Raw genomic sequence first — 243,793 nt, forward strand, 5'->3', positions numbered from 1 at the left:
CATGTTTACTGGTGACTCTTTGTAACTTTTAAGTACTTTACATGATTTAGGAACTCTTCGAAATGTGAAATGTATATTATAAATGATTATATGTTTTCTGTATACTCGAATAACGTTTCAAACCATACCATTCACACCTGGCAGATTTGTCCAAAAACAACATTAATAAACAACAAATAATATTTATGTTAAATTCCTGAATATATAACATCATAAAAATGCCCAACGAAGTGTTCAAGTGATGTCCTAGTTCAGAAGTAGAAGCCTGGTTCAGATGTAAACATTGATAGACTGCAGCATGTTTAAATGAATCCACTTCGTACTGGGTGGCTGCTAACTGATGTGTGTTTTCAGGGGTGGTTCCCTTGATGTTCAGCGGTGGGTTCGGAGGGGCATGTCTCTGGATAGTAGTTTATCCAATAGACTGTGTCAAGTCTCGTATTCAAGTGCTGTCCTTGGCTGGGAGACAAGAGGGCTTCCTGAAGACTTTCATGGGCATTGTGCGCAATGAAGGCAAGTGTCAGTTTATCTGTAATTTTAAAGCAACTACTCAAGTGCAGATCCTTATCTCAGGTCTGTAGTTGAGCAGTAACACATGTAATTGGGCTGCAAACGAAATCTTCTTTTCCTCTTTCCAGGTGTGCGGCCTCTGTACTCCGGTTTAACCCCAACTTTGATCCGGACGTTCCCTGCCAATGGTGCACTGTTCCTGGCCTATGAACTCAGCCGCAAGATGATGATGAAACAGTTTGATGTGTAATATTCATTTCAAAGGCTTGTTTCAGCCATTCTTCGCCCTCATATACAGTTATGTACTGTAAAGTCTGGGAATATTTATAATTCTTTATTTTTATAGTTCATATCATTTTCAAAGCTGCTTCCATGTAACTTGAAAGCTGGTGTAGTGTTAAACAAGACAGTATGGATTTGAACAGTATTCATATATGTGACACAACTGTTAGATATTACGTTTGAAAATTCTGTCAGTATGCCTTTATTGTGTCCAAACGGTCATATCTGCCTGTCTTTAAATCGTACTGGATGTGATATTCTGATGTCTGTAAATCACTGATGTTCTGTAAAGTAGAACACTATGCCTTATTTATTTGACAGAATTTAACAGTTTTAAACTGAATTGATTTACTGTGTTTCCTCCCACAGTCCAAAACACACGCTGGTAGGTGGATTGACGATTCAAAAGTGTCCGTAGGTGTGAGTGTGTAAGTGAATGTGTGAGTGTGTGTATTGCCCTCTGAAGGACTGGCGCCCCTTCCAGGGTGTATTCCCGCCTTGTGCCCAATGATTCCAGGTAGGCTCTGGACCCACTGTGTCCCTGAACTGGATAAGGCTTACAGATAATGAATGAATGAATGATTTACTGTGAAGATGTATAACATGTAAATCCTTTTATCTTTTTTTAAAAAATTTAGTTTCTACCATCCTTTGAAGATTCCAGATGCCATTTACACAGTGTCCAAAAGTCACCACATGTGGACCAATATAAAAAAGTTTAAAATTATAGTCAAATATTGTTGCAGTGACTTACACTGTAGGATTAAGTTATTTTTCCTTGCGCTATAGGAGGTGCTTTTTGGAGATATAAGGGTTTAAGAATTTCACGTTTATTTTCATGGGTGTGCACAGTCAACCGAATATTTTACTGTAAGTCTTGAAGCTAAATGTGTATGTTCAAACTGAAATGTTCATCAGCCAGTACTCAGATTACAATGTTTGTTTTAAGGTTATTTAAAGGTTCTGCTAAGATTCTTATATTATGACTCCCTGATGTGAACTCCTGTTGTGAACAGTTTTAGAAAAGATTTTGTACCAGGAATTTTTGAACCAGTTAAACTAGACTACTTGATGTAACTAAATAATACTGATTCAGAAAGCACTACACATTAATAAACACGTGTTTGAAGAGGCAGGAAACTGCTAAAAAGCTTTGCATCTGTTCTATTGATGATGCCATGAAACTTGACTCATGTCAATTTCCATCTAGGACCTAACCATAAGCAGAAAGTTTTTCTTTTTGAATTTCTAAACTCCTTCAAAGTGATCAGGTTTGCTGCAATGGGATTTGTTTGGTCAAACTATAAACCCTGGAATTATTTATTCTTTAGACACTTTGGATGGGAGACTAGGAGTATTCTAAAGAACAATTTCCATAATGTTTCCATCTTCATCAGGATGTGTCTCAATGGTGAGAAGATCCAATGTTATGTCAGTGTGGACATCAGATATAAAGCCTACGGACTGGTACCTCAGGAAATCTGTTAAATTATGCAAAACATAATGAACAATGCACTAGTGTTGTAGATTTAAAAAGCAGTCTCTCATTGGACCCCTATTCATCAGAGTTTCAGGTTTTACCAAAGCTACATGTGTTGGGACAAGTTTGGTCCCCAGTATTGGAAATAAATTAATAATTTTGCTGAGAGAATAAATTACATGGTAGTTGACAAATGCGTAGCGTTCACACTTAGCTTAAGTAAAAATAAAATGCGGCTTCTACCTCATGGGAGGTTTAGAAAGTGAGGCTATGCAAATTGACTTCAAGCATGCCTTACTTTAGAGATAGTATTTGTGTGATTATTTTTGTATAAGGATGGTGGGTTTGTGCTATGTAGTAATCCACTGTCCTCATATATCAGACCTGTGTGTGACCTCCCCTGCATTCAGCACTTGGCAGGAGGTGTTCCTGAGACTTTCTACAGGCTTTTGTGTGTTGCCCGTTCCATGAAGGGTTTTAAACCTGAAAGTGCAATGTTGTCCTTTTCTCATTGGATGTGAACTTAAAAATTGTGATCTTATAAAAACCAGTGCACTGAAATAAAATAATGAAATTGGATATTTGATTTACATCCTTCATATCTGAATACTGATGCAATTTATTGAATGGTCATTTTGCTATTGCTTTCCTACAGTGGTTACTGATATCATAAGGTCATACAAAAGCTCATACGGTCACTTTTGTTTCACTTTGAGAAATTAAAACGCTACATATGATGCAATGTATCTTGACAACCACCTCTGCTAAAATGCTGAATTCTGCTAGTCTTCTGTGGGACTTCAGTGTACGTTAGTGTTGATTTTATAAAAGTCTATAATAGCTCTACTTAGCCATAGGCAAGCTTGAAACATTAATTCTATCACACATTTCCCCCACATTATTCAGTGAATATTAGCCTTTTAGCTATTCTGCCCAGACCTATAAATCAAGATCAACCAATTTAAATGGATGTGTAATTTAGCAAATGCTTAGCTTCATGCAAACATGAATGAGCCTATATTTAAAAATCAATAGACAACACAGACTTTACTGACAATATAATTATGTTGGTAATTTGGAAACAATGAAAATGGCGACTTCAAAGTGAAACAGCAGCAGCTAGCTAGCCTATAGTGTCATTAACAATAGTGCTAATCTTGGCTCCTGTTGGCACACCGGGAGTTGCTGTATTCATGTTTATGTAGCAACAGTGGAAAGTGTGAACCATCATGGCAAAGCTTGGAGAACCAGTCCAACAACAAAATCACTGTAGTTATTTAAGGCACGACAGTAAAGAATACAGAGGGTCCACAGTTTAACATTTACAAAAGAAAAGTAGCAAAACACATATCACCATGTCCCTTATTTAGCATTAAGCATGGTGACTAGCCTCGTGCCGGGCTGCTTTAGGGAATCCCATTCAATCTTTTAGCATATAGACATTTCTATAGTTCATACAAACTATGTATCCACAACCTCAAGTAGCAGAATTCATTGACAAATTGAGCCTATACATTTTTGGACATATGTATAGTGTATATTTAATATATAAACAGGAGTGCCTATACTCTGAAGAGCTGCTCAGCTCAGTGCTAGATGGGGGTAATTTTACACACCTGTAACTGAGAGGTAAGAGGTGTAGCCCCACCCCTGAGAGACTGCACACATATAAAAATCTCCCTCATGTATTCTCTTCCCAGAGAAACAACCAACAGCTCAACAAACGTGTTAAGATGAATACAGTGGATAACATGAGCAACAGCAAGATCGACAGACAAAAAATGGACAGATCCCAGTCTGAGAGCACCAGACCTATTATACACGGTATGTAAGAAACCAGCAAGACTCCTTTTGGATTCCTATAGAACTTAGTTACATCCAGTGACAACAAAAACGTGATTAATTATGTACTACTCCATTCATGTCTGGCAGTTATTTAGATCAAAGTAAATATCTCAGAACTTATTATAATGATTGCTATAACACAGAAGTGTAAACCGATGAGATTTTGCATAGATAGCTCTGGGATTAACTTCTATTTCTTTTAATAATGTCCTATTTACATATTTTATTAAATGTCATTTTCATACTTTTATTGACAGAAAAACTGGCTTTTCTGTCAGTAACCCAAGAACATGACAAATTGGAACGATAAAACTTTTTCTCAGCCATATTTAGCCATATTTAGTCACATCGAGGGAAAAAATCTTTAGACACAAACTGAAATATTCAGAAATTGATTATTTTTAAAGAAAAAAAAACTCTATTATATTAACTTCTATTCTAAGCCAAGACTGCTTCCTTATTTTGTGCAATCTCCATTTTGATCATTTTATTGGACATCTTATTAACGCAATTGTTTTTGCCATTGCCAATTCCATGTGTGGAATTCATCCTTAAAAACATTTTCTCTAAGAAATGTAAAGCCAGCTGCCGCCTCTTAAGAACTGCTACTAACACAATGCTACTGGAGAGCTCAAGACGCTCAGAAGATGGCACCAACTGCCCAAACCTGTTTTGTCATATAACAGACTCTCAGACGGGCAAACAGCATTCTGATGGGTTTAGGGGGTGCGCCATTCTACGTGCCCCAAAAGAGCAAGGCCAATTTGTGCTGTTTTAGTCTTGTGTTGACCCTGGCCAGCTATGGCATCACCACGGATTAAATGAGTAGTCAACACTTAGACCGCTGCACCATTGATGAGCCTTCTACTGTGATTTTATGTGTGACATTTTTAGAAACTGTTTTCCTTCATGCTTTACAAGTTTTCTACTCTTCACCAGATGACAATCCTCGTTCTCTGGGCTTCTGTGGCTGGTTCTTTATCTTCCTCTCCATAATATTCACAGTTTCATTACTTCCTATCACCATATTTATGTGCATCAAGGTAAGAGACTACCAAGGATGAACTATAAAGTATGACTGTCATTTCAAGTAATGGTTCTTTCCTGAATACTAACTCAGTCTTATACAGATTGTGAAGGAATATGAGAGAGCTGTGATCTTTCGATTGGGGCGCATCATGGACAGGAAACCAAAAGGGCCAGGTACAAATGTATATTTTAATTAAAACGTTGAATGTTAACTATGCTTCCCAATGCAAACGCCAGCTCCTGTACTCCAGCAATATATAAGAAATGGAGGTGCTCTGAAATGAACAAGCAGTTTCATTGTGAATTATTTTCATTGTTCTGCTTTGTAGGAATGTTTTTTGTTCTGCCCTGCACTGATTCTTTCACAAAAGTGGACTTGAGAACAAAGTCATTTGACATTCCACCTCAAGAGGTAAAACCTTGGATCTTAAAGTTAATATACACTTTATCTGTAAGTCCCCTTCTGCTGCTCAATCTACTGTAATGTTAGAGTACAATGTAAAGAGCAGATTGTGTGCTCAAATGATCTAAAAAAATGAAGAGATATGTGGGTTTTCTCTGGACAGTGATGAACAAAAATCCTCTTAAAATCATACACATCTCTCCCCTGCAAACAGATTCTAACAAAGGACTCAGTGACTGTGTGTGTGGACGGTGTTGTATACTTCAGAGTGAGCGATCCCATCTTGTCTGTGGCTAATGTGACAAATGCTGACATGTCCACCCGCCTGCTGGCTCAGACCACCCTGAGGAATGTCCTAGGAACTAAAAACCTGTCAGAAGTATTGTCAGACAGAGAGGGAATCTCCCACAGCATGCAGGTTTGGAGACCATATCAATGCAAATTTAAAAACAGTGATTACTTTTATCAACAAGAAGCAGCAAACAATAGTTATTATTGTTAATATATATTTCTGATGAAGTGCATTTCACCTGAGATGGGGAATCAATTCCTTTTACAGGTTTCTCTTGATGAGGCCACACATCCTTGGGGTATTTCGGTGGAACGTGTGGAGATTAAAGATGTGAAACTCCCTCAGCAGCTCCAAAGGGCCATGGCAGCTGAAGCAGAGGCCTCCCGAGAGGCTCGAGCAAAGGTGAGCCCCCCCCCCAGACACCGTAGCACATGAAACCGACATAACTATATAATAACACTCACCACAAACTGTCCAGTTGCTAAGTAAAATCAGACAAGGTTAAGTATCTGAAATATTTTAAGGAGAAAATAAGAGAAAGCATGAGTGATATCGGGACAGTGACATTTATTTGCATTTATAAAATGTAATATGGTGATGTTGGAGGATCCCTCATCAGAAGTAGTGAGGGCAGTGCTACAGAGAACTTGTGGGTCATGACTCAATGTTTACTTGGAAGTAGAGGAACCTAGATGAACTAGTGTTGCTATGATTCGGTGTACTGCCGTTCTAAGCAACTATGAATAATGTAACATGTTGTGCAAATCCTAGTGCTAAACCACATGGCGCAAGTTCCTGTTACACCCTGTGTGTAATCATGATATCGGTAAACTACAGATATATACATATGATTTTCCTGTTGTATCAAATAGCATTTTATCATATGTTTTACTCCTAATACTCACAAGTCCAAAAAGTCTTTACTTCTCTATTTTTTTTGCACTGCCCTTTTTTACTCAGGAATATTGTATTCTGGGAAAAACAAACCAGCAAACAAACACAAATATATGCATATAGCTACAAGAGCTACAACAACAGCAGCAGTACATTATACAATAAATGGTGTAAATGTTAATATCCAGTTGTGCAACTTCAAGGAAAACTACATTATAATTTTTCTGAACATAGAAAATATAAGAAACCCTCTTTTTTTGAAAGGTATTTTTTAGCACAATGCTAACAATAGGTGAATTTATTTCTTTACTCTTAAGGAATCTAGCCTCATAACTCAGTACAAAACTAATGATATTAATTCTTACAAAGAGCATGGGTTTGTTAACTTGGCAACTGTGTTCAGCCATGTTTTGAATGTTGTGGCTGGTCAAATCATCAACCATTTAATAACAAGTATCTCCATTTTTGTGGATCGTTTAAACACAACAGCTACCCTTCACACTCTGATGAATGGACCAATAGAAAGGCTCCAAAATTACTCTGAATAATTACACTGACTTCCATTACAATTTGAGGTTAAGTTACTACTACTTTCTGTTAAGAAATATGTTTTTAAATGAACAGCGATGATCTATTATTATTTCATTTCATATTTCAGATAATTGCCGCAGTTTACACTGAAACAATAGAAATGCTTCAAAAGCTCTTTAAATGACCTTGCATTAAAATCTGAGAAAGTTTTGTTAGTCTTTGTAAAGCTATCATCTTGGAAATGTAAATGTTTTTACAGTGATGATTTACTGAAGCATTGGTCTTTAGTGACGTTGCCAACCTGTGTTGTTGTACTGTGTGTAGGTGATAGCAGCAGAGGGGGAGATGAATGCCTCCCGGGCTTTAAAGGAGGCCTCTATGGTGATCGCTGAGTCACCTTCAGCTCTGCAGCTCCGCTACCTCCAGACACTCAATACCATTGCAGCTGAGAAGAACTCCACCATCGTATTTCCTTTGCCCATAGATATACTGCAGAACTTCATGAACAGGAAATAGGCTTAGACTAAAGAAATTTAGGATCCAGACCTGTGTATTTGTATTTACAGCGATAACAGCCATAATATTATAACCACCTCTGTAAGTCAACACTCACTGTCCATTAATTAATAATTAGTTGTTCTACAATTACAGATTGTTGTCTATCTATTACTCTGCATATTTTTTTCCCCTGTTTTTCCCCTGTTCTTCAATTATCAAGACCCCCGTAGACCACCACAGAGCAGGTGTGATGTAGTGGTAGATCATACTCAGTGCTGCAGTGATACTGATGTGGTGGTGGTGTGTTAGTGTGTGTTGTGCTGGTGCGAGTGGATCAGACACAGCAGCTCCGCTGGAGTTTTTAAACACCTCAGTGTCACTACTGGACTGAGAATACCAGCAGAACACACGCTAACACACTACACAACGTGTAGAGATGGACTAACATTTATAATTATACAACTATAAATACACACAGCCACACACACACACAAATGCACAGGTCCCCATAAAAGCTGTTTAATTTCTTTACAACAGTTTTCTTTCATCAGATACTATTAATTTTTCTATAATTCTCTGATAGCATATACACATATATAATATTATATGTTCATCAGCTGGTTAGAAAAACATAAAGATATTATTCTGAAAAATGTCATGGCTTTGGGGTTTTTAAATTGAGTTTCTCTAGGGCAGTAATCAAGATCTTATATCCAGTTATTGTTATCATTTTTATACTTTCCATAATTTTAGCTGAATGTAATTTTAAAAATGTTCTTTTCCAATTTAGTCGTGGCCAATTCCAGCTGTTGACTCCTCCAATCACACCTTGTGCCACCAATCTGAGAGGGTGAGGGCAAATCATATTGAGACATAATTGAAACCAACCACTACTTTTTTTCAAACCCCTGCTAACACAATCCCACTAGACAAACAAGCCCAGAGGAGAATGCTTACTGTCCGGATTTATGTCAGCTGACAGACGGCCAACTTGACAGCAGTGTACCGAAGGTAATGGGGGAGGGGGGCAATCCACCCAACACTGGGAGCGAGGCCCATTGTGCACTCTTGGACTCCTGGCCTTGAATATCTGAGGCAAAACTAAGGACTGAACTTATGACCTATCTCCCCAAGATAGGGCCCTTAAATGAGCCTTAGACATGACCAAACGTCACAGAGATAAAGAACTAGCAGTAGGACTCTAAAAATTATCATACAGAATTCTCATATAGAGAAGACTACTTCTTCACACACTGACACTGGACTGGTTTGCTGCCAGTGAAAAGTGATACACAATCTGGCCATCCATTTCTCACAAGTGTCAAGAAACTTTGTGATAACAAGGTCTTTGCTCTGTGAGTTCACTTTAATACAGAGTAGAGAATCAAAGGACAAATATGTCCAACAAAAATTATGCCATGTTTTTGGTCTCACGTTGGTTTCCAGTCCATAAAATTCAAACTCGGGAGTTGAAGTAAATAAAACGCAGAAAGCTTTGCTAATATATGTATTTTTTGATTACACAGTGTTTGTTGGTCCTGTAAAAAAAAAAAAAAGTTGAGTTGTTAAAGCATTAAACGATTTAAGAATTTTACAAATGTGTTGCTACGGCTGATTGGCTAATTGTTCCATGAACTAGCAAACGTCTTTGATGGGACTGCTGTGAACAACATGGTCTCCATTTCACAACAGTAATATCAATCACAATAGAAGTGTGTGATTGTAATGTTTAAACAGCCATTTACATCAGAATGTAGACGTTTCTGTGCAGTGAGGAAGCCAGTTTGATTTGTGGGTGTTGCAAATACTTCTGCTTTGCCTAAAGCCATAAAGCTGCCACCTGCAGTTCAAAAACCGTATTTCAGTATATATTCACCTCTGGCTGATCTGATCTGAGGTGAATATATACATATGCCTTTGACCTGCTATTTAAATGTAGTGTAGGCACCAATACTATAAAACACACATATTATATAATCAGCACTGATCTTGCTGTAGTTCCAGACTATACAGTTAAAAAGAGGTGTAAAGTTAAGTGTCGCTGCCACACTAGTAGGCCATACAGTACACACAATATAGCGGCAAGGTTTTGTGGTTATGCAGGCCCAGGGAAAACAGCTTTCACCAGACAATGATCAATGCTAAGTAATTATCACTATACTCTAGAGAACATACTTTATTTTGTTATATTGTTCATGTACATTCTCTATTGTGTGTGGACCAGAGGGGTATAAGACCTGGTCAAATCTAGTGAAAATGCTTCACAGAAGAGTAGAAGCTGTTATTGCAGCTCACTATTAACACAATTATTTTTTTGTTTTTGTTTTTTTTTTTTTGAAGAAGAAATGTAAAAAAAAGCACGTGTCCACAAACTTTGGACATATACCTGTACCCCTGTGAATATACATTATCAATTAAATCAACTAAGCTTTAAAGTAATAGGTTCTTGTATTTATTTACTTACAATTCCATACATTAAGAGGAGATACATGTTCATGTGCTGATTTATCCCCCGCCATAGATGCTGCAGCATGCTGCATTCATGTCATAAATTGATAAAACAGTAATAAACAAAACACTTTTATTACCTTGGTATGGTTCAGAGTGTTAGAACAGTGTTGCTCTTGATGTTAACATTTAATTCCAAAGTGCAACATATACACACAGATGTGTCTTTATACATTACAGTTGCAAACTGGGATCTAATCTAGACTAACGAGTTTTAATACAATGGAATCTTAAAAAAAACACAGGTTTGAGACATGCATTATCAACATATGCTTGTAATGTCACTTACAGATGAAGGTTATTATGGACTGTACAGTAAAAACGATACGATACGATGAGTGAAAATGAGCAACACACAGTCAATTATTATTAAACTCAACCCTTAAAATTCCATTTTCAATCTGAATAAATAATACTTCCATAATTATGTCCATGGGACACACATGAAAAAAGAAGAAAAAAAATTGCAGTGGATTAAAAAACCAAACCAAAACAACCCTTGTTGCAAACTTTCCCTCAAATAATTAAGAGGCTTTTATATTACAGTGCTATTGAACATCTGGGCCCAATAAAGTTTCCAGATTTAAATTTTAATATAACTTTAACAAAATTTAAATGACACAATTTAATCCCATTTCCAAACAAACCAGGACACTGTGCAAAATGCAGCGATGTGTAAATCATTGAAACCATGTATTTAATTAATATATTTAAATAATACAATGACAATATTTTAAATGTTGAAACTGAGAACGTTAATTATTTTGTTTTTATTCGCCCCAAATTAAAAAAAAAAAAAGGTTGGGACAAGAACATGTTTATCACTATGGTGCATTATCTCTGCTTTTAACAGCACTGTACATTTTTAGAAACCATTTGCTGTAATTTTGAAGGTGCTTGTTGTATGGTCTCTGTTGCTCAATGTACTGCTGTCTCCATTATACAGTTTTTGTTTCATATTGCACCAATTGTTTTTAATGGGTAACATGTCTGGCCTAGTTTAGCATCCGGACTCTTTTACCAAAGAGATAAACTCTGTTCACAGACAGCGATGTTGGTAAGTGTCTCTGAGCCATGCAGTGATCCACTACAGCATCATGTCTTTCTTTTAATGCAGCTCCCTCTAGAGGCCTGAAGATCACAACCAGTCAGTATTAGTTTTGGGCCTTGTCTCTTGCATATAGAGATTGCTCTGGCTTCTCTGAATCTCTTAATGATATGGTGCACTGTAGATTAGCCCCAAGTTCAGAATGTCTTGCTGGGATCAAATTCAAAAACAATAAATTACTCAGTTTCAGCATTTTACAGTTGGTCTTTATATTATTTGCAATTAAATATAAGGTCTGTTTTTATTTACATTTTGTGCAGCATCCCATCTTTGCCAGAAATGATTAATACTTAAACATATTGTTTTGAAACAAAGTAAGTTTCATTAAGTTTACTGTGTAATGCCCAGGCTACAAAGACATAGTTGGCATTCGCCTGACATTAAATAAATGTGCACTTTTAAAATTCACTGACTGGAAAAGGTATGTATTTGTCATAACATTCTGCAGACTCTGAAAAATGTGATTTATCGAAGTACATAAAAAAGTAAGTTATCTTACTGACTTTTGACGATCTGTCAGAACTACCCTCAAAACCTGAGACTGATCTCTGATTGAGACCGGAGGTAATGGAGTAATGAACACGATAATGCAAAAGAAAAATACTAAAATTATTACACTGTAAATGGAGGCATTTTATGTTGTTTCTGCTGAGGAGCTTTGAGTAAACAGACCAGAGATTTTGCACATGTAAGCAAATGGTACAGTATCAAACTGTCAGGATTATTCTTCAAAATCACAATCACAGCTGCAAAAAATAAGTACACTTACTGTAAACAAACACTGGCAAGAAGAAAAATCAAGTATACAATCCAGGACCAGAACATAATTATGAACAGAACACATTCTTGGGCAGAATTCCTTTTACCTCCTCATGTTCTCCTTTCTTTTTCCTTTGCTTCCCTTTCACTTTCCTATTATCATCCATCACAGAGAATCCAATGATGAAAAAATGTATAAAAAAAAGAGAGAAATACATATATTGTCTTGCTGACTAATAACCCACTATAACTATCTGTTGTTTCCAGTTTTTATACTTGGGACTCTATATTGTCACTGTCAAAATACCCCATAATATTTTTGGATATAATGTTATGCTTCTCAGTATATATATATATATATATATATATATATATATATATATATAGTTATGTTAAAACCAAGCAAACCATTGTTTTTCTTGTGAAATTCCCAATAAGTTTGATGTGTCACATGACCCTCTTCCCATTGAAAAAACAAAAGTTGGATCCAAATGGCCGACTTCAAAATGTCCGCCATGGTCACCACCCATCTTGAATTATTATTTTTTTAATCAATTATAACAATTCTAAACTGTGAGATGCAGGGTGTAGGTATACAGGAAGTAGGTGTGGAAGGGTATTTATGTTTTTATGTCATGTTCAAAACCTGTAGTAGCCATATTCTCTTTATATTACAGTGCATTACTGCATTTATATTACAGTGAGCTGAATGGCTTCACTGGAGATGTATGTATATTTGGACAGCAATAATATGCTCCCTAAAATCTCAGATCTGTTGCAATCTAAGACACATTTTTAATGGAAAACAAAAATGTGCAGTAATTCAGAACTAGAAATCTAGTAATCACTTCCTTATTGAAAACAACACTCCCTTAGCAGAAACCCTCAATGAAGCCTGGACTGGACCATTTGTAAAGTTGTCATGGCTTTTAGGCTACAGACCCTGAAATTCCCACTACATTTAATCTGAAAAGGCTGCATATTCACAGGTCAAACAAAATTTCATTTCAGAAAGCGAGGTAATACGCTGTTTATCTACATCAAAACTGGCCATGCTAACAAAAACGTCCTTAAGTTTTGTCTAACATTGAAACGGAATGTTCTGCCATTTTATGCCGCTGACAGTTTCTGACAGGCTATAATGACTCACTGAACCTTTGAGCATGCTAGCAGTACGTTATGGTAGCTTAGCTACTAACAATTTGGTGCTAGCTGTAGTAGGTTTGAGTTTGACAGAGATATGAATGCTCTGTGATGCAGCATTATAATAAAATGTAATCAAGACTTTCTCCTGCATGGTTTATAAAAAAACGAATCTCCAACAATTCCACTGAGCATTAAACAGAACACCACTACAATATTTGGGTCGGTACAACTGGAAGACATGATAGCAAGTGGATAGTTTAGCATACAAATAACCTAAAAAAAACCCAACAGAATTCATTCATTGAGTTTTGTAAACATTACAGACCACATGAAGGCATGAAATTACTTTTCACTGATAAGAAAATGGCACACAGAAAGTCTTGAGGACATCCTGGTACTGAAAGTTCAAAGTACACTATATTCCCAAAAGTTGGAAGGCAGCTGTTACAATTAGTGAATTCAGCTGCTTTATGCACCTACTGTACAGAGCTTATTTCAATACTTTGGGATGAATTGGAGTTGGGTTTGTGATCCAGAAGTTTTCATCTAACATAACCATCCGGAAATGCCCATTATTTCAGAAAAAAAATTGGGTGAATTGGTGACCACACACGTTTGGTAATATAGTGTATTTTACACTGTCAGCATCTTTCGTTACATTACAAAGTCTGACGGGAACAAAAAGGAAACTGTAGAAATCCAATACTGAATCACCATGCAAGGCAATATGAAGAACAATATCGACCATGTTTTTTTTCACTGTTAAATCACAGATGTGATAATAGAGTCTATTTCCATTTGCATGAGTTTTTGGATAATGTCCTGAAAATGTAGATCCAGGACCTATTTAAAAGGCCCATTACCTCATTTGGAAGGGGAAACAAATACATCCATATGCTAAACTATATTCGGTTTAATATTGCAACGTTTGGCTATGGAATAGAGAGCAGGCTGCTGGTGGATGTGTATCCTTTGAAGAATCAGAGTGGAGAATAACCATGTAGTGCAGGTTATCTGTGTTATGTTTATCCTCTCCATTTCATTTACTATACTGGGAAAGCAGTCAGTTAAAGTAGAAGCAAAGGTCAAGAGACAGGCACCATGAGATCTGTAGGGCATGCCAGTAATAGGCAAGAGAGTCTGTAGTATGTTATGCCTTATATACGTATGACGTTTAAAAATTGCCTTCGGAACATTAAATGTTGACACGATGGTGTTGTTAGCAGACATGAGAACGTCATTAAAATTAAATAAAAATCCAGTCTTTTGTACATTCATATGAGAAATACAGGACATTGACTGTTTGAATGGAGGAAATTTCCATTTGTTCATTCAGAAGTTAATATTTAAATTGATAAGATACAGATTTACAAAGGATGTGTGCGTTTAAGTCAGACACTCTTGTCATAGACCATTGAAATACTGGGATATCAGCACCAAGGCAGAGTACATACACCTAGCTCAACCCCAACCGAAACATTGTGAGAAAACAGAAAAGTGTCTGCTTGCACCAGGTGAGTGAGAATAAGAGAGAGAGAAAGACACAGAGAGAGAGAGAGAGAGAGAGAGAGAGAGAGAGAGAGAGAGAGAGAGAAAGAGAGAGAGTGTAGGTGAGAAGAACTTATTTCTAGATTTATATCACTTAAGTAAAGCTATTTTATCTGGTTAAAGTGCTTATTCCACTGGTGGATCATTTGGCTTGTTTCAAGTTCATGTTTTGAAAAAAGCATGATTTGCATTCTTTCTGAATCTAGTAATGGAATAAGAACATTTCACAAATGTACAAATCATTCATCACAAGTAATAAAGTCTAGAAATAAGTTGAATTCGGTAGATAATGTATATTCTTACAACAAACTGGATGTTTTGATAAGATTTACAATAATTTAACTTGTTAATAAAACATTTTTTGCAGAGAGAGAGAGAGAGTGAGAGTGAGTGAGAGAGAGAGAAATATAAAGAGAGTAAGAGAGAGGAGGGAGAGGCTTATCTGGGTAAGGGCGGGTGCGAGGGTGAGGCCGGGCCTGAGGAAGGCCGGTGAAGGGGTGATTGGTTGGGGGACATTCGAGGGCTCAACTCGCCCGTCTGTAGACGCCACATCAGCTCCTCATTGGTGCGACTCAGCCTCTTCTTCTCATTACTCTCCTTCTCCACGTACTCCTGAAGGTTAGCGTTCTCCTCGGACAGTTGCCTGACAGAATCAGAGGGGATACAATTGCCAGCTTGAAGATAAAGGTTTAGGGAACATATTATGATATAAATTAACATCAACCTGGAGTCTACCAACACACAAAGAGAAATGAAACAAACCATTACGTTTTTGTGATCTTTACATGAGAGTGCAAGGAGAAGTTTAAATAGAGCAAAACAAACACAATGAGTGCAGAGTACTGTTTAAATACAGTCCAAATGAGAATGGAGAAAATCGTAGAACCAAGCAAAAATGACTAAAACCCAGCATTTCAGCTCAGTGAGCCCCTCATACCTCGTTTTTGTAGTAAACAGAGGCTCATTCTGATTTAAATGAGCAGGCACTGAGACCAGTTTCTCTGAACCGGGCTATTTACACAAAAGGCATGAAGTGATGTGTTATTTGATTCTTGCTGTAATTTGACCTAACCCTAAACCCAGAGAACAGGGGTGTAATATGATTACTTTTAGCATTTGATGGAGATTTTTCAGTGCTGTATAGTGTAGAGAAGCATACAGACCTGGACATGGCGAGGTTGAGGTCTATTCTGGCTTTGAGGTCCTCATTCTGCTGCTGTAGAACCTGAACACGCTCCTCCAGCAAGACATTCTTCTGAGCCTGTTCAAACGAACGGCATACACACAGAGAGAGAGAGAGAGAGAGAGAGAGAGAGAGAGAAAGTTTCCTCCCTTCAGGTCTTTGTGTGTACTTAAACAGGCATTGTATAAAAAAACAGGTAGTAGCAGCAGTATAACAGGGTCAAGGTGTGTCCAGAGCCTATCCGGAATCACTGGCTGTAAGGTGGGAACACACCCTGGAGGGGGTGCCAGTCTATTGCAGGGTGACACACACTCACACATTCACTCACACACTTGCACACCTACGGACACTTTTGGAGGAAACCTACGCAGACACAGGGAAAACACACCACACTCCTCATAGACAGTCACCCGAAGGAAACCCACACAGACACAGGGAAAACACACCACACTCCTCACAGACAGTCACCCGAAGGAAACCCACACAGACACAGGGAAAACACACCACACTCCTCACAGACAGTCACCCGAAGGAAACCCACACAGACACAGGGAAAACACACCACACTCCTCACAGACAGTCACCCGAAGGAAACCCACACAGACACAGGGAAAACACACCACACTCCTCACAGACAGTCACCCGGAGGAAACCCACACAGACACAGGGAGAACACACCACACTCCACACAGACAGTCACCCGGAAGAAAACCCACACAGACACAGGGAGAACACACCACACTCCTCACAGACAGTCACCCGGAAGAAAACCCACACAGACACAGGGAGAACACACCACACTCCTCACAGACAGTCACCCGGAGGAAACCCACACAGACACAGGGAGAACACACCACACTCCTCACTGCCCCCAAATGTAATGTATTCAATTTATTTGTTTCTAAACATTTTAAACTTCGGCCTATTAGGGAATGTCATGATGTAGAAACACAAACATATTTATTTTTCACTTTCCCCTACAGCTCTGTATTTGCACTAGATAAAGCAAACATAAAATGTGAAAGCACACATTTTATTCCAGCTGCCTGCATTAATCATCTCAAACTAGCCCCAGAGTTATCAAGGCAGACTACAACAAAATTCTGGAAAGATTTCTGGGCCTCTGATGTGAACCCACCAGTTTCTCCAGCTCAGATATCTTGAGTTCCTGTTCGTGGATCTGCTGGTTCTTCATCTCTAGAACCTGCTTCAAACTCTTTAGATCCTCTTCTATGTGCTGGTACGGTGCCAAAGCCTCCTGAGTACACACGCAAAAATTTATACAAAAAAACATTTAAGAAGGGACACTATTTTTGAGAGTTGCACAGATATAATTACAGAGGAAGTTAGGGTAACAGTGCATTTCTGTGTTAAAGCTTAGATGTAGCTCGACTAGGCCAAGGACCAGGCATGATTTGATAATGAGAAACTTTTTTGGGATGAAAATGTAAAGAAGATTTTAAAAAAGCAACAAAAAAGAATAATTAAAGGAACAAATTTGATTTCCCCTTATGTGTGAACAAAGCTGTTATAGTGTTAGGTTGGTAACAAAACTGAGTGTGAAACTTCTATGAGGAATTTGAGGGCTATATCAAAGAGGGGGGGGGGGGTACTTATGTGTGACTGTTATTGTGGCTCACTGTTCAGCGACCAAAGTTTAAGTAGTTGTCCTCAGACTAAGAACATACTAAGGAATGCAGTCAGAGTCACACACATACACACACACACACACTAATATCGGAAAGAGACTTTATTTTTTTGTACCACAATCTGTTCGTCAGTGCTCCTGCGCAGTGCTTCCTCAAAGCGTTTTGCTCTGTCTCTGAGGCTGCGATTCTGAAACGTCAGTGTGTCCACCTGGTCCTGAACACCCATCAGAAACACAAGAACGTATCTTCACATAGGCCTTCTTTAAAGAAAGACAACGTGTGTACCTGTCAAAATAATTTTATACCTGCAGTGACAATCTGAGTTTCTCAAATTCCTCCTCCAGTGATTTCTTCTGCTGCTCATGTGCCATCTTCAAATCTGCCAAAACAATCACTATCATTGTAATAGGAATAACAGTTTAGAAAGTAAAGGACAAATTACAAGGACAAAGAATCAAAATGACAAAAGGATCAAAAACAAATGGAACAAAAGATTATAAAATAAAATACTTAGCTATGTATAAAATAAAGCCAAATAGAAACAGTTAGCTCTCACTCTTGATTGTCCTGGTGTGCTCCTCCTGTAGTGTGCCCAGAGTGGCATTGTGGGCTGCCTCCATTTCCTGCATGGTCGCCTCATGGGTCTCACTCATCTCCTCCACCTGATAAAACAGTATAACTCCGTACAGAGAAGCTGGGGCTGAACTATTCTGATGGCCTCGTTCTGGCCAGATTTAGACTTCACTGTTATAAAAGCGTGCTCTACATGTACATTTGTGCTTAATTTAGTTGTAGACAAGATACTCCCAAAGGAAAAACCTTGGTCTTCATTTGTTTAATTAATTTTAAAGGTACACAACATGACTGAACCTATTCCTGGAGGGTTAGCTTCAGTGGAAAAACTGTTGAATATCTATTGACTTTTGTATTTTTAGCAATATGTTGGCATTTAGGGCAGCACAGTGGCACAGCAGGTAGTGTCGCAGTCACACAGCTCCAGGGACCTGGAGGTTGTGGGTTCGAGTCCCACTCTGGGTGACTGTCTGTGAGGAGTTTGTGGTGTTCTCCCTGTGTCGCCATGGGTTTCTTCCGGGTGACTGTCTGTGAGGAGTGTGGTGTGTTCTCCCTGTGTCTGCGTGGGTTTCCTCCAGGTGATTGTCTGTGAGGAGTGTGATGTGTTCTCTCTTTGTCTGCGTGGGTTTCCTCCAGGTGACTGTGAGGAGTGTGGTGTGTTCTCCCTGTGTCTGAGTGGGTTTCCTCCAGGTGACTGTCTGTGAGGAGTGTGGCGTGTTCTCCCTGTGTCTGCGTGGGTTTCCTCCAGGTGACTGTCTGTGAGGAGTGTGATGTGTTCTCTCTGTGTCTGCATAGGTTTCCTCCGGGTGCTCCGGTTTCCTCCCACAGTCCAAAAACACACATTGGTAGGTGGATTAGCGACTTAAAAATGTCCATAGATGTGTGTGTGTTGCCCTGTGAAGGACTTGCACCCCCTCCAGGGTGTGTTCCTGCCTTGTGCCCAGTGATTCCAGGTAGGCTCTGGACCCACCATGACCCTAAACTGGATAAGTGGTTACAGATAAAGAATGAATGAATGTTGGCATTTACAAGTGTTTGTTTGCTCAGATTTTTAAGAAACGTGTGTGTGTGTGTGTGTGTGTGTGTGTGTGTGTTTGTGTGTATGTGTGTGTAACCTGTTGTTGGTGCTTGGAGCAGAGCTGCTGTATCTGAGTAGTCTGTTGTTTGTGTAGAAGCTCTGTCTCCCTCTTCTGTTCCTCTCTGAGTCTCTCTTTTAGTGCCTGTTGCTCTCTTTTCTGGTGCTCCTTCAATTCCCTCAGCTCCTGCTCAAAGCTGCGCTCCAGTTCTGCCTTCTCCCCCTGCAGACGCTCCCACCGGCCCACACTGACCACTGCAAACACACATACACAAACAGTGTGTGTGGTAGACAGATAATTTTGGCTAAAATACATATTCCAAACTTTCAGACATACAAATCCCTTTAGGACTGTCTTAGATTATAGCTCAGTAAAAAAATAAGATCTATGCAGTAAAAATGCAGATGATGTGTCAGGAGTTTTTCCTACAAAAACAAGTTGAATTTTTTATACATTTTGTCTAACTTGCTGACATCACACTTCCATTTTCAGCGTTTCACCTCATGACAAAGACAAGGGTGTGATCAGTGTGAGTCAGAGTTCCTTACCCACTTCATCCCTGATCCGTGAAAGCTCCAGGGACAGCTCCCTCTCCCTCACCTCTGCATTCTCGCTCTGCAACACATCACATAACAGACAAATCATTATCAGTATTACACTAAGTAATATTAAAGCAGATAATCTGTTCCATGTTCTTATCACGAGAAACGTCCTACTCATGTTACAGATGTAGGTGAATTAGTGTTAGGAGTCTTGCCCAAGGACTCACTGTTTTAGCATGGTGTGTTTATTAGTGAGGGGAACTGAACCCTAGTCTTCTGGTATAACGCAGTGGTGTTACCCACTATGTAACATCAACCATGTCATCCTTACTCAGAGCAGATAACTAGGTCAGTATAGTCAGGTGTGATTGATTAAGCTGAGTGGGAATTCAGCCAGACCACAGGGGGTCACTTCAGTTCTGAACAGACTAGAAAAAAAAAACAGCAACACCCCATGATGTAACATCATTGATTTTCTCATTTCTCTTCTCATAATTCACGTCTGCCAGCACTACCGCCATGTAACGACACACAAACGGTGAAGAAGATTCAGATCAGATAAGCACAATCACACGATATGAAGAAATTGTCAGTTAAACTGTACCTTCTTGAGACATCTCAATATATAGTTTGTTGTCAAACAGCATTATTTTAAGTTCTGGACACGATGGTGTTGTGCAACAGGTGAGTTTCGCCGCTTCACAGCTCCAGGGTCTTGGGGTCCTGGGATTGATTCTGGTCTCAAAGTATGTACTCCCAGTGTCTGTGTTGGTTTTCTAATATTAATAGATAGATCCACGAGTTTGTCATGCTCTGTCATGGGCTGGCGCCAGAGTTTCCAGAGTTTTTTCCTAGGTAATACTTCATTATTGTTTAGTAAAGTACTACTACAACTATTAACAATAATAATAATAATAATAATAATAATAATATAAATACACTTTATTTCTATATCATCTCCCATTAAAGAGCTTCAAAATGGGTCAAACCGCAAAAAGAGAAAGCAGGAATTATATAATAAAATGAATAAAAATGAGAATCTAAGAATATATCAGAAATAAGGTTTAAACCAAAGTAAAATAAGCAAATACCACTACTACTACTAATAATAATAATAATCATGAACATATAAGAAAGCAAACAACTGTAAATGCATCATGACTCAGCATTTTTCCAATCTTTCCAAAACTGCCTTCTTGTCTGAAACTACAAAAAATCAAGGCACAAATAACTTCTGTGTATTACATACTAGAGTAAACAAATGAGGGAAACACACACACACACTGAGAAAACTATATATTATATTCTTACTAGATCTATATCTTTCTATGTCACCTAATTAAAGCAACCTAATTTGCTTTAATTTCCTGTTAGAGAATATCTGTATTTGTCAGGGTAGGGTTTGACTCATGGACCCTCTTCCCACGAACCACAGAATTACACCATTAATCTAGTGTAGACATAGACACAAAATATAAGCCACAACTGCTAACACACACACACAGCCTCACACAAAGCTATCACATGCCAAGTACAAATCTATTCAAATACTTACTAATTACAGCTATCAATACAACTACTAATAAGCTTTTACAGCTTTACAGATTACTGCAGCTCAGCTCTGAAAGTAACTGGACAACATGACAGCAGCTGTCCCACTCTGTTCACACACATGAACATATCCTCCCTGAGAGTGCAGATATTTTACCCTAATCCACTGAGCATCCACACAGCAGAGAGGGTGGAGAGACTGTGGGAGAGAGAGAACGCAGCATCGCTGGCCCATGCTGGGGCTGGACACAGTCTGCCTGGGGAGTACCGTGATACAAACCCCTGAGAGAGGGAGTGAGAGAGGTGGAGTGGGGTGGGGGGGTGGTTATGAGAGAAAGAGTGGGGGAGGGGGAAGACAAGAACCCTCTTTAAAGTGCCTTACCTCTTTTCTGCCGTTTGAAGCATCATAGCACTACAGCTGCAGCATCTTCTTCTGCTAACACCCCCAATATGCTTCTTTCCTCCCTCCCTTATTCCTTTCTCTTCCCCTCACTCTCTCCTCCTGCAATCTACTTCCTTCTCCCTCTCTTTCTCTCCCTCTTCCCCTCCCTCGCTCCCTCGTTTGCTCCGTCTTTCATCCACACACATGCGGGAGGTCTCATTGGCGACAGCTGAAGACTGAACAGCGGAAGTGGGGGATAAAAAAAAACAACAACGAGTAAGGGGGAGGGATGGAGAGATGATGCAGTCGATAAAGGGCTGGACGAGCGGAATGCTCCGCCTGATTCAACAGGGTCTACAGGGAACGGACACACACGCACACGCGCAAAACTGCCCCATTACACACAGTCGCATCAAAGCAAGCAGCACAGCTCTTACAGAGGCAGGGGATATGACCGAATTTAAGGGTATCCTCACATGCTTAGTCATGTTACATCACCACATGCTTTTCTAGAAATATTCTTAATTATCATCCCATCATCATATATTCATATACACCATACGGCCAAATGACACCCCCTCAATCCAATAGCAATCAGCCACATGAACAGTAGTGAGATCACATACTGATGGTGAATGACTAGTTCTAGATCAATCTATGGCATTCAGTGCCCTCCAACTCACTCCAAATGCACCAGATTGAGCTCCATCACTCCAGAAGACAAAGGTCCACTGATCCACATCCCAGAGTTGGGGCTTTATACTTTCTAGCCAATGCTTGGTGACCGTAGACCCATGTCCGGCTGTTCCAGAGCGACCAATTCTATTGGTATTTATTTTTTATTGAAATGCTACAAGGGCGGCACGGTGATGCAGCAGCTAGTGTTACAGTCACACAGCTCCAGGGACCTGGAGGTTGTGGGTTCGAGTCCAGCTCCAGGTGGCTGTCTGTGAGGAGTGTGGTGTGTTCTCCCTGTGTCTGTGTGGGTTTCCTCCGGGTGCTCCGGTTTCCTCCCACAGTCCAAAAACACACGTTGGTAGGTGGATTGGTGACTCAAAAGTGTCCGTAGGTGTGAGCGTGTGAGTGAATGTGTGAGGGTGTCTTGCCCTGTGAAAGACTGGCGCCCAATGATTCCAGATAGGCTCTGGAGCCACCGCGACTGGATAAGGGTTATAGATAATGAATGAAATGCTACAAACTTAGGTTGAACAGTAGAAAGCTACCCACCTTAAAGTATTTGAATACAGTAATTAGAAGAAGTGTCTCCAAACCTTTCAACATGCAGTGTATCTTCAGCTCATTGGGGCACATCTTTACTAAATCATTTTTGCTAGAGCATTTATTGATAAACTGACCAGCAGTATTGTTGTATTCAATTTTTGTCACACAGCCCACCCCTAGGCTCATGTCATGCTTCATATAATTCACAGCACAGCCTCTTGTCTGTGGATAAAACATGACTTAAACACAACGGACTGAAAGAAATACAGTGAAACTGACATTAAGCTATTGGAACACCATTGTTGATGAGTGTGTTATTGTAGAACAGACTGTTTTTTTTAAAATAATTAAAATAGACATCTTAAATGATGTTCCGAGACCCTTATCTGAAGTATTCCATTTGTCCTTAGCTTTACACGAAGCCATTCTGCTGACATTTTTAACTAATGTTTGTATGAGTGTGCAAAAACCCTCTTGAGTGAAAAAAATCAATTCAATCAACATTAATGAACTTTAATGGCCGCAAATGTCCTCTGATGCATAGTGCGTAGCAAACACAGCCGGAGAAATACAATAAAAAAAAAACTAATAAAAGTATAAAGGATCATAATACAGAACAAACATTCAGTACAGCTCCCTTTACAGAATGCTGAAGTACCTGCTGGAGTATGTGACCATGGGTGTAAGTGCATTTTGCAAATGAACTGTAACAAGCCATTGCAGGAAAACTGATTACAACCTACACAGGTAACACTGATTAAGATCTACAAGTAAACAAGATGAATAAGACGATCTTCAGTGTCATTTGGGGACTGGTAGATGTTTGGGAACACATACAGAAATATTCCAAGCTCTTTAACTCCAAGTTGTAGACTCAAATTGCTTTGATACTTCTTTCCATACACTGTCATATCTAAGGCAACTCCTGCATCACACCGCATAGAGACACAGTAAAGAATAAAGCTCTGGCAGGTTTTACCTTGTGGCAGAAGTGCTGTGTGGTGATGGCCAGGACGTCCATGCAGAGAGAGGCTTTGTGGAGTTTGTTCTGGAGGGATGCAATCTGTCTGGCCTGTTCCTCACAGCGTTCTCTTAAACCCTGGACCATCAAGCGCTCTCTCTCAGCATCCACTCCATCCACCCGACCGCCCAGACGCCCCACACACGACTTCTGACGCACTGACACATTAACAAACACATACAAGTGACATGAGTGGAAATAAAGGATGAGAAAAGAAGGTATCCACTCCATTCGCCAGGTTTGCCAGGTAATGAGTTGCTAACGCCCATGTTCACATGTGGGTAGTAACAGTACAGATGCTTGGTAAAATAATGACTTGCTAAATAACATAACATTCCCCCCAAAAAAACTCAAGCTGTATAAATGTAGCAGGTTAAAACAAACTATTTAATTACTGATTATCAGGAATGAATGGTAGTGGTATTGTTAACCCATCCAACATTTGACATTTGCTGTTATTCTCTTTTTAGGCTCTTTTGTTCTAATTAAAAATATTATTGAAATCTGACCAATCCCAGAGCTGTATTTGCTCTCAACTAGAACACATTAGTATTAATAAAAAACAAATTGATAATTATATAAGAATAACTAAAATATAACTAAATCAAAACTAGATTTCTCAATTAATTAATAAAATTCAGTATCTGTAAAAATATTCTGTAAATAAACATTTTGAAAATGCTCATATGAAGAATTTCATAATTTAGTAAGTACTACCAATAAAGTACTGAAAAATAAGTCAGTATTGAACAAAAATAAATAAATACATACATACAAAAAATAAAAAATGATTTTTTTTGCCACTTAAAGAACTAGCTTAAAAGAGTTAGCTTATTTGCTGACTGATGTCCACTTATAATGAACAGTTATTTGCAGTAATGTATGCTAGTGTAATTGTCACCACAAGGACACACACACACACACACACAAACTTATAAGTCAGATCAGCAGTACTTCCCTTCCTGATGTAACAGACTGACAGTTTTCCAGAAGTGAAAATGACATATACACTCCCACACACAGTGACTACACTGACTATAGAGTTATAGCACAGTTACTGTAATATACAGACATTCAAGCTAAAATAAATGTCCTGCACTCTTGTTTTATATTATTAACTACAGAATACTGTCTCCAGGCTTTGACTGTAATCTGTCCAACAGGGTGAATAAACTAATAGACAAGACTCACTGCTAATGGCTATGCTAATGTTACCATGGCAACCCAGGCAGCCATGCCCTGGTTAATGAGATGTGGAGAAGTGTGTGGGAGTAGCAGTATCACACACACACACACACACACACACACACACACAGAGAATTGTGCAAGATGGAACCTAGCACTCACCAGGGGACTGAGGCTTGGGAGAGACCACTGCAAACCTCTTTGGGGATGACAGAGGGTAGGTGACTTCTCCATCTTTCTGAAACTCCTTTCGAGCAGCTGATTCACAGAAAAAACAGACATAAACAATACATTAATACTAAAGATCACTGGGAAAAATGTAGATCAATGTTCATTTGTGTACTTTGTAGTCAGAACAATCAGTCAGAAGTATTTCATTGCATTAGGCACAAGAATATTAGTAAAGTAAGGTACTGATGATAGATGATTAGCTCTGGATTGCTAATATCACTCCAGTTCATCCCAAAGAAACCGGATGGTGCAGTGGAATGTTGTTCCTGGTGAGAGTGTCTGGTGACCTAAGCTCATACAAGTTCATTGGGAACTATTGGGAATTTCACTATCAAGTCTATATCTACACATTAAAGGTTTACCCTTCCTACTCTTCTTTGTGACATAACTGTTTTCAATATAGGTCTTCCTATTAAGCAACAAGCAAATTCTGCTACAAACTACATGGAGCATAGACTGGCCACTAGCGGGAGCCCTTCTCCCACTCTCCTCTCAGTCTTTCCTGCTGTGTCTACTGCAGCAAATCTAATGAAACCATGGTAGGAGGTTTCACTCATAAGCTGTCATTCAATTTTCCGGCACCAGAGGTCTCTAAAAAGCTCTTCACACCCCTTCAGTGAAATGTTAAAGCAGCCATGCAGACATCCTTCACACGTTTCACCTCCCTACGTCACAGGCAAGGAAAGTGCTGACTGGCTGCACCGCTATGTCTTCATTCATCCCTGCAGAACAGTCTGTCCCCAGCTCAGCATCTTCAGACAGGAGGTATGCTGCATGTGATAACGGATGCATCTCATTTGTGTGCATATTGAGTGGATATTTATTGGTGTCTTTGTAATCTAATGACCTTTCTGCGTATAAACAGATGAATTGTCCTTAGATACGAGAGAGAGTAGATAAGGGCACCATGATTTTTGCTCAGATTGGGAAACTGAACTTGACATTTTTTGTCATCCAACATATCTGCTAATATCAATGATGATTAAATGGTGAAATTAGGTTCATCTGTGGCAACTCCAGAGCCTTTGATTTCCTTTCACGCATTTCTATGTAGAATAAGCAAGCTGTGTGTGCACAACTAAACATCTGTGTCCACAGTGGATGCACTCATGAAGTGTAATACATGTGAATTCAACAACATTATGAATTCATCATGTGTTGAAACCTGTATGAGATGTAATAAAAACTACAGTGTTTTTGGAATGTTTACACAGGTGTGTGCCAGCTGTGAAGGTGTAATTTAGCCTTACAATCACTAGCCTAGATTATAATTGTACACATTCTATATTAAGAATTTGATGTTAAATTTACATTTCATTTATTCAGGGGGCGCCAGTCCTTCACAGGGCAACACACACATTCACTCACACATTCACTCATTCACACCTACTGACACTTTTGAGTGGCCAATCCACCTACCAGCGTGTGTTTTTGGACTGTGGGAGGAAACTGGAGCACCCAGAGGAAACCCACACAGACACAGGGAGAACACACCACACTCCTCACCCGGAGTGGTTTTTGAAACAATTTCACTGTAACACTAGGACACATATGGTAGCAACAGTGTAAAAAAAAAAAAAGAGTTTTTGTGTGTGTGTGTGTGTAATCTTTTGCATTTGCACCTAACAATAACAAACTGCCATAAAATGTGTAGGAATAACAAAATGTGTAAAAAACTAAAATCTATCTATCTATCTATCTATTATGTAAAATCCTGTTACATAAAAAATATGTTTTTACACAAAGATATTTCGGATGAAGACATGAAAACATAATTACTGGGTGGTACAGTATAACAGTGCAACTGGCTCATGAAAAACTAATGAAGAAGTCACACAGAAGGCCACTGCAGAGGAGTCTAAACACTGACACAGCATGTCACATATGAATGCAATATCATAGTGACAGTGGAAAATTCCTGTCATCAAACCACTCCATCTAATATAAGTGGCCTACATGGTCATACAACCTCCAGATGACTCTACCTAGAGCAGTATATCACTAGTCAACGAGAGACAAACAGCAGATATTACTCTAATATCTATACCATTACTATAAACACCCCTTGTAAGAACACAGTTATCAGTTGTGCACACATTGCTTTCAACAGAAATGCATGAAATGAAATGGGATGCTTCAGAGCAACAGAGTGCTGACAACAGGATTAGAAACACATCCAGGATTGTGCTGTGTATTTGTCATCCAGTAATAATTATCCAACACCAGCACCAGAGAATGTGAGCAGCCATGGCCTAATGATTAGAGAAGGAAGCTTAGGACCGGAGGGTTGCTGGGTTGATCCCCATGACCTGGGTGGGAGTAGTGAAGGAACAGAGCTGTCTCCTCCCTCAACATTCATGGATGAATTGCCCTTGGTCAGCCTACCCCCAACTGCTTCCTAGAGGTGGGGATGAATCCCTGTCAGTATGGGCGTGTATGTGTTCACTGTCCCTAGAGTACCAGAGTGTGTATGTGTATGTGTGTGTGTGTGGGGGGGGGGGGGGGGGGGGGCTGATTTCGCTGTCACAAGTGGTTTAAATGGTGAAGACACATTTTACTGTACATTATTTATTTTTAATCGAATCTTCTAACTTTTTTCCTGAAGAAAATCTAGGGAAAATCTAATCGGGATAACCCCTTTAATCCTGAGGGTCTCTAATATGGACCTACACCCAAACAACTACACAAATTACACCTTAGTTTGTTAGCAGCTACAAAACAATTCAAGTCATGAGTTTAAGGGGTTTACTAAGAGCACTGTTGGTCTAACTCTAATGTTTCAGTCAAGTGGCACAGAAAATTAGACACAAAGGTCCATAAAAGGGATTAGTGCGAAAACTTACCCACAGGGGAGCTAAGATGAGGGGGCAGTAGACAGCGACGAGTGGGGGTTTGACCGCTTGGGGGCTGAGGACTGCCAGAGCTGGGTGATCTACTGCTGCCACTGTGACTTGGGGAGTAAGAGGAACGAGGTAGGAGCGTCTCTTCACTGCCACTGCTAGGACCTACACAGGACAAACACAGAATATAAAGAAATGCGGTTCAGTCACATTCACTTAAAGAGGCTGTTTGCACTGGGGGTGTGAGGGGTTAAATCATCATACACTTCACTGTGTGTCAATTGGTTAATTATCAAAAATGAATAAAGAAGCGAATAAAATGAAATATTAACAGTTCCAATTCATAAAATTACAGGTCCAGTGTAAGACTGAAGTAATCTTTCGACACCAAACAGGTTTTGGGTGAAAGCTTGTGATACTTGTGCAAATCTGATTTAGTGGAACTGGTGCTTCTACATTAAGTGTGTATTAATATAGGACCTAAGTGATAGGATCCTCTTCAGATTTTTCTTAAACATCAAAAGCCAATTGTAAACACCTCAGGACACACACTGGACCTCGATGGAGCTGATGACTCTCCAAATCACAGCAGCCACAGGACACAGTCTCACTCCTCCACTGATGCAGAAAGATTCATTGCTTGTTTTCAACAGCTTCTTCCAACGTATGACAGCATAAGACACTGGTTGTAGCCAATGAGAAACTATGTTCACACCGACTAATTCAATCTATTCACTAAATTGAATTCTTATGCTCACACTGGGGATATATTTTTGTGTTCATTCAATCAGCCCAAATTCACCAGGATTTGATCTGGATATAAATCTAAAAATTCCTATCAGCCTTACATCAACTAATTTTCTCTTAATATTCACATGCACACATATACTACAGGGAGAGACAAGTCTGGTTAACACCGCTATAAAATAAATCTGCTGCAAAAGCTGGTTAAATTCATCCTAAAGGACACACTGTAATTGTGTTGGTAGAGAGATGTACCTTAAAGCATATACGTCATTGATTGCTTTTACACTGTTTGCAGTTACACTAATTCAATTTGGGCATGAATATGATTCTATTTAAATGGTCTTTGCGGGTTCTTTATTGGTTACTTTGGTTCCCTGGATAACTTTTAATCCTTTAAAGAAAAGAGTGTGAAGCACCTCTTACAACCTCTTCAAACATCTGCATAATACACAGACCCCCCCCCCCCCCCCCCAACATCTGTACTTGCAATCCCAAGAGCCAACTAAAAGGTATTTTTTAGTTTTAAGTTAGCAGACCTTGGACTTTAAAGTGAATGCACATCATTATATTCATATTCAAGTTAATACAAATTAAAGAATATTAAAATAATAACCTTTTGTTGATCTCAAAGTGAACTGAAGTAGAGGTGACTATGTACAGTACAGAAAATATATTTAATCGATCTTGGAAAACATAAAGCACTGACTAACAATTATTTAGTCTTGTTCTGTTAGTCTTACAAGAAAAGAGCAAAAAATCTCACTGCAGCTTTTCTCCATAGACAGAGCCATGCTTTGGGGAGTCACCTAATACTGTACCCACACCAACAGTAGCAGTATACCTGTGTTCTCTGGAGAGTTCCTCAATCAGTGTCATTTGCGATCCAGAGTTAATCTTCAAAAACATCACCTCGCAAACTGTCCACAGACTTCTGGACTTGTAATGTAACAGAAAACCCCCACGCAGAATTTCATACCGTCCTAGAAAACTGATCCAAGCACTTTCTGGTAGATATAATTATAACTTACACTTACATGAAGTCAAGTGTTCCTTCGGAGGGTCCCTTTGAAAAACAAAAGTAAAAAGTGGTACAAAGTATCCCAGTAATGTGAACATTTCAACATCAAACTCCTCTTGTTTTTCATTGGCGAGCTTCGGCTGGGCTTCTGATGTTTTTTACAAAGACCACCATTCACTTCTGAGTTTTAATTTGAGGCAGAATACAGTTGGAAAGTGGAGAATAATGTGGATCTCTACGGCACAAACATCAAAGATGTCCCAGGCACCAGACGTCACACCAGTTTAACAGCAGTATCTCTATCCCTGGCCAAGTTTGTGCCAGAAAGTAAAAGTGGTCATAAAGGAGTGGACAAGAGCTCAGCTCGGGTGTGGATGGCAGCTGTCATTTATTTCTCACTTCAGGCTTCCATTTGTAGGTCTGAAAAAATGCTAAACTTAAATAACAAGCAGACGAGCTGTAGATATGTCTGGGGGCCGTAAAAGTGGGCAGCGCTGCTACTGACCCCTTCAGCTGTTGAAGAGACAAATGTGCCCTCACTATAGAATCAGACAAGCTTGAACTTCTCCTCATTCCACAGAGCAGCCGTAACAAACTGTGGACCACGTTGCTCAAATTAGTTACGCTTATCTAAATCAAACCAAGCTCACAAAGGCTTTAATTACAGACTGATGATGTAAATCATATATTCAAGGTTGGCAGATGTTTTGAGGCTTCAATGCTCTGATACAATAGGAACACATATGTTTCCTTTAAGAATGATATTATTAATATTGACATATTTTTGCTGTTTTGGATTAAGGTGGAATGTCTCCAAATTTGGAACACGGCTAACTGCATTAGCGAAAGTGCTACACAAGTAAACAACTCGAGTTACAAATGAGGTTCTGTGGTAATTCAAAGAGTGAATGAAAACTTACAGTTTTTCAATTTCAAGTTCAATTTCATTCATGTAAAACAGTCGTTTTTTCCTCAAACACACCATTCCACATTAAAAGATGCTGAGCTTCTGAACGTAAACCAACCAGAAAGAGCTGTGTTTCCCCCTAATCTTAGACGTCCCTTTTAACTGACTTCAAATTTGAGAGATTGGTAACTTTCAGTGAAAGTAAGCAATAAACTAAACAGCTTAAGTTAGAAATTTAACTAGAAAAGTGAAAAGTGTTCTTTACTTTTAATTAAACATAATGCTGAGAAACTTCTATTTAATTTTTGATTATTTCTACTGGTCTGTTCATCATGAAATTTACACACAATGAGGACTGCCAGTGTGATCAAGCAATGCTTTGAAATAAAACTGGCCCAAAAATGTAGAAAATAGGTTTTGGGATTTTTAGGGACTTTTTTTTCACTCTCTCTGATATATGATGTTTCAATGTGACACTGACAGTATGTATATCTATGAACAATTCTGACATCCTCACAATGTCAAACTCGGGTGTAGAGCTCTAGCAAAATAGTGACTCATAGATGTAACACTGTCAAAACAAAGAGATCAAACTAGTGCCATGTGTCACCAGCAATACTACTCACTTATTTTCACAGGTCCCACAGCTTTAATCCAGTATCATTTAATGGGAGAGTATGTGTGTATGTGAGAAAAAGAGTGATAGTGTGTGTGTGTAAGTGAGCGAGAGAGAGAGAGTGTGAGAGAGAGAGAGAGAGAGAGAGACAGTTACCCTCAGCAGTTTTCTTTAACACTGCAGATATTGACTCAGCATTGGTCCGCAGTAGGGGGAGAGGTAGGGAGGGAAAGAAAGAGAGGGAGGGCAGTGGATATACAGTATGCAGGGAACACTCCGGCTGTCCACACAGCCACCCAGAGATTCCCAGTGCTCTATTACACAGGGGTGAGTATCTAGTCACTTTGTGATTCTGTTTCATTTTGTTTCAAAGTGACAGATCCTTTAGGAGTCATTATGTCTATAAGCCAACATCCTTCTGTAGTATTCACGAATTAAGTGTTAAATTAAACTATAAACTTCATTAAAGTTGTCTTTTGGAGTTACGGCTTAGGACAAACGTGCAATAGAGTTTTATTTACAGTGAGTGGGCAGACCTGAGGAGATGAAGCCTACTCCACAGTCACACTGGATGAGTCAGTCACAGTAAAACAAATGTGCACACACTCGCACTTTCATGAAATCATCCCTTAGTCTGATCAGTACCAACTGTCATTTGTTTTCTTGCATTATTTCTATAGGAGCAGAGTCAATGGCTCTTTTAACTGTGACAAATTTATACAAAGAATATACGTATTTTAACCAAATGTATTTAAAATTTAAGTTTTTGTCAAAAACAAGCTTTCCCTGAGACACTCATTTTCCTGACTGCCAAAAACACATTGTTACTGGACAGCTAAAAATGCTTGAAGGGGAACAGTGAGTGTCAATTTCTGTAGCGTTAGCTAATATACACCCACACTTGCTGAGCAACCGCAGAAAGCTGGACATTCTCCCACAGAGAAGGTCGGTTGTTCACTATGGGACTTCTGGCCACAGAGATCAAACTTGTGATCTCGCAATGATCAGGTTAACATTTAGACAGCTGTGTGAATGCAAGCCTATCCTTTTCAATTATTTACCCTAATGTCCCTCATGTGAATGATACTTCTTCTCTAATACCACATTTGGAAACAGTGCAAGCAGAATGCTTCAATGACTCCTCCAAAGTCAGTTTGAAGGAAAGACGTGCATTGTGAATGAAGCCTCTCTGTGCTGGCTGTTGGAGTAATCAGAACAGGCAGTGTACGCTGCTTTGAAGTTCTTAAGCTTTTGCCTTTGGTGAAAAAAAATAAAGCTTTGATACCAGCTACTTCTGTGAAGGGAAATCAGAAAAAACCCACAGAGCTACAAAACACTTAAAGATTAACGATAATGATAAGAGTGCTTTCCTAGCAACAGTGATGAGAAGAAAAGAAAGAAGAAGGGAGGGGGTGAAAGTAATTCCAATATCATTCAATATCAGACACAAATCTGTCTCACAAATGTTTGAAGGGTTTTTGATTTCTTGATGAACGCCAACTCACCAGAGACTGATGCCTTCATGTCATTAGCTAGGACTCCCCATGAAGGCAGGCAGAGAGTGGATGATGCAAACACTGCCCCTTGCTCATTTACAGTACAAATTCATACCCTTAAGACCAGCACTAGTTACTCCCTCACTCCTGTTAGTCTTTCTCTCTAACTTTCTAAACCTACTCCCATCCAGCTCTCCCTTCCTCCTTCTCCCCTAATGGGGCTACACATGAGACATTAATTCCCTCCATTACTATCAGATAAAACAGAGCTAGATAAAAGAGTGGTTGTGTAACGATCAGGTCGTGCTGCCCTGGCAAATACACATGTGCCATTTGCAACAGATGATAAGAGGCTTCCATAATTTGTGCCGTTTTGTGTATTGCTGCTATGGCTCATTATCTATATGAAGATTATGGTGAACCATAGCTCATTTCTGTTTTTAATGGACTTATTTAGGACTTATTTGCCAAGCTGTATTCCCACTTCAATAATTTACAGCAGTCAGGCATAAGCAAGTTAACCATCTGGCTTTCCCATAGTCTCCAAAAAACATATTTCTATTTAAAGAAACCTGCAAATAATAAGCCTCAGGTACTGGAGCTGTAATGAAGGAGCTGTTTTGGTCCCTGTGTATCATCTGTAGTGCAATAAATCATATCCAACAATATGAAGACACCTTTTAGAAGTAGTAGATTTAGCTGCTTTAAGGTTCAATCGATGTGAATGAAGATTTTCAGTTGCATATTTTCACTGTCCAAAGAAAAACATATACATGAGTAAATATAAGTAAGTAGGTAAATGTAAGAAGTAAATGTAAAAAGAGTGTTTCTATTGGTCCATTCATCATGAACACAGCTGCTAAGTTCAAAAATGCAGTAAATTAAATATAGAGAAAAATGATACACGTTTTTCATTGGACAGAGAAGATTTGCAGTTTATATAGTTTGTATAGTTTCCTTTGAAACAATTGAAAATAATTATAATACTCCAAAGTAGCTGCTTATGAGCCAGTGGTCGATGCCTAGTGTGGGCGCATAAAGCCCATGGTCAGATTTGTGATTGGTGGGTCCAGAAATAATTGGGCGCAAGGTGGAAACACACCCTGGAGGGGGCGCCAGTCCTTCGCAGGGCGACACACACTCAGACCTAGGGACACTTTTGAGTCGCCAATCCACCTACCAACGTGTGTTTTCGTATCATGGGAGGAAACCGGACCCACTGGGACCCTGGGGAGCTGTGTGCCAGCGACACTACCTGTTGTGCCACCATGGCAGGTCTATATACACAACCAATATTAGCAACTTATGATAGGAACCGTTTCCTTCAACAGATGTATATTACTCATAAACAATACAACAAACACTGTACTGTATTCAGTATAAGTGAGAATAAACGGCGTCCCATTTATAAGTAATGGCAGTGAAGGCACTTACGACTGCTGGGTTGGCAGGGGTCACTGTGAGTGCTGTCATTGGACTGATTGCTGGACACTGAGGACACACTGGCACTGCGGACAAAGCCAAAGGCAGCGAGACGAGCAGCAGGCAGGTGAGAGAAACCAGGAGGCCGCAGACTGGACTGACTGGGTTTAGGAAGGAGAGACTTGGGAGCAACCTCTAACAGAGGTTTCTTCACATCCCCTGCAGACCAATAAGAAATGATTAATGTAATCAAGTAAAGGCGATTTAACACAAGTTGTTCAGGTAAAATCCTGGAACTCCATTCTTTGGATCTTTGTTAGTTAAAGATATTTTCGTAAGAAAAATAAACAAATCACAGATTCTTGTTTCAGTTTGTATTTTACAAACTGTCCCAACTAGGAACAGGGTTTGCATCTTTCAAAGTGGACAGTGAGCGTATATATTTTTTGTTGGTTAAAGAAATAGATAAACTGTATACGTTTATATAAAGAATTCAAACATAAAACATTTTCTTTTTCAAATGAACAGAAGCTTTGTTTTGACCAGGTCCTCAGTATCACCGTAAAAGCCCATTAAAATACTGGCATTTAAACTTTGGGGACAGTGCGCTGTGGCAAATGATACCAGTCCATGTGTTCTGTCTATTACCGTTTCCTGTACGTCATCTCGGCGGGAATCATAAATACGTCTATGTGTACGCTGCTAGTCAGCCATGTTTGTACTCTGTGCTTTTGTTGTGTGTATTTCATTCTGTGTGTTTCTTGGTATTAACTTTGTGCTTCTACCACGAGTTTGTTTTGCCCCTTTTTGGTTACTGACGCACATTTATATTTGTAAAGTGTTGTAAACACTGTGTACATATAATTCACTATATATATACATATATATATACACTGTACATATAATTCATTTAGGGTTGGCTGCCGTTTCTTTTGGGAGTGTGTTTTGTGTGTGTTTTTGTATATAGCTACCTAGAGAGTGAGGTAAGATATTGTCTTTTGTTTTCTTCTATATTCACTTAGGTAAGTTAGAGCTGTTTGTGGGTCAGTTAGGTGGGGTGTTTTTTTTTGTTAATTTTGTCGGCATAAGGCCATCCTGAAGTTCACCGGTGTTTGTGTCTTTGTACATATCACTTCTACAACATAATATATAATAATAATAATATATCTACTATTATATAATAATAATAATAATAATAATAATAATAATAATAATAATGTAATATATCTACAATATATATTCTATTCATTATCCATTCTGTGTTTTTTTTCATGTCTTTTGTCCACATTTTTGTCCACGTTCTAATCTCAGTTACAGTTATTCTTTTTCCATATATTAATCCCAACACACACCTCATTCTGTTACGGCTCAACCCTAGACTGGGTCGTAACACACCACATCATTTAAAAATATTAAAGCTTTTAAAATACTTGTTACCTATTGTTAATGTACAATTAACAGGCAAATGCCTTTATAAAAACATAAAAAAATTGGATAGCCACAGCACTATAAATAATATCACTTATTTTCCAGGGCACGATGACACTATAAAAGAACTTATAATCAAAAAATATTAAAGACAAAAATATTCTTTCCCCCTCAATTTGCTTTATGAATTCATACCCAAGGTAATTTTCTCAGATCATCAATTATTCAGTGATATAAGCATGCCACTGATTTTAATATATCGTTACAGAAATGATCACTGGCCTTTAGGAATAAAGAGGATGTTAAGCTAAATAGTATTTCATGATTCAGACAGCATTTACTCTGTGTAGTGCATACAACTTGTAAATATCTTGATAAAATTACAGAAGCCTATGAAAATGAAAAGCTTAGACTACGAGGCAGAAAACCTCAGTAAACAGATTCCAAAGAAAGTAGTGGCTCAGAGCTCTTGAATTTGACTGCTATCATGAGTTTTACACTTCAAAGGAAGAGGGTGTCAGAGGCTTCATACATATGCAGCCAGTCCATAGCTTCACAGCTGGAGACTTTCTGCATTAGGTTAGATAATTAAAGGGAGAACAGGTTGGCAAGGATTGTGTTCAAGCTCCTTGTTGAGTGTACTGCAGCAAAACAAGTTCAGGTTTAGTCTTACAGTCTTATTCCTGGCAAAGCACAAATAATGTTCATTATTATGAAGGCAGTGGTCATATCTGGTATAAACAGGCAGAGGTGGAGAATCATACGGCGGTCCAAAACAAACAGCTCCCAATTACAGAATATGCCTATTAAGAAATCTCAAAAATTCCAGCCATAAATTATCTAATAATGGTGATAGGCCCATATTTTGTATTAACTCTTATACTTGTCCACAAGCAAAACCGGTGCTGTAAATGTTCTGAATCCTTAAAACTGTCCCTAAGTATTAAAACTTACCAGTGGGATCTGGGTAGCAGTAGGCAGACTGCGCAGTGGGAGTTGTGTGGCTGAGGGGTGAAGCTGACCTTTGGCCGGGCATCACCATCCTGTTCTTAGCTGTAGGTTGCCTTGTTACAGCTCCAAGGCCCAGCTGAGGCCTCAGGGCCCTGGGTGAACGGTAAACACCAGCTACTTCATGTGTGCTCTGCTGGACTCCCCTGCCCAACTGCAAACAACAAAGAGGTTTTCTTCAACTTCGCTAGCAAGTGATACTTCAGTCCAAATATTTTAACAAATGTTACCCATACTCTCACCTCACGCGCATATCTGTCTGGGAGTTCTCCATGGAAACTTTCGGACTTTCCCACCAGTTTGTGAGGCACCGTGTGACTGGGAGGTCTGATTCCAGACACAATTAGGCCGGGCGGGGAGTAGTGCCCTGCTTTCTGCAGCTCCTGGCGGTATTTATCATACAGGATATTGGAGGAACTAAGCACCGGTGAGCCTTTGGTGCCTGCAACCTTCTGCTCTTTTGTGGCTGGTGGGCTAGAGTATGCTGTAAGTCTTGACGGCAGAGTTGATGTTTCATACGGACCCTCTGAAGAATGCGGTTTTGTCTGAGGGGCCTTACGGACGTAGGTGATGATTTTTGGACGGACATTTTTAGGCTTCATAGGAGGGGAAGTTTTCTGCGTAGATTCAGTTTTAGCAGGTTGTTGAGGAGGAATAGGTTTGGGGATGCCAGTAGTAAGATAGCTTTTACTTGGTGGCTTCAGACCACTCTGAAACCTTTGTGGAGAGCCAGGAGTGTTGACTGCTTTGGCAGGTGATGATGGAGGTCGTCTTCTTGGGGATCCAGTGTTTTTAGGAGATGATGGAGTTGCAGTAGATGGGCTGCACCATGGCTTTCGCCTTTCTAGGCTGGAGGGGCTAGAACTGCGAGATTTTTCAAAGGATGCCTGCTTTTGGTATGCTTTAGGTCCAGCTGCTTCACACTGACTGGGCGTTGCCTTCAAGTGTGGCTTAGTTTTATGATTCATATCTGAAGTTTCCTCACTTTGAGATGGTTTGTGATTTAGTTCATGACTGGAATCATGAGAAATTGTATTGGTCACTGATGGAGACGATTTGTCTTCTGACTCAAACTGTTGGAAACATGTTTGCTGCACTGTGACATTTTTTGCATCTGGACGTTCACCATCTTCTCTAATTATAACCTGTTGTTCCTCAACAGGATCTCCATGATTCTGAACATTGTTATTACTAGCATGTCCTACTCCATTGTACTCAAGGTTAGCATTTGCAATGCTTGGGTTACATACATTTATGCCATTTCTCAACTGTCCTGAGATTATACCTCGAGCTGGTTGTTTTTCTTGTGCTTCTAAAGGAGGTTCCTCAGGTAAGGTGGTAGTGTTAAGATTGCGATCAATGTGAGTAACGTCAGTGTGTAGAGACCCTCTGCTCCTATCTGACTGGGAGGCAATGTTGAAGTCCTCTGACAGAGTTCTGTAAGTTCCTGTCGTTTGAGTTTGACCTGCATTTTCTAGAGCACTTGCTAGACTTCCTCCATGACTGCTCATTGTGGAGTAACAAGATACAAATACATCATTTTCAGAGCTGACCTCAGCCCTAGCAGTGCACCCTTCAGGTTCCTTGATGATAGCCTTGTGGAAAACATTTCTTATTTCATTTGTGTCAGGTTGGGAGGCCCCATTCTTACTTGGGTCTTCTAGGTGCTGAGTTTGAGGGACATTCTTGGAAAGGGTCCCTGGTATGGCCCCTGCATCTTGACCATAACAGTCATCTGATTCCACAAGGTATGCCTCCAGTTCTTGGCATTCCAACATCTCAAACTCCGCCAGTTCTGGGTCATCGTACTGAGAGTCTGTGCCCCAGATGATGATTTTATCCTGCTCCTCACTATGCGATACAAAAGTGGACTCTGTGCCAACCCCCTCCAAAGTTCCACCATCTCTGCTTCGGATCTGATTGGCATTAGTGTCTCCATCCAGGGAATCTTCAGAACATCTGTTGTTATTTCTGAGTTCCCCATGGCCCTTGTGGCTTTCCTGAAAGCTCGATCCAACAGGTCCAACAAGCTTGTCGCTCATGCTCATGTTTCATTAAGATTTTCGGTCTCTATGCATTCATAGCTGTCACATCCATTTCAGCACCATTTCTGTCTCGGGACTGTAGTATTTACAGCTTCACGAGCTGTAGCCAAGAATACATACTTGCATCTTTCATAGAGAGGAAGGAATAGACGCACTTGGAGGGACATCGGGCGCTGTTGTTGTCAACCTGCTGACAAGAGAGAGGAAATCATAGTAAGCCAAGAGCAACCTGATGCCAAGTCACAGTGTAAATGACCTGAACACAGGGCATGGAGGAGGCTACCTTGGTTGCATGAAATTATATTATAGTAGTAGAACTCTGTGGTCAGAAAAGACCCACGAAAAAAAACTGTGATTAGATCAGATTAAATTAATCATATATCTCCAAAAACAATGTGCTCTCTGATGGGCTGTTTAAGGCAGTTATTTTGTAATTTGACACAGCAAAATAAAGCAGCTTACTTCAGTCACTACTGCTTTATTATAGGCCAAACAATCACTTCCAACTCAAGTCTATGATTATATTTAATTTACTGTAGTCACAATACCTTGACATGTTCTTAATAGGCAATTTTCCACAGGAAAACCAAACCATTTTAACCCATGTGCAAATTTACAAATTACACTGAATAAAGGAAACACACTGTGAAAAATGCCTTGTGTAACAGCTTCCTGTTTTACGAAACTATTACTCATTGAAGCTGTTGGCTATTCATGGGGAATCTATTGAAACTTATTCAAAGTATGATTGTTTGTTTTGAATGTTATGTTGATAACACTTTACAATAAGGGTACATTAATTCATGACACTTAATACTGTAATAAACCTTACAAAATGGTTAGGTAATGTCACAATTAATGATTAAATATTGATAAGAAACAAGACCAGCCTTAACTAGCATTATTATATTTTTATTTGTAATTGGAACTTTATTTTATTTAGTAATGCTAATTGCTGTCTTGCTACTGAATACTACCTTAATTAATGTAGCCTTAAACGCACAGTGCTCACAGAAAACAAAATTGCTCATCTCCAATTTTACCCAGCAACACATCTGGCTGTAGACCCATGCCAGTAGGAGGCCATTCCCTGAGGTAAAGCCACACAAATGTCCTGTTTATGTACAGACTTTCAGGAGAGAAAACAGGTGGGCAAACTGATTCATAGTTCCTCCTCTAGGTCAGGAGATATTTTTAGTTTAGCCAATATTAATCCAAACTAGACTAGACAGCCAAATGCCCCATATTACCATTTCCCCCAGTCTCATGTAAAATTTATGTATATAAATTTATGTTTTTGGTGATGTCATGAAAACCAACATAAGTGCAGACACCACTTCAGCTCAACCCATTCATACTGAGGTTATTATAAATCAAAGTTTTATATAATACTCCTGGTTTATAGATTACTCGTTGTTTGTTTTGTTCAAGTGTAGATCAGAGGAAGGTGGGCCCCCTTTTGAGTTTTGGTTCCTCTCCAGGTTTCTACCTCACGGTTGCCTCAGCGATGTACATTGGGGTGAATAGGTTGGCAAGCGATATATATATATATATCCCCTGCTTGTCAGACCAACTTTAAACTCCTGTTTGTACATGTATCTGCTATAAATAAACTGACCAGATGTTCAGGATATTCAGGCTGAGCCAAAAAAAAAAAAGCTGAGCCTACTTTTGTGAACCTTTATAGTAACAATATAATAATTAGAAACCACCTAAAAACATCAAACTATATTCATTAAAGGGATTATTTCATATTGTATTGTATTTACTACATTTTTCCGTAACATGGAGCTCACAACATATGTAGAGTCAAAATCCTTTGTAGTCCTTAAATGGGAAAAAAACACTCCATAGGACTGCCATGTTTAAAACAGGTTTAGTGCCAATCTGTGATAAATCATGGCCATTAAGACCCCATCCTCATTGGTCCGGATATTAAAAAAAATGAGATTTTTGAAAATGTTCCTGTCCACACGAATACGAAAATGGTTGCATTATCATATCAGTCCTGCAGGGGGCCATAGTACCTCTTAAGGAAAGACATCAAAACACCACAAAGCATTAGAGAAACAGAGGTTTAATCCCAAATCCATACTCCATATACAGTGCTCTAATCAAGTCATGAAATTAATCTGTGTGACCACCTTGAAGAGTGTATTCGAAAACCTCCTTTTCAGCGACCTGAAATGCAGTTTTCATGTGGATGGGAGGCCAACATGCAGACAAAATATTATCTGTGTAGATGGGGGTCTTAGTGTCAGTACAATGCCTGATTCATAACAGTATTTTACAGATATGTAAATGTTTCCAAAGACAAATGACTGACAGGAAAGTATGGAAGCCTGTTTCCTCCACATGAAATAATACAAAAAAGGCACCAGTTTTTATTTTTCATTAGTATGCAATTTGCAATCTCAATATATTGTGATAATATCTCATTATTTTGAGATACTAAATCAATATACTGAGATTGTATACTATCTCAAAATAATGAGATACTATCTCAAAATAACGAGATAGTATCTCAAAATAATGAGATAGTATCTCAAAATAATGAGATAGCAAATTGCATATTAATGAAAAATAAAAACTGGTGCCTTTTTTAAAATTGTTTTATGTGGCGGAAACAGGCTTCCATAGGAAGAAACTAATTAATAGCAATTATATTTATTATCATTACTATATTTATAGTTATATGACAGCTTGAAATATAAGTGAAAAATTAATGCAAGCATTGTAACACATGATTGTATTAAACACTTCTCATAATGCACCAATGTCAAGGAGTCAGATGCTGCCTAACTGACCTGTCAGTCACATATGACAGATACTGTCTGCATCAGCTCAGCAGCAGATATTTAGACTTGGAGTACATGGATTAAAAGAAGCACCACATTAACTCAAAATGCTGGATGACATATAGTGAAGAACTGATTATGATATCCATCTATGTTTTGGCATTTTACAAGATGACCCAATAGAAAGCCTACAGGTAACCACATATATCTGCTTTATTCTGAGAATGCAGAGCGACTAAATTCAGAAAGAGAAATTCCTTCCTAAATTTTATGAATGATTGTTGGAGTGTATGTATCACAACATTTTTCCCAGTTCCCAAACTATCCCACTGAGCAGACAGTTTTGCGGGTGACCTACTTTTACTACAAGGGTCCAGTGGTCCTGGAGATGAAAGGTTCAAAGCCTCTACGGAGCTTCTTTTGAACTTTTGAAAGATTTTTCAAGTCTAGTCTTCCAAAATGAATGGTATCAGTGTCAGTGAGTGAAAGAAGTGCTTAAATACTGCCTGCTCATACACTGGAAAATTTGATATGCTACACAAAGGAATAAATTATATTTCATCAGCACTATATCGTATTTTACTTTCTGTATGTTAGTGTTAATGTAATATATTTGATTCTTGCGTAAACATTGCACATGGTTCTATCAAGGACATGCAATGAATTATTATTATATTTTTTTGCACTTTTCACATTATTCATTTTGCATAAAACCTCAGATTAAAGCAACTCAGAAGAACATTTTAATTATCCAAATATTCTCAGTAACCCTTATCCTTGTCTGTAACCCTTATCCAGTTCAGGGTCGTGGTGGGTCCGGAGCCTACCTGGAACCATGGGGCACAAGGCAGGAACACACCCTGGAGGGGGCGCCAGTTCTTCACAGGGTGACACACACTCACACATTCGCACCTATGGACACTTTTGAGTCGCTAATCCACCTACCAACGTGTGTTTTTGGACCATGGAAGGAAACCTGAGGAAACCCATACAGACACAGGGAGAACACACCAAACTCCTCACTGCGACACTACCAGCAAAAATATAACATCTTCAAAGAAACATTTCTTATTTTCTTCCTTTCTTTCTTTTCCATTATTTTTAGCACTTTCTGAAAAAGTCACTAACATGCTCCACACCCACTCACAGTTCTCCTGAGTGAGAGTAGGCTTTTATATGAAGCTGATTCTGTGGGTCTGTGCTGAAGTGTAGCAGGGAAGATAACAAACACAGACGTGAGATGAATGTGTTTTTCAAGTTCCGCACCAATCTGTACATAATTAAATAAATCTGAATGAACTCTGAGTGATCTCAGTTTATTGTGTTATTTCAATTAGTTTGAGGAATTAATTTTTATGTAACTATTTTCAATAACATTGTATGCTTTTAGATCAGCAGCTTAATTTATTAATGTTTACATACTACATCAATTATTTTATGTAAATTTGCTGAAGTGTTTGCGAAAGGTAGTCTTCCCCTTAGTTGTTTAGTGTGGACAAAAAAATACACCTTAACACACCTGATTTTAAGGGTACAGTTAAATTCTTTGTTATTTCTTTAATCTGAAATTTAAAAAGGCCTTTTTTTTTACTGTAAATAATATGTCAGGTAAACTGTGAAAGAGGAAAAAGCGCTAAAGCCACAGTAAGAGAAAAGTGAAAGAATACAATATGTCAAAAAAAGACATTGTGTCAAAAGTGAGAGTACATTTTAAAAAGGATCACCGCAGGGGGAGGTTGATTCTCACACTGATTCTCATGCTGAATGTCAAAAATAATTAAACAGTTTTTTAACGGCCTAAAACCAGTCAGTCTTGGCCTCAATTTCTACCCAAATCTGAATTTCAAAACCGTTTTCATTTCATCCCTGTAGAACACAGAAAAACGACACTGTGTGGGAAAATAATAATAATGAAAAGCTATTCTGACATTAAAAACAAGGACAGTCCCTTTTGCCTGTTACATCTACATCACTACCACAAGAAACTTAGGATGAGCAAATGCCTGATTTTCACTCAAAGGTTTACTAAAGCAAGGAAGACCAATCTAAACAGATCAAAGTGAAATGGTTCGAACAGACCTTTCTGCGTTCATGACAACTCCTTGATTACACTCTGTTCAAACATAACTCTATATACAGTACGTGAAATGAAAAATACACATTTGTTTTCAAATTGATGACAGTAGTCCATTACAAAGAGATGTTTATATGAAGGAGCATTGTGAAATGTTAAAGTAATAAATAAATAAATAAAGTGATCATGCTTAGTTATGTAAAGGAGCAGCCAGGAAATGGCTTGTCCTCTGTAAGCAAAGGTTGTGTTGAGGCTTGCCACTTTGCCAAGGCCAGGCTGACAACCACAAGCGAATGACAATGACCTTTGATCCCTGAGATAGCACTGACTTGCATCTGTAATAGACATCAGCACGAGCAAGATAATCCACTGACCTCTACACAGCAGAAGCCTAATGTTAAGATCACTGATGTATGGTGAGTTAATTAATAAACAATATATATATAGAGAGCATTCTCCTTTCAAAAGTGGTCCCACAGTGATGAACTGCCTGGATGATGCTGTTAATGGGTTAATGGGTTCTCTATTACTGATATCTGCCCCATACCGATACTGGTTATCAGGTCTTTATACTCATGATACACACAGAAATGTAAATGACAATTAACATCAATATATCCTCATACTGGGCGGCACAGTAGTGTCGCAGTCACACAGCTCCAGGGACCTGGAGGTTGTGGGTTCGATTCACGCTCCGGGTGACTGTCTGTGAGGAGTTGGTGTGTTCTCCCCGTGTCCGCGTGGGTTTCCTCCGGGTGCTCCGGTTTCCTCCCACAGTCCAAAAACACACGTTGCAGGTGGATTGGCGACTCGAAAGTGTCCGTAGGTGTGAGTGTGTGAGTGAATGTGTGTGTGTCTGTGTTGCCCTGTGAAGGACTGGCGTCCCCTCCAGGGTGTATTCCCGCCTTGCGCCCAATGATTCCAGGTAGGCTCTGGACCCCCCGCGACCCTAAATTGGATAAGTGGTTACAGATAATGGATGGATGGATATCCTCATACTGACCCCAGACGTTTCACACAAATATTTCAAAACATTTTGAACACATGAAAATTCCTGCAGATGCAGGTGCACCCATGAGATCCTACAGAATCTGTACACCTTTAGAGGTTTAGCAGCTTTTGACATGTCAGATGTTAGTGGCTGTGGCACAATACACTTATATCTTTTTCTCCCAGATGCTTGAACAGTCCACACTGTGGTGTTTCTATTAGGGCTTCAGTGCTGTATAGAACTGCTCTTACTAAATGAAGCACATCTGCCACAGGGAGAGAAAGAGGCATAAACAAGTTAAAAATTGAGCCTCTTTCTGAGTCAGAGGTGAACAGGGCCTTGATGCCTCAATCAGTGAAGAAAATAGGCTGCTGGCTGCAGAAAGGGGAGGGCAACAATGTGACTCCACACTCTTGATCAAGTCAAGCTCAACAAATTTCAGCAGCACTTCTGGCATCAAACGGCAGATCAGCCCATTCCCGCACTCTCTCCAATTGCACACTTTAGGCTAAAATGCTAGATTCACCTCCAAGTAAGAAGAATGACAGATATTTAACACTGAATGACATCCAGAGTTCTAGCATTCCTCTAAGGTGAATGAAAGCGCCCTGGCCTCGTTTCTCCTGGCAGTGTGTCTGCGGTCAGTCTATATTCTCATCTACCATCTGTCTCCTGATCTCTGAGAGCCACTTGTATTGCTTTCAAGAAAACACAAATACACACAGATGAATCCCAGTGACGCACAAATGATAAACCTCACAGGGCACTTTCTGGGTGGGGTATTGTAGCAATCGTAACCCAGACTCAAAAAGAGTAAGGTACACAAGCTGGAAAGACAGATGCTTTACTTCAGATTTCACTCCTGCTGCAGATGTTTCACAACATTTTTAATGGCCTGTCAAGGCCAGTACTGAGACTTTAAATGTGTGTAACTCATTACATTTGTTTGTCTTTGTTTAAATGGCTTTGAAAGGTATTAATTTGGGAAACTTGTTAACAACAAGCTACAGATGAGTTGGACGATACAAAGCCAATTAAATACCCACGTACTGTGCAAAACACCCACAACTAACTGACACTCAGCCTTCAGCCCAAATGTGAACATGTGGAAATTTAAATTAGAGTCACTCTATTGGTCAGGAAACAAAACAAAAACAAAAACAATTAGGCATTTTATTCAAAAACACCAAACTCTACCATAAAAGTGTGGTTTAAAGTAAATTTGACTAAATATCCCCTTTGATTTGAACACTGAATCTGTGTTTTTCACTGGGGATCCATGGAAATTGTAGTAAAATGATAATATCAGTGCGTTTACATCTGTAACATAGACCTCTATTATAACAGACTCACAGCTCCACAGCATAAATAAAGTAGTACATTTTAGGCACCATACACTGCCATATTTATAGAGGCATCTGTAGTTTTCAACTGAGCATTCTTTGCTAACAATTAGCAAAGCCACAATAAATGCACTATAGCTCTGAGGGCTGTTGGGAACATGGAGAAGAGTGGACTGTATTGCTCTGTCAGCAGTAGCAAGGAAGATTATCAATCAGCCCTGGCCACCCCTGCACAGTCCACTTCCTCCGTGGTCAGAGGTTTTAAAGGGCACTCTATAGGACACTAAACGTAACTCACTATGTTGCAGTTTATAGTAAATTTACAAGATTAAGATTTACAAAATAGAGTATGTTTTTCTTGGAGAGTGGCGCTCGTAATGAATATAAATGCTCCAAAAATACTTAGATGGACTCCCTTGAAATATACTATGGCTTTTTCCTTCTAATTTAGAGACAAATGTTTTATATATTTATCCTTTAAACTATGTACATATGTTATCTGCTTCATGTTACTCCTATTGTAATAAGAAAACGTGACCTACTTCTCCACAATTTGGAATTTGTGCGGCTGCTACAAAGCAATGACATAGTGTCTTTGATCCCAGTCGCTGAAACTCACTGAATGTGAGTTGCATACGCTGAGTGTGTGTGTGTGAGGGTTACAAGCCAGGAGGTGCTTTCATCATGAAATGGCACGCCATTATACACTGCCCGTCTTGCACTGGAGTATTTCAGGGCAGGTAAAGTAAGTACAGCAATGCCATTGTTTGGACAGAACACATTCATTGATGAAAGCAGGAAAACACCAACAGCATCACTCTTGCCTTGAGATCAATAAACCCTCCAGAGACAAGCATGTGCTCTGCAGGGGATTCCTCATTTAGAAAGAGACAACCACATGAGCTTCAATTTCCAGAAAACAAGCATGATTTTAGAGCAGAATGAGGCTGCAGCTCAGTCTTCTGTTAACGACTGCATGATGGGAATCAGTATTATGACTGAAAAAGGGAAATAGACCAAAAAAAAAGAGAGATTTGCCGTTTTCTTTAAAGGGGACCTAATGCAATTCCTTTAAATGTTTCACCCTTCATCACTGCAGGGCATCACACACTCACTCATGTTTACCTACTGTGCGACACCTGTGCAATACATTGCTCCCAAACCTGGCCTCCATTGTGACTAAAGCCCCACTGGTTCCTTTAACGCATACTCAGTCCTTCCATATGTATTTTTTCACATCCTTACACGTCAGTTCCGCTCTGGCCTCCCCAGTGACTAAAGCCATATTCAGAGCCACTTTGTGTGCATCATTAGTGCCTCATTTGACTCTGCCAGGATTACACTCACCCATTCCTATACATAGGACTACCAGCCAAATAATGCCCTCCTGATGTACAACCACTGACACCTTTCAGATATTATTAACTTTACAATGATATATTATTAACAGCCTGCAATTACCATCTATTTTTTTGGCATATGATTGATACTAATGGGCACTGAGTTAACCTCTAATCACTACTTATGATGTAAACATGATAGTTTTAACAGCAACATGCGCACCCTCTTTACACCTGCAACACTGTTAACAACAAAGCTAAACAGCTTAAGTCAAAATATGGACCTGGTCTACTGCAATGTCCTGTAATTGGCTCTATTTTGAATGCATTAACCCGGTGTTTGAAGCTGCCAGGCGGATCTTGCCAAGTCTCAGTGTGCTTGAGGCATTATAATGTGTGTGTGTGTGGGGGGGGGGGTCTGAGGCTTAGGCTAGTTGAAAAAAGGCACAACAGCCATCTTTCCACATGATCCAACCACGAGATCAGACCAGTACTAATGGTTCAGTCTTATCATCTACCAACAAAGATCTACCAACAGCAATCACAGATGTAATGGGAACTCTGCAGCTCTGATAGTAAACCTGCGCTGAAAGGACTCACCTTCTAATGCCTTCCACTGAGATCATCACAAGTCCAACCAGTCATGTTTTTTGGTGCTTTTAGTAGCTTCCTGTCTTTTCTTATAGCCCCCTGTGTGTGAGAGAGAGAGAGACAGAGAGAGAGAGAGAGACAGAGAGAGAGAGAGAGAGAGACAGAGAGAGAGAGAGAGAGAGACAGAGAGAGAGAGAGAGAGGCAGAGAGAGAGAGAGAGAGAGAGAGAGAGAGACAGAGAGAGAGAGAGAGAGACAGAGAGAGGCAGAGAGAGAGAATATTATGCACAGCAACACTGATTAATTCTTAATTAAGTCATAGTCTATCTTCAAAGTCTATGTTCCGATTCTGTTTCTATGTATTTAGGATCCTCTACGTCCTCTCTTTGTGGCTGTAACCCCTCGGTCACCACCGCATATGGTAGTTCCTCTTTAGTTTATCTTCTTTCACTTCAGTTTAACACGTTAAACGGTCGCTCTAAAGCTGCTAATGCAGCCAGAGGCCTGAGGCATGAAACGCTGTTACAGTCATTAAGATGCTAAAATCACCCCCATCCCCGTTCCATATTCAGAGCATGTCTCCTGCACCTGTTCACTTATTACACTAGACAAACCTATAGCAGACCTGGATTACACACCTGACATCTGTCTTTCTCATAGTGAGTGTGTTCACAATTCTCTTGCATAGACAAACACACAAAAACAAACACAACACACACACACACACACACAATCTACTCACATACTAGACAATAAAAAATAGATATTATTGACTATTTTTATGTTAAAAATTGGCAACACAAAGCTTTATTTGTTTAAAAAATACATATTTTACTCACTATTGTTATAATTAATAATTAAACCCTGTCATATGAAAAACCTATATATATTTGCACGTATTTGCACGTATTTGTATTTGACAATTAAAGTATCCGAGTCACTGCTTTCAGATCGTATTTATCGCAATGCATTGATGCTCTTTTTACACCACTCTCTAATATTGCATCCCGCACCCTCAGCTCTCTGAACGTGAGTCTTCATTAAATATTAACCCAAGAAAATACAGCCAGTGCCCCATTCCTCTAGAGTCAGCCTTCATCTGCTTTATCTGAACTGAAGTAGACGAAAAAAAAAAAAAAACAGCTACAGAACCTTTTCAATATGTGCATGCTAGGACGCAGATGGAAGTTCGGCAGACGCTTATAAATAAGTCATACATGATATAACAGCTACAGCTATACTATAGCTAGCTCATATCTTACGTTGGATGTTAGGGTAGTTAAGGCAAACAAGGATTTGTAAAGCCACTCGAGTAATCACTGTCTTCAAGCAGTATATATATATATAAACATCAAAATATTAAATTATGCATGCAGTACTCTAGTGTGTGCATGCAAAGCTCCCAAAGCATTTTGCACTTTGAATGCAAATGTTATCCATCTGGTGAATAAAGCAACGCTTTGCATTACCTCTAGGAACATTTCTGTGAAGAGTTGATGGCATTCAGCCACCTGAAATGGTGAGGTCAGATACTGATAGAACTGAGGCAATGAATTGTGCTCCATCACTCAAGAGAAGTTCAGCTGACTGACAGCCCAATGCTGGGGGGTCTTCATATCTCTCTATGTTTGGCTGAGGTTAATGTGCAGGCCTCAGGCTCATGTACTGGTCTTAGCCTCATGTGCAGCTGCTATTTATAATATATATATACACATCATTCATTCATATACACATAGGTCCGGAGCCTACCTGGAATCACTGGGCGCAAGGCCGGAGCACACCCTGGAGGGGGCGACAGTCCTTTGCAGGGCAGCACACACTCGCACATTCACTCACAGGCTCACACCTATGGATACGTTTGAGACGTCAACCCACCTACCGACGTGTGACTTTGGACCGTGGGAGGAAACCGGAGCACCCAGAGGAAACCCGCTCCTCACAGGAAATCCCCTCGATCGGGGCTCAAACCCTTCCTGTTGCGCCACAGTGCCGTCCTATCACAAATAAACAAGGGGTTCAAAACTAAGACACCACAGAAAAATTACGTAATCCACAAGAATGGAAGATATACCCTGTCTAGCCCCTGTAACTGTGTATTTCCAGTTCTCTGTGCCAGTGTGACTTCCTCTCTGCTGCTCACTTTGGGGAACACTTCTGTATTTCTCTGTACTGCACCACAGTAGCCAACCAACAAAACACACTGGGCTGACGTCCAGCAAAATCAGTTTTTGGAAGCTGTATGTAAATCAAGTTGTGTGTAAAGCACATACGTCAATTATGATTTGTTCCATTGAGGGCAGTCACAGTAGGCCGTTAGATAAGTGTTCAAGTAACTCGTTAATGTGAGTGGAATTAAGATGGCAAAGGAATAATCAGCAAAGAAAACATAAACATAAAGGTGTGCGTTCAGTTACTTTTTCTAAAATAACAAGCTATGTGCACAGAGCCAAAATGACATGATCACTCGTCCCCTTCTCGCTGTAGAAACATAACACAGAGAGAGAGAGAGAGAGAGAGAGAGAGAGAGAGAGAACAGAGACCTACCTATACATTAGGCATGACATCCATATTGGTGCGCGCGCTAGCTACAGACCTTACCCCACGGCAACACATCCCCCACAAAACAGATTTAAAAAGGGCACAGTACACACTCTCTCTGTGAACGTCGTAGAACAGGAGCCCGCTCTGAAGCTGGATGCTCACGCTCCCAGCGAGAAACATCATGAGCAGCAGCGGCCAGGAGATCAACGCCGTGTTTACCACCACGTTACACCGTACCTCAGAAGGCTGCAGTGACAGGTAAACACAGGTAAACAGCTCTTACCTCCGAGCGCTGTCACCAGTCCACGCCGCCGCTGCCCTCCTCCGCGCCGTATCCTCTGCGGCTACAGAGATGGAGGGATGGAGAGCGATGGAGGGAGGGAGGAAGAGACGACAGGAACGCTAACGTATGGCACAGCACGGATTCTGAACGTAGGAGACGGAGTTTTCAACTTCGCATAAAACGTGCTCGTAGCGCCGCCTACTGGCAGCCTGTGTTCTCACACACCACTCTCTTATCGACACACCACTGGCTAAAATCTCCACAGAATACTTTTATAGCCTTGCTGTGAGGGTTAAAATACCTGACATATTATTAGGATAGACCGATGTGTCACGGGGTTTTTGTTAGGACATAGACTTGGAGGGAAAATAAGACACTCACCACAGCAGGATACAATATAAAACACCAGTACAATACACAAAACCTCCAGAGAAACACTAGAGTTGACCGTGTCTCTGGGTCATTTCTAAACTACAGGCGCGGGTCATAAAATTAGAATATCATGAAAAGGTGGATTTATTTCAGTAATTCCATTCAAAACGTGAACCTTGGATATTATACTCATTCATTACACACAGACTGATGTATTTCAAGTGTTTATTTCTTTTAATTTGATGATTATAACTGACAACTAATGAAAACCCCAAATTCAGTATCTCAGAAAATTAGAATATTACTTAAGACAACAAAAACAAACAACACAAAAAAAAATAATAAATGGATTTTTAGAAACGCTGGCCGACTGAAAAGTATGAGCATGTACAGCACTCGATACTTAGTTGGGGCTCCTTTTGCCTGAATTACTGCAGCAATGCAGCGTGGCATGGAGTCAATCAGTCCATGGCACTGCTCAGGTGTTATATGAGAGCCCAGGTTGCTCTGATAGTGGCCTTCAGCTCTTCTGCATTGTTGGGTCTGGTCTCTTCACAATACTCCATAAATTTTCGATGGGGTTAAGGTCAGGTGAGTTCGCTGGCCAATTAAGAATAGGGATACCATGGTCCTTAAACCAGGTACTGGTAGTTTTGACACTGTGTGCAGGTGCCAAGTCCTGTTGGAAAATGAAATCTGCGTCTCCATGAAGCTGAGCTCTAAGTGCTCTAAAACGTCCTGGTAGACGGCTGTGTTGACTTTGGACCTCAGAAAACACAGTGGACCAACACCAGCAGACGACATGGCACCCCAAACCATCACTGACTGTGGAAACTTTACACTGGACCTCAAGCAACGTGGATTCTGTGTCTCTCCTCTCTTCCTCCAGACTCTGGGATCTTGATTTCCAAAGGAAATGCAAAATTTACTTTCATCAGAGAACATAACTGTGGACCACTCAGCAGCAGTCCAGTCCTTTTTGGAAGCGAGACACTTCTGATGCAGTTTCTTGTTCAAGAGTGGCTTGACACAAGGAATGCGACACTGAAACCCATGTCTTATACATCTGTGTGTGGTGGTTCTTGAAGCACTGACTCCAGCTGCAGCCTTTCTGAATCTCCCCCACATTTTTGAATGGGTTTTGTTTCACAATCCTCTCCAGGGTGTGGTTATCCCTTTTGCTTGTACAGTTTTTCTACCTCATCTTTTCCTTCCCTTCACCTCTCTATTAATGCGCTTGGACAGAGAGCTCTGTGAACAGCCAGCCTCTTTAGCAGTGACCGTTTGTGCCATGCCATGCCCTGCTTGTGTAATGTGTCAATGGTCTTCTTTTGGACAACTGTCAAGTCAGCAGTCTTCCCCATGATTGTGTAGCCTACAGAACTAGACTAAGAGACCATTTAAAGGCCTTTGCAGGTGTTTTGAGTTATTTAACTAGTGTGGCACCAGGTGTCTTCAATATTGAACTTTTTCATTCATTCATTATCTGTAACCGTGGGTCACGGTGGGTCCAGAGTCTACCTGGAATCATTGGGCGCAAGGCAGGAATACACCCTGGAGGGGGCACCAATCCTTCACAGTGCAATCCACCTACCAACATGTGTGGAAACTGTGGGAGGAAACCTACGCGAACACAGGGAGAACACACCACACTCCTCATAGACAGTCACCCGGAGGAAACCCACGCAGACACAGGGAGAACACACCACACTCCTCACAGACAGTCACCCGGAGGAAACCCACGCAGACACAGGGAGAACACACCACACTCCTCACAGACAGTCACACGGAGCGCGACTCGAACCCCCAACTTCCAGCTCCCTAGAGCTGTGTGACTGCGCCACCACCTGCTGCGCTACCGTGCTGCCCTTGAACCTTTCCAAATTTTCTGAGGTACTAAATTAAATTGAAATGAAATGAATCTTTTTCATGATATTCTAATTTTATGACCAGCACCTGTATGTCTGGTGAGTATAATCTTGTCCATTTCTTGTCCTAACCCTAACTCAAATTATATACTTAAGTTAAATTTGCTCAATATTGGGGTCTTAAGTCATCTTTATTCTACCACCATAACGTTGGTGCATATATGTTTGTATTTGGAACCCTGAAATTATGATACATCTAATTTCAGGATTGTCGCTAGTGTAACACAGCACCAGCTGGTAACAGAACAGAACTGTCCTCTAATGTGGAACACACAAGTCTAATAAGTCAGTGTTTTAAAGATGAGTTTGTAGCTCAAAGATAACAATTTTGGTTTAAATAACAGCACACAGGGTCTTTTTTCTTCCTGCAAGGTTGGGATTTCCATTCCACATTAAATTAGGTTTATAACAAAACTCAGGCAGATGATAAACCAGCTTCAGTCTCACGAAGTGTCCTTGGGGGGGGCATTTTTTAAAGAGCAGAAATTTAAAGGTGCAGCACTTGAGGTGGAGTAAAAAGCCCAAGAAGCTGAATTTCAGTTTTCATGCGTTATGTTTGCATGTATTATGTTTAACAGACTTAAGTTTCAAGCATTTTCCTAAATCACAGACCTTCCTGAACTTTACATATCGTTTACATTTTGTTGATTTAATGACTAAGACATTTTTGTGGCATGACAAACTAGTTTTGGAAAAAGAAAATTGAACATTACCATGTACTTAACCTCTATTTTTTAAAAACAAGTCTTACAAGTTTATTTTAGATCATTAAAGCAAGAGGTCAACTTTCCTTAAATACTACAACTCTGTACTTTCCCATAAGCTGTCAATTGCACATGGACATTATTTACCCTGTTGAGAATATAACTGATGCCAAGTCACAAAATAAGGTTTACCAAGAACATATGAAATTAAATACCATGGAGGTTTTTAAACCTAACTGACTGCTAGCTACACCACTGTGGGAACAGGAAGTACTACAGGAAGTTCATTCATCTATCCTAGCCAATCCAGCAGTCTGTGTTATGGTCGTTTCAGTCCAGACCGCTTTACTAAAAATTAACACACATTTTTCAAAACCAAATTTTACAAAGAAAATAATTTATTCAAGAGAAATACATCAATATGTACATGAAACTGCCTAGTAACCAACCTGTGTAACATACATTCTCCAATTATTTAGCCAAGTCCATAAATACATTTGAAATTTCTGATTTTTAGTGTTTGAGGGTGGGGGCATTGTACCAAAAAAAAAAAAAAAAAAAAAAAAAAAAAAAAAAAAAAAAAAAGCCTTTTCATACATACTGGAAAATTGTAATCATATAAAATATTATTTATAAATATGTACATTTATATTGCCAAATACCTTTTTTTGGGGTGGGGAGAATGAGCTGGTGGCAGTCTAAATCTGTCCCAGAAGTCATGGTTCCTAAAAATGACAACTGTTATCAAAACTGGACAGGGGACTTGATCCCAACTCAGAAACCATGACAAAGACCCAAGATAAATATAATCCTTGTAAACCAAATCTGACAGAAGTTATAAAAAAAAAAAAAAAAGGGGGGGGGGGGGGGGGCACACAATATAACTGAACATTCAAACAATCAGATCTCCACAGAAACACAATTCTGAACCATCTTTAAACATTATTAGACCATGCCACTCAAGAGTTGAACTTCACACACACACACACACACAAAAGCTTGTTTGCATAGAAATCTGGTCATTGTCCAGATTTAAAAAAAAAAATTAAAATAAAAATTCACCCACCACCCACAGAAGGACACAGTGTCTTTGATGAAAAGCATCAAATGTCATCACATTCTGGAGCATTTCCTGAAACTATGTATGTATGTGTTGTACGTAAGTATGCATGCATATATCTATGAGTTTATTGAAAGCCTTTTCCATGAGATGCTTAGTATCTAATTAAAACCGCTGTACTCAAAACTAGTGAATTTCACAGATAAAAAAGGCATATAGACCACACAAAACCATTAGGTTCTTCCTACTCTGCAGCTGCATCTGTTAGAGTGAGCCCACAACCTAGAACAGAACCGATTCTCCATTCAAAAGCATGGAGGTGTAGGTACCAAAGAGACAGTCACGTGTGACTGGACGGGCAAAGCTTTTTGAAAATTACCCTGATGGGAGCCAAAACTGGCATAATTTTTAGGGTGTCATTTCTCATAGTGCAATCTTTCCCAAATATACACAGCAATAACACATATGTACAGTGTCTTTAAATGACTCATAGAAAAGCTAAATTTACACAAACGCATATCTCACACCTTATAGCACAGCTCAAAATGAGTCTTATTTTGGCAACATATATAAAACAAACAGTCATTGGGCAGATTACAAGATCATCTGCATATGCATGAGTACTGTTTAAAAACGTGGACAATTATGTTGTGTTTTGGGGGCCAAGTTGCTGCCAATCAGCAATCAACACTGAGAACAGAAAACAAATGAGTTTAGCATAAAGAAAAACCCAAATCATTATTAATGCAGTTAATGCTATAAAATCCGGCACTGCAATCAAGGTGATTTTTATGCCAAAATTTTACTTTGTACTTCTCAAGTTGAGAAGTAAACTAGGCACAGATGTATTACTGGGGGTCGTCATCTTCCTGCTCTCCTGTAGCATCAGCACCGTTGTTGAGGAAAGCTTTATTCTCAGAGGTAGGCAGTCCATTTTTCTCAGCCTCTGATTTAAAGTCTTCTATACTATTCTTGGCCAAGGCAGACTCTGCACTGTTCCATATCCCATACAAAAAATAGATGGCAAATCCTAGAAGGGTGAAAAAGACATGTTCTCTTAATTTATCAATCTAAAAGGTTTCATCTTTCCTAAAATCCAAGTTCTGAACTCTAACGTAAAAAATGTCCAACGTTTCATTTCCACTCCGCCAGTAATTTACTTTTGCTAATAGTTTGTGTTAATGCGGAGGTAGTTAATTAACTGAAAATGTCCGAAATTAGCGATCAAACCCAGAGCTCAAGCGTACGGAGCCTGGCATCCATGATAGTTTAACTGCCCAAGAGAGATTCTGCCGAAGCCAAAACGCACAGCGGTGTCAAACTCCAGTCCTTTAGGGACACAGCACTGTGGAGTTCAGTGTTCTACCTCACTTACCTCCACTGTGCAAACTCATCAACTAATTTAAATAAAGATTTTCTAGTCCCATTCACTTCAGGCTTAGTCATGCCCACTTTAGTTTGACTGCAGCTTAAGACGACACTCATTGTTCCTGAGAATGGACCTAACTGAACTGGAGTTAAAAGTACTTCAGTAATGTGTAGCTTTGTCAGATGTAAGGAGTACACAGAGTGCAGGCTCACCAATGACCATCCAGATCAAGAAACGCCACCAAGTGCCTTTGTCCAGCTGCACCATTAGATACACATTAATGAACATGCTCAGCACAGGCAGAAAAGGGAGGAGGGGAACCTGAAAGAAAAAACACCAATATGTTTTAAACTAATCACTTTGTACTGTACACTTTGTACAGTTGTTTTTAACAACTGCCCCAGTTGTTAAAAACAACTCAACATTGATTATTCTATTACATTATGCCTAATACCTAATATTTAATTACCAATGTCTTACCTTAAAAGAAAGCTTGGTCTTGCTCTCAGGCTGCCGCCAGATTAACATAGTGACCATGAAGCACAGTAACGCGAGGACACTAAGCACACTGAGAGACCACACCTCTAAACCACCCTGCACAGCTACAATACAGAACACACACACCAACACACCTGCACAGAGACAGAGACAACACATTTAAAAAAAAAAGGAGGAATATACATCAGACTAAAGAAGGTGGAAGGAGGAAAATGAAAGAAAAAAGAAAAATAACTCAGAAAATAGGTCAGGAGGACTGTGTTGTAGCAAATACCATAAGGGCTCTAAATGATTTAATATTAGCCCTAGCAGTCCCTGAAACGGTGAGAGTGATGCGTGTGTACTATTCTTACCTATGACACTGGTGCATATGTTGACACTTAAGCCTGAGAGGCGAGAAGGTTCAGTGTTTTTGGGGAACAGCAGGTTGCCAAGGCTGCAGTTGTCTGGAGCTCCTGACAGGAAGCGTGAGCTGCCCTCACTAATGGAATCTGGATCTGTATCCTCCTGAGAGCAGGCAATCTGATACTGAACATTCACACTAGGCTGCTCTGGCTGGTACCTGTGCATGAGAAAACATGGGTTTAAAAGAAGGATTTTTTGGGATATTGTAGCTCAGTGAAACTCTTTGCGATATATTTTTAAAGATTATAAACTAAACTACATTACTATAATTTTGTACAACATATTTAGCGTTTTCATTCTGTTTCCTAACCACAAGCCAAGAAAATGTAATTCCACACCTTAAAACCAAGACGCAAGCAGCCACTAGAGTGTACGCCAGCAGTGTCCCAATGGACATAAGATCCACCAAATCTTTCAAGTCAAACAGGAAAGCCATCACAGCTGCAAAGGAGGAAAGGGAAAAAAAACACACACATTCAATCCTTGGCCCCACAGATTGTGTAAATGTGACAAACCTTTGTGGTACGTAGTACTAGATAACAATGGAAACTAATGTTCATTGATCCATTTGTAAACAAATAAAAACAAATAGGTAGTAGTACAACAAAAAGGTAATACAAGAGATATTAATATAAACTCAAATGAAGTAAATTCAGTTTGAAATGAACACAGCTCAGTTACTTTTAGCCACGCATTATCTGGGAGTTCTCTCAAAGTTAATCAAAAATAAAGGAACTAGTGATGCTCAGTTCTGTATTCATTTTGAGCCACATTAGTGTTGCTATTTAAACCTAAAATATCACTTCGCACATTCCTTCCTACTTGTAATTTTTTCTGCCATGAGGATTTTTAGTGCCCTGTATTCTACAACATTGACTTTCAAATATTTACAGAGAGTGTGGCTCATTGACCACTCTGTACTTCATGCCACCCCTTACATGGCACCAAAGAACGAACACACCATTTTAGGAGACAAAGCTCATGTCTAGATCCACCACTTTAGCTACTACTCTTCTCCACCTCTGAGCTTACCGGACAACAGCCCAGCCACCACGGTGGAGATAACAGGAGTCTTCCACCCACTGAGGCGAGACAGGAAGAAGAAGAGGAGGCCGTCATGTGCCATGGCAAAGATAATGCGCGGCAGGGGGAACATGGAGCCCAGCAGACTGAGGCACAAGAGGGAGTGAGTGGAGGAGAGAGAAGGGGTGGGGGATGAATGATGTTCATACATCATTCAACAGTTCTGGTCTCTTTCCACTGCTTGTGTAGTGTCTAAAAGCCTGTTCAGCACAAGGTAAAGTGTGTTTGACCTCAATTACAATGTTAATTCCTATTATACGGGCCAGAGAATTCTCCATTAAAGTGTCAAAGTTTCATCTCCTCTGTGTGGAGGTTCAGTGCAAATGGATAGAAGGAAACGTACATTCACGTTATAGAATACCATGCTAGTGAGAGCTGTAAAGGAAACCGGTCTGTTAGCAGTTTTAATTCATTATTCTCACCTGCTACAATCCCGGAGGTTAGAGTAGCGATTACAGGGGTTTTGGATTTAGCGCTGATTTTGGCCAAGAACTTGAAGAGCAGCCCATCCTCAGCCATGGCCCATATAATTCTGGGCATTGGGAACATGGAGCCTAGTAAACTAGTGTATGGAGGAGAGAAAGAGAGCCATGCAGTCACAATTAGAAAACACACAAGTAATTATAACACTCACCACAACTGAAAATCGCAGATAACCAATAGACCTCTGAGGGTGTGGATCAATATTATCAATAATATCAAGCAGAAAGTGTCAAAGAGACTGAATCTAAGCCAAAAAGTTTAAGATTTCTAAATTGGATACATTTTAACTGTACAGTTAATCCTAAATTGGATCAATCTAAAGACAAATCAGCTTTGGAACATTTTTGTTTATCGTATGCAGAATAGGTCTTCACAAAAAATATTGGCACACTGTGTCACTGATGCAAAGCACCCCTTTCCCTCACAAACTTTTATTGTAGCCAATACCATGACCTACTACACATTCAACGTTGGATTATTTGATGCCTTTTGAAATTTTAAACACACTGTAATAACACAGACACAGTATTATGCACTGGCACTTGTCAAGCATTACAAAACATTAACATCTTCAGACAGCAAGGAGTTGATAAACCTGTTTTACATGTTATTTTACTTCATATATAATTTTAACATTCGCTGATAAGAACTTGAGAGGTTGGAACAGGTCCTTGATAACATCTCACGCCATTCTACTCTACAGCTTGAAGAAAGGGACTGGGTGTCTTACCTTGTGGAGAGGGCACACAACGATCCAACTGCCACCGCGTATGTAGCCCCATCCCAACCTACATATTTAAAGGCCACTGGCAGTGGGCTGTTCTTATCCAGCATGTAGTAAGGCATCATCACAGTGAGGGCAGCAGACACACCAAAATAGGCCACGAAGCAGATGAGGAGCGAAGCCACAATGCCAATGGGAATGGCTCTCTGCGGGTTCTTCACTTCTTCACCTGAAGAAAAGGTTGCAGTGATGTCAAAAGTCTGAGAATAACAACTCAAGCCGAATCTGAACGGCAGAAAAAGTGACTCATTGGTGGACAGAATTTTGGGGTGAAAAAAGAGCAGTTAGCTGGAGCTGTTTATAAAAAAAAAAAAAAAAAAGCAGTAAGCACTGAGAGAAAGTAGTGGTCTTGAAAGCCTTAAATTAAAACTTTTTTTTTTATAAACACTCAAAGCCCATTGATATTTAAGCCTTTCTAGACTCAGCTTTATTTGACTTGATAGACAAAATACAGCGGCATGGTAATTTAAATGAGGTTTCCATTTCCAAATGCTTTAACTGAGTTTAATATAATTTGCAGTCCAAATAAGGCATGCTAAGAAAACAGGTCTGCAGGGGAGGGGAAAAAAAAAATTGGAAAAATATATTTTTTTTGCCATTGTCTCTGCACGAGACTCACCTGTAGTGGCAATACAGTCGAACCCAACAAAAGCATAAAAGCAGGTAGCAGCGCCTGATAAAACTCCAGTGAATCCAAAGGGCATAAACCCTCCCTCACCCAGACTCTCTTTAGAAGGCATTGACTGTGACGCACTGCAAAAACAACGAGATACAAGATACCATCAAAGAAATATCCAATATCAGAATAACAGAGTAATGACTAGAATGTTTCCAACTATAGTACGTGCATTGATATCTAAATATCTTGAGCAGTAAGAGGTGGGGGAATCTCACACTCACTTTACTGCGTTGCTGCCGTTAAGGATCTTGTCTGGATTTAGGTCCCAGTTTTTGAGGGTTCCTTTGATCAGGCCTGAGATCACCACAAACATCAGGACCAGCACATTAACACAGGTGAACACTTTGTTCACCATAGCTGACTCTTTCACACCAAATGCCAGCAAGCCTAAAGGGGGTAAAAATATATAATTATTTAATTATGGTGATAATAATGATAATAACAACACATTAACAGAACTTGTGGTGAGAATGTCAGCTCCCCCATGATTGTACTTCAATTATACATTGATTCTCATTTTTATTTAAGAATACATTAGGACTGTGATATCAAAATGTATAATTTACAATTAAATTTGCCCGATTTAATGAAAAATACTTAAATATTGTACCAGGGTTTGTGCTGACCCTTCAGTGTGATTGGCTGAGTGATGTCCCAGGAGTGCCAATATTGCACTCTTCAGGTATTACTCCGCCTCATATGCATGCTTACAATACAGCCTTGCTTTGCCTAGACTTTTTCAAGCAACTAGGAATCAGATCAATTTCTGTTCATGCACCTTATTTTAAGCAAAGAATGTTATGGTGCAGTGAACCCGTTTTAATAACAAACAAAGAAATAGCTAAATGCTACATGTGTGTGATTTTTTGACTGTTCATCTCAAATGGATGCATGTCTTTATGATTTTTGTCCTGAAGCGCTAGTTCACTAGCTCAGCACGATAGCTCTGGAGCCATACTCCAAATTACTCACATTTAATATAATCAGGGAGAACGTAGCCTATTCACACATGCATGATACATGACTATGATCTAAACCCGTGCTAAACAATGGCTAAACCATGACATTTTATTGACTTTATTAATTTATCCATGGCTCTGTCCTGACGTAGACAAAGGACGGCTCTAAATGTAAGCCTTGGTTCAAAACCGGTGTGAATAGCACAGTGGATCAAAAGTCTGAACCAATTCGAGATCCAGAGTTCATTGAAAGAGGGCTAAAAGGAAAGTATGATGGAATAAAACTATTTTACCTCACGGGAGATTTATGAACAAAATTTTCTTCATCTTAAAACCTAATAAAACAAATAGCGATAAACTGTGGTATAATCACAATTATATACCTAAGGTTTGAGCTATAAATTTGAAATTTCGCGAATATATTCATGGCACAAAGAATGGCACATATTTCTCACAACAGAAGTTAACATACCTGTATGAATTTGTGTTGAAGAGAATGAAATACCACCTGAGGGTACATGCAAAGTACCAGAGAAATTTACATATACCTTGAATGTTCCTTACCAGTGAGAATGATTATGATGAGAACAGCAAACATGTCTGGGTATTCAGCAATTCCAGGAGCATTCATGCTCATGTGTGTCCGGCAAAAGGTCTCTATTTGTTTCCCGATGAGCTCATCAAAAGTTGCACTAAATGCTCGAGCTACGCTGGAAGTACCTGAAAGTAAAATAGTCACAAATGTATCACAAGAAGAAACAAAACAAAAAAAGTGCAGGATCAATATTGAATCATTCCTAACGTAACCAATAGTAGAAACAAAGACACAGCCATTAAAAAAATAATAATGGCCAGCAAATTTTTTTTTCTCATGGAACAGGTTGACTCTAAACAGTAAGCTGTTACCTATGATGTAGGAGAGGATAAGGTTCCAGCCAGTGATGAAGGCCCATAGCTCTCCCACCGTGACATAGCTGTAGAGATACGCTGAGCCAGTCCTTGGGACACGTGCACCAAATTCTGCATAACACAGTCCAGCCATGACTGAGGCCAGAGCAGCGATGAGGAAGGAGAGGACGATGGCAGGGCCAGCATTTTCCCGTGCCACAGCCCCCGCAAGCACATACACTCCAGCTCCGAGAGTACTACCCACTCCCAGAGCCACCAAATCAAATGTGTTTAAACAGCGAGAGAGACGAGACTCCTCCGTACTGCAGTCCACAGCCTTCACCCTCAGCAGCTGCTTCCCAAAGTCTTTCAATCTGCCGAGCGTCATGATGAGGTACCACAAACACACACACACACACACACACACCCTAGGATAGACAGGAAAAAAAAGAAAAGGAAGCATTATAAAAAGTACATTCATTCATTGTCTGTAACCCTTATCCAGTTCAGGGTCGCGATCAGTCCCGAGTCTAGCTGGAATCACTGGGCACAAGGCAGGAACACAGCCTGGAGGGGGCACCTGTCCTTCACAGGCCAACACACACATACATTCACACCCATGGACACTCCGAGTAGCCAATCCACCTACCAATGTGTGTTTTTGGACTATGGGAGAACACACCAACTCCTCGCAGACAGTCACCCAGAGCGGAACTTGAACCCACAACCTCCAGGTCCCTGGAGCTGTGTGACACTACCTGCTGTGCCAACGTGCCTCTCCAGGTTTAAAATATCCTTGTCAATTCTAGTAAATCCACTATAGTATACACCTCACAAATACTCAAATTCATCATTGTATTTTGATTAGCAAGTTAGCTTAGTGTCTAAGGTTGGGTCTATCACATTAAAACAATATCACATCATGTGACTAGAGAATTAACCAAACCCGCAGCTTCTGCTTTAGATATTGTTTTACCTACATAGCTATAATGATAACTTAAAAATATATATATTTATGAAAAATAAAATCTTTAACCAAGCACATCCTACCAAGGACCTAAATATAAACATTCATGTCATTTAAATTTACAAATAGTTATGCCCTAGGCCACTGTTTGTTTCAAGGAACACCCTCACCATCTTTAACCATGTGCATTCTGATTACATCAGATATCATTCCAAATGAACTCCAAGTGTAACCGAGTTTAGAAGTTGAAACTACAGCCTTAAGTAGCCTGATTTATAGCCAGCTCAGTGTTGCAGTACACATTGGCAGCTAGCAAGCCAGGGGTACGTCAAGAGGTTTTGACTCTACAGTAAGAGCTTATTATAGTACACCTACTCACTCATTGAAACACACGGGCAAAGTGCCTGCGTTGCTGAGCTGATATTGTGGTGACGTAGAATCAAGTTTGGATGATGCCACCCAAAGGGCCATTGCATACTGTAACAATTCTCTGCAAATCTAAATATGACTTTATAAAAAACGTTCATTTACTGGGAATATTTTATAACTGCAACTAATCTGCTGCTCTATAGTCAAAGAAATTTAGAAAATTTTAAATCCAGAAGTGGTAAAGGGAGTCCTGAAGTACTAAAACAAAAAGAGCAATTCAGTGATAAATTAAAGCGTACACTTACCAAACTAGGACATCCACAAACCAGAGAGCAACATTCACAACTTAAGTTATCCTTTGCTTAAAAAAGCAAAAAAGCACTCCCCGAAAATTAAAGAAACTGAAAAATTCCCAAACTTTTGTAGACAAAGGCCTTGTGTATAAATAAATATTCACATTTAAAAGACGCTATACTATGGGCTGGTCAGTGGACACCTCAGATGTCTTTGTGGCTACTAAGCTGTTCAGACCAGTGGCCCACAAATAGCCCACTGTTGGGTCACGTGGTGGGGTGACTCTAGCAGCTGTGATGACCATGGCCACCACCTACTTGTGTGTCTGACACCTCGATCTACTCTCAGGTTCCCAGTCAGTCAGCCCGTTTGTTACTGATCTTATGTAGTTTAAGATCTTTACCTTGCTCCTAACTAAAAACAACAGACAAGCTCATTGCCATTTTCTAAACTGCTAAGATAATGTCCCTTCCAAGGAATTCACTCCTAGAATTTTCCCAGCAGTATGCTCAAGGCAGGATGTGTGTGTGTGTCTGCCAAGTACAGTGAACAGTATGAGTATCAAGACAGGACCCGTGTCCTTAGGGAGTGATAGCACAAGCTATTACAAAAGACATGCTCTACAGTACTTCAGCTAGTCATCCTGGAATTCAAATTGGGGAATATATTAGTTATTTAATGTAAAAGACGCAAACACAGCTCTGAACAGAACACTGCAGTACACACAGCTTCAAAGTGCTGTGGCCTCGCATAGAATTAATGAACATCTATCTCAGGCTGTCAGTGAAAAGAAAAAAGCCTCAGTTGTATGAAAGGTAGTTGTGCAATGCACACTCGGCATGCCGTTCCTGCCAGAGTACCAGAGCAGCGTGTTAATCCAACCCTTTAGCGATAGGGAGCAGTTGTATACAGACAGTAAGTCATGTCTCTTTCAGAAGAAGTTAAATCAACTCTGTGGGCAGGGACAGAGCCCAGCCCTTATCTCCACCAATCACACTGTGGGGCACAACAGGAACAGAGGGTAATTTTGGAATGGCAGGCAGTCACATGTTGGGCACTCTAAGATTGCGCAGCTACCTAATGAACCTTTTGTTAAAAAACAATGTACGGCTGGGTGTTGCCCAATATCTTAAAACCTAATATCTTGTGTTCACTAGACTTTATTTTCCATTAATTATTTATTTTAAATGCACGCACACACAAAAACACATTCCTAAAAGTTCCACTCTGCCTTGTACCCAGCAGCATATGGGGTCTTTTAAATCCAGCTATTTGTTTAAAAAGTGCTGATGTTAGTATCATCTAACTCAGTTTATGATCCATTTACCAGACTAGATCTTGGACCATGCATGTTCTCTGCCGCAGATAAAACTAACAACTCATTCTCCAAAGCCTTCAATGGTCTGACTGAAGCAGGTCATTATCTTAAAGTGATTTGAATTTAACAACTACTTTGCACACAGTTAGACAAACTTCAGCCCACACAGGATTGTAGTGCTAGCACGAGCTTCCTACTTTTAAAGTACCAAGAACAATGAGTCAGTGTTTAACAGATATTTGTGTAGTTGCCAACATTTGTCTTACCTTATATGGGGGATACATACAACACAAAGATTCTTCATGTCAAATTATGATTAAAATGTCATTTCCTTATTAAAAATGCAGAGAGCATCTAGTACTCAGTGATGACAGTAAAAAATTGTCATCACTTTCCAATTAAAATCATGTATCTCCATTTTGCCTGATGTTCAGTATACTACATCATTTGAACCCAGCAGCAGCCCATATCGTGTGAAAATAAATAAATGAGCAAAAAAGAAATGCTCTAAAATGACTTGGAATAAAGTTGTTATACATTCACTTGCACTGAAATTTAAGGTTTTTCCTTCTCCTGTAAAAGTTACTAATTTGGGAGATACATGGTGTTAATTGGACAGAAACGATATGTAGCTACCACAATATTTAATTTATATCATTGTCATTGGATCATTAAACAAGACAGCTCGAAACCGCCCAGCTGCTCAGATTAAAAACAATTCCTCGGAGTATTCACTCCATCCTGAAGCTATTATTAAACATTAAAGGCTCTTGCTACCAACCTGAATGCCACATTAAAGCAAAACTTTCATTTGATGTAATTTATTTAAATAAGCACTGTAAACTCCACACTCTTCTTATTTTGAGCCGATAAAAGTTCTGACCGTTTGGCAGTGAGTGGAAAAAAAAGGTCATGACACCCAAACCACATAACCCTCGCCATGAAAAACAAACACCATGATATATGCCAAGCCAAAGAGCACAGAAACATCACTGCCACCTGCCCAGTGAAATGGTGGAACGCTCTGATTGGAGAGAAACACAAGTGCTTTGGAACACCCCAAAAATGACACTTTTCTTTCATTTAAATAAATTTTTACGAATGTGTGTCCTTTAATAGACCTACCACTTCAAGAAAGAATCTCCCATCTCCACAGGTAACTTTAAGTAAAGAAACCATATACAAATAAGAAACCCACTCCAAGTCACCTCCGACACATGATCATACAGACAGTAGGGCAGTAACAGGCGGGACAACTTTCCTTCTCTCCTGGTGGTCAAACCCAGTTGAGTCTCCTTGGACGTCAAATGATCTCTAGGGACACATCCTCATTCTGGATGTTTTATTAACTTTATACAAGTTCGTATTTGGTAGGGAATCATTTCCATGTTTAGCCTAGAATCATAAAAGGTAATAAAGAGCAGACATCTTGACAAAACAGACTGCGCTCCAGAAAATCTGTATAATTCAGAAGAGCCACAGATCCCATACCAGGTACTGTTAAAAAAAAATCTCATTTAATTTTTATGTTGCGCACACACAGCATAACTCCTTGTCTAGGGAATACATAAAAATTCAGCTCCTGTGGAAAAAAAAAGCTTTTTTTTTCTTTTTAAATCTTGTTAACATGTCTGTGTTGTGTTTTTATAAGCTAGAAGATCTATCTTGTAACATAAGAAGTCGAAGCTGCAGCTGAGTGATTTCTCACATTTGAAACTAGACAGCCAGTGTTTCTTATGTCATAAACTTAAGGAACCAACCCCATAGCAGTGTTTCTGAGCTACAGGCAATAAGTGCAGGAGGAAATCAGATCTGTGGTTACTGAAGTTGAAGGCAAAAAATTCAATTAAACAACAAGGCATTATAAGTGGTTATTTTATTTTATTTTATTTACATTTTTAAAAATAACTCCTAACTTTTCATTTTGATGAAGGGGACTTATCAATTAACAGAAAGGTATACAGTGGATAAAAAAAACAAACACTGAATTAACTGATGGTCTTTTCAAGACTGAACATCTATTCCATGTTCTGATGACATTCTGAGTGAAAATAAACTCCCATCGTTTGCAATCAGTCCAGTTCTGTATCTTTCAATGCAGATTTACAGAGAATGTGTTAAACTTGAACACACCGTGGGGGAAATCGTTAGACAGGTGATAAAAGTAAATGTTTCTAAGATTAAATTGCAGTGGAACACGGACACTCCACATTAAACGTCAGAGAGAGATTAAGGCACGGTGTCACTTTTACAAACAAAGCCACGACGTTAGGAACGAGGAGGAAGTGACGAGCATCGCTACAAAGCCCGCGACGGTCTCTCTCCCGCCACGTGCGGTTCAGTAGTAGGCCCCAAAAACAACGCGGAAAAAGGCAGTTTTCCTGTTTTTACGTTCTCGAATAAAATAAGCTGGAGTCTTTATTTTTGCGCTTTATGCAAATATTGTGGCAGAAATATATTAATGACAAACAGTACAAGGCGTAACCAACGAGCAAAAAATAAAATACAATAAAATATTCAACCGTCGTCGAATGGGCTCGACTCTGTCTAAAATACACCGCTCTGAACCCCTTCTCCGCCCCATTTGAAAGAAGGCTGTGCAATATCTACGAGTGAGTTGCATCAGCTGTTCCTTAAAGTGGTCTCTCGCGTGTGCCTTTGGGTCTGTGTCTTAAACCTACTCCCTAACACACAGCAGACCCGGACGAGACGCCAACTCACGACCACGCTGCACGCCCAAATAAACCACAAAACACATATTTAAAAAAACCAATTTAAACGGTTTCTCTGGATTCTTACCTCGTGCGCGCCTACGATTCCGGACTCTCAGCTCAAATAATGCCAGGAATTGCTGGAGAAACTCAGGATTTGACAAACTCGAAAGAAAATGCAGAAACACACCAAAACCTGCGCACCGCAGGGATGTAGTAGTAATGTTACAGTTCACCTCCAACAGACTCCGCCCTACACAGAGTAGTCTTTTTATTATTTATTTATTTCGACAAACCCCACCCCACTCCTTAGTTCTGAAGAGGGGCTTTCTTTTTGTCACCCGTAATCATTTATATTTTTAAAAGCACATATAAAGCAAGCAAACACATAAGTAAACAATTAATCTTAAAATATATTTTTATTATTTAAAATGACAATGTAACGTGTTCATTTTCTTATTTTCAAGCTTTTCACTGCATACAGTCCGTCTTCGTCTCCACACGCTATTTCACTTTTTTAAATTTACAATTAAATAAAATAAATTAATTAATAAAATAAAATAAAAATAGAAGTTGCGAGGACGACCAAATATTCTACTTTGTAAACTAATCCCCATAACTAGAAGAGGACTGTCATGATTGTGTAAGAAAAGTACCTCTATACCTTCATTTCTATACCCTAAAATAAACAGTTTAATAAATAAAATTTCTATACCTTAAATAAATAAATTTCCCATTCTAAGTGTAGTCTTTCTGAACAGTGTTTGTAATTCCACAAAACCCCAATTTCGTTTGTAACACAAGTGTTGAATCAGGTGTGATGTGAGAGTTTATTTGGGGGTTTGTCTACAGATAGTGTCTCAGTCACTCAGCTCCAGGGTCTTGGGTTCTTGGTTTTGAGTCGTGCTCCCGGTGACTGTGTGAGGAGTTTGGTGTGTTCTCTCTGTGTCTGCATGGGTTTCCTAGTGTTCCTAGGTGTGATTGTCTGTCAGCCCCCCACCCAGGATGTGTTTCCACCTTGTGTCCAGTGATTCAGGGTAGGCTCCGGACCCACCGCGACCCTGAACTGAATAAGCACTTACAGACAACGAATAAATAAATGTCTATTTTACACATCTCTGTGATGGAATGGTGTACTGGAGTACGCAAATGTCCAGCTAATTTATTTCATTTCTGTTACAATTAAACATCTCTAATTGTTCAAGGGCTTATAAATTACATACAGTGAGCAAACAAAGACCTTTTTTTCCCACGCAAGATGCTTTCTGCCTGGAGCTCTGAGAAAGTGCTGCCAGTGGGGTTTAACCCATGAGTAAAAAAACTTTTCTCTTTCAACCACATCTTTAACTCCTTTACAGATGTCACTATCCACAGTGGAATAACACTATCCAGCCATAAACAACATGGCTTCAGATTTGTATATTGCACTGGTGCTACATTTAAACATTCTTACAGTTCTTATAATAGCATAGTCACTGATGCAGCACAAGATCTTTTTCTAGGCTGATATTTTCCTCATTCATGTAATCTGCCTCTCCAGTACGTGTTCCAAATGTGAAAGTAGTGTTCGCTCCACTGTTTTGAGAACACCAGCAGCAGCTTGCAAATGTTCTTCTTGTTTTGTGTATTTGCTTTTCTCAGTGTCAGATTCTTGAATTTAACACACAACACATCATTTCACACACACAGTGTTGTCTTCCCGCGGTAAAAGAATCTATATGACTTTGATTTCCTCCTGTGTCTCACAGATAAAAGCTGTTAGTGGTGTGTGGGACGGTTTTGGTGGTTTTTCACGTCTTACATGATTGTAGGAGTTTCATATTCATCGTGACATTAAAGTATTTTTTTGAAGTACAGTTAATACATTTGTGTTTTCCATGTATTCTTCTTCCTTATGATTATAATTGATATAAAAAAATAACTTATGAAAAATATATTTTATAATATATTATAAAATACCTAAAATATTATTTTATTTATCATATTAAATAAATAAAAGGTTGCAATTACTGTATACGTTAGGAATACAAAAAAAATATTATATGTTTGTACCCTAAGTGTATATTGACTAATTTATGTAATTTGCACCTCCCCAGGGAATTTCTCCAGAGTAAACAAATGCACCTTTGGTCACAGAGAACACTGCAATCAACTTATCACTTTGGGTAACTGTGTTTAGTCTACTGATAAAAGTTGTAAATTAAAAAACTTAATTTATGCAGACCATGTGAGAAATGCTAAATATACCATTGTTATACAGTTAAGGTTTGACTAAGTGTTCATAAATATTCCTCTGTTCAGAAATTAAACCCATCAAACGTCTTGGACTGGAAAAAAATGGGAATCCATCTACATGGACTTGGATTATTTATGTAGCTAGCAGAGTAACAGAATAAAATTAAATGGCAGATTAGATCTGGCATTTGGACAAGTAGCCAAAAGTAGTTTAGTCAGGGACTGAGGTTAGTTACTCCACCTTATTCCACATGTATTTGCTGTGGCTACATCATTCCAGAGCATAAAGTTCCACTGCTGTACAACCCAATACTGGAGGTCTTAAACCCCTCTATCCTACAGTGAGTGTGGTGACTGTTTGCTCAACCAAAGCAGCCCTAGAATGTTTCATTTAAAACTGCTGAAGCTCTGCCCCCAACAAGTGTTTTAAAGTAATCCTGTTGACTAATTATTAAGGATGTGTATATTTGGATAACGCGCGGTGGACCGCAGGTAGGTGTTGCAGTCACAGTTCCAGGGTGACTGTCTGTGAGGAGTGTGGTGTGTTCTCCCTGTGTCTGCGTGGGTTTCCTCCGGGTGACTGTCTGTGAGGAGTGTGATGTGTTCTCCCTGTGTCTGCGTGGGTTTCCTCTGGGTGACTGTCTGTGAGGAGTGTGGTGTGTTCTCCCTGTGTCTGCGTGGGTTTCCTCCAGGGTGACAGTCTGTGAGGAGTGTGGTGTGTTCTCCCTGTGTCTGCGTGGGTTTCCTCCGGGTGACTGTCTGTGAGGAGTGTGATGTGTTCTCCCTGTGTCTGCGTGGGTTTCCTCTGGGTGACTGTCTGTGAGGAGTGTGGTGTGTTCTCCCTGTGTCTGCGTGGGTTTCCTCCGGGTGACTGTCAGTGAGGAGTGTGGTGTGTTCGCCCTGTGTCTGCGTGGGTTTCCTTCGGGTGACTATCTGTGAGGAGTGTGGTGTGTTCTCCTTGTATCTGCATGAGTTTCCTCCGGGTGACTGTCTGTGAGGAGTGTGGTGTGTTCTCCCCGTGTCCACATGGGCTTCCTCCTACAGTCTAAAAACACATGTTGGTAGGTGGATTGGTGATTTAAAGTGTCCATAAGTGTGAATGTGTGTGTGTGTTACCCTGTGAAGGACTGGCGTCCCCTCCAGGGTGTATTCCCGCCTTGCGCCCAATGATTCCAGGTAGGCTCTGGACCCACCGCGACCCTGAACTGGATAAGGGTTACAGATCATGAATGAATGAGGATAATGCATATTTTAATTTTGTCATCTATTTCATGCATTTCTCTTTGCTGTTTGTGTTGGGAGTAGCCTGTGTCACGGTGTTATGTGTGAGTCTGTAAACTGGATTACTAATGTAGGAGGATTCTGATTATAGATATCTCAAATAATCTGAAGACAGCTCTGTAGTTGTATGTAGCTGCAGGCATTCAGGTTCAGGGCATGTCAATCTGTGAAGGCAACGTGAACACAAACAGTTTCTGCTGCAAAGACGAAAGCCCACATTGTACAAGCTGGAAAAAAATTATTTTCTCATTTAAGAAAAAAAAATAAAAATAATAACCCGAGCATTTTGAATTCAGTGCAATGCATATTTACTAAGAAAAATGCAGCCCACCACTAGAGGGAGGTAGTAACCTATTAGACTTAATGGAAAGCATTGTAGTATTTTTGACGTCTTATTTATGTCATTTTAATAACGTTTTCTTTAAAACCATCCTTTAGTGATAATTTGTGTTGTGTATGTAATGTTTCATACCAGAAGTCTGTATTCACAAGATCACATATAAACATAATGTCAAATACTGTAATATAATGTCTAAAAAGAAAAGTTTACAAAACACACAGATAGCTACCTACCCAGTCATAATCATAGCAAATATGTGAAAGTGCAGCACAAACACACAAATATACACAGTGTGAGATTAAAGCAGACTATTACTGCATTTATTACACTGTGGTAGGGTTGACAGGGAACGCTAAGGAAGGTATTATTGTCGCCACTTGGTGGGTTGGATAGGACGATAAAAGCCCCAGGGTCACCAAATATTTCGACTTCCGCTTTGATCAACCAAGGTGGTGTGTTTGGGCGTGCAGCGTCGTCGCGGCGGTGGAAGCTGAGTCGTATTTCTCTGGCTGAATTGGAAGCCAAGTGTCCCAGGAGTTTTAAGCAGGTTTCTAGCCTTGCTTGACTACCCAGCGAGCTATAGGGTAGATGGTGGTTCGAGGCCACGGGATAACTGACTTCGCCGTTAAGGCTTATACTTGACTGCAGTTGCCTGAATGTCACTGTTCCTGTGCTGGCCATTGTTTTCTTTTCTTTTCAAGTTTTAGTAGTATTGATTTACTGAGCCACCTGTACTGTTGGTGTCTTTTAATCTCCTTCTCTTAGTGGACCATAGGACCATTACTCTTACTTAGTGTTATTAGTGGTTGCCTTTTATGCCCATTTATTGTTCAACGCATTTGAATAAGTCTTAATCGTGATGGCACTAGGGTAATTATTAGTGTTCTGCCCCAAGGCTTAGGTTTGATTATTATTGGTGTTCTTTTTCTTCTTCTTGTGTATAGAGTGGTTTTAGAGGTGTTGTTTTCTCTCTTTGTTTCTTTGGGGTAATTAATTGGAACCCATTATTACTCTGTTGGGATCTTATAACCTTTTAGACTTTGCCAGGAGTGTTTGGCTGAATGGGTGTGGTCCCGTTGTTCACTATTGAATTCAAGACTCGTGTTAATGTGTCTTGATTTTATTGATTATCTTGATTTTGACTGAATAAAGTACCCTTTGTTAAACAGTCTTATTACTCATTTATTTGAGAAACCTGACAGGGATCCCCATGCCCTTTAGACAATACCTTTAGCGTGGCGTAGTCGTGGTTATTGTATGTGGTGACAGCTCTTTTATTCTATAGAGGCCCTAGAGCGTACCCACTACAACATGAAAACCTTTACAAACACATTTCAAACAACTTTCAGTTAAGTAAAAAATAAATTTACATAGAAAAACAGATTTAAATGTAATTAAGTTAATAAAACATATTTTAGACCATTTCTTTACATTTAAATCAAGTTATAAAGTAGCTACATCAATGCCCTTAACATTAAAACCAGGGCCATACTCAAGCGCACATCAACTCATAACTAGGACTAGGTGCTGGGCCGAACGATCAGTTCCCCGCCATTTTAAGCACAGTTACATCACGAGGCCGATCAGATTTGCTGTCTTGTGGACGTTAACAGGTGTTTTTACATCACCTGTGAGTGGATTTAATGTTATGGATGATTAATTTTTAAAACGTACTAAACAAATACACGCTCTCTTTTTTTCTCTCTTACACATAACGTTACACAAATCTGTGCCGCCTTCTTTTACAGCGTCTCTCCAGGGTAAACATGAGTTTCCTTGAAAACATAACGGCATTTTAACAGGCATTATATAATATTATACGTTTATTATATATTATACATTTTTTATTACCAGAAGAGTCTAAATGAGGTATCCGAGCACGACCGTGTTAACGGCATCTGGAATAAAATAACGGTTTAGAACGCTCCAGTGTTTTGATTTGAACGGCTGTGAGCCGCTGATGTCCAACTCATTTTACCCCTCAGCAGTGGCCGTATATGATTTACAGATCTGGAGATCTGCCGTCTTGGTTTAAAGAGAAGCATTTGAGAAGTTTAATACGAATGGCAAACAGTAAATAAAATAGCAATATTTTAATCGTTTCTTTTACTTATATTTTATGTATAAATTTATTTATTTTATTTCTTGCTGTTCTAATTGTAAAGTGTCATTGAGTGTTAGAAAGGCGCTATGAAATAAAATGTATTATTATTATTATTATTCAATAGCAAAGCCAATAAATGTTTAGGAGTATCTTAATGGAAATGCTGTAGATAACAACTGGAACCAAACTTTTAGCAAAATTTTAGTTGCAACCCCAACCAAAATTCAACATCCTCTTTTAATGTCTTCAAATTCAAGTTACACTTTATGTATGTCGATGTCATATTCATAATCAAAATCTCGCAGAAGTTTTTAATGTTGAAAATTGTTTGTGTTTGGGTTACGAGACCTCATGACCAGAATTCGATGTTGTGTGCCCATTTGGAAGGAGCAGAAAGAGAGCGTGAGGGTGGCCATCTTGCATCTTTCAGCTCCATAAGGACACAAGACTTCTTGTTGGAAAAGTAAATAATAACATATTGTTGTAGATATTTTCTTGGTGTGTTGCTGTGTTAGTTAGTGAGCTTTGCTGACTACAGTGTTATAATCAGGTTTTTGAGAGTTACTGATATGGGATTCAGGGTTAGCGCTTGCAAATGTTAGCAAGATTAGCTAACTTTTAAATCATATATGTTTGTACATATATTAATGTGCTTTTCTGTCCTTGCTTTGTGGTTTAGATGAATGAAGTTACACATTGTGTCGGTGGAGCTTTCAAAATGTTAGTCAGGTTTTGAGTGTAAATGATAAGCAAGCTCCAGTGTTAGAGCCTGCTAATTATAGTCAGATTAGCAAATGGTTTGGCTGCAAATTTAGAAGTTTATTCTAGTAAGGGTAAAGTGTAAATCTGAGATTTTTAAGACGTTTTTATTTATTGATTTATTTAGGTTACTCTGTGTGTGTGTGTGTGTGTGTGTGTTTGACTTCACAACAATACTGTAACACTAACATGAATTACAACATGTATTTTTCCCTGTTACATTTTATGTAAAGTTACTAATTCTTTGTTTATTTCTCTTTTTTAATAAGTTTAATTTAATTTAATTTAGTTAGTGCACTTCTCTGTATTTTTTCCACACAACTGGCATTTGAGGGTTATCAGTTCATTTAAGACCAGATGATGGTATAATGCTGGATGTATTAGGTTTTTTCTTTTTACTAGTGAAGTTATGTTATCAAGAAAATTATACAAGATTTCATAATAATGATTCAGAGATATATAGGACCTCATTATTCAGAGATAGCTAGTGTTAATAGTTTATAGCAAAACATAAATACGATTATGTTGTAATTATATGAGTCTTTTAAGTTTGGAATATGTGAGACAGGTATTATGAAATATTATGTCATGATTATGGGAAATGTTTTCATTATTATGTCAAAATGCCTGGGAACAATTTAAGAAGCAGAAACTGGCTTATTTAGGTGTAGATTCATTTTTTAATTTATGTATTTTATATGTTTTATATAATTCAATTTAAACACACTATTTTAATTCATTACATAGTTATTTTATTACATATATGATGACTTATGGATAATAATTGGAGGCAGCAATTCAACCAATAGAGGGCAGCATTATCTCACATACAGGAGCTGAGTGTTTTGTGCTTAGTGAACTTGACTGTACCCTTCATGAAAATGAGGACAAACTGCAGCCAGTATGTGTCCTAGAAAGACCTGAGAGAGAGAGAGAGAGAGAGAGAGACGGGGAGAGAGATTCACCCAATGTAACACCTGGCTAACAATACAACACCTGGGGCACTCGGTGTTCTCAGTTCATTTGCCTATTTTTTATGGAAAGCACAGTGTTTGATAACATCATAAACTGCAAAAATAATATTAGGGCTCCTTAAGGCTTGAACATAATCTTCCACAGCTTCTCCTTTCCGTTGATGAAAGACATTGTTCCAAGGTGAGTAGACTGAAGGATGACGTCAAGGCTGCTCAGTTCAACAACACTAGCAAAACAGTCATTTTCCTTTCATCTTTTTACCACTTTCCTCAAGTTAACCACCTTAGACTTTGAAAATGGAAGACTAAAGATTTCTAAATGGGATTAAGTCAATTTCAATACCTGTTCTTTTTGGCTTCATGGCACCTAACAAATTAAGAATTCTAGACATTAAGAAAATAAAGAAAGTCGTAATACGTAGTTGTGTTAAGTGATGTGAGATCAGTTTCAATAGCAGTGCTTTCACATCAAGTAAAATGCAATGAGAAAGAGGACTAAATGCTGAAACTGTAGAAGATACTTCAAAGTTTATTTCTTCAGGAGGATTGCTCTTCCACAGAAGCTGTCAGGAATTGCTACAAAGTGAGACAGAGTGATATCACAGAAATATTTTTGGTTCCCTAAGAAATATTTCTATTTATGGTTGTATAATATATATCTGTCCAATTGTTTGTGGGTATCACTTCAATTAATGAATACCGCCACTTTATGGTCACTCCCATTTTGGATTTTTGATGTAAAATTGTGGTGCACACAGCTCTCCTTAAAAAAAAAAGCAATGCCAATAGCATGTGGTGCTCTAGAGTAGCTGCACATGAGCCTAAGTCAGTGCTGAGTGCTATGCATTGGATAGATATTTATAAAGCCATCCACCAAAGGGCTGTGCAATGACAGAGCTCCATACAGTGCCGTAGGATGGGCTGGAGTAGTGTGTGTTCTAGAATTAAACATACATCATCCGTACTTGACCTCACCAATGGATATGTGGCTGAATGTCATCCAATCCTCACAGTAATGTTCCAACATCTAGTGTCAAGTATTCACAGAGGAGTAGATGCTGTTAGTGCATCGAAGGGAAGGTCAAACTCCCTAAAGATGTCCTTGATTTCAAAAGAAATAATAATGTAAGATGAGCAGAGTTCTATAAACGTTTGGACATGTCGTGTGCAATCGGATTGTGAAAGAACCATCATATAATGGGTCTAGACTAGATTATACCAGATGTGAGCCTGGAATTCTCCGACGGTAAGAGCATATTCAGCATCATGAATTAAACAAAGAGGCCAAAGGAGAGCAAGTGGAGGAGGAAGAAGAAGCAAGAGCCTGAGCCACTGTCCCACACATCAGTTGCCCTTGTGGAGGAGAGAGAGGACGTAACCGGCCTCATTGAGTCTTGATTTCCATACCTGCTTCTCCAAAGTCAGGGCTGTGATTGATGAGAAAGTGTGGACTTGATTAGAGAGAAAAGGAGCAGCCGTAACAAAGTGGCCCTGGTTCTCCACGCGGACGCCTCTGTTTCTATTAACACGTTCAATTTGAGAACACTAATGAAAATGCCATTGGTGGGGATGAAAGGTGCGATTAAGCAAAAGACGCACCTCCTTCAGACTCACAATGGTGCTTGTTCATGAGGCGGATATTTATGCAGAGTGGTCCTCTCAAGCTTTTGAAGAGCTGAAAAGGGAGATATTTAAAAAAAAAAAAAAAAAAAAGCCTTTTTGGTGTTACATAAAGGGAGACTGGGGGATTCAGAGCTCTTGTGGTGAACCATTAAAGGGATGGTGCCGGAATATGAATGTGTTCCCTCTTTCTGCTCATGCTAAGAAAGGGAGATAAAACTAACCATATGGTAGAGTAGTTAAAACAGTTTAGAACCTGCTGCATGGCTCAGTGATTAAAAAAAACAAGTGCCCAGAGGTCTTTCCTGTATATTAAAAAATAAATAAATTAATAAAAAAAATCCACACAGCGATGAAAATTGAAGTCAATGAAACATGTCTCATTGAGAGCAGAGAATAGCACTTCTATGTTGCAAAATGAGCAGGTGACATTAGGTATTGATATTTGCAGTGGGAGTTTGTTTTCGATGATTTTCCACAGCAATTCAAAGGCCTAATGTAATATATCTAATGATGGAGGACACCTTTTTATAATCCATGCTACTGTCCAATTTATGCACTGTAAGCTCTCAGCAGACACCAGATACAAAATAAATGAGGCTCACAGTGATGTTCAAAATACATATACATAAATAATAAATGACAACACACATAGACACGTCTAAAAAAGGCTCTTTATCCGAGACAAATCTGGTGTCAGTGTCCACAGAGTACTGCACAAACTCAGATACCACCCTTCATTTATTTCCAGTCAAAGAACAGAAATGAAAAGGGAATACAACAAAGAAGACGAATTTTCAAATCACGGTGGACTGGCAGTCCCAGAGTACACTGAACATGTGTGGGATTGCTAGGACGGAGATGCTGGTGAAGGTGAAGATAGCTGCAACACATTTTTAATCAACAAATTTGAACAGAAAACACACAGACAACTTATCTCTCTATTAACTTCTGTATACACAGACATGAAGAGGCAAATCATTGCTATCTAAGCATCTATTGTTTTTTTCCCCCCTTTTTGTCCTGTGAGCAAATTAGGCTTGTTCAGACCACAAAGAAGAGAGCGAGAGGTGCATCTCTCCGTTATGGAGGGCAGAAGAAAGTCTGACTGTTTATTCAGAAGAAATAGGATTGGGATAATAACCCTAATGTATTTATACACAGACTTATTCTGTGTTCTCTGTAGAGGATTCAAAAGCAGGTCAACGTTATCTTCAAGCAGCTACTCCACATTAATGAGGAAACAGTGTTGTTGATGAGAGGAAAGCGTTGGGTAGTCCATAACAGACTAATAGTATAACGGGACAGTGCACTGCCCATTTATCACTTATAGTACTATATAGGCTCATTAAAAATGAAGCAACAGAATGGACTGACGTTACAAAGAAGGAAGACTGCAACACTTTGTCGCACCTCATTTACGAGGCTCAGTGTGGAAGCATTACCAGAGTTTTACAGTTTTTCACGATTTCTTAACATTCAGTTTTTTTCTAGCACTTTGCTACATGTGTTTGTTGGGCAAAAGAAACAACAGGAAGTTGGAAGACATCTAAATATTCTCAGTATTATAAAATTTGGGAACCGTTCTGTAGGTTTTTTACTTATCTGAAGTCATTTCTTCCCAGGGAATTTCATCCCAATGCACAGGTAGAAGGAGGACAGTTATCGTAATAATGTGTACCACCCAATAAAAATCTCTTACTACTTAGAGCCAGTCTTGTGGAGAATGTTCAGCCTGCTAAATGTGATCGAGCGAGTAAGTTACAAGTCTGTTCCAACTGGTGCTAAATATAGAGAAATACAAATATATGGGCAGAATGATCTTATTTTTATAACAATCTTAAAATATTGTCGTAGCGGGCAATGGATTGTAAAATGAATAAAAAATAAATATGTACTGTTAAAAATAGCATGATACATATTGTGTGTTATAAAATACGCTCTGATGTCTGTTGTATCACACACCACTGGAACACTGTCTATATTTTAGATGCTTTCATTTACTGAAGTACAATTTACAGTATAAACCTGGACTCACTCTGACACTAACCCTAGAACCAACTGAGGTGTCTCTGCATAAACTGAAAAACTGAAAACTGATACACAATGCAACTAAAGTAAAATGCAGTGATCACAGTGGATCACAGTCATTGCACTGATGGTTATTCACACAGTGACAATACATGGAAAATCAGCATTTGCTCAAAATATTACCATTCCTCCTAAATGACACTAAGGATATTAGAAGCAGATATAGTTACTAAGCCAGTTAGTCACTACACAGTGGTTATAATCTGTATAATATATGAATTTATCTAAATCTTCACCTCAGTGCTTTAAGGTCTGATTTTCATCAAACTGCTCATGAAGCGAAACAAAAACGCAAAGAAGCTGATTTAACAGTCAGCAGACAAATACAAATTAAACAAGGTGTTAAATAGTGTGCCTTTTAACAATTACATATTACCCAAATTAAATAATCAAATGCAATTTTCTGATGGAGGTCCAATATAATTAATTACCATAAATAATAAACTTTGTTCATGATATAATTTACAGCATTTATTAAGCTCAGTTTGATAGGAATATTTGTGCCGTTTGATAGACATTTGTATCCAGTGTGACTTACATTTCGGTTGTTATGTTACAGCAGGTGAATGTTGTATTAGGTGTTTTGCTCAAGGACTACCTTTATTGTAGCTTGTTGTGTTTTTCCGGCTAAGGAAACAAACCCTAGTCTTTTGCGTAGAATTATTACACACTACATCACACCAACCGCACAACATCACTGCAAATAAATCACTATGATGACATTTTTAGGTGACAGTGGTATAGAGTCATTTCACTAGTTCTAAAATTAAGGCAATCTTACTTAGGCATGGTTGTCTTTATACACAGTTTAGAAACATGATGGACTTGGCAACCTCTGAAAAAGGTTACGAACTAGCATTTGATGTTATATAAATGTGATCACCTAATAACTGATGCCTAACACGGTTGTTATCCCTCCCCTTAAACATGGCACTTTGGAATGTGCATTCATGTTCGAAATGACCCTGATTACATGTGGAGATCTTGGACAGCTCATCTCAGGGCAAGGTGCAGAGAGAATGTGGAGGTGGACGGCGAACAGGTCTTCGGTAGAGGCCGGAGGAGAGGCAGATGTGCGCAGAGTATCAATCTCTCCCTGAATCAATGATGGTGTTTCAGTAGCAGTAATCGATTTCCTCGTTGGCCAGAACAACAGCTGTTCTGCAGGGAATGTAAACCTGAGGAGGAGAGAGGTGGGGAGAGAAAGAAAGAAGGAGGGTTAGGTGAGGAAGGGGAAGATGGAGTAAGAGTCAGAGATCCACTTCTGAGAATAGAAACTACTCCACGAGCAAAATGCTACAATTTAAAACGTGTGTTCACTGACTAAAGACGACGGTGGTACAAATGTGAGATTTGTTTATATACAGCAAACAGGCAAGAAGAGCGTACAGAGACTGAGTTTCCTGTTTATTCCTTTACTTGCAATCTAATACACCGCCCATGCTCCTGTAATTAGTTTTTTTTTGGAAACACTATACTGGTTCATTTAAGCATATACTACCTGGAGAATGACTGAATTCATTTGGAATGACTTAGTCTTGACTCTGAACATGTTAAAACTATTCCCTGAATACTTCCCAGAAAAACTGAAAGCATCTTTTTTAAGTCGAATTGAAAGACACACTAATTACTAAAATGCTGACTTTCACAGTTGTGCAGGTTCACTTTCCACTTAATGACGCTAGCCCATCTGTTGCTGCAGTTTATCAGTCCCTCGTTCCTCACTGTGTCAGAGAGAGAGACCACCACAGGACGGTGCTACATGTTGGTGTCACTGCTGTGCTGAGAACAAGCCACCACCCAAATAAGGGCTCTGCTCAGTGACAAACTCAGGTAGTGAGGTAGGTATCCCTGATTAAACAGCCAACGAGTGAAGGTGCCTAAAAACCTGGCAACCCAGAGTACGTATTAGTAGTAGAATATCCAAAGAATAATTTTTTTCTGTTGGTCCTGATATCAATTATTCCAAGAGTTTGGAAAACTGCCTGCTGTTGGTAAGTCTCACCAGGTTTACTTGACCTGTTATCAGTTTGGGGTTTTCCATCAAATTGGCTGCTCTTTCTGAGCTACAGCATGAGGCAAAATTGAGTGAAAACCCCCTCATAGCTACTGTTAAGAGTTTAATATCAACCTGTCTTTCTCCTTCGTGTGGCCTTGTATGCTGTATAATGTTTTCGCAGGTCCTGTTCTATTTCCAGCTGTGCCATTGCAGTGGTCTGAATATGAGTGTGCCGACATGTAAAATTGCTGTTCTCTTTGTAAGAGCTTTGCAATTTCAGTTGTTCTGACAACCTGTGAATGTTTTCAATCATTTCCCATTGAATTTAAACAATTTTCACCCTGCTTTGATAGAAGGCAGTTACCGTGCTGTAGGTTTCTCCACTTTCAATGACTCACTGTCAGACTTTCTTTCTGAACTACTGGCCACCTGCGTAGGAGAACTTTGTATGTCTGATACTTCCCAGATACACTGTACAGTATTGGAGAGTGGATATATATTCAGGTATATTCATATACCTTTTATATTCATTTTCATATAATATTACATCTCTGTTAATTAACAAATGACTTTACGTAACATATTTGCTGATACACTTGACCTATTTTTCAACACTTCAATTCCGTTAGACTGGCCCCTTGGTGGGACCCTTCACCTTTTCTTTTACAAATTATTCCTTGATTAAATACTGACCCCCCCCCCCCCCCCCCCAAAAAAAAAAAACTTTAGTGGTTAAGAATCTTGGGTTCTTAAGTGGTCATCTTTCTGAAAGGTTTGATTGCCAGAGAGTGCTTGTGTGAAATACAGTGGATATTATTATGGGATTATTCTTAATGTATCTTAGTTTTTTTTCCCTTTAGTTTGACAGTTAACTGCAAAGAACAATCACAACAGTTAAATAATGTGCTTAGTTTGTTAGATTACTGATACAGAAAACCTGCTCATTCTCAGAATGCATTTGTAAAAGCTCCAATACAAACAATAAGGTCAACCGTTTTCTGCACAGCTTAGTCAAACAGCATCGCAGGTAAGTCGACAAAATAGATTAAAGGAACACTAGACAGTGTTTTCACCTCAAAATCACTGGGAAGCTCCACTGTTCTGTGAAAGAGCCTCTGTTGTTGGTGTTCTGGACTCAGCACTACAGAAGTGGCAATATGTAAATTTGAGGAAGAGGGGGGTCACCACCCCATTGCCCCATTGATTTCAGGACAGTGCTTTAAAAGTTAATTAAACCCTGCAACACTAGAGGGAGCCCAGGAGCAAACAAATCTAACTTAGTCTGGTAATAAAGCTAGTTTAAATTGGGTTTCAATAAAAGCATGAATATACTTCTTCTAAATGTTTGGATGAATGTTGTTTCCCTCATTTGAGTTCTTCCACAAGTTGGTACAGAACCCTACGCTTGAGGGAATGATGGCTTTCTCACACACCTCTGATCACAGAGGAATGGGCATGGCTTCGTACATGTTCATGTAGATTTATATCAGTGGTGAAGAAAAGTTTATGCAAGTGTTAGTATCCTTATGAATGGTGACCCACAGTGAAGTGTTACTAAAAATCTAAGTAGAAAGTTGCAGAATATTGATTTTTAGCAGTATACGTACTCTCTAACTTTTGACAGACAGTGTCTGTGTAATATACTGCTACGCTGCTGTGGAAATGAGGGATTTTTTCCATCTAGAGCAGTGTGAGCTGTCTCCAAACTCTGCGCTGCATATGACACAAGTAAGTCTGGAAGTTGAGTCCCCACAGTAGCACTGCAGCAGAAAAGCCTCAGCTGCATGAGTCACTCGGGGACTGGCAACCTGTAATTCTGCTTTAATGCTATTTCGAGAGAGGGCCTTGTGCAGCACATCTGAACTGAATCAGTTAGCATGCTAAACAATGGAGCCGCTGGAGTGGAGTTAACCCCTCGAGGACGAGCCGCAACGTTGTGCATCGGCTCCACCCAGCTCCGCCCACCCACGAGCTTTCCCTCCTTTACAGCTCTACGCCAGTTAGCACTGCCAAACTGCAGAGTTGACTCCATAGGGGCGAGAGAGGCATGTTCCAGCACCTTGCTCTCTCTCCCTCGGCAAAAGCCTGAGAGTTCCCCCACACTCCTCCAAGTGTGTTCACCACACACACACACACACACACACACACACACACAAAACAGTGACTAATTAAAGACATTCAGCAGGGACAGGGTAGAGCAGAGAGAGAGAGAGAGAGAGAGAAATGTGAAAACAATGTCTAGAGACTACATGAGACAGAGAGCGAACCAAATGGAGGCAGAGAGATACAAATGTTTAGGGAAAGACTAAAAAAGGAGGAAAGAAAAAGAAAGACAAGAGAAGAGATTGTGTGTGTGTGTGTGTGTGTGTGAGTGAGAGAGAGAGAGAGAGAGAGAGAGAAAGAGAAAAAGAGAAAATGAATCACTGCACCTGGTGAGACAAAAGCTACCACTGTGCTGCTGTGTGTCAACAGTGTTTATTTTCCAGTGTGGAACAAAACAATGGTGACAAATAGCAAATTAATCTGCACACAAAAAAGAAACATGGACCCCTAATGTTATTACAGCACAGTGCTGTACACATACTGATGAGTGTTTCAGATATTATTTAAATCTAAACTTCATCATAAGACCGGGGAGCTAAGGAACAGATTTTTTAAACAATGGAGAGAACTCCAAACATTGAAAAGCACAAACCGAGATGAGGCTATTGCTTTTTGTCTGCTCTGTAGGTGGTTATATTGACTTATTTTTGTTGTTTCGGATCACTTAAGGTGGAAATGTCTCCAGACTCAAGAGATGCTAACTGTATTACCAACAGCGCTACAAAACTAATCAGCTTGAGTTACAAATGAGTTTTTGCAGTAATTCAAACAGTGAATAAACAATTACAGGCAAGTTAAACTTCAGACACGTACAAAAAAAACATCGTTATTTTCCATCAAAATAAGAATTCCACCTTAAAAGATGCTGAGCTTCTGAATGTAAATAAATCAGTGAGAACAGTGTTTCCCTACAATCGTAGATGTTCCCTTTAATGAGGATGATATAGCTCCCTGCATTGTCAACAAGCATGTATGCTATTTGAACAAAAGTACAGGGGGACACCACCTAATCACGGAATCTATGTGTTTTTTTTTCTGTTCCAGTGTATGGTGTCACATCAATGTAAAAAGTAGACGGGGGGAAAAAAAAACACCAGGTGGAAAATGTAAACCTCTATGTGTTATGGCAATTATCTAAGCACCACCAGGAAGGAAGAGCGATGCTCAAAAGGATCCTTAGGCCCAAGAAGAAATCAGAGGAATAAAGACACAGAATTCTCTCCAATCTCTGATTTATTAGAACATTTGATGCAGTGTATATAGGACCTCGGTCACGTACACCCAACTGTTATGTGGCCCTTCTGCATGTACAACAAGTGTCATGAGTACCGTTTGGTTGTTATTACATCATGTCTCATTGCACAAACCCAGCCACTCCTAAACTGGCATCTTATGCTATGCATGTATCTGTTATCTCTGTTTTTCTCTTGTCAGCAAAATGATTGCAGATGGTTAGGTCAAGTTTCTTACTCAGGATGCTCTTCATCTTTATTAGACTTCTCTAATTTATCTATAGACCTTACTTCTCTAATCTAAACCCAGAAGTGCGATGTTCAGCACTTTCTCTCCTCCAACAGTTTCTCCTGGGTCATGCCCTGGGTCATGTCCTGAGGACACAATGTAATAAGTCCTTTAAGGTCACAAGCACAACATGTTCTACATGTCTATTAACCTTATTAGTAATATTTAATCAAGACTATTTAGTACAATTGTTACGAAATATATTGGCTTATCATTATCATCAATACTCATTGGTGTGTTAAGGTGCATTTTCCCATCACACTATGTTTAAATATTTCGTGTGTGTAATTATCCCTCTCGCAAGTGCAAATGTGAAACTTAAGCACAGGGATAGAACTTGTGTGCACATTGATCAAAATCCCCCCCCCCCCATTCTCAAACAGTTTCTACCCTCTCGATTTTAAATTTTTCCTCACACGCCATGCTCTTTTCCCTCGGGCTCTTTCTGCACTCAAGTAGATTTTCCATGCTCAGGTTTTGAGAGTGGGTTTCTCAGTGATTTGAGAGTGAGTTTCTCAGGGTCATTTGTCAGTGAATGCTATTGGCTGATGTCTCCTAGCCTTCTACAGAAAAAGAAACATGGATAATGTGTACTGTGGTCATTTAAGTTTTGTTTTGAAATGGGGAAATTGAAAATAAGAGACCACTCAGTGTCCAAAAAAAAAGGTTTGGCATAGGCACCTTAGTTTCAGTGAAGGTATGACTTATTGCTTCAACATACCAGGTCATTTTGGACAGTTGTATGATTCCACCTTTGTGGGTAACATTACATGAAGTTATTTTACTGTTCCAGCATTACTGTGCCCCAGTGCACAAAGCAAGGTCCATAAAAGCATGGTTCAGTAAGTTTAGATCTTCCCTTGCCTGCACAAAGCCTAGATCTCAAGCTCATCAAAAACGTTTGGGATGAAGATATTGAGATTTTGAGCCAGGACCTCTCTTCCAATGAATGCATGGACAAAACCTCCCACAGGCACACTCATAAATCTTGTAGAAATCCTTCCCATGTGGCCACTCCATATCAATGCCGATGGATTTAGAACAGGATGTCATAAAATCTGTAGAGTAATGTGTAGGTTTCCCAGTGTTTTTTATCTACAGTCATGTGGCAAAAGTTAGGACACCCCATGAAAACCTTTGTCTGTTTCAACATTTTTAAACATATGAGCTTCATCTGAACAGTATTGAGAGATGGAGCTTATATAACTAAACAAATACAACTGAAGAAATTACTTATAAACACAAGTTGTAAAATTGAATTAACAAAATTGCACATTTCTTGTGAGGAAAAAGTTAGGACACCCCTACATTTATTACAGTATAAAATGTCTATATTTAGAATCAGATGCACCACATCAACTGCAAATGATTAGACCATCGTTAAAGAGGACGTTGGAGGAGGCTCTTATTTAAACCTCAGACATTAGTTTGATTTGCCTTTGGTTGCTGAAGTGAGTGCTATCACCATGCTGAGATCTAAAGGGATCTCTGAGGCCTTCATAAAGTAGGTTATAGATGTATATGGGAATGGATGTAAAAAGATTTCAAAGCAATTGTAAATTATTTTCCAGACAGTAGAATGGCTGATTTTTAAGTGGAGAACATTTAAACCACCTTCCAACAAGGTCAGGTTAGGCCATCCTAACAAGTTCAGTCCAAGAGCAGACCGCAAGATGCATAAAGAAGTCTCCAACAATCCTAAAATGTCATCATGGGACTTACAAGTGGCTCTTGCCACAGTTGATGTCAAGGTACATGCATCTACCATCAGGAAACGATTGCACAAACCCTTGCTGTTAAAAAGACATTAGGGCAAGACTAAGGTTTGCCAGAAAGCACAGAGCAGGACTTCTGGAACAATGTGCTTTGGGCAGATGAATCCAAAGCTGAATTATTTGGGCACAGTAACAGAAGATGACCAGCACAGCACAGCATTTGAGCACAAGAACCCCATACCAACTGTGACGCACGGAGGTGAAAATGTCATGGTTTGGGGCTGCTTTGCTGCAGAGGGTCCTGGCAACTCTCCATCATAGAATCTACTATGAATTCTTCACTGTATCAGAGGGTGGTTGAGAAAAATGAGAGCCTCTCTTTCCAAAAATGAAGACCATGAGCCAAAACATTCCAGTAAATTCACAAGGAATGGCTCAAAAGTAAGAAACAGAGAGTTCTTGAACGGTCAAATCAGAGTCTGGGCCTTAATCCTACTGAGATGCTGTGGGGTGATCTGTGCATTCAAGAAACCCCTCAAACATCACCCAGCTGAAAGAATTCTGCATGGAGGAATGGGGAAAACCACCTCCCAGTCGATGTCGGAAACTGGTAGATGGTTACAGGAAACATCTAATTGAGGTTATTTCATCCAAAGTGGGAAATCCCAGCTATTAGGGCATAGGGTGTCCTAACTTTTTTTTCCTCACAAGAAATGTACATTTTTGTTCATTACATGTTACAACTTTGTTTATATATAATTTCTTCAGTTTTATTTGTTTAGTTTTATAAACTCCATCTCTCAGTAAAGTTCAAACGAAGCTCAAAGGTTTATATGTTTAAATATGTTCAAAAAGACAAAGATTATCATGGAGTGTCCTAACTTTTTCACATGACTGGAGATTGTAGATGTTTATGTAATGCAGCTTAGTCCAGCTTCCACATGCATGTTATTACTGAGAAAACAAGAACCAGTGCATATATGGTATTTCCCTCCATTTGGCCAATTGTTGAAAATCCATGTCAGTATTTTCAAAATCTAATGTATTCAAGGTGAGAAAGAATAGAGAAATTGGTAATGGCCAGAGTTGTATAGTCAGTGGGTCATGTCAAGAGCTGAATCTTTATTTGTAAGACAAATCAAGCCTGGTAAGAGCTGGTATGTAGAGGCAGGGGTAGTGCATCATGCTTGAAGGCTTTGCTGGGTTTTGGGGTTTATTTTGCTGCCTAATTATTCAACACCCACAAAACAGCTGTGATGTGTTACTTGTAGTTGAGCATAAGAAAGCTTCTTTACTGTCTCATTCTTAGCACATTAGAGGGATTTGAAAACTCTTTGAAAGCCACAGAACTAGCACCACATTGCATAAACAAATAAAAAACATGAAGAGCGACTGGGAAAAGAGGAGGACGACGAATGAGTAGGTAAAGAGGAGGAGGTGGTGGTGTGGGGGTGTGGTTCACATCTCATGGCATCTTCTGAACTCTTTGGTTCTTCCCGCGGAAAATCTCTGACTCAAGGTTTGCAAGGTGCAGATGCTGAGTTGTATAGACTGAGCTCAGACAGATGGAACAGAGCACAGACCCGAAACCACAGACAACAAACTGACAGAAACTGGCACAGCGTTGGCACTGATACATGGATCTCGACTCAACCCCTGACCATTCGTCCATTTCTTCCTCTCCCTTTTCATTTGACTTGAGCTGAAACTGCTTGACTCTGGCTTCATGGCTGCCTCCCAACAGAATCAACTCATGAGCTCTCTCAATCTTTTACCTTCTCTCTTGATAAAAGAAGCATTCGTAACTACTGAAGTATGTTAATGCACTATTTTATTTTTTTATTAAAAAAATGTTTCTGGTTCTCTATCGGAAAACAATGGATTTCTACGGGATATCTATTGGTCCATTGCTCCTGAAATATTCACACAATGTGAATGGAAGCTGACATTATCAAATGGAGTGCATTATTTAATCATTCAGGTGATTTTTTTTAAAGGGATTTATGAAAGATATAGTATCATACAAGGCGTATGTCATTATATAATTCCATTAAATCCTCAGAACCTGGACCTGTTGATGCACCAAAGTAGTCACCACAAGATAAACAGTGCCTAGAGCTTTCCATTATAGATGAAAATTAAGCTCCACTCATGCTTCAGACCCTAAAAAAATATCTGCAGATGTTTCTGTTAACCTTCTGTTGTAAGAAGTCAACTCAGCACTCTTAGTCTGAAAATATATGGAGCTGTCCAGAAGTCGTATTTGTCTACATCACAGAGACTAGACATTATACATGTTGGGAAAGATTGTGCAGACTAAAATATGTTACTAGGATTACTTGGTTAATGAGAAAGAGAAAACACAACCAACTTCTAAGACTTACATTTTGCGGTGAAAATGAACAGCAGATTTCTTTGATTAACTTGGAAACTGATGTAAAGGCACAGAATGGACAGAGTTACTATTGAATTTATATATGCCAAGTATATATTTTTTTGTTCTCAAAATGTTCAACTTCTACATCCCAGAATGAAATAAATGAAGTGTACAGTAATCCCTCGCTACTTTGCGGTTCATCTTTCGCGGATTCACTACTTCGCGGGTTTTATCAAGAGGGCTTATGGGCGCTATATCGCGGATATAGGCCTGTAGGTGACAAATATATCATTTACAAGTATTTCTTACGAACAGTACATGTATTGTTCATGTCCACATCAGAGTGAAAGTTACTTACGCTAAATCACAGCTTAGGAATTACTCTGTTAAAGAAACTGGTAGGATATCACATGCAGTTCCAGCTGAAAAACATTATAGAATGACTGTTTAATGCAAAGTGTTAAAGGGTTGTTAACAGTAACAGGGAGGGTTTTAAAAGTCCAAATACTTGTTAAACACATAAAAAAAATACCTTTCCTGTACTTCGCGTTAATTAATTTTTCGTGGGTGGTCTTGGAACGCATCCCCCGCGAAAAACGAGGGATCACTGTATTCTTCGATTTTGCACAGAACTCATTCGGACAAAAACTACTGAGGTTTCCATAAACGGAAAAAAAGCACACAGTCACCACACACAGAACATTGCAGTTCATGTTGACAGTGACCTGTTTTTTCCTCACCACACCATGGCCTGAACTAACCGAAACAATTAGCACATGGTAAAATGGCCTGCGCTTGCAGTTTTATTAACATGATCAATGGCCAGCGCTTGACAAATTACTCTTCCAATTATTGGTAAACAAAGTACTTGTGTAAGTTAAGGCTTAAGTGAGATTAAGGACCTTTGCACAAACTTGAGCCACAGAGTGTAAAAAGATTCTTCAAACAAATCTTGGCTATTTAAACAAAACAATAAAAAACAAAACAGTATAATTAGCCAAAGAGCAGACCTACAATTTACAGATCTATGAGCCATAAGTAATAAACAGAATCAGGAAATGCTTGCAGAACGTTGAAACAGTCGTATGAGATGGTATGGGGGAGGGGTAGTAAAGGAGGAGAGGAAGGAGAAGGGAGAAAGACTGAGAAAGAATTAGAGAGATGTGGGAACACACTCTTTTCCTGTGGGTCTAGCTGCTTCATTACGCCATGATTAAAGTGAGAGCTGGGAGATGTTTATAGGTACAGACTGGAGGAGAATATAAGGAGCTATTTGCACTTGGGTTCAAAGCACAACCAGCACAACCACTACTGAGCATGAGGAGGTGCTTAACCATGTGATTAATATTGAAATATCATACACAAATACATACATACGTTTAAACAATCACTTTGTAGCGGTAATTTGCAATGTTTTTGTTTGTAGTTGGGGTTTTGTGGGGGGAGGGGACTGGGCAGTCTCCAGTAATTGATTCATTTGCATCTTTCTAATTAAAACCCCATCAATCTGACTGGCTCATGCATTTCATTTTGTGTTTGGTACAATGCATGTGTTCACTCGGAGGAGACTGGAATAACCGAGTGTTCTGTTATTCCAATAAGGTGAAATGAAAATGTGAGAGAGCTCTGAATACTTCGTTCAGCCGTATTCCGTCAGTTTGAGTGTGAAACGCACCAACCCGCACAAACGCCTACAGACAGCAAATAAGAGTTTATTGTCACTCACTGAGGAGAGGTTGGGGGTAGCTGATGGACCCATTAAACAAGAAAGGAAAAAATGAGGGGAAAAAAAAGAGTAAGACAGAAAAATCTACACCGACTTTGAAGCTGTGGCCCTTAAATAAATCATGGAGAAAAACTGCATGGTTATAAAAGGGACCCCTTTTTTTTGTCAGTACCTGCCAACAGACACAGCGATTAATTTCCATCACACCGAGGCACACTAGCGACATGTTGAGGTGAGGCACGGAGTCTGACAGGAATCTAGAAGAAAGCCTCGCTCTGAACCATCTCTGTCCTGCCCGGCTCCTGCAGAGCTCCTCGTGGGATTGATATTAGCCAGACTTGTTAAACTACACTTTGCATTTAGCTGGAAACAGGGCGGCTGTGAGATTGTGATGTTTGAATTAATAAAAAGTTGGGAAGAAAGAAAAAAGAGAATATATAATTTGGTGTGTGTGTGTGTGTGTGTGTGTGTGTGCGAAGGGGGGGGGTTGGGGGTTAACTGATGAAAGCTGTCTTATTACAGTTGAGAATTGAGGCCGAGATAAAAGAAGGCCCACGGTCTGAGAGAAATGAGTCTTGGCCTAATGTGCCTCACGTGAGCGCAAGACAGTGAGAGCCCGGTCAAACATTAATCCAGACCATTCTCGCCGAATTAATTTTGCGCTTGGAAACATCTGACTTTCTTCAGCATGAAATAAACAGACAATTAAGGTGTTTTTACCTTCGTAAGGTCATGAAAGATGTGTTTTGAACATAGTGTTTTAACCATACCACTGAAAATGTAGCAGCATATTACACTCATCACACTCTCTGCAAACACTAACTGTGGCACTTTTTTTGGAATTAATTCATTTAGTATTGTTCTTTCAGTGGAACTGAAACATCCTGGGAGTGCAAAACACTCTGGTACATTAGTGGCAAGGGCACTTGAAGGTGTGTTATATCTGGCCTACACAGTGGATCAATACATATTGACCATCCCAGGGTCTGGTGGCACTATCAGTTTCAAGTATAAATACTATTACTATGACCACCCTGAATACAAGTAGAGAGATGGTTTGTTTTTTCCACAATAATGTAAAATATTGTTCTGCTCACAATTAGACTTTCTTAAAATATGCTCACAAGTTCCATACAGTGATCCCTCAGGAAAAGTGAAAATCTGTCAAGTAGAGACGCTATATTTATTTTAATATTTATATATTATTTTAGCAGTTGTACACTATTTTAAGCTATAAAACTACACACACACCACAGTCCGATGCTAACATGAAATAGAGCTGAGTGCGAACGACCAGGATACAGAGCAGCATTCTCCGGTTGGTCGCTTTCCATCAGTCAACCAATCATGTGTTGTTTACAATCCCATGTCGGCAAGTAGCACTTCAAGCGATCGCTGCGTAACTCCTACATTTTGTTTGTATTCATCCGGTGAGTAAATACGCATATTAATTATATACATTAATTACATTACATTAATATTTATTGAAAACCCACGAAACAGCGAGTCTGCGAAAAGTGAACCGTGAAGTAGCTAGGGACCACTGTATATTAGGTTCAGCTTAACATTGTTTTATAAATTTTTGTGGGTAGGAGGCAGCTCCAATTACTTAGCAACCCCTTAGCATGATGCTAGACAAAGCATCTCTTAGCTAAAATAAAGTAACTGAACAGTTCGCATTCTCCTCTAAGCATGATAAGATGTCCAGTGGCGTGTTCGCAGCAGAAGTCTAAGATGCGTTTGCTGGCTTTGATAGTTTCAGAATTAGGCTTCACTCTTTCCGCTTTGTACATTAGCAACTCTGCGATTCAGGGTGTTGTAGCCAATGGGCAGATCTGGTGTGTTTCTGTGTACATACAACTGTGTGTACTTTGTATTTAAAAGGAGTAAAATAATAGTTTTTTTTATTTATTAAATCAATGTAGAGACTTTTTCACATTTTCATTTTTCAAAGGATGCTTTACAAAAAAGTAACAAAAAGCATAAGAACTGAGGAATGACTTGATATTCTGTATTCTATTTTATTTCAAATATATTGGAGTACAATTCAAATAAAATAAAAATATTTTCCAACTACTTACGAACAGAATTGTACATTAGCTTGGAGGTTTGCTCCTATTATGTGTCAAAGACCTTGAGATCATCTTGCTGGAAACCCAGAGGTCTTCTTCACAGTCTACTTTGTTCACTGTAACGTTTTAGAAGTTAAATAGCATGAAAACAACCCACTTCATAAATAATGCAGCTTTTTGGAGATGCCTGAGAGTAGCTCACATATCACTTGTTCCTACTACATAAATATCTGATAACAAATGATGAGTTCAGCTTTAGATACTTGAGCCTAAAGGGTGTTCTGTTCACTGACTTATAAATGTACAGTGTGCTGCAACTCTGCACCACAGAGCGTCTTGTATGTTCTGTGCTTTTAACCCTATTTATTTGTTATTTGCACTGCTCTGAATTTTGTTTATTAGGAAAGGTGCTTCGTGGGAGACACGATATCACAAACAAGCTGTACATCACCTTGAGAAATATCACACAGGAAGCTGATGGCAAAGGAAACCCCTGAAGAAGTAAACCACAAACGTGCTGTCAATCACAGCATCAGTAAATCCTGCATGTCATTCCCAGCATGCACTGGGAATTCCTTTGGTTATTATACAACAGAACTCAAACAGGCAAACATACGTCAGTTATGCTCTTCTCCTCTCCTCCACAGAAGCATTTACTCTACTGCTTATGAACAGAAAAGTGCAGTAAACGGCTGGGCCCTTTTAAAGTGTCAGTAGTGTGGAAGAGTTTGTTCGCATTTTTTTTAATTTATGGTACCATCTAGTGCTTTTGCAGGCCCCAAGGTTAAAAGAAGGGAAGAGAACAGAGGACAAAAAAAGAAAGGAGGAGGCCATGCTAACAGATAGAGACAGAGGGGCTGTGCGTCAAACGCCACAGACTGGAAATGAGGGGTTTAAATTTCACGCTATGCACTTAATTTCAATCAGGCCCCTGGAAATAAAATACACAATGTAAAAAAAAAGGCTTGAGTCCCAAGTTGAGATGGGAGAGAGAGAGAGAGAGGGAGACACTCTCTGTGAGACTCCTTTATCTGATAGAGGAATATGAATCAGATTAGCTGAGCTATGACTTTCCCCTGCCATTGTTAGACTTGATTCCCATATATTACTATATTACCGCTGTGATAAAGGCTTTATTACAGACAAGGACTTCAATTAAGATTCTTAAAGGGGTCGCGTTTGCATAAAATTTTATTTCCTGCCTTTATCATGGTCTTTTCAGTTGATGTTGGTAACGTTTTACTGCATAATGTAGAGCCAATTTGCATATACAACAAGTTAGCAAACAGGATCACTGTTATGCTCTAAAGCACATAATTCTCTATTCATGCCAACCCAGAAATCTCAGTGTCCTCAAATAGGCACAATTAATATAATTGCTTAGGCAAGCCTGGTCCAGGAATTGATTAATAATATTAGACTCATAACTCAGTAGACAAAGCTAGCATGCTAAGCAGCTAAGCAGGGAACTTGGCAAACAATTTAATATGTTTAAATATTATGAAGGAGCCATTAGAATACTCACTGGAAATTCACACAGCTACATAAAAGGCAGCTGATGAAATGATGCCAAGTGATTCGACCAGTGTATTTCTACAATTTAGACCCATATCCAGCTACTGGGTTCTCTTAAAACATTAGCAAGTGGCACTGAGATAAAACAGGCTAAACATTCACTGAAGCTTTTATATTACGACATAATGTTGTGATTTTGCTTTACTTGCATCAAATGTTCCTTAATGTGATTAAGTGTTCATTAAAATCTGGCTTTGTTGTTCATCAGGCTGACTCCTCTTTTTAATGTTAGCTAAGTCCAGAAAGGAGAAAATGGTAGAAATAGGTCTCTAAACATTACTTTGTCACATTATCACAAGTGTGACACCAATAAAAGCCTTATGAAACTCCCAGTGTTGTTCTGCTTTACTGCAATGTTAGCTCATCTGTAAAGGTCTCCATAACTCCTCTCTTATACACATCCTTCCAGTTTCATTTATAGTTACCAGACATTAACTCCCAACTGTGGGATGTCTCATCGCTTAATTAACAATGGCCTAGAGTAATGTCACCATGTAATTTTTTATATTATTTCTATTTTTATTTATTTTATATCCAGCTCTGAGGAACACTCTGATTATCATTAGCTGGAAGGCAGAAAACCTACGGTCAACATGGTTAAGCCTTGAAACAACAATTTATTAACTTCTATAATATATCACTTACAAGACATAGATTAAAATAATCCCAACTGCAGTTCTCTTTTTTCCTGAAGAGAACTTTTACATTTTATTATTTGATGTGAAAAAATGATTTCAAATCTTGATTAAAAAAAATCATGTTTCCTACCAGCAGTCACAATAAACAGTGCTGTACATAATGATACACATTACACTGGGTGATGCAGTGGCTGATATCAGACCTAGTATGTCTTTTTAGATATTACAGAAGATGTACCTGCACTGAGTTGGGCCGGCCATTAAACGGGATGGCCTCGGTGAAGAATTCTGTACCATGGTCCAGTCTTCCATGACCTCCATACAGGGTCTCATCAGAATCCAGCTTGATTTTGTATCTGTAGCAGAGCTTGGTTAAGGATCTCAGGAGGGAGGAGTTAGAGTGAAGAACAAAGTGATGCATTACAGTGAATAAACTGTATTTCTTTTTTTTTTTTTTTTAAGATTATTAGTAGATGCATTATTACAAGCTAAGTAAACCATAAAGTCAGTGTATGTCTGTGGTCTATATCGGCACAGCTACAATGTAAAATAAAATCTTATCCAACTCACAACACTAACATTCTCAAGCAAAAGATGGACACACATCTAAGCATTTCTTCTGAAATTAAGAGAAATAATTTGTAGTTTGATCACGTTTTAAGCAGCCTCTTCTTAAACGAGATACCTCTAAAGAAGATGTTGGTTGATTTCTGTGAAAAGCTGATGGCATTCCCCCACAAGAGCATTAGTGTGTTCAGGTACAGATTTTGAACGGTTCGTTTTGGATCATAAATGTTAATCTAGTTCACCCCTAAGGTACTTCATGGTACTTCACTAGAGAATGAACTTCCACTGCTTCACAATCTAGTGCTGAGGTGGGCTTTATACCCGTAGAGTCAATGCTTATGATTCAGCCTTGTGACCTTATGCTCATGTGCAGCTGCTCTAGAGTATCCCATTCAATATCCAGCTTTTCTAAATAAAATAATAGCTAAAGCTGTGTGCACAGCTGAACATCTGTGTCCACTAATCAGGAGGAGTGTTTATGAACGTTTGGACATGAACAACAACTTCTCATTTCTGAGGATCTGCGTTGAAACTTCCTAGATGTGTTAATTTTCAACTCTCAGGAGACGTAATAATTCTCTTTAAAATGCAGCAGCGCTGTATGGCACATCAGCGGCTGTGATTGTGTGGGGCTCCTGGGATGGACGCGCACACATACAAACACTGCTGCTAAAACCAATGAGACACCACACAGCCAATTCCAGGCCGAATTATTTATCCATTTCAATATTTTAATAATGTATTCCATCAAAAAGTGTTTCAAACAACACCAAACACACGCACACAATCTGTCTGTGCTACACTGAGTAAATTAAATATTAAAAAAAGTAATTGCCCAAACTCCTGACCGGAATAAAAAAAGCATATCTTAGGCATGGGAAAAAAATAAGACTGTAACAGAATAAAGCTGACAAGCTGCAGAGGAAACAGGAAATCAGTCTCATTGGGAAATCTCTTGATGTTCTGGCAAACTTTCTCCAGCATTGTACTCAGAACTGAAAGAATCTCATACTTTTTTTTTCGTGTCAAAGCTGGCAGTGCTAGACGAGCTGTCTTAGGTTCAAAGCTGTGCAGAGATAATGCTGAATAAAGCTGACATGATAGATCTTAAATTATGAATCATCGGCCTAATTATTATGAAGAATAGTGGATATGCTTGAAAACATGATGCAGCGGTTCTGGTCTAATCTACCACCAGCTGCCTGCTCAGAGTTTAACGGGATCTGTTGTTATCAATGTTGGAATCATGTAGGATATTTGTGCTTTAAATCAGACATTATTTTGTGTATTATTTCAGCTGAAGTCCACTGATGAATTTAATGATTCTATGTATGAAAACATTCATTCATTCATTGTCTGTAACTGTTCATCCAGTTGAGGGTCGCTGTGGGTCCGGATCCTACCCACTGGGCACGAGGCAGGAATGTGCCAGTCCTTCCCAGTGTGATACACACTCATACATTCACTCACACATACGGACACCTACCAACATGTGTTTTTGGACTGTGGGAGGAAACCGGAGCACCTGGAGGAAACTCACACGGACACTGGGAGAAGACACTACACTCCTCACAGACAGTGACCCAGAGGAAACCCACGCAGACACAGGGAGAACACACCACATTCCTCACAGACAGTCACCCGGAGGAAACCCACATAGACACAGGGAGAACACACCACACTCCTCACAGACAGTGACCCAGAGGAAACCCACATAGACACAGGGAGAACACACCACACTCCTCACAGACAGTCACCCGGAGGAAACCCACGCAGACACAGGGAGAACACACCTCACTCCTCACAGACAGTCACCCGGAGGAAACCCATGCAGACACAGGGAGAACACACCACACACCTCACAGACAGTCACCTGGAGGAAACCCACACAGACACAGGGAGAACACACCACACTCCTCACAGACAGTCACCCGGAGCGGGACTCGAACCCACAACCTACAGGACCCTGGAGCTGTGTGACTGCGACACCACCTGCTGCACCATCCCGCCTTGAACATATACTTATTAGCATTAAAACACATTAACAAAATGAGGTTAGACCCTGAACTGGATAATGGTTACAGACAATGAATGAATATATATATTTATTTTCTGGCCAAAGAAAAAACAAATATCTTCAAAGTAGAAGCAATACAATATAATGTACTTCTTAAATTTCAATTGAAATCTATTTAAAATGATTTAATTCCAAGTGAGTTTATTTTTTTAATATTAAATAATGAAGTAAACAAAAAATTAACAAAAATGTAAATAGTCATAGTTTTAATGATTAACATTCTGTTATTTTTACATCATATTTGCCATTGTTTTTACAGAATTATTTTTTACAGTATACTTATTGTAAATGCAAAGAAAAACATACAGTGCTGTGCAGACGTTTTAGGCCCCAGAGATTATGAGATTCAAAAGCTATTTATCTGAACAGTAAATGTTTATTTGCTAAAAACAAACAAACAAACAAACAACAAATAACACCCAACATTAGAATAAAACCAAATCACATTATTCTACTGTGATACTCTATGTGAGAATGTGTTGGTTTATCTTTTACCAAATCTATCCTCGTGGGAGAGTCTTCCTTGCATTATCTGAAGTGATCATACATTACCTAGTTCTAACGGTTAATAATGATTTTAAATAGCGCATGCTGTTGGTTTAACAAATTCATGCAATCAATGAGAATCTGAAAAAAACATTGTTCTAATATTTCTATTTAAAACCTAATATTTCTTATTTGTTTAATATTATCTTTTTTTGTAAAGTTGATTATATACAACTTTATACAAGCACCACACTCACTGAGAAGGCATTAGTTTCAATATATATCATTATCTTAGGTTTAAAACGTACTATGAACTGAAAAGATATGTTGGAGATGAACATTTTGTCCAGAAGCTATAATATGATCTTTCTTGTGACTAGATCAGCTGGATTTGTGTGTGTCATGAATAGACAATTCTACCCTAGTGAAAAAGGAGAACGTCTGAGCTTTGATGCGTCTCTCTGTCTCTCCCCTGTTTACCTCGCCTCTCAGAGATTTAAATAGTTGTGTATTGTAACAAACACGCAGACAGGCATCTAATTGGCTGCTTGAATAATCACCTCCTCTCCCCACGGGCAAGCAACAGGGGTCTCAGTGTGATCCTCAAACTCCCTCCTCTCTCCCACTCTGCCCCCAAGCCTGAGAGTGCTCGCCTTTTACAGCCTGCTTGTCGGCTTTGATAGCCATGATTAAAAGCGAAGTGTTGCTCTGTGCATTGTTTCAGTGAGGGAGGACAAGAGAAAAAAGAAAAGAAAAGAAAAAAAAATATGCCGCCTCTCCCTACCCTCCATCCATTCCCATCAAGCTCCTGTTTGCAGTGAATTCTCTTCTTGACAGAGCAAACATCTTTTGTTTGGATATTTTAGGCATATTATCAGAGAGAAAAAGATAGTGAGAGTGAGACAAAGAGAGAGAGACAGGCAGACAGAAACTACCATGGTGCAACAGGTAGAGGAGTTTGGTGTGTTCTCTCTGTGTCCACGTGGGTTTCCTCCCGCGGTCCAAAAACACACGTTGGTAGGTTGATTGGCAACTCAAAAGTGTCGGTAGGTGGGACCATGTCAGTGAGTGTGACCCTGCGAAGGGCTGGCGCCTCAGCCTTGCTCCCAGTGATTCTGGGTAGGCTCCGGACCCACCGAGACCCTCAACTCCATAAACGCTTATAGACAATGAATGAATGGAAGATAGGGTACTTCATTTGATTTGTTTACACAAATATCATCAAAAATAATATGTCACACCGCATGCTCCAGGATTTCTCTTACAGTGTACAGTGCTGCCAGAGCTCAGTCTCATATTTTAAAAGTCAACATATTTAATTTTATATTCTTCTTCTTATCATCATCATCATGCCATCAACAAGGGTGGTTGCTATGGCAACTGCTATGGTATTTCAGGTGGTCTCTAGGTTTCTGCCAATTGTTTGCTGTTGTACACCATGTTGTTTGGTTGTTTCTAGTCTGGTATCTGTATCATTGTGAGATAAGGGTGCACCAAATTTACACCCCATTCATTCCCATAGGAGGAGAAGGAAAAAAAAAAACACATATTCAATAGGTTGCTATCTGGAAGCTGTAAATGATGATGTAGATAGATTGTAATTATATATAACTCTTAACTGAGAGAAATGTTAACAGAATGTCCAGCAAAAATGAAATAATAAAGGAGAGAAATGAGAAAAAGAAGGATATAAACCATATAACTGTACAGCTGCTTAGCAATGTGCAATCATCCTAATAAATTATATTATTATTTTAGTTTAACCCTATAATCCGATAATGTAATATTTAATGCAATATGTAGGATGTTCATTTATCAGTTAAAATGTTACTGTTTTATGCATTAAGTCACTGCAGTACACTACTGGGAAATGTGCTGCTGTATCTTGGCTGTCAGATCCAAACCTAGTGGCTCTGGTTTAGATCTTCTCAATTCTTTCAGGTAGCTGATAAACAGGTCATTTCATACTCAGTGATGATCATATATATACCCTTACATTATGTAACATGAAAAGTAAAGTCTTTTATCCTTCACCTGAAAGGTTTTGTGGAGACAGTGATGTTAAGCCATGATATAAGTGCTGGAGGTGTCACCCACATAAAAAGCCTTAAAGGTTAAGGGGTTAATTCATTCGACCTCTGCACAGGGCTTGCTTTGTGTTGTCTATATCCTTCAAGTTTAGCGTTGAGGTTTTCATTCACATTAGGATATTAAGGGTTTTGAGTGAAATGCTTCTTAATAACAAATTATTCTGCGCCCCCGTGCTCTTATCTATTACTCTTGCTCTTGTCTTTCTCTCTGGCTGTCATGACATTCAGAGCTTCCCATGAATTTTTCAGCCTTTCTTTAGCGTGTTAGAGAATTTGGTGCTGAACTTCCTGCTCGCGGCTTTAAAAATCCCTTATTATGCGTCCCTCATCCTTAAATCCCTCAGAGACGCAGGCCTCAGGTCCCTCTGACCGCAGAGGATCACGGAGCCGCCAGGACCTCGACTCAAATCATTTCTGTAGAGTGTTCCACTGCACAGTTAAGAAGAGCTTTTACTGAGTGTGCCCTGGAAGGATGGAATCTATTTTGAACTTTCTGTCATGTGCCGAGGGATTTGTGTGTGTTAATATTACTGGTATAATAACACTTTCAGTCAACACACATTAACTCACACTCAGCCTATTTGACATAATGTGGTACAACCAGATGCCATCAAAACTTCATGAGGAACGGAGCTATTAAAACATTAGACATTAACAGACATGTTTACTGTAGCTCATCACTGTTAAGGCTATATAGAATCTACTGTACTTAAGCCTTTCACAACAACTGAAAAAACCCTCAAACATCTATAAATGCTTATTTCAAAAAGGGCCAGCTGTTGGGAAAGCTGCTTTCTTCAATGTCACCCTAGAAACTGATACAAAAACAGACTGATTTAAAGGTGCAGTTCACGACTGTAAACAAACAACACTTTTTTTCTAAAATTCTGAAGATGTTTCTTCATCATTCGCTAGCCCTAAAATCTGTTTGTGTGCTGGAAACCAGTCTAATGTGTTTAGGAAGCTCTAGTGTCTGTAAATGAATGAAAAAAGCAAACTGGCTCTGTCCTGTATGTTAGGCTATCTCTCACACTCTCTCTCTTTCGGCTCATGGCAGAGACATCTGGAGTTTTTTAGGCAATGGAGAGAACTCCAAAACTTCAAAAGCACAAACTGAAATGAGGATATTGCGCTGTCTGCTCCATTTCCCTCAAACACACAGTTCCACAGTTTCCCCATAATCATAAACATGCCTTTCTGTTATATTTACAGCAGCCTGCAAAACTTTGGGCACTTTTTTTAAAGTGGGATATAGTGATCACAGCCTCTGTTGCTAAGCAATTTAAACTGTATTTTTAAATATTAAACAAAATGTTTATACCCTACAGAGCCACTACTTTAGCTGAAATAACAGCTTTAACTGTTTGTGTAGCAAGCTAAAATGTTTCAATGCTTGATATATTCTTCTTGCACTTTTTCCACTCTAGTTTATAGAAGGCCACTAGTTCTGAGGTATTCAGGGGTCATTTTGCATGAACAGTTTATTTAAGGTCTATCCCAACTGTTTTAAGGATGTTTATTTTGGATGACTGTGAGGGGTCATTCCAAAAACCTCAGCTTTTTGGTTTTCTTATTATATATATATATTGTGACCGAGGGCCGTCTCACCGATCCAGCTGCTCCAAGCCACGCCAGCCACGGGCCTCTAACACCAGCTGTTTTGGACAGCAAACGGCCGCGTGGTCCCGGGGGCTTGGCGAGAAACTACCTGCGCCTGGTGGCTGATAAGGAGCCCAGCTGCTCCTACTTCCGGAGGTTGAAGCAGCGGGAAACCTCAGGCACGAGGAGGGAGAGAGAAGGGCCAGCTACTGACCGACACTTCTGATTGACTTGTGCGGATCTGTGTGATAGCTCCTATCGTCTTCTTTTCCTCTTCTTTGGAGCAGACTGACCTGACGCTGGCGTGCACCGGGCCATATATATAATGCTACACACTATATATGCTACACACATTAGCTACACACCTGTAGCTAATGAAGGACTCAATGGTTTCTCAGTACCAAGAACAAAAAGAATGTGCTTCCCCTCATAAGAGCAAATTTGTGATGCCGCAGTGAATGATGGGGTTTTTCAGGTCATTCTCATAAGCAAGTCAAGTCACCTCATTATTTTGGCCATGACTTGTTTTCCACTAAACTTCGGTAGCGGAAGATGATATTAATCAAGAACAAGAGAACGTAAGAACACACAAAAGCACGCACTGAGAAATGGCCACTGACTCCTCCTTTATAAACCCCTTTCTCTGAGTCTAGGGTCGTGAAGCGTCTGTGTAAAACTCCTTTGTGTGAGGCAGACTTCTGCACCTTGTTGTTTTGCTTATTCTTCTTTCCTGAAAGTTTGCTGTCGTTTGGATTTTGTTCATGGATTTACCGGCTTTGTGTCTGACTGCCTGTGTTTTGAAGGTAGTCTTTTTATTCTTCTTAGATATGCCAAGTACACAAACCACATCTGAGAGCATTTTGGCCACAAAGGTGGATAATATCTTTCTCTCATTTTTAAAAGAGAGTCAAAAAGTACCAGCCTTAGCTTCCTCCGACTGATAAAAGCATTAGTGATGACTGTTAAGAGCATTTGATTTTGCAGCTAAAGAGCAGAGAGACAGACGTGAGGAGGAAAAACGCTGGCTTACCAAACATCAGTTTTGCTCTCTGTGGATTCATCCAGACATGCCCCCCCCCCCCACCCCTCCTCCCCATGAACCCCCACCAAAAGAAAAAAACATTACCACACACATAAAAAAGGAAAACAACAGTGTTGACACACAGAGAAAGAGAGAATGTGTAGGTGTGTGTGTGTGTGTGTGTGTGTGTCAGAGAGAGAGCAAGAGAAAGATTGAGTGGAGTGGAGAAAGAGGGAGAATGTAAAAGAGACTGAGTGAAATGGGAGAGAGAACCTTGAGACATATGAGTCTACAAAAAGGAAACATCTTGCACTGATGAATATCACCCATTCCCATTAGCTCAGCTGTGTCACTATGTCTTCCAGGACCAGAACACCTGCAACGGTGCCTATGCCAAAGTAACAAGTGTGTGTTCAGCTGGAATACACACGCAAAAAACAAGATTCCAAATGTTTCATTCAGTGTTCACTGGTGAATGCATCTGTGCTACAGCAGTGGTGTTCCAGGACAGAATTGGCAGTTCAGGGCTTTTTAGCAATTATGGTTTTGTTAGCAAGTACAGATGCATGGCTCTGGAGCCAGACAGGCCAAGCACAGCCACCTGTGAAACACTGTAATCAATGGCAGCTTACCGGAGAAAGGGAAGACCTCGGGAATAGAGTCTATTTGTTCTGGGGAGCTGGGGCAAAGCCATGGAAGAGACTGCAAGCACAGCCATTCTGAAACACTGAAGAATCAAATAAATTAAAAAAAGGTTTCTCTTGATAGTAATAACATGGTGCCGTGTGAGGTGTACTGTTTTGGAACGGGCTACACATCATGCAAACATAAGCTAAGCCTAAAATGGTATTACACTAAGCTTTAAAAGGAGCAATCTGTAATATGTTTACTGTACTTAGTCATAAATGTCCAGAATGTGAGAGCACAGATTAAGGAAACAGATTAAGTTAAAGCACTGGCATCCCTGAGAGCAGTGCTGGAGCCAGTATATTCTCTTTGAGCAGTGCCCATTCCGGAACGGGGCTCTATTGGAGTATTTGGCCTGAGATCCCGCCTTCAGTCCAATTACATTACAATCCAACCCCACTGGGTTGCCAGATACACATAATAATTTACATAGATAAAATATAAACATAGAACCCTGAAACCATGAAGGGCCAAAGCCCAGATATAATGTTAGAATTTAATGCCCTAAAAGCCTCAGTGCTCTTCTAAAAATCTTCATGTCCAGAGACGGAGAAAAACAAGGGGAAACCCTGGCCATGTGTTTGAAAAATGAGGCACTTTATAAACAGCAAAACTACAAGACAGATCCAGAGTTGGCAAATTTTCTAACAGCAAGTCATTTTCAAAAAAACATAAAACAAAATCATAGATGTAGAGATGTCTACGTATAGATTAACGAAGTAAACTAAATAGTTTGTGTGTTATTCATCAATTAAGTGTGGGATAGCAAGTATTGAAATGTTTTTTGTTTGTTTGTTTTATACGAAGAAGTTGAATAACAACATGATTGAAAAGTGTAAGTACCATAGTTTGTTTGTTTTTTTTAAAAAAAATGAGTTTCTCCATGGCGTGTGTGTTTTAAACAAATTAAGGAGTAAGAGTTGTGTTTGAAAACCTTGCCTATTTAAGGCGGAATGGACAAGTGAAGCTGGCAAATAACACCAGTATAAGCGTTTCACTTAGTGATATGATGTACACTTGGTTGTATGTTTCAAAGCGAGTTTTGTTTAAAAAAACATAGTGTTATCCATAGCTTCACATCTATTAAAGATGGAACTGAGTATTCAAGTAAGAAGTCTGAACAGGAAAATTGTGAATAAAATGATCTGAAATTGGTAAGATAAAACCAGCCTCACCTATTCTAAACATTGAATGTGGATTTAGACAGTAAAGGCTTGTAAATGGAGGAAAAATGCCATTGGCTCTTTAAATTTTTGTCTTTCAAAAGTAGGTAAATGTTTATTCACATGATGTACAATTGGTTTGTGTGTCTTAAACGGACACATCGAATTACGGTTGCCTCAAAAAAGTTTCTATAGTGCTATTTTCAGCTTTTTGAAATGGTGTATTCAAGTATGAAGCTGTTGAATAATGCCAATAAAACAAACAGACATATTTAAGGTGGAACTAAATGTTTAAATATAAAAATTGTGGATAAGAAGCAAACATCTGCCTCCTAACATGACATACGTCAGATAACACCAGCCTTGCCTAGTAAAAAAAATATTGTAAATGCAGGGAAAAATGGCGGCTTAACCAAAACCCCTGGATGAACTCAATGGTTCACCTACTTCTAAAGACATGAAATGCTGCTTTCAGATCTGCTGATGTTGAGGCCTACAGCTCAACCAAGGCCCTGTTGCAGGTGGTAGTGCATCCAGACCATGACAGACTACAGATCATCTCCTCACACCAACTCATCCGGATGTGCCTCGTACTTGGAAGAGCTAAACCAGTTTTATGCTCATTTCAATCACAGCAATGGACAATAGACCACATGGTGTGAGCCTCCTCATGCAGGTGTCCCCCGCACACAGCAGATGTGTGCTCATTATTGAGCAGAATGAATGGACAGAACACTGCCAGGCCTAACGGCATCCCTGGACGTGTCCTCAAAGCAAGCGCTGTAGAGTTAGCTCAGATCTTCACTGACAGCTTCAACCTATCACTGACCCAGGCAACTGTCCCCACATGCTGGAAGACAACCGCTATCATACCTGTGCCAAACTGCCCTGCTGCTGCTTGCCAGAATGACTTCCACCCTGTCACACTCACCCCTGTTGTGATGAAGTGCTATGAGAAACTGGTTCTCGGTCAGCTGAAGGAAGCATTTCTTTCGTCACTGTATCCTCACCAGTTTGAATACTACTCAAACAGAAAGACAGAGAATGTGATTTCCACAGCATTTCATTCTGCCCTCACCCACTTGGATAACAATGGCACTAATAACTGGATGTTGTTTGTTGACTTCAGCTCTGCTTTCAAAACACTCAACCCTACAATGTTGGTCACTAAGCTTAGTGTCTTACAGATTAGCGCACTTACCTTTCACAGGGTCCTGGACTTTCAGATGAAAAGACTACATTCTCTGAGGTTGGCCAATCAGGGCTTTTAGCCTCACTCTGAACACTGGTATGCCACAGGGATGTGTGCTGATTCTCAGCTCTTCTCCCCATTTACCACAACTGAGGAACTCTGCATAGTTTGCAACATCATTGTCAAGTTTGCTGACGACACCACAGTGGTCAGCCACATTGATAACAATGATGAATCTGCCTACAGGGAGGAGGACCAGCACCTGGCAGCATGGTGCTCCTCCAACAACCTCTTCATCAACATTGAGAAGACAAAATCAGTCATTGTCGGCTACAGAAGCAAACACAATCCTGTACAGACACTTTCTGAGACTGAATAATCTTGTCCAATCCTTAAACTTTTATTGCTGCACAATCAAATGTGAACTGACCAATTGTGCAACTAGTGCTATGTGTGCAGAGCACTCAACATCCTCAGGGACTCATCCCACCCCAGCTGCACTCTGTATAGTCTCCTGCCTTCTGGGAGGAGATACAGGAGCATCCGTGCCAGAACAAGTCGGCTCAAGACCAGCTTCATCCCAACATCCTTCACTCTACACTGCACTGAAACACATTATTGCCTTACTACAGCACTGGATTCTCACCACTGCCTCACTGCACTTATACCATGCCATTTTGTTGCTCTTATGTTTATTGTAAATATGTTCTTATTCACCATTATCACAAATAAATGCATGTGACACAAGTTGAATAAGTTGAATTGATTTTTGCCATCTGTCTGAAGGCATCTATGCTGAATAGAATATATTAACATTTTATTGTGTAGAAAGCTGCAAGTTCTTAATATTTAAAAATAAAAGGCTATGTCTTATTAACTTACTTTAATTCTAATGCTAATTTCTTACTAATGTTTTGCCATTGTAAGGTTTGCCACATTTTTTTATTAATATTTTATCAGGTCCACAGTGACTAATGGAACTGATTATATATTTTTAGAAGCACTTTCACAAATTTTCACTCCAATTGCAGTTTATTGTTGCAGTTTTTACAGGAGTTCTTGAGCCACTGCATTGCAATAATTTCCCCCCATTCATATGTATCATCCAGCAAATATATTCAAATCACTGCAGAGATATTTTATTCTACTGACAGCAGGTGATGTTGGGAGCAGTTCCCTCTGGGAGCATTACGAGTAATGGTAGCCTAAGGGAAGAGGTAACAGCAGGCCTTAAGCCATCAAGAAACCCACAAACAGGAGTGAAGTGGAAAGGAAGCCGATTGGTTGCAACCACCAACATCGTGCAACAGCATCTGAAAAGCACCTAAAACCACCCCTCATCTTCTCCAGTATATTCATCCTTCAAATTACAACCTCAGCCCAGCAATGCTATCATCAAAATAGTCTCATTTAGAGAACACTGTCCAGGTCTGCCTTTTCTAAGCTGCTATTCCTACTCTGCCCTCTCAATAAAGGTAAGTGAGGTAATGGTAATGTGTATATGGTTCTTTAATGTTCTAATTACATTGCTTTACACTCAGCTGAGGTAATGGAGCATTTAGGTCAGTGCTATAACTGTATCTACAGTTATTTTCACTTCTCAGGTGGACTGAAAAGATTAACCGTGTCTATACAAAAGCTATAAACAAAAAATAAATAAATAAAATGAAGTGTGGTCTCTAGCTTTTGCATAGCACTCTAACCAAACCAGACATGCCCAGCTAATAAATTTAGCTAAGGTTATGACTACTTTATTCTTTCTGATGCTTCTTGGCACAGACAGTGGTGGATGTTGATCAGATTGATTACACTGTTATTTGTAAGACAGATAGACAAGCGTTTCCTGTTGCAAGGCGTGATGCTGAAGTTTTGCCTGAGGGTCTGGCTGTTATATATTCAGGGAGAAGCTGCTGATAAGGCTGAATAATTCCGAGTGGCATGCAGGTAAATGTACCTGACAGATAATAAGAGAGGGATGACCCGACACAGCCGCAGCAGCCTGCTGCCATGCTGTCCTATCAAAAGCACATCAGTCCAGACAGCTAGCGCTTTCATGCCGATACCCAACTGGGAATTACAAGTCTCCAATCAGCTGGATGCATTGAAGCACCTGAAGAACCCATCCATTGATAGAGGGAGAAAAAAAAGAAAGCAAGAAAGAAAAATAATAGGGAAAAAAAAGGTCTGAGCACCTGTCAAAAGATGATGTCAACAGAATTTTAATGGCTGCTCTTTAGAGCAGGGCACTTAACTCAGGGGAAGCACTAGCATTCTTTTCTTCTCAAACTTCTCTTTTTTATGAATGGAGGGAAGAAGTTTGAAAATCTAGATTGGTGTTCATTTCACTGAAATGACACAAAGCGTTGCATGGGGTCATACAGTCTTTACCAACTCTAGGTGTGCACTTTCTACAAAAAAGGTCCAAGTAAAGGAATAATAAAGAAAAGGAAACCAAGCCGCCAGCTAAATAATGCATATTTGCTAGAAACATATAATTAAATAAATAGGAAAATTCCTATTTAGCAAACATCTTGCACAACATATTTACCACCATAGCTTTATTGAACAAGTGGTTTAAACAAGGTCATTGATGGAAAAAGTATTTGGACGTCTTAGCTATTGACCCCTTCCAAAGAGGGTAATTGGAGTCACTTCAATCAATTCAGGTATGGATTTGACCTGCCCTGCATTATAAAAAAACAAACACAATTTTGGTCATCTGCTCGTCACAACAGAAGTTCAATAAGGGACAAAATCAAAGCAGGTTTCAGACGGCTTCCAGAGCAAAGTTCATAAGACTGGAAACAGTTTTTTAACGGCTACAAATGGATTTCTAAAATCTCTGGCCTTTGTCATTGCAGTCTTAAAATGTAATTCAGCAGGAAGCGTATTCTAGGACTAGAATCTTTAGAAAAACATTCCTGAATGTGTATAAGATGTGAGTAGAGAAAAAAGAAACAATATTTTCATAATAGTGTCTTTTCTATCCATGTTCCATAAAGAGTTACACTATACATAAATAAAAATAAGTACAATAAATAATTCAAAAATTAATAAAACTGAAATAATACTAAAATGGGTGGCAAAGCAGGTGGTGTCGCAGTCTCCAGGGACCTGAAGGTTGTGGGTTCGAGTCCTGCTCCAGGTGACTGTCTGTGTGGAGTGTGGTGTGTTCTCACTGTGTCTGCATGAGTTTCCTCCGGGTGACTGTCTGTGAGGAGTGCGGTGTGTTCTCCCTGTGTCCGTGTGGGTTTCCTCCGGGTGACTGTCTGTGAGGAATGTGGTGTGTTCTCCGTGTCAGCGTGGGTTTCCTCCGGGTGACTGTCTGTGAGGAGTGTGGTGTGTTCTCCCTGTGTCCGTGTGGGTTTCCTCCGGGTGACTGTCTGTGAGGAGTGTGGTGTGTTCTCCCTGTGTCCGTGTGGGTTTCCTCCGGGTGACTGTCTGTGAGGAGTGTGGTGTGTTCTCCCTGTGTCCGTGTGGGTTTCCTCCGGGTGACTGTCTGTGAGGAATGTGGTGTGTTCTTCCTGTGTCCGTGTGGGTTTCCTCCGGGTGACTGTCTGTGAGGAGTGTGGTGTGTTCTCCCTGTGTCCGTGTGGGTTTCCTCCGGGTGCTCCGGTTTCCTCCCACAGTCCAAAAACACACGTTGGACTCAAGAAAGTGTCGGTAGGTATGAGTGAGTTAATGTGTGAGTGTGTGTGTTGCCCTGTGAAGCACTGGCGCCCCCTGCAGGGTGTATTCCTGCCTTGCGCCCAATGATTCCAGGTAGGCTCTGGACCCACTGCGACCCTGAACTGGATAAGCGCTTACAGATAATGAATAAATGAATGAGTGAATAATACTAAAAATGCCCCTGAAGCAAGGTACAGAGCTAGATATTAAAAGCAGCTATTGAAGGTTTATACAAGCCCAATAAAATTAACACATTCTATATTCTGAGGGCGAAATGTTCTTAATTTCCTATTTCAAATAGGTACATGACCATCCAGACATAAAAACGTTAGTCATCTGAATCCGGCTTTACTCACCTTAGCTTTTAGGAGGCTGGCAGTGATGGATGAGGACTCACACACAAAGCTCACACTGTCAGCAGACGCTCCAAAAGTTCAGTCATTTCCAAAACTAGCATCCGGTTCATGGACCTGGGCTGTGAAGTCTCAGTGAGCCACTCTTGCTGTCTGTAAATGGCCAATGTCAGCAGATGCAATCTATCTAGCACCCTCTTCCTTTTTTATGGCAGCAGCGACGGCCCTTTCCACCTACACAGGCACTTTTTGAAATCAATCCAAAGACACAAGGCTGCATGACTGCTTGGTGCCCTGGCACACTCTAATAGAAGTTTGCAAGTATGTGTGCGCATTTTCTGTGTGTGTGTGTGTGTGTGTGTGTGTGCATGTGCGTGCGTGAAAGCCTCAGGTTTAATGAAAAAGCACTCTGGACTTGCTGGGCCGGCCTTGTTTACCTCCTCCGAGTCAGAGTGGCACTTTCATCTGTCTTCTGCTCTAATTGGATCCTCTGCTCCTGCTCGCCTTCACAGAGCAGTGTCACCACGCTCCCGGCAGCACGTTTTTACCTTATAGACACACACATGAATACAAACTCACTGCAAAGCCCTCACTGTGTGTGTGTGCGTGGTGTTTCTTCTTGCTCTCATAATCACAGCTATTGAACATGGCCTCTATGCTCTTTGCATTTCCTCCATGTCATTTTCAGCGCACACATCTATTTTAAGCTCAAACAGCTATGGACGCCACAGAGAGTCACTGCCATTCAGGCTAAATGCAAATCTACACCGCTCCCAGGCACACGACACAGACAAAGCACAGCGCATTCTTCCCAAGCCCAAAGTTCACGCTTTTGATAGTGGCAGCCACAATTGTGGTGTTTTCCTTACGGCGTCAACATTAGAAAATCACAAAGGATTTAAAACTATAATTTATCTTTCTAAATGTTCATGGCAACTTATGTCAGTTGTCTGTCAAAGCTAACTTAGGTGTAATGTAGCTTTAAGAACTTCAGTACATTATCACTAAACTGACAGTCTGATTTATTTCTGCTTATTCGTAACATTGCTATAAATGGAGCAAACATCAGGCTGGTTTAAGGATACTTTCCTGGTGGTCCCGCTGCCACTCTGTAGCTGCTGTAGCTGTTCGTAGGGTGGAAGTTGAAGATGAAAATGACATTAGCTCTATCAAAAACAATCACCTTGTCACCCTCATGTTTGGCACTGATAAAGGCCTGAAAAAACAGAACAGAAGGAGAGATATCAGATGAACTGGAAAGTACAGCACACTTAAAGAATGATTTCTTAAAGATCCTAACTGTGCCAGGTTCTCTAAAAAGATACAAGGTATTTGACGGTACATTAGTGTAAAGAGTGTTTTCAAATGAAGAAAACATATAATATAAAGATTCTATAAATGTTCTCTTATGTGAAGTGAAAGTGGATATAAATAAATTAAATCACATATCAAGCAAACAACATTTATTTAGGAAGAATGCCTGGTAATGGGAAACCCCCTGAAATGCACAGTTCTTTTGTAAAACATTGATCAAAATGTGTGATTCCTTAGGCAACCTAACTGTGTACTGTGGTGCCAGACAAGGCCATTTACTATCAATATATGTTGCAGGATTGTTTACAGTTACCAACTGGCTATAGAAAAAAATCCCTTTAGACAATAAGCAAGAGATTACTGTTGTAATCCCACCCTCTGTTTTAGAGTCCTGCCCACTCAGGACTCTCAGCAAGTACAGCTTCAGCAGAAGGAGAACAAGCTCTGCGCTTGGACAGACTTAGCAAACTTAGACAGAAAGCCATATTTAGTGCAAAGACATACATTCATTCTTCAGCTCAAACCAAAATAATGTCTATTACAGTATATTTCTGAATATTTATTTATGAATGTTTTTTTTAATCAAGCCATACACAAAATCAGTGGTTCCCCAATGCCCTGTTGGACATGTGGAACTATCGCAGGTGGTGTGCAGAAAGGCCAATGAAAGAGAGGTATAATGTCACTTTATTTTGTTCAAAAATAGTTGCAGTTTTGTATGAACTACAATGTTAAAAATAAATAAAAAATGCGTTCTGGAAGCAAAGGACATACTGTATTCTCATCTACAAAAGGAAGGTTCTGCTGAAAACGTTTAGGAACCACTGCACTGACAGTTTACAAAGAGGGGAGCCCTAGAAGGAGGAAAACAAAATGAAATTGAAACACGAGTGATAATATAAATGAATAAATGTGATTGTAAGCACATAAGATAAATTATCTGTAAACTGAATATGATCAACATTTGTCATTACAACCCAGGCCCCCTCCCATTTACTCTTACAATAGACTAATCTCCAAGCTATTAGCTCTATATGATGATCTACAGCACTTGCCACAAACAAATCACAGCTGTGATGTTATTTGCTCTAATATATTCTCCATTGTGTTCTGTCGCTTAATTAATTCCCAGTTACACTTAAGTCATTTTTAACGCTGATTTCTCAAAGGAGCATTTTCAAAATAATGTGAGACTTCTAGATGCTGTCAGTACACTCTCTGTGACTGGAGTATATTCCGTGCTCACTAGAGCAGGCTAAACTGTTCAGCAGATTTAGCTAACAGACTTGCAGTCTTCAATAAAATTCACACACAAACTTTCCTTTTTGATCTTTGCTAAATGAGTTAGGGTAAAAGCGTTATCTGAAAGAACATATCTTGGAATAAATCACAAAATAATAATAATAATAATTAAAAATGTAAATATAAACCACTGTTGGGTTGTAACTAACATTGGGAATGCCGTGGGTGTGCAAGTGAAATTTAGAACTATAAAGGAGGCTGCTCACTGTTCTTTAATGACATGCACAGATGACACTTGGTAAACAAACGTTTGGAAAAAATATAGACAGAAACGTGTCAGGTCTCAAACCTCAGCAGCTGGTAGGAAAATGCATCAGTAGCAAGAAAATCTAAAAAGCTTATTTTCTCAATCAATGAATTAAAACACTAGTCAAATCAAGTTTATTGGTATAGTGCTTTTTACAACTGATGTGCAAAGTAGACATTGTCTTTAGTGGAAATCTTTGAAGCTGCTTTGTAAATATATATATATATATATATATATATATATATATATATATATATATATATATATATATATATATATATATATATATATATATATATATATATGTGTGTGTGTGTGTGTGAGAGAGAGAGAGAGAGAGAGAGAGAGAGAGAGAGAGAGAGAGAGAGAGAACTTGCAGGTGTAGTTAGTTAGACTCTGGATATAAACAAATCCAAAGAGACATAAAATAAATATCATAAGCCTGACAGTAATCAGCCACAGAATGAATCCAGATGGATGAAAATCAGTATTAAAAAAAGTTAAATATTCATATTACACAGCAGTGCATGGTTTTATATACAATTCTGCTCATGTATAATTATCTTCTATACATGTTTTGTAAAAGAGCTGTGCATGCTGTACATGTGTATTCTGTAAGTGAAGAAAATGAGCCTTTACTCTCAGTGGGATTTTACCCTTTCCCTATTAAAATAGATAAACAAGTAAATAAAATATAAGCACAGTGCTTTGATTTCAGTATAGTAAGCTAAAAATATTCTAAAGTGTGATGCTGCAAGTGGGGCCTTTGAGGTTCAGAGATTTAATCGTCAGTGGATTATTGAATTAATGCTGTAAATACCAGCTTTGATCTAAACACCAGTTTATTTCCTTTATGTTACAAACCTCTAGAAGAGTGACATAACAACAAACATGTTTACAAAGTGCCTTAATGTGGAAAATTGAAGAAATTAGACCTAACTTCGCTTCATACTTCTTTCTTGTTGTGTGGAATAGACAAGTGCACTGTCGTGGAGAGAGCATTGCACCTGTGGAAAATAAATGCATTTTTCCCAAATATCTGTATAAATTCACAAAAAAAAAGACCCTGGGCTATTTATTGTCTCTGCTGGTGCACAGTGTGGAGCCGAGTTATTGTCCAGTCAGCCAGTTTACACCACAGAGGTGTGGGTGTGATTCCATAGCGGTGTTAACATCCGTGCTGTGGCCCTTTCAAGCCTGCTGTGCCTCATCTTCAAAGTTCCCGGCAGACACACCTTGGCCTTTTCAAAATGAGTGTCCCCTGGATGTCGTCCCCCTCTCTGTAGTCAGCCAGACCACCATTCAAACTTACTGCCCCCACCACTCCACTTCCCCAGCAACACTCCTCCTTCAAACACCAAAATAAAGACCCTCTCTCTGGAGAATTTCCCTGAATATCCAGCCAGGTCTAAACAAGCCTGACCTAAGGAGACGGCAGAGCAGGGGGTGGATTCAGAGTCTAGTCCACACATACAAAACACTGGAGGCACATTTTGTGTTGTATGGAGCTCTGTCAGTATTTCTGTAACTGGGGGGTATGGGTTTAGTGCTCAGTGAAACAGACTGTTTACATAAACATCATAAATCTATTTTGCAGAGATATACTACACCATTAATCAGGCGGGATTAGTTTTACATGTTAATTTGTCCGGGCTGTATCTGGACTGTTTGTACACTGTCCAAAAAACCTGTGACTGTGGTGGTATACTCTGTAAATTAAATGTGCTACAAAAGGTTGTTTGTGCGATGCCATAGAAGAACCACTTTTGGTTCCATAAAGAACCATTTTTGTTTAAGAAATGCGTGTTTGCTGAACCTTTTAAAAGGTTTAAACATCCATCACTCGATCTTAAGATTATTTACCCTTTTAAACATATCAGCAAATATGTTTTTTATGGAACCAAAAAGTGGTTCTTCTTTGGCATCGCTCAAAGAACTTTTTCTAGTACCTTTTTAAGAGTGTACTCTCCAGGGCACATATTCAGTACCTTTAGTTAGGGAATGTAATTGTACCTTAATCTATAATAATTAAAGATTGTAAAGTTGTGTTGATTTCATACTGTGCATACGGTGGTGCAGCAGGTTAGTGTCGCAGTCATACACCTCCAGGGACCCTGAGGTTGTGGGTTCGAGTCCTGCTCCGGGTGACTGTCAGTGAGGAGTATGGTGTGTTCTCCCTGTGTCTGTGTGGGTTTCCTTCGGGTGATTGTCTGTGAGGAGTGTGGTGTGTTCTCCCCGTGTCCCAGTGTGGGTTTCCTCCCACAGTCCAAAGACACACGTTGGTAGGTGGATTGGTGACTCAAAAGTGTCCGTAATTGTGAATGTGTGAGTATGTGTCGCCCTGTGAAGGACTGGCGCCCCCTCCAGGGTGTATTCCCGCCTTGCGCCCAATGATTCCAGGTAGGCTTGGACGCACCACGACCCTGAACTGGATAAGGGTTACAGATAATCAATGAATGAATGAAATCATACGACCCATTTCCTCTCCAGGACACGGTTTTATAATGAAAAATTATATATATATATATATATATATATATATATATATATATATATATATATATATATATATAAAACTCTGAGAGTGTGCGGGATAAAATTTCTGCAAGTTATTATACATGTCCTGGATGTTCAGGTTACAATCATATGACCACAGATGAACATATAACTAACATACAGCACACTACTGAAGCTATGTTTTCAACAGCACGTTTACTTAGACGATAGCCAAGTTACTTAAATATATGAAAATATCAAAAATAACCTTAAAACTGGCTATTGCTATAAGATGATGCAGAACATTTGGAATTTTTTTTTTTTCATTCGATTTTTTTGGGAATACATTGTTTTTTTTTTGTGTGAACATGGTGGCCAAGAGGATTTATGTATAAATAACCGCACAAATGTGGACAATGCATTGGGATATTACATGTTCTTTCTTTTCTAACTGTATTATTGCAAGTGTTTAGCCAGTAGTGTGTCTGCAAATATTCAGCTTTATGGCTGGACCTCTCAGAGAATGTGACTTAGGTCTAAGTCTAGATAGATGATGAATCTGTAAAGCCCTGGACTAAATCCAGAGGAATATCAGCCAAACTGTTACAACCCCAGATATCCACTAATGCATTTAAACCCTCCTCTATTACATTCACTATCACTTGAACCGAGTCTCCTGCAATACTGTGTAAGACCCTGCTATAACACACCAAGTCCCCTGCTTTCACTTCATCTTCCATATGGCACGGTGTTATTAATATCAGAGGATCTTCTTTACATTAGCCAGGGTGCTCTGCTGGAATTTCACACAAGTGGAGACATGTATGGTGCTCTTGGATCATTTTATGTCCATTGCAGCATCATGCTTTGTTTCTCAATTCCTGTTAAATTAGCTTTGTTACAAACAGGGTTAGATGAATAATACATTCGTGGAGGGAGTAGGGGTGTCTCTAAAAGCTTATTTTTGTAGATGTAAGCAGGCATAGACATTTGAAATAACATTTGTTTTGTCATATTTTGACACTATACATGTGGCATTTGGCAGAATCTGAAGTTATGTTACAGAGGGAGTCCATTGCAGCATTTGGAGTATTGTCCAAGGACTTACAGCTATAGTGTGTTGTTCCTGCCTGAGCAAGGAATCAAAGCCTGGTTTGTCACCTCTGACCATTACCTTTAAGTCTAGTATCAACAAAAAATTTTTGTCTGATTTTGGACAAGAGGTTAACAGTGTGATCTGAATCTCATAATGATCCTGACGATGTGATCTACAAAAAGTTCAAGTTATACACTTCTATTTCAAGCAGAATTACTCAGAAACCATATAAAAAATGAAATATATAATCCACGTTCAATAAAGTCTGGAAGAATGCACAGCAACAATTACCAGCAGCATTCCTGTGAGGACTCAAGGTCACTGTGCTCTACAGAGGAAGGTGAAGCAGAGTGTAATCTGCACCCTGGATCATACAGGGAAGCTGGAAAGTGTTAGTGAATCAATTACACAAGCTGCCTCTTAATCCAGTCAATTCAGTCCGCTGCTCTCCGTTTTTATGATCCCATTTACTGCAGAGTGAGCGAGTGAGAAGTGCACAAAGAGGCTAAGACTCTCTCCCTCTCTGATTCCCTCTCTTCTCCCTCCCTCCTCCTCCATGGCCCTGCTACTCCAATACAAGTCAGCAAGGTGGGAGATAGAATGAGAGCCGAATTACTGTACACTGCAATGCCCATGGCTTACTGCTGTGGTGGGTTACCTTCCCAGTGCACACTCCCCTCAAGTTCTGCCCGATTACAGACCCTCATTGTACCACGGTGGAACACGGCCACAGAAAAGAAATGAAAACAAAACGATTGAATTGGTGCCTGCTTGGTTTCGAAGGTATGAAATTGATTTCTTTCAGGCAAAATGAATGGATGTTGATGTCTAAGAGAGCTACAGCGCTTAAAGGAAGAGGAGCAGAGATGCACCAAAAAAAGTCAGGGAAAGCAGAAGAGGAGAGCTCTAAAAGGGAGCAGGGTGATGTGGGATGGGAGTGCAAATATGGATGCTATTTTTATTTCACTGCATTTGACATACACTACCTTTAAAAATATTTGGAGTTCTTTGGGAATTCTATCTAAAATAACTCTAAAAATGACATGGTTTTCAGACATGTTATGGTTAAGAAATATTAGATCCTGAAATAAGAAATATATGGTTCTGAAAATAAAAACTTATGACGGAGATTTAGGGCCACGGCATTGAATGAATAATAAAAAAAAACAAACAAGATATTCTCGGAATAATTCTGAGAATATTACACACTCCAGGGTGTATTCCCACCTTGCACCCAATGATTCTGGATAGGAATGAATGATTGAATGAATGAATGGTTTTTAGGACGAGGTGATGCACCTCCCATCTCTCCTGTATATATCCCATGTATCCTGTATATCACGATTTAAATCTGCATCACCAGGGTAGCCACATACTGACAGCTATGGCATTACTACAGCGATCCATGCAGGTAGGCTGGTGACGTCTTGACACCCAAATCCATCTGATCATTTGCAAATAAGTGTGTGGACAATCATCTCAAATCATCGCCTTTCAGAAAGTCCAATTTGCATAGAGTCTGAAAACAGGCAAAGTTCCAAGCAACATACATGAGTTCTGTATGTTTCTACTTCATTTAAAATATAAAAGTAAAGTTTATTTAAAAGAGAACTCTGTTGTTGCAGACATGAAAACTTAAGTGGTTTAACACCCTGTGATAGTTCAGCAGGGTGCTGTAACAGAAAACCATCAAAATAATGTAGCCTTATTGTGCATTTATTTTAATACATAGGATTATTTTATTTTATTTTTTTTTCAAGGGGGGGGGGCCTGAACTTATATAGTTTACTATAATAACTTATTATAGTAAACCAAAAGATATTTCTACTTTTATTAAACTCAACTGTTTAATTAATTAGAACTGATGTATTTAAGCCTTAACAGTTTTAAAAGCCTTAACATTTCAACACTTGGCATTGAATCTTTATTAAATCTCACACACAAATTGACTTTCATATCATGTACCTTCCTCATCTTCATCTTTGGTCCTTTTGCAGTTAATGCCATAAGCCTTTAATTGTTCAGGTTATTACTTCATATTCACATTTCAAGGATGTGACATTTCTAAGTGGTAATCCTTCAAATGCAGTGTTACCAAGTTAATACTCTACAGAACTGCATAGAAAATTGGAATAAACAGACAATGTTAGAATATTTAAAATGTTTAGCTACTTGTTTTTTTTCCCAAAATATACAAAATATACACATCTAAAATTACTTTTTGATGCCTGCTCTGTTCTTTTCTATTACTAAGCTACAGTGAACTAAACAAAAGTTATTGTCGAATGAAATAATAAAAGCTCTTAATATGAAAAGTGGTTCTAACTTTTGAACTGTAGCATATTTCAAACACAGCGAAAGGTGACAAAGAACAAAGATAAAAGTTGGAAAGGAGCTGAGCTGAGAAAGTGAGCTTTAGAGGTATAGCAAAGAGGGGGAGAGACATAAAGGGAATAGGGGGAGAGCTGCGAGCGAGTGGTTTCTCACCGGGGGGGCTGAGAGCCAGCCATATTTGTCCTCGGTGCGGTTCATGTCCCGGTCGAAGGCATAGAGCTGGCAGTAGCGCAGGTGATCCTGGTCCACCAGGTTGAACTGCCGCCGGGCGTAGTGGTAGCTCTCATTGTTCCCCACGCGGGGGAAGTCTAGCCATTCTGGATGACCAAACTCGTTACCTGCAGAAGCCCAGAGGAAAGAATGAGCTCAGGTCAAATGTGCTTTGAAAAGAGTGCAGTTATGAAGAGAAAAGTTAGTCATCAAGGGCTTTTTTACTATTACTTATTACCACAAGGACAGAGTTAAAGCTAGCTCCACTAGCTAGCTGTGAATAGAAAGACGCATATCTTTGCCACTCCTAAGGGAACAGATGGGTTTGAATGAGCAATTGTAACTATTGTTTCTGGTCTGAAAAAGCCATTATACTATTTTAATAATAATTTTTAAAGCAATCACTGAAATGTTGTAAACCAGTCCTTGTACTTGGCCATTTACATAAACATTCACACAAAGGAACATTTTTAAAAGCATGACAAAATAAAAGCCTTTTGTTTTGCTGCATAATGTTTTAGTAATGTATCAGTAGTTAAGCAGAAACATTTACATCACAAAGTGTTTGTGATGAAAAACTTTCAGTCAGGTGTATCCAAAATTCTGACTGCTACTGTACAGCTGAGCAACAGTGCCTCTGACTCCCACAACAGCATTGTCCTTTTCTCAGCATCAAACTTCAAAGCGCTGATTCAACATGCATCCAGAAGAGAGTGAAGCGTGTATCTTCAGAATCTATTCCCACTGCTTTGTTTGATTCGCTTTCATACAAACAAATGAATGCAAAATTAATTCAATGATCTATATTCCAAACATTTTTGAAAGAGCGGGGCCCTGACAACAGCAGCACAATAAGAACAGGGGAGGGGAGAGAATGAAAGGACTGAATAATGGATTATGAAAGGCGACCTTGTCTGGGGGTTAAAGTACAGGAATCATACAACTAAGCTTGTGCTCCACCTTCCACGACTTTACCTGCTGCTAAGATGTAAACTGTAATCAGCTCGGATGGTTGCAGGATATAAATGACCAGGTTTCAGAATGGTCAAAAAAAAAAAATAAAAAAAACAGAAAACAGATGCAGCAGGTACCTTTACTTTGTCATGTTTAATTCCCATCTTTTAGCAAGGTCTTCTCTAGTTGCATGATGCTATCAGCATGGAACTGTAAAAGCTATCACAAGTTTCCTTTGATGTAGATGAAACTATCAACATCTTTTTTTTTTGTTTGTTTGTTTTTTTCCCCCGAAATGTCACTCAATGCAACATCACTGGATAGCTCAGAACGCATGGAGGACACACACTATGAACCTGATAGGTGGAGAAGTCCATAATACTCATTAAAATGCTTGCAGTGCTGGACTCCCAACCTCAGATCAGAGCACGTCCAGAGTTACCACATAATAGGTGGAGATTTTCCCAAACCATTAAACAATTACAGTTTTAGAGACTTTTGTCTCTTGTGGAAAAACAAAGTATAGTTAAATTTTGTTTTTTTGGAAACACTAAATTACTACAAATATATAATTTAAATTATATTAAGATGCACTTAATATATACTAAGTTTATTAGTCAATTTTAGCATATAATCTAATAAACATTATTTATTTATTTTGCACGGTGGAGCAGCAGGTGGTGTTGCAGTCACACAGCTCCAGGGACCTGGAGGTTGTGGGATTGAGTCCCGCTCCAGGTGACTGTCTGTGAGGAGTTTGGCGTGTTCTCCCTGTGTCTACATGGGTATCCTCCGGGTGACTGTCTGTGAGGAGTGTGGTGTGTTCTCCCTGCGTCTGCGTGGGTTTCCGCCGGGCGACTGTCTGTGGGGAGTGTGGTGTGTTCTCCCTGCTTCTGCGTGGGTTTCCTCCGGGTGACTGTCTGTGAGGAATTTGGTGTGTTCTCTCTGTGTCCGTGTGGGTTTCCTCTGGGTGACTGTCTGTGAGGAGTGTGGTGTGTTCCCCCTGTGTCTGCGTGGGTTTCCTCCATGTGACTGTCTGTGAGGAGTTTGGTGTGTTCTCCCTGCATCTGCGTGGGTTTCCTCCGGGTGACTGTCTGTGAGGAGTGTGGTGTGTTTTCCCTGTATCTGTGTGGGTTTCCTCCAGGTGACTGTCTGTGAGGATTGTGTTGTGTTCTCCCTGTGTCTGTGTGGGTATCCTCCAGGTGACTGTCTGTGAGGAGTCACTGGGCGTAAGGCAGGATCACATCCTGGAGGGGGAGCCAGTCCTTCACAGGGCGACACACTCACACCTATGGACACTTTTGAGTCGCTAATCCACCTACCAACATGTGTTTTTGGAGAGTGGGAGAAAACCGCAGCACCCGGAGGAAACCCACACGGACACAGGGAGAACACACCACACTCCTCACAGACAGTCACCCAGAGGAAACCCACACAGACACAGAGAGAACACACCACACTCCTCACAGACAGTCACCTGGCGGAAACACACACAGGCACAGAGAGAACACACTCCTCACAGACAGTCACCCAGTGGAAACCCACACAGACACAGAGAGAACACACCACACTCCTCACAGACAGTCACCTGGCGGAAACACACACAGGCACAGAGAGAACACACTCCTCACAGACAGTCACCCAGTGGAAACCCACACAGACACAGGGAGAACACACCACACTCCTCACAGACAGTAACCAGGAGGAAACCCACACAGATGCAGGGAGAACACACCACACTCCTCACAGACAGTCACCCGGAGGAAACCCACGCAGACGCAGAGAGAACACACCACACTCCTCACAGACATTCACCTGGAGGAAACCCACACAGACACAGAGAGAACACACCACACTCCTCACAGACAGTCACCCAGAGGAAACCCACACAGACACAGGGAGAACACACTACACTCCTCACAGACAGTCACCCAGAGGAAACCCACACAGACACAGGGAGAACACACCACACTCCTCACAGACAGTAACCAGGAGGAAAGCCACACAGATGCAGGGAGAACACACCACACTCCTCACAGACAGTCACCTGGCGGAAACACACACAGGCACAGAGAGAACACACCCCTCACAGACAGTCACCCGGAGAAAACACACGCAGACACAGTAAGAACACACCACACTCCTCACAGACAGTCACCCGGCGGAAACACACACAGGCACAGAGAGAACATACTCCTCACAGACAGTCACCCGGAGGAAACCCACACAGACGCAGGGAGAACACACTACACTCCTCACAGACAGTCACCTGGAGGAAACCCACGCAGACGCAGAGAGAACACACCACACTCCTCACAGACAGTAACCAGGAGGAAACCCACGCAGACACAGAGAGAACACACCACACTCCTCACAGACAGTAACCAGGAGGAAACCCACGCAGACACAGGGAGAACACACTACACTCCTCACAGACAGTTACCCGGAAGAAACCCACGCAGACACAGAGAGAACACACCAAACTCCTCACAGACAGTCACCCAGAGGAAACCCACACAGACACAGAGAGAACACACCACACTCCTCACAGACAGTCACCTGGCGGAAACACACACAGGCACAGAGAGAACACACTCCTCACAGACAGTCACCCAGTGGAAACCCACACAGACACAGGGAGAACACACCACACTCCTCACAGACAGTAACCAGGAGGAAACCCACACAGATGCAGGGAGAACACACCACACTCCTCACAGACAGTCACCCGGAGGAAACCCACGCAGACGCAGAGAGAACACACCACACTCCTCACAGACAGTCACCTGGAGGAAACCCACACAGACACAGAGAGAACACACCACACTCCTCACAGACAGTCACCCGGCAGAAACACACACAGGCACAGAGAGAACACACTCCTCACAGACAGTCACCCGGAGGAAACCCACACAGACACAGGGAGAACACACCACACTCCTCACAGACAGTAACCAGGAGGAAAGCCACACAGATGCAGGGAGAACACACCACACTCCTCACAGACAGTCACCTGGCGGAAACACACACAGGCACAGAGAGAACACACTCCTCACAGATAGTCACCCGGAGGAAACCCACACAGACACAGGGAGAACACACCACACTCCTCACAGACAGTAACCAGGAGGAAACCCACGCAGACACAGGGAGAACACACTACACTCCTCACAGACCGTCACCCGGAGGAAACCCACGCAGACACAGAGAGAACACACCAAACTCCTCACAGACAGTCACCCGGATCGGGACTCAAACCTGCAACCTCCAGGTCCCTGGAGCAGTGTGACTGCGACACTTACCTGCTGCACCACCGTGCTGCCCTAAATGAATATTTATATAATTATAATTAAATTATAATATAAATTACATATTGGTAGTGGCTTACTACAAATAAATGGTTCCAAAGTAAGAATTTAAGTATACTTTTCCCCCAGTAGGGGCTAAAGTGTTATTACCAACAGGGTAAACCTTCACAAGTCTGATGAAGGTTCCAGAAGTTTCTAGGACATGGTGACCTCATACTAGGAGCACAGCTCTGGAGATGAGAGAGGAGAAAGCCGAGGAGATCACAGGGGAGGAACGAGGGGGATACATTTGCACACACAACGTGAACGGAGGAATAAAAAGAGAAAGAATAAAGAGAGAGGCGACAGTCTTGTCAAGCGGAGTGATGAGATAATGAATCCGTCATCAGCTGACAAGACAACATCATAAAACAACAGTTGGGTAATTGAATTCTGAGGGGGCGAGGAGACGCTTTGACGAGTGAGAGAATGGAGGCAAAAACAATGGGGATGAAGAGCGTTGTTTGTTCAGAGGGAGAGGGAGAGAGAGTGAGAGAGAAGGAGGGTGGAGATGAAGAGAGAGAGAGAGAGAGAGAGAGCAAGAAATGAAAGCGAGTGACCGGACGAAGTGGAACGGACAGGGAGTGACAGAGCTTTCTAATGAAATACATTAGCTTGCTGTTAAAGAAGCAATAAGTGAACTGTGTGCTACGCATACAACGTTACGCATGCTTATGAATTAACAAGTGGGGAAGTGTCAGAGAGAGAGAGAGAGAGAGAGAGAGAAACAAAGCAAGAGGAAGGGATAGAGTGTGTGTTAGAGAGATGAAAAAGAGAAAGATGGATTGAAAGAGAAGAAAAGAGAATAATAACAGATGGGAGAATGTGAGAGAGAAAGGGATGAAACAGAATGAAAGTGAATGACAGAAAGGAGGATGAATAATGAAGATGGTAGAAAAAGGAAGAAGAAGAAGGAAGAATTAAGGAGAAAAAGAAGGAATAATGAAGGTAGAAAAAGAAGAAGCAGCAGCAGAAAAAGAAAGAGTGAAGAAGGTAAAAGTAAGAAGAAGAAGAAAGAATGAAGGTAGAAAAAGGAAAAAGAAAAAGCAAAAGGAATAATGAAGAAGAAGGTGGAAGAATCAAGAATAAAGAAAAAGGAAGAAGAAGAAGCAAAAGGAATAATGAAGAAGAAGGTGGAAGAATCAAGAATAAAGAAAAAGGAAGAAGAAGAAGAAGCAGAAAAAGTAGAAGAAACAGAAGAAGGAAGGAAAACAGGAAAAAAGAAGAAGCAGAAGAAGGAAGTAGAAGAAGAAGAGGAAGAAGAAGAAGAGGACACACAGAGTTCCACTAGAAGACAGACGCTGGTTAATCCCTGGATACAGGCACGATTTGAAATCCTGAAAATATGGAAATGGAGAGATAACCAGGGAATTTGAACAATAACAATCGCAGCAGGTAGTGTATTCTCACTAAGCCTCGGAGGAATACGCACACCCCTCCATGACGGCAGTGTGCAAACTTCCCCGAGCAGAAAGTAAACCTCGTCTATGGGATGAACTCCTCTCACACTCTCTTCCCTCCGCCTGAATACTCAAAGCCTTCGGGGTGACCTTTTCCTTGTACTTTTGTTCAAAGAGTTATTGTGCTTCTGTGTGAGAGGGTGGGGATGATGCACAACAAAAGGAACGTCAATTTTCCAAGGTGTACTTCACAGATGGGTTGAAATAATCATATTCTCTTTGTTTCGCACTACACATGTAGAGGCGTCTCTGAGAAATATTATCATATTTGCTGACTATACCGTACAATGCATCTTGCATTGTCTGATGATACTGGCATCGTTGGCAGCGAAGGAAAGCTAATATTTATTAAGTCGTCATGAAGGCAACAACTGAAAGCCATTCGTCAGGAGAGAAAAACCTTCACCTGTTTCGGCAGCCTGACCTCAATGTGGTATTCCATGGCGTAGCCCTTGCGAAAGCTTGCCAAGCTTTTCCCGACCAATCCCACTGAGAAGCTCAAAGAGGGCCAAGAAGCTGCTGCAATGTCATCTCCACTCTGAGGCTGAAAGCCTAGTTAGAAGCCAGTGTTTGCTTAGTCAAGGTGAACGGGCTGAATGTCAAAGCGGGTCTAAAAAATTCGAACTCTGAGCTGAAAGTGTCTCCCGGCGTGCAGCACCCAGCGCGGCCATCTGCGATTGATTTAAAAGAGAGAACAGTGAAGAACAGGAAGCACAAGGTGTGGAATAAATTTATGAGTGTTTGCCTTTGTGCAGATCTCACTCAAAGACTGTAAATTGCCACAGCTTACACTGCCTCTTCTGTTGTGCAACTAAATCTTGTTTATGTTGTGTTCACTTGACTTATTTTATTGCTTTACTTGCTCTGTGACCACCCGGCTTGATGAATTTCAATGGGGAGTCGCTCATTAAATGCCTACTCAACTGAAATAACAGTCCAAAGTTTTGTTGACATGTGCTCATCCAACATTTCTACCGAAATGAAAAGTATTAGCCGGGTGGGTGTCAGCCTTTTTGGGGAACTGCCTTTGGAGAAGGCATTAGACAAGATACCAGAACATTGTACTTAGGTTGAATGCAATCAAATCCTCAAAGCAAAGTTCCACTACTCCAGGGACTGAGCTAAATTGACTGAGCAATGTGGCAGTTGCCAAATAGTATCTCATTTCGTTTCATGAGCTTCTATGGAGATTATAACAGTGTGTTTAAAAGGGGTCTATAACTTGCTAAAATGATAATTATAAATGGTGTGGCCAAACCTCAGAGGTATATCTGACTGCACCCTCAAGAGGGTAGGATAAGAGTTTTAGAAGCTACCGCTTCTTTCCAAACTTTCGTTAATGCAATGCCGCTGAGCAGCGGCATGCCTTGGAGAACAATGCAAACTGCTCAGATGTGTCACATCAGCTGAAAGATTCCCAGAGTACTGTGAGCAGAGAGTTGTGGGGAGAGGGGTTTAGATCCTACCCACCCAAAGAGCAAGGCCAATTGTGCTCTCCAGGATCTCCTGATGATAAGGCCAGAGCCTAGGACTTTTTGCCACTTAGGAGCCTCTGGATATAAAACCCCAAAGTGGAAATTGTTGAAACAGTATGGAAATGCAAAATAAGCAAAGGCAACACATAACACAGAGGTAAATGCATTGCTGTTCCAATGTTTTTTGGAATGTGTTGCAGGCCTGAAATGCAGGAATGGATGTATATTAACCAATTTAATGAAGTTGACCAGACAAACGTGAAAAATCTTGGTTTCAATCTTTGGTTTGTTTGTTTTTTGATTTTGTGTTTTTAAATTTTCCATACTCTGCCAAAGTATTTCTGATCAGGGGCTGTGAAGGGCATGTAAACACTGCTTTATAAACCTGTTTTCATGAAAGCATTGCTCTTACATAAACCATGTATATACATACTGCAGGGGGTTAGCTCTGCCAACATAAGAAAAAAAAACATTGAGGTTTTCAGACCTCATATTTGGTAAAAACAGAGATTATTTACATATTTCATTGCTAAAGGCTCAGAAACAAAAAGGTTGATGAAGAGAAGTTAAGAATAATTAGTAATTCCGAATGTTTTTTTTTCTGACCACATAAAACCAGTCATGAGTGAACCTCAGGGAAAAATACAAGAAAATTGATATTTGGTACTTTTTCAATATATTCCTGAAGTTCTTTAGTTTGGGTTTCAGGGTGTTCAACATAACAGAGGCATGCTAGGATGAAACTCAGCTCATTTCTTGGTTCAATTTCTCATTATCAGACATCACTGCTGACAACCTGGAGGCAAATCCCAATAATGAACTCTGTCCCTGCCAATCACTTACATGAGTCAAAACATACTTATAAACTTTTGTAAAGTTACTCCATCTGTCCTTTAAAGCTGGTATATACTGGTTCAGTAGCTAATAGGATGCCTGTAGAATCCCTGTACTGTGCATCAGTAGAAACTGTTTGCACGAAGAGAGGTCAGTAATTACCTCGAAACAAACTGTTTAAATGTAAGCTCATCCATGGCTAGCTGCCCTTGATGCAAGGTTGGCAAAAAAAGCCCATGCTACAGGATGAGGGCATCCATTCAGAATGTGAATCGGATCATAGCTCTAAAAGCTTATAGCTGGAAAAGGATCTAAAACATGCATAGACTCAGCTAAAGAATCCAACCAATTTAAGCTGTTTATCCAAGCAACCACAAGCTCTAATAGCTTCACAGTATACAAGAGAGGGATCTGTAAAGAAACTGCCAATACATGTGCTTTTATCGCCATCTGTATCAAACGCAGCCAACAGTCTGTAGTTTAAAAGGAAAACCTTTATGAATGGATAAATGACTGCAGCCACTTGATAATGGATAAATGGCTGATACTCGCTAAAGGGAGAAAATCCTTTATAAAACGTCCAAGAAAGAAGAATGAAAATCTATTCATTAATACAATTTACACTTTAATTACAGCCTGTATCATACACATACCAGTGTTGGTGTCACACTGAGGTCCAGCCCAATGTTTAAAACAGCAGTGTCCTCAGCAGTTTTAGTTTTTAAGCAACAACAGCCCAGCCACAAAGCAGTAGGCTGAGTGCTAAAGTGCGTAATATTAATATAATTTGTCCATCCAAGTAGTAATAAAGACTCGACATGTGCAATGCTGGCTGGAGTAGTGTGACGCACATTGCCTTTTAATTAAAGAATCCGGGATTAACAGATGTTAAGAGAAATGTGCCTAGAGGCATACATTTTGGTGGAGGAGGAATTAATGATACGGGGCCATTTTTCATGGTTTGGGATATTTCTCTTATTTCCACAGCACTGTAATCTAAACTCGCAATATAGCGATATATACACCATAACGCAAATGCGATTACACTAACACTGATGGCACTCCTGCTCCAAAATGTGTGGTTCCTCGACTGAGAGACCAGTTTGAAAGAGCCACGTCTCCTTTCTGAAAATAGAACATGGAGTTCTCCTGTCTAACCGCCGTTTTAATGCTTGACCCGCTGAACCTTGCTCTCTGATTGCTCGTAGGTGAGGGAGTGAATTGGTAATGGCACATACTGCTGTTACACTCCTCATCTGTCTGTGAGCAAACATGGCCGCCGCCTCGAAGCAGAGCTTTTAGCTCATGAGGCTCCTCTATTTGCTGGTGAGTAAACAGATTTCTCCGAGCAGGGGAGCGGCTGAAATTGATTCGCTTGCTCAAACAATTTGTTCTTGCTCTGCACTGGTTAAATGACTCCACGAGCATTGATCCATTGACATGACATGTCAGCCTGTATTTATTCTGTTGTGATTTTTTTTCTGCCTTTTTCCCTCCACCCCACTCTAGCTTGTTAATGAGCGGTCTGCGTACACACACTTACACAACACGAACAGTAAAAAGCCAAAAACTTTTCACTCCAAGCAGAACTGATTCGGAATCATACTTTGGTTTCCTTCGTCTGAAAAGTAGAAATCAATGGGTCAAATACAGACTTTCTTAGACGGTTATTACTACTGAAGAGACAATGATCTCTAGATTGAACCTGTCTGGACAGTGGCATAATTATATTGTTCAGAGGTACTCACTGAATGGTTCAATACTCCAGCCTTGTCTGCTACACCACAGATAATAATTTTGATGCATTTCCCTGTGCTTAGAAAAGGACAAAAACAGTTGACTTGAAACACCTTTATAATTAAAGCTGAAGTATGGGCAGTCGATGAATACCATCAGTAAACATTAAGAATCCTTCAGCTGAAAAGTTCATGAGAGTGTGTTTTAGGAGAGTTTTTAGATTTAAGGTTTTAGTACTTTAGCACATTAATTTGTGTGGATAATTTTGGATCTGCCTAAGCCTGAAAACATGAGATAAAGCACTGGGCCTTTGTGGGTGTTTGTGAGAGCGCAAAAATGAGGTTAAACAAAGCAATACTTCAGCAACACATACAATGAGCATGGAGAAATAAGTGATTACTTACTGATTAAATACAGTGAAAACACGAAAGAGAAGTAGTAAAAATGGCTAAAAACTACTGTTTCTGCTAATCGTCACTCACTCCTGGGCTCTCACACTAAATTCAGCTGTGGCTTTCATTTGAAGTAAAAATGCTGCTGAAGCCGGTCATTTGGAGCAGGGCTTCTTCGACACGGTGAGAACGGTTATTGATCCTTGTGGTATTTTGACAAAATCTCGTTTCACTAAAACCCCAGGGAACCATGTTAACTTGTGGAAAAAGGGGTATAATATTTCCCCTTAAAGTCTTAACCAATGTCCACAAATTTGTGTGGGATGTATGGGAAACAAAAATGTGTGGGAAACAAAAATACTAATTAAAAGACAACACCCCCCCATATTATTTAATACAGTATAATTAGCCTTGACAAATACGGTTTCTAGTACATATGCATATTGTGGAAAAACCCAAATGGAAAGAGGCACAACAAAACAAACAAACAAAAACTTTTTTACGCTCAGACCTAGTGGAAAAGTTAAAATCTCTCTAAAGCAGTGAAAAAGAGTCCTGGACAGTGGTTTTCTGAATAAACTAATGCATTTCAAGTCCTAAATGCTGGTTCATTCATACTGCAAACAGAACTGTGCCGCTCTCCCTGACCCTGTCCTTTTAATAGATGCGCTCAAATGTCCTTCCTCTCATCTCCTCTTATTGCAGTGCGTGTATAGATTATTGTACAAATATACAGCACTGTGCAAAAGTAAGAAACCACATAGCATTTATTTATATTTCTGATATAAGAACATTAAGAACAGGTGATATGCAACAGAAACGACTGTGAAGCCTCAAACATATATAACGTCAACCTTTGTGATATAAAGTGTGTCCAGCGTGTGTCTTTATCTCGCTCACCTGCTTGTTTTGCTGGATCTGACACGTTCTGCAGGATATCTTTGTTCTGATCAAGACACAGCTTTTCAAAGGTTACTTTGGACATTCTGAAATGCCGAATCAAAAGATGGTCTGAGAAGTGGCTGAGCACCATGTTTTCCCAAAGCTGTCTGGAGCATTTGCTCACCCAGGTGTATGGTGGATGTCGCTGGTGGCCCATGGACATTTCAGCTCCCATTAGGGGATCTAAAGTTTCTTGGAATAACTGCAGTGGATGAAAACATGACTGACTTAGCTGTTTTTTTTTCCATTAGTAAAACATACGGATGGAAACCCTACCACTGGTTTCAATGTCCAAAACGGTGCTGAGAGCTTATGAAGAAATACCTCAGATCTTTGTCCTCGCTCATGCTTACGTGAGTAAACTAAAAAAAAATGAGTGCAGTAGAGTAGACAAAGGAAGGTGGTGTTGCAGGCAGTGGAGAAGAAAACAGAACTTTGTGCATGTCAGAATGATGGACCAAACCCCAACCACAAGAGACACAAATCTTTCTATATTTCACTCTGCTTTCTACTCCTTCAACAACAAACTGGACCAACATTACATCAGACTGAAGCTGCCTATATGTTCATGTGAGACTAGCGCTTGCCCAGTTTTCCCTGACTCAGTTAAATGGTCTAATATTATGGTATTTTGCATTGTGCATCTTCATTGTGTTGAATGTTACGACAAAAATTAACACTTTCAAGAAATATGTAACCTGTAGAGATTGTTAGACGATGTTATGATTTTTTTTTATCTCTTTTTCTTCTTCAAAGAATGTGCTACTCCACTGTGGGTTTGATAATGTGCGTGTTATGGTTGAGTAGGTTTGTAGTTATTTTCTAAGTACAAGAAAATACATACACATTTCTGTGATGGTAATCAAAAGGTACAACACAGACGCAGTAGAGATTCAGCTGAAAATACTATATTCTGTGGGTTAGAAGTCATCTGCATGTCAAGGACTGGTTCTGTAAATAACCTTAATTAGAAGACTTCCATCCTTTCGTACACGTCAAACAATTTTCAGCGCTCACTTGTCTGAGCACCGCGTTCCTGGCTGGGTTTGTGCTCATGTGGGACTTGGAAAGGCAGATATTAACAAGCCCAGACATGAGGAGGAACAAACATCTGCTCACTAAAGGACACAAAACACTAGACAAAAGGAGAAATGATTAATACATAGGAAGGGAACGGCTCAGTCGTTTGGATAACGAAAGTAGACTCTGCGCGCACACACACACACACACACACACCCAGTCTGCCTGGAGATGTGAACGTTCACTGGTGTGAATAAGATGACCGACACTGCTGACCACATGCTGGGCACCACTGCCCCACAGCGTGATTTACAGAACATATCTGTCAAATTCTCAAACTCTGGCAAATGCAAGTGCTCCTGGGTCTCAACTTTTTCTCGATATCATTAGGTGCTTCTGCTTTTTTTTTTTTTTTTTTTTGCAGCATGTTAATACGCAGACCGCTCATTCAAAGGAGCAGACATTTTCTCCCATGATTCCCCTTCAAGTCATGACATAGTCAGTATCACAGTGGCCTGAATTTGTAAAAGGTTTTGTACTGAATTTTTTTTAAAAAACATGGCTGCCCTATACAGAGGACCCGCTCTATGGAGCATAAACTGCATCAATCAGGGACTACAACACAACATGATTCTTCATCTCATGTGAGAGGTGGTCAGAGGAAACATGTAAAAATACTAAATAAACATGTTCATAAGCATAGTTTTCTATATATTAGTGGTAAGAATGACTTGGCTCCTTTAAGTTAATGAAAGGGTCAAGGTTGTGTAGGGTCCCCACACAGCCTCTCCAAGTGGCATTCACCTGATCAGTAGGTGGGGCTAGAACACCATAAAAAGCTAACTTTAGTACACCCAGTGTCTGAGCAGAGGAAAGAGGGGCTCTTGGTTATGTTGAAAACGTCATAAAAATAAAAACATACTGGTCATTTTAATGTTAAAAAAAGTCCAGCTCGACTTTAAATGTAAACTCAATATAAAGTGCAGTGCACTGAATTAACAGCCCATATTACTCACTGGAAAATAAACGTGAAATACTTCAGCTGATTGTTGAAATGGACTCTGTAAATGTACAGCAGAAGATCAGTGAAGCTTGTAATCTGCAGGTGTTGTTATTCTCTATTAAATCCCAACGTTCTCTTTTTGCAGATTGGCATTGCTGGCTAAATGAAAGTGAAGCATGGGAAAGTATTGCTATGAGGTTTTAAATTGCATTACAATGCTACTTTAAAGTGGTGATTTGCAGAGCTGTGTAGTGTGCTGATATAGTATCTCATAAATTCAGACCCTAGACATTCATTAACAAGGAATTCCAGCAACGTTTCCATATAAACACAGGCTTGTATAGTTAAGATGTAAGGTCTTTCAATGTGGTTTGATGTAGAGAACTGTTTGCAGTGGCGGTGACTGAAGTACTGACTGCGTCTAAAGCCTACCTCACACAAAGTCATCACATGAAATGTTTAGGGATATATTGCCTAATGAGTGAGAAATTGTTTTATAGTTTTAAACGTCCATGTATAGCAGAGAGGTACATGCAGTAGGGTGCTGTAGGGCAAAATAGTACAGGATAGAAAATATATTTGTTAAATACAATGCTGTATCTGCATCATCATAAATAAATCAGAATTAAATTTGTCAGCAATGAATAATTTCCCATCAAAACATTTCCGTAAACATCTGGAATTGAACTGTGCAAACATTCCATTTTAATTTCACATCCTTGAAGCTGATAAACCCGGAAACATGTCCTGGATTTACAAAAATGTACAACAAATAAAAAAAAATGAGGGCATATTAACAATCTCAAGGCGATGTCAGGGGCATTCTCTATGTATTCATTTATTTATCATCAAGCTCATGCAAATATATGCATTTATTCATCCAGTTATGATCAAATCCATGCATGTGAATGAAACCGCTTTGGGTGGAAAATACACGCTTTGAAGCAGATCTAAGGCCAGCTCTCCTCTGTCTGAACTGTATTCATTGCATCATACATTGAATATATACCAGCGGCTTTTAGCTCCTCCTTTAAGGGTTTTTAAAAGCATGCTTTTTTGAGACGTACCCATGAAGTTGAGGTAGCCTTCCCCTCCGAGGCCATGTGTGAGCAGCCGGATCATCTTGTGCAGCTGGATGCCCCGATCAATGACGGGGTTCATGGGAATTAGGGTGCTCATGTTGGTGTACATCTCCTTATCCATCAGCCAGAAGGCCAGGGTCTTGTCTCCCACCAGAGCCTGACAGAAAATGGCAGGATTATGAGAATTGAACACGTATGGTACATTAGTTGTGTGAGTAATGATTATTGAACTGGCTTATGGATGTCAGCTGTCATTGAAGGAGCTAGGCCTGTGCTCCAGCTGGAAGCACCTAACATCGAACCTGTTGTCAGGCTAACTGCAGTCACATGGACCGCAGATAAGATCATGACAAGGATTAGATTGTGTAAACACCTAAGGACATGACAGGATGCTATCTCAGAACGAGTCGAAATCTCTAAGCAATTCACTGTATCACTTCATGTTTTGTGGCAGCTGGGGAATTTAAAATCTACTGTATCTCAGCACTTAAAAACAGCACAACTGTAATAACAGAGTACTTCAATGAAATAAAAATGTTTGTGTTGTGTGCTTGTTTTGGCTTGATGTGCAGCAGACTTTGGTCTTTTTTAGGTCTGTGGAGTTCTCCCTGGTGTGGTGGCCTAAGGGTGAGGTCTCCGCTGGTTTGGCCACATTGCTGCTTGTTCCCCTGCTTCCTTCACCCTTTTGCCATTTTAAGAGTTCAATAAAGTTTGCTGAAAACACTGGAATGGCTCAGTCTCGTAACCCCACCTCCGGTGACGTAACAATATAAACACCATTACACACAACACTCAACTAATATATAACCCTCAGTTAATTATAGCATTCTTTTTCTGTTTGTAGTTTAGAAAAGCTTCCATCCAGTTTTAGAGGCTTGCTTTTAGCTTTAAGCAAGTATCAGAAACTGGTTGCATTTAGTGCTTCTTAAAAATAATATATATGTACAATTTAGACTTGTTCATTTATTATCTGTAAGCGCTTATCCAGTTCAGGGTCATGGTGAGTCCAGAGCCTACCCGGAACCACTGGCTGAAAAACAACCTGCAGGGGGTACCAGTCCTTCGCAGTGCGACACACACTCAAATTCACTCACACCTATGGACACTTTTGAGCCGCCAATCCACCTACCAACCACAGAGAGAATACACCACACTCCTCACAGACAGTCACCCGGAGGAAACCCACGCAGACACAGGGAGAACACACCACACTCCTCACAGACAGTCACCCGGAGGAAACCCACAGCAGGACTTGAACCCACAACCTCCAGGTCCCTGGAGCTGTGTGACTGTGACACTACCTGCTGCGCCACCGTGCCACCCACAATTTAGATTCATCTGTTCATAAATATTAATTCTCTATTACAAAAAAAAAACCCCACTTTTCTCAGCAACAGCTAGACATTCTTTCAGATGGACAGCACTGAATTATCTGCTCACATTTTCACAGTGAGCTTGAATTTCTCCTGTCTCTCACAGTTTATCTGATAATAACAGTTCTGTTGATCCACTGTGATGTTCCATATCCTGTAGGTCTTTTGTTCTGTATTTGGTTTTTTTGAGACTTGAAGAACAAAAACGCTGCAGTGGTGTGTAGAGAATTTAAGAAAGGATGAATTACTTTTGTATACATTTTCTGAGATATAAAACTGAGAAATTAATCATTTGTATTAATTCCACTTTGAATGGAAATAAAAGAAATGAAAGTGAGAAGGAATTTGCCCCATCTTCCAGAGGCAAAGATCGAGGCTTACATCTGAGCGGTGACATGTGCATCACTGTTTCGACTTGTTGTTGACGAAATTAAGGGTGTTATAGCTCCAGGAAGTGATCTTTAGCACTTTCCAGCAGCGGGTACAGCTGACACCTGTGTGTATACTATCAGGGCGGGCTGACACACTGTCATGTTCATTTGCAAATTTGCATGTTCTACCAATATTTTCTCTGCTTGGCCCTAGGCAGGACTCGTTAATAAGGATGTTGTTACAGATACATTTGAAACCTATGTCATGCTGTGACCTCAAAAGTAATATGCAATAAAAATATCACATAAATAATTAGCATAATGAGCCTCTTAGATGCGATATTTATATGAGTGTGAAACCATCGGCTCATTAGGCCCTGGGATGTACATCATTGGGAAAAATGACTATGAAGCACAAGGTATGAAACTATGAGTATGACATCACCGCAAAAGTGAAATGGCAAAACAAGGACACAGTGTACTGTTGTGCTTTGTTAAATGTGAGTGAGTTACAAACCAGTTCCATGAGGTATATCAGGGTATTTTTATGTTAAATACTACTCATATCAGTATTGAGTCTTTGAGCTCTGGAGGTCTGTAATCAGGTGTGCAAACAAAAAAAATGGCAACTGAATGATAACTTTCCTTTATTTTTACTGGTTTAAACTGGTTCTTTAAATAGTTGTTCTGTTTTACAGTATTGATGATGATACCCATGATTCTACACTTACATACCTTCCACTATGATTATACACTAATATTGCCCAGTGTAAATGAATGTATTTACAGTATATTATGTGATTTTCTTCCGATGATAAATAGAAAAAAATCAGTATAGCCAGGCTTTTTGGCATTGTGTAAGCATCTCTAGCTATCTTTTGTGCAAATTCAGCAGTTGGATTTGCTAGCTACTAGAGGACCCCACAGCCCCCACAGTGATGTTGATGATGATGAAGAAGAAAATGCAGGGAAAAAAAAAAAAAAGTTTTTTTTTTAGCTGCTGGGCCTGATAATGTACAAACAAGGTGGATATGTTCATTTCTAATTCCCCCTCTCCCCAAGAGTCCCTCAACCTGTGGTGACACCAATTTCCATCTCAAATGATGCATTGATTACATTTGCTCCTCTCTGGCCTGTGTGTAGAACGGAGGAGTGCGCGGAGGCTGTACCTGGTCATGGCTTTCTGCATATGCAATGCATCTCTCCCCATATCGCCTGTTCACCAGAGTGTGCACAATATTCCCCATGTTCCAGTCCTCGTCCTTATATTCCTTCAGGATCTGAGGGAAAACAAAAGGAAGAATGAAATGCTTTTAATTAAGGTGTGGAGGGAGTCAGAGAAGGAAAGTAAAGTAGAGCAAATTTAAGAAAAGTTAACAGCTGGAGAAAGCAAGTTAAATAATAGAGAAAGAAAAAGAAAGTAAGAAAAAAAAAGGACAGGACACTAAATGTAAAAATGAAGATAGAGAGAAAAAAAATGATGTGTAGAAATAAACAATAAATAACAAGGAAAAATGAGAGAAATCCAAATATAGAAAAAAAATTTACCAAGAGATTCACAAAGGAAAAAAAAAAGAGAAAATCAAAAAGAAACAATGGATTTATTTATACATCATATTATATATATATATATTTATACAATTTAAATTTAACATTACATTTATATAGAGTATTTACAACCAACACTCAATCCACGCACACACTGGATTTAGAGAAGACAATAAAAAATAGAGAAATCATACCAGGAAAAAAAAAGACTGAAAAAGGAAGATCAGTAGACCCAAAGAAATAAAGCAGACAGAGCTAGACAGTCGTATATAGAGCTAGAAGTAAAGATACTGGATTGTGACTTGTGCAATGCCTGCTGAACATACACATTGTATTCCTTCTATCTGTTCACTCCATTTGCGTTACATCGTGCAATGTAAAGGCTGCTATGTGTTTCAGCGAAGCTGCTTTTCATCTCTCACTGCTGCAGCTCGCCTCTGAGATAATGCATCTCAAGGTCAGGATTACAGTGGAGAAGAGATGGGCAAAGTAATGAAATCTCTACAAATGATGAATGAACACTGGTCTCTTACTGAAAAGCAATGTACTGCCTGAGCAGCAGCTGCAAGCTACAAAACATAACTGGAAAATTGGCTTTCAGCTACATTTGTGCCACAACTACTGACCCAATGGAACCCTATTGATACCAAGTGGACATAACTCCCCCTTCACTGGAATCTGCCTTTCTCTTCCAGACATATGCTTTTGTTTTAGAAGTGTGATACGTACCTTGAAGAAATAATACAAACGCCCAGTAGGGACTTGAAATACCACACACTTCTACTGCACTGTACCATGGCCAGTCGTTTTCCACAAATACCTGGTATCTAGATTCTCTAAAGTTCTGAATTTCTCAGCTTCTAAGTCTCACCACAGAACACCTGAAGATGGGTTTGAGTCCTGCAGAAATAAAGCTGGGAGACAAATCATTTTCTATGTGTAGAGTTCAGTCATTCATATATCCAGCCACTCGTCAAATCCACAAATAATTACCAAAAAAACTAATCCTAAGAACATAACTGTTATGTAGACGTTAAAATGTAATTCAAGGATTATACTGCCTTGGAAACATCCTCTGTATATTTGAGCACTTAACACCTCCATATTATGTCATCATGCAAAAACACACTGCTAGGTAAACATTGTTAAGGCCAGGCCAAAAATGTGACATAAACCTATAATTAAAATAAAAATCCGTTTTACCCCACCAAAACATTCATTCATTCATTCATTATCTGTAAGCGCATATCCAGTTCAGGGTCGCGGTGGGTCCAGAGCCTACCCGGAATCATTGGGCGCAAAGCGGGAATACACCCTAGGGAGGGGGCACCAGTCCTTCACAGGGCAACACACACAATCCCACACTTACACCTACGAACACTTTTTGAGTCGCCAATCCACCTACCAACATGTGTTTTTGGACTGAGGGAGGAAACTGGAGCACCCAGAGTAAACCCACGCAGACACAGAGAGAACACACCACACTCCTCACAGACAGTCACCCGGAGGAAACCCACGCAGACACAGAAAGAACACACCACACACCTCACAGACAGTCACCCTGAGGAAACCCATGCAGACACAGGGAGAACACACCACACTCCTCACAGACAGTCACCCGGAGGAAACGCACGCAGACACAGGGAGAACACACCACACTCCTCACAGACAGTCACCCTGAGGAAACCCATGCAGACACAGAGAGAACACACCACACTCCTCACAGACAGTCACCCGGAGGAAACCCACGCAGACACAGAGAGAACACACCACACTCCTCACAGACAGTCACCCGGAGGAAACCCACGCAGACACAGAGAGAACACACCACACTCCTCACAGACAGTCACCCTGAGGAAACCCATGCAGACACAGGGAGAACACACCACACTCCTCACAGACAGTCACCCTGAGGAAACCCATGCAGACACAGGGAGAACACACCACACTCCTCAAAGACAGTCACCCGGAGGATGATAATAATGAGAATAATGACTTATTCACACTCAAGAGAAAGGAGTGCTCTTCACATTACAGCAACTTAAGAAGTATGAAAGTAGTGTATTCAAGATTATAACATTAATTTTCCCTTAAACGTTCTATAACGGACACTCGCTTATAGCACTGAACAGCACTCACACTGGAGCATTTGGATAAACGCAACTGAGTGATTGAGTGAGTTAAAATCCAATTCCATTCCAATCAAGTTCCAATCATATAAGAAACATAATCAAATATTTTCATTACTGCATGTGTTTTCTTTACACTTTAAAGTAAATATAATTATAAAATGCTTCTTAAGGAAACCAAAGTAGGTTGTATTACTTAAAAAAAACAACTCATTTTAGCTAGCAACCCCACCCCTAATAAAATGAAATAAAATAAATTAATTAAATATAAACCTAGACTTACAGATTTACCCCTGATTAGAAACGACAAGCTGGGTGTTCAAAGACTCTATTTAATAGACCATAAAACTTGCATAATTCGGCCAGTAATGGAAGTGTATGTACTTTATCTTTTTGACTTCTTACACTGCCTTCTGGATACATCATCCTCAGAGCTTCAGTGCAAAAATAAAAAAGGAGACTTTGGACACTGTACGTGCTATGTTTAGGGTGAGGGGGAAATTGTATAAATGAGATGTTTTTATTGCAGTAATAATAAGGGATTAATGATATATATTTTTCCCCACACGCCCACCATCACTGAGAGTAAACACTCGTTCTGAAAATATTGCACTAATAACATCACTCTCACCCACTGTGTGTTCACCACAAGTGTGTCTGACAGCTGAGTGACACACAGGGAAACCATTTTATTACCCCACAGCTGCACGATCAATACAGAAGCGATAGAGAAACAGATAGCAGGCAAATAGCGAACAATCCTTATGGACACAACAAAGAGGCCGGCTATGGCCTTCAGTCTGAGGTGAAGGATCCCATAGGGTCCACTCAGAAGGGAACACACGATCCTACACATGCCGAGTGGCCACTTTACAAACAAAACTTGTTCTGAAAGATGGCCATGCCACTCTGGGCTGACAAAACCAGATGGATTTACAGGGTAAAAATAATTAGAACCAGTGTTCTAAGCTGGCCATTTGTAAACAGAAACGAGTCTGATATTTTCTGCACATAACAGCAGTTTCAGGTGGTCTTCGAGGAATACGCCGGTGACAAATCAAATTACACAATTCTGCCCTTTCCTGAAAATTGGTTGATCAGCTGAAACATGTTTGGTGTCAGAAGTTTTCTTTCATAGCTTTGCACTGGATGTGAACTAACAGACTAAAGGACCATTACACAATCCTTTCAAATTGTTAAAATAAATAAATTAATAAAAAAAACCCACAGTTTTGTTACATGATTTAAAACGAGTAGTTGTTCTCAAACTAGTGGTTAAAGCCCAATGTGAGGTTGCTCGATTTACAAATGGGGTCACTGGGGAAATGGTACTGTGCTTACAGGTTTACTATTTTCATGTATTAATTACAAGACAAATAAGTCAGGGCTATTATTATTCTTTGTTTACTGATATAACATATTACACTTATTACTGACACATTAACTTCTGATGTAAATTAATGTAAAAATGTATATTCATATTTTAGTTTTAGCTCAGAAGTAAACGTGTCAGTAACGTGTAACATCAGTTACAATCATTACACAAAAGAAAAAAATATATATATAACATATTCTATTTTAGTGAAAGTAAATATCTCTAGTTTATACCCTCATGATGAATCAAAGCTGATTAAGACACCTACATCTGCCTGTATTTCTGAATAATAACGAATCCAAATCGCTTCATTCTCTTTCAGTTTTACCAGTGTATCTTGTTGCAAAAACTGATTAGGCCACATACAGCTTCCAAACATATTTCCCTGCCCCTAAACATAAAGCGTGAACTGCACAACCCTGCCTTCACACTTCTATCATTAAATATAGGATCTGCTAGCCCAGGGCTGTGCACCAAAAACACTGGCTTACGTTTCAGATTCTCCGCTTCTGTATAAGCCAACTGAGAGCCACGGTTTAACTTACAGTTTAACTAGTAAAGCTCCCAACTACCAGATAAAAGGCCAGAGAGAGAGAGAGATATCACTGGCCAGTTATGGTTGTATATATCTACTCCAGGGAATTGTAAACTGATTGTGTGTGTATGTGTACAAATCCAGTGATGACCAGCGTTTGGGGAAAGGCATCATAATGTGTCTAGTATTGCTTTAAATGTTGAAAGTTAGCCTTTAGTTTTTTTTTTTAACCACTAAAGTGTCACAAAAGTAAGACCTTGCTCACACTGCAATACAAAATTGGCCTTGTTTTATAAACACAATATATATGTCCAGACTGTAGCTGCACTTGTTTACGCCGCCACATTTGTTGTCATGTGGAGGCAATGACTAGAGCAGCACCAGGCCCAATTCTGAAATATTTAGTCACAGAAACCATGATAGAAATAAGGAAGATGACATGTTAGTTTTGTTGCTGTAGTCACTGCAATTACAATAAACAATTTTTTTTTTGTTTCTATTTTGCGAAGTAGTATGTTGATTTCTTGAAGATAATTTTTTGCCGTAAGGGTTAAATGGATGTCTGGCAACAATTATGCCTAATTTGCGAAGTTATTTGTTCTCTAAAGATCAAGGTGACATTTACCCATATGCATCTCAATAACTGAAGAACTGGACCATGGAGAAAAATAAATGATATCGCTGCTTAATCATTTCATACACATTAACTAAAAACACCAGCATCAGACCATAATATCATTATCGATTAGATGGTCTTTAGAGCGCAATCAAAAGGTAATTTGTATATTTAGGTGGGGGACAGTATAAAGCAATGCCCTTTCCCTTCTTCTTGTCCTTGGCAGTACACCTCACTTCAGTCCTTGCCTCTAATTGTTTCCATTACATTTCAATCTACCGGAGCTGTGGGGAAGGGCGCTGGTTAAATTAGAGGGCTTTTGTTACATTATCCATTAGAAGCGACAGCATTTTGGAGCAGTAATCAGATACAATCAAGCCAAACTCGTGCAGCATGCCTTATCTGCTTCTCCTATTAGGACATCTTCATTTCTTGCTGGCTGCGAGATGAACAAGCTTGGCTTTGGCAGGGACAGAAGTCTGATTAATCAGCCAGGTTAGGGCAAGTGGAGACTGAGACACTGTATTTGTGTTTAACTTTCTGTGTGTGTGTGTGTGTGTGTGTCTCAGAGGACAGACTGGGTATTTTTAAACTGAAATTCAACTTAAACGATGATCTTTAATGCTATGAGCATTACAGCATAACAGACAACAATATCAGATTGATATATTTTTGTGCAATTCTTCTATGTAATCTTTGATGTTTTAGGAATTTTTATTTTAATTATGCGGGACTGATATTTCATGGGGGTGGCAAGGTGGAGCAGCAGGTACTGTCACAGTTACAAAGCCCCAGGTACCTGGAGGTTGTGGGTTCAAGTCCCGCTCCGGGTGACTGTCTGTGAGGAGTGTGGTGTGTCCTCCCTGTGTCTGCGTGGGTTTCCTCCGGGTGACTGTCTGTGAGGAGTGTGGTGTGTTCTCCCTGTGTTTGTGTGGGTTTCCTCAGGGTGACTGTCTGTGAGGAGTGTGGTGTGTTCTCCCTGCGTCTGTGTGGGTTTCCTCCGGGTGACTGTCTGTGAGGAGTGTGGTGTGTTCTCCCTGTATCTGTGTGGGTTTCCTCCGGGTGACTGTCTGTGAGGAGTGTGGTGTGTTCTCCCTGTGTCTGTGTGGGTTTCCTCCGGGTGACTGTCTGTGAGGAATGTGGTGTGTTCTCCCTGTGTCTGTGTGGGTTTCCTCCGGGTGACTGTCTGTGAGGAGTGTGGTGTGTTCTCCGTGTCTGCGTGGGTTTCCTCAGGGTGACTGTCTGGGAGGAGTGTGGTGTGTTCTCCCTGTGTTTGTGTGGGTTTCCTCCGGGTGACTGTCTGTGAGGAGTGTGGTGTGTTCTCCCTGTGTTTGCGTGGGTTTCCTCCGGGTGCTCCGGTTTCCTCTCACAGCCCAAAAACACATGTTGGTAGGTGGATTGGTGACTCAAAAGTGTCGGTAGGTGTGAGTGTGTGAGTGAATTTGTGAGTGTGTTTCACCCTGCAAAGGACTGGTGCCCCTCTCAGGGTCTGTTCCCGCCTTGCACCCAGTGATTCCGGGTAGGCTCCATACCCACCACGACCCTGAACTGGATAAACGCTTACAGACAATGAATGAATGAATGAATGAATGAATGAATGATATATCATGAATTTCATTACAGTTATCAGTGTCATTAATTAACACTGGGTAAGGCAGAACACTACTTAAAAACTTGAAATGCATCAAACCTTAACAGAATAAACAGAAACAGAAGTTGTTGGTCTTTGCTCATGGGTACGACATACCCCTGGTGTCAATGAAGTAAGTAGTTGTTGAAACTGCACGTGAGACGCCATGCAGGAGAGATGAACTCATCCTGAGTTTGATAGTCCGTGTGTGCAGGGCCTCATCACGCCTTTCTCTCAGCAATGGAAGACATGATGATGAAATGCCAATAATCCTGCAGCATCATTTTTACACCCTCTACAGCTTTACTGACAGTTTTTTTTTTGTCAGCCTTCTCTAAACTGGACAAACATGCTCAGGTCTGGACAAATGAAGGTCTGGCATGTCCTGTATGTTAAAACATCACATGGAAGACTGGCTCGTTTGGCAACACTGAGGTAATGGATACTTGGTTCATCTTTGAGAGCAAATCATCAAATGTGGGCATCCCAAAATAAATCAGATGATACATGAACTCCAAACAGATTTAAGGTGATGTCATTCTCTGAAATTGCTGGAGATGGTGGGAATGTATTTTATGAATTATGTAAATGTTTTGATTGGGAAAAGTGCAGGATATCGCTGGAATAATATCTAACCAAATACATTGTCATTTTTATCACTTCACACAGATTTTAGAAACAATATTTTTCTGACAATATTGGTGTTACAATAATGGTGCAGACAGACAGAAAGCAATGGACCTAGACTGAACTGTTTAGTTAATACTCCCAAAAATACAGAAATGTACAGAGAAACATCATTTGTAAAGACTTAGGGAAACAGGAAACATATTCTGTTTGTCTTTATTCTAAGATGCAAATATTTTACAAGCAAAGAACCCCACTTGCTGTCGAGAAAGGTAGCTTTATACAAGTTGTCTTGTCTGCCTAAGATAATGCACAGTAGTTTACCTGACGTCTGCGTTCACAACTCTCACTAGAGATCCCACAGATACTTCAGAAGCTCAAGAAGACTTATTAGTATACGTATCAAGATTCTAGCCCTTGTATAACTCAGCATCAGATCCAATAACCAAGAAACAGATGTCACTAAACCACAGGGAATTAAAATGAGCATTTAATTGATCTAAATTTAAGTGTAATATACTTAAAATAGGTTTAAATTCTTTGCAATACACACTGTACTATATTTCAAAAAGTCTGGAATTTACTCACATCAGCAAAGAGAGGAGAGAGAGGGAGAGAGAGAGAGAGAGAGAGAGAGAGAGAGAGAGAGAGAGAGAGAGAGAGAGAGAGAGTTTATGATATGTGAGTTTACTGAGCTTCTACAACTGAACTGGGCATAAAACCTTCTCAAGCAATGTCAAAACATATCATACACACACCAACCTCACAAGAGAATAGCCAGTCACAAACATACACACAAAACACACACACACACACACACACACAAACAGTGGGCATCTGAGTGCACCGGCCCTCAAAGTCTCTCAGTCTCTTTGGTATCGCAACACGGAATGAAATCGATAGCAGTGTCGGATGAAAAGGCCTAAATAAATATTGCATGCTGGGCAACGTTGTACGAAAAAGCAAATGTAGAAAAAAAGAGGGTAAAAATGGGGGCTAGCCGCCCGAACGCTATTCCCCAGAGATCCGGAGTCAGTCAAGTGGATGCGTCTGTGCATTGAGAGAGCAGTGAGGAGCCAGGCTAGCAGAGCACAGCAGAGGAAAAGGTCATCTGGGATCAAAAAGAACTGCGCTGCTTCATGGAAGTCCAGAGGAAAAAAAAAAAAAAATTAAAAAAGCCTTGTACTTCTGGTAGCCTTGGTTAGTAATGCATGCCTTTCCTCGGCTGAGACCCTGTGCTCAGCACTTAGAGATACAGTTAGAGCCCAGGCCACATGAATCACATCAAATATTGCATTCAGTTACAGAAAGAAACACCGGTTTACCGCTCCCACTGGTTTATGAAGAAATAAGGGGCTGAATCAACTTAAGCATTAGTAAGACCACCTGACATACACTGTAATACATATGATAATGGAAGCAATATAATGAACGAAATAGCATAGCTTACTGATTTAAGACATGAGTTACACGATTTAGGACAAAAACAACAACAGCAGCAGCAAGAAATAAACAACAAAAACAAACAAAAATTAAAGTTTGTTTTCAGAAATGACTAAATTTAGTTCTTTTCTAATTTTCAAGTGAAACACTGTATATGGGAAAGCTAATATAGCTAAGCAATTTGCTTAACCCTTTGGGATCCAAGGACATTTTCTAAATTTTTCGGAAATTCGTCTTTAAAGTACTTGTATTAAAACATATTGCTGACATGTTTTATATCAAAATGTTCAGAACAACCTCAGCTCTCTCGTTAAGAGACGCCCATGCATTTTATGAAGAGATAATCTGTTTCTAACCCTGAAAAACTTAAATCCAAATTTAGAAAATCTTTATATCTCTTGTGAAACATTCCTTTACTCATGTGGATGAAGTGTTTTTGGTGATTGAAATAGTTTTATCAGAGTTTTAAAAACAAGCGAATCCACCATTTAGACGTGGTGAGAGGCAGAGGAGGCATGTCTCAAGCTTATACATAGGCTGGGTACTGAGTATGTACAGTATCGCGTACAGTCGCGATAACATGCGATTGATAGAGCAGTTTCTGCACATTCACAGAGTGTTTGAACAGTACTTGTGCGCTGTGCTATCCCAAAGATATTAATAGAAATGTCACAAATGGTCATTGATGGGCCAGCGTGTTCTTTGACCCCAGAGGGTTACTGAAAAATTGCAGGAGGGGGAGATGAACCTAAGCACAGATACAGTAATACAGCAATAAAAAGTATTTAAATGCTCTTTAATATAAAGAAATCGCAGTACGAACATTGACTTAAAAACGGTTTGTATCTTACATATTGTCTTTGAAATATATCATTAAAAACACTGGAGAATATAAATGGGTGCCAATGGCAGAGACATCCAGTGTGGATAACAGAAGATGCCGTTCTTTGGCAACTTTGAACGGGGGTTAATATTCTCTCTCCTCTGGGGTTAATGTTCTCTCTCCTTTCATTTGAAATGGTAAAAAAATCTGTTTGATATTAAATGCCAGATTATGAGCTGTGCTTAATGAGCACATGATGCAACACTGTAAAAGGTTGAATACTGATGCTGAATAACTTCATATGCCTGCTATGCACAGCATTTGAGAAAGCTTTTACATTACCCAGAATACTGCTTAATATTAATTTTCACAAAAAAAAGGGAAGAAACAGTTCTATGGCTGTGAAATGCACATAAGTTGGGAAGTGCAGATGAGGACCAGATTATATAAGGTAATAAATGGAAATTGGTGCACTATCTGGATGTCTTCACCTTCGGGGGAGTTGTTTGTAAACCTCAGCAAAACTGCCAAGAAAGAGACTCTTCTAAGAGAGAAAAATCATGCAATATGGAGAACTGGCAAACTGTCATATAGTGGGGGAAGTAGAGCTAAGGCAGGAAAAGCTAAGCTGGACTTCACTAGTTTTGCATTACTGAGGAGAGCAAGGAGCAGACTTAGAATTTCCAAGACTTTCATAAACTTACATCAAGATGACAACAGCACCATGCAAAAAAAACTGATCTAAGTGACAGGCCAAATGTCTGTGTGGCCTTGATGTACAGTAGCACAATAGAAACCCACCATTTCATGCCAAGAGCACAAAACTCTTTTAAGGTTTCCATTTGGACGGCAGAGATTTTTCTAATTACCAGTCTCCACAAAGGCCCCTTTCAGCGACCAAGAAAAGAAATGCCAAAAAACGTGACACGGCTGTTAATTGAGTGCTTTTTTGAGTTATTTAAGTCACCACAGTCCAATTCTCTTCTTAAGAGAAAGGGAAAAGGAGGACGTCCTGGACATTTCCTATCGGTGTCAGACACCAACACTCAGATAATTGGTAAAGCCATACTTAACTAAACTCAAGGAATTGTGGCAGGCGTTGACTGATATATGTGAGACTGCAGACAGCTGAAAATAAATGTATTTGCAGTTTAATTGGGAACTGAGCGCGAAGTAATGGGCTTGGGCTATGGTCAGTCTCAGACTAATTGTTAAGGAACTGATGCTTTCTGACAAAGAGTAAAATATTCATAGCAATAAGAACTAAAAACAAATCTAGAAATGCAAATTTGTGTCAGTGGTCAGAAGAGTTGTGCTGAATATGCATGGAAAAAAAACGAAAGTGCTTAAAACTAAATCAATTTGCTGGAGAAACGGTAATTAAACAGAGATTAAAAGACGGACATGACATACATTTAATGAGTCACATCAGAAAGTAAATAAATGGATGACTAAATAAGAGAAGCAAATTGAGCCTTGTATTCGAGTCTATCCAAAAATAAAACAGATGTGTCTGGTTTGTGTTCCTCCTCCTGAGAGCAAAACAGAGCCACAGTTTGCTTGGGAAACGCAACCAGGACAAACATTTGATAAATGAGACACTTAGTGTGACGAGGCTTGAACAACCTGGAGCTGACGGTGCTATCCTGAGGGACCTCACTGAAACGTGTGGAAGCTGAGAGCCACCTGCAGTGCTGTCAATTACTCTGCAATGGAATGTAGCCTGATAGCAGATCGTTGAAATGTTTACTAGTTATGTACTGTATGTCCTACATGCCACAGTATGGCACACTTTATTTGGAACAAGCACCCAAATCTGGCTCTCCAATACACACACAGAGCTGATTTCCACTGAACTATATGCACACCTGGCCCTTACTTTAACACTTACATCTTACATAAGCTATCATCCGTGGTAGTTTTTATATTAGCAGGAGAAACTCAATGTATATACAGCTGGAGCTTTCAGTCTGCGACCAGGTTTTCTACCTCTATATATGAGAAAAAAGCCGTTACCTTTATTGTTGGATGCACTAGGGTGTGATAGTCGTGAAGCAGCACAGTCTCCTTTCACTACTCATTTATATTTAATGTATTTTAAAGGTTTTAGGTTGAAAAATTGCAAACTTCAGATTTGCAATGAGTGATTGTGCGGCATGGATTCAACTGATATTTAATGACTGTTACAGCTAGTCCCTCACAATCCGTCTTATGCTGTTAGTGTGTGCTCCTGCCATTTTCTGCTGAAGTTTTCATAAACAGTAAATGTCAGAAGCAAGGTTTACATTTTAACACGTAGCAATACATAGACAGATGCTTTTATTGTGACATTAACTGGTAAATCATGGGTTGTGGAACTGAAATGGCATCTAAGCATGTCTGGCCTATAGCTTCCTCACTTCTTGTTCAGCTTTTCTGGTACAGTTGGGTTCATGTAGAACTTGTTGAGGAAACCCAATGACAACCCAAAGCAGGGTCTTGGAACATGGCCGAAAAGGTACTGTTCATATCTTAAATCATCATATTTCATGGTTATGTAATATCAGTGGTTTATATTGGAATGGTTGTGTAAGTCAAGTCAAACACAAACGCAGAACGGCATGGAGAACAAAACATGAACACTGTGGTGTAGTGTGGAATCAGGGTGTGTGATATTCAGTGTCATATCAGATTAAGAACTCTCACCTGGATCCACTTGTCAGGAATAGCCATGGCGAGTCTATAGTCAAACCCACAGCCACCCTCCTGCACTGGTCGACAAAGCGCAGGCATACCAGACACATCCTTCCAGTGGAAAAGGAAAAGAAACATTAAATATTCTGCAATTTCAGACCCAGGAATTAATCCCTTCACCTGCTTTGTGTAAGGAGGCCATGGGGGACTTTGATAACTTTTGTAATTTTGTTGAAAAATTGCTTTAATTTTACTTATCCTGCTTTTATTTAACAAGACTGGCTGATAAATCTGCCCAGTATTTTCCCCAAACTATTAAAGTTTGTGGTTTATCTACTTTAAAATTAGTTATAAGCTATATTTTTTCCCACTGTTTAATGGGAGAAAGGGAGGCACCTTTTCATTTTAAAAGACCCGAATCCAATTCAGTGTAGTTCATAAACAAGCATGAGATTGTATCTGGAGAAGGCACTGTCCACTAATTACAAAAACAGCGAGAACAGTGAGTCAAATGAACAAGTGCTTTCATTAATCATGGCTTTAGACAGTAAGACAGTGGCACTGAGTACTAATTTAATGTGCTGTGCGTCTTTGACTCTAGAGGTTAATTTCTTCTTTGTGGAGGTAGAATAAAGTAGCTCTGTTGACAAGACTAGGGTTAGTGAACCGAGAACACAAGTATTGTTGGAACTTGGGATGATAACAGAGCTTCCTATGTGGAGTAATGAGGAGAAAGAATCACCACTGCACTGCATTAATGTTTTTGCTACTGTGTTATGAGCTATGAGGGTGAAAAAGTCAAAGAATAATCTCTGTAGACCCGCCAACCATCTACAAACATTTACTGTGGATTCCAATCATAATACAGTACATTAATCTCTACAACTAACTCTTAACCTGTTTAATTATAAAATCAGGCTTGATTGGGGTCGTGTGCAACTTTCAGGAGATAATTAGAAAAAACAAGGGGAAATCTGGGGCAGGAAATGTCAAAGACAAATACATGGAAAAAACAAATATTTCCAAAGTTATTAAAAGATAGAAAGAGACTTTGAGACTAAACAAAACCTTACAGATAAGCAAAACTGATACCCTGAGATAAACCGTACTCAGAGACCACTATCACAGAATTTAGGGCTGGACGATACGGCCAGAATTTATATCATGATACATTTCTTAATTTTTGGTCGATACAATATAATTCTGATATCAATATGAACTGTAAAAAAATACACTGAAAACCTATAAAGAACAAACAAGAAACATGACATTACCGTCAAACATAAACCTAATGGCTTTGTCTATATTCGTACTTTTTAACAAAATATTGAGTGCTGATCTGACGACTGTGCCCTATGCTGTAAATTATGTATTTTGAAATATTGAAAATATTGAAAAGCATTTTATATTGCAATATATATTGATATTGGGTTACTGTCCAGCCCTACACTGAATATGTTTGATAACACTTAGATTGTGTAAAACTGAAAATACAAAACTTCTAGGGCTGAAATCTTGCAGCGTGGAAAAACACCCCTGTACATTTCCCAAAGTCTCCTAAACAAGATGAAAACTCACCTCTGCTATAGTGATGCAGTCCTCATACAGTGTGTGAAGAATATGGTTGGCTAGCATGAGGTAGACCAGCGAGTCCTCGTCAACCTGGAGGCCAAAGTACTCAGAGTAGTCTCCTGAAAATCCTGAACCTGAGCATTAGAGCGGTTAAAAGATGTGATTCTGCACACAGTGCTAAGTGTATTTACTGAAAACTAACAGCAATTACAAAGTTCAAAACAGATCTTGACCTATTAAAGTCACTATTATTTCAGCAGTCATTTGCTTCCTGTCTGACTAAAGCCTTGTGTGTGAGATTTTCTTGACTGTATATACACAGTTCTGGAAAAAAGACCAAACAGCCTGCACTGAACAAGCTCTCTAATTAATTTCTTGCTTGAAAGCACTTCTTGTTGAGAGCTTTTTTCCTCCTCTCCAGCCTCTTATATGAATTTTATATAACTTTTTTTTTCTTTTTGCATGATTGGCACAGATTAACCGCAGAACTCACAATGGGAGTCTGCTGCTCTATATAAAGTTTGTTATACTATATGCATTAAGAAAGTCGACCTCAGACCTTTGAGTTTTTTTGTCTGATAAGATTCAATGTGGCTTCTTAGACATACCAATGCCGTGATGGTGGTAGAGCATCGAAGTGACCCCATCAAACCTGAAGCCATCAAAACGGTACTCTTCCATCCACCAACGCAGGTTAGACAAGAGAAACCGCAGCACTTCCCAGCTATAAGGACACAAACACACACACACTTACTTATTCGTTCTGTTTAGAGGCTTACTGTATGGAAAAAGTGGACTTTAAAAACTCTTGAAGCGTCAATCTGTGCTTCCAAGGTCATGGGTTTGTTTGAGCAACTGCTGAAATGGCTCTCAATATGATTGGCAGTATAAGTCACACAACATTTCCTACTTGAGATCTGCTGAAACGAGTAGATTACCATGGTCATAGAGAGCCCATTTTCTTTTTTTGGGTGGAGACCAATGACACTATAGTTCCAGATTTCCCAGCACTGGAGCAGTACAATCAATACAGCTGACGTCACCAAGTGCTGCTGTATGTGTGTATTATATATCTGTGACTTTGACCCATAAGGGTGCTAGCTTTCCTAGAAGGACTGCTGAAAGTGTCCTTTGCACTTCCACTTTTGTCTTTTTTTCCCCCCTTCATTGTCTTCTCCAGCAGCTAGGCCAAAATCTCAGGATGTAGGACCAAAGGAGTTGTTTCAATATTTTTGGGAATCCCATCATACTACATTAACATACATCGAATGTAATAAGTAAGTAAATAAATAAATAAACAAACAAACAATATCAAACCATTGTATTGACCACTCTTACAACAAATTAATCTATTTTATTCAATCAAACAATTACTCTGATATTCTGAAACACACAGTGACTCTCACGTTGCGGTGGCAAACCCTCAACAGCAGAAGAACTGAAGAAAGCTACAGTGCTGCCTGATACTCCCACAGTCCAAATAGTCTGAATGCTGAAATGAATACTAATTCGTGGCAGCTATAGCAAGCCTTCATCAGGCGCCTCAATCAGCTCCCCAGGACACGAGGCTATGAGCATAAATTAAGCACCGAGGTGGAAAAATAGAAAAAAAAAAAGAACACACTCATCCCTAAAGTAGCTCCATATCCTGGGGTGTTTGGATGGTATCTGTAGGCACTTATGACTAGCCACTTTGAGTTGAGAATCCTCCACACCTTCGCTCTCCAGGAGTAATGGCCATGTTGCCATAGAAACTTAGTTAAAATGCAAGTGTCTGGGTCCTCTTGCGTTACGCACAATGCACACAAAACAAGGTAAAGCATCTCAACCGTACATGGATTGCAAATTAACAGGCCCTTTATGCTACAGCAAGCGTAATGTATTGCACTTGTAAATGGTGGCTGTTTTGTCTCAAAACTCTCTTGCCGGCTGTTCATTTTAAATTCTGACAGTTATGGTCTCAGTTCTGCACTCATGCTTTGATTTAGTACTAAAAATACCACTAATCCCACTTCTCTAAAAGTGTATTCAAAGCAACGTGAGAGCAGGAGAGCATGGATGACCCCCACCGCATTCCCCTTCTCGAAGAAAGTCTACAACGACAAGAGGGCCAGCGACCAGAAAATGAGAAAATATGGAAATTAACTGTCTTTTCAATGATCTGACACTTACACCAGAATTTGAGGCTATTCAGCATAACTCATGAACCCCCACTGTCCCAGGTGCGGTTCTGCAGCCCCGGTGGCAGATGTCTGATAACATTAATACAAAATCAGGTGCCACAACCTTCATTTCCAGTCATGTGATGCGGCACACCAACATATTCGGTTTCCTGCTGAGGTAGGCAGCTACATTCATGTATGCTAAATCGAATATATGGATACAAGTCTCCACTGGGGAGAAGCAAATCCACCCCCCTCCCCACCTTCACATTTCTCTCTGAACTGTTGTGCTTTTCACAATTGGTTCTGCTCTGGGAGAAGAACGGGGCTGGGACAGATTGTGGTTTTCTCAGCTATGGTGAAACCGCTGATGTAGATATCCCTGGTGCGCTTTTTCTAAATGAAGGTGTGAACAGCGAGTTTAGCGTTCCCTTGGCGAGGAGCCTGAAGTGGCCCGATAAGCATGCGGCTCAAACGGTCACTGGCCCATGTGTGATGAATAGATTAGCCTCCGTCAGACACGCTGCGCCAACGCCACTAAAAGCCGGCTCACACTGTGTCCTCTTGGGAGCAAGGTAATGGCCACCACGAGCCGCCAAGTCTCTGCAAAACCATACCAGTGCATTTCGGCCTAAAGCATGGCTATTAATCAATTCCCCCAATTACTGCCCAGAGGAAGCGATCCACTTATGGACCGAGGCACACTGCCGTTTGTGAGGCTTTAAATGGAGGATCGAGGTGATGATTTGTGAAATTATGTGAAGTTACTGACACTGAGTATATGATAAAATGATGAATGAAGCCAAGTTTCACTTTGAAGATTCAGGGAAATGTGGAAGGATGATAAAATCCAGCTTTAATCATTAATACATCATTTTTTGACCCCTTTGTAACCTTAACATTGCTCATCCATAAGCAGAACTGGGAGGGTCTATATGTGGGGCTGTGCTTCACCACTTTATAACAACTTTCATATTAGCTTTACAGTAGCTTGGTGACTACAACAAAAATAGAACAATGATCTATTAAAAGTTACCTTCAGTAGTTGGTGCAAGTGTTAGTTGAGCATTGGTCCCATTACTGAGAGATCACTAGTTTGATCCCCAGCGACACTTCAAATATTTAATGCAGGTAATTGAAGAGATCTATGGTCCTGCTCTGTCTGGGTGGGATGTATGACCTACCCTCTTCACCATAACGCGAAATGATCGTAGCCAACCTAGGTGATGTTTGGCTAACAGTGCTCTCCTCCTAATACGTAGTGCCCTTCAGTGACATTGTGTTTGTTACAGTTTGAAAAGAAGAAATGACTGGCTTTAAATTCTTTAAAGTCTTGGTGGTGTATTAGTGTGTACACATTGTGTGTGTTTTTTTTTTTTTTTCTCTCCATGATTTGCCCTAGTGAGAGCCATACACTATTTCTTTAAGAGGCACTTATGCAGAGTGTGTGCAAGTGTGTGACTCTGCTTGCTGAAGAGAGAGTTTGTGTTACGACATGAAGACATTTGCTCCTGCTCTTTCGTGCACTTTCTGTTTTAAGTAACGCACAGTGCTGTGGACTGATTCTAACTCATGAATGAAGCGAACATTAATAGCTGTGAGACCTGGCTTTAAATGCTCAGTGTAGCTATTAACCGAGGTAGTGGAAAAACTGTCACTTATTCCAGATCATCTATTTACCATGTAGCTACACCATGCGCTTCATGTCTTGTCTGTTCATTTCACCTCACCGTTTGACACACATCCTCAACAGTAAATCTAAAGGAAAACAAAGGAAACTAATTGGCTGGTGTGCGCTGGTCCATGTCCTGGAGACACAACAAACATGAGGCAAGTGGAAAATAATGCTCCTGAATTACTGAAAGCAATGAATCCATTCTGATCAATTTGATTAGCTCTTATATTTTTGATTAATGCATACAATGTAAAGTTCAAATATGGGCAAATAAGTGAAAAGCTTATAAAACCAACATTTAAAATGTGAATAATTACATGAACTGATGTGATTCGCACAGCGCAGACATGTGTATATAGGCTTTTTTTTTTTAAAGCAAATATTTAAGACTAAACTGTGCACTGTGTGGGGGCCGCAGGGGATATTTTTGAGGTCTTTTGATGGATGTTTCATTAATAAAACTCATATAAAAGATTCTGTAGGGAGCTTGAATTGGCTCTTTGGTAGCATTGTACCAAAGAATCCCATTTGACATTCTTATTTTTAGGTGACCTACGCTGGCAAGCTCATTATTTTCATAATAACTCTCATTCGACAGTAAATAATTTCTGCGGTGATGCTTGCGAGAAAATTACCATAACACAGAGGACTGCCTTTCACCACGGCCCCCTCAGAATCAGGAGAGCACGAATGATGAAATGGTGTCTGAAGAAGTATAAATCACGACGGTGTCTCTTCACACACCACAGGTACCAGAACCTGTTCTACAGTGAGAGCATCCTAAACCATACCCCGAGAGGTGAAGTTTAACACCAGCTTCCTCATTAACAGTGGCCCGGCAGGAGCTCATTTGCATCCCTCGTCCCTGAAGTAGTGACTCGAGCCTCGACTAACCCTTCTGAGCCCGAGTGGGGAAAATGATTGAAATCCCTGAATCCTCACCATTACAGTCAACCTGCAGATAAGTACAAATAAATTTACCACCTTGACAGGTCATTTCACAAGAGGCGGAACGGCGAAACGGTGCGCCTGACAGGCTGAGGGATGGCGGGCGGCCGGGCCTTGTGGGGAAACGATGACTGAGGCACCTCATTTCACGCGTCTCCCTCCCTCTCCCTCTCTTTCTCTCTCACGCTGCGTCTTGTAGCACTGGAAAAGAGCGCTTCCTCACTCATTCGGTAAGAGACAGGCGTGGCGGATTAATGTTTATTGGTTAAGAGATGAATCAGGCTCTGATGAAACGATGTGGCACGTACCATCCCACTGTCATTTCTGCGTCATAAAGGGCTTCCTGGATGTCACGCAAAAGCTGCCAGAACTGGGATCCTCCATTGACCCCCAGCTGGGTCTCCCGCCGAGTCCAGACATTCGTCTCAATAGGAAGTTTATTAAATCACACTGAGAGTCATTGGGGGAAATAGGGTGTTAATGCGAGTTAGGATAATGAATGTTTGCAAAAAAGAGGCTTTTCATCACAAAACCAAAGGGCTGCTTGGGCAGAACTGTACACATAGAAATTACCCACAAGTAAGCATTGGGAATCATTCACTAATCCAATATTACTTGCTAGGCATATCAGGCATACCCTGCGCACCCATTAAAACATTACCTTCTTTTTTCTTATTAAGAGAAACCAGTGAAATTGAATGCACAATCCAAATATCCCTCAATTAAAAAAAAGACATAAGGAAATAAAGCAATCAGGTCTGGGTCCAGGTCCTATTTGAAGTTGGAAGAAAATTTAAATGGCGATTAATGAAAAATAGATGCAAATGAACCAACAGAGCACAGGGTTGAAAGAAGGGAGGGATGAGCATTGGAACAGTCGTGTAAAGTAGAACATCTGACATTCTGCGTGTTTGGCAGAGGGTGCGGGAATCCGCCGCGGCCAGGAGGATCAGCGTCCGGCCTTCGGCAGCCAGTAAGAGCCTGCTGGACTCATTTACTTGCCTTCACAAGGTGTCCTTGCGCTGCTTTGAAAAAGCCTATTAGAAGAAGGCCCAGGAAAGCACGTAGAGATCGAGCGGACGCCCCTGGGCTAGTTAGCTCCACGCTACAAGGACGGAATTCTCAAACGCTCATCCAGACACATTTCCATACAAATGCAGAAGTGGGCAGCTACAGAGGAGCTTGGACTACATTCTCACTAGTCACTGGTCTTCATCTGAATGTTATATCCAGAGCTTGTAACTCAATTCTGAACATTTTGTATACATTTTTTTTAATCTTTCCTACATATCTACCCATCTTTGATTTGTCAGGCTTCTTCCACACATGATTTTACACTGTGGGGAAAAAGGGGGCATGGGGCATCGCTCAACCAGTCTACATGTGCTTTGTGGATCTGGAGAAGGCATTCGACTGTGTCCCTCTGGATATTCTGTAGGGGTGCTCTGGGAGTATGAGGTACTGGGATCTTTGCTACAAGCCATCCAGTCCCTATATAAACAGAGCAGAAGTCTGGTTTGTATGGCTGGCAGCAAGTCTGACTGGTTTCCTGTTGAAGTTGGACTCCGTCAGAGCTGCCCGTTGTCACCGGTTCTGTTCATTTTATGGACAGAATTTCTCGACGTAGTGGTCTGCTTTTTGTCTCAACTGGCCTGGGAATGCCTCGTTATCCCCCAGAAGATTTGGAACAAGTGGCTAGGGACAAGTGGCTCTGACTGCTTCCCCCACAACCCGGACCCGGATAAGCAGTGGACAATGGATGGATGGATGGAAATCTTTCTACATTAACCGTTATTAATAACTATAAACCTTTTTGCCTTCTCTTGATTATTATTATTATTATTATTATTATAAAATTAATTTATTTAACAATTAAAAAGCTACAGCATTTTCTGAATGTTTCATAACCTTTCAGACATAGAAAGGGTCTTAAATTGGTCCAAGATTAAGAACACTTTCCTTTCTCCTATAAAGTTATCATTTCCGAGCTGGGAGATTTTGTTATGACAGTGACAATAATGCTAAACCTCAGCCTGAGAAAAGGCCGGATGTTTCTTTACACCCGTGTCTGAAAAGTGTGGCTTTACATTAACGTGAACAAAAATCTCCTCAAATCCATTTCCAAAACGCATCAAAGCTCCATTGCGACGTGTTCGATAAGGTGGTTAAAAAGGACCATCAAATCCAAATCACAACAACAGAGTACGGATTTTCGCTCGGGCGCAAGCACACCTACCGCGTCTGCGTATTTATTATTCAGCGGAGAGTTGCCTGCTCTGTGGGCTTTGTTTGTTTATGTGGAATTTGTGGAGGCAACATGGAGCTTTCAAAGGGCTGAATGAGTTTTCGGTCTGTGGGGACACAGCATCTTTTCACACACGTCTAACTCTGACCCATTTGAATATAAATATGCCATAGATGCAGCTAAGAAAACTGTTATGGAGCACAGTAAGAGGCTTCAGACTCCACGTATCTCCACAATCAGACCACTTCACTTCATTCCAAGAATTGCAAAAGGCAGTCAAAAGTTTGGGCACACCCGATCACAGATGGGTCAAAAACTATGAACGCGTGGAATTTACTGAACGCACGTCACAGGGTATTTACTCTGGTGGACATACTCAAACTACTCAAAGGATAACAGCTCAATTCCCTAACCTTTTCAATTTGGGCATAAGATTGCATTAGGCACATATTTCAGAGGCCTGCATTAACAAGGGCAAAGGCAAAGAAGTTAGATTGTGACATAAACACACAGTGTGTGAAGTGGCTGACACGTGCATTCTGTCCATGTCATTGTTTCAAAATCTCAGTGCTTTGGAGGGAACTAATATTAAATAATTGATTTATTCATTATCTGTAAGCGCTTATCCAGTTCAGGGTCGCGGTGGGTCTGGAGCCTACTTGGAATCATTGGGTGCAAGGCAGGAACACACCCTGGAAGGGGCGCCAGTCCTTCACAGGGCAACACACACACACACACACACACACACATTCACACCTATGAACACTTGAGTCGCCAATCCACCTACCAATGTATTTTTGGACTGTGGGAGGAAACCGGAGCACCCGGAGGAAACCTACTCAGACACAGGGAGAACACACCAAACTCCTCACAGACCGTCACCCGGAGGAAACCTACTCAGACACAGGGAGAACACACCAAACTCTTCACAGACAGTCACCCGGAGTGGGACTAGAACCCACAACCTCCAGGTCCCTGGAGCTGTGCGACTGCGACACTAACCGGCTGCACCACCGTGCTGCCCGGGAAAAAATATTGCCATCTCTAATTTCAGATGCACTTTGGCCAAGTATTGCAGGTGCATCAAGGTACATTTTGCAGTAAGCCTGTGCTCATATGTATATGGCGCAATATATTTCATAAATGAAAACTAATTTAGACTTTTTTTATAGCATGCCCATTGCTAGGCTTTGGCATTCACTCATAGCTTCATGAGCTGTCTGGGATGATTGACAGACTTTTTGACAGAGCTGAAGAATTACTACATAAGCTAAGTATTTTAGATCAAAATATCTTAAAGATCATGTAAAAGATGTATTCAATATTAGGTGCCAAAACCTTTGACTGGCACAGCTGTCTGAGAGAGTAATTACTGTAAAATGTGCTCAACAGCGTCCCAAAGAGATCATTTTCATCCAATCACTATCTTGTTTATGGCTTTCATTAAACGAAGGTGATGCAACGGCCTGCTATTGCTGCCTGTCCTTTTAAATCTGGAACAGGTAATTTCTTCAACGTTTTCCTCATTGATGCCGGACGAGTTGGTTTCCCAGTTTGCCGTGGTGTGAATCCACCTCGCTCGGCTCGGGGTAAATTGCAGCATGGTAATTGCGGTGAGTCATAGCGGTGCTTTGACCCCCTCCTCCCCACTCCCACACTCACGAGTCTCTTGTGACGGCATTTAAACAGCATCAGGCATTTATGAAGAAGCACAGTGGGCTTAAGAGGAGGTCGACAAAAGCTGCGCTGCTGCCAACCCACAACCCCCCAACTCCACCTCCAGTCCTCGGCTAATGGCAGCCACCACCAACTCCTTCTGATCATCAATATCAAAGTGGCCTGATTAAGGCTTTTTCTGAAGGCTTCCAGCCTCCCTTAGTCAATTAATCCTCTCAGAAAGCGAAGGGAACAGGCGAGAGTCTGACCACGCATCTGAACAAACACCGACCTGAAAAAATAAATAAAATAAAATAAACAATAAAGAAGAAGAACTGACATGAAGCGTTGATGACACCAGGACCATCCTTTGGTATTTTTTTTTTTTTTTTTTTTTTTTTTTTTTACAAATGACTCTTCAGATGGCTGGTGGTCATGGCATATGTCTGCAGCCTATCTAATGAGTCCCTCTGAAAACAGCACAGCCTCCATAAGTAATGAAACTCTGGCCGGGCTCGCTCTTACTCGCCAATCCCCATGCCGCCTGACACTAAACACTGGATAATGTTTTGGCGGCTGCAGCTGTTGACACGCACTTATTAAACCCAGGTTCAAAAAGGCAGCTGATTCGGTGCCTTGTTGATGTCAAAGCTTTGGCTATGGAGAAAAATGAGAGAGACACTTAATTATCGGGAGCCCGACTGCACCAATCAGACGGATTTTTAGTACGGTGCGAAGGCCATTAAAGGGCAGAGCAAGCTGGAGACAGAAAGCCTCATCACTACCTATGGAGCTCTTATGGCTCCGGCTGTAATGATGTGAAGAAGTGATCTTGGACAGGTTTCCGTGGAGAGGCATGTATTGTTTGCATTATTAGGATGGGGGTCAAAGGCTTTGGAGCTAAAAGGCTGCTTGAGCTATAGCACATTCTGGAAGTGAAAGCGCAAGTCTCTCCACAGCTCAGACTTTAATATTGGGCTCTCACGTTCTAGGAGTCCATTCCGGTGATTATTATTTCTAGGTCTTGTCCCCATTGAGTCACAGAGTAATGAATCAGAATAAATGAAATAATTATTATATATTGTACGGCACTAGGGCTCATCTTACAAGGTCTTGTGGGCCACGTCCTTGGTGTGTCAATGACGCCGTGTGAGTGAATGAGAATTCGCCCAGTAACAGACAGTGACCTACAGAATTGGCCCTCATTATTTCAGAGCTATGCTGGCCTCTTGATCAAGACTCCAATCATCGCAGCTGTTCAGAGTTAGGCCTAGATGCCATTAGAGGACAGTGAGGAATATCTAAGCAGTCAGAATAGAAGCTAAACTTCTGAACAGTAACTGATGCATTTTTACAACCGGAAGACAAAACTTAGTTATCTACTGTGTACATACTGCTGTTTTAGGCTAGACCTAAAAAAACAACCACGCGAGCAGTCGGTGAGGACCAAACACATTCACGCACAATCATCTGCACACACATTAAATACTTTCATTCGTGTAAACATTGCCAACTGAATGTCTTCCTCTAAATTTTCTTACTTCAGTGATACAAAGAAAGATGGTGGAGGGGACTGAATATGTATAGACTTCACCTGATATTATCTGGATATGACATGTTTTTTACAGCCTAAAAATTCGATCAGTAGATTATGATTATGTTCATTTACTTGTTTTCTTCAAGTAAGCTTGTAACTCTGAAAATGGTCTATATGTTTTCTAGAATTCTGGTTAGACCCAATTGGCTAATAAAAGACAAAATTAATTAATTAATTCATCCATCCACAGTCTGAAACCCCTTATTCAGTTCAGGGTCGTGGTGGGTCTAGAGCCTACCCGAAATCACTGGACACACACTGAAGGAGGCGCCAGTCCTTCACAGGCCGAAACACACTCACACCTACGGACACTTTTGAGTCACCAATCCACCTGCCAACGTGTGTTATTTTTTGGACCATGGGAGGAAACCGAAGCACCCGGAGGAAACCCACGCAGACACAGGGAGAACACACCACACTTCTCACAGACAGTCACCCGGAGGAAACCCACACAGACACAGGGAGAACACACCACACTCCTCACAGACAGTCACCCGGAGGAAACCCACGCAGACACAGGGAGAACACACCACACTCCTCACAGACAGTCACCTGGAGCGGGACTCAAACCCACAACCTTCAGGTCCCTGGAGCTGTGTGACTGTGGCCCCTACCTAAACCCTAAAAGACTTCCAAATATAAAACAGTAAAAAACACAGTAAAAAACAGAAACTATGAACTATATTTTGTAGAAAAACAAACAAAAAAACACAGACTGATATAAAGGCTATAAAAATACGTAGAAAAATATATAGATTCCGATCTAAGAGGAATTTTACAGAATCATAAAACAGTAAAATAAGCACTTATAAATGTTGTTTGCTAATTTCTGAATGTAGACATCACAAAAAATTGATATCAGATTACTGTGTTCCTATGTTCCTAAAACAAGCACACAATATTACCTTTAATATATACCCACCCACCATCTAAAAGGGAGCTAAACCGCAGTACTAAATAAATACTGCGGTAATAAATAAATAAATAAATAGTGACTTTAACAACCATTGGTCCAATTATATACTTCTTCTCAGACACATACATACACACACTTGATGTCAACGCTCTAATGATGCACTCAGTTTTTCAAAACACATCTTAATTAAGTGTAGGATCTGAGTCGACAGAAAAACACACCCTCACACTTCTGCCCAATTTGTAAAAATGTGGATTTGAATACAAAAGCAGCTGATCACATCTGTCCTCAGGGACGGAACTGAAAATGAGTGCGACAACAGCAATAACAAACAAGTAAATTGATGGTAGTCTGAGTGAGTGGAAATAATCTAGTAGATACAGCTATCTTAAAAAAAAAAAAAAAAACAATAAACTGTAATTAAAAATTACAAAGCAATTATCCTCACTCTACAAGGTCTGGACTGGCAACATTTGACAAACCACACTAGTGACACAGAGTGCACCTATAGAAAACCAACAGTTTTTTCCCTGTCTTTTCTTGGAATCATCTAAACTGGTCTACAATCACATCACTGTTCATTTTATCACACAGAATGATGCAGGTTTTATAGGACACACAAGCTGAAATCTTCTTAAATTTAATTAAATAGTGAGCCACTGAAGCCTTTAGGGACTCTGGAATGTACTCTCATTTCTTGAGAAATTAACTTAAAGTCTCCATATGATTAAGATCTATTATTAAGACAAATTTAAAAATACCAGAAAAACAAAAAGGTATAATTTTTGATTTTCTTGAACACTGCTCGCTCCATTTCTCTGTGCTTTTGTGTACTGCAACATATTTACAGCACCCTGCAAAAGTCAGAGACCACCTTTCATTTGTTCAATTTTCAGTGAAAACAGCATTTCTGAGTTTACAATCTTATGCACATTCATTGTCTGTAAGGGACTTCAGGGTCGCGGAGGGTCTGGAGCCTACCCAGAATCATTGGGAGCAAGGCAGGACCACACCTCGGAGTGGGTAATCTTATGCACATTCATGTGCAAAATTAAAGCCAAGGAAAAATGATAAACAAGAGTTTCCAAAACTGGAACAAATTATGACTGATGTACAGTAAATTAAACCCTTAAGAACTAGACAATGTGTTTTTAGAACCCCACAAAAGTGCCACCACCACAACTGTCACTCATTAAATAAATACACAAAGAAAATATATATAGAACACTGATGCTGGACACCTGCAATGCGGAGTAAGGTTTTTTGGACTGATGAGTCTACATTTGTCATTGAAACCTAAAGATTAAACAAAAAGAATCCAAAAAAGAAGTCCAATATCCAAAAGGAAGCTGAATTTTCTCCTAATATTTTAACAAGTACTTAACATTTATTGCTTTCATGAATAATGCCTTTCACAAGCAAAGGTTTTTTTTTTTCCTTTTGCAGTGTGAATTAAAAGCTTTGACTACTGTAGCCTACTGTACTTCTGAGGGATTTCCACTTGGAAATTCACCAAGAAAAAGAAAAGCAATGTATACCAGTGAGGCCAGTCTCACCAACAGCTCCACTGCCACACTGGGCTTTAGAGCCAATTCCCACAGTGCCATTGTTCTCAAAACAAAGGACCCTCAGAAAAGAAAAAACCCTTTGTTATGATTATTCAAAAACAAATCTTTAAAAATGCTTAAAGCAATTTACATGAATATTCCTCCACTTTGGATAAGCACAAATAAATGCTTGATCATGAGCAAACAAAAGTGCTGATGAGGAGAACTAATTATGCAGGCATAATTCTATGCCACATTATTAATTACAGAGACATGACCTGGGAGCACAGTTCGTACACACACACAGGAGAGGGCTTCAGGAGTTTTAGAAGTGCAACTTACATGCTGCATGGGTAATTGTGTTTAAAATTGTAATGGAATGGAAAAGTGAAGAGAAAAAAAATTATCTTAGTAAAGCATCATTCTGTGTAAGAGAAATGTCTATCAGGTTTCTAACAATCTTCTGCCCTGTGATTCTGACAGGTATTTAATTACTGTGGCCCAAGACAACAGTCTTAGAAAGTATGAAATATGTTATTATATGAAATATATATCCATAATGAATATTATTCTATTCAATAACAAATGTATAACCAAAAATGCAAAATGTATTTAAAATGTAGATTTTAGCTTTTAGAATTTCATTTTTGTGGAGATATGTGGATATGTGTGGATATTAAGTTGTAAACCAATGTTGAAAAAAACCCCACGTAGGATATATTTTGGTTCCCATTTCAAGGGCAGGTTCTTTAAAGTGTGTTATGAAATAGAACCTTCTAAAAGTTTAAAGAACCTGCTAGAATCAAATGCAAAGGTTCAAGGTATAGTTAAGCATTTCTGCTCATCATCCTGGTCATACCCAACACAGCTTAGCTTACAAAAAAAGATTTTAATACTTGTAACTATAATGTATGAGACTCCCACCTGGAGTAGTTGAACAGTCTGCTGTCCCAGAGTGGGTGGTCTCCACGCTGCCCACCATGGAAGAAACACGAATCAGAGCCATCGAAGCGGTTGAGGCCATCCTCCGTGTTTTTTGAGGCATGACTGTGAACCACGTCCAACAGAACTATGATACCCAGAGAGTGAGCCACGTCGATCAGCTCCTTCAGCTCATCCGGAGTACCATACCGACTGGAGGAGAAGAGCAGGAACATACTTCTCAGATAAGACTAAGACAGCAGAATTAACAAAGACCAAGATGTGGGAATACAAACACTGCATGAGCAATTTATTACTATTCAAAATAAAAAATTATATATATATATATATATATATATATATATATATATACACACACACACACACACATATATATATATATATATATATGAAAATTATTCTATGATGCAGGTACTTTCCAACTTAACAGATTTGAAAGACAGCTGTCGCTGTTTTTGTAGCGCTGGAGCATTAAGTGTGTAGCGAGTAAGTTAAGTGACAGAGCATGAAAAGAAAAACTCCCCCAACCACCCCTACCAGCGTCATCGTCTGTTCTTCAAAGTAAATACACTTAATACAACCAGTGTATTTATTTACATTCTCTTTTATTATGTATTTTTTTTATACATCATTTGGGATTTATAAAATACATTTTTCATATTTAAAAACACGTAATAAAAAAGTGGTGTGTTTTTTGGAAGGCTGGAACGGATTAGTACCATTTTAATTCGTTTTAATGAGGAAATTAAATTTGGTATACGAAAGTGACTTACAAGCTCAGTCACAGAACGAATTAAACTCGCAGGTAGTGTGAGGCACGTAAGGGCACACATTCTGTACTGAGATGTTGTTGCTAAACTGTACTACAACGCAGGAGCATCATTGTGCACAAAAAACTCAATAATTAATTAAAAGCAGGGGCTAAAATCTGCCAGTTTGGTCAAAAAGTAGGGGGGAGATTAAATTTGCCATAAAATATTCCCTATCCAGGTATAAATGTGATGAAAAACTGACAATGTATTTACTATTTATTGCTTCAAAAATCTTAAAGTAATGCATAATGATGCCTTGTGTATAAACAGCCTTAAATTCAAGGCCTTCGGCATAAGTCCCATGAAGCTGAAATGATTCTAGTGTCTAGGTGTGTATGTGTGTGTGTGTGTGTGTGTGTGTGTGTGTGTGTGTGTGTTAAGTAAACCCCACATGGGTGCATTTTGTTTTCCATCTCACACCGTATTCACTTTGCATTTCAGAAGTCCCATTTAAAAACAGCGGCAATAAAAATCAAATCAGTAGCGGGACTGTTTACAATGACACCGTATGGAGGTCACATTTTATATTCGGACAAGCGCCCGGCAGCCCGGTGCTCTGTAAGTGGAACAAAGGGCAAGGAGGGAGTGTGTTTTCATCAACACTTCCTTATGTATCCCACTCGTGTAATTGCTCTGTGAAGGCTTAACCGTCCTTTGGGCTATCATCACATCGCTCCCCACCCTCTATACACCCTCTTTCTCCTGCTAGCAAAGCTCAGCGCACAGTGACAACATTGCCCTCGCTTACCGGCATCCAACCGCTGCACTTTTAAATGGCCATGAGAGATCAATCATGGGTGAAATTACTCTGTATATATTACACTCTGGCTATGGGCTCTCTCCGGCAGGCGGTTGGCTAAGGCGAGCGCTGGAATCCAGAGCCGAAATGAAGCGTCCTCGCCTGGTCTTCCTTTATCTAAGACCTGTGCCGCTCCCTAGGATTAACACTAAATGTGTTTACAGGCAGATTATCGCATCCCGTCAGAGTCCCCTCCGTTCCATTTAGAGTTGTGGCTGTAGGGAGTGTCTTTCCTGCGCCTAGGTTACGCCTTGTACAAGAATTCTACTCATCATTATTGATTCATGCATAAAGGAACTACAAGTGAATATGGAAACTGTTATATAGCCGTGGTGATGTATTGACGTTTACAGTAGAAGACTAATGTACAACAAGAAAGAGCTTTACACAATGGGCCAATCAGTCACTTGATTTAAAACCTCTGGTACAAACAAATGTCTACACTTATTCATTTATTTTCCATTACCGCTGCATCCTGATCAAGGTCGCGGTGGGTCAGGAGCTTAACCGGAATCATTGGGCCCAAGGAGGAAACACACTGGACAAGGAGTTAGTCTATCACAGGGCATCACACACTCACCCAGTCACTCTCTCACACTCATCAGTGGGCATCATCAGTCAGTCAACCTAATAATTATAGGTCAAAGGATTTAGCATTTCTGATCAAATTTTTTAAAGCTGTATAAACTTTAACTACTGCTAAACAAAGTTGATTACATAGAGATATGTTTAGATTTTGCTGTAGTCTGATACATATATTTGTGCTCTTTTTTGCCAGACCACCTACTGGGCCGGCCTAGAAGAGGCATTTTCGCTTACTGACTGACTGACTCCTAATGTTAATATGCACATGCACGAGTAGGAACTGTTAGTTTAGCCGTATTTCACAGAGAGAACTGAAGATGATGCCACTACACTGTTTGTTGTTGGTTCAGCCATATTTCACATTCCAGTTTGTGAACTAAATTTGGATCCGTTAGGCGCGTTTTCACCAACATAAACTGGTTCGCAAAATACAGATTTGTTCCCATCTGAAGAACCAACAGTAGGTTCTTCATTGCAAACGGTGGCTGAATAATAGGAAATAAGACAGGAACACAATCCTTTTGTGTTTGTTTCTGGGGCTTTGTTTGGTGCGACACCATGCACGTTGGCGCAGAGCCTCGGCATTGGTTAGTTCACAAGCTCAGCAGGACAGAACTCGGCAACATTTACACAATTATTATATCTCACAGCGAGAGGAGGACTGCTAAATTTGTCTTATTTTGCATTAGTGTTTCTTTGTAGTGGGGAGACATTTTGTGGTGTTACTGCGTTTATAGCTGCGCACAGCCACATTAAACTTCACGTGTTTTACTCTAAACCAGTTACATTCAATAAATAAGTAATTGTAATTCTTAAACTTAACAAAATGTTTTTGGTCTTTGTTCTTTGGTGGTAGATTATCTAGAATTTATTTTGAAATAAAATGGACAAGAAAACACTGAGGTCGGTGTTATATATTATGACTAAAACTTTGTGCAACTTTTTAAATTTCTGCATTTATTACCTGCCATCCATATTTTCTGTACAACACAATCCCATAATTAAAAACTACATGTAAACAAAGAAATTGATATGAAGCACCAAAGCTTCTCCAGACTTTCCAATGACAAGGGTATGTATTTTGGGTTTTCCCGTTTTTTTAAATGCTACAAACACCTTTGTGACGATGGCTATATGGCTGACTGGCAAAAGTAGGCTTGCCAAGTTTCTCTTTGGTCTTGTTTTCTGATTAATTAATTTCACCTAATAGAAATTCATTCATTCATTCATTAGCTGTAACCGCTTATCCAATTCAGGGTCACTGTAGGTCCAGAGCCTACCTGGAATCATTGGGCGCCTAATGGAAATTGTGACAGAAAAATTAAACAAACGAAGAACGAACATAGTATTTCACATTATTTCTGAGGCAGATTTTCAGATTATCATGAGAAAGCCATTACAATAAAATGTATCATCAGAAACCCTAACGTTACTGTGACTTTCTAAAGCTTTTCTGAATTATATAAGATGGACAGTGATTAAATGATCAAATATAGTAATTACCTGGATGCAGCAAAGAAGCTTGTAACTTGGTAACCAAAGCTGGCATAATAGGCATGTTCCATAATAGCCATCAGCTGAATGCAGTTGTAACCTGTTTAAAAAATAAAACAAAGATGTACATGAGGCTGTGTGGTACAACACAGATTTGATGGTTTATACCAGTCTGTAAGTGCTTATCCAGTTCAGGGTCACAGTGGGTCCAGAGCCTACCTGGAATCATTGGGCGCAAGGCGGGAATCCACCCTGGAGGGGGCGTCAGTCCTTCACATGGCAACACAGACACACACACACACACACACACACACTCACACCTACGGACTGTTTTGAGTCACCAACGTGTGTTTTTGGAGCGTGGGAGGAAACCGGAGCACCCGGAGGAAACCCACACAGACACAGAGAGAACACACCACACTGCTCACAGACATCAGGGCATGAAACACTCACACATTCACTTACACCTATGGACACGCTTTAATAGTACACCCAGAGTGGGAATCAAACCCACAACCTCCAAGTCCCTGGAGCTGTGTGACTGCGACACTACCTGCTGCGCCATCGTGCTGCCCCAAACCCAAACAACCTGAACAAATTCCAACAAACCCCACAGACCCCGCTATCAAATCCTTAACAAACCCCACAAACCCTAACAAAATGCAGTCTGTTTTCAAACCATTCTGCATTTGACAGGTGAACTTCTAGAATAAAAAGAACAAAAAATAAATAAAACCCAAAACAAAACAGAAACAGGGGCCATGTTGTCACGAGCCCCTGCTTCCCGCAGACAGGCCGAGGCCGGAGGGACACGTGCGCGGGTCAGAAACACGCGTGCTCAGTGGCTGCGTGCTGACAGGCCTTTGAAAGCGAGCGGGAAGCACAGGAGCTCTGAGGGTGCACGCACTGCCTCATACTGATGTTTTTCTGAGACATAGGGAGGATTATTTATTTATTTATTTAGTGAGCTCCTTCACCGTTTCACAGGAAGTTTGGAGGGTTTTACTTTCTTTCTTTTATTTATTTTTTTTTTTTGAAGGTGTGACAGCGCCATGGACTCGGAGGAAGCCTGGCTTGCGCATGTACGTAAGCGTGGGCACACTGGCAATCTTTTACAGCGACCCATTTGGCTTCCCATGAACTTTCACTCTGTGTCTCTCTTTCTCTCACACACTCCACACCAGCGCCCCAACCCCCAAATCTCACACCTATCCCAACACACACACACACACACTGAAGCACAGCCAATTCATGCATTATTTTTTTTTCCTGAGAAAATGTCAAAATAGTTGTAGAATCAGGTCTGAAGAAAACCCCCAAGGACCTCAACAATTGTTTAAAAATTCAGAAAACTAATCAGCACAACTCTGATGACCTGACATTAAAAATGCACTGCATAAATTTGAATAGCCTATTTACACAGCTGAAAGCCATACACACAATTAACAGGGAGAACCTTTTAAAGAAATCTGTGTTTTTCTTCATGATTTCACTTTAACATGAACCAAAACATAAGCAAACTGATCCTGATTATATTATTTATAATTCTTATATCACCTTACCTCATATCTTATCTCAGTGTCTCTGTTCTAGAAGAAAAAAAGTCTCCTTTCTCTATTTCCTTTTCTCAGTAACACACTTTTGACAGCTATGTCTTTTCAGACCTATAGCAGTCAGCTGTCTTCTCAGTGTAGAGGGATGAATAGAAAAGGGGAGTTATTTTTTTCTTTTTTTCAGATCTAAAGCAAAAGTAGCCTGTGATTTTCTCCTGTCTCTCAGAGATGTATATTTGATAATGACAGCTTTGGTGGTCTACCAGGATTTGGGCAGTTGTTAGATGTCCCATTCCCTTTATATATTTTGTATTATGTTTTTAACTCCAGTTTTGGAAACTATATTTTTTTCTGGATAATTTCCTTTCACTTATTTCTTTCTTTATTAAGATTTAGATTATAACTTTAAAGAAATATCTCCTGTGGCCATTTAAGACAAACAATCTGTGCACGGCAGCTGAGTTATGTGTGGGTAGTTGCTTTATTGAATGTGTGTCTTTTCAAAAGGGAGAAATGTCAGATACAATTTGTAAAAATATTTTGTAGTGAGGGCAGCATGGTGGAGCAGCAGGTTAGTGTCACAGTCGCACAACTCCAGGGACCTAGAGGTTGTGAGTTCGAGTCCCGCTCCGGTTGACTGTGTGAGGAGTTTGGGGTGTTCTCCCCGTGTCCATGTGAGTTTCCTCCGGGTGCTAGGGTTTCCTCATGCAGTCCTAAAACACACATTGGTAGGTGGATTGGCGACTCAAAAGTGTCTGTAGGTGTGAGTGTGTGCCCACATGTGTGTGTCGCCCTGTGAACGGTGTGCTCCTGCCTTGTGCCCAATGATTCCGGGTAGGCTCCGGACCCACTGCGACCCTGAATTGGATAAGTGCTTACAGACAATAAAAGAATGAATGAATTTTGTAGTGAGGGTGGCACAGTGGTGCAGCAGGTAGTGCCACAGCAGTGGCGGATGCTGGTCTTTCAAGGAGGGGAAGCTCAATTTCGGCCTACATCATAAAATGTGTCGGTTTATTTATACGTAAATTCTACCCTCCGTTCCTTTTAAAGAAAATGATCTGTGACCCTGTCGTACCAAAAAGGTACGTCTTTTCCAGGGACTTGACTAGTGTCCTCTCAATGGCCAGCAGAGCTAGGCTGCTTAAATGGCCTTGGCCCATGTGAAGTGTCCCCGCCTGTGCTCCCACGGATCTCTACACCAAAGGATCGTTGATTCGGTCATTTCGCTGTCAATCAAAAAGGGATTCAGCCTCAGACAGATCATCCAATCATCATGCAGAAGCTGAGCGTCCGGGCCAGCTGAGGCAATCCCACTGCCCCATAGACCCCCAGTTTCGCTGCACTTCGCTGCTTCGCTATTGAACTCTGTTTAAAGCACTGTGAAGGGAATGATTGAGAGGAAAGCCGCATCTTTACCAGTGATAAGAAGCTGATTCTGAACAAAAGCTGAGCGCGTTGTAGTGCATATTTATTCAATGACATGTACACACAACAGTATATATTTGATCACTTATTTTTTTTGACATTTTAAGGGAAGTTGAGCTTCCCTTGCAGTCTTAGAGCAATCGCCTCTGTGCCACAGTCACACAGCTCCAGCTTCCTGGAGGTTGTGGGTTTGAGTCCTGCTCTGGGTGACTGTCTGTGAGGAGTGTGGTGTGTTCTCCTTGTGTCCGTGTGGGTTTCCTCCTGGTGCTCCTGTTTCCTCCCACAGTCCTAAAACACACATTGTTGACTCAAAAGTATCTGTAGGTGTGTGTCGCCCTGTGAAGTGTGTGCTCCTGCCTTGCGCCCAATGATTCCGGGTAGGCTGCGGACCCACCGCGACCCTGAATTAAATGAGCAGTTACAGACAATAAACAAATTTTGTAGACTTGGATCCAAATAATTTTAAGATGGAAGATTTGAAAAATTAGCATACTTTATTGAACATTATTCATATCCATTTCAATCCTAACCTTTTATACTAACATTTCAAACATCAATATGTGGCTGAATTTCTTCATTCAGAAGATAATCTTAACGACGTCCTAATGCAGATCTGTCCCAAAGATTTATACTGACCAGCTGTTAAGCATCAGCAATCACATAACGTGGTCACTTAACAGTCATATTTCTATTTGAGTGGCTTCAACTGGTGGGATCATAGCATGATGGAGGACTTCCTTTGATGAGACATTTTCTCACACTGCAGTGTCTCAAAGGCTCTCTTGCACAAACTCAGGTTCAATAAAGGCTTTCTGAAGTCGGTAACCTCTCACTAGAGAGAATGAACAAACAATTAAGACTAAACAATCAAGGCCTAAAATTCAAATAATTGTGTCCCTTCTGAAAACATTTCAAAGAAAAGGATGAATCAGAATCAAACAGAAGTGCTCATATATTTGTTAATTTTTTAAATGTATTCTCAAAGATGCAGAACAAGATTTTCTTTATTTATTTATTTATTTTTTAAGAGTTACACTTTGGCTCTAGCTACATTTACTAGGGGCATAAATATATATCCCCTCATCATGATTCAGAGCCTGTTTATGACTTAATTGCCTGTGCCGTGTCTCTAGCGGGAAGTTGCTGACATTAGAAAGCGTTTATTTAAACCTCAGTCTGTGTGAAAGGGCGCCTTTGAGACTTTGCGCTGTAAGGAACTGTCACATCAAAGCTAGCGTTCAATCAACAGACCTGTCATGATCAAGAAATTTTAGCTCACAATTAACTGCTATATAAATAAATTAATATTAACATTTTAATTGTCTTCTTTTTTTGGCCGTATGTGTTGCTTTGTAATTTTTCTCCTTAGCTGTTGATTCATCACAGCTCTTCACAGACAAACAGCTCAAATAAACAAACATGACTCAACACTGTTGTCTAACCCTGTTACAGCATCAGGCAGAAGTTAGAACTTTGCTGCTTTTGGAAGAGTCTTAATCACTGCTTTCTTTTATTTACATGTCTTTACCCCATGACTTTACTCCCAACAGGGAACTGGAAGACCTTCCCAGACACAGTAAGGATTTATGAATGGAGGAATAACTGGCTAAAAATCAAACAGATGCGCTCTATAAGTTGAAAGCAGTGAATTCAATTATCTTAAGAGCCCAGCTTTGTGAAAACAGGTGTTGAATTACGAATATCCATCTTACATCTTATCCATAGACAAAGCGGGATGCTCTGGAGCAGCTGCACATAAGAACGTCAGCTTTCTCAATGCCAAACATAGGCTGCAAAAGTATAATGCCACCCAGCACTGGGCTGAGGGCCAATGGCATTTCATTCTTTGGAGTATTTGAGCTCCATTCAGTACACTGGGAACAGTATTTGAGGTCCAGAAGTAATCACACAGCATCAGCACTCTATCTTACTATGGTTCTTGTGGCTGAATGCCATCAAAACCTCACAAGAAATATCCTTCTGAAAAGAGAGTATGTCACTACACCAAACAGGAACGATCTACTTATAAACGCATTTTATTTTAAAAGAAATTTTGGACGAGCAGGTGTCCAATTTCGGCGCTATAACCCTCGTCAGGTCAGAGATATAGACACTTAGTGTTAAAAATGGACCACTATAAACACAGGGAAAACAGAGGAGATCCATCTTATTATACAGAGAATCCATATAATGGCACTTTATCTGCCAAACCACCGCAGCAGCGGCTCAGTCCTCTCTCACGCAGTGGCAATGTGCTTGTGAGAAGTCATGGCTCTCTCACTCACCCCCTCTCTCCCTCTCTCTCTCTCTCTCGCTCACATAAACAAACACATGTGCACGCGAGATCGAACACACAGAAGAGACACTAATGACCACTTTACATGGCAGCAACGGGCAGGAAACAGGGGGGGTTTGACCTGCGGAATGGCCTGCAGGAGAGGGAGAGCGCAGACAGAGGCGAGGGAGAGCTCCACTCTCCTAATGCAGACGACAGCGCCTCAGCCTCCGCACGTCAGGGTTGCCAGGTTAAGCAGCGCTGCCACTCAGGCCTAGCTGATGGAGGAACATTGGCACATGGAAAACAACTTCTCCCTGAGTTGGATGGGGGAGGGAAAAAAATATTTTTTAAAACTAACAAGGAATGTAAAAGTAGGAAAAAAAGACTTCAGAGTTTTCCGACTTGACAGTTTTTCACCTCATCTTTTGAGGGGGTGGAGAGCGTCACCAAGCACACTGTGTGAATAAAACTCTGCTGCATTTTTATTCATAAAGCACAGTCAAAGAAATGTTACAGCTTGAGAAACTATAGAGTATACCTGTATTCCAAGCTGAATTATTTATTTGGTTTTGCTCATTTTGCTAATGTCTTCTTATTATTCATACATTGTCTGTAACCCTTGTCCAGTTCAGGGTCGCAGTGGGTCCGGAGCCTACCCGGAATCACTGGGCGCAAAACAGGAATACACCCTGGAGGGGGCGCAAGTACTTCACAGGGTGAGAGACACACTCACTTTTGAGTCGCCAATCCGCCTACCAACGTGTGTTTTTGGACTCTGGGAGGAAACCGGAGCACCCGGAGGAAACCCACGCAGACACAGGGAGAACACACTAGTAGGGGGACTTGAACTTACAATCTCCAAGTCATTATAATGAAGTTAAAATAATTTACATTCATTCAATCATTCATCTTCAACTTCTAATCAGTGTTGCGGTGGGGCTGGAAACCTTCCTGAAATCATCAGGCAGAGGGCAGGAACACACCCTGAACTGAGGTACCACGCACTCACATACACAGACACAAGGAGAACTCACCAAACTCCTCACGAACAGATACTTGAGGTGAGGCCTGAGCCCGAGACCCCAGGACCCTGGACCTGTGTAAAAGCAACACTACCTGCAGCACCGCAGAGGCGACACGGTGATTTACATTACACTTCTGACAGCTCCTAGTCAGCACTTGCAATATTTTTCTAGCTGCTCCAATGTCAGCCAATGACAAAACGTGGCAAAAATGTAAAGGCTGCTGTTTCTTTCCATAAAACAGACTAAACTCACACCAGTTATTTTTCATGAAATTCAATTTACGATAAAAAGCTCTCTACCTTTTCTCCCTCTTATGAACAGGAATGTGGTGACACCTTAAAGCTCAGAACGCACACTTTGAACACATTTTCTCAGTGCACCGAGTCGGAGTTAATTAATACCAAAGGATCTGATACTACATCTTTCAAAAGTTGAGGTGTGAAACATGCAAGTATAATGTAACTTCTTAAACCACAAACTTAATCAGTCTTACATCTAGAACTTCTATAATTTATTCAATAACTTGTAGACCATAAGATACCACAGTAAATTGCACTTCACTGTGAGGCAGGTAATTTGATTCATTTTCTCATAGTGATAATTTGTTACTGTGATGTACAATATGCCGTTGTGAGGATATCTTAATATCATCAGTGTCTAAAGAGCACATGTTCTATTACAAAGAGTGTATAATTAGTCCAGTGTAATTGGATTTATGCAGAGCTGTATGTGAAAACAGATAAGCATGTACATGTAGACAGCTCAACAGCAGGTTTTTGATGGTAGTTTATAAATGACACTACTACTAAACCATTGCATTTCTGAGAGTTAGATGATCGAGTTATGTGCTGTGCTTTCAAATGTAATGTTAGAGTGTGTGAGCTGTTGGCAGGCCCCCCCCACTCCAGTATTATAATTAGCTCTCACTGTATACTAACATGTTTGTGATGTGCTAATGAAAGGGAGTAATTAATCGTGAGTACTTATACAGGTCCTTGTCTTTTAAAGAGATTACTCATATAAAGCCATGTCCACATAGACGCCAGAGTGTGGAATTAGTGTTAATTGAGAGAGGTCTCACCAAGGTCTTTTATTCTAGGCAGGACATTGTGTGTGAAGTTGCTGTAAGATGCTATTTTGCCCTCAGGAGACGCGATGCCGACGTGAGACTCGTAGATCCGTAAGCTGCGAGGCTTCCGTGGACGAGGATGCTTGTGCTGGAACACAGGAAAAGAAACACAATCCCTCTGCAGCTCATTCCTCAAATAAATACGGTATCATTCAGCTTCAATTCAGGAGCACATTACAGGCATAGCATAAACCTCAGAGGACAAGGATGTTCAAAATGTGCTAAAAGACCTATTAAACGAGGGATATCAATTAGTGCTGCAAATGTTTAAAAAAAACCCCACACAAAACAAAAAACAAATGCAGTGCAGTATTTATTTGGTTATGTTCTGATATAGCTAGGTTTTAGCAATTTATTTAAATGATTAACCAATTACAAATTGTATAAATTAATTGTTTGTTATAGAAATTGAACCAATTTATATTGGTTAGGTTTTACAAATAACTGATTTACATGCAACGTGATATATTTTACGTTTATTTGTGGTGTGTAAGGATGTTTTGTGTAAAGCACTTTGTTGCAACTTTGGTTGTTTTACTAAGACAAACTGTGCTTTACATAGTGCAAGTCACTTTCCTACCAGTAGATAATAATCACTTACCACATATGGCTGAGGAGGGTCCCAGAAAACCCAGTCATACACCACGGACATCGAAACCTTAGTCACATATGTAGCCCAAGGAGAAATCCGGTACAAGCGCTCACCTTCCTTAGTGTGAACCACCACCTGGTGAGAGAGACAAACGATGTGGTGTTAGGACAAGGGAGGCCAGGACACACACATGCAGCAGGTACGAGTGAAGGGCATTCAGACGTCTGAGTGAAGAGAAATTTGGTACATAGAGGCAGCCATTTTTATAAAGAACATTAAAAAAAATGTGGCCTATTATAAAACAGATACATTTTGATGAGTCCAATAATGATATGTAGTGACAACTAATAACACCATGTATAATTCAATATTCTGAACTAGAATACAAAATGTACTCATGTGTTATTTATATTATCGCCGTCCAATTAAAATAATGTATCTCCCCAAATAGTAACTTTACCGGTGAAGAAAAAAAAAACCTTAACTTTCAATGGAAGTGAATGTAAAAATATTTTATTCCAGGTAATCTGAGCCTGTCTGTTGATCAACTGAACAATTATCATGAAGTTTGCATGATGCGAAGGAAATCTTCTCTGTTCAAATGATGTAGAAAACAAAACAATCGACAAAAATGGGGATATGTGTTTTTAAATTGGACAGCAACGATATTCAATATTTTAAGTAACAAAAAATACTTACTATTACTGTCCCTTAGTAATATCATATTATAGATATTAAACTTCATAAAAACACTGTTACTTAATGATTTCAAACTTTTAAACTGTAATTCCATAGTTTTGGAAAGTAGTTTGACAGCACACAAAATAATGTATTTGTATTTGATTATATGTTTATTAAACATTAAATTACAGTTAGTTCAGACCCAGCAATGTGACTGGCTTAGTGAGGTTCAGTCAGTGCCGATATTTCACGATAATAGCACTCTGACCTAAGCTTTTCAAGTATTACTCCACCATATCTTCGTAACCCGGCAACAATGCCAAGTGCTTACAACGAAGCAGCGGGGTGAAGGGGTGAGGTAATGAAGCTCAAGAAAGAGTGCAAAGACTAAAGTGTTACGGTGCGACTGAGGCTTTATCCTCTTTCTGATGTGAAAACTAAGGAACAATTCCAAAATTGCAAGGAAATAAAAACAGGAAATTTCACTTTGAATTAAAAATCATTTACATGCGCATCACACATCATATTCTGAACACTGCTGTAAACATACCTGGACTCTGTCCATTAATCTGTGGCTCGGGCACTGTTCTGTTTAAATCAAACAGCAATGATGCTGCTTTTTTCCCCTCAAAACTGGTGCAAACATAGTCCAGTGCGCTAGAGAGCACAAAGGTTTAAATATCCTGAACAGAACCAGTTTAAGTTTGGTTGAAAAGGGTCAAAACAGGAATGTATAAAAGGAACAGAACTATAGTTCTTCCAAGCTTCTTTAATTTAAACCAACAGTAAAGAGTGATAACTTTACTGTGGTGTAATCCCAATAATACACTTGAGGTTCCTTCTATAAATGTGAAATATAGGGTGTACTGATCTTCGGGACTCTGCCTGTGGCCTTGTGTCTTCAACTGCAGCACACCAATATCTTACGTTACAGCACAAACCTCAAGTGTATCATTGGTTAAATATCATGCCATTCCTAAAAATAATCTTGGACTTTTCTTCACTTGACAATCGTGCTACCAACATGTTTGGTTTTTTTCGGGATTGTGGGAGGAGAAAATGCAGACAGACATGGAGAAGACACACCAAACTCCCCATAGTGAGTCACCTGAGGTGGGGGTTGAGTCCAGGCATGCTTACACTTGGTTATTCTGGGCAAAATTGATCAAACAAATTGTCCATTTAATCAAGGTTATGGTACTTTGGTAAGTTGTATGCTTCAACACCCACTAACTGTGGTAAAACCTCTGTAATGTTGGGCCTTGAGTGACTAATTCCTCAAGGTTCTGCGTGTAAGGTATTACAGCATAAAAATGACTCATTGTGTCTAGCTTTCCCCAAAAGAAATCATTTTTGCATCATGTGAATTGTGTTTAAAAGTGGAAAGTAATCCAATATAGATACATTTTTATTAAATCAGTATTATGCCATATTTACACATTTTGGCAGATAAAAAACTGAAGCAACAAAAGCCAATATCTGTTTGGACATTCTCAGTCACAGAAGGGCAGATGTGTATGTGTGTGTGGAAAAGAAAAAGACAGAGAGAGAGAGAGAGAAAAAAGGGGTAAAGAAGGATGCTTATATTTGAGCGTGTGCATAAAATAGGATCGAACTGCCACAATGACCTTTCAAGGGGAAGAGAGATTATGAATTATATTCAAGGAAGAGATTTTTTTTGACACTGCTTCATGGTCAACGTCATTTGAAAAGCCAGACACTTCCACTGAACACATTTATATCTCATCCATGTTTTTCTCCCTAGAGGAAGTGCGGTCTGACCCCCGCATTAAAGAGGATGTCAGCTTATGCAGAGCAGACAAATCATTGGATAAAGTGTTATTTGATCCTCAGTGTACTATTGGGGAACGTTATTTATAGCTACGTTACCTTTGTTCAGATTATGGAGGAAGAATGTTATCATGTGACTCGAATTCGAGCAGCAGTGTAAGAAGAATAAAGGGTTGCCTTTCATCCAAGAGAGGCTAATGTGTGTATCCCCATACAAGCGTGATACTGAATGATACTGGCTGGAAAAATCTAACTGAAATATTTTAGGATTGAAACTAACGAGGTACTTGGAAAAACAAACATGGAATGGAACATTTGTGATAGAGCACAGGAATGCCCTAATACATCTGAGGTTAGCCAGGATGCTAAAAGGATACTGTGGTGTAGTGTAGAAAGTTTCTGCTCTTTATGCAGAATAGTGTATGATTCACAAATAGGGTGAGCACACCTTGCTACAACACTGATCACCTACCTGTGAAATGATTAAGTCACTCTGGAAAAACATTCATTCATTATCTGTAAGTGCTTATCCAGTTTGCGGTGGGTCCAGAGCCTACCTGGAAACATTGGGCGCAAGGCGGGAACACACCCTGGAGGGCGCGCCAGTCGTTCACACGGCAACACACACACACTCACACATTCACTCACACCTACAGACACTTTTGTGTCACCTGTCCACTTACCAACGTGTGTTCTTGGACTGTGGGAGGAAACCGGAGCACCCAAAAGAAACCCACACAGACACAGGGAGAACACACCAAACTCCTCACAGACAGTCACCCGGAGGAAACCCACGCTGACACAGGTAAAACACACCACACTCCTCACAGACAATCACCCGGTGGAAACCCACGCGGACACAGGAAGAACACACCACACTCCTCACAGACAGTCACCCAGAGGAAACCCACGCAGACACAGGGAGAACACACCACACTCCTCACATACAGTGACCCGGAGAGGGATTCAAACCCACAACCTCCAGGTCCCTGGAGCTTTGTGACTGCGACACTACCTGCTGCGCCCCTGTCCCGCCCTACTGTTCAACAATAATTCATGTATTCTAGTAAGTTATTTTGAATAATTTCTATTGGCTGGCCAAACAGGTTTTAAAAACAATGAAGAATAAAGGTTTTACTCCCTCAGCCATATCACTGACTAAAACCCAAAGTCCAAAACATGGAGGTGAGGTGAATTGGCTTCTCTAATAACTGCCCTTGCATTTGACTGAATGAGTGTGTATGTGAACGAATGTGTGTGTGCGCCCAAATATGGATTGGAGCTCTCTCCTGGGTGAATCCCCTAGTGCCCAATGCAGTCCTTCAGGTGGACAGACGTTCCTGTTCGAGCTTATGCTGTGCGCTTTTGGCTGCCACTTCTTGCCTGTGTGTGTGTGTGTGTGTGTGTGTGTATATTGAATGTTGAATAAATGGTCTACTGTGCAGTGCTGATTATAAAACTTGGGTTTCTAGAAAGTGTAACAATAAATAAATGACTATTTATTTATTCTTATTAAAATAACTTACTAACTGGTCATTATTTATTACCGTACATTTAAGGCCTTTTTGGCATAGTACACATGGCAGTATTTGCTTTCATAGGTGTTATAATATTGAGACAATGATTAACAAATGATACCTAATGTGGGTCTTATATACCCACAAACCCCCACAAGAGAGCAAGTTCAAGGCATCGATTGCTATTGAGCTTGTATTTTCAATTTCCATCAGCTTCTCCAAACAGAAGTAAAAAGGAGTGGCTCTAGGTTGGTGTGCAGTGTTGTAATCTAACTTACTTATACCCCCCCTCCCTCCTGTGCCTGCAGTCATGCACTGTCACGGCACAGTCAGCATGGGAGTGGATCGATGCTGGAGCATTTCTCACAGCACCAACACACCCCAAGGTGCACTCTCCCTCTCTCTCTCTCTCTCTCTCTCTCTCCCTGTGTGTGAGGACGGATCATTTGATGGCGCCTTCCCTCAACTACCATCGAGAGGTAATGACTAGCCCATTGTCCCCTGCAGGTGACCCATGGAGCAGTGTCCCACTGGGACACAGTCATTAGCCCCGTCTCTCTGGAGGCTACGCAACCCCGCCACACTGCAGGCTTCGCACCATTTATACAATTACTGCCAAACCACTGGATGAATGAAGGGAAGCACTGGCAGACAGACTGGCGAAGCGAGAGCGAGAGACAGCCGCCCAACTGAAAAAAAGGAGAGCTAAAGGGAAATAATGACAAATGCTTACACTGCATAGTTTAAATGCAAAAACAAACTGATTTATCAGACTTTTACTGTGGAAAAAGCACAGTTTCCTCAACTTTTGTTAATGGAAGTCTTGCTGATGTTTCAAATCATGTGCAAACCTGTTAAGTTTAGCTTTTGGTGATTATTGTTTCCCTTTCTGATCAATTCTTTGATCAGAGACGTAGGGTTTCATCGTCTTTGGGGAAGTACAAACAGGAATGCTGCTTTTCCTCAATCCCTCCACATACCTTACTCTGAAATTTCTCATACACCCTAACTGTTGTTTTTACAGCTAAAACAGTACAAATCTTTTTACTCTCTTTCGAATTACTGACTGTCCACCTGTCTTGCCAGAGTCTGATGGAAGACTGACCACTGAGGTCTCTTACCACTTTATTCACAGAATTCTTCCTTCAGTTTTGAGTGAGGTTTTCCTTGCCACTGTTTAATGTGTTCGTGTGTTGTCACATTTCTGCCCATGCCTGGTGTTGTAAGTCAGCCAATCAAAATAATGGTCATCTGCATGTAAATGTCTTAAAGACTCAGTAAAAAACAGCTTAATTTTAAGAGCCAGTATGTGGCTGAAACATGGCACCATAAAAGCATGTTTTTGGTACATAAATCCAGTTACAATGCCTGCAAAATAGACATCAGCATACTTCAAAAATAAGTGTCCAGGCCACTGTTGGAACAAGCTAATTATCTTTTTTGATTAATGCTACCAAAGGCCAAGTAGCTTTCAATTATTATTAGCAATGCTAGCATGGCTAACACTGCAATGCAAGCATGTAATTAACATTAACGTTATGCTTGCTGTGCTGAAGCCTTTTAGGTTAAGCATGTTAGCCACATTTTGGCATCAAAGTGGCACTACAGGATTTTAGTGAAGGTGAGGTGTACACTCGCATCCACCCTAAACCCACCCACCTAAAAAAGTCTTTTATTATGTAAATGATCAATGAAAAATTGTTTCCTCATTTTGCTTCATGTGACTGTAAAGGCCTGGGACAGGAGACTGGCTGCAGGAATATCAGACGGTGTGCAGCATTGTTCTGTTGGAGGATAATCCAGTTTGCTGCGGTGGTCCGAGCCGGGCCGAGGGGCTAGCTGAGGTAGGAGCAGATGCCAGGGTCTGCATCTGCTTATCATCACCGGCCGCCTGACCCGCGCTGACAATAGCCGCCCGGCAGCCAAAAGAGCAGCTTACTCTTGCTGAGCGCCATCCAGAAAGAGAGAGAGAGAGAAAGAGAGACAGAGAGAGATGCCCTCACGTCATCCATCACACTCCAGCCTCCATCGCACAGTACACACCATGCAGTAGGTGGCGCTATTTAAAATGTCACTCTACACAAAGCTAGGCTGCACCACAGCCAAGAACTGACAAATGCCAGTGGAGACTGGTAAATGATGCCTGCACAAACTGGACTGCATTTTGGCAGCCATTTGAAGCTAGTAAAAGATATTCCTTGTTTGATTTGGAGTACATTACTCAACATGCTAAGAGGAGAATGCTAACTGCCCAACTGTATGCTAGCTAAACCTATAAGAAAGAGGACATCTCCTGGCCTCAGATCGCAGAGAAATCATCAAGGATTTAATTTGTTGTATTAAATATCTATTGATGATAAGGCCAGCACTTAGCAATATGGCTGCTTTATCTAAAATCTGAATAAATTGCATGTCAGGCTACTCACATCCCAAACAGCAGTATATCTAGAACGTCCAGAAACGTGGTCCTTGTTTCCACCTGTTGGCAGTTAAACTTCCACTTGTGTCAGGGTCTTGACCCGTTTTTAGGTTTTAAATGCATACAAGTGCTCCATAAATTTGTTTATTGCATCAAGACTTTTTGACTTTGTCAGGAACTTTTATTTAAACAAAATAATATTTTTTTTACCAAATTATAAAATGCTCTTATTAAAATTATGTTTTTTTCTGTTGTTAGGGTCAATTTCAACCCAGGTATTATTTAGATATAAAAACAAAAGCAATTGCCAAATCTGGACTCAAACACACTATACACCAGCAGCCTACAGCCAGCTCCTCCTACAACCACTCGAGCTTCAGTTAGGGGCTTCTGTCTTTGTCTGTTTCACAAAACAAGGAAAGACAGACATGTCCAGACACGTAAGGCCCAGTCAGTTTAGAGTTTGTGTTTTGTAGAGTGTACATCTCCAGTTTACAGTCTGCAACAATGAAAACTTAAAACCAATCCTTTCATGGATAAGGAAGAATAACAAGGTCAACAAGAGTTAAGAAACAAATTGGTTGATAATGAATTGTTTTTAGGGTGATCTTATGGCTGATTTAAGACACGGGTCAAAACCGACCCATTAACATAAGAGATGGTAACAGAAAGATAACACAGGAGGAAGGTTAAGTTGTTGAAAACACTGCCAGCTCCTAATGGAGTAAATCTGACGTTAGGCAATAAGTTCAGTTCCTGAAGTCCTAATCAATCAGACAGAACTTTGAGATGGAATCCTCAAGAATCTAAACTCGTGATGTTTCCAACCAAAAACTGACAATGAATTCTGACTATGTACTTAAAAATAAATAAATAAACAAAAAAATTAATAAAAGGATTAAATTACATAAAAATTTACTTAAAATGAAAACCATGTATTTATTGCAGAAACTTCGCATAATTAAGTCACCAAATGTTCATAATACTTAGCATGTAACGTCTGGAAAATGGAGTTAATAAATAAAATCTAAAAATAGTTATTGTCTGTTCTCACCCACTGTCTAGAATTCCCACCCACCGTCTATGTCTGCCCATCACACAAGAGTTAACAGTCTGGGAAGGTTTTCTGACATTGTTTGACAGCTTATTGTACTTGGTGGAAGGAGCTCTCCTCTGATACTTTTACGTGACCAAGCAGGCTCCCATGACTGGAGGGTATCATCCACAGAAAGCGAGACTAAATTCTAAACTTAATACCAGTGTTTAATCAGACCATGGGTGATAAAAGTAATGTACCCTGCTGAGATCTGAATTCATGGTCACAGATGACATAGCATAGTCAAACTTAGGTCTCAGTAATTGAAAACTTAGCCACACTTGCATACCAGTCTTATAATGAGCAGATGTTAAAGAAATCTCTGTAACAACATGGGTCAGTCCCATGTTGAGGAGTTTGCAGGTGATGGACAATAGCCTACTTAACTGTCCCCCTCAAACTGATGTAACCAAGGATAATAAACAAAGTCTTACCTTCAGTTTGGAATTGTGAGGGACAGCTGGTGTCTTGTCTTCTTTTGGTGGTATGTGCAGCTCCCATTTCCCAAACTCCATCTTTTTATATGGATGAGAGAATTTATCCCAGCCATCTTTTCAAAGCAAACACAAAGCTATATTAATTCCAAAACAGCTGCACTGCTATAGCTTTAAAAATGAATAAACATTTACCACGAGCAGAGAACACAGTAAAACCAAGTGATCTTCAACTGGAAATACTCAAGAGATAATAATATCACTGTCAAAATCAAGTCTGTTACTTGTATATTTACTTTAACTGATGTATTAATAATAATATTAAAATGTTAAATTAAGGACTATATATATATATATATATATATATAATAAATATGGCAACATTTATAGTATTGAATGGGAAATATATACACACATACTTGTATGAAAAATTTCATTTCCAATTTAAGACATTACTCACATTGTTACTGCCCATTGCAGAAATCACACATATTATATCTGTGAATCTTGTATATCTTGTATTTGTGAATTGTGGGCACATTTTATAGACTTCCATTCGTTATGTGAAGACATAGCATTACTTTTCCACAAATAATACTAACCTTAACCCAAGCCTAAAATATACAGTAATCTTAAAATATAAAGATTTATATTGTGGGGACCTGATGGTGTAAACAAGTCTGTGTTCCCCCTTGTTATACATTCCTGTCACACACACACACACCTGGTTCCTGGTTCCCAGGAATTACAGCCATTTTAACTGAAGTCTCTTCCATTTATAATGTACAAAGACCTACATTATTAACCTTTCACGCTGAGCACTTGGTTACAACGACTTTCACATTTAATGACTTTCTGATATCTGCAACCAACAGACATCATCTTCCCTGCTCCACTAGGCCTGTGCCCCAGCCACTTCTCAGTTTCTGCTTGGTTTAGAGGGCTTTGCCTTCAGAAATCTCTTCAGTAAGTGAAATGGAAGCTCAGTGGGGTTCCTGACATAAGATTGACTTGGCCAGTCAAGAACATTTCACTTTTTGGCCCTGGAAAACTCCAAGGCGCTTTAGTAATATTTTTCAGGTCACTGTCCTGCTGCAAGGTGAGATGCAATCCGCTGAGTTTTGAGGCATTTGGAGCAGTTACAGTGTTTCTGCTCACTTCAGAATCCATCCTGCTGCTGCCGTTGGCAGGAGCGTCATCAATAAAGATAACTGAACCACATCCACTGGCAGCTGCAGACACCATGCTTCATAGAGGTAGATATGTACAGTCTAAAGAAATGGTTCTTCAATGGTTCCTTAATAAAGGGAGTAAGACTATGAAGAACCTTTAACACTCAAAGAACATTTTAAATGCATAAATGATTGTTTCACTTGTTAAACACTTCTTTGCTATGAACTTTACATCATCTACCCCAGGGCCATGCTGGGAGAGAGGCTTAGAAGTGTGTTTTTGTGTTGAGTATTTCCTTAGTGATGCTGGTCGTTCTTCTCAAGGAACATCTGTGTGCACCTTCCATTGTTTGTTGTAGCTGCTTCCAAAAGTACAAATCATTTTCCACCTTTTAAAATACACCAACCATCCACTTCCAATACTGTTTTTTAAGATGTGTCTCACAAAAGATACTGCTTGTTAGTAGCCCTGTTTTCTCTTATAAATCTGAATCATTTTTGCAACAGCAGCTTTGGAAACATCTTTTCTTTCACTTAATTTTGCTCATTTTACTTTTGTCTGCAGATTGTCTCTCATTTCTAATTTCCTCACAACGATTAGTAACAACATGTATCTGATGCAGATTTAAGAAGTGTGGTCTTTGTATTTGCACATTGTTCTACATAGGTATAAAATAGTTATGCTCTACACTGCTAATGCGATACAAATATAAATGTTCTAAAATAAATCTGATGTGTAAAACCAATATTCTGTCTTTAAAAAAACTTTAATTCTTGATTATTAATTAACTGCATCGTCAGATTCTTTGAAAAATAAAGCATGGTGAAGAAACAGCTCTTTCTGGACTGAGGATTCAGGACTCAGGGATTTGTCCTAATTTGAATGCAAGAAACAGAGAGTATCATGTACTCTTTCTTCCGCAGAGATCACTGTACTCAGTTAAAGGAAAGTTTGAGAAGACAGATCCTCTGTGATGCCTGGCACTAATTTTATTTTATACACGATCCAAGATGCTCTTGATGTCTTCTCCCCCAACTTCTTGGCAGATGTACATAAAGCACTTTTATCTGCTATAACAAAAAGAGTCTAAACTGCGCTATCAAGTAAAACAATGACAGAATATATGGATAAAAGGTTTAGTTTGACTTTCATTGAACAGATATAGAGCACTTTAAAAATCTTGCTATACAACAATCAACCAGAAGATTAAACCCATATTGTGACGGTCCCCCTCATGCTGCTAAGAAAGCTCTGAGGGCATGGACTCCACAAAACCTCTGAAGATTTGCTATGCCATCTGTGCTATATACCTGTGTTAAGTCCTGGAAACTGCAAGGACGGGCCTCCAAGCATCAAACTTGTTTCTGAACTCTCTTTCAAGTTCCTCAAACTATTCCTGAACAATTACTGAATAATTTGGCCATAAAGGGATGTGCTTAGTCAGCAATAACAGGAGGTGGTACATAGCAAAGTAACATCCACATAAATACATGGACAGACCACTGCCCAGGGCATCACACTGCTTCTGCTGCATCCTGGTGCCATCTCCTCCCCAGGTAATCAATGCACACACATCTGGCCATCCAAGATCTGCTTTTAGAGTAGCTCTGACCCAGTTTCCTAGCCCACAGATTAACCGTTATCCAAGCTGTTCAGAACCTTACACATGACTGCTGCCATTGCAATGTTACAAACCTACTTGGCTATATATTAGTCGCTGTCCAATTAAAAAGTAGTATCTCCCAAAATAGTAACTTTACAGGAAAAGAAAATAATTTTCAATGGGTTTAAAATGTAAAAAAAAAAAGATTTTATTCCAAGTACTTTGGGAGTATTTCTATAGGTCCTTTCATCAAGAAATATTCACAAAGTGTGAAGGACCACTGCTGTGTTCAAATGATGTAGTAAACTAAAAACAGAGATACATGCTTTTAAATGGGACAGCAATGATACATATATTATATGCACACACACACCACAGCAGAATAATATTAAATGACCCAAATAATACATCTTCCAATGGATTTTAATGAGGCTCTGTGTTAGTGTTGTGCAATTTCAGTCGTTTTATTTTTAGGTCTCTGAAAGTATTTGGAAAGGAAACCTTGGGCTGTGTTGCACTGAAATGTGAAAGATAAAAACAGGAAGCCAGTGGAACTTCTAGGGCGGAAACTAAAATGCAACTAATTGATGCAATCTCATCAAGCAACCACTGCAATGAGGCTGAAAAAAATCTGACAGAATCCCCTTTAGGTGAGAAACGAAACCAGAAATGTGAACGTACTGAAGTCTCCAGTGAGGAAGAGTGCCTCGGCAGCCGGGGCCCACTCTTGAAAGACGAAGCTGTTGTCTGGTTGCCGGTGAGCACCAAAGCTCCAGTAGCTGCGTGTGAACTGATCAAAGCCTCCTTCTGCCTCCTCCAGGAGAGAAAGCTGCTTCTGGAACAGGCCATACCTTCCAAGCAAAGACAAGAAGATAGATGCACGTCAATAAAGAAGGATCGACTAGGACAAAATAAACTCACTATTCTCACCTTGACCACATGAAGGGCCTTGTAAATATTGTGAAAAATTAATACCGTTGATGTCCCCAGGCTTCAAGCAAGAAAACACATCAGTGGAAGCCTGGATTATGGAGTCCAAGGATGCTAAGTGTGGCACATGTTCTATTTATTAATAACAGAAAAAAAGAATGCTGAGAGACACTAGACATGAAGCTAATTTTGCATTCAAAAACACATACAGATTAACAAACTCGAACAAGCTTGATATTACATATTCAGGATTCATCATTTTTAAAAATCAACAAAACAACAGCCCAGAAGACAAACTAAAGCCCCTCCACCATACCTTCAGCAAAAACGCTGTAAAAACAAACAACCTCACAACTCAGATTACTTCAAGCTAGAATAAGATATTGTGTCTCTGTCAAATATCTACTTTTGGGTTTAAATATGTATCCAAACACACAACTTCACATATCTTCCAGTGTCAGAGCATGCTTTTGAAACTCAATCCTCTCAATACAACAGAGTATGACCTTTAGACTAATGCCCAGAGCTTTCCAAATAAATAAAGAAACAAGTCTATCACCAACCATTTCCATTGTATATATTCTATTGCTTGTTCTATCCCAGTGTACATGTTGCCAAGTGTATAATCCTAACGTTGATTTTCAGTAATGTAAAAACCATATGTTGAGGATATAGATTAAACAGGACTCTTTGTGGTACATTTAAAAAAAGAGAAAAATTTATAAAAAGAGAACTACTCACAAGATTTCCAAATTTTAGTTTGAACAAAAATTAATTTTTATTAACTAACAGTAAACAAAAAACAAACAAACAAAAAAAAACACAGCAGTAAGCTTTTTTGTTAGGTTAATATATCGGATAAATGGTCCAGTGGAAATGGTCCAAGTTTATTTTATATTACAGTTATATTTTTTACAGTAAATTCCATTAAAACCTTTCCTACTCATGTAAAATTACAGTTTTTGGGACGATATGCAACTACTGCCTTAAAACCCTTTGGTAGTCCATTTAAAGAATGAATACGTTTATGCCTTTATTGTCTATTTTAAAACATAAGATTAGAGCATGTTTAAATTTTAAAATGACATACTTTTCTGAAATATAGTGAAGCAAAATTTCCAAAAACGAAAAATATTAAAATAAAACTGTATTATTATGGAACTCCAGACACAACACGCCTGCAGTGCACAGCACTCACCAAAACATTTATCACATCCTCATAGGTTTAAGAAGCAGTTTTAAATAGACAGCTATATATCAAGCTCATTCAGCTATTCAAACCCAATATTAAAATTGAGTCCCAGTTGTTCATTATCTACTGTACTGCAGATTTTACACTGTACTTTTAATACAAGCTGTGTTACATGGCAGCCTTGAAAACAAAACCACAGCTCAGTTTCGCAATATGGACAAACAGATGAAATAAATAATCTCTTCCTTTGAAGCCTATCTGACCCTTGGACACAAGCTGTACCTGATCCTCAAAGTCAAGGCCATTATCAGAAATCCAGAGGCTGCAGATTGGACAGAGGATTTGCTTAGTGGCACCGCATAAAGTAGTGTTATTCTCTGCATGTCCACCGGCTTGTGTCCCAGATGATTAGAGTCTGGAGAAGATGTCCAAAACTGCATCTCAATCAGCCCGTCAAGGTGACTTCATAGGAAGCTGATTTCCAGCACAGTCATTACCGTAACTTGAACGGCTGTGGAATCAAAAGTTGGCCCAACCTGCTTATTAGTAATAATGAGTGCAGAACTGGCATAAACTGTGGCTGTCCTTGATATCCTTATCCAAGGAATAATAATATGACATATATTTTTCCCCATGCTTTCGATTGCCAAAAATTACATTTCAAAATAATGCTCTCTCCTTACTATTAATCTCATAGCACAAACGACATCAAACAACGAGATGATCTGGACCAACTATATAGAAGCTTAAATATTAGCATGCTAAATGCCAAGTGTGGGCTAGAGGAGTCGATGAAATTTGGATTTAGTGTTTTTATTTAAAATAAACCTGAGAAGAACTTCTAATAAGCCAAAACACCAATAATATTACGCACATGGATGGACACTATTAAGAAATAGCGTTCACTCTCTGAATCATGGCGAGAATGAAGCAAGCCAACAAGCCCTTCTTGCCCAGAAAACATGTTCTCAGACAATTCTGGGTCAAGGTAACAGTGTGGAGGTCTGACAAACTGCTCAACTGCACCAGCTGCATTTTTGTGATCCTTTACTTCAAGATTTCAAATCCTAAAACTGTTGTTATAAAATTCAGAGGATGTTTCTTCATCATTTGCTAGCTCTCCGGTGTCAGTGTCAGTAAATGGTTTAAAAATAAATAAATAAAATAAAAGTGGCTCAATCCAATGCTAGGCTTTCTCACACTCTTCTCACAGCAAAAAAACGGAAGACACCATCATATGTTGAAAAGCATGATAAAAGATGAGGATTGCATTTTTCCTGTTCCATAGGTGGGTAAAAGTGACTTATTTTTGCTTTTTCAAATTACTTAATATGGAACTCCAAATTCAGGAGATAACCAACATAATTCATGAATGTAAACACAGACTGAAAGTGCTAGAAAACCTATTCCTGGGTAATTCAATCAGTAAATAAAAACTTACAAACAAGTTTAACGTCAGGCATGTACAAACGACAGTTGTTTTTTCTCCCCTCAAACACACCATTCCACATTTGATTCTGAATGTAATCAAAGAGTTTCCCAGAATCGTTGACGTTCCCTTTAACAGACAACAGCCTCTGTACATTTTACACAGTGTACTCTAGTAAGGGCATGTCTTCTGTTTTAGTTCAGTCACAAAACTCTGGTAGAAAATATAATTTGCATATAATTAATGGCCCTAATTTAGTAATTGATTTTCAAAACTTGCTCAGTTAATTGCTTTAATCAAATAGTCATGGCCAGGCCTTGTATAAAGCCCCCAGCATTGGGCTGTGGACCTGTGTAACTGTGTAAATAATGAAGCACTATACAATACCTTTGGGATACGCTGGAGTGGAGTCATCTAACATCAGTAATGCTGAGTAATGCTCTTGTTCTGGAACACCTACAGATCCTCCAAGCTTATGTTTTCCAAACTACTTATTAATACCCTGCATTTCAGAAAGGCAATAAAGGCATTAACAAAATTTTTTTACGTCTTGAAGTTTAACCTGCAAGTGCCCTTGCTCTACATGTTTATTTCACACTGTCGATTCCTGGTGTTCACAGGTGCTGTACATTCTGAACTGTGAACTGCCAGCATAACATTTCAAGACATTTCCACAGGGCTGTCACACCACATTGTGATTCATGTCTCTTTCAAAGCCAGTGGTGGAAATGCAAAGCTGTACATAGTGCTGAAAAGAACCGGACAATTTAGATTTGTAATTTGTTTGTCCTCAATTAAAACGCCCAAGTGTGTTTACAAGAAAATCAATTATATACACTCCGGTGTAAGTTTTCCCAACTTATGCCGCACAGCAGTTAACATTTTTCCCCCTTTTCAGCCCCCACACATCATGTCTAAGCTCAGCGCTTTACTAATTCAGGTGCTCATACACATTTTTATTAAGCACCTCATCAAAACTATGATCAATTCTGGGTATGTGCTGTTCGCTTGTTCCTTCAGAACTTTCTGGGAATTCACATCAGTAAAATTATAATGAACTTGTCTTTAGTGCTTTTTTTTTTTTTTTACACACTCCTTATACACCCGTTGTGGAAAATGTACAATTTTGCACACACAATCTGTACAATATTCATAGAACTGTAGGGAACGAAACAGTGATCTGAAGCAGCTGCACATGAGCCCAAGAGCACTAGTCTTTATGCCAATCATGGACTAGCAAGGTATAAAAAGTTGCATCCTCTGGAGGCTTTGACATGAGTTGGAGTGGTGCTTGTGATCTACACCAAATAATCCAAAATCATTAGTCATGGCAAGGCTCCATCATCTAATAACACTTTCCTAGAAGAGTAGATGTTTTACTGCAGTAAAAGATGGACACACCAGTTAAGAACCTTGGACACCATGTTAAACTTTGTATTTCCATTCATGATGTTTTAAGGCTCCGGTTCCTCCCAGAGTCCAAAAACACACGTTGGAAGTTGGATTGGTGCTCAAAGTGTCCAAAGATGTGAGTGTTTGAGTGAATGTGTGTGTTGCCCTGTGAAGGACTGGCGCCTCCTCCAGGGTGTGTTCCTGCCTTGTGCCCAATGATTCTGGGTAGGCACCGGACCCACCGTGACCCTGAACTGAATAAGTGCTTACAGACATTAATGAATTAATGTCTGTAATTAATGAATTAATGAATGAATTAATAAATAATCAAATAAATCAAATATAGTGTCATTTAAACTGGAAGACCAAATATTACTGTAAAATAAAGTGTCCTGAAGAGGAAACAACGTTGAACGGGTTAAAAAGAAAACCCTTTGCTGTATGTTAAAGATATTTGGATACAAACACATTAATTTCCTTTATGATCCAAAGCTTCTTCTGTCCCTTCTCCTGCAAGTACGTCTTCAACAGAATCAGATTGAAGGTCGCCAAGCTCATGTTTACACTCGAGGTATTCCACAATCCTCCAGGCTGGTAATGAAAGGGTCCATCACCCACCAACCCTAAGATAAGCACTCGTCAACATCAGCAAAATAGGATTTAAATTCCTGTCGGAGCAAGGTCATGTGCTGGAAAACGCCGGCAGGCATGAAGATGCTCTCACAGAGACACTGGGAAATTTCATCAAGAGTGCAAAGCATTGTAGCTCACGACTTTCAACCTACATTACTGCGCAAAAGGCATAGACCATCCTTCAGTTTGAAATACAAGTTACTTTAAGGTGAAGTTCACATTTGTAATCAAAATACACTTTTTATGAAATTGAGAAGATATTTCCTCTTCATTTGCTAGCTCTTATATCTGTTTGCATGCTCAAAAATGGTCTGTGTTTATTCTCTCTCACTCTCTCATACTGGAAGCCTGTACTAGCATTTCTCCTGTGGTGTTGCTATCAGTGTGTGAGAAGAGGGTTGCATTGACAATCCAACACAACGGGCAGCACTTTGAACACATTTTATAAGTGGTCAGAAACTTGTAAATAACTCATGAAAGAATAAAGTTACGTTAAAACCAAGCCATTGTTTTTCTTGTGAAATTCCCAATATGTTTGATGTGTCACATGATCCTCTTCCCATTGAAAAAACAAAGGTTGGATCCAAAATGGCCACCACGGTCACCACCCATCTTGAAAAAGTTTCCCCCCTCCCATGTACTAATGTGCCACAAACAGGAAGTTAATATCACCAACCACTCCCATTTTATTAAGGTGTATCCATATACATGGCCCACCCTGTAGACTTGTTTTTGCCATTTCAGATCACTTAAGGTGGAAATGTCTCCAAACTTGGGTGACGGCTAACTGCATTAGCGAAAGTGCTACAAAACTAAACAACTCAAGTTACAAATTAGTTTCAGTGGTAATTCAAACAGTGAATAAAAAACACACAGTTACAAAGTTACACTTCCGCTGCGTACAAACAGTCATTTTTCGATTTTGCCTCAAACACACCTTTCCACATTAAAAGACGCACTTAGCATAGAACTGTGCTTCCCCACAAACACAGAAGTTCCCTTTAAGGTTTTCCTGAGATAAGGAAATGACAAAAAGAAATATATTTGCTACTCAGTCTAAAGTCTTTGGGTAATGGACTGACTGCCCCAGAGCCCAGACCTTAACATCTCAGGAGGTGAACTGAGGTATGATTTCCACAAAGCAAAATGCAAATTAATGAAGGCAATAAATTGTACAGAAACTAAACACTGAATATTACATTCATTGTGGCGGAAAAATTACATTCTTAAGCTTAAAGGTTGTGTTGACAGGAAATTTATGAAGGTCTGCCTCTGACATTTGGACAGTACCATACCAGTATTGCAGAAAACTATAACACAACAAGGATTAACAAACAATATACTGCCAGTCCCAAGTGGCTACTCCTTAGATGTTTTTCCAACCTTGTATTTCAGCCTGCGTACCACAGCGTCAAGAGGGTCTCTACACAACATGATGTTAGACCTGGAGGGAAAGAATGTAGGTGCTTGTTTGTCTCAATGCAGAGAGTAAATATGTCTGCTAGATATGACTCTTTAATTCAAAATTTATACGTTAGCTGCTCTGACAGTATGTGGAGGTTGTCTCCGGGGTATTCCGGCACCGACTCCTGCAGTTCCAGAAACACCCTTGCATCGGAACCCTTTGATGTGCTTCATCTTTCTATTGCTGGGTAGATGTGTTTCTCAGACAATTTACACTTGATGAAGTTTGGAGAACTGACTGAAGTGACTACACTTATATGTGCACATTGTTCCACGGGCTAGAGCAGCAAAAAGGTAACCTGATCAACCTGATTCCCACATAAATGTAGCAGCTTAAAGTTTCTTAGGAGGAGAGGTTTCCAAAAGTCAACACAGCTCCCTTGGGTTCTTAATAAAAAACTGTCATGACAGGCTTTGGGCAAAGTACCACAAGGAACAAACAACACAGCATCTGATTAATCGCATCTGGGGAACCACCCCCCCAGGTTTCTTTCTTCTGGACAATATGGCCAACATTAAATCATTATATATTTCCTAATTTCAAGACAATATAATTTTGATATCGATATGAACAATCAAATAATTAAAAAAAGCCACAGAAGAACTGAAAGCAACATGACAGCACCATCAAACATAAACCTCTTGGCTTTGTCAATATTACGATTATTAAACTAACTTTAAAATTAAGTGCAATGAACTGATGGCAGGGCCCTGTAATGAAATTCAGTCAGTGATAGATGCTGTAAATAATATTGAAATTGTGTAAAAAAAAAAAATGACATCATTGTTATTGAAACATATTTTATGTGATATATATTGATAATGAATCATTGTCCAGCCCCATTTTCATGACATTTAATAATAAGTAAAATCATTTCTCTGCGCTCCTTCTGTTCGTTTTGCTATGTTTTACTTTCTCTTTACGCTGTCACATAAACCCAGCTCCAGATCTGTGACTGGTGAAACTCAGACGAGGAGGAGGGGCCATTCTAAGGTGTCTGCATTCTTCATGAAATACAGCAAAAAGTCAGAACCACTCTCTGACCCTAACTAGGTTTTAGTTCACACTTTGTGGGAGCTCCAGATCCCAAAATTAATGTACTAATTAGGGCTGGAACCAAATAGTTGGCTATTCTGATATGTGCTCATTGAGTAGGTATTCAGTTTCAATTTGTAATTTTGAGATTGCCATTTCTTTTCTTCTGAATCTAAGCTATCAATAAATACAATGTTGCACCCCACCCATTTTGAGACTCTCCAGAGCTAAAAACAGCCCTCAGCTCTGCTCCCAGAAAGCTACCTCTCCACCCACATTCAGGCTGATCATCATAAAGCTCCTAGTAGGAATGAACCTAAAATAACCTAACACACAATGAACAAATACCCCCATCCTCCCAAGGCATTCAAATATTCACTGAATATTACTGGTGAAGCACAGAAGCCCCAAAAATGTTATTTGGGACAGCCCTAGCGCTAACGCACTGAAAAAGTAATGTTCTCATAATATGTTCATTTTGAAACTGCAAGCATTAATCAGTATAAGGACTGATGTCTGTGTAATACAATTCTACTTTGGCATTCTGGTCCTATTCTGAAATGATAAACCTTAAAGCATGGTTTCCCAGACAGGGATTAAGACTAGTCCTGGTCTACACAGCATTTTGAATGGTGATTACCATTGAAAGGAGGATATAGACCAGGACAGGGCTTACTCTGTATCTGGGAAAACACCCATAAAATTTAAAAAAGTGTAACAAATCACACAAAAACACACAGACAAAACAGAATGAAAATAAAAACAAAGGAAAAAGTAACTAAATATGAGTGGATTTTTCTACACATTCATTTCTTGAGTAGAAGGGGAAGTATTACATTCAGAAAATACTTCTGTTTAACAGGTTTGTTGGAGAGCACTAACTGCCAATTCTGTTGCATCACCTTGGCTTAGGGCAAAGGCTATTGGACCCAGAGAGAGCAAGGCCAACTGCAACTGCAGATAATGTCACTGTCACACAGCTCCAGAGACCTGGAGGTAGAGGGTTCAAGTCCCGCTCCGGGTGACTGTCTGTGAGGAGTGTGGTGTGTTCTCCCTGTGTCTGCGTGGGTTTCCTCCCACGGCCCATAAAAAACACACATTCTTAGGTGGATTGGTGACTCAAAGTGTCCGTAGGTGAGTGTGAGTTGTGTCACCCTGTGAAGGACTGGCGCCCCCTCCAGTGTATGATCCCACTTTGAATCATACACTGATTCCGGATAGGCTCCGGACCCACCGCGACCCTTGATAAGCACTTAGAGACAATGAATGAATGAATAACCCAAGGAATGCTACTTACTCCCAATAAAACAGCAAGCCTGGAGCGTCTGTGGCCGAGATTAGGTTTGATTAGATTAGGTCCAATGTCATGCTGCAGGAAACATTTTGCAAAATATGACAGTAAAGTGTTGGACTATGGAAGTCAATCCATAGACTACACCATCCTTCATGGAATTCGCAGAGATTATTGAGCCATGGTCAGTTTGCAACCAGATTAACGTTGTGCTGACTCTTAGATACAAGGTATGAGTACAGAGCTGTAAAATGTCTTGGCCAGTATTTGTTGTGTTTAGATGTAGGAAAGGCTTTAAAATCATCATCAATACACTGTTCATAAATTAAGCAGAAGGTCTAATGTGCCTCTGTGATGGTTTCATCCTCCTGCATGAATACAAACTGCGAAAGGAACTTCCAAAAACTTTTTGTGCAGCTTGGCAAGTTCCAGCTCAATCATTTCAGTATTCTCCGAGAGTGAGACATGTGCTCACTTCATCCACCTGGGTCACAATTTTACCGCAGTCAGTTTTGACAAGCTGCTCTCCAGTACTGTATTCCTCTTGAGCTTTGGCTAACAGGAGTGAACACTTAAAAGATGCCCAGACCCATGCCCTTTCAATTGCATTCTGGAAACCTATAGATTTTTAAGACAGAGCTCGTTATATTATTTCTAAAAAAGAGGCCCTACCCCTAAATATAACCTTTGTCAAATATTTTTGTTGTTGTTGACTTGGTTCTCTTGCATTTGCTGAACCATATCGTCACCACAATTCTTAGCAAAACCCTTATTAGGATTTTGCGACACGTAAAAGGAGACAAGTCATTTTACAGCTCAAATGTAATATTTTTACAATTTTGATTCATAAATCAAAATTATACTCACTGACATGAAACAATCACTCTACTGAAAAATGAGATGAAAGAATCTTTTATGCATTGCTTCACAAGCTGTAATATATCGGAGTGAGGAAAAGATCCAAAGATAGAACTGAAGAAAAGGCAGTGAATTGGTCTTTGTATGCAGATTTAGATAATGATTTCTTCTGAGATCAAGTAGAAGTTGTTGCGCCATGTATAAAATCTTATTTTTGCAATCTCAAACCAGACCATATCCACCGAGAGGGGGCTCTGATCATAGGTTGGGAAACTCCATGTAACTGAAAGAATTTCCCAGTAAATTATCTACTAAGCAGGTGTAGAAACATAGCAGAGAAATTGCACTCTGGTCCAATAGTCCTGTCAGTCAGAGACTTACAAAATTCAAAATTTGCTACCACACAAAATATTTAAATATTTGCCCTTCAAGAAACAGCCATTATACTGACACTTAGTGTCCTGGATGCATCAGAGATTCTGTACTAAACCTCTATTATATTAACTGACATATAAGTACTCACTATAAGAGGTGTGTAACAGCTATAGTATTCACACACACTATCTGTAACCGCTTATCCAGTTCAGGGTTACGGTGGGTCCGGAGCCGACTTGGAATCATTGGAGTCACCAATCCGTGGGAGGAAACAAAATATGCTCAGAAAATCATACTGTAAATTAATCGCAATAAAATACTGCTAAGACCTCACTTTAGGAAAGCCACATTTTCATAAACAGCAATCTACTTCACTGAGTTTAAGCAATCATCAAACAACCTAGAAATGTCTGCGTAAGATCCACAATTCACATGTGGGAACAGAGGTACACACCATTACATCTCCAGATTACAATCCTGTGCAGTGTGAACTCTAACAGCAGTAACGTGAATAATTATCTGACACACTTGTCCATAAACTGGAATTCCACTGCACATCTGTAGACTCAGTGAAAGAAATCAGAAGAAACTTCAGCAATAGCCCAAGTCTAAAAACAAAACTAGAGTCCAGATTCATGCTGATGAAATCCAAACCTCTTGATTTATTGCCAGCAGTTTGTAAGTATTGGGCTTAGCTCATCTATTATCTGCACAGGTGTTCAGTGTAGGCCTGAGTGAAGAGAACAGCTGGAGGAGTTGTATGATCTAACCCTGAAAAACACAGCCAAGCCGACATGGCCAGCATTCTACTAAGGCCGGCATTTTACTGCAGTCAAGACCTTGGCATTACCCAGGATTCTCCTGTTTGCTCTTTGACACTTCGCCACACTGTAACTTGGTAAGGCCAGTGCACCTCAAACGCAAAGGACATGTTGCCATTAATAAACACACACCCAAATAAGTGAGAGGGTCAAGTAGATATTAAGAAAACACAAACATGACTGCTTGTAAATAAGTGAGTCTCCAAATCAAAAATTAGGTAAAAACAAACCAAAAAAAAAAAACACAAGTAGTTTTAAAGAAGCCGTCAGTCATTCTCTCCAAAGATTTGTCTTTATGTTTTAATTAACAGTCATTATCCTGACACCTTGAGGCCTGGATGTAACAGATGTAACATAGATTCTGAAAATAATTTTTACACATGGCCACCTTTTGAGGACCTGCTCTTTGGAGCATAAACTTCATTCAGTGACTACAAAGCAATGCTACTCTTCGTCTAACCTGAGGTAAAATGTTAAAAATAATCACTTTCATTTATACTGATTACTACTTTTTTGTAATAATTAAAAAAAAAAAAAAAAACTAAACTGCAAGCTGCAGTCAAACTAGTCATTTACAGTTTGCATTGCCTTCCAAAGTGGCCCTGCCAGAAGCGGAATCAAAACAAATCTTCCATATTGGTGCAGTTAGCAAGCTCCTAAATCACTAAATATAAAGGGTAACAAGGAATAGTCAACATAATATATCAGGTAATTATATACTCATGAGTGTATTCTGTGCTCACTGACCTTTAGCCAAAAAATAAAGATAACTTAGAGCTACACTAATGGGAAAGCTTTAGCCTAGATATTGAACATTTCTGTGAGATCTGATGGCATTCATCCATGTAAATATAAGTGAATCCAGGTACTGATATTACTTGATTAGTTCTGGATCACAAAAGCCACTTCAATTCCCAGAGGTCGTGGAAGGTAATAGTGTGAAGAGTGAAAAGTATATAGAATTATATACGAATAATGATACAGCTAGTCTCTCATCAAAATATTTGTGAGGGGAGACTAAATGACAATTTGTTTGTGACCACAGTAGATTGTTCAGTCACTGTAGAGGCAAGGTCATTTATTAGAGACGACTTTTATAATGAACGCCTGGAAACAGCTATCCACAAATACTGCATAGTATGCAGATAAAGAGAAAGCTTTATGGTTTAAAGGCAACATTCACATTTGTAATAATAAAATAAAAACACCATAATTTTTCTGAATTTTTTCACCATTTGCTTCTCTCTCTCAGCAATTGAGAGAACACCAAACGTTGAAAAGCACGACCCAAAATGAGGATATTACTCTATTCCTGCACTGTAGGTGGGTAAAATTGACTTATTTTTGCTATTTCGGATCACTTAAGGTGGAAATGTCTCCACAACGGCTAATTGCATTAGCGAAAGTGCTACAAAAGTTAAAAAAAAAAAACACTTGAGTTTCAGTGGTAATTCAAACAGTGAATAAAATCTTACAGAGAAGTTAACCTTCAGCCATGTTCAAACATGTTTTTTCCTCTCAAACACAATGTTCCACCTTAAAAGACCCTTAGGCTACATCCACACAGCAGGTAAGTAGGCCAAATCTGATCTGTTTGTCATAAGTGACACTAGGGCTGGACAATAATTCAATATCAATATATATTGCAATATAAAGTGTTATATAAAAAAAAAACAAGGATATGACTTTTAAACACATTTTCAATATACATTATTTGCAGCATCTACCACTGGCTGAATGTCATTACAGGGTGATGCCCAATTCACTGCCCTCAGATTTAAAGTTAGTTAAAAATGATTAATATTGACAAAGCCATGAGGTTTATGTTTGAGGGTCATTTTCGTTTTCATTTGAGGTGTTAAGAACATGGAAATGGCCTGGTCAAAGCATTTTGTAAAAAAAATATTGGGAAACAAAAACATTTATGAGAAAACATGTGTGGAGTGTTTTTTATAAAACAAACATGAGAAGAGCTTCTTTTTTAGCAGTTCTATATAGGCTTTATATTGTTCATGTTGGTATGAAGCAGAATAAATATGGACTATTGAAATATTAAACTCATTATATCAGCTATTTGGAAACCTTGTGTTTGCGAGAGACCTGGGAAATGTATGCTAAAAGTGAAAGAAACATCAGTTCATGCGTTAATATTCTTTACAGTATTTTATACACTGTTTTAACATTGAGCTCATTTGGAACATAGGGAGGCTTTGTGACACAGCGCTGCACAGTAAAGCACCAGTCCAGTCCCAACCCTTCATTTCAAAACCAAAAGTGCTTTATATGAAATTAACAGATATTTCCTTTTGCTCAGCGCCTAAAGCATCATCCTTTTGCAAATGCGGTTCAGTTTAGGAGCATGATCTGTTCAGACTGATGTCAGATATCACATGTCACATTCTATAGGCAGTGAACAGCAGAAAAAAAAAAAAACAGATTTGGGCCACTTTGACCTGCTGTGTGAACGTTGCCTCAGTTTCTGAATGTAAACAACCAGGGAGTACTGCGTTTACCTACAATCATAGACCTTCCCTTTATGCTGGTGGTTACTGGTGATATTTCTACATGAGGTGACCACAGAAATAAAACTCTTCAGTGTCATGTTAGTTTCCTGATTACTTTGTATAGTGCATGGTGCCGCTTGTCTAGATGTCTAACTCTTTGCATCACATTACTGCGCTACATGCAGGAAAATATCTTCATCACTACGATCAATAAAAAAAAAAAAAAAAAACTACACCACTTTATCTGGGCCTCTGTAAACAAGAGAGAAGATTTTGGAACATTAATGAAATTCACCCCAGCTATGGGGTTGCCAGGTCTCTTTTGAATTAGTCATCAGTAGTCCTGGCACTACGCTGCTCTGGTTAGACTCAGCATGATTCTGAACCAAGCTTGTGGAGCTGGACGCTTACATTCATCAGAAATCCTGCTGGTGCACTGGGTCGTCTCGTGCAAGGTTTGATCAACAGCTAACTGACACACACTGTGGAGCCTGGCTATGTAAAATTATTTATGCTCAGGGTCTTTCATGGGCCAGACAGGTGTGGGAGGCACGTCTGCAGTTTGCTGGAACCCATACTGTGTCACAAACACACTCATCCACAGCGAGGGGCAAGCTCTCACTCAGGAGCTACTAACAGTAACCCCAGACACTCAGCATAAACAGCAAGTTACTGTGGCCAAAATAAAGCATTCGGTACACATGTAGTGAGAGTACGGTGTCAAATAGGAACTGAAGGGATATGAAAGTAGGTGACATATAACATCACTATACATTTATATTGCGGATGCTCTCAGTGCCAGAACGGGCAACCAGAAAAGGCCAATGAATTCAGAGTGGTACTGTGTGGTTTTGCAGCAACAACACAGTATTGCATTATCTCCCACATGTGTAAACAATTAAATATGGCAAATGTCAAAAACTCCTATATTGTTGTAGTAGTTTAGCAAAGTAACCTGGTTAAAAAAGTACTTTTGAATACAGTGGTGAAACTGTCAGCAACAATACAGGAGGGGTTGTCAGAGTAGGGGCATGAAAATATTATTGTTATATAAAAAGGGGGAGCTGCAGTTAAAGTTTGGGGACCACTGCTGTAAAAGAAAAATGCTCCTGCAAATCTGCACTTAACTGTGTGTTAAAAAGAAATTGGAAGGGGACAAGGGAAAATAATAAATAATAATTAAATAAAACTGTGATAATATATTTTTCTAAGGATGTTTCCTCACCATATGTTGGCTCGTGTGTTTGTGCCCTGGAAACAGGTCTGATGTATTTACAAAGCCCAGGTGTCAGGGCTTTGGGTTTGGTATGCTAGGCTTTCTCTCTGCACACAGGATGAGGATATTGCACTATTCCTGCTCCATAGGTCAGTAATACTGACTTATTTTTTGCTGTTTCAGATTACTTGCTAACTACATGAGCATAAACACAGACAAAATGTGTTTTTGTCTAAAACTAAACAAATTGATTTACAAATACATTTCTGTGGTAAGTTAAAACTTTTTGGATAACATCCATCCATCCATTATCTGTAAGCGCTTATCCAGTTCAGGGTCACGGTGGGTCCAGAGCATACCTAGAATAATTGGGCACAAGGCGTGAATACACCCTGGAGGGGGCGCCAGTCCTTCACAGTGCAACACATACACTGACACCTACGGACACTTTTTTGAGTTGCCAATACACCTGCCAACATGTATTTTTGGACTGTGGGAGGAAACCAGAGCACCCGGAGGAAACCCACGCAGACACAGGGAGAACACTTTTTGGATAACAAATTTCAGCCAAGTATAACCAGTCATTTTTTTCCTCCACAAACATGCTGCCCCACCTTAAAACATGCAAAGCTTCTAAGCATAATCATCTGAGCAAACAGCAGTTTTACAGGATCATCGAAGTTGCCTTTAAATACCCATTTCATTTTATACCCCTCTAGAACACACATGCCACTCAACAGCATCCATTTCTAGTTAATTTTTTTTTGGGGGGGGGGGGGGTGGAGATTACTGTAGAAGTCCAGTTGAACATCCTACTGGGGTAGGGGATACTTAGGACATGTTTGGGTCAGTTTCCCTAGTGACCATTAATAGTGCATTTTAGGCCAAGACTAAGCTTAATTCATATCCAGGAAACAGGCCGCTGCTTGCAACATTTAACAGTAGTCTATAATTAGACTGAATCCTCTTTTTTATATCTTGAAATATTTAGTGTTCTAGATGTATGTCTTACACTGGTCTGTGAAAAGTGGATGTCTCTGTTCATATAAAAAAACTTCAAATCAGTGTTTCCAGGGTAAAACTGATATAAGTTACAGTTAAAAATATGAAATTTAATCATAAAATCTGATGTTTCTTTTTAATTGTTTTAACTTGAGATTCAGAAATATTTGCCTGTTTTTTCCCCAACTTGCTTTGTATTACATTTTGAGGCCAGAAAGAGGGGTGGGGGTGGCGGCGTAGAAGTGAGCTGACTTGAATTCCACTATTAACGAATGGTAATGCTAAGAGTAGAGCATGGTGGGGTTCACTCATTAAACTCAATTACATGTCCTGAAAGCACATGCCATCCTATTAATTATTCCACTAAGGGAAAACCTCAGAATTAAATATTCATGAAAAAGCCAGGGGGAGGGAAAAAAAAAGAAGTTCTTTAGCCTGTTTAGGTTCACTTGGCAGCCCGCCAGCCATGTTAGCACACACTAGTTATTCAGGGCATTGAGTAAAATTTTAGACTTTGCTCAAAACCAACAATCTACGTTGGCCATCATTGGCCTGCTGTACCAGGGAACTCACTTCCAAGCATAATTTACTGTTGGTTCAGTAAGGTCAGTCATTTAACTAAAAAGGAGGCTTTGTGGGAGTTGATTTACTGATAAATAATACCATGAAATCTGTCCCTAAATGAAAGGAAATATAGACAAATTACAACAAAAGGTAATTGATACAAACACGAGGATAGCGAGCTAAAAAAGGAACAATCATCTTCGAAAATTCAGAGTTTTTCACATTTCATATAATTACATATGGAATGATTTGACCTTTAAAACAGATCCCCAGAGAAAGGTAAAATTAGTAACCTTTTATATTTTCTGATCCTTCAGAGACCACCTCTCAAGACTTTGATGGTAATTAACATTATAAAACAGTTCTATTTCATCGTCACTGGTTTCCATGGCGATGACACCAGTGGTCAAGCGATCCAAAACCATTTCTGACAACAGCTCCACCTCATACTGGGATCAAAAGCAGTAGATTTTAGTAGGTTAGTGGTAAAGTCTTCTAAGGGTCCATGTCTAGCTATGGGATTAGCTAAAATGGAGGAAAATAATTGCTCGATAAACTCACAACTTTAAATGCAGGAGCTAATGTTAATTTGGCTAATGCAGCAAAAATTAGGATTGAATACTGAGCTGTTCATTTTTATCATCATGATCCCAAATGTTGTGTGCATGACAATGATTTCCCATGTAATATCACCACAGAAAACACAGCATCTATTATTACGAATTGTGCAAATTTATGCTAGCATTCCTTGTGCAAAATTAGGTCACTCCCACAGCATGAAACTGTCAATATAAAGACCTTTATTTGATGTGAAATAAGCGGTTAAAAAGTTTGCAATATGTAACCAGATATCTCTGATGTCTGTGACAGAAAGTTAAAATAAAATCGGTCTGAATTTAAACAAATGCCAAAAGTATTAAAAGAGATTTCACAAAAGGTTCAGGCCTAAAACATAATGAAACACCATTATCAGCATTACACAGTAAAACATGTATGCTAACCCCTGGTTTATATCACCACCTCTGTGAATAATATCAGACTTCTTATCAGACTATCATTCCTAACTATTGAATTATACAGATTAAAAAAAAAAAAAACATTAACGAATTCCCCTTTAAAATGACATGGGTGACTCAAAAATCAAAAGTCCAACTATGAATGTTGCCATTCAATGTTGGCACAATGGTTCAGTAGCTAAAAGCATGTCATATGGAACAGTAAAGCACTATTCTCTGGAGTGATGGAGCACCACTCAATTTTGGAATGAGTTGGGCTGTTTTTTGTGATACAAAAGTAATGATTGAAAAGGAGTACCTGAACTTACAAAAAATATTTCAACATATTGGATATTCCAACATCTAGTGTAAAGTCTTCCTTAACACAGAGAGTGCTGCTTAACTGTCAGATTTTTAAAAATATTAATAAATAATTATTGTACCCATTTTTAAATAAAATTGTCTGTTTTTCTATATCAAGCTTAAAACTTAAATATTCTTATATAGCTTAATTATGGTACTTATAGTATCAAAACTACATTTAATTTTAATAACTATACGCCTACCTTGTATCTACATTCATTGTCTATTTTATCAGCTCCACTGACCACACAGGGAGACTTTGTAGTTCTACAGTTACAGACTGTAGTCCACATGTGTCTCAGCATACTTTCTTATTCCCACTTCACCCTGTTCTTTAATGGACAATCTGTGAAGCAACAGGTGAGCTACTGTTTCTGCCTTTACATCTACAAAAGTAGACCAATGAAGTAAGTGTCTAATGGACAGAATAGTGATTGGATAGTGTTTAGAAACTTAAGCATCACTGCAGAGTCTGAGTCAATCATAGATTTGCAACACACACACACACACACACACCAAGACCACCACGTCAGTGTCTGAGAATGAGGCTGCACTGTTGTGGCCGTAATCATTGTACATACAAGAATGTATGTCTTGTTTATGTGTGAGAACAGAGGTTTTTATTCAGTGTTGGTAATCCACTGTCCTTACGCTTTTTTTAACCACTAATTTAAGTGGTTTAAAAAAATGGCATATCATTGCTGTCCAGTGAAAACATGTATCTCCATTTATGCTGAGTTCTAGTTGACTACATCATTTGAACACAGCCACAGTTCTTAACACTGTCTGAAAATTCCATGATGAATGGACCAATAGAAATGCTCCAGAATTACTTGGAATTAAATATTTTTACCTTAACTTGCATTATTTTTTTTTGCCCTGTCCTGTAAAGTACCTATTTTGAAGATATTTTGTTTTTCCTTTAGAAAGCAACGGTTGTGTTCAACACGTAACGACAATAGTATGGTAATAACTATATTCTGATAAAAAAATTTTGCCATTTCCAGAAAAAGGTGTATATATTTCTTATAAGTGTAATCAAAATAGTACTTTATTCCATGACAGCAAGTAGACGGTGGGCCACTTTTGGCCCACTGAGGGCAAAGTTGGAGGTCCACTAGTGTTTTGCACAGCGTTTTCTGGGCAGACCGCTGGTGATTAACCAGAGTTTTAGACAAAATACCACATTTTATCACTTTCCCATTCACAGTCCAGTTTACATTTTTTTTCCTTCATTTGGGTTTGTTTTGTTATTCTTTATAAATAAGATTAGTATATAATTTTAATCCAGCACAGTGTCAACATTTTTAGCATAATAATTTTATGTCAGGCTTATACTCTTTATTATATCTATTATATTACATATAGTTGTTGGTAATATTTATATTAATTTGTTTTCCAGAGTAAAAATCTCTGTGAATGTAAAATCTGTTTGAGGAGATTATAAATGAGTTATATGCTGCACAGGACAGTAATCAGCTACTTCATTAAATGTGTGTCATATTTTAAGAAGAAAAACCATACATTTCGAGAGAATTTAATGTGTCTTAGAAATATTTTCTGAAATATCAGTACTTTATTTTCGAATAATTAAGAATAACTTGTTTTATGATAAATACCGTGCATTTATTCCAAATATCGCGATATTTCCACAGCTGAGCGAGATGTAGCAGGGTCTGTGAGGTGGGCGTCTCCTGAGTTCTGCGTCACTGGTGTCAAACTTGGAGAAAGTGTGGAGTGTGTGTGAAGGAGACTCAGTTATACACACACAGATATTAAATCCCGAGGAAGGTTTGTATCAGTTCTATATCCCCGTGCTATCCTGAGGAGCCAGCTAATTGTGCTAAATACTGCACAGCTTCCAAAACACAGCTCAGACATAGGGGACTAGAATAGTCCCTGGAGCTAAAGGCTGTGGACGAGTTGTAGTAACTGTGAGTTAACCCCAACCACCACTTCCAGAGAATGCTGCTTAAAACGATATATTTGATGTACTCCTATAATTAGTCAACGTTTCCTGTTTTATAATTTTCGACACATTCTGTGACTTGTCCGGAGAGTACATGTCCTCATACAAGAACTCGCAGCTCTATCTTGACGACAGAATCACCATTTGACAAATAACATCACTCAAGACAAATACTTAAGCATAGTCAGAGTAAAAGGCTTGTTTTCATTAATATATTGCTCAGAAATGTGAGTAGAATGTGACCAGACGCGACGATTAGCATTTTCTCTGCTATGTCAAGGCCATTGCGAAGCGGCGCGATGCAAACGTTAGACTTAATAACGCACTTTACCTCCTCTTATAGTCCTTTTCAAACGGTTTGAGGTGTGGATCCAATTCTAGCAGTGAGCTGAGCTCAGGAACGGAAATATTGTCCTCAGCATCTGCCATGTTCGCGCCAGACACGAGCAATCGACCACAGACTCGAGGAGCCGAGACAGATGCACACTGAACGCTGCACTAATACACTTTGTCAAAAGTGGGCAGTGGCTTTTATGCAATTTGTGATGCACACAGATTGCCACAGGTCACTCAGGGTCCCTGAGCTCTAAGCAGAAACAGCTTTTTTTGCACACACACAAATATTTCAATATGAAACTTCTCCTTTAAGACGACACCAGGGATGTTAGCTAGATATTGCTGTTGGAAAGAAGGCCATACGACTCAGACCCTGGCTCAGTCCCATACAGCGCTTTACTCCCTATGTAGTGCACTACATAGGCCTAAGTCATACTCAGTAACAAAACAGCCCTTTATAGTGAGCCAATATAACCTAACTCACAATGCGCACTATGTAGGGAGTAAGGATCCATTTGTGATTCAGCCCTTGTGACATTTCTACTGCCCTTGGAAAGGTGCAGGGGCTTTACATATAATCACGAGGACTAGTCACTCCAATTTCTATGACCCAAGTGATATCAGAAAGTGAGATCAGCACTTTATTATAACTATTTCAATGTTTGGGTCATAGATGTTTAATCCTGGGGAATGTCACATTTTCAAAATCCTTGCATAGTTAAAATATGAAGCTAATTTTTGGGAGTGGTTTGATGAGAAATTATTTACTGTAGGAAGTTCATGGAGAAAGTCCAAGGTATAAAGGTCCAAGATTTATTTTCTTGTATGATATATTAGATGTGTTGTGAGTTAGTGTGAAGAATAAAGCATTCCCAGATATTCTCCTTGATTTTTTTTTTTAAATAACCATCACTTGATTTTACATAATGAAGTACTAATTAACCAAACTATGTATTGGATGGTAACCACAGATCAGAGAGAATTGGGCTCTGGCAGGTAGTGTCACTGTCACAGCTCCAGCGTCCTGGGGTTGTGGGTTTGAGCCCTGCTCCGGGTGACTGTCTGTGAGAAGTGTGGTGTGTTCTCCCTGTGTCTGCGTGGGTTTCCTCCGAGTGACTGTCTGTGAGGAGTGTGGTGTGTTCTCCCTGTGTCTGCGTGGGTTTCCTCCGAGTGACTGTCTGTGAGGAGTGTGGTGTGTTCTCCCTGTGTCTGCGTGGGTTTCCTCCCACAGTCCAAAAACACACGCTGGTAGGTGGATCGGCGACTCAAAAGTAGGTGTGAGTGTCTGTCGTACTGTGCAGGGCTGGCGCCACATCCAGGGTGTGTCCTACCCGGACCCCCTGTGACCCTGAACTGGATAAGCACTTACAGACAATGAATGAATGACTCAATCAATCAATCAATCAATAATACAAATGAAATACAAGACATAATAATTTTCTGTATGTGAATTAGTTGATTTAACTTTCTATCTTTCTACTTTGATTTGACTCTCCTCATATCAGTCCAGTATTAGCTGTGCTTCTCATCCAGTACTTAGTTTGATTAATCAGTAATTCATTCAACCACTGTGAACAAGGAGAATATCTGAAAAAAAACTGTTCTTCACAGTAGCTTACAACAAGCTTACAAAAAGAAAAACAACAGTTGTATCTTTGTATTTATTTGTATAACTATGTATTTATTTTTTTTGTATTTATTCTAATTATACACAATTTTTACAAAGGGCCACACGTATAGACTGGAATAAATCATTTTAAATAATATAAATCTTACACAGTATTTTATGCTGTTGGGATATAAACATGAAATACATGAAAAGACTGTATAAATAACACCACATTATTAATATGATAAAAATGTGTCAGCTCTTATACTTTTCAGAAGCTTGCTCATTTCCAAACTTATTACAAACTGACTTACAGCATTTAAGAATAAAACTTGCAGACAAGTTAGTCTTCATTTTGGATCCCCCCAGGTTGTTCTAGCTATTACACGTGCACACATCTTCAGAACAAATGAATACTTTTCACACTTTTGCCAAAGAGACTGCTTCTCTTTATAGAGAAGAAAGACTGTAATGCAGCTGCTACGTTAAGTGTTATGAACTGTCCAATTCATTTTCAGCCAGTAAACTCTCTCCTCCTCTTATAATTATATCTCTGGAGAAACTTGCAGACCTACATTTCTTCACAGTAGTGTTGATAGGGAGCGGTGGTGACAATATCTATAATACAAATATAGCTGTCTATATTTCATTTACTGTCTAAAATATATATATATATATATTTGATACTTTCATATTTGAAAAAAAATAGGTAAGTTTTTCTATAACTAACCATTGTTTATCAAATTACTTTGAATGAGTTTGTGTACATATGTGCAAATGAATTACAAAGAAATTTTCAACAATTGGTGCTTATCTACATTTAACCCTCTGAGATAAGTGTCATATATATATAAACCCTGTCAATCTTATACATGGTCTAATTAGCTTTCAAGCAGTGGCATATAGAAAAGTGTGGCATATTTTTTCCACAGAACATCATTGTTATTTCGGTATGAATGCCTACATTATGTAGTATAAACCATTGCTAATATGGCATAGAACGATTTTTATTACACCAAATTTAATTAATTAGATTTGTTAACAGCTCAAGTATTTTTCAGACCATCTGCATATTTCCCCAAGTATAAAATGCCACAGCATGTTTTAAAATGCGTTTTACTGGTGTTGAATATGGAGGAGTGAAAGCTTTAAGATGTTTCAGATCATGCTTTGGATGATTCTGATTTAATCATAACCAAGTTTGGTTTCCAACTGAAATTGGGGCATTTTTATGTTTACAGGTTTAGATACTGCTCTATGAACCTTGGGCATTTGTCTTAATCAAACTGAAAGTTATTGATCTGTTCAGAGTTTGTGCGGAGCCACTGAACTGTTATCTGAAATTATCTGAAAAATGAAGGCAACCCAAACGTAAAGAACAAATAAGTTAGTGCTGTTAAACTGCCTGTGTTCTTGGCCTACTTTTTTCCCTGCTACGCTATAGGATTCTAATCTTTTCTTTCAATTTTCATATTGCAAAATATTTCTACAGAGGAACATGGCATAGCAAATTGCAAAATAGTATCAGTTACAGAAATATTAATACTTTAACACGCTCATCTGGGGTAGTCTGAGGACTCATGTTGAACTAGTTTATCTAACATCTGCAGGAATGTTATCACATCTAAACATTTTTCAAAGCAGTACTCCCTTAGCTCTGTATTCAGCTCATAGACTCACAGTTTGGAAAGAGGCCAGTTAGACCGTTAGGCGCAGGGTATAAATTATAAAGTAAGTAGGATTAAGTGTGCGTATTGTGCTTGAAAGTCAACACATCATTTGAATATCAATAAAAAGGTATATGTATCCCTGAATTTCCATTTATTCTGCCTTATGCTGCATAAGCATGTTACAGGAAAAGCATGGCATGCCCCTAAATCGACAATAAAGGCCATTGTTGGTACAGAGGGATTAATGTGCTTCATAGATTCAGGACTTTATAAAGAGTTCTTTAAAGTCTTTTTGCTGAATAAAAATCCATTGAATTTGGCTCCTAGTGGAGCGGTCACCTTCACTGGAACGGCTCAACAGAATGAACTGCAAATTCCGCCTTCAGTCACTGAAATAGCGGCATAATAAAAATGTATTACTCATATAGCTTACGATGTCTCATCGGTAATGTGATCAAAAGCCAATCTGATTACAGCCAGCTGGGGTCATCTAGTCCCATAAAGGTGCCAGCATTTAAATATTGTCATTGGAATATTCATGAATATGGAAAGTGAAGGTCAAGGCTCTGCACAAGAAAAGTAAATATTTCTACATTCATTTGCTTTCGCATGTATGATAAATAGGATTCACAAATGAGCAGGAGTGAGATATATCTGGAATGGGAAGGGGTTAGGAAAAGGTCATGACAAAAACAACTTTTTTTTATTTTTATTTTGGCCCTCCTCAGCCCTGAGGCTGATATCTTTACCTGTTATGAATATGGACTTGTTGAGTAAAAGCAAAGAGCAATACAACTGTGTTAATTAAAACTCACCAGGCAGTTTATGAAGTGGAGATACAGAGGACAGTGCATATCAGGCTAATAGTACACACTTAAAAATCATCCTTCCGCAAAGGTTCTTAAGTAAAGAAAATGGTTCCATAGAGAACCAGGAACATTTGAAAAACCCTTTGCATGATTCAAGGGTTCTTTTCATCATGAAGTGGTTCTTCAGATTAATGGAGAATGTGATATTTTTCTAACGTTTTTTAGAAAATGTTTCTTTATGGCACCAAAAGCGGTTCTTCTATTGTAACAAGCTTGACATCGTAATTATCTACAGGATGTTCCCCATCAATATGAAGAATACATTCAAAATGCATAGAACACCGAACATGGACATCATGCAAAAAGGACTTTACTTGTTCAAGGATTCCATATAGAACCATTTCCTTTAATTGACCTTTATTGAACCATCATTTTTAAAAGTGTAGGCTAATATTTATTATGCATTTACGATTTCAACGCTTATATAAAGATTCTGATTTAGCTGAAACTTTTTCCATTTATATTCCATTACTTCCATTTAGATACACTGCTCCCAGGCAACAAAACATACAGTAGTCTTTTCCTTGGTTGAATTTGGCCTTCAGCTAGTTTCAGAATCATTATCTGGCTCCTTTTTATGAACCTTATCCAAAATAAGCCTGAATGCCGTGGTTTTTATTTTTTTTTTTTTGTTATTTTTTGGGGGGGAAATGTCATTCATTAACATTTTCATGCTTTACATCGTGTGGTTTGTTTAATTAGGCTCAATCAGAGAAACTTTGCACAACTCTGCCACTAATTGCTGTTGATTGAGGAAGCACCAAAAGCCATGGGCAGAAATGAATGGATAATATAAGGCTTTCAAAGGTTCTCAGGGGAAGCCCTTTGCTTCCGGTGCATTAAAGAGATGAAGCCAGTGAAAAGATCTAAATTTGTAGTTGGTGATGAGAAGACTGGTGGGAATGGCTGTGTAAACAAAGTCTTATTGCTTTGGGCCAGAGGGAAGTGTAGTGAGGGGACTCCACGATCTAAATTATAGGCGGAGAGAGACGATGGAAACGTGCAGAAAATAAACCTACATGTTGCATTCTTATTAAAGAATTAAAAGAATTCTGAGAGATTCTATATTACGTATGCATATTGTCATGGTCACAAATGAATAAATAATACATATATCTCCAACATAATGTCAGGACTTCATTATTACTAATGTCACACCATTTAAGCTCAATGAAAAGGGAGCTAATGCACTTGAAAGTACAACAATATGGTTTTGATATGACAGGGACAAAATGCAGTTTTTACAAGAATAAGATCTTCACCTCTGTGAGGAGTGTGCTGTGTTCTCCCTGTGTCTGCATGGGTTTTTTCTGCATGCTCCAGTTTCCTCCCACAAACCAGAACCACATTTGTTAGGTTGTTTGTTAGCCCTGTAATGGACTGGTGCCCTGTCCAGGGTGTGTTTCGTCCTTGTATGCAATGATTCTGGGTAGACGATTCTGGTTTCATCACCAGGATGAAGTAGTTACAGAAGATGAATGATTTACCTGAATTCTCTAGCATTGTAATGGCCACAATTCAGAAAAACAGAATCTAGGTCCATTCCTGAAAAGAAATACATCTCATGGATCTGCACTCTCAATGAAAGTGGGCTGTTCCTTGTTCAAACCCTATTTTTCATTTGAAATTATTTTGGCTATTAGCCCAGATCACTGTAGCTGGCAGACAGTGCTTTGCGGGTACAGCTCCCTCCATAATTATAGACACCCCTAGTTAAAATGTGTTAAAAGCCTTAAAATAATGATTTTTTTTATTGCAGAAGCATAATCTCACTCTGAACAAATTTAGAAAAAAGCAACCTTCAACTCAAGTGGAAAAAAAGAAAGAAAAAATCCTGACTAAAAAATAATTATTTCCCTTAAAATGACCTGTTCCACAATTATTGGCACCCTTAACAATTTCTTGGAAATAAATGTATTTGAACCATTTATGTAATTTCTACTGTAGTGTATAAAGTGGATCAAAGTATCTAGGAACCTTTAATTAGTAATTCATCACTTCCTGTTTCCCTGGGGTATAAATATGGCATTACACAGAGGCCTATTTCTCTTACTCACTTAAACATGGGAAAGACAAGAGAACACACTATTCAAGTAAAGAAGATTGTGTGTCGACCTTCATAAATCAGGCAGTGGCTACAAGAAAATAGCCACTCACCTGCAGATGCCCTTATCTACAGTCAGAGCAATCATCAAAAAGTTCAAAACATCTGGAACTGTGACAAACATGCCTTGCCACTATGCACAGTGAGAAGGATGGTAAGAAAAGTAAAAAGTTCTCCAAAGCTCACTGAGAATTGAATAAAATGGTAGCATCTAGGGGTTAAGAAGTCTCCCAAACAACCATCAGGTGCTGTCTACATGCCAACAAGCTGTTTGGGAGGCATGCACGGAGAAAGCCTTTTCTGAGTTACACTCATAAGCGTAACCAGTGGAGTTTGCCCAGCGGTACTGGGATTTTAACTGGGACCATGTGCTTTGGTCAGATCAGACCAAGATTTGACAACAAACACTCTAAGTGGGTCTGGTGTAACACCAAGGATGAGTACACAGAAAAACACCTCATGCCCACTGTTAAGTATGGGGGAGGATCGGTGATGCTGTGGGCTTGTTTCTCTTCCAAAGGACCTGGGAAACTTGTAAGGACATGGGCTCATGAATTATTTGAAATATCAGGACATTTTGAATCAGAATCTGGTGGCCTCTGCCTGAAAGCTGAAGATTGGTCGTCACTGGGTCTTTCAGCAAGATAATGACCCTAAACATGTGGCCAAATCTACTCAAAAATGGTTCACAAGGCACAAAATCAAGCTCCTCTCATGGCCATCTCAGTCCCCAGACCTCAGCCCAATAGAAAACCTGTGTGGTGAGCTGAAGAGGAGAGTGCATAGGAGAAGACCCAGGACCCGATTTAGAGAGGTTGTGCAAAGAGGAATGGTTGAAGATCCCCCTTTCTGTATTCTCCCATCTTGTGAAGAGTTATAGGATTAAGTGCTGTCTTGTTGGTAAAAGGAGGTTGTACAAAGTACTAACACCAGGGGTGCTGATAATTGTGGCACACATGATTTCATTCAAAAGATGTATTTCTTAATGTGTGATTTTTTTTTTTCTCCCAGCAAAAAAAGGCTGAAAAAAAGAAAAAGCAATTATGGTAAGTTCTGTAACAACCGTGTCTGTGCTGAAGAGAGATAATGCTATGTTAATATTCCCCCTATAGTTATCATAGGTTATATGTGGTGATCCGATCATTTAATATCATCATAGAGCTCAATTTAGATCAATTCAGTTTTCCATTTTTAAAACTGCTCACAATTTTAGCTAATCATACAAATGCTCATAAAATCTGACCATGGACCACCACCATCTCGAAAAACTAAAATATTTAATTGTATATTAATTTGTCCCCATTGTAGGCATATCCTGCGTAGAAGAAAAATGCTAATTATTTGTCCACCCAAATATATGTATAATGTGAAATGTATCATTTTAAATACAAATTCAAACATTCGCCTGCTCTTTTGTCATTTTATGGTAACTCTTGCATGGTTTTAACTGAAAATAAATTATTAATACACTTCACAACATCAAAATAACCATATTTAAATAATCTACACCAAATCTCACATGTACTTTTGGATGCAGTCTTGTCCTCAAGAACAGACCAAATCAATGCACATGTTTCTACTGCACTTTTTCCATGATGGGACATAATGAATGCAGTGATGAATAAATAGCCATATTCAAAACAGTGAATTTTTAGGTTATTTAATGTTAAATAAAATGACAACTGTCCTTTTTAATACAAGGTAACAGTTACCATAAAATGACAAGTGCCAGTGTTTGAATTTGTAATTATATATATAGATACATAATAAATACTTAAAAAATGATTTGTGGATCTATAATCCAAATACCTACTCAAAGACAAGATTCAGTTTTGTGGCTGAGGGATGAAAAAAACAAAACAGTTTACGAATAGACAAAGAAAGAATGTTTCCAATCACCTTTTTATAACATTTTAAACCTTCAAGCTTTTTCTTGTCAATACAAGTTTAAAAGGAACATAAGGATGTAATACGTTGCCTCTATTTTTTCAGGAATTTCTGAAAGGCAACAACAATATGTGCAAAGATAAATGGCCTGTTGAAATGAACCAAAAGGACCTATTTATTTAGGACCAAAATAAATGTTTTATTATAGTCATGTAACAATAATGATATGACACATTCAGGTCCAGAGGTTTGTGTCAGTCAGCTGGAAAAATCTAGGTCTTTTTCTTCAACCCACTGAATATTTTGTAACGATATAAGCAATGGATTGTGGGCTTCAGAGATAATAACTTGGAAGGCACCCTGGCTAATTATGCCAACGTTTTCTGGCCAACGAACTGACAAACTCTGATGCTCAGTGCACACAGGTCAAGCTGCTCAAAAGGCCACAGGACTTACCCAGCATGCCATTTTTACCCTTGAGGCTATGAAGTGTGATGCTTTGACAAGTGAGAAAAGAATGAACTGGCTGATGCTTACTGATCTCCGGCTAAAACTAGTCACCCATGCTCAGGGTGGTCTTTCACTTCCATTTAGGAAATGAGGTATGGATTTCTGGTCACTTGCATAGCCAGAGGAATGTCTAGATCGGGGGAGGCACCTCAGGTTGGTGTCCAGCAAAGTTTGGTGATTCTCCTGCTAAAACACACCTACTGATCTTGGCAATTAACAGATGACTTGAATCATGTGTGTGTGAGGACAAAAATCACCTCAGGATGCTGGACACTGGCACTCCAGGACTAGATATCATCACATTCCAATTAAAAACATGCATCTCCTGTTTTGATGATTTTTTATTTACTACATCATTTGAACACAGCAACTGTCCTTCGCACTGTGTGAAATTTTCAAACTGAATGGACCAATAGAAATGCTCCAAGATGTCACACAGCTCCAGGGACCTGGTGGTGTGTTCTCCCACAGTCCAAAAACCCACGTTGATATGTGGATTGGCGACTCAAAAGTATCCGTAGGTGTGAGTGTGAGAGTGAATGTGTGTGTATTGCCCTGTGAAGGACTGGCGCCCCCTCCAGGGTGTATTCCCGCCTTGCGCCCAATGATTCCAGGTAGGCTCTGGACCCACCGCGACCCTGAACTGTATAAGCGCTTACAGATAATGAATGAATGAATAATTTTATGTTCACTTCCACTGAGAGTTAAGTTTTTTCCTTCTGCTAAAAAGTTACCATTTTGGGAGATATGGTTTTCATTGGACAGTGAGAATATGCACTGCATGTGCATCCATATTTTTCACAGCTACAAACCTAATTTCCAGAAATTTGGGACAAAATGTAAAATGCAATAAAAAAGAGTCTTACTGGTTAATTTTCTAAAAGGCTTATTTAACTTATTTAAAACAGTGGGACATGTCTCTTATTTTGCCCGGTTCCAACAATTTTGGGGGGTGTTGCACTCATCAAATGAAAAGTTGTTTTTATATTTATAAAACACAATTTGGTTACTAGTTTCTTTGTACATTTGCCAGTCGCATAATGTTTCATAGGAATTACAAATATAGATTATTGTTTTTATGGCATTTTACAAAATATCCCCACTTTTTTGGAAAGGAACTTTTAGTACCACCCACTCTGCACTGTGTTTCCTGGAATCAACATGCCTGATTCAAGCATTGGCTAGATGTCCAGTTCTTGTGACACTAACATTAGCACCTATTCATTTCAGAGCAGTTTGGTCAGTGTCACATGTATCTCACCAACACCCTCTTCTTCTTGTCTTTCTGTACATAAACCAGGAGAGACTGTAAAGGCAAGCTCCTTACAGTTATTATAGTCTTTGTGTTGCCTGTGGAATCATACACACATGCTCACCCTTGCAGCCACACACACATTTAACTTGGTGGAGTTCTTGACTGATTATAAACAGCTTGTTACTGGGGCTGGGTTTGTGAGCTTGTTGATTTGCAAAGATGTGGAATAGTGTTCTTTACAGCAACAGCTTTTCAAACAGACGCTGCTGCTGATGGGATTGACTTCTCTAAGCCTCACGGCTTTGAAGGAAAAGCGCTTCCTGTTTGTTTATCAGAATAATATAGCCGTCAGTTCGGCATCCGCACAGACACAGGGAGCCAGACTTCTCACTCAAACACCAATGAATCACACTGAGGCCTTTCAGCATGGGAGCAGCCACTTTAAAAGATCGTTACAATTTTATCACACATACCAGCACATACCGTACTAAAAGATAATTAGAATTTTATCGTACAAACTGAGATATGTAACTTTGTTGTGTATCTCCAACAGAGCAAATGTTCAGCAGGAGAGGAAATCTTGTTAAACGGCTTAAGGAAGTCTTGAAATATGCCTGGAGGGCTTGAAGAAATGGGGGTCACCTCCTTTCCAACAACATGGTCAATAATAATAATAAGTTCAATAACATATTGTAGTAGTACTCAGTAGTAGTGTAGCTATAAAAAATTCTAATATATTAGGTGTTAATGGAGAAGAAACATTTAAATTGAGTTTCAGAGCTATGAAAAAAAAACATCCAGTAAGCCTCCCACAAAATGGCAACCCTAAATACTAAAAAAAAAACATACTATATTTAGTTGTAAATTAATTCATTCATTATCTGTAAGTGCTTACCCAGTTCAGGGTTGCGGTGGGTCCAGAGCCTACCCGGAATCATTGGGCGCAAGGCAGGAATGCACCCTGGAGGGGGCGCCAGTCCTTCACAGGGCTAGTTGTAAATTTGAAGTTTTTATGTTAAAAATATGTTTTCTATTGTTTCCTGAGGCTGGAAAATGAATGATTGCCAATGTTTTGCCCAGTAGTGTATATAATAATAATAATAATAATAATAATAATAATAAATATTTAATTAGTCATCGTATTAGAAATATTAGCAGTAGTAAAATGTATATAAAAATAATAAAACCCCTGACACAGGAAAGGATTTTCATGACCGTGTCAATAGGCTGTGCGGCATGAACCATAGCAAGGTTAACTTAACGTAAGTCGACCCATCCCAGAACTGGTTTTGTGAACAGAAAAGTGCTGTTTGCTGTTCCACTTCACAGCATCAAAACAATGGAGGCGGCATACATTTCCACCAAAACCCATATCAGACATTAACCTCCAATACGCAGTCAAGCATGCCCTTAAATTTCTATCATCAGATTCTAGACCCTGAACACATTCATGGCCTTACGGTGATGGAGCTTATGGCATCATTTCAAGCTGAGTGTGTGTGCCTAAATCTATTGTTCAAGTATTCTAAGTATGTATGGTTCATTTAGCAGGCGTGAACACACACTCTCACACACAGAGCTGCTCTATAGCATTGCCTGAGCTGAGTGCTCTCTCAGCTCATCCTCAGTCTGCTCACATTCAGAGCTCTGCCTGTGAATCCCATCACATCCACATAATCAAAGGCATTTTTCTGTAGGCCTGGGATGTGCACCCAGCACAGACAAGGTGAAAGCACTGAGGCATGTTTTCTGTTGTGAACAGAATATTCATTATAAGAATGATTGTGAGAGGGTTTTTTGGCTATGTAGGAATACCTCTGGGGATGTTTTTTGATTACCAAGTCCTGCTCACTTTGTGCAGAGGGCTGTAGCAGGTTTTGTGGGGGAAAAGTGCTCTATCTTCTAGAATACTTGGGCACATCACCAGGCCCTACACTTAATTCTGGTGCTCTGATGACAGAGAATATATATATACAAAAGATAGATTTAAAAATAAATTCATGTTGTAACTGCAACCATTTTTTAATTTAAAGGAACACTATGTAATATTTTTATTTTAAAATCACAGCTTCAGAGTCGCTGGACTGCTTCATGGACCTGTAATAGAGAGATTAGAGTTGCAACTCTGTCGTTGCTACTCTGGGCTCAGCACTGCAAAAGCTGCACTGTGTAACTTTAGGAGGAGGGTAGGAAGTCATCCCTCTCCCTCCCCACTGATTTCAATACAGTGCTGTAAATATGAATTACATTAGGGGGAGCTTCAAGAGATAAAAAATAATAATGATAATAATAATTTAAAAAGTCTTACCTAGTGTTCCTATTAAGAGGAAATCTTTTTCCTCTTAATAGCCTGGATTTGTTAGCGATTGTAAAATATAAACTTATTTCAAGTAAGGCCAACACCTTATGGAAAATAATCTGGTTAATACAGGGACTCATTTAAATAAAAAAACATTCATTCATTCATTATCTGTAACCGCTTATCCAATTCAGGTTTGCGGTGGGTCCAGAGCCTACCTGGAATCATCGGACGCAAGGCGGGAATACACCCTGGAGGGGGCGCCAGTCCTTCACAGGGCAACACAGACACACACACACCCCTACGGACACTTTCGAGTCGCCAATCCACCTGCAACGTGTGTTTTTGGACTGTGGGAGGAAACCGGAGCACCCGGAGGAAACCCACACGGACACGGGGAGAACACACCAACTCCTCACAGACAGTCACCCGGAGCGAGAATCAAACCCACAACCTCCAGGCCCCTGGAGCTGTGTGACTGCGACACTACCTGCTGCGCCACCGTGCCACCCTAAATGAAAAAACAATTCATCCATTATTTGGCAGTAACTACTTTATCCAATGCATTGTTGTGATGGGTCTGGAGTTGTTTACAATGTCTTTTTCAAGCTGTAAACTGATGTTCCTATCAAATGACGGCTTTAATGATGTAGGCATTTTCCTATGACACTTTACTGTCATTACTACAAACAAGAGTGACGTAGTCTACAGTCTTGTTCCTGCTATTTGAAATCAAACAGATTCACTATTTTTTGGCATAAATTGAAAACATGGCAAAACAAAATAAACCAAAACATGAGAAAAGGCAGCACTCTGCAATCAAGCTGGTGTTTTAAAGCTCTACCCAACTGTGCCTGGTTTCAAGGCGATTTAGAAAACATCATATTAAACATTTAGTGCCCTTCAGAAAAGCACTTTTAATTCTGAGAGAAAAAAGGCAAGGACTTGAGTTTATGGGTTTTGATGCAAGCATTCCACATATCTCTCGTTATAATGCTCCAAAATATCGTTTTTAAAGGAAGCTTTAGAAAATGAAACCGAAAGCTTAGAAAAACAGGTTATTGTTCGCCATTTTTTGTCGTAACACAAAGAATTAAATACGTGGCACAACAAGGACCACTGTAAATAATATGCATTTGTAAATGCTCTTGTTAAAAATATATATATATTTTATTATTGTTAATCCTTTTTTGTAAAAAGCTTTTTTTTGTTTGCACAATAATGTAGCTTTGGGCTGTACCCATTAAGAGCAAGTGGGTTCAGGCTTTCTGAAGATGGACTGGACTGGAGTGTTCTGTAATGATTGTCCAGTGGGTTTCTCCTGAAGGCAGATATTTGGAGAAGACTGTTGTGGCAGAGCCAATTCCATCTGAGCTTTTAGTGCCCCCTGTCTCATTAAAATAAGCTGATAATAGCCAGTGCCTGATTCATCTTGTCCTTCACAAATGTTTTTCCAAAGCAGGGATAATAGAAAACATAAACGTCTGGCATGTATCCACACACAGATTGAATTCATTCTGAGTGCTAAAAAGTGCAATCAGAGGTGGACATGTCAGTAGATAAGCCACCACTGTTGGCAACGGAATTAGGTGTCAGGGATCGACGTGTGTGAAATACGGTCCCCTACCCATAATTCCCCTGGAAGTGGGGATGGCACTTTCTGCCCATGTGAGGAGGTTAACGTTGAGCAATAAAAGGAGCTGAGGAGAATGGGAATGAGGCTAATGAGAGGTGATAAGATTCATTCTAGACCTCAATTTCAAGGATGGAGGAGCCAGTTGTCTTGAAGGGGACAGCTGAGGGTCTGAGAGGAGGAGTGGAGGACCTAATGGAAGACATTAGCAGCTGAGAAAGAGTGCGATAGCCCTCGAGGTGAAGTGCAATTTCTAGCCAGTTCTGCTGACATGGTAGGCCCATACCAAGCTCAGGTGAGTGAACCCATTTGGTGGAGTCGTTAGTGGAGGTTCTGTACTCACCACCATTTGTAAACTCTACACCTCACATCTCCTCATGGAGAGACAGGGAACTGCACGCTCTTGAATTTTCCCTGGGTTTAGGGTTAAATGTTACAAGACCATTAGCTGCTGGAACCTCACAGCATTGTGTCCATCCTCCAGAAGAACTCAGGATAGAGGTTGGTAGAGAAACTGGTATCTGTCCAATATCTAAAATAATAGTATTGCACTTTTGTTAAATACTGACTCGAGTAACAATAACAATAAAACATCGTTATGACCTGTAGTGGCGAATTAACAAAACAATTCAAAACGTGTATGTTCCAATCCTGGATGAGATGCTACCTGTCAGAATGCTTTGAGTGTCTTTTGGCACTGTAGTTACATTGTACAGAGCAATGAAAAGGGGTTAAACTATCTGTATATTTATCTATGTATCAGGAGGGCAGTTTAAAATGTCGAAATTATCTAATGGCGCTTTTCCACTGCATGGAGCCTACATGACTCAACTTGACTTGGCACAGCTCTTTTGCTTTTCCACTGGCCAAATCTGGTACCTGATCCCTGGAACCGGGTAGGTGTTCAGTTCAAGCTCACTCCGGGTTCCAACCGTGCATTTAGGTGCTAAATGGTGACGCATAAACCCTGCAGAGCGCTAATTGGCTATGTCTATCACTACAAAATAGAGAGCTCATTCAAATCCAGCACAAACTCGCCGCTTGTAAAATCTCTTAAGTTACAGCAGCTTTCATATTTATTTTTATCGGACTCACAATGTCAGCTTGTAACTTTACTTTGACGTGTTTTGAAGGGGTTTATATGCTCCTTGGGCCAATGACCGACTAAATTTCCAGTGAAAGCCAAACATGCAACAAGTAAAACTGATCTGTGAGAACTGGGGTGCGGAGCCATGTTCAATCCAAAAAAACAAAAATAACATGCAAATACACGATGAGTAAACAGCTCCTGACTTTACCGCTGTTGTTGTTGTGGTTTTCAAAGCCAGCGATTCCTGTTAGAGATGGGGTTTTGCGACGTTACCAGCTCCACTTCACGGTGGAGCTGTGCCAGTGGAAAAGGGACAAGCTTTAAATGAGCCGAGCCAAGCCGAGTCGATTCAAGCCGTGTAGAGTCGGACCCATGCGGTGGAAAAGCACCGTAAAGTGGTAAAGACACAGACAGCCCTTCTTCACCAGGGTACTGATGTGGCAGGTTAAAATAAAGGTCAATTGTGTGCCCACACACCTAGACTAAAATACAGTTGCAAGGCCCAAGCAAAAAGCCTAACTAAGACCCCAGTGGTCGAAACATTTAAAAAAAAAATTATACCAAGGTTCCATGCTCCACTGGGACACCTTTGATCCTGAAGGGCTGTTAGTCTCTCTGCTGCTTTTGCTGAAGTCCATGATCAACTCCTGTGTCCCGCTGACTAATATACTGTAGGTGTTTTCTTCACTCTCAGAAGTCAGCTTTTTGTGAGCAAACATACACTGGTAGTAGTCGAAAGTGGCCACACAATCAATAAGTGCAAGGGGCTAAGGACAGGGTGAGGGCAGGTTAGACATGTCTGACCACCTGTCAGGAAGTAGAAAATTCATTGTCATAGGGGTGCGTTTAGTCCCAAATCCTCCAGCTTGGTGGTGAGTATGGAGAGGGTTATAATGTTAAATGCTGAGCTATAGTTGACAAACCACATTTTAACATAACTACCCATTCTTGTGTCCAGATGGGTCAGATATGTGTGCTATAAGTGTTTTCATGGCATCATCTGTTGAGTGATTGCAGCAGTATGCAAACTGTAAAGGATCCAGAGTATCCGTGGTGAAGTCTCTGACCAGCCTTTTGAACCACTTCATCACAAGTGAGGTCAAAGCTACTAGGTCATAGACTTTGAGACAGGAGGCCTGAGGATTCTTTAGCAGAAGATACAGATACAAGCAGAAGTAACAATTTACTAAACCCGATAATGCATGCCATGGTACTAACCAACATGCCCAGTAGGGGCTTTGAGGTCATATACACCCAGAGAGATGGGAAGTCTGCCACAGCACTCAGGGAGCAGATAGGAGTTAGGTGCCTTGATGTAGAGGATCAAACCAAAAACTTTCCAGTCCCAAGTCCACTTCTCTCACCTGAAGTAACAGAACAAATGTATATAGTTATTACTTACCTCCAGGTCATGGACGTCTAAGTGGTGTTGGGGTAGTTACTCAAATGTAATTTATTATGACATTTGTCCACTGCATGATACCTACTCTACTTGACTTTTTTTCTACTGCATTTTTGCTTTAGACAAAATAGTTATTTGGTACCTGTTAAGTACCTTTTAATACCTAATCACTTGTGGTTGCACTTGACCTTGCAAGTGAGCCAAGTAGAGACTAAACTGTGACCTCTGCCAATTGGATGTACATCATGATGAAAAGCAGACATCCAGCACAAACTAGCCATCTCCAAACTACAGTAGTGGTCTTTTGAAGAGGTATAAACATTCCTCAGAACAACGGGCAACAAAACAACCATGAGCTGAACGGCACAAAAAAGAAAGAAAAAGCTCTACTGATGCACGGCCATTGTCTTGTTCCTGTTAGGAGATGGTGTTTTGCTACATCACTGGCTACATTTCGAGTGGAAGGGGGCGAGCGGTTGTAGTGGAAAATGCACCAGGTGCTATGTACCAAATATTGAGTGGTGCCAAATAGAGGCGAGTAGTGCAGGTACTATGTACAGTGGAACCATTAGACTTAGATCAAAGTTTACTTCCTATTACTGCCGTTTCATTACTTAACTCAAAATTAGGATCTAAACCTGAAACAAATCTGTACCAACTGGAAAAAACCAAGGAAATACTCATTTTAACACTCTATTTATTTAGGAAGTAATAACCAATGATAAACATAACTTAAAATGAACTGTACCCTCAACATGACCCAGTCTGTTATGCTTGATCAAATGTATGACATGTATAGTTTAATAACAATAGTTCAAAAGCTGATGCCTTTAATTTTATAACAATCTCCATAAATTATTCTGCAGAAGAATATTTACAAACAACTTTGAGTATGCAACTGATCAGTGTCCACAATCTCCACTAACTGACCCCTCTGAATGAAAACCATGTATCTACCATGTTAGTAGCACTGCTTGCTTGTCCGGTCCTTAACAATGAAGATGAACCAATTTCAGCATTTGCAGATGTTTTAATTGAGCAATGCAGCCTAAGAAACAAAAACAAACACTTTAGTGAGTGCTATGTTTAAATAGAGGACATCATATGTCATTTCACACTGAAGAAGATCAGATAAACTATTTCACTTAAATGGTTCTTCACTGCCAGTGCTTAATTATACAGGGTGTGTACAGAATTCTGGACCTATTGTCTACTTGGTCAAATTATGGCTGTAAAAGTCACTTCTCGTGCTGCACCGCTGATATTCAGATTTAGGATCTTGCAGTCAGCTGTCGCAGGTAGCACAAGTGTTGAAGAAATTATGTATGAAGGCAGACACAGCTGTTTTAAATGAATTTTGTATAATTAGTGTTGTTCCCTGAGACATAACACAAGTAATTTAATTGTTATGAAGTCAGTAACTGTAACATGTTTACAAGAATTTCAAATGTAATACTTCCCATTACTTTTGTTACAGAAAAAAAGCAATTACTATACAACCATATTTCATATATTTTACCCCGAACACTGCCCTTAAATCCAAAATCAAAACACCAATTTCAACCTCCACCAGATTAAATAATGACTCTATGTCTAAGCTAGCTGAATGTAGGCCATGAAACACATTTCTGTATCTTATTTACCTCTCAGCATATCACAGACACATATGCTAAATCCTGGGATTAATGCATTGTATCAGTGGCATTAACATTAGTAGAGGAAGCCGGCCTGTGCTGGTACAGCAAGATTTTCACAAAACACAATTACAAATTTCAGCCTGCTAAGCCACAGCAGCAAAACGGAACTGTTAACACTTGACCCTGTGATGAAGTGGCAAAATTGGTTTCTAGGGAATGGCTTTAGCTCAGAGTAAAGACCAAAAAAGAGAGTGTGAGAACACTGTTGTGCCTTTTATGTGAGTCAGCACAAGGAAATAAAAATAGTTCCAATGTAATTTCCACTGTGACAGAAAAGAAATCAGTCAACTTAATATTACACTCTCACTCTGAGAGCGACTTTTTACATTTCCGTCATTTTTTTTGTTCTCAGACGTTCACAGTATGAGTGGTGTTTCCAGAAGCCAAAAAAAAAAAGGCTTATTGAAAAAGTTTATTGCATAATTCCATGTCTCCAGCCTCCTCTGTGATTAAATGGTATAGGAGAAGAGGTTAGCTGGCTAACATTAATAACCAAGCACCTGGAACCAGAGGACTGAAAGGGGGAGGCAAGAGGGGAAAAAAATGTTGTGGGCCAATAAGGCAAGCAGAAATTACATCGCAGTTATTAAACAACATTAACTCGAGTGGCATCCAGTTGTTTAATGAAGTCCTCAATTAGTAATAACAAATGCTTGAAAAGATCTAATTGAGCTTCAAGAGTCAAAATCACATGAATATTTCCGGTAACCCGCGCCTCATCAACTATTCATCACCTAATCAACCGTCACAAATCCTGAACATTTAAAACATTTGGAGCCTCATTTTCCCATCAGTGCTCCTTGGTTTTAGTGCACTCAGTGAAATAATACTTACACACTCCATATAGCTTCTAATCCAAGAACTCAAGCAATGCCTCTCTGATGAGTTAATGAATGTGCACTTTGCAGGGAGATGCCTTACCTTTTCTGCAATGTCTTTTTATAAAACCCAATTCCAAAAAATGTTAAGACAGTATATAAAATGACAATGATATTAAAAGTAATAACTTACATGTATATAGCAATTTTAAAACTGCGAGAGTATACAGCACACAAAAGAGAAAGCACAGTATGGATTCAATAAAGAGGTTATTTAGCCTGGAAAAGGTTGTAAGCAAAACTAAAAGATTATAAGATATGGCTTCAAAATGGAGGATCTGGATGTGAGAACACAAACAACCACATCATGTCCCAGACTTTATTCTCCTAGTGCCCTAGTAAAAGCTCGACTTGTGAATGCTGTAGAATTTCCGCTACTCCTACATGTGTCACGGGTACTGCCCCATACCTAAAGCACGCCGAGCATTTCCCACTGTGAGACTGTGTCTGACATAGAAAACCTCCCGCCATGTGTGAAAGGACACCTCCGGGACATCTCCAGAACTAATACTCTAGTTCTCTAGGGTTTCTCCGGAGTTCATATGTGAATGGGGCTTTACACTGTACCTGAAAGTAGTTCCAGACTGGATGAAAGGATGATTAATATACCAGCTGAACATGACCATATGACAGTATGAATGGTTTTGTAAAAAAATATTAAAATCAGATAAGAAAATCCGAGGAGGCTGACAGATTTATATATGATCGGTAGAAATGTGAAATGTATACAGTAGGATGACAGTGAAGATTTTGTAGAATGTGTCAATGTAACCAGGTATAAGTGAGAATATGAGTAGCAGTGCTCTAGTAATCTAAAGCTTGAGAAGCTGGAGTTCTGGGCTGTTGAAAGCTTGTCAAGAGAGGAAGAGCTGTTGGACGATTTTGAATGGAGAAAGAGCTGGACCATCTGAAGCTTGTAAAGAGGAGCTAAAATGTGGATCACCGGAAGCTTTTTAAGTGAAGAAGAATGGGTGTTGGGGCCATGTATCTAAGAGAGAAGCGACAGCTTACCCACCAGAACACCAAGGCCAAATGTGCCTCAAATGGATGAAGCATCAAAATGGGGATTGAACCAACGGTAGGGATATGAACCCTGCACCAATTGAGAGCCACAATATTTGTTTTTAATTGTTATTTCACAAAATGTCCCACTTCTTTTTAGAATTGGGGTTTGTATTTTTTCTTTTCAATGAGACATTAAAAGACTTGAAAGAGATTTTCATGTAGTTTTATCCAGTCAACTCCTGTCTCCTGATAAGCATTACTGTGCATTTCCCTCTCAGATATTTCTGTCCTGTGCAGCTATTAGCGCAAATGTCAGAGAGGCAAAGTTTACTTGTAAAAAAAAAATGTCATATGCCTTCAGGTACCCAATGAAAGCTGATCCAGAAGAGCGGAGGAGATGGTAGTGATTGGACCACTTGTGAAATGAGACCAGATTCAAATAACATACTTCACTCTGCATAATGGCATCGCTTGAACCGCAGCCCAGAACAGAGCTCCAGGAAGCTGTCTGTTTAGTACTGACACACCTGGCTATTTATAGGCAGAGGAAACAAACTAATTAAGAGATTCTTGCTTCTTCTTAGTATGACCTGTCTAACGCTGAAAGCACCAGGGACATGAGACATTTCCCTCTGCTGCAGATAGTAATTAAAGTGTTTGAGAAGCAGGCTCAGACATTCAGGGGGATTCACTAAAACTCGGAATACAATAAATCCCTGAAACACTGACAACTGAGCTCATTCTCTCAATTTCCTTGTGCCTCCCCACCCCCCAAATCTCTCTCTCTTTTTCCAATTTTTCTAAATCTATTTCAATTTCACAATCCCTTGATCTGTCTCTTAATTTAATTCTATCTCACTGTTTCCCTTCCTTTCTTCTTCTCTTTCTGTATCTCTCTTTCACTCTCACTTTTTTTCTATTCCCCTCTTTCTTATTACCCTCTTCTTGCCTTCCTCTCTCTCTCTCGCTCTCTCTGCACAAACTTGTTTTTTGGGATATTAGCACAGATGGTGATGAAGCAGTGGAACTCCCCTAAGACTCTGGTTCTTTGTAATCCACATGACAACAGCGGTGTGTTGTATCTGAGGAGAGAGAGAGAGAGAGAGAGAGAGAGAGAGAGAGAGAGAGAGAGAGAGAGAGAGAGATAAAGCAAGGGAGAGAAGGAGGTAAAGTCAGTAGGTGTGCCTCGTGCTGTTTCGTGGCGGGGGTCGTAATTATTGTCGACAAGAGCAAACACGCGAAACAAAATCAATTTCATAGATTTAATTTCTGCCTGATTAAAAGATAGCAGCTGACGTTGACGCCGCTGCATCACACCCAGCCCAGAATACATTCAATCTATTAAAAGATTACAGCTGCTGATGAGGTACAGATTCACTCCTGATTCACTAATGCCACAAAACCCAGGACACACCGCAATCTCTACAACACACAAACGAAACAGGACACTGAGCTAACATCAGATTGGGTTGTATCTTATCTTCTGTAATAAACCAGGGCACAGCTATTGTTTTTTTTTTTTTATTAAGTAAACAGAGTTTTTGTGATACCGTCTCTCTGAAATTCCAGGTTCAATCCAAAATATATTTGCATTTGCATGTTAGTGTCTGATCTGTTAACAACAAGTGTTTATGAAGGGTATTAATAGGCATTTGCTGTAGTAACAGCCTCTACTCTTCTGGGAAGGTGTTAGACTAGATTTTGGAACACTTCTGTAATGATTTGATGGCATGTAGTCAGTCACGTGAAAATGAATGTCAGGATGTTGGATGATTGTCTCTAAATCAGAAAACCCCTCCAGTTCATCCTAAAGATACTGGATGGAGATCCATCACTCCAGAGAACACAATTCCAATGCTCCACAGCCCAATGCGGGGAGCTATATACCCCTTAGAATCACGTGCAGTTGATTCAGAGCATCCCGTTTTTGTCCATGCTTTTCTATGGAGAATAAAACACTGACCTAACATCACGTCTTAGCAGTTCATGTAATTCAAATCAGTGTGGTATAAAAATTTAAGCAGACTCCAGATCAGTATTCTGAGTGAGGTTTGATAAATATGAGCCATGAGACCTATCCTGATCTAAACATAACTTCTAATTCCCTTCACACATCCTCAGGAGATGGTCCAGAAACCAATCTACAAGGTTACGGTTACCACTCAAACTCCAGCTGTTCCATCTCTATTCATTATTCACCCAAGTCAAGTCACTGTCGGACCTTTGTGGAACCTGCAAGCCTGTCAAATCGTCCTATAAATTCTACTGGTGCAATAAGAGAAAGAAATCTTTTGATCTATGAGCCAATAGCTTTAGGCTTGAAGAGAACAATGCCGTCAGAATTTACCCCCCGACATTTTATCTGCGGGTATCAATCAGCCAGAAGTCACACTCGCCCAACATGTATGGTATTTCCACTGAGCGGAGGGATCACTGGTTCGTCCGAGCTGCGGCTGAAATGTCAGGGCTTAGAGTGAGTTATACAGAGTTAAAAGGTCCTAAGCCCAAGCCTCAGTGGCAGCACTCAGTGGCCTTGTTGGGTTTGTCTGCATGAATCCATGGGAACAATACTTGGCTCCTATGAATGAAGCACTGGATCTGAATATTTGTGTTGGGAGGGGACTCACCAGGACTGTTTAATTACATTTTTGGAAGGCAAACAAATATTTTAAAGCACTCAATATCCAAATGAATTGCAGTTATATGACTTTTACTACATGCTCTTTATGGACTCTCTAAGGTCTAGATGTTTGGGTGCCTTCTGTAATGAGTGAAAGCTAATGGATTTCAGACAGAATAGAACAAAGCTCCTGGTTTGACCTTGCATTACCTTCATACTTAGCAAAAGCAATGTTCAAAATAAGCCATAAGCGTAAAAGTACTGCAAATGATGAGGAGCTCTCATAATCACTCATTCACTCATTTGCTGCTCTGCTAGCTGGATTTATGAGCTGCAGTCATTTTTACTTTAGTCCATTCCCATTTCCAGAAAAGCAAGGTCATGATAAAAATGCAATAGAACTCTCTTCAAGCTTTATTTAACGGACAAAGCATAAAGAAAATATCTCCAGTGTTTACACCGAAAATCCTGATTGTATATTGCCATTTTATAATTCATATTTAGAATATAATGCCTACAACACATTCCAAGAAAGTTGGTGAGAGAGGCATGTTTTCCACTGTGTTACATCAACTTGCCCCACCTTAATCATTTGGGAACTGAGGATACTAATTGTTAGTGGAGTTTTTGCCCAATCTGTCTTGCTACAAGGCTACAGGGGGTAGTCTTGGCCTAAAGACCTTAAGGTTAGAGACCAGGCTTGGTATCAGAAAGTTGCTGGTTTGATCCCCAGGACCAGCAGGGAAATCCATGGCTGAAGTGCCCTTGAGCAAGACATTGAACCCCCAAATGCTCCTCAGGCACCCGGGATGGCTGCCTGCTGCTCTGGGTGTGTGTTCACAGCCCCTAGTGCACTAGTGTGTGTGTTCAAAGCCACAGATGGATAGATATATTTCGTTGTACAACGTATAAATAATAATTGCACAATTAAACTAATTCAGCAGCCTGCAGTGCTTGATGCCTGATTCTCCACTTCATGATCTGGACTGCAGATAGATCAGTCAAGCACACACACTCTGTGTCTACAAAGCCATGTTGTTGTAGCATGTACAGAATGAGGCCTGGCTTTGTCTTGCTGAAATAACCATGGACTTCCTAAGAAAAGACATTGTTTTACAACCGCTAATGTCTCTCTAAAAACCCAATGTTTTCCTCTACATCAATGGAAACTTCTCATATGCAAGTCACCCATTCCATGGTCACTGATTTGCCCCATTCCATGTGAAATGTTGATTTTTGCACCCATCACTGATAATGTTCTGGATGGACTCTTTCATCATTAGCATGGAAAATATGATTTTCATGAAACAAGCTGAAACATAGTACATATATCTCAGTGTTTTTGGTGCTGTATAGAACTCTAAGAGCTTGAAGCACCATAGCATGATTAAAAGGTTCTTTGCACCATTAAGGGGTTCTTTAAATTGATGGAGAATTTGCTATAAATGGCTTTATTTAGCACCTTTTAAAAAAGGGTTCTATATGGCACTAAAAACGGTTCTTACATTGTAACAAACTTGACATTATAACAATAGAAGAACCATTTTTGGTGCCATAAAGGACCCTTTTCTAAAAGGTGCTGTATAGAACCAGATATAGCACATTCTCCATCAACCTGAAGAACACTTTCATGATGCAAAGAACCCTTTAAAAATGAAAAAGGTTCTTCAAATGTTCAGGGTTCTATGTTTGAACCATTTCCTTTAATAAAGAACCCTTGTAGAACCATCATTTTAAATAGCGTACTCCTAAGTCTATGAGCCTCTATTTATCGATATGACATTGACTATTTCTTATGCAGTGCCAACTATGTGCTTGAAGGTAATGCCCATTCAACATTCGTGTCCTGCCTTACCATACATCGACTGGTATTACTCTAGTTTTTCTAAATCTTGCACAATACTAAGTATTGTAGATTATACAAAATCATCCTAAATTCTTAGCAGTTTTGCATTGAAAATTGTTCTTTTTACTCTATTTGACATTTCTCTCAGGCAGTTTGGCATAAAGAAAGAATCATGGCATAGAGAAGCAATCTGTGTTTGATTGTAAAGACTGAACCATTGGTAAATGCTTGTTTTTTATATTCATCTGTTTATAGTGAAATGCTTCATAACTGGGCAACATTAATTTTCTATGTACTTTTTTTTTTTTGGCTGCTGTCCCAACCTTTTTAGACTTTGTTGCAGGCATCAAATTCAAAATTTGATTTGCATTTTATGTCTCAACTTTGCTGGAAATGGGGATTTTCCATAATACGGTTCTATCTGTGTGAATTTACACTTGAACATGTCTCATAGCAAAAGCACTGATTATCTTTAAATGCCAAGTTACTTTAGAGCCTGGGCTTTGTGATGGTACTAGAAGATGCATGAGTACGTTTCAGATATGAGTCAGTTACCCTGCACTTAATTCCTCTTCTGTACTGTATCAAGCCGACCCTGAACAAATGTTGGCTGAGTTCATCAAGATTACAATAACGATAAGAAGTCACACCTGTTAGACAGCGACACTGAGCCAGTAAAGCACTCTTCTGATTATGTAGCACCTTGAAGTTCATGAAATTAGACTTTCTGTTCTGGGTCATTTGTGTCATACAAAACATCCAGAAAGGCAGTCTTAAAACTGAGAGGGCATTAATTAATGATTGTTATCTTGTAAAGAGGCATGCTGTTAAGTTAAAGTGAAAAATGTACTTATTGTAGCGCAGAATTCTGTAGAACAAACATCTGTTTCCCTCAGCATTACTGGTTCGACAGAATTCACTGCTTTGAATGTACTTCGCGAAAACACCCCGCCCTACATTCATACATCATACTGTTACCAGCTTTGGCACAGTTCCTCATACAGTCAAATACTTCAAGAGGGCAGAGCCATGCAAAACGGCTCCCAGCATGCCCCATAGTCCCCTGGTTAGAGACTTAATATTTAATAGTTATTGGGTTGTATTTTGTTAGCATGATTGTTCCTTATATGGCTGTGTGCATGGGGAGGGTAGTTGTGTAATTTGTGGGCGCTCACCATCCCCATGTGTCTGTCTTGACTTGTACCCTGCCTCTTTTGCAAGGTTGTTGTGCACTGGTGGGACATTCCTGAGCAGGTGACTAGGTAGGTTTAATAAAGAACTGTTTACCTAATATCACTGCTGACAAAATATAGATTAGACCAGTCATCCATCAGGAACATGCTGGTTGACCAGAATACCAGCTTTAGAATCTGAACAGAATGTATGCCATTGTAATCAAAAACACTTTTTTATAAAATATAAAAAGATATTCCTGCTACATAGTGACTTATTTTAGCTGTTTTAGATCATTTAAGTAGAAACCCACTCCCAAATTTAGGAGACCACTAACTGCATGAAAGTAAAGAGAGTTTAAGTGCTACAAAACAAGCAAGCAAACAAAAAAAATAATAAATAAGTTAAATAAGAGTTTTTGTGATAATTCAGACAGTACATAAAAACTTAGTTGTAAGTTAACCTTCAGCCACATACAAACAACATTAATTTTCTTCCTCAAATATGGCTACCTTTTCAAAAGACGCAGAGCTTCTGAACGTAAACAAACGAGAACTGCAGCCAAGGCCGAGTCCGAGCTACCGTGTTCAGAGCTGGAGCGCCAGGGGACGTGACTAAGGTTACAAAACGTCCCGTATAATATTAAATCGTTCGTGTTTAGACACGAAAATACACTTTCCGTCTTGAAACGAAACGAGACGCGTTTCATATAGTTGAAGTTGGAAACTGCTAAGACGGATTTGTTTAAGAAACGACTCTTTCTCCGGATGGAGGGGCAGATTCCAAAACAGAGAATGCGCATCTCATTGGTCGTCATTTTCACTAAACCAATCAGCAGCCAGAGTACACTGTCCCTCCTTTAGTACTGCAGCCAATGAACGCTCAGTCCCTCCTACAGGGGCGTTGTGTTGCGGTGGCGCTAAGAGCAACAGGTATGTACAGAAAACTGGGAAGATAGAAATTTGGGCGGCGCCTTGGTGATGCTGTAGCGACTACTAGTGGACGATTGTTTTACTTAAAAACATCCATGTGTAGAGACTAAAACAAAAGACATCGAGAGTGGTCGTTAAACTAATGTTAATCTCATGAAGGTGCAGATACAACACTAGTAGTTACTGACCAGGACCACGGAATGTTCAAGATCAGAGATGAGGAAACTACTTCAGTATTAGAGAAAAAAGGGTCCTGGACAGAGACAAAATCATTGATGCCTTCACAACAGACGCATTGATTTGTGAGGGAAGATGTCTATTGGTAAGTGCATGTTCCCAGACAGCGAGGAAAAATCGCTCCACTGGCATAAAAAAGCTGGCACACCACTGACTGTAGACCACTGCTGGTCCACCATCGGACCACTCAGATTACTGTCTTGTACAGGATAGAACTCATTTATAATCTCCTCAAAAAGAATTTACATTCACAGAGACTTTTATTCTGGAAAACACACTAATACAAATATTACCAACAACTGTGAGAGATATAATAATGAGTATAAACCTGATATTAAATGATTAAATGATAAAAATGTTGACACTGTGCTGGATTATAATTATTTACTAATCTTATTTATAAAAAATAACATAAAACCCAATGAAGGAATAAAATGTAAATTGTACTGTGAATGGAAAAGTGCTAAAATGTGGCATTTTGTCTAAAATTCTGTTTAATCACCAGTGGTCCGCCAAAACACTGTGTAAAACACTAGTGGACCTCCAACTTTGCCCTCAGTGGGACAACAGTAGCCCACCGTCTCCTTGCTCTCAGGGTTTTTCCCCCACCTCTGATGGCAGGTATGAATGTAATGCACTGGGCACACATTCTCATTCCCTATAGTTATCTCTATGTGATGCTCCTTCATAAAAAAATTAGGTCTATGGAACATTGTTGGCCACTTTTGATTTTAGAATCTAAGGCTGAAATAGCCATAGTATAACCATCTTCCACTGTGTATTCAGAGGTGTGTTTATGTAGGCAGTGAACCTTACATATATTTCTGTAACTCACTTTGGGTTTAACACACAATGCCATTGTAATATTGGCAGAGCTGGTACTGTGTATGTGTACACGTGTCAGGGATATTGCAGTAAACCCACACTGAAAGGTCAAGCTGCTATGGAAGCCCATTTCCGCCACATAAAATATAATAAAAAAAGGCACCATTTTTTTCATTAACATACAAAATGCTATCTCATTATTTTGAGATACCAAGTCAATGTTCTGTGATTGTATACTTTTCTTTATGTCGGATGAGAAATGGTTGAGTGCCTGTGTTTGGTGTAGTGATATGACATGAGTGTTAATATCTGAGAAATTTCAGAGCAGATTGTAATTCGTTACTGAGATCTGTGCTCAAATCCAAGAGGTGACACAACCAAGTGATACTTGGGTTGTTTTTGTCAGGAGAAGGAGATTAGACTTGAGCTGCAGAGATTCATTCATTCATTCATTATCTGTAACCCTTATCCAGTTCAGGGTCGCAGTGGGTCCAGAGCCTACTTGGAATCATTGGGTGCAAGGCAGGAACACACCCTGGAGGGGGGGCCAGTCCTTCACAGAGTAACACACACTCACACATTCACTCACACGTACGGACACTTTTGAGTCACCAATCCACCTACCAAGGTGTGTTTTTGGACCATGGGAGGAAACCGGAGCACCCGGAGGAAACCCACGCAGACACAGGGAGAACACACCACACTCCTCACAGACAGTCACCCGGAGCGGGACTCGAACCCACAACCTTCAGGTCCCTGGAGTTGTGTGACACTACCTGCTGCGCCACCGTGCCGCCCTAAATAAAATTTAAAGAATTTATTAGAAGCCAAAGAAGACTTCTTAACCAGGGGTGCCAATAATTATGGAGGGTGCTGTAAATCTTGGAAACTACTGCAGAGATATTAAGGAGAAATCTTTCTTCTTATTATTTCCCTAACCAGGAAAACCTGAGAAATCTCCAGTGTACTGAGTTAGAGTGACATGCGTCTAAGGCCTTTTGCATTTGTAAAGCAGAATTTGCATGTACAAAACAAAGTTCTCACACTTTTGTAACTCCTTGTTTGTATCCTTGCTCTGGTTGAAGAACGTGAGAAAACAGACGATCAGATAACGTTACATCCTCAGAAACAAGTGCCGGCAGCTGGCTGATCAAGAGCCAGTCACTGATGGGTGATGGCACAGACTTGTCACAACATCAGAGCCACAGTGTGTGTGTGTGTGTGTGTGTGTGTGTGTGTGTGTGTGTGTGTGTGTGTAGACTGAAGTCCATTCCCTGGCAGACCTCCAGAGCGGGGAGATGGGGAGTGGTGGTGGACATATGGGGAGGGGTGGACAGGGGGCTGCTGGCATGAGGCCACGTGTCCTGTAGGGGATGGCTCTCAGGAGTGGCTTGTTCTGTTGCGCCCAGTGAGAACATGTTGAAATTCTCACCGTACAGAAGAAGTGTGAGGTCCCACTATGAGTTCATCATCACTACATCTGTCTCCCTGGTATAAGTGCCAAGGTGCTGGGGGGGGGTGAAAAAAAATAGCACATCAAAACTTTAGACTGTGTTGTTCTCTAATTGTATTCATCTTTCCATATTTCACTCATAAATGTGTTCAAGCGTAGCAACCGACACTGGGGTGGACAAGTTTCACAGATCTGGCAAAAATCCCTTTGAAAATTGAGGGAATTTGTAGCGAGTCACTGGCAGAGTTCAGAACTGGTTTAATGCCAAGTCTAAGTGCAGTCTTGTGTCTGTGTTCAGTTGAGTTCAAGCCCAACACAAGCCTTAATTCTCTGGAATATTCCTGCCAGGCTAGTGTTGAAATTTTACTAGGGGTGTTTTGTTTTGTCTAATTATTAGCTACAGGCATTGTATTTTGCCAGACTACACTCCTAACGATGATTTCATTATAGGAAGAGTTCTCCAGTATTCAGAGGAGTAATTCTCTGGTTGCTAGAGGACAGAGTTACCTGTTTATAATGCTATGGTGTGGAGACTGACCCTGCTGTTGTAACCTGAGCTACATTTTATAAGGCAGCCCATTTTTTTAGATCGGACTTTCCCTGTACTTACAGTGTAACTTCTCCATTAGAATCAGTACATATTACTGAGAGGTTCCTACTTGTCCTAAAATGTATGTACAGTGAAATAAATTCATTAATTAATACTTATTTAAATACCTACATACTTAGTTACACTGTTACTTACTCACTTATGGTGATGTAAGAACCAGGACATTGGAAATACACTGTAAATATGGGAAAAGAACCCTCTAAATTGCAGACTGCATTATAAAGTGTTACCCAGTTTAAAACAAGACAAAACCACGATCATCCGGATATATACACTTTCAGATAAAAAGGTACAGAGGTAAATATCTGTATTCTGTTATTGTAGAACTGTGTTAAATAAAAGAACATAATATAAGTCTTGGAGATGAAAATAGGTGTATGAAATCAACCCAATGGACACAGGGAGAACAAACCAAACTCCGCATAGTCGTCCTGAGTAGGGCCCACACCCACAACGCCAGGACCCTGGAGACTTCGGAATATGATGTAAACACATGGAAGAAATAAAAAAGTCAAACATATACAATAACACTGTTGGTATGTAAACTAGCAATTGTACACAGAGGTAGTGAGCTGCAGCAATTTCACAGATGACAGAAATGGGTAACATTCACACTACCTACAAATCAATATCCAGAACATGGTTGAATGAAATTTTGCCAGCCTTTTGCAAAGCTAATCCAATCTCAGCGGTCGCTGTGCTGCTAACAAACGCATTTGTAGGTGTAGCATAGAAGGGTTCGATTAGCCCTGTGCTTCAAGAGCATGTGATACAGACGGTGCAGCGTTTAATGAAACAATTCACATGCTGGAGAACGACGCCTCGTTTTGTTTCCAATTTACAAACACTTTTGCCCTGTACCTTTTAAGTAGAACTTTTAAGATAAGAGAGCTGGAACAAACAGCCGTGTTGACTTTGAGAAGAGCCGACCTATCTTACTTGCTGATTCAGTAATTTGCCTAGATCAAGCCCAAGGTGATTTTCTAAAAGTAGCCTTAAAGAAGATCTGCGGTAGACACAAGGGACACGCTCACATACATACTAATGGTATGTGAGTAAACATCCAGTTCCTAGCACAGAGTAAGCACTTTTGGGAAGAGATGATGAAAGAATGAGACAGACACTGGACTTTTTTAAACTTTGGCTCCACACAAACTCGTGCTGGAATTTGCACAATTTGAAGATTATTTTTCTCCTCTGCTGTTGGAGCGCCATTAGACTGCATGCATGCTTCACCATTACTTATTAAAATCATTTTATTTCACTTTGATGAGAGCAAAGCTTGTAATTACATGTACCTCATACCATCATATTTCCCTGATTAAAGTTTTACACGTTTATAAATAATGTATTTAATCATGCATAATGCATGACTCAAACAAAGTGTAGCCCTTGCAAATATGGAAACTTTAAAAAGTATGTTTTTTCCCATTTCATTAAATGGAGAATAATCTCTCGATGTTGCAGACGTCGGGCCAAAACACTGGTGGTATTAGAAGGATTTGAGCAGTTAAAGAAGAGCTGCTGAGATTCGCCGAGTGCAGTGTGTCTCTATTAGTGCACTAAAGAATTAAAATGGAAATGAAATCAAAACATTATGTGCTTTGAAAGCTTGAGACCTTGAATGGTCTCTTTGATGTAAACGGCATGACCACGCTGTCTCTGTCATTGTCAGTGCTACAAGAGCATGCCATTTGACAAAGAAACAGGTTTACCTCTCTGCATAATGCAAGGCCACAGTTCTCCCAGGCTTTGTTCCCTGGGATTTATTTCAGAGTAGCTGCTTCAGTCAGTTCAGGGCTGTGCCTGTCATCTGTTCACAATAGAACACCTGGAGGTGCTCACAACAGCTCGCTCCAGAGCAGCTGCAAGAGTACAAGAGCAAGCCAGGTCTGCTCACAGTCACTAAGAGATGTGGGAAGGGTCACCTCATCAGGTTGAAAAGATCGGACCGGACAGAAACGGGAGGTATACGATTGGTGAAAAATCACAAGAGCTCTAATTCTGATCAGCTGAACAGCTTTTGTCTTCAATTAACGAGTTGCTTCTAACTCGTCCAAAGCTCATGCGTTATATGTTTGATGACTTAAAGTGCAGTGTTTTCTAATCGTGACCAACACAGATGGCGCTGATAATGCTTGTAAGATTTGTTACCTCTGAAGCCAGGGAGAAGCGTATCCTATCTGTCACTACCTTTCAGAGAAAGTAGGATCATGACAGCAGGACAGCTGAAGATTGGCAGCGGGGAACAGATGGTCAGGAGGAGGAGAGGTGGACAGGGAAACGGCGCTGTGCTGCTCATAGCAAAGGCAGAAGAGGAGAGTACTGATGAGCTGCAGTAAACTTAGGAAAAGCAAGACCTATCTGGCCTTCACTCAGAGACCCTATATTTTCACTATCTACTCCATTAGAGAAGAGAACTTTTAGCTCCGCCCACTTCAATGATAATTAGAAACTGCAGCTGCTCACAGGACCGTTGTTAACCAGATTAATTTGGTGGTGAAGCTGTGTCAGTGGCATGTGGGACTTTGGCATTTTACTCAAGTACCGATGGCAAAATTATTTCTTCAAATTTTAATTTAATAAAATTTAGTTTGTATTCAGACTCTTAATTTTTGCTGTAATAAGAATTTTCCCCTAAAGACCATAGGCATTTGGGGTCTGAAATACAGCATTTGAAGCATTAATGAGGAATTATGTTTAACTTGATCCATAACTGAAAATGGAATCAACCCGTATGATTTTCATTTACAGAGAAACCAATGTTATTACATCAATCTAGGTCTTTAGGAAGTCCAGATAGAACTCTGACAGTATACAAGTAGTAGCCTGACTACATCAACAGGAGCTCCAGTTCCATAGTACAACTCTTTAATGACAGAGTCACTGCTGCAAATGCTAACCTCTGCTTCAATCTTTACTACAATAGAAAACCTCATCAACTTCAAATATCGTTGTTTATCCTGTAATGGCCAAACAAGTTTCATAAGAGTCATCGTTAGCTTATTGCTTAAAAAAGTTACTAGAAAATCCATAGGGTTGCTAACATAAATTAGCATGATAATTATTTTTGTTCTAATTTTCACAGATTCCTGAAACTCATGTCATATCCTGCAACTTGGACATAAATATAGTAACCAGACACTTTTTGTTTTTTATCAACTGAAGTTTGTGAAGTATCAATAGAATTGTGCATCTCCTGTGGAGTTTAGTTCTCAAAACACTTACTATATTGATACATGATGTAGGTGTACAATCAGAGTCTAGAACTCATCTTTTATTGGCAACTTTCTTGTGTTAGTCATTCTCTAGCCCTTCATCAGTGGACAGTTCCTGACCACAAGACCACTTGGATATATTTAGATGGCAGACTTAACTAAGCAGTGACAGAGTTGTTTAAAATACCTGGAAATAACCTGTTATATAGAGACTAAAGTGTGTTGGGGTCACATTTGTTTTGTTAATGATCCACCACCCAAAAAATATCTAGTGTGTAATGGTCCTGTGCTGGACTTTTCCGTTGTTTGACAGGATAAGGAATGTTTGACAAAGTCCCACTGACATTACCCCCAACGTATAGCCACATTAGCACAAAGAAATCAATGAAGAACGCTTGCCCAAACCTTCTGTATATTTGCCAATATGCTAAAAGGTTTTCTAATAGTATAATTAACCAAATCTATGAAGCAGAGCGAATGCAGAAGAGGCAGCAGAGGAACTCAGAGGGCACTGATGGTTTACAGTGTCAGAAATGCTCTAAGGACAGACTGAATATTGATTATGAATAATGTGTAGCACATAAGTAAATCCTGAAAGCCAAAGCCAACTGTAGATTACTTTATCTGTTCATCTCCATGGAAAAAAAACCCCCAGACATTTTAAATTTTAACATCTGCCTTAAAGTAATTTCTTTTTTTAAATGAAAAATGAGTGATTAAACATGTGACTCACACACTGAAGTCAAGAGTGTGTGGGTGTTTGTATTTCTCAGCCTGTGACATATTGCAGGGAGAAATTTCTCTTATGGAGCGTTTTCTTCTGTGGAAAGTCGGAGGGTTAGTCCTCGGAAAACAGCACAGATGGTAACAGAACTAATCATCAAAACAAAACAGGTTGCAGCATTTCTCCATTAACGCTGTCACTTCAGCAGAAGGCTGAGAGGATCCAACCAGAAACACATTAAAAATATAACGAGAGCTGAGAGGAGTCCAAGCATCAAAGAGACTCAGAGAAAGGTCAGACGGTGAAATTCCCATTTTCTGAAACAATCAAAGAAACAAAGTAAACAATAAAACAAATCAACCACATTCCATTTCCTCCATGTTTCTGAAGACATATAGTTTTTTTTTTAGTTTTCAAAAAGCAGAAAACATCAAGCAACGATTAGCTGTCAAGGTTTGAAGGGTGTACTCTCTTTGGTGTGAGTAAATAATTTGTGGCAAAAAGAGTGGCAAAAACTTTTGCTTGTTTGTCCAGACTCAGCATTGTAAACATTATACACTCCAAGGATTTAAGATCTATACAAATAGAGGACATTCTTGTTACTTGACCTGTAACATCTGCTGCTTTGTTTGTTGAGTACACTGAGGGTAAACAAGTTTTCAGAATACAGATTAAATTTCTGCTTTCAGTTTTAGAAAACATGTCAGCTACGTTTTATGAAAACGTTACATTTGTTTAGTAACTCTGTTAAACTCAGAGCAATGGTGAGGTCTGCTACTAGTGTTGGAGGATTTCTTTTGGATCACACAAGCCATTTCAACTCATCCCGAAATATTTCACCTGCACATTAGAGAGTGGAGTTCCACTGCTCCACAGCCCAGTGCTGGAGGGTTTTATGAACCTTTAGCCAACACTTGCCATTAAACTCATGTGTTGCTGCTCCAGAACACTGAGTTTCAGTTAATATTCTGAGATTATACCATCTGTGTGTGCATAACTGAACATCTGTGCACAAAATGGGGCAACTTAAGTAGCAGCATTCACTAATTATAAGGGTGTCTACAAAATTTTGTGTCTACAGTGTATGTTCAAATCAGGATTAGAGTTTTCCCACATGTATTTATATTATTGAATACGAATCCATCTCTTGTAGAGTAATGGAATAAATTATGGACAATAAGTATTCAGTCATTGCTACTGTTTCGAAGCTTTCTGTCCAACTCTGAATACATCTGCAGGACGCCGACAATTTGGGTCAGATAAAGTGCATAGTAACAGTGCAATGACAAATTCGAAGCAGCATCTGCTTGGTAAACACATGCTAATAACTGGATGAGAATAGCTAATGCACATTTCAGTTTCAGTGAAAGTGCAAAAACGATTTTTGAAATCAAAAGCAAAAGATAGCAAGAAACAACAGCTGCAGCAGAGCTGGGTCCAAAATGCAAATATAGTTGGCTATGCTAATGAATCACGGTATTGTTATTGCACCAAACACAAAAATAGTCACGCGAACCCAGGCCCTGAATGAATGTGAAAGCTTGTACGGACAAATGGTCTTGTCATTTTTTCGCGTCCTTAGATCTAAATGTTTGTTGTGGTGGCTTGGATTGAGGGAGAGAGAGAGAGGGCGGGAAACAGAGAGAGAGAGAGTTAAACCCATTGTGGATAATTAAATCAGAAAATCAGTCCATTTTCCATGCAGTGGTCTGTGCGAAAGCCAGCTGCCATGGGCCATCACTAGTGTACGCTTGCAAATACAAAGCAATTGTCCCTCCTCATCTGCAGGGCCACTAACTTCCTCCACTTTCCTACCGCCACTGACCTGTGGGGAGGGCAGCCCGCCTGAGGTGCATTCTGGGAGGTATATACTTGCCTGGGATAATGCACATATCGAGATTCAACTTGTGAGATTAGAACACTGGCTGGGGAGGCAATTAGTGCCGGATGTTAGATTTTGTATTCTGTCCAGGTCTATCCAGCTCAGGACTGTCCACCCTCCTATATTTCTTTTGGTTGTTTTGAGAAAAAAGCGGGTGGAAAAAATGATAGAATCCTGAGCTGAAGCAGATGCTTTCCAGATTAACCTATTTTTCACACTAAGCTTATTAACATTATTCATGTTCTATTGTTGACTGATTTTTTTTTTTTTTTGAGATTTGATATTTTTATCTTTCCCATTTGAAAAGCAAATACATTTTGCTGATAACACTCTTCTCCTTATGATCAGCGTTGAAGCTGTCAGAGTTTCAGATTTACAGATCAAGCTAACCTCTCATCCGCAGTGTCAGACAGAACCCTCCTCTGAATACTCAATTTCACTCTTAAGAATTTACCAAAAAATGTTTTCTGGCAGTAACTTTTGGAGCAGAAATTGGAATCAGTTGCAATCAATTAAACATTTGGCAAAGAAATGACATACCTCTCAGCCATCTGGAAAAAAGTCTTTAGAACAAACCTGCAGTGAGAATGGCCCTGACGGTGAACTGGTCTGATCACATTTCCAGATTTTACTTAGGAACAGAAATTCCAGACAAAATTAATCTGGAATACGACACTATTTTTATTTTGTTCTTGAAGCTGAAAATTTTTTGGATTAAACCAAATGGTAGACTACACTACAAGCTCAGCTTTAGAACTATTCTAGGGTACTCTTATTTTTATTAGCTTAAAATGTATGTTATATATCATACCATATCATATCATTCACTCAAACTGCAGGTGCTACAATACTGACCTTGGCTTGGCCCTACTCTGCTTTTTTGCTTTACCATTAGGCATATTTTGTGGTGCCAAGCGAGCCGAGAAGGTACTAAAACATCCAGCACAAACTTTCCATTTGTAAAATTAGCCAACATTTTTATAGGACTCACAATGGCAGCTTGCAAAATTACTGTGGTCTTTTGAAGAGGTGCAAACATTCCTTGGACTGGTGCCTGAAAAAACAATCCAGCGAGAGCCGGATGGTATTAACATGGAACGGAAAAACTCTGACCTGTTTGAACTGGGGCTCTGAGCTGTTCAGTCCCAAACAACAACAATACTTGAATACACAATGAGTAAACGAAGCTTATCATTACTGCCACTGTTGTTGTGGTTTCCATAGCTCGCAGTTCCAGTTAGAGATGTGTTTTGCAATCACCAGCTATGTTTCAGGGGCAACCTGTGCTAATGGAAAAGCTACTAGGGACATAAAGCTGTCCTAAGAAAAAGAATCGAACTAAGCATTCAAAAATGTAAGTAAATTAGAAGTGAAAGTGGAGAAAAAAAAACACAGATTCAAGTTATTTTCCGGTAACACTTTATAATACAGCCTGCATTTTATTTACCCAGTATTTACCCAGTGCATCATCCCATAATTTACAGAGTAAGTTCCCTGTATGAATCAGTACATATAAAACACTTTTCGATATTTATGCATGTTAATTTAGCAGACATGCTTCACTTACACTCCAGAAATGTATAATAAATTATAGCTTGTACTCCAATGTATGCTTTTGAATCATATGTTGAGAATTGGCTCAGTACTTTTGAAATGTCCTCCCAGCTGGTCTATATATCCCATACTGCAGAAGCTCATTTTCCTTATGTAGAAACTAACAGCATTTTAAAAACAATCTTTTTAATCTTATTATATGAGACATTGGGCGGCATGGTGGTGCAGCAGGTTAGTGTCGCAGTCACACAGCTCCAGGGACCTGGAGGTTGTGGGTTCGAGTACCGCTCCTGGTGACTGTCTGTGAGGAGTGTGGTGTGTTCTCCCTGTGTCTGCGTGGGTTTCCTCCGGGTGACTGTCTGTGAGGAGTGTGGTGTGTTCTCCCTGGGTCTGCGTGGGTTTCCTCCAGGTGACTATGAGGAGTGTGGTGTGTTCTCCCTGAGTCTGCGTGGGTTTCCTCCGGGTGACTGTCTGTGAGGAGTGTGGTGTGTTCTCCCTGTGTCCGCATGGGTTTCCTCTGGGTGACTGTCTGTGAGGAGTGTGGT

At 39.7% G+C, this 243,793-nt stretch overlaps 5 protein-coding genes and 1 long non-coding RNA gene across 9 annotated transcripts in view; 2 read left to right on the top strand and 4 right to left on the bottom strand.

The window, feature by feature from the left end:
- slc25a15a (solute carrier family 25 member 15a) overlaps positions 1–2,792 on the top strand; it is a 5,702-nt gene extending 2,910 nt beyond the window's left edge. For both annotated transcript variants that reach the window (XM_066678927.1, XM_066678935.1), the window contains 2 exons: positions 355–513; positions 639–2,792. In XM_066678927.1, coding sequence (XP_066535024.1) covers positions 355–513; positions 639–760 — 281 coding nt within the window. In that variant the 3' untranslated portion in view covers positions 761–2,792. The remainder of the gene's footprint in view (positions 1–354; positions 514–638) is intronic.
- Positions 2,793–3,915: 1,123 nt separating this feature from the next.
- On the top strand, positions 3,916–10,160 carry stoml3a (stomatin (EPB72)-like 3a). The gene is made up of 7 exons (XM_066665902.1): positions 3,916–4,096; positions 5,057–5,160; positions 5,248–5,320; positions 5,476–5,558; positions 5,764–5,967; positions 6,109–6,243; positions 7,591–10,160. The coding sequence occupies exons 1-7, from the start codon at positions 4,006–4,008 to the stop codon at positions 7,780–7,782; spliced, it is 882 nt and encodes a 293-aa protein (XP_066521999.1). The 5' UTR covers positions 3,916–4,005; the 3' UTR covers positions 7,783–10,160.
- A 1,720-nt stretch (positions 10,161–11,880) lies between these two features.
- On the bottom strand, positions 11,881–51,060 carry mtus2b (microtubule associated tumor suppressor candidate 2b). 2 transcript variants are annotated; one of them, XM_066665880.1, is made up of 17 exons: positions 50,935–51,060; positions 49,990–50,104; positions 48,121–48,210; positions 37,172–39,161; positions 36,876–37,083; positions 34,506–34,712; positions 28,291–28,452; positions 25,379–25,474; positions 23,990–24,189; positions 19,863–19,929; positions 19,354–19,568; positions 18,222–18,327; positions 17,971–18,044; positions 17,781–17,879; positions 17,155–17,274; positions 15,997–16,094; positions 11,881–15,476 (listed from the first exon to the last, which is right to left on the bottom strand). In XM_066665880.1, exons 4-17 carry the CDS (start codon positions 38,975–38,977, stop codon positions 15,272–15,274), a joined length of 3,663 nt encoding a protein of 1,220 aa, XP_066521977.1. In that variant the 5' UTR covers positions 38,978–39,161; positions 48,121–48,210; positions 49,990–50,104; positions 50,935–51,060; the 3' UTR covers positions 11,881–15,271. The 2 variants fall into 2 exon arrangements, with proteins under 2 accessions (XP_066521977.1, XP_066521986.1); XM_066665889.1 differs by having other exon boundaries at positions 49,986–50,104.
- Positions 51,061–54,431: 3,371 nt separating this feature from the next.
- Positions 54,432–68,033, bottom strand: slc7a1b (solute carrier family 7 member 1b). The gene is made up of 12 exons (XM_066678902.1): positions 67,894–68,033; positions 62,165–62,574; positions 61,823–61,978; positions 60,521–60,686; positions 60,240–60,373; positions 59,567–59,789; positions 58,776–58,915; positions 57,609–57,711; positions 57,219–57,427; positions 56,848–56,999; positions 56,580–56,688; positions 54,432–56,028 (listed from the first exon to the last, which is right to left on the bottom strand). The coding sequence occupies exons 2-12, from the start codon at positions 62,532–62,534 to the stop codon at positions 55,847–55,849; spliced, it is 1,944 nt and encodes a 647-aa protein (XP_066534999.1). The 5' UTR covers positions 62,535–62,574; positions 67,894–68,033; the 3' UTR covers positions 54,432–55,846.
- Positions 68,034–77,780: 9,747 nt separating this feature from the next.
- gbe1b (glucan (1,4-alpha-), branching enzyme 1b) lies at positions 77,781–206,449 on the bottom strand. Its single transcript, XM_066665916.1, has 16 exons — positions 206,262–206,449; positions 186,578–186,747; positions 183,121–183,236; positions 175,192–175,317; positions 174,543–174,678; positions 167,187–167,277; positions 163,470–163,679; positions 150,408–150,523; positions 149,806–149,933; positions 148,240–148,338; positions 135,998–136,108; positions 133,070–133,241; positions 118,782–118,966; positions 110,925–111,055; positions 95,174–95,291; positions 77,781–80,387 (listed from the first exon to the last, which is right to left on the bottom strand). Exons 1-16 carry the CDS (start codon positions 206,357–206,359, stop codon positions 80,325–80,327), a joined length of 2,070 nt encoding a protein of 689 aa, XP_066522013.1. The 5' UTR covers positions 206,360–206,449; the 3' UTR covers positions 77,781–80,324.
- A 15,967-nt stretch (positions 206,450–222,416) lies between these two features.
- Positions 222,417–232,579, bottom strand: LOC136666618 (uncharacterized). 2 transcript variants are annotated; one of them, XR_010795400.1, is made up of 4 exons: positions 232,326–232,579; positions 227,113–227,256; positions 223,552–223,642; positions 222,417–222,556 (listed from the first exon to the last, which is right to left on the bottom strand). It is a non-coding gene; the product is annotated as an uncharacterized lncRNA (long non-coding RNA). The 2 variants fall into 2 exon arrangements; XR_010795398.1 differs by lacking the exon at positions 222,417–222,556 and having other exon boundaries at positions 223,370–223,642.
- Between the last annotated feature and the right edge of the window lie 11,214 nt (positions 232,580–243,793).

The sequence above is a fragment of the Hoplias malabaricus genome, chromosome 1 (assembly GCF_029633855.1).
Source record: "Hoplias malabaricus isolate fHopMal1 chromosome 1, fHopMal1.hap1, whole genome shotgun sequence".
NCBI lineage: Eukaryota > Metazoa > Chordata > Actinopteri > Characiformes > Erythrinidae > Hoplias > Hoplias malabaricus.

Bases quoted from the DNA above. Each gene is read 5' to 3' on its own strand.
- stoml3a (XM_066665902.1), top strand. From the start codon at position 4,006: ATGAATACAGTGGATAACATGAGCAACAGCAAGATCGACAGACAAAAA. The intron at 5,161-5,247 runs GTAAGAGACTAC...AGTCTTATACAG, and splicing joins CCATATTTATGTGCATCAAG to ATTGTGAAGGAATATGAGAG. The intron at 5,968-6,108 runs GTTTGGAGACCA...TTCCTTTTACAG, and splicing joins GAATCTCCCACAGCATGCAG to GTTTCTCTTGATGAGGCCAC.
- mtus2b (XM_066665880.1), bottom strand. From the start codon at position 38,977: ATGAGCATGAGCGACAAGCTTGTTGGACCTGTTGGATCGAGCTTTCAG. The intron at 19,930-23,989 runs GTAAAACCTGCC...GATGTGTTGCAG, and splicing joins CACAGCACTTCTGCCACAAG to AGCGAGAATGCAGAGGTGAG. The intron at 18,045-18,221 runs GTGAGAGCTAAC...TTGTTTTGGCAG, and splicing joins GCACACCAGGACAATCAAGA to ATTTGAAGATGGCACATGAG.
- slc7a1b (XM_066678902.1), bottom strand. From the start codon at position 62,534: ATGACGCTCGGCAGATTGAAAGACTTTGGGAAGCAGCTGCTGAGGGTG. The intron at 59,790-60,239 runs GTGAGTCTCGTG...CCTTTTCTTCAG, and splicing joins CGACTGTATTGCCACTACAG to GTGAAGAAGTGAAGAACCCG. The intron at 56,689-56,847 runs GTAAGACATTGG...TTTTTCTTTCAG, and splicing joins AGACCAAGCTTTCTTTTAAG to GTTCCCCTCCTCCCTTTTCT.
- gbe1b (XM_066665916.1), bottom strand. From the start codon at position 206,359: ATGGCAGATGCTGAGGACAATATTTCCGTTCCTGAGCTCAGCTCACTG. The intron at 175,318-183,120 runs GTAAGACTTTGT...CTCTCTCACCAG, and splicing joins CTCACAATTCCAAACTGAAG to GTGGTGGTTCACACTAAGGA. The intron at 118,967-133,069 runs GTACGTCTCAAA...GGGCTTCTGCAG, and splicing joins AGGCTACCTCAACTTCATGG to GTAACGAGTTTGGTCATCCA.